The sequence below is a fragment of the Delphinus delphis genome, chromosome 1, assembly GCF_949987515.2.
Source record: "Delphinus delphis chromosome 1, mDelDel1.2, whole genome shotgun sequence".
NCBI lineage: Eukaryota > Metazoa > Chordata > Mammalia > Artiodactyla > Delphinidae > Delphinus > Delphinus delphis.
Window position 1 is genome coordinate 123,935,698 of NC_082683.1, and position 278,374 is coordinate 124,214,071.

General features: G+C 39.3%; 3 protein-coding genes, 1 non-coding gene and 1 pseudogene across 9 annotated transcripts; 2 read left to right on the plus strand and 3 right to left on the minus strand.

Moving 5' to 3' along the window:
- Positions 1-573: 573 nt before the first annotated feature.
- Positions 574-26,488, minus strand: MPC2 (mitochondrial pyruvate carrier 2). Of its 2 annotated transcripts, XM_060033587.1 has the most exons (6): positions 26,435-26,488; positions 25,624-25,792; positions 12,492-12,532; positions 3,613-3,697; positions 3,131-3,242; positions 574-1,367 (listed from the first exon to the last, which is right to left on the minus strand). In XM_060033587.1, exons 2-6 carry the CDS (start codon positions 25,730-25,732, stop codon positions 1,331-1,333), a joined length of 384 nt encoding a protein of 127 aa, XP_059889570.1. In that variant the 5' UTR covers positions 25,733-25,792; positions 26,435-26,488; the 3' UTR covers positions 574-1,330. The 2 variants fall into 2 exon arrangements, with proteins under 2 accessions (XP_059889570.1, XP_059889560.1); XM_060033577.1 differs by lacking the exon at positions 26,435-26,488 and having other exon boundaries at positions 25,624-25,939.
- On the plus strand, positions 11,013-12,329 carry LOC132439297 (ferritin heavy chain pseudogene; annotated as a pseudogene).
- On the minus strand, positions 22,468-22,574 carry LOC132415996 (U6 spliceosomal RNA). Its single transcript, XR_009517442.1, has one exon. It is a non-coding gene; the product is annotated as a U6 spliceosomal RNA (small nuclear RNA).
- Positions 26,489-26,572: 84 nt separating the features above from the next.
- Positions 26,573-199,303, plus strand: DCAF6 (DDB1 and CUL4 associated factor 6). Of its 5 annotated transcripts, XM_060033562.1 has the most exons (21): positions 26,573-26,917; positions 52,341-52,402; positions 72,554-72,646; positions 81,935-82,120; positions 103,692-103,805; positions 105,740-105,875; positions 108,218-108,432; positions 115,225-115,318; positions 116,879-116,998; positions 118,390-118,656; positions 127,926-128,096; positions 135,504-135,563; positions 149,620-149,737; positions 154,257-154,372; positions 155,554-155,640; positions 155,875-156,202; positions 187,018-187,156; positions 188,999-189,155; positions 189,788-189,876; positions 191,806-191,911; positions 198,660-199,303. In XM_060033562.1, exons 1-21 carry the CDS (start codon positions 26,821-26,823, stop codon positions 198,722-198,724), a joined length of 2,820 nt encoding a protein of 939 aa, XP_059889545.1. In that variant the 5' UTR covers positions 26,573-26,820; the 3' UTR covers positions 198,725-199,303. The 5 variants fall into 5 exon arrangements, with proteins under 5 accessions (XP_059889545.1, XP_059889521.1, XP_059889508.1 ...); XM_060033525.1 differs by lacking the exon at positions 127,926-128,096 and having other exon boundaries at positions 26,574-26,917; positions 198,660-199,302; XM_060033538.1 differs by lacking the exons at positions 127,926-128,096; positions 155,554-155,640 and having other exon boundaries at positions 198,660-199,302.
- A 6,361-nt stretch (positions 199,304-205,664) lies between these two features.
- GPR161 (G protein-coupled receptor 161) lies at positions 205,665-226,369 on the minus strand. Its single transcript, XM_060009249.1, has 5 exons — positions 225,957-226,369; positions 218,472-219,196; positions 212,640-212,744; positions 209,268-209,384; positions 205,665-207,188 (listed from the first exon to the last, which is right to left on the minus strand). Exons 1-5 carry the CDS (start codon positions 226,328-226,330, stop codon positions 206,923-206,925), a joined length of 1,587 nt encoding a protein of 528 aa, XP_059865232.1. The 5' UTR covers positions 226,331-226,369; the 3' UTR covers positions 205,665-206,922.
- Positions 226,370-278,374: the final 52,005 nt, after the last annotated feature.

Consider the following 278,374-nt stretch of genomic DNA (forward strand, 5'->3'; position numbering starts at 1 on the left):
GCAATATCCATGTGAGAGAGCTCGGAGACAGATCTCCCCAGAGGTGAGCCTGAGGTGACTGCAGCCTTGGCTGGCCACGTGACTGCATCCTGTGATACCCTGAGCCACAGGCACAAGCCAGAGGCATTCATATGAGCTGCTCCAGGATTCTTGACCCACAGAAACTATGAGATAATAAACATTTGTGGTTTTCAGTTAAAATCACTATAATTTTATTGGTTAAAAAAACAAACATGGACAATGCTGAAGGGTTAAAAGATAAAGTGCAAGGTTTTCAATTGCTAATTGCCAAATTTTGATTATAGTATATTATTACTCAAAAAGTTCTTTTTGTCACTTGCTTCTTCAAATTTAGAAATAACTGGCTTTGCTGATTTCTCTGACTACAGTTCTAACCAGGATTGGTTTTACTAGGATTTTCAGAAGAAAGGTCAGTACCCCAAATGGGAATTCAAATCAAATATGAATCCTCATAACGGGGACAAAGGTCACAAACATTTACAGAAAGCTGACTTATGTCCCAGGCACTCTGCTGGACACTTTCTTTCTTTCTTTTTTTTTCACACACACACACACACACACACACACACACACACACACACACACACACACACACACAGAGTGTATTTTATTGGACACTTTCTTAAATTGCCCAAAGTCAGAGATTATAAGTCACACAGCTGGGATTCAAATTCAGGTCTGACTCTAGAGCTTTTCTGCCACATCACATCACTTATTGAATATATTTCAAAAATTTACAAATCCTTCGTTACTCTGTAGCAGTAAAAGACTTTCATACAATATACCAAAAATAATATTCTTCCAAGATTCTTCAAGTTAAAATATTTTAAAACAGTTTGAGGTGTCATGTTGCTGGCCATTCCACAACCCATTTCTCGCTCTCTTTAGCTCTATTTCCTTTCACTTTTAGCTACTTCATCATCCTTCACTGTACACAGATTATTTAACTTTCCGACTATCTTTTGAGTCACTGGAATATGTGTGCTCTTAGATGTACACACTTTGGTTGACTAGAACAGAAGGAGGCCAGTGGTATGTACGAGCAGTATGATTTATTATGGACAAATAGTAAAAAAAATGTTACTAATATCCATAGATAAATTCCTTAAGTAATATGTAAAGAGACAATATTATTAAAAGTTTGCTTTATTTTTCTGTTGAATCAAGTACTATCTCCCAATTACAGTTAGAATTTATGCCTTACAAATGTTAGCACAGTTAGCATCACCTCATTGACAACTGAATAATAAATCAAACTACGTCCCAGAGGTTATGTCCACATCCAGGTTGTTAGGGTGATCAAGAACTCTTATTTGTTTGCTTTAGCTTTTAGTCCTTGGTTATATCTATAAAGAAAACAGAAAGAAAAAAATCATGAATCACAATAGATACATTTATAATAAGAAGGGAGTGGGAAGCATATTCCATCTCTTCTTTCTCTAGTCAAGAGGCTATACAGTTGTAAATACAATCTTCCCAGAGGCTTATAGAGAAACAGGCAGATGGGAGAGTAATCCAAGGACTTTTTTGAATCTGGTTTCCAACTGTCAAAACGTCTTAACTGACATACAGTTCCCTGTACAAAAATATTATTTTAATGTAAGAATATTTTCATTCTGGAACTGTACAAGAGTATGACAAACGTGAATATATGTATAAAGTTTACCAAAACATGGTCATCTAGAACTTTTAATTTTATACTCACAAAGCATCTTTCCTGAGAATAAAATCAATTGGGAATGGGCCTGTCTAATCACTAAAAATAAAATATAATTCTGTGATGCAGGCAGGCTACTGGGTTAGGAGGTTGTAACACTTAAAGTTTATTGAAACTAAGGACAATTTCTTCAATTATCATTAATTCAAAGAAGAATTAACCACAAAGCTACAGAGTCTTTCCCTTTTACATCACCCTGGGCTTCATTTACTGTTCTTCTCAGCTGAAAATAAAGTGGAAAACTGAATAAGCACAAGAGGGAACTTATTCCATGAAACCTACCATACCTCCTAGATTTCTCAAAAGGTCCTGATTTCAAACATTCAACAGTATTTTCCTAAGTCCTCCAGAGAGTCCAACATTTATATTTCTAACTAAATCTAATCTGCTATTGTAACCGAAAGGCCAAAAATCCTTTTGTCAAACTAAACCTGAATTTCTGATATTAGAAATAATATTTCTGAATGTGACACTTAGTGTTCTCATAGTTCTACTATCATGAGTTAATATAAGGTCAAAATGAGATGGTGCATGAGAAAAGTACTCTGTGAATAAAATCTCTGTACTAATTGAAGCTTATATTGATATAAGTAAGCCCTAAAAATGGTTGTCAGGCATTGTGTAGAATGAGTGAGTTTATTTATTCATCTATGCGTTATGTGCTAGAATATTATAAAAAGATTACAGAATTAAGCTACTAGTAAAGCTAGGGATGGTACAGATGAATGAAATTAAAATGTACTATACTCTGCAGAATAGAATGCCTTCTGAAAGTAAATTATATAGCTCAATGTTTTCTATTTCTTTACTGAAATCATTCAATTTTTTTAGTTAAAGAAAGTTGTTATTCATAACATTGTTTTGTAATTTAGGAAGGTTCTATGGTTCAAATCAAGCCAGAGCCTTCATCTAAGCTCACTGCAGAGTGTTAACCAGTCACTGACAAATAATATTAATCACTGAATTTTAAAAATTTCCAATGCTCACGGAATACATACTTTCCAATGAAACTAGCAGCCTCACTTTAAACTTCATTTCCAGTACTACATAACTATACATTTAAGTCTAACTTTATTATATTTGATTGAAAGTAAGTGATAAAAAGTTCATGCAGAAAATTACCTAATATATCCTAAATTATATATGTTATCTTATCTTAATAAAAGAGACTCTATCAAAGGGCTGTACATCTAGGTAACACACAGATTTAAAACCTAGGTAATATACTGCCTAACACTTTTAACTCAAACCCCTAGGCTTTCTAGAAATGTTTAATGTCTGCTTCAGGCACATCCTGTCTTAGCATTATATATGAATCTTAAAAAAAAAAAGTATTGCCAGCCGGATGGCTTCTGAGGCAGATTTTTTTTTTTACATCTGTGGTAAGCTTACCTCCAAATACGAAAGAGCTGAGAGGCTCCGGCTGTCCCGACAAAGAAATTAACAGCAAACAGACTCCAGTTTTTGGGAATAATTACAAGTGAGTATCTTGACCAAATAAACCCTGTTGAAATAAATTTTTTTTTAAAAAAAGCACAGGTACTGCTGCAATCTTATTTGAACATTTAATATTAGAGTAAAATAATTATAAATAAGACTATGACAACACAAAGTAGGACAAAGAAATGCTATAATTTGAGACTTTAATGAAGTTGCTATAATTCAGCATTTCACAAAACACTCAGTTCTTACATCAAAGGGAAATTTTTATAACCCTCCTCTGCCTTCTTTGGCTATAGTCTAATAACTTCCTAGAGATAACACTGCTAATTTCTTTCTGTGTGAGTGTGTGTTTCAAACATGAAACAGTTAAGTACATTGATATAAAACAAAATTATTGAATGCCCGGTATGGAAGATATTCATTTAATTTACCTGTAGCCATCAAAACAGCAGATTGGGCTGTGCTGAGTTTTTCTGCAGGTCTGGCCATGTCAGCCAATCCAGCACACACCAACCCCTGGAAATACACATTAACACATAAGAAAGAAAAAAAAGCATCATGAGTATGTAGTAATGGTTCTCAATTCTAACTAAAACACAAACTATTTCAGAGATTTTCAGACTGTAGCTATGATTTTAGTATCCATGCATTAAGAAAAAATGTATCATGACAAAAAGTTACAATGAATTCAGAAATGCTTTTTGAATTAAGTTGTATTTTGTTAATCACATTAAACAGCTTCATATATTTGAAAATCAGTAGTGTGTGTATATATTTTTTCTATAAGTATATTTGTATTTTTGTTCTATAAATGATACTTCTTTCACATAAGAATTTATATATTCTTTATGCATGTTGGGAACCACTGGTGTGGAAGATGCCTGACAGCTATTTGTATAAATTCCTCCTTTCATGTTTTTTGCAACGTTATTCTTTTTTAAAAGTGGAAGTATCAGAAAAACTCTGCTATAATTTTAGTTTGTTGGCTAGATAATTTTTCTTTAATGTCAAAGTATACCTGGTCATTTCTTCTCTGGTATGTTTTTAACACTGTTTTTTATAGAATCATACCCTACCATCAGCAACACTGAGAAAGTTTAGTAATGAATCGTCACTAGAATATTAGTTATGCTACTCTATTGCAGAGATTAGAATACATAACAGAATGATTTTTATTGATGAAAAATTCACACCTATGTAAAATAAGAGAGACTAGTACAAAGAACCCCTACATACCCATCACCCAGTCAACAATTATTGACATTCTGCCATATTTATATCACCTCTCCTCCTCCCTTTCTCCAATTTTAAAATCAAATCCTAAATATGTCATTAGAAAATATGGTTCTAAGAAATTCATTTTCAGGTTTTTTTGAGTTTCTAAAAGATGCTCTTACATGAAAAATATAAATCAGCACAGGGTTTTTTTCTCCTAAATAGAACATATGCATACTTGTGAATTTTTACAAATTTAAACCAAATCCAAATGGTTTTGATTTAATAAAGTCAGTAGATCAAGGAAGCAATGATTCTGGCTTAAAAAAGGGGCAAATAGTTAAATACTGAAGTATAAGTAGAGGTAAATCATGACCAATACTACTTTTCTTGTTAATTTTCACCCATAGTCCTGTGATTTTCTTCCCAAATGGTTCCTAATCATCACTCTTACATTCTTCTTCCAGGTCCCAATGTACATTTTCTCCGTTGCATATCTGTTCCACTTTGGCAGGGTGGAATACTGCCGTTGTAGAGGGGAAGAAAGGGACTGATTTCTAGCATTATTCTACTCAGTCCACGTATTACTACACTGTAACAGATCTATGATGACTATAGGCTATATTCTAGCATTGTCTTTTGGAGGAAGGTAGCAGCCATGATTTTGTTTATGCTCAGAGTATACATTTTATTTTTCTGGGACATGTTAGTAATTGTGCTCTCCCACAGAGGTCTTGAGGCCCCTCTCCCACGTTTCTTTCTCTCTCTATTTTTTTGAAATATTTGCTTTATTATCCTCTCTCTTTATATGTACATATATTTTTTTCTGACCCATTTACAAAGAAGTTGTAGACATCATGCCCTTTGACTCCCTAGTATTTTAGTGTACATTTGCTAAGAACAAGACTATCTTCCCATTCTCTTATATACCCACAATCTAATCACAAAATTTAACATGGATAAGACACTGTTGTCTAATACACAGTGCATAGTTAAATTTTGACAACTGCCCCCAGATGTCTTTTAAAACATTATTTTTCTTGTCCAGAGTAGTTAGGTCAGGATAATACACTGCATTTGGATGTTATGCCTCTTTAGTCTTCTTCTTTTTAAATTAAATTATAGTTGATTTATAATACTATATTAGTTTCCTTTCCCGCATTTCTAAAAAAAAAAAAAAAAAAAAAAATCCCTTTCTAGGGGATTTCCCTGGTGGTCCAGTGGTAAAGAATCCGCCTTCCAATGCAGGGGACCTGGCTTCGATCCCTGGTTGGAGAACTAAGATCCCACATGCCACAGGGCAACTAGGCCCGCGCACCATAACTACTGAGCCTGCGCACCTCTACTAGAGAGCCTGTGTGCCACAACTACTGAGCCCATGCACCCTGGAGCCTGCACACCACAACTAGAGAGAAGCCTGCGCACCGCGACGGCGCAATGAAGAGCCTGTGCCGCAATGAAAGATCCCGCATGCCTCAATGAAGATCCCGAGTGTCGCAACTAAGACCGATGCAGCCAAAACAAACAAACAAACAAACAAACAAAAAAAACGCTTTCTACTTCTATACCACTCTAACCTCATGTAAATTACCTTATAAAATCTTACTGTGAATCTAATCTCTGCCATTTACTAGCTGGGTGACTTTGGTCAAGTTACATAACACATTGTCTTAAATTCCTCATGTATAAAATGAGAATATGAATAGCTACCCTTGCAAAAGAGATATATGATTAAATGAGATAATATGCTTCAAAAATATTTACCATAGTGCCTGGAAAATATTATTATTATCAACAACAAATAGTAGCTTACGTCTTTAGAGAAGCAGAGATAAGGGAATATTAGTCTCTGTACCTTTTCCTGTACTTCTAGTCTCAGGGGCAGAAGGTCTGTGTTCCTATTCTTCTTTGTTATGAACTTTATTCAAATAATAGAACTGTAGAGTCAGAGAGTGTGTGGAGTATATCACAAGATTATGTAAAATACTCCCTAACATGGGGAGAAAGTACCAATTACAGAAAGAGCCACAGTGACTTTTAAAGGGGGTCCTGTAAGTGTTTAAGAGCCTAGGCTTTGAAGTCAAATTAGAACTGAGGGTTCAAATCTTGACTCTGTCACTTACAACAGTTCTAGTTCTTTGAACCTCAATACCTTTACACCTTTTCTCTGGTGAAGATTAAATATTAGATAATGTATTAAATAACCCAATACAGAGAGTTTGGCATCTAGTAGATTCAAGTTAGTTCTCTGTGTTTCCATCAATTAAAAACTAGTTTTCAAATGTGTGATTCTTTCTGGCACCTGGTTATCTCCACTGGGTGGAGTAAATACTCATCAGATAGTGTAAAACATTTTTTCCTTCCTTTCTTCCTCCCTTCCTTCCAATATTTTCTCCTTTAGTAAAAAAAAAGTCATATGACACTTCTAGAGGAGGACTAAAAATGAAATACCATAATAGAATATTCCAATTCCAAAATGCTTAGGGATAACAAAGTTCTCAAGATTTTAAACTGCAAATTAGTCTATATAAGTAGTTCCAGCTAGAAAAGCAAGTAGATAGACATTAAAAATCTGCAGAGGTAATCTTGAAATATAGTTTGACTTATTCCTAAGGAGAACAGAAAAGAGAAAAATTAGCCACACAAAATGGTATACTGTTCAAGAGTTAACTATAACCCAGTCGGGAATTCCCTGGTGGTCCAGTGGTTAGGACTCTGCACTTCCACTGGAGGGGGCCTGGGTTTGATCTCTGGTCGGGGAACTAAGATCCCACGTGCGGCACAGAGCAGCCAAAAAAAAAAAAAAAAAGAAAAAAAAAATATAAAACCCAGTCTGCACAAACAGACTATGAACAAAAAGAAAAAAGCTCCTTCAACTGACCTTCACATAATAGTTTCCCCAGATTAGCCAATGATATCCATTCCTTCTGTAAACAAGCTAACGATGCCCATGGCTGAATACTCATGGCTAGAGGCTATTTATTCTGTATTGCACTCATGCACTTTTGCTCTCACCAGTTGAGTTATATTTTTATCAAGTCACTGTGTTTGTCTTCAAACCTGTTTATACCAGTTTTACTTGCTACTGTAATTTACCTAATTTAATGAACTAGGTAAACAGGTGAAACACAGAAAGAGGGTTGTTATTTCTATGAAATCTAAAGTGACTGTTTTGGAAAGATTGAATAAAGGCAAGTTAAACTTGCTGTCAAATTTGGTGTGAACAAGACAGATATAAAAAGATGGGGGTGAGGGGCTTCCTTGGTGGTGCAGTGGTTAAGAATCTGCCTGCCAACGCAGAGGACATGGGTTCGAGCCCTGGTCCAGGAAGATCCCACATGCCACGGAGCAACTAAGCCCGTGAGCCACAACTACTGAGCCTGCGCATCTGGAGTCTGCGAGCCACAATTACTGAGCCCATGTGCCACAACTACTGAAGTCCATGCACCTAGAGCCTGTGCTCCACAACAAGAGAAGCCATTGCAATGAGAAGCCCGCGCAGGGTAAGGAAGAGCAGCCCTTGCTCGCGACAACTAGAGAAAGCCTTCGCGAAGCAACAAAGACCCAATGCAGCCAAAAATAAATAAAATAAAATAAAATTTAAAAGATGGTGGGGAGACATAAAAATCTAGCAGGTTTCTGTTATCATGAAAGTGTCTATGAACTTGCTCTGCTTTAAAGAAAACTAAACTGAAATCATGTAGGATGCACTACGGTATAATTCATCCAAGACAGATGATGTGGAACTCAAAACCAGTGGATCCATACACAAATCAAAGCTTTGGCCTTATAGTAAATGATTGATAAATGAATATATACTTATAATCTTTAAGTTAAAATATTTAAGGGTGTGTAGTATTGCTTTTTAGAATTATCCACTTTGACCTTTATAATTAATTATTTGGCTTCAACTGAAGTGGCTAAGAAGGATTCGACCACAGTTAAATCTCTAAAGAAGTATAGTCTAAAATTCTTAATGTACAACTTAGGTGGCTTGCAGCATCAACTGCTACGTGTCACATATAGTTTACTATAGATTAATTATTATCAAATGCTCTGGGAAAGGAAAGCATAAACTAAATATCAAAAAAAGTTTCCCCACCAGAGAACAAAACACAGAAATTTCCATTGCTATGCTGTCATCAGGAGACTATGTATGATGTCAACATGAACTTAAAATAGATATTTTTAAAGGAGACAGTCGAGAAAGCACTTATGAGTATATAATACTGTCAATGTTTCAAAACACTGATGGACCAGATCAAAGAAACATCAAAGCTATTGGCGGGCTTCCCTGGTGGCGCAGTGGTTGAGAGTCCGCCGATGCAGGGGACGTGGGTTCGTGACCCGGTCCGGGAAGATCCCACATGCCGCGGAGTGGCGGGGCCCGTGAGCCATGGCCGCTGAGCCTGCGCGTCCGGAGCCTGTGCTCCGCGGCGGGAGAGGCCACAGCAGTGGGAGGCCCGCGTACCGCAAAAAAAAAAAAAAAAAAAAAAAAAGCTATTGGTAAAAATCAATAAACTTCTAAACTGTGGTAAATTTGGGGTCGGGGTGCTCCCAATTTATTGGAAATACATTAAGTCATTCTTATTTTTTATCAATTTATTTTTTTTAATTAAGTTTTTTTTTTTTTCTGTACGCGGGCCTCTCACAGTTGTGGCCTCTCCCGTTGCGGAGCACAGGCTCCGGATGCACAGGCTCAGCAGCCATGGCTCACGGGCCCAGCTGCTCCGCGGCATGTGGGATCTTCCCGGACCGGGACACGAACCCGTGCCCCCTGCGTCGGCAGGCGGACTCTCAACCACTGCGCCACGAGGGAAGCCCTAAATTAACTTGTTTTGGACTATAGTTGAATTACAATGCTGTATTAGTTTCTGCTGTACAGCAAAGTTAATCAGTTATACATATACATATATCCACTCTTTTTAGATTCTTTTCCCATATAGGTCATTACAGGGTATTAAGTAGAGTTCCTTTTGCTATACAGTAGGTCCTTATGAGTTATTTATTTTATCGTTCTCACTTTTTAAATAATGGTGCTAGAAACAATATTTCAGCAATTAATTCCACTTTGCAGATATATAATTTTAAGCGTTGGTAGGGAGCAAAGAGAAAGGAAATAGTAATCTACATTTCTTAGTATTTTTTTTTAATATCACTTTTAAATGCTTAGAGTATGAGAAGAATCATTAAAGATGATATATTGAAGCTTCTTTTTTAAACTGATGGAAGCTTTTCTCAACTTATAAATCTAAAAAGAGAACTGCTCCCTAGTTCTCTGTAAAATATAGCTCCCAACCACTAATTTACTCTAATCTTGTTGCTTTATAGATGAGACAAAAGGGCGGAGACTGAACTTGCCTAAGGCCATAAAATTGAGGGACAGGTAATTCCAGTTCTAACATTCTCAACTACTTAGATTTACAGCTGAGTTTCGGAGTTGTTCTAACAAATTAAAACAGTACATTTAAGAGAATTAAAATAGCCTACAACCCAAACAAAAAACAACTTTATTAAAACTTGGGCAAAGGGTTTAAATAGATGCTTTTCCAGAGAAAATGTAGAAATGGTCAATAAGCACATGAAAAGATGCTCAGCATAACTAATCATATTAGGTAAATGTACATCAAAACCACAATGAGACACCACTTCACACCCATTAGAATGGCTATTATAAAACAACAACAACAAAAGTAACAAGTGTTGGCAGGGATATGGAGAAATTGATTGGAACCCCCGTGAATTGCTGGTGGAAATGTAAAATAGTGCACCTGCTGTGGAATATAGTACAGCAGTTCATCAAAAGATTAAATATACTGAATTACCATATGATTCAGCAATTCCACGTGTAGGTATATACCCAAAAGAACTGAAAGCAGGTCTGGAACAGATATTGTACACCATTGCTCATAGCGGCATTATTCACACTAGCCAAAAGGTGAAGCAACCCAAGTGTCCATTAACAGATGACTGAATAAACAAAATGTGATATACACATTCAATGAAATATTCAGACTTAAAAAGGAAGGAAATTTTGACACATACTATGACATAGATGAACCTTCAGGACATTATGCTAAGTGAAATATGCCAGGCACAAAAAGACAAATACTGTATGATTTCACTTATATAAGGTACCAAGAGTAGTCAAATTCACAGATAGAAAGTGGAATGGTGGTTTCCAGGGGCTGGGGAAGAGGGAAATGAGCTATTGTTTAATGGGTTCAGAGTTTTAGTTCTGCAAGATAAAAAGAGTCCTAGAGATTGGTTGCACACTGATGTGAATGTATTCAACACGAAAAAAATGGTTAAAATGATAATTTTATGTGTATATTTTTACAGTTAAAAAAAAAAGCCTGCAGACCAGTAGTTTTCAAACTTTAGAAGTCCTCAGAATCACCTGGAGGGCTTATTAAAACACAAATTACTGGGCTCCATCCCTATAGTTTCAGATTTAGTAAATCTGTGATGTGGCCTGAAAATCTGCATGTCTAACATATTCCTGGGTGATGCCAATGCTGCAGGTCCAGGGATGACGCTTCGAGAAGCACTGCATTAAGCCCAAACTGGCCCTTCCAACATAAAATCAATGATTTGTTATTAACAGCCATCGCAATTATTTCTTTTCAGCTAAATGAGAGCTTTAGGAATGGAAACTCTGGCATAGTGTAAAAGCATTGGTCTTGGAGTCAGAAGTCCCATATTCTATCATTTCCCAAATGTTAATATATATACCCTTGGATAAATTCTTCTACTTTTTGAGAATAACTTTCCTTGCCTCTATTTTAGTGTTAGTATCTGAAGTTCTCATACTAAATTAATAACAAAAGTTAATTTGGGGGTGTTCTAATTAATTTAAAGTTTTACATAGTCACAAAATTTTAGAATGAAGTTTCATGTTCCTAGGGCCCATAATTATAAGCTTTTTGATAACAATACGTTCCCCAAAGGGCTCTCACCTATCTAATGAGTTCAGAAAAACTAAAGTAGGTAGTAGGATTTATGCAGTAAAACTGATACATCTGGCCACAGTCCTCGCGGAGAGTCGCCGCGGTTTCTTGCTTCAACAGTGCTTGGACGGAACCCGGCGCTCGTCCCCCGCTCGGGCCGGCCGCTCAGAGCCAGCCCTCGCCACCACCTCACGGCGCCCTCCGACCGCCCCAAGGTCCCCGCCGCCGTTACAGCGCCGCGCAGCCACCGCCACTGTTTCACCTCAGCCGCCCGCCATGACGGCCGCGTCCCCTTCACAGGTGCGCCAGAACTACCACCGGGGCTCGGAGGCCGCCATCAACCGCCAGATCAACCTGGAGCTCTACGCCTCCTAAGTCTACCTGTCCATGTACTATTTTGACCGCGATGATGTGGCTTTGAAGAACTTTGCCAAATACTTTCTTCACCAATCTTGTGAGGAGAGGGAACATGTTGAGAAACTGATGAAGCTGCAGAACCAACGGGGTGGCCGAATCTTCCTTCAGGATATCAAGAAACCAGACCGTGATGACTGGGAGAATGGGCTGAATGCAATGGAATGTGCGCTACACTTGGAAAAAAGTGTGAATCAGTCACTACTGGAACTGCACCAACTGGCCGCGGAGAAAAATGACCCCCATTGGTGTGACTTCATTGAGACTCATTATCTGAATGAGCAGGTGAAATCCATTAAAGAATTGGGTGACCACGTAACCAACTTGCGCACGATGGGGGCCCCCGAATCTGGCATGGCTCAGTATCTTTTTGACAAGCACACTCTGGGATATAGTGATAATGAGAGCTAAGCCTTAGGCTGGCTTCCCATAGCCACAGGGGTGACTTCCCTGGTCACCAAGGCAGTGCATGCATGTTTGGGTTACCTTACCTTTTCTGTAAGTTGTATCAAAATATCTACAAGTCCTTTCCTTAGTACCATTCCTTCAAATAAAGTAATTTGGTAACCCCCCCCAAAAAACCCTGATACATCTGAGAGTATTTGTATAAAATTACTTCAAGACGTACCATGAACATTTAAAAGTACATCCTTCAGAAAAGTTACTTCAAATTAATAAGCTCCTTTAAAGAATATCTTTTTCAGTAGCTTCTGCAAAAATTCAAGACTTACCCATTTCATAATTGGAGCCCAGAAAAATATTGTTTTGGGACCTGAAAATAAAAAATGAAAAATTTAGCAATAAACCAACTATTTTCAATATGTCTTTTAATAGCCATCACCACATTTCAAAAACTCAAAGGTTTATCAATCCATTTCTAATAATTTTTACTATGCTTTCTGCATACTTTGTATTTAAGTTAAAATTTAGAGAGTCACCACACTATCAATCTTTCATACAAGTTGCTTTGATCTCCTTGTCAATTATTTGTATTTTTGTGAACTATTAAAATTAGCTAAAGTATAATGGAGATGGTTTCGGAAACCATTCCTAACGTTTTGCCTTGAACATGGAACTTAATGTTATTTCACTTTAGGATAATCTTCAAGTTGAGGAAATGACAAATTATGGAATTTTGGTGATACAAGCCACAGTAGATATTTTCTATTAGTTTCTGGCTGCAGTGGGTCTTCATTGCTGCGTGCAAGCTTTCTCTAGTTGCAGCGAGCTGGAGGGTTACTCTTCATCGTGGTGCGTGGGCTTCTCACTGCGGTGGCTAAGCACAGGCTCTAGGCGCGCGGGCTTTAGTAGTTGCAGCACGTGGGCTTGGTAGTTGTGGCACGTGGGCCCTAGAGCACGTGGGCTTCAGTAGTTGCGGCTGTGGGCTCAGTAGTTGAGGCGCGCCGGCTCTAGAGCACAGGCTCAGTAGTTGTGGTGCACGGGCTTAGTTGCTCTGCGGCATGTGGGAGCTTCCTTGACCAGGGATCGAACCCAGGTACCCTGCATGGCAGGCAGATTTTCAACCACTGCGCCACCAGGGAAGTCCCAGATATTTATATATTCACTAATTCTATTAATATTTATTATTATAAATGACATGTCACCACGTATTCTAGTAAAACTTCTTATAAAAATTCTATATATTCTAGTAAAAAATTAATGAACCTAACTTTAAAGGGCACATGAGAAAGTGGAAAGCCTAGATTTGTAAGCTCCTTAATAGCAGGGTCCTTGTTTTAGTTATCCTGGTACTCATCTGCCTCGTGCAAAATGTTCAATAAATGTTGACAGTATTGAAAACGACTATGGTTTCTTAGATAACCTAGAATTTGAGAAGCATGATGTTTCAGAGCTGGAAGGAAACCCAGAGATCATCTAATCTAAATCCTTCATTTTACCAATAAGGCTCAGAGAAGTTCCATAACCTACTCCAGTCATGCGGCTAGTAAGCCCAGAATTGTAACTAGAACCTAAGTCTTCTAACTCTTAAACTTGTGCTCTTTAACCACATAACATAACTGTGCCCACTTGTAACTCTTCCAAATTATATGTCTCTTTTAACCTTCCAGGGGATACAGTGACAGGAGAGAAACAGACTTTGTCCATGGTAATTTAAAAGCTAAATCCAATACAAATTAATATGGTATGTATGCTCTCAACACACTGGATCAACAAAAGACATTTATTTCTTAACACAAAAATTAATCAATTTCACATAAGACAACAGTGATTTTAAGCAAATTCGAAATTAAAAAATCTAATTATAATTTATATTCTAATTATATAATTATAAATCTAGTTGTATTATTTCTCCCTTAATATTCCACTTTACTTTTTAAGAATAAATAGTTTTTATGGATCACAAAAATCACATCTAAAATGGCATCATCACCCAAATATAACACATTTATTTCTCTTCATCTACTCCCAGTAATATTTCTCAAATAGCACCAGCAGGTAAAGATGGATTTATCCAATTTCCCCCCAGTGGGTGAGCATTCACTGTCATTAATAATCAAGGAATGTTTCTGTTCACATACACATAAATAACATTTAAAAGATAGAATTGACTCAAACCTATTATTTAGGAACAAAACAAAAGATAATGAAATTGAAAAAGCATGGAGCTAAAAAAAAAGTAAAAGCACATAGCTAAGTTAAGATCCAGTCATAGTTGTAGGTTTAATTTGCTGCAAAGAAGACCACTCATTCATTCACCCATAATAATTACTGCATGCTTTACAGTGTTGTAGGCACTGGGGATGCACTGGTAAATAAAACACAGTGCTGGCTTTAAAGGACCTAAGCACAAGCTACTAGTCCCCTTATTTGGCCTTACCTGGCCTTATCTGGCTAACTCCTAATATCCTTCAAAAACTCATTGAAGGTTTCATCTCCTCAAGGAAGCCTTCTTTAACATCTCCAGGTTAGATTAAATGCTCCTTCTCTGAACTCCCAAAGCAGCCTGTCTATTCCTCTAGTTTTCTGCACTTAACAATTAAACTGATCTATTTACGCATCTGTCACTTTAATCAGGCAAGGTCTAGAAGTCAAAGCCTGTTTCTTGACAAATAATATTTGTCAAATATTCTTGACAAATAATATTTTTGAACAGAATTGAATTGGATTAACCATATCCAGGAGAGATGCTAATCAACGCTACTCAAATTTTAGGTTTGACCCAGATTTGCCTTGACACCGCTTCATCCTCAAGGCTGGGATTTCAGGGACATCAGGTTCCCTTTACATCAGGGAACTGGTACTAGACTTTCACTCATTAGTTACTCTACTCTTAGACCATGATACTTCCCTTTTTGGCTCCTGAAAATTCTTCCCATGAGTCTGATGCCATAATGCACTAATCCTATAAGTCAATCTTTTCAAAGTCTGGTTATTTTAGTTTGAGTTTCTGAGATTCCTATCATCACACCTGGTTTATTTTTCTTTATCATATACAAAGCCGCAGGGTCATATGCAGTATCAATTACCAAGTTTATTTTTTATCCCTGCATGAAGCTTGGCTTCATCTCTCAAGGGTAAGCCAATACATTGTTTTCGTCTCCGGCTTTGGATTCCCCAACAGACTCCTCTCTTCATATTTCAAAACTCATGCTTCCTCTTCTGCCACCCCAAAAACTGTTTCCTGAGCAATGCCTCTAAGGTTCTGGTTTCTTTACGAGCTGAAATGGTTGACCCTTCAGGGTTAATGAACGTCAAGCTTTTCAGTAGGTTTGCCTGGTAACTAATTTACTCAACTGCTCTGAGCTAGGTGATAATATTAAAATAAAAACCGCCCTTCTCCCACACAACTGAACCAAACAAAAACTTCGAACATGAAATTATGTTTGCCAGAACATGGGCCAAAGAGAAGTTTAAATATTTTATTTAGTGCATAATTTTAAACTATAAAACAAAGCCTAAATTAGTTTAACAATTGGTAAGCACTGAATTTAAAAACATCAGTAGCAAATATATATTAATAAGACATTCTAAATTTCTAATTTTTTCTGAAATATCAGAGGATGCTGACACCTGACACAAATAATTAGGGTTGGAGATCTGTAAGTGCAAACAAGCAGTGTTTTCTTCATTGTTAAAAAAAGGAAAAAATAGGTAGTAATACCCATGATCATATAATAGGTTAACAACAAATTTTAAAGAAAACTTATTTTAGTTCACCCTTCCATTTTATCTTAGCTAATCATTTTCTACCTTAAAAGTAAAGAAGTCAAATAAATATAGATGTGTATGAATTCAGGAAGAGAGGCTATCTTCTTGAAAACAGCAATCAGTCAATAATGGAAATGGTAATGAGGAAACATCCCAACTGATTTTGACATTTAAAATGTAAAGTTTAAAAACATTTGTTTATTTAAGTATAGTTGATTTACAATGTGTTAGTTTCAGGTGTATAGAAAAGTGATTCAGTTATACATATATAACTATATTCTTTTTCAAACTCTTTTCCATTTTCAGGTTATTACAAGATATTGAACATAGTTCCCTGTGCTGTACAGTAGGTCCTTGTTATTTACCTAAAACAAAAAGTTTTGACAAAAACATATTTGAAAACAGGTATCACATAAACAGTGAGAATATAATGTCACATTGTCTTTCTAGACCTGGGAAAAATAGTTTATGTTCTACAATGACATAGCTATTCTCACTGGAGAGCATTAAAAAAATGAAGTCATTAAATAATCATGATACCTGAAGTGATTATAACACCTTAAAATCAAGATAAGCATAAGTATAAATAGAGTATCTAGTTAACATTCATTACGATGAATGAAAAAACTTGATTAGGCATAAATTTTAAATTACTGAAAATATATTGAATAAAAAGCAGCTCTTAAGAAATTTAATTTGAAGTCCAAGATGAGGGAAATGTGTCCCCATCAGATATAAATATACATTCCTTTAGACAAAGAATTAACTAACAATTAACACATTTTCATCTTGTTTCTTATAAGTCCACTCTTGGAGGTTGGAAAAGGCCTCAAATGCTGACTATTTAAAACTATGAATTATACAGCAAAACAAACATATGGCTACAAAAGGGGAGAGGAAGGCGGGGAGGGACAAATTAGGAGTATGGGATTAACAGATACAAACTACTATACATAAAATACATGAGCAACAAGGATTGACTGTAAAACTATGAACTATTTTCAAGCATAACAAAAAATACGAATAATAATATAATGGTCATTTTCTTTTGTGTTGTTATATGTTTTTCTGATTTTTAAAGTGAAACTGATGTTTTCTAAAGTTCAAACTTTCATGGAAGAATTTGAAAAATTCTGCAAGGGAATATCACAACCAAATATGTAAGAGACATAAGAGACCTACATTTTCAAACAAATTAACAAATCTAGTTGCCTTGTTGAACTTTGATGAACCTATTAATAAAACAATGACATAATTTTACTTCCTAATTTCCTTACCTGAGAGGAATGACTGCTAATGAAATACTTTATAAATTCTACCCAGAAAGTATGTCATTTATTGTACGTATGATTCTCTTCCTAGGGAAAGACTTCCTTCTTGGAACAGAATAAGTAACTTTTACACACATGCAAACGTACACATATACAAATATTGAATTGAGGTGCTCCCAATGTTAAGAATAAAGTTCTTACTGAATGTTGTCCACTACTCCACCGAATCCCTTTCATACCATTTCTCTTCGGTTTACTGCTTTCAACATCCCTCAACTTTCCTCTAACATTCCTGTATTAAGCAAGTCCATCTGTTTGCTATCATGTAGCCAGCTACTTACAAATTCACACAGATATTGACAAAGATTACTCATTTTTATTTGTGCTAAAGCTAGTTCTGATTTCATACCAAGAACATGACGGGGCTACCATTTTAGAGCCAAGCAGTCTTTATATCTCGTGGAAGGCCCTGGAAAGAGCTCACTCAAATAGCACCCAGAACGTCATAGGTGTATAATGATTTTTAAAATGTTGATTTTAAACAGGCTTTGGTGAAAATGCCAAAGAAAAATAACAGGTAAAGTGACTAGCTATGATAGCCAATATGCATTTTAGGGTTGATACATTTTAAATTTATACATTTCTTCAGTAACAAAGAATCAATGACTTCTAGATTTAGAAAGACTGTTGAAATCATCTAGTTCAGGCATTCATTTTATAAATCAGTTAATGAGGCTCAGAGAGGTAAAATTACTTACATAAAATACATAGCACAACAAGGATAAAAACTTAGATCCCTAAAACCTAATCTAACAATAATTATATAGTCTTCCCTGATGAAATCTGAGTTTCTTGAAGCCTCTGAAACTAAGAAAGGTCCTAGCAGAAATACCAAATTGTAGACTATTACAGCTAGAAAGAAACTTAAAGAAAATCCAAATTCTTCTACTTTTATATATGAAAAGAAAAGGCACTTAAAAGTTAAGTAATGTGTCTCATATTCAGATAGTTCCAGATACAGCAAGGACCAGAATACAGGCCTTTTTGATCCCAGTCCTCTTTCTGCTATGCCAGACCACACTTTAAATGTATTTCACACTCTCTCATAGACAAAATTAATATTATTACATGACTTGGAAATAAGAGATAATTTTTTTTAAACTGAAGTATAATTGATTTACAATCTTGTGTCAGTTTCAGGTGTACAGCAAAATGATTCAGTTTTATATATATAAAACTGAATATATATATATTCTTTTTCAGATTCTTTTTGCTTATAGATTATTACAAAATATTGAGTATAGTTCCCTGTGCTATACAGTAGGTCCTTGTTGGTTATCTATTTTATATATAGCAGAGTGTATATAACAAACGATTTATAGCTTCTCTTAGGGCTTGCTTCTCCTTTAGTACATCTAGTGAATCAAATTAGATGAGGCATGAACAGTCTTAACTTCTTAAAATTAGTTTAAGATCAGGTTAGTGGGCAAAAGTTATGTTAAGTGTCACACTAACAACTACAACAAGGATTGTATTACTTTTATGATCTCTTCTGAGAATACAAAATCTCTGTGGCTAGGGATTTTAATTTTATTCATTAAAATATCTCAAATGCTAAAACAGTATCTAATATACAGCAAGCCCTCAAAAAATATTAAATAATTCAACTTTCTTGGAGCTAACTAGTTTAAAGATCTTCTATTTTTCATCAATATCTTACAATTGTATTTGAAATCCCAACTTTCCATTTTGGTTCTCATTCCTTAATTTTAAGGTAACAGAGGTTATAACTGTAAAAAATAATATATGTATATTTACATATTTAGTGTATATATTTAAACATAATATACATTAACAATATGTCTAAGAATATATTTATATAGAGAAATGTATTATACATGGTATATAATACAGATATATTTAATATGATATAGATATCTAGATGTCTATCCTAGACTGGCATTAAAATTCTTCAGATAATCTCTGTAGGAAGAAAATGTTCTAACAGAGACGCTAAATAACCATGTTAATACATAACTGTGTGGGTTTCTACACTGGTTATTTATTTGATCCCCATTTGGCTTTATTTACATAAAATAAAACAAAATATTCTCTGAACTAAGTTGTATTAAACTATCTAGTAAAACATCAATTCCCTGAGCATTTAATTTTGAATTTTTTTGATAAAGATATTCCCTTATGAACACTGTTAATAATGGTTCATTTAGTATGTTTTTATTTTAAAAAATATTCTCTAGGTCTGTAAGATAAAAAGGAAAAACCAATTCTCTTACCTAGGAAAAATGAAAATATCCCTGTTATGAAGATCTTAAAGTAACTTTTCCCATAAGCCTTCCCAGAGAGAACGCCATGCAAAGTAGAGAATATTCTCAGCAACAACAAACTAAACACTGCAACATGTTTCATAGAAGTATTTTTTCAACAGTTCTTCCACTTAAGCCAAAATGTAATTCAATATAAGCAAAGCTATGGTAAGCAAAAATTATATGGCTCAGATAGCTGTTTTCTGGGCTGACTTAATTGAAGGATAGTTTTTATTTATTTATTTTTATTATTTATTTCTTATTTAATTCTGTTTTTTTCCCCAGTTCTATTGAGATATCTCACGCTTTTTTTTTTTTTTTTTTGCTACACCACGCGGCTTGTGGGACCTTAGTTCCCCAACCAGGGATTGAACCCGGGCCATGACAGTGAAAGCACCAAGTCCTAACTACTGGACCTCCAGGGAATTCCCGAGATATAACTCTTTAGAGACTCTCTGGACTCTTTAGGGCTGAGGTCTCCTAACTTCTTTTGAACACATTGCCCCATCAGTTAAAAAAAATTTTTTTTGAGCATACATCCCCTATATACAGTGCATATATATACATATATATAAATTAATACATATAGACTCCATAGAGTTTAGTTGTGTACAGATGTTCCTTGATTTATGATGGGGTTACATCCCAATAAATCCATTGAAGGTTGAAAATATCATAAATTGAAATTTTTTTGGGCCTCTCACTGTTGTGGCCTCTCCCGTTGCGGAGCACAGGCTCTGGATCCGCAGGCTCAGCGGCCACGGCTCACAGGCCCAGCCGCTCCGCGGCATGTGGGACCCTCCCGGACCGGGGCACGAACCCGTGTCCCCTACATCAGCAGGCGGACTCTCAACCACTGCGCCACCAGGGAAGCCCCATAAATTGAAAATTTATTGAATACACCTAACTTACTGAAGTATCATAGCTTAACCTAGCCTACCTTTAACATGCTCAGGACACTTATAGCTTACAGTTGGGCAAAATCATCTAACACAAAGCCTACTTTATAATAAATTGTTGGATATCCCATGTAATTTATTGAATACTGTACTGAAAAACAGAATGGCTATAGGGGAGCAGAATGGACGTACTGATTGTTTACCGCATGATTGACTGTGAGTTGTGCCTCGTTGCTGCCGCCCAGCAACATGAGAGCACTGTACCACATATCACTAGCCCAGGAAAAGATCAAAATTCAAAGTACAGTATCTGGGCTTCCCTGGTGGCGCAGTGGTTGCGAGTCTGCCTGCCAATGCAGGGGAAACGGGTTCGTGCCCCGTCCGGGAAGATCCCACGTGCCGCGGAGCGGCTGGGCCCGTGAGCCATGGCCGCTAAGCCTGTGCGTCCGGAGCCTGTGCTCCGCAACGGGAGAGGCCACAACAGTGAGAGGCCCGCGTACCGCAAAAAAAAAAAAAAAAAAAAAAAAAGTACAGTCTCTACTGAATTTGTATTGCTTTTGAACCATCTTGTAAGGTTGAAAAATCTTAAGTCTAACCATCGTAATAAAGGGACTATTTATACATACATATATATATGTGTACTAATTTATTTTTATATTGTAAACTTTAAAAAGATAAAGTAATAGTAAGTATTAATAGAAGTCCTCTTGTTTTCTTCCTACATTCCAATGTTTCATTTTGTGCACGCTTTGGGATGATTCACCCCATTTTGGAGCTCATACATACAAAGGAATGACATTCCACTAATAATTTTTTTCCCCAACTAAGCTTTTAAGTAAACACTGGGCAGCATGACTTCAAGGTTATTTCTTTGAACAAATATTTAGAGGGTAGTTATGCAGCTGGTTAGTGTCGAGTCAAATACTTTTATAGTCAGGAGATGGTGGGGCGAGTGACGTATCTTATGAGAACTGAACTTACTAGGACACACATTTGGTTAGAACTCTATTCTTTTTCTTTTTTTTTAAACATCTTTATTGGAGTATAATTGCTTTACAATGTTATGTTAGCTTCTGCTGTATAACAAAGTGAATCAGCTATACATATACATATATCCCCATATCCCCTCCCTCTCGCGTCTCCCTCCCACCCTCCCTATCCCACTCCTATAGGTGGTCACAAAGCACCGAGCTGATCTCGCTGTGCTACGCTGCTGCTTCCCACTAGCTATCTATTTTACATTTGGTAGTGTATATATGTCAATGTTACTCTCTCACTTCATCCCAGCTTACCCTTCCCCCTCCCCGTGTCCTCACATCTGCGTCTTTATTCCTGTCCTGCCCCTAGGTTCGTCAGGACCAATTTTTTTTTTTTTTTTTTTTTGCGGTAAGCGGGCCTCTCACTGCTATGACCTCTGCCGTTGCGGAGCACAGGCTCCGGATGCGCAGGCTCAGCGGCCATGGCTCACGGGCCTAGCCGCTCTGCGGCATGTGGGATCTTCCCGGACCGAGGCATGAACCCGTGTCCCCTGCATCGGCAGGTGGAATCTCAACCACTGCGCCACCAGGGAAGCCCTACTGTTTGTAGATTTTTTGATGATGGCCATTCTGACCGGTGTGAAGTGATATCTCATTGTAGTTTTGATTTGCATTCCTCTAATGATTAGTGATGTTGAGCGTCCTTTCATGTGTTTGTTGGCAATCTGTATATCTTCTTTGGAGAAATGTCTATTTAGGTCTTCTGCCCATTTTTTGATTGGGTTGTTTGTTTTTTTGATATTGAGCTGCATGAGCTGCTTGTATAGTTTAGAGATTAATCCTTGGTCAGTTGCTTCATTTGCAAATATTTTCTCCCATTCTGAGCCTGTCTTTTCGTTTTGTTTATGGCCTCCTTTGCCACGCAAAAGCTTTTAAGTTTCATTAGGTCCCATTTGTTTATTTTTGTTTTTATTTCCATTTCTCTAGGAGGTGGGTCATAAAGGATCGTGCTGTGATTTATTTATTATTATTTTTTAAAACATCTTTATTGGAGTATAATTTCTTTAAAAATATGGAACGCTTCACAAATTTGCATGTCATCCTTGCACAGGGGCCATGCTAATCTTCTCTGTATCATTCCAATATTAGTATATGTGCTGCCGAAGCAAGCTCTGATTTATGTCATAGAGTGTTCTGCCTATGTTTTCCTCTAAGAATTTTGTAGTGTCTGGCCTTACATTTAGGTCTTTAATCCATTTTGAGTTTATTTTTGTGCATGGCGTAAGGGAGTGTTCTAATTTCATTCTTTTACATGTAGCTACCCAGTTTTCCCAGCACCACTTATTGAAGAGGCTGTCTTTTCTCCATTTATACAATGGAGAATTTATACAATTCTTGCTTCCTTTATCAAAGATAAGGTGACCATATGTGCGTGGGTTTATCTCTGGGCTTTCTATCCTGTTCCATTGATCTATATTTCTGTTTTTGTGCCAGTACCATACTGTCTTGATTACTGTAGCTTTGTAGTACAGTCTGATGTCAGGGAGCTTGATTCCTCCAGCTCCGTTTTTCTTTCTCAAGATTGCTTTGGCTATTCAGGGTCTTTTGTGTTTCCATACAAACTGTGAAATTTTTTGTTCTAGTTCTGTGAAAAATGCCATTGGTAGTTTTATAAGGATTGCACTGAATCTGTAGACTGCTTTGGGTAGTAGAGTCATTTTCACAATGTTGATTCTTCCAATCCAAGAACATGGTATATCTCCATCAGTTTGTATCATACTTAATTTCTTTCATCAGTGTCTTACAGTTTTCTGCAAAAAGTCTTACAGGTCTTTTGTCTCCTTCCGTAGGTTTATACCTAGGAATTTTATTCTTTTTGTTGCAATGGTAAATGGGAGTGTTTCTTTAATTTCTCTTTCAGATTTTTCATCATTAGTGTACAGGAATGCAAGAGATTTCTGTGCATTCATTTTGTATCCTGTTACTTTACCGAATTCATTGATTAGCTCTAGTAGTTTTCTGGTAGCCTCTTTAGGATTCTCTATGTATACAGAACACTATTCTTACTCTACAGAAGTAGATCATTCTGTGCCAGAGACAATATGTAGATAAATGGATGATGAAGGCCACAGGTCTAACTCTATATATAATGCAATATTCTACTCTAATATATATTTATATAAAAACATATTCTTGTAACCTGTCTCAACGTACTTGTCAATGATACAATGAAATCTCAAAAATTTAGCCTTGCATATTACCGTAAAAACCTCCAGTATGTGAATCTACTCTAATGTTTAATATAATGATTCAATAACATACTATTATGCAAAATAGTACGCAAAATCCTTGAATATTCACTCTGATGACTCTTGGAACAATAATCAGTATTTCCTCAGATTTTATTGAATACTTATGAATCAATCAACAGTTATATTTTTCATGTTTCTTCATTTCTACAATTGGTGTGCCTACCCTACAACATTTTAATCACAAATCATTTTGCAGTGATAGGTATTCTTACTCTGCATATTGGTGAAAAGCTTAATAAGAGGATAGGTATTCTTACTCTGCATATTGGTGAAAAGCTTAATAAGAGGGAACTAACACCAACATTTGTTGAGAGTCTACGTGCAAACACTGCTACATGTTTTACAGACAATACATCACTTAACTTTCATAGCAATCCTTAAATGGTGATAATTATTATCCCCATTTCATAGATTAGAACTAAAGTTTGGGGTCAAGGTCACACAGCCAAGATTCAAATCCAGGTCAGTATGGCTTCAAAGCCTATGCTCCTTCCATTACTCTGAAAAAAAGGGTTACAATAACTGAACTAGTTCAAGAGTATCCAGATAAAATGCACAATCTACTAACAAATCTCAAATGAAAGATAATTCCTTTTCATTATAAAAGTCGAATAAAGTATTATAAATAATGATTATACGTGGTTAAAGCCAAGGTCTTGCAAAATATCACTATAAAACTACCCTCCAATTCTGTTTTAAAGTAGTTTAAAGTTGCTCCTCCTCTATCCTGTCTTTATCCTACAACCCAAACACAGAGCTTAAGAGGGTCAGGGTTGACTACACAGAATTCAGTTGAGTCTGAAGCCCAGATTATTACAGAAGCATTGCCCAATTCTCCCTCCTGAAAATCTCTGCCACAAAACACAGCACAATTCCAAAAATTGCGTGTTAAAAGAACCAAAAGGCAAATAAACTAAATAAGCCTCTTCATCAATAAAAACCTCTCTTTAAAGATCAATTTTATAAGGGGTAAACTACTGCAACAAGTAATATTATACTAAAGTATAATTCCAAGACACAGTTCACCCCATTATCAAACTGGAAATTAGATTTAGTAACCATCTCACACTCCCAAGAGCTTCTTCATAGTCAGATATGTGGGGAGACAGAGTTGGAAGAATTGGGATCTTCCAGTTTCTTAAAGAATTATTTTTTTCAACCACAAGAACATTGTTTTCCAATAGGTTAAAGAGAGAGCTAACATTTACTGAGCATTTATGAAGAATCAAACACATACGTTATCTTTAACTCTCACATCGATCACATTTTACAGAAACTAAGATCTAGGATTTCGCCCAAGGTCACATCGATAGTAAGCAGCAGAGCAGAATTTAAAACCAGGTCTGTCCACACAAAAAGGTCCAGGGAGAGCTTGTTCAGTAGTAATTTCATAAATAAGGATAGACTTAAACAAACTAGACCTATGGGGCAAGGAATGACACTGACTCAGAAACCGGTTAACACTTCTGCAGGCCTGTCAGCTGGAGCTGAAGGAAGTATGACCTTTACTCCAAACCCTCCAGGGCGGAAAGACAGCTCTTCTCCGCGTGGGTCAATATACCACTACTCATGGAGGGAAAGAGGAGAGAATGAGGTTTCCTGGTGGCCCAGACCCTTTCTTGGCCGCAGAAATGGAGAAGGATCAAACCCAGAGGCCCGGTCAGGGTCTGAGTTGTGCCTAAGGGAAGGGGTGCGACAAAGGTCGCAGACTTGAAAATAACGAGTTTATGAGAGATGCTGGAAAAGAAAACATGAAAAGCAGGGAGCATGGGAAAGTACACGGATTCACTTGAGGGAAGGGGGTTGGGGCTGTGGGTGATGCCTCCAGCAGCAGAGTTGTCAGTGGCCTCAAAACGGAGGGAAGGGACAGGGATGGAAGGTCTCGGTGGGAGCCACTCTGGGTTCATTACCTGCCGGGTGGTTGTACAATGGCCTCAGTTTCTCAGGCAGCAGAAGCTCCACTTTATCAAGGACCCGGTGGTAGGTGGCCAGCAGGCCCCGGGCGCCGGCGGCTGACATTTCTGCGGACGAGTGATCGTGGGCAGCCAGGTAAGGCAGCGGCCGTGTGCTCCTCCCTAGCTGGCAATGAAGGGCAGCTCGTCACTTTCCCCTGTCTCAACGCCTCTCAACGCCTCGCGCCCTCCTCTCCCCCAAGGCAGCTCAGCCTGCTCCCCTGTGAACCGCCCGGCGGCCCGCGCCTAGAGAAGATTGTGGGGGCGGAGACTCTGCGACGGCCCGCCCCCAGCCCGCCTCCTGGTCTCCGACTGCCTAGAGGGAGGAGGAGTCACGGAAACAGGTGGTAAACGGACAGCCTCACCGAGTCAACCCGGCGCCCTACCGGGAGCGCGCTTGCGCAAGCAGAGCGACCCGCGGTGACTGGCCCGCCCCGGGGCGTGGGCGGGGTCCAGACCAAACCTACAATTTCTTCTTCCTGGCCCGGAGGCCATGTTGGAGAAGGGAAAGTGAAGCTGCACCGGCGCTAATCCCCTTTCACTTTGGTTAAGGAGGCCCCTAGATAAAATGGGCTTTTCGGGCCTTCCATGACCCGACTAAAGATGACGCCGCACAACTCTGTTGCTTCCTTTGGAATGAGACTCGTGAGCGCGAGACTTCCGATTTCAGCTTCTTCCGTCTGTATTCCTCATTTATCCAGAGTATTAAGGATTTGACTAGAGTGGTCTGAACCCACTTTTCTAGGGTAAGGGCAGCCCTGGCACACACCTGCCTCAGTCTCCAGGGTGGTCGTTATCTCGCGAGAAAGTCTTGAAAGGGAGGGTGTCGAGAATGAGGAGAGGGAGGAGTCGAGGCCGCCTCCGCCTCCTCCACCTCCTCCCGTAGGAGGGGGTGCTGAGGGAGGGAACAGTTGCTGATCTCTGGATGTTCTGGGTAGTCTTGAGCAGGAGAGTATGAGGCGAGCTCAGGCCCGGGTGCGGCCGGGCTTCGGGGGCGAAGGCGCTGCCGCTGCCACCGCCATCTAACTCGCTGCTACCGCGAGGCCCGGCGCGCGGATGGTGCTGGTGCGGCTCGGGTGTTGATCCGCGTGTCCCCTCCCCCCTTTCCCCTCCCCCACGCGGTGGTCTCCTCTCCTCCCCCGGCCCGGCGGAGCCATGTCTCGAGGTGGCTGCTGCCCACACCTGTTGTGGGACGTGAGGAAAAGGTCCCTCGGGCTGGAGGACCCGTCCCGGCTGCGGAGCCGCTACCTGGGTGAGCGGGGGCCCTGGGGCGGAGGCGCTGAGGTCGCCGCCCAGAGGTGGGGGAGGGGGCCACGCCGCTGGGGCTATTGGAGGTGGGACAGCGCCTGGGCAGGGACGCCCCGGAGACGCCGAGGTGCTGGGTGGACCTTGGCGGACGGATCCCATGCCCGTGTCCTCCCATGGCTAAGTCCCCCTTTCATGCTGCCAGCCGCCGCCCTTACTGGGTTTTCCTTCGGGGGGCCGGACAGGGGGCAGACGGTACTGGCCGAGAAAGGTGTTGGGGTCGCTTCTGGAGTGGGACTCGGGAGAAGACTTGTCGAACCTCCCCGAGCTGCCGCGTTTAGAGCAAAAGTTGGCGCTTTTGCTCTTCTCCAGCGCTCTCCTCGCTCAGCCGAAGGACCTAAGTTTGTGTTGACCGCCCCTCCCCTAAAGTCTCGGGAGGGCTTAGGTGTCCGTGGCGACGCGCTGACCACCCTCGGGGACTCCACGCTCCAAACAGACTCGGTGTAAACTGTTGTGCGGCTCCGAGCCAAAACCTGAAAGTGATAGCTGAGCTCTCCCCACCCCCGCGCGCTTTCCCAGTTGGACTCTGCTGTTCGGTGGTTTCGACCGCTTTAAGGAGGTGTAGGGTTTCACGTTCCCATTCCCACCCCTGTGAAACACACTTGGCATTTACTGTTACTTAGTTAAGCTTTCTAAAAACAACCTTCGATACTTGGAGGAACGGTAGTCCAGTTCTTTTCGTTTTGCGTAAAGTGGATTTGTGAGGATTCTGGGTCACGCCTGAGCTAAAAGTGGACGGATATAGTAGGGGTCTTTTTTCTTCCTTCCTCTGCAATCTTTTCATTACTCTTTCTTCTTTTTCTTTTCTTTTTTTTTTACTTTGAAGATAAGACAACATAACTAAAATTTTTTTCTTTGCAATTTTGTTACTTTTTGCTAGGTATTTGTTGATGTCATTTGGTTTTGACTTAAAATCAATAAAAGAAAATGAAATTTCGCTATACCTAACAGTTCTGGTTTATGAGTTATTTGAGAGAAGTTAGCAGGCATTTTTTTCCCCTTGCTCCTGTTTTTTAGTGTCCCAAGTGACATGAATACATTGTCCTTGTAAAAACTTAATAAGAATGAAGCACAAATCCTTGTGATTTCTCCCATTCCAGTTTCACACACACACTCTTTGAGAGGTAACAGTGTTCTCTGTTTCCTGAGTATTCTTCCAGACCTTTTTCTTTGAATTCTTACAAGCACATGTGTACATATAGAAATGCTGTAGGAGTGTGTGTGTGACCTGAATATATGGTGTCATACTGTAAACAACTGTTTTGCAACTTGTTTTTTTTTTTTTACATAACATCTTGGAGATCTTTGCATGGCAGTAAAAATAGAGCTATACAGTCTTTTAAACTATTGCAGAGTATTTAACAGTATGAAGGTATCATCGTCGACTCAGCCTTTCTTCTTTTTTTGGACGTTTGCTGTTACTAACAGCACTACAGTGAACCTCCTTGCACATGCTTTTTGTGCATTTGTTCTAGGATAAGTACCTGGAGTGGTGATTAATCATTTTAAAATTTAATATCAATAGAGAGTGCTTTTTAAACCATTAACCTAAAAGATGTGCAATATTTCTTTTAATACTTGCTGAGAAAGAACTTAACTTTAGCTTAATAAAAAAAACTTGTGTTCTACACCAATGAATTTATATGTGGTCCTTTATCTCTATTAGTTGGAGCATTTAAATAAGTAGTACTTATATGTAGGTTTATGTATTAATGTTTTCTGCTGGTTCAGTTACTTCAGCTGTATCTATGATAGAGTCAATTAAAATATAAAACCATACATTTTCTTTTTCCCTTCCTCTTCTAGCTCCATAATGGGAGTGGAATTCGTGTGTTGGGTGGAGGAGAATTGAAGAGTAAGAGTCCACTGTCTTTAGTAGAAAGTCGAAATTATAGATTTTCAAATATATGTATATTCATGCAGGAAATTCCATATCTTACATAATATTTTAAATGTGGTAGTAATATATACTTTATAATTAGCACATCCTTTAAAAGTGTTTTTTTTAAAATATTCAAAAATAGCTTGAGTAATTTCTTAGCCTTAGGAGACTTTCTTTACACCTTTAGTTTATCCATCTCTTTCACACTCCAGTGCTAATCTTGGCTTAGCAGGAAACAGCAAAGTCCACATTGGTATTGCCTGAATTAATGAGATTTAAAAAAAATGATATTTTGAAGTACTCTTATAAAGTCTTCTTTTTAAGAAGTCCAAGTGTTTTAAAAGGTAAGTAGATTTTTTCGGGGGGGGGACTTCAATATTTAAACATTTTGATTGTTTATCTCTAGTACTGTAGGTTAAATATTTTTCTAATTTATCTCCATTATTTGTATTTCTAATAATGAATTACTTCTAAATAACAGTAAAATTGGGATAGAAGCAATTGACAGATTTTTCTTGTAACGTGCATTTCAAATTAACCATAGCATGTGCCTTTTCAATAGTAGTATTCATGTTTTACAGGTGATTTTATTTAAATTTGGTTAATTTTCTCTTTTCCTCCCATCAAAAAAAATTGAAGTTCACAAAACATCCTTTTATATTGTGAGAATAAAGATAATTTGTCATGTATTATTTAGAAGAAGATGTATGTGTTTACTTACAGCCCACAAATTCACAAGATTCACCTGAACCAATGAAGTGTTTTGTCTAGCATGAACTCAGAGGCTAGGCCAGGGATTGTAATCTTTATGAGCCCGATCTAAATTTCAATGGAGGATTTATTTTTTTAAAGAGCAGTTGTCAAAGTCCAGAGTCAGAGACACCTGTCTAAATGTTTCTTAAGATACCGTATACTAGTTATAGAGTAGTGCTTTTGGAACTCAGTGATTGTTATAATAATTTATTAGCCATACATATTTCATTATAGTTTTATAGAGATAAACATTACTTATAAAAGAAATTATCTGTACATTTCTTCTTTCTCTTCCTATTTCTCTCATTTTAGACAGGCTTGCGTACAATTTGAATTTACACTTTCTAACCCTTCTAAATTAAAGACAGTAATTGACTAACAAAAAGCAATTTAAGGGAAATTTTCAAGGGAGTTGTTTGCCCTAATGTATTATATGTTTAATACGAAGTGTTTAAGTTATGATTAGGCAGTGTTATGGTCAACTTGGGATGCTGTAACAAAATACCATAAACTGGGTGGCTTTTGAACAACATAAATTTATTTTTCAAAGTTTTGGAGGCTGGAAGCCTGAGATAAGGGTGCTCACATGGTCAGGTTCTGAGTCTGGTGAGGGCCTGCTTCCTGATTCATAGCCATCTTTTCACCATAACCTCACAAGGCAGAAGAAGTGAGCTAATTCCCTGGGATCTTTTTTATAAGGGCACTAATCCAAGCCTAATCACCTCCCGAAGATTCCCACCTCCTAATTAGGATTTCAGCAGAGGAATTGGTCCGGGTGGGGTGATGGGGGGACACGAACATTCAGACTATACCACTAAGCCAGTGACAGCCTTATAGTGGAGATTGAAATCTCTTTTTGTTCAGGCGATTAGGAAGTCTGTGTCCTTTGAATATCGTTAGGGTCAGTATGTACTGAAATGGATAATTTTGCATTTAGATTAGTCTTTAGCGTATCTTGAATACATCTGTATTCAGACTTACCAAGTTCTTCATAAAGTGTTGCCGGGTTAAAACATATTTTATGAGGGTCAGAAAATTCTGAGTTTTTCCTCCTTGTTAACTACTGGGGAAAAGTTAGTGAAGTATTTGTATTTTGTTTCTTTAGTCTTAAAATTTCAATGAAAGCTAAAAAAGGTCTGATTTTAATAGTTAATAATGACAGTTAAATATGACAAATATTTGTAATAGAATATGCTGTTAATTCCTGAAGATAAGGCCACCAAATGCCTGTTATCAATCATAACAACAGCAGACAATTGAATAGCTCTACTGTAGATTTCATTCCTACCTGGTATAGGATGAAAGTGCTTAAAAGGGATAGGAGCTTCTGGTAGCACAAAATTTATATTTCAGGTATGTTTTATGTCAGTGTTTTTCAAATGTTTTGACCCTGATCCACAGTAAATATACATTTACATGGCAACTTGTGATACACATAACTAAAATAAAAGATTCCCCAAATGACATTTACCCTTACTAGGTGTGGTGCATTCTTTTTTCTGTTCCATATCGTGTTGTTAAAAATGTTGGTGTTGACCCAGTAGAATATCCACTAATGAGTGTTGGCTTGAGGTTCACAAAGCTGTTCTAAGTGGTGTGTTTTTTTAATAATTATAATTGAATGTTACTGACTTCAAAGTTAGGGTGGGTGTGTTTCCCAAGTAGTTGTAGTAGACTAAAAAAAATGTTTTTTGAATAGCGCTGATGGCAAATAAAGAAGATATAAATAACAAAACTTTTAATTTATACTTTGGCAAAAATACAGTACAACACTTTTAGATCCTCACTTTTTTTTTTTGCCATGCCTCACGGCTTGCTGGTTCTTAGTTTCCCGACCAGGGATTGAACCCAGGCCCTCCTCGGTAGTGAAAGCCCGGATTCCTAACCACTGAACTGCGAGGGAATTCCCAAATCCTCATTTCTTGAGTAATACTTGCAATGGGATTGCCGAGTTGTATAATAAGTGTGTTTAACTTCATAAGAAACTTTTTCAAAACAGTTGTACCATACTGCATTCCCATCAGCAGTGTTTGAGAGTTCTAGTTGTTCCACGTTCTCATCCATACTTGGCATTATGAGTCTTCCTAATTTTAGCTTTTCTAGTTGATAATGTAGGTATAATATCACTATTGTTTTAATTTGCATTTGATTTAATCCTAATGATTAATGATTTTGAGTATATTTTCATGGTTTATTTGCCATTCTTATACTTTGGTTAAATATTCAGATTTACCTTCTTAATATTGTAAAAATTCTTTATATATTCTTGATACAAGTCCTTAATCAGATATATATTTTGCAGATATTTTCTCCCAGTTTGTGTAAGTCAATTTCTCTACCACATTCCATTGATCTAGGTGTCTGCCTTTATGCCATTACTTTCGGTCTTTATAGTGAGTGTTGAAATCAGCTAGTGTGATATTTTGTACTTGGTTCTTTTTTTCAAAATTACTTTGGCTATTCTGAGTCCTTTTCATTTTTTAAATTTCAGAATCAGCTTGTCAATTTCTATAAAAAGGACTGCTGGGGTTTTGATTGATACTGTGTTGAATCTGTACCTTATTTCAGGGAGAATTGTAGTCTTTACAGTATGGAATCTTCCAATTCATAATGGTGGCTTTTCTCTCCATTTATTTTGTTGTTCCTTCATTTCTTTCAGCAGTGTTATATATTTTTCAGTGTACAGATCCTATATATATATTTGCTCTATTTATTCCTATATATTTAATGTTTTTATACTATTTTAGATAGTATCATTTTATAAGTTTATAAGTAATATCAAATTATTCATTGTGCATATATAGAAATAAAATTTTTTAAAATTGGCTTTATATCGTGCAACTTTACTCAACCTACTCATTAGTTCTTTCTTAAAAAAATTAATTTCTGGCTGCGTTGGGTCTTCGTTGCTGCGTACAGGCTTTCCTCTAGTTGCGGCGAGCAGGGGCTACTCTTCGTTGTGGTGTGCAGGCTTCTCATTGTGGTGGCTTCTCTTGTTACAGAGCACGGTCTCTAGGTGCACGGGCTTCAGTAGTTGTGGCTTGTGGGCCCTAGAGTGCAGGCTCAGTAGTTGTGTCGCACGGGCTTTGTTGCTCCAGGGCATGTGGAATCTTCCCCGGACTAGGGCTTGAACCTGTGACCCCTGCACTGGCAGGTGGATTCTTAACCACTGTGCCACCAGGGAAGCCCTACTCATTAGTTCTTATAAAATTTTTTTTTTTGCAGGCTTTTTTGGATTTTATGTAGTTGATTATGTCACTGCATATTAAGATTCTTCCTGGGAATTCCCTGGTGGTACAGTGATTAGGACTTGGTGCTCTCACTGCCCAGAGGGACCAGGTTCAATCCCTGGTTGGGGTACTACGATCCCACAAGCAGCGTGGTGTGACCAAAAAAAGAAAAACCAAAATAACCAAAAAACAAGATTTCTTCCTTTTTTACCTATGTTGTTTTTTTCTTCCGTTTTCAATTTTCTTGCTTAATTGCATTGACCAGGACTCCAGTAGAATCTTGAAAGGAAGTAGTAAGAGTGGACATTGTTGCCTTATTCCTCATCCTGGAAAGCATTCAGTCTTTAACTATTAAATATGTTGTTGACTGTAGGTTTTTGTAGATACCCATTGAAGAAATCCCCTTCTACTCTTAAATTGCTGAGAGTGTTTATCATGACTAGCTGTTGAATTTTGTCAGGGTTTATTCTGCATCTGTTGAATTGATTATATGATTTCTGTTTCATAGATTATGTTAACATATTGATTGATTTTTGAATGTTGAACCAACATTCAATTCCTGGGCCAAATCCTACTTGGTTATGATAAATTGTCCTTTATATATTGCTGGCTTCACTTTTGGTAAGAATTTTGTGTTTTTGTTCTTTAAGGATATTAGCTCACAGTTGTTATATTTTTGCCTGTTTTTCGTATCAGGATTATGCTGGCCTCATAAATGTGTTGGAAGTGTTCTTCTCTTTTTCTGAAGTTTGTGTAGACTTGAAATTACCTTTTCCTTAAATGTTCGATAGATTTCATCATTGAAGCCATCTGAGCTTGGAGTTTTCTTTGTGGGAAGGTTTTGTTTTGTTTAGTACTTTAACTTTTAATTTAGAGATAAGTGTAGATGCATGTGCAGTTGTTAGAAATAATACAAAGAGATCTCATATACCCTCAATCAATTTCCCAATGGTAGTATCTTGTACAACTATATTAATATATCACAATTAGGAAACTGACATAGATAGATCTATGAATTTTACTCATATTTCCCCAGTTTTACATGCACTTTTGCATGTGTGTATTTAGTTCCATGCAATTTTAGCACTGATTTTAGTTTTTATTTTTTTTTAAAATTTTATTTTATTATTATTTTTTAATACATCTTTATTGGAGTATAATTGCTTCACAGTGCTGTGTTAATTTCTGTTGTACAACAGAGTGAATCAGCCATATGCATGCATATATCCCCATATTCCCTCCCTCTTGAGCCTCCCTCCCACCCTCTCTATCCCACCCCTCTAGGTCTTCGCAAGGCACGGAGCTGATCTCTCTGTGTTATGCTGCTGCTTCCCACTAGCTATCTGTTTTACATTTGGTAGTGTATATACGTCGATGCTACTCTCACTTCACCCCAGCTTCCCCCTCCCCCACCATGTCCTCACGTCCATTCTCTATGTCTATGTCTTTATTTCTGCCCTGCCACCAGGTTCATCAGTACCTTTTTTTTTTTAGATTCCATATATATGTGTCAGCATATGGTATTTGTTTTTCTCTTTCTGACTTTACTCTGTATGACAGACTCTAGGTCTATCCACCTCACTACAAATAACTCAATTTTGTTCCTTTTATGGCTGAGTAATATTCGATTGTAAATATGTGCCACATCTTCTTTATCCATTCATCTGTCAATGGACATTTAGGTTGCTTCCGTGTCCTGACTATTGTAAATAGTGCTGCAGTGAACATTGTGGTACGTGACTCTTTTTGAATTATGGTTTTCTCAGGGTATATGCCAAGTAGTGGGATTGCTTTCTATTTTTAGTGTTTTAAGGAACCTCCATACTGTTCTGCATAGTGGTGTATCAATTTACATTCCCACCAACAGTGGAGGAGGGTGCCCTTTTCACCACACCCTTTCCAGCATTTATTGTTTCTAGATTTTTTGATAATGGCCATTCTGACCGGTGTGAGGTGATACCTCATTGTAGTTTTGATTTGCATTTCTCTAATAATTTTAATAAATTAATGTTAATTAATGTTAATAGATTAAAGTGGTTACCACCTTATTTAAGGTACAGAACAGTTTCATCACAATAGTCCTTTGTGATCCCATTTTTGGCCACAGCTACCTCCTTCCCTCCCAACAGCTAACCCCTGGTAACTACTAATCTGTTCTCCCTTTCTATAATTTTGTCATTTCAAGAATGTTACATAAATAACATATATGTAATGTTCTAAATAACAGCATGTAAACTTTTGAGATTGGCTTTTTTCACTCTGCATAATTCCCTTAAGATTCATCCAGGTTGTGTGTACAATAGTTTATTTCTTTGTATTGTTGATTAGTATTTCATGATATCAATATATAACTATTCGTTCATTTGTTGAAGATATTTGTATTGTTTCCAGTTTTGACTATTAAATAGAGAGCTGTTATGAACATCCATATACAGGTTTTTGTATGAACATAAATTTTCATCTCTGGGATAAGTGTCCAAGAATTGTAGTTACTGCACTATATGATAAGCACATTGTTTACTTTTGTAAGAAACTGCCATACCTTTTTCCAGTATGGCAGAACCGTTTTATGTTCCCATCAGCCACGAATGAGTAATCCAGTTTCTCTGCATCATCAGCAGCATTTAGTGTTGCCACTGTTTTTTTTTTTTTTTTTTTGCGGTATGCGGGCCTCTCACTGCTGTGGCCTCTGCCGTTGCGGAGCACAGGCTCCGGATGCACAGGCCCAGCGGCCATGGCTCCCGGGCCCAGCCGCTCCGCGGCATGTGGGATCCTCCCGGACGGGGGCACGAACCCGCATCCCCTGCATCGGCAGGTGGACTCTCAACCACTGCGCCACCAGGGAAGCCCTGAAGTATCAATTTTTAATTGAAGTATTTAATTTAGTTCCAGGTGCTCAACATCGTGATTTGACATTTCTGTACACTACGAAATAATCACCATGATCAGTATAGTTACTGTCACCGTACAAAGTTATTACAATATTATTGAGTGTATTTCCTATGCTGTACATTTCATTGATGTGACTCATTTATTTTGTAATTGGAAGTTTGTATCTCTTAATCTCCTTCAACTATTCCCCCCAACCTCCTCCCTTTAGGCAACCGCCTGTTTGTATCTATGAGTCTGTTTCTGTTCTGTTACTTTTTTTTTTTTTTTTTTTTTTTTTGCGGTACGCGGGCCTCTCACTGTTGTGGCCTTTCCCGTTGCGGAGCACAGGCTCCCGACGCGCAGGCTCAGTGGCCATGGCTCCCGGGCCCAGCCGCTCCGCGGCATGTGGGATCTTCCCATACCGGGGCACGAACCCGTGTCCCCTGCTTCGGCAGGCAGACTCTCAACCACTGCGCCACCAGGGAAGCCCCTGTTCTGTTACTTTTGTTCATTTGTTTTGTTTGTTCTCTGTATCTATGAGTCTGTTTCTGTTCTGTTACGTTTGCTCATTTGTTTTGTTTTTAAGATTTCACATGTAAATGAAATCATATGATATTTGTGTTTCTGTCTCTGACTTACTTCACTTAACATAATATCCTCCGGGTCCATCCACGTTGTTGTAAATGGCAAGATTTCATCCTTTTCATGGCTGAGTAGTATTCCATTACATATATATGCACCACATCTTTTTTATCCATTCATCTTTTGATGGACAGTTAGGTTGCTTCTACATCTTGGCTACTGTAAATAATGCTACAATGAACATGGGGCGCATATATTGTTTCGAATTAATGCTTTTGTTTTCTTCTGGAAATTACCTAGAAGCGGAATCGCTGGATAGTACAGTAGTTGTCTTTTTAGTTTTTTGAGGAGCCTCCATACTGTTTTCCATAGTGACTGTACCAATTTGCATTCCCACCAGCAGTGCATGAGAGTTTCCTTTCCTTCACATCCTCTCCCACACTTGTTATTTGTTGTTTTTTTGATAATAGCCTTTCTGACAGGTGTGAGGTGATATCTCATTGTGGTTTTGATTTGCATTTCCGTGATATTTAGGGATGTTGAGCATTTTTTCATGTGCGCATTGGCCATCTGTATGTCTTCCTTGCAAAAATGTCTGTTCAGGTCTTCTGCCCATTTTATAATTGGGTTTTAAATTAATTCATTAATTAGTTAATTGACTGCATTGGGTCTTCGTTGCTCTGCGCGTGCTTTCTCTAGTTGCAGCGAGTGGGGGCTACTCTTCATTGCGGCGCATGGGCTTCTCATTGCAGTGGCTTCTCATTGCAGATCATGGGCTCCAGGTGCATGGGCTTCAGTAGTTGTGGCATGCAGGTTCAGTAGTTGTGGCTCGCGGACTCTAGAGCACAGGCTCAGTAGTTGTGGCGCATGGACCTAGCTGCTCAGCAGCATGTGGGATCTTCCCGGACCAGGGATCGAACCCATGTCCCCCGCACTGGCAGGTGGATTCTTAACCACTGCGCCACAGGGGAAGTCCCTCGGGTTTTGTTTTGATATTGCATCATATGAGTTCGTGGTGTATTTTGGATATTAATCCCTTATGAAATATAGTTCGCAAAAATCTGCTAACATTCAATTGGTGGTCTGTTAGTCTTGTAGGTAGTTTCCTTTACTGTGCAGAAAGCTTTTTAGTTTGATGTACTCCCATTTGTTTATTTTTGCTTTTGTTTCCCTTGCTGAGGAGACATATAAAAAAAATATTACTTAGACTGAGGTCAAAGAGCATACTGCCTATATTTTCTTCTAGAAGTTTTATGGTTTCAGGTCTCACATTTAAGTCTTTAATTCATTTTGAATTTTTGTATACGATGTGAGAAAGTTTGCTCAGTTTGATACTTTTGCATGTAGCTTTCCAGTTTTCCCAGCACCATTTATTGAAGTGGCTATCTTTCCCTTCATTCTGTATTCTTGCCTCCTTTGTCGTAGATTGATTGACGACGTACGTGTGGGTTCATTTCTATGTTTTCTATTTTGTTCCGCTGATCTGTGTGTCTGTTTTTGTGGCAGTACCATACTATTTATTTGCTTTAGCTTGTAGTATAGTTTGAAATCAAGGAGTGTGATACCTCCAGCTTTGTTCTTACTAAAGATTATTTTGGTTATTTGGGGTATTTTGTGTTTCCATAGAAATTGTAGAATGATCTATTCTAGTTCTATGAAAAATGCCATTGGTATTTTGATAGGAATTGCATTGAATCTATAGCTTGCCTTGGATAGTGTAAACATTTCAACAATATTAATTCTTCCAATCCACAAACTCAGTATATCTTTCCAATTTTGTCATCATCAATTTCTTTTATCAGTGTTTTATAGTTTTCTGAGTCTTTTACCTCCTTGGTTAGATTTATTCCTAAGTGTTTTATTCATTTTGGTGCAATTGTAAATGGGATTTTTTGCTTAATTTCTTCTTCTGGTGGTTTATTGTTACTGCATAGAAACAAGAGATTTCTATGTATTGATTTTGTATCTGTAACTATTGAATTCATTCATTCTAATAGTGTTTTGGTGTATCTTTAGGAATTTCCATATGTAGTATCAGGTTATCTGCAAACAGTGACAGTTTACTTCTTCCTTTCCAATTTGGATTCCTTTTATTTCTTTTTTTTGTCTGATTGCTGTGTCTGGGACGTCCAGTACTATGTTGAATAAAAGTACCAAGAGTGGGCATTCTTGTCTCATTCCTGATTTTAGGGAAAATGCTTTCAACTTTTCACTGTTGAGTGTGATGTTAGCTGTGGACTTGTCAGTAAAGTGGGCCTTTATTGTGTGGAGGTGTGTTCTCTTTATACCTACTTTGTTGAGGATTTTTATCATAAATGAATATTGAATTTTGTCAAAAGCTTTTTCTGCATCTATGGAGATGATCACATGATCATATGATTTTTATTCTTCAATTTATTAATATGGTGTATCACACTGATTGATTTGCAGATATTGAATCATCCTTGCATTCTTGGGATAAATCCCATTTGAATATGGTGTATGATCCATATAATGTATTGTTGAATTAATGATTTGCTAGTATTTTGTTGAGGATTTTTGCATGTGTGTTCATCAGTGATATTCACCTGTAATTTCCTTTTTTTGTGATCTTTTTTTAAATTTTTTTAATTTTTTTTGGTATCAGGGTGCTGCTGGCTTTATAGAATGGGTTCAGAAGTCCTTCCTCTTTAGTTTTTTTGAATAGTTTGAGGATAGGTATTAGCTGTTCTTTAAATGGTAGAATTTACCTGTGAGGCTGTCTGGTCCTGGACTTTTGCTTATTCTTAGTGTTTTGGTTATTGACTCAATTTCATTACTGGTAATTGGTCTGTTCAAGTTTTCTGTTTTTTCCTGATTCAGTCTTGGGAGATTGTACATTTCTAGGAGCTTGTCGGTTTCTTTTAGGTTGTCTGTTTTATTGGTGCATAGTTTTTCATAGTAATTTCTTATGATCCTTTGTATTTCTCCTTTTTCATTTCTGATTTTATTGATTTGTTGATTTGGGCCCTCTCTTTGTTTCTTGATGTGTGTAGCTAAAGGTTTATCAATTTGGTCTATCTTTTCAAAGAACCAGCTCTTAGTTTCATTGGTCTTTTCTATTGATCCTTTAGTTTTTATTTCACTTATTTTGCTGTTTATTTTTTCTTCCCTTCTGCTAACTGTGGGTTTTGTTTGTTATTTTTCTAGTAGCTTTAGGTGTAAAGTTAGGTTGTTTGAGATTTTTCTTGTTTCCTGAGCTAGGCTTGTATTGCTATAAACTTCTCTCTTAGAACTGCTTGTGCTAAGTCCCATAGATTTTGGATCAGTGTGTTTCCATTTTCATTTGTTTCCAGGTATTTTTGGATTTTCTCTTTTATTTCATCAGTGATCCATTGGTTGTTTAGTAGCATGTTGTTTAGCCTCCATGTGTTTTTTGTGTCTGCAGTTTCTCTTTATAGTTGATTTCTAGGCTCATAGTGTTATGGTCAGAAAAGATGTTTGGTATGATTTCAGTCTTAAGAAGATTTATTGAGACTTGCTTTGTGGCCCAGCTTGTGCTCTATCCTTGAGATGTTCCATGTGTACTTGAGAAGGATGTGTATTCTGTTGCTTTTTAATGGAACGTTCTTTCTGTATCTATTAAGTTCGTCTGATTTGATTTTTTTTTAATTAACTGAGGTAAGATACACAGAACATTTAACCATTTTGTAAAATGTTTATTTATTTATTTATTTATTTGGCTGCATCGGGTCTTAGTTGTGGAATGCGGGATCTTTTGTTGTGGCGTGTGGGCTTTAGAGCGTGTGAGCTCTAGAGTGCATGGGCTCAGTAGTTGTGGCACGTGGGGATCTCTAGTTGTGGCACGTGGGCCCCATAGCATGTGGGCTCAGTAGCTGTGGCATGTGAGCTCTCTAGTTGTGGTGTACGGGTCTAGAGAGTGCAGGCTTAGTTGCCTCTTGGCATGTGGGATATTAGTTCCCCAACCAGGGATTGAACCTGCATCCCCTATATTGGGAGGTGGATTCTTAACCACTGGACTACTAGGGAAGTCCCTGATATGTTGTTTAAAGTTAGTGTTTCCTTATTGATTTTCTGTCTGGATGATCTATCCATTGATGTAAGTGGAGTGTTAAAGTCCCCTAGTAGTATTATGTTACTGTCAATTTCTTTATGTTTGTTAATATTTGGTTTATGTATTTATGTGCTCCTATGTTAGGTGCAGATATATTTACAATTGTTATATCTTCTTTTTTTTTGGCCGTGCCATGCAGCTTGTGGGATAAGTACACTCCCCTCAGGTCACCGGAGTCGTATGACCTAGGGGTGCCCCCTGTGTGGGCTATGTGGGCCCTTTTGTTGTGGTGGGGCTGATTGCTGTGGCACTCTGGTATATGGGGCTGGCTCCCAGCCCACTTGGCTGTGGGGCCTTGCATAGTGCAGAGGCTTCCAGCTGCTTGTGGCTGGGGCCAGGTCCTGGTATGGCTGGCTGTGCAGTGCAGGAGTCCTGGGCTGATGCTGGCCAGCTGGCAGGTAAGGCCAGGTCCCAACGCAGCTGGTTGTTGGTGCTCGGAGGGGTCCTGCCATCTTTATATTTTCAGTGGGGTGTATTTTCATGTCTCTCACTGTTGTTTTTTCACTGTTGTTTTTTGAGACTTATTTATATAGTTTACGTATTAGTCATTCGTCAGATATGTAGTTTGCAAATACTTTCTCCCAGTGTGTAGTTTGTCTTTTTCTTCTTTTCATAGAGTCTTTTGCAGAGTAAAGGTTTTTAACTTTGGAGAGGTTCAGTTTATCAGTTTTTTTCTTTTATGGATTATGCTTTTGGTCTGATGTCTAAACACTCTTAACTTAACCCTAGGTCCTGGAGATTACCTCCTATGTTTTTTCCCTGAAGTTTTATAGTCTTATATTTTTACGTTTAAGTCCAGAGTCCATTTTGTGTTAATTTTTGTATGAGGTATGTGATTTACCATGAAGTTCATTTTTGTGCTTATGAATGTCCACTTGCCCTAGCACCATTTGTTTAAAAGTCAGTATTTTCTCCATGGAATTGCTTTTGCACCTTTATTAAAAATCAGTTGGGCACATTTATGTGTATCTAATCGGTGTTCTCTATTCTCTTGCATTGATCTGTGTATCTGTCCCTTTGTAAATACCATACTGTTTTGCTTACTGTAGCTATATAGTAAGTTTTTACATCAAGTTGAGTGACGTTTTCTCCCCTCAATAATTCTTTTTCAAAATTGTTTTAGCTCTTCTATGTCTTTTGCCTTTTTATATGAGTTTTAGAGTAAGGTTGTCCTTATCTCCAAAATACCTTGCTGGGATTTTGATAGGAATTGCATTGGACTCACATATCAGTTTGGGAAGGACTGACATCTTTACTATGTTGAGTCTTCTGATCCATAAACACAGTACATCACTCCAGTTATTTAGCTCTTTGGTTTCTTTCATCAGCATTTTATAATTATCAAGATACACATCTTCAGCATATTTTGTTATATTTATGTCCAAATGTTTAATTTTCTTCTGAGCAATTATTAATGTATTTTTTTAATAAATCTATTTATTTATTTATGGCTGAGTTGGGTCTTTGTTGCTGCGCTCGGGCTTTCTCCAGTTGCGGCGAGTGGGGGGTACTCTTCGTTGTGTGAGAAGCGCGGGCTTCTCATTGTGGTGGCTTCTCTTGTTGCAGAGCACGGTCTCTAGGCGTGTTGGCTTCAGTAATGTGGCTCGCAGGCTCTATAGCGCAGGCTGAGCAGTTGTGGCGCATGGGCTTAGTTGCTCCACGGCATATGGGATCTTCCCGGACCAGGGCTCAAACCCATGTCCCCTGTATTGGCAGGTGGATTCTTAACCACTGTGCCACCAGGGAAGCCCAAATGTATTGTGTTTAAGTTCAACTTCTACCCATTCATTGTTAGTATGTAACAGTGTGATTTTTTTTGTGTGTTGATCTCATATGCTGTGATCTTGCAAAACTTATTAATTCTCAGAGGTTTCTGGGTATATTACAGGAGATTTTCTATGTGGAAAATCATGTCATCTTTCAATAGGGACTGTTTTATTTCTTCCTTTCCAAGTTATGTGTCTTTTTTTTTTTCCTTAACATTATTCCAATGTCTAAAACTTCCAGGACTGTGTTTAATAATAGTGGTGAGAGTGGACTTCCTTGTATTGTCCTGATTTTAAGTGGGAAGCATTCAGTCTTTCACCATGAAATATGATATATTTTAGGTCTTTTATTGGTGCTTATTACCAGATTGAGGAAGTTTCCCTCTGTTGCTAGTTTGCTGAAAATGTTAATCATGAATGAGTTCAATCAAAGAAGCAGAATTGCTAGGAGATATACAAACATACACACAAAGATGTGTTACTGGCATTTGACTTCGTGTAGTTGTGGGAACTCATTAAACTGTCTCTGTAAAGTTGTTTTCTTCATGTCTTTTGCTGGGGCTTGACATCCTCAGGACAGACAGTTGGGAAAGGATGATGGTAAATTGGGGATAGGAAGGACAGGCCTGAACCCATGAAAACATAAGATCTATGCCAGTTCTCACTGTCTTCAGTCTTATAGATGTAGGTGTTTTTTTAGGAGAAACTGGTACCCTTTGTCATGGACCTAAACACAAATTGGCCTAGTATTCCAAGAACCTTAAAAGAACATCTATGGGTAGGCAGGACGGTTATAGGCCTAGTTGCTCCCCATTCTAATGAGGTGAGCCAGACAAGTAACAATGTATATAAACAATATAAGCATCAATAAAAATCAGTATTGCTGTTACTTTACTTCCACCCACCAATCTTGTGCAAATATGACTGGTAATTCAAGTAACATGAATCATACAGGGAAAAAATTCTGGGAAACATGGTTCGTTGTGAGTTGACACATTTCAAAGCCACCACACTTAAATGCTGCTTGTTGTTCATTGTAAGGCTCTTGGTAGGGATGGGAGGGGGATTCCTGTCCCTCCCTTAAGGATAGGCAGTTTATACTTCGTTCCTTTCCTGGAGGCAGTTGCCTTTGCCTGAAATGGACGTGAGGGTTTCCTGCCTCTCTTAAAGCTAGTGGACCTTTGCTGAGGCTCTTTTTAGCTAGGGCTTCCCCAGTGGCTTAAGACTTTTGCTTCCCATGAGAGAAGGGCCTGAAAAGTGACTGGAGTTTCCTTTTTAAGTCTTACCAGACAGGGACTGTCTCAGGCTTCCTGTTGTTTTCAGTGTTTCATATGAGTACTTGGGGGAGGCTCATGAAAAAGAGCTGGTGACTGAATGTAGATTCTCTCTGTGCCTAGGATCCTAGAGATTCTAAACTGTGTCTCTAGCCCACATTTGGCCTTTAAACATTCATTTGAGTTTTTACTATTTTCTTCTTACACGTTTTGATTGCAGTCATCTCTTTGTCCTGTTCATTGTCAAAGGTAAAACAGTTCTGTGTTCTTTCTCTCCTCAGAGTTTGTTACACTTTAATTATCAGTTCCCCTGGTTATCTGGCAAGATGTCTTGGAAGCCAAAGAAGATTATGTCAAGGAGACAGCATTTACCTATGACAGCTAATGATGCTATGAGGTTATGAAAAATGTGCCTTGAAAGAGACCATTGAATTTACTGATACCCTACGATTTCTGAGAACAAAACCAATGAATAGGAGGGGGCAAAACAGACAGTTCAGGAAAAGGAAGACCTGACAATGAGCTAGAGATGGCAGCGTTTGTAGTTGACTAGGAAGTTTGGCCTTAAAAAGAAGTTGCTCAAAGGGGCAATAGAGTCAAGTAAAGTGAAAAGTTTGAGGCCAACTGGCCCGAGGCAGGGGAACACAATCAGATTCACAGGTTGCATCAGACCGAAGCTCTCCGGACCACCCAGTTCCAGAAACTGACCTGGAGACTTTCCGGACCACCCAGTTCCAGGAACTGACCTGGGGACTTTGCACCCGGCCCAGCCTTCCCGCCTTTCGAGGCGCGGTACTAACGGTCCCCCAGGATACCTGAAAAGACCGCCAAATAAGGAATACCCTGCACCCTCCCAGATTCACCACACCCCTTTCCCTTCTTGCCCTATAAAATCTTGCCCAACCCTCGCCCGGGCGCGACTTCTCTGGCCCCTTTCTCTCGGACCAGTGAACCTCGCCCGGGAGCGCTCCCTAATAAAGCTCACTTGAAGCTTTCCTCTGTTTCGCGGTGCCGTTTGTTAAGATCCGACCTTACATTTGGTGCCGAAACCCGGGAGGGGTACCAAGCCCCGCGGGTTACCGCGCGGGACGCTCCTCCCCTCCCCCAGGAGACAACCAGGGAACCTCTACTCATCCACCTGATCTGGCAGAAAACGGGGTAAGTCCCCCTCCCTTGTTCCCTCCGACCCCCAGAGTCCCTACCCACCGGACTCCCTGTCCCCGCGGCGCGTCAGGGACTCCTCCGTCCTCTCTCCGGGCCTCGGGCAACTGTGGAGACGTCCCAATTGCCTGACCGCTCTCCGACCCGCCGGGCCTCGGGTGATTGTGGAGACGTCCCAATCGCCTGACCGCCCTCCGACCTGCCGTGAATTGGAGACGGAGACCAGGGACGCCTCTCTCCCTCTCCATTCACTCAGGGACAGACTGGGGGTCATGGGAACCTCACAATCGAAACCAGATTCTAAGACGCCCCTGGGGTGTCTCCTAGCCAATTTTACAGCTCTCGGTTTCTCCCAAGATCTCCGTTGCCGACGGCTTATTTTCTATTCCACTGTGGCCTGGCCACAATATCCTTTAGACAATCAATCCAAATGGCTTCCTGAAGGGACTTTCGATTTTAACATCCTCCGTGATCTAGAGAATTACTGCCGCAGGACGGGCAAATGGTCCGAGGTCCCCTATGTTCAGGCCTTCTGTTACTTACGCTCCCGCCCTTCCCTCTGCGTCGATTGTTCCACTTCCCAGATCCTTCTTGCCAAACAGACATCTCCTACATTCAAGCCCCTAATTTCCTTTGACGATAACCCCTCTCCACTAGCCGACCCACCCGAATCTCTCGCTCTTCCCCCTCCAGAGCTCCTCTCCAACCTCCACCCTACCCTGAAGCGGTCCCTCCTCTTCCCGAACCTGTTCCCCTCCAACCGTTCCTCCGAGGTTTCTCCTCCCACGCCCCTTGCTTCGCCAATTAGTGCACATACACGCTCTCACGACTCCCAAGATCCACATCTCCTCTGCCCTCTGAGGGAGGTAGCAGGAGCGGAAGGATTAGTTAGAGTTCACGTTACCTTTTCTCTCCAAGATCTCTCTCAAATAGAAAAGCGATTAGGCTCCTTTTCTGCCGACTCTTCCCGCTACATTAAAGAATTTCGCTCTCTCTCTCAAGCTTACGATCTAACCTGGCACGGTATCTTTGTGATCCTATCTTCTACTCTGACCCCTGACGAGAGGGAAAGAATTCAAACTGCTGCCCGAAACCATGCAGATCAGGTTCACCTTACTGACAACTCCATGCCTGTCGACAACTCCATGCCTGTCGGAGTGACTGCCGTACCTGGCACCGATCCAGGCTGGACTTATCAGGATGGCCAAGATGGCCGTCATAAACGCGACCTCATGATCCAATGCCTCCTGGCTGGCATGCAGGCTGCCGCTCATAAGGCAGTCAAATTTGAAAAACTAAAAGAGATAACCCAAGAACCTAACGAAAATCCAGCTATCTTTCTCAATCGCCTTACAGAGGCCTTAACTCTCTACACCCGGCTGGATCCCGACACCCCGGCAGGGGCAGCGGTCCTAGCCACCCATTTTATCACCCAATCAGCCCCGGACATCCGAAAGAAATTAAAACGGGCAGAAGACGGCCCTCAAACCCCTATTTGAGATCTGGTAAAGATGGCCTTTAGAGTCTATAATGGCCGTGAGGATTTGGCAGAATCCAGCCGACAGGCTCGAATGTACCAGAAGGTGGCCCTCCAAACCCAAGCTCTTGTAGCCGCCCTAAGGCCGGCCATCTCCCATGGATCACAGCATCCACGGGGTCTGCAAAAGGCAACCCCGCCGGGGGCCTGCTTCAAATGCAGAAAAGAAGGCCACTGGGCTCGCCAATGTCCCAATCCCCAACCTCCTTATAAGCCCTGTCGCAGCTGCGGGCTAACGGGCCACTGGAAGAGTGACTGCCCTACGACTGGCCCTCCCTCAGCGTCTCCACGCGGGGGGCAGGCCTACCCAATGGCATTACCACTTGAACTGCTGGGATTGGCTGACGACTGACGGCGCCTGGACTCGAAGACCCCCATCACCCTCGCCGAGCCCAGGGTAACGCTACAGGTAGCGGGTAAGTCCATCTCATTTCTGGTGGACACGGGGGCTATCTATTCGGTCCTGCCTACTTATTCCGGGCCAGTTTCTCCTTCCCAGATCTCGGTCATGGGTATTGATGGCAAACCATCCTTCCCACTCCAGACCGGTCCACTCGCATGCCATATCGAAGGACTCCCTTTTACTCATTCTTTCTTAGTCATACCATCCTGCCCAGTTCCCTTGCTAGGCCGAGATGTCCTTTTCCACTTAGGGGCCTCCCTCCAGCTGGTTAGACTTGACCCGAAGGTCCCCTCCTCCCAACTCCTGCTTCCTCTTCTCGGCCTGTCTCTAGAACCCTCCCCCTCCTATCCCCCTCTTCCAGTCACACCGAACCCAATCAATCCCCAAGTCTGGGATACTTCTAAGCCCATAATAGCAACACACCATCCCCCCGTCCTCATCCGCCTAAAGGACCCCTCCAAATTTCCATCAAGGCCCCAATTTCCCATCTCTGAGACTCACCTTAGGGGCCTACAACCTATTATCACCAGACTCCTAAACCAGGGACTCCTTATCCCCACTGACTCTCCCTGCAACACCCCCATCCTGCCTGTCCGCAAGACCTCTGGGGATTATCGCCTGGTCCAGGACCTCCGACTAATCAATGAGGCCATAATTCCTCTCCACCCAGTAGTCTGGATCCCTAACTTTACTCTCCTCGCTAAACCCTTATATCTAGCCGCGAAAGAAACCCCTCAAGGACCCCTCACCTCTCCTTCCACCGTTCGACAGGCCTTTCTCACTCTCCGTAACGCGCTGATATCTTCTCCCCTTTCTCTGCCCAACCCAAACCGACCTTTTCACCTTTTTGTGGATGAACGGGCCCGGAATAGCCACTGGACTCCTTGCCCAGCCTGTAGGGCCTTCCTACCGCCCCGTGGCTTACCTCTCCCAACAGCTAGACCCAACCATTCGGGGATGGCAACCATGCCTTCGGGCCCTAGCAGCGGCAGCCGAACTGACCAAACAAAAACTGACTCTGGCCCACCCACTAACCGTGTTTTCCTCCCACCGGATGGTCGACCTCCTAGGCCACAAGTCTCTCTCCCTCCTGGGCCCCTCCCGCATCCAGGAGTTCCACCTACTGTTCATTGAAAACGCTGCTATCTCCCTCGACCTCTTCCCCCTCCTAAACCCGGCCTCCCTCTTGCCTATCTCCGACACCGGGACCTCCCCTTCCCACTCCTGCCCCCAAGTCATAGAGGCCCTGAGCCCGCCGAGAGAGGGACTCTTTGACACCCCTCTTTCAAACCCGGACTGCACCCTCTTCGTAGCATGCTTGCTCCCTGTTTTCTTAGGTTACTTCGCAGGCGCATGGAGGAAGTCTCTCTGGTGGCCACAAACCAAATGCGCCTCGGTCCTTACACCTTGCTTCCTACAGAACCCCCCACTGGTCTCCCCTAAGCCTCGGACCTCTGGTCGCCCGACTCCCCTTTCGACACCCCCATTCAGCATGAAGTAGCCAGAGATCAGAACGCCGCCCCATTACACCAAAGATGTCGGGATGTAAGGCCAACTGGCCCGAGGCAGGGGAACACAATCAGATTCACAGGTTGCATCAGGCCGAAACTTTCCGGACCACCCAGTTCCAGAAACTGACTTGGAGACTTTCCGGACCACCCAGTTCCAGGAACTGACCTGCGGACTTTGCACCCAGCCCAGCCTTCCCGCCTTTCGAGGCGCAGAGGCGCGGGACTAACGGTCCCCCAGGATACCTGAAAAGACCACCAAATAAGGAATACCCTGCACCCTCCCAGATTCACCACACCCCTTTCCCTTCTTGCCCTATAAAATCTTGCCCAACCCTCGCCCGGGCGCGACTTCTCTGGCCCCTTTCTCTCGGACCAGTGAACCTCGCCCGGGAGCGCTCCCTAATAAAGCTCACTTGAAGCTTTCCTCTGTTTCGCGGTGCCCTTTGTTAAGATCCGACCTTACAAAAAGTTTTGTTAAAGTGCTGTTCTGTCTCTGCTTCTCAGTATCAGCAACCTTATTCTTTTCTCTTAACCAGTTGGAGTTACCCCAACTCCTTAATGAAGTCATTTTTTTTAAAGGAATTTTGACTTTTTTTAAAAAAATTTAATTTATTTATTTATGGCTGTGTTGGCTCTTCGTTTCTGTGCGAGGGCTTTCTCTAGTTGCGGCAAGTGGGGGCCACTCCTCATAGCGGTGCGCGGGCCTCTCACTATCGCGGCCTCTCTTGTTGCGGAGCACAGGCTCCAGATGCGCAGGCTCAATAATTATGGCTCACGGGGCTAGTTGCTCCGCGGTATGTGGGATCTTCCCAGACGAGGGCTCGAACCCGGGTCCCCTGCATTGGCAGGCAGATTCTCAACCACTGCGCCACCAGAGAAGCCCAATGAAGTCATTCTTTAAAAATCATTTTCTCTCGGGACTTCCCTGGTGGTCCAGTGGTTAGACTCCGCACTCCGGGTGCAGGGGGTACGGATTTGAGCCCTGGTTGGGGAACTAAGATCCCACATGCTACATGGTGTGGCCTAAAAACAAAAACAAACAAAAAAATCATTTTCTCTTTTCAGACAATATTAACTTAGAACAATCCCACGTGTACATAGGGAGAGAACGAATCTTAAGTGTCTATAGTAGATCAGTCACATCTATGAGTTTTGCATATGCTACTTAATTTATTCCGGACAATAAACCTGTAAAGTTGATGGTATTATTCCCATCAAATATAAAATTTTTACAAATGTAGAACTAAGGCCCTGAGATGTTAAGTTTTGCCCAGTGTATGTGTAGTATGTTCCAAGTTAGATTTAAGCCTAACATTTCTTGTCCCAAGCATCTCAGTCTAGTAACAGAGATAGGTACTTGAATAAATAAGTTATGAAGCTGTTTCATAAGTTACAGAGCCATTAAAAATGAGCAATATGTCTATATTTATTGCCAGTGAAAGATGTTCACCTTGTATTATTGAGTGAAAACACGTTGAAGAACAGAATCAGTATTATGAGCCTGTTCATTTATTCACTGATTCAGGAATGTATATTGAGTGCCTCCTTTGTCTTAGGCACTGTTCTAGGCACTTAGGATACCTGAGTGAACAAAAGAGTGTTTTTTTTTATGGAGCTTACAATCTATTAATATAGAATAGAATGTAAAAGAGACGGAATTACATGAGGCAGCTTGGGCTGCAAGAAAGACTTGGAGAGAAAGTCTCAGTGACAGGTAAATTCATCCATAACAAATGGGTAATTGTTGGGAGACAGTTCTCCATGTCTCTTTTGTATTTCTGCACATCTTGTGAGCAGAGGCACTGGCTGCTTTGTTCTGGACTCTCTTTTCAGAGAACAGACTTGGGAGATATAATATCTCCCTGTGGAGCAGAGGGCAGATTTATTTATTGTCCAGAATAATAAAGATAATGTTTTCCTTTGGGACAAAGGTTAGGCAGATTTGCTTGATATAAGATTTGCGTTCCTTCAGTTCAGGGTTCCCCAGCTGTGATTCAAACCCATTGCATGTGCAGTATCCCCCCAGACCCCTCCGCATTGCCCTGTGGGAATTGGGGGACAAGGGGAACTAATGTGAACCTGAAGCTCATTCTCCTTGAGGAGTAAAATCCTTTGCCTCTGACTCAGAAGTCCTGTGTCTTCTGCCAGCATCCATGAAATGGTGGCAGGTAGCTTGTTAGCTTACAAGTAGGCCAGACTCATCACAGTTCTTGATAATAGGCATGAGTTTATTTTTATTTTAATTTGAGAGGACTCAGTTTTTTTTTTTTTAAACTTATAGTTCTTATTTTTATCCTAGCTTTCAGCTCCTATTTCTTGGTGTAGTGCATTTAATTACCAAAAGGGTAGGGGAGGTTTATACTAGGTTGTTCTAGAAGCCCATTTTATGGAATGTGGGGCAATACAATTTTTTAAAAAATAAATAAATTTATTTATTTATTTTTGGCTGTGTTGGGTCTTCGTTGCTGCGTGCAGGCTTTTCTCTAGTTGTCGTGAGCGGGGGCCACTCTTCATTGTGGTGCGTGGGCTTCTCATTGTGGTGGCTTCTCGTTGCGGAGCATGGGCTCTAGGCACGCGGGTTTCAGCAGTTGTGGCACTCAGACTTCAGTAGTTGTGCCTCGCGGGCTCTAGAGCGCAGGCTCAGTAGTTGTGGCGCATGGGCATAGTTGCTCCGCGGCATGTAGGATCTTCCCGGACCGGGGCTCAAACCCGTGTCCCCTGCATTGGCAGGCGGATTCTTAACCACTGGGCCACCAGGGAAGCCCAATACAATCATTTTGATCTCCTAAGTCACATATAAAAATATCATTTAGGAGCTGTCTTGTCCCTATCGTGTCTCAGTGCATGTTTTTATGTACAAGGTCATATGGAAGAATTCTTGCTCAAATTACTCACTTTGTCTTCTATTCTCTCATGTTGCACTACCATTTTCTCTAGTTGGAAATGGCTGGAGCCATGTTTTCAAGCCCAGATTTTAAAAATTTGGAAGAAAATTTTTAATACTTTTTTCTTAGCATTTTAATGAATTTTAATTACTGTCGTGTTGTTAATTTGAATACTTCTTTCCTTAACTCTTAATTTATAACTCAGTAGGATTGCCAAAGGAATTGGCCAAAAGGAAAAGATTTAAAAAAATTTTTTCTGTTTACTAGTTAGCATCTTTTTAAAACTGAAAATCAGATTTGAAAAGTTAATTATATAAAGTATAACCTAATTCATGAAAATACTTTGCTGAATTTCTGCAGGTTGTTTTATTCCAATAAGTTTAGGAAGTATACCCCACCCGAACACACGCAAAATCTTTAACCCACGTGTTCATCCATTATCTAGCGATCTTACCAGTTACAGGCAAGGACAGAGAAAACAGTCTGGCTTCAAGAAGATCTTGCTCTTTACGTGGAATGCAAGAAAACATAATAGAGTCCCTTGTGACAGTATATAGAGAGCATAGTCAGATTTAATTTTGAAATCTCATCAGCCTGATTACTTAGCTAATTACTGTTCTTTGTCATATATATATTCGGCTTCCTTTCATTACAGCTTCTGAATAAGCATGAAGCTTTTTGGTCCATTTTTGGTAAAAATGGTTCATTTCTTAAACATAATTTCTCTTTTTCAAAGGAGGAATTTATTATATTTTTGAAGTATGATAACTTTTCTGCTATTGATGGATATTTAGGCTGATTTAATTTTTGTGCTCTCACATTTCATCACTGTGAAATGAACTTCTAAGTATTTTAGCATTTCTGAAAGTGAGATGTTTAAAAATAGGTGGCATATTCTAAAACAGTTTGCCATCCTTTTTAAAATTGAAAACCTATTCCCCACCTCCAGTCTTCTCTTATCCCCTTTCTCTGCTTTATTTTTCCATATAGAGTTTTTAGCAAGTCACATATTGTTTATTTTCTTTCATTAAGCTAACTAGAGTCAGGGATCTTTTTCTCTTTTATTTTACCATTGTATCTCTAGCTCCTAGAACACGACCTGGAATGGAGTAAGTACACAATATATTTGTTGAATGAATGGATGAATGAAGGGAACATTTAAGTGTTTATTGTGGTTCCAGATACTGTGCTAAGCCCTTTCTCTCCTTGAATCACTTAATAACCACATGAGGTAGGTAGGTACTCTAATGAGGAAACTAGGGCTGAGGAGGAGTTAATTTGCCCAGTGTCACTCAGCCCGTAAATGGAAGAATTAAAATTAGAGCTTGACTCTACCTCATGACAGTTCCTAGGCTCTTAACAGTGTTACACTTGTCTAAGCAATGAATTGTATGATTTATTTAGTTCTTTCTTTTTAAACAGGAAGAAGAGAATTTATCCAAAGATTAAAACTTGAAGCAACCCTGAATGTGCATGATGGCTGTGTAAGTAATAGTTAATTCTCAACTATGAAGGACTTTAATACTAAGTGTTCAGGTGTTTGAGGAACTGCCCCAGTCCTCCCAAAAGAGATTGGACTAAGTATAAGAAAATGGGAGAATTAAGTTTTACATTAAAACGTAAAAGTATACTTTGAATTTAGGAAAGCATATGGGAGATTTTTTAAAGAATGATGAGTTTTCTAACATTATCAAAAGGTTTTCATCTCTTTCACTCTATTGGTACTGATTTTGTGACAGTCACTAATGATCTTAATGTCTCCAAATCTAGTGGTCACTTCTCAGAAACTTTAGACATTTGTTGAATACATTTTCTTTTTTGAAATACTTATTCTCTTGGATTCTGCTAACACCACACTCTCTTGGTTTTCTTTCTATCTCATTGACTTGTTGCATCTTCTCTGTCTTCTTCCCTGACTCCTCCACCTCTTCACCTTCAAATGTTGGATGTACCAACATTCTATCTTGGTTCCTCCCACCCTGTTTTCTCTTCACTTTTCTAAGTGATTTTGTTTAGTCCCATGGCTGAAAAACATGACTTCCAACTTTCCACTTCTTCCCAGAACTCCAGATTTATGTAAATAACTCTCTAGTTAACATTTCCAGTTGCATGTCTAATAGCACCCCAAATTTAACAAGGTCAAAACAAAACTCTTGTAAGGTTTTGTTAGGAAAACTTCAGACACTGGACTTTCCTGGTGGCACAGTGATTAAGAATCTGCCTGCCAATGCAAGGGACATGGGTTCAAGCTGTGGTCTGGGAAGATCCCACATGCCGCGGAGCAACTAAGCCTGTGTGTAACAACTACTGAGCCTGTGCTCTAGACCCCGTGAGACACAACTGCTGAGCTCGTGTGCCACAACTACTGAAGCCCATGTGCCTAGAGCCCGTGCTCTGCAACAAGAGAAGCCACCACAATGAGAAGCCCACGTGCAGAAACGAAGACCAAACACAGCCAAAAATAAATGAGTGAATGAATAAATAAAAAAATCAATCAATTAATTAAAAAAAACCCTTTAATCATGCTTTTCATATACTCAGGACCTGGATTTAGCAGTTAATCAAGATTTTGGCACATTTTCTTTTACCACTTCATTTTTTTTCTCTTTGCCGAAGTATTTTAAAGCAAATCTCAGATGTGAAATCATTTCACCTCTGTATATAAGCTAAAAGTAATGGACATTTTTTTATGTAATCAAAATGGCATTATATAATTTAACAAGATAGTATATTTTTTGGTATCATCTAATACATAGTCCATAATCAAATTTCCCCCATTGTTTAAAAATCTCCTTTTTTTTTTAAACATTCTTATTGGAGTATAATTGTTTTACAATGTTGTGTTAGTTTCTGCTGTACAAAACAGTGAATCAGCTATATGTATACATATATCCCCATATCCCCTCCCTCTTGAGCCTCCCTCCCACCCTCCCTATTGCACCCCTCTAGGTCATCACAAAGCATCGAGCTGATTTCCCTGTGCTATGCAGCAGCTTCCCACTAGCCATCCATTTCACATTTGGTAGTGTATATATGTCAATGCTACTCTCTCACTTCGTACCAGCTTCCCCTTCCCACTCTGTGTCCTCAAGTCTGTTCTCTACGTTTGTGTCTTTATTCCTGTCCTCCCACTAGGTTTTAGATTGCTTATATGTGTGTTAGCATATGGTATTTGCTTTTCTCTTTCTGACTTACTTCACTCTGTATGACAGGCTCTAGGTCCGTCCACCTCATTACAAATGACTCAATTTTGTTCCTTTTTATGGCAGAGTAATATTCCATTGTATATAGGTACCACATCTTCTTTATCCATTCATCTGTCAATGGACATTTAGGTTGCTTCCATGTCTTGGCTATTGTAAATAGTGCTGCAGTGAACTTTGTGTTACATGACTCTTTTTGAATTATGGTTTTCTCAGGGTATATGCCCAGTAGTGGGATTGCTGGGTCATTAGGTAGTTCTATTTTCAGTGTTTTAAAGAACCTCCATACTGTTCTCCATAGTGGCTATATCAATTTACATTCCCACCAACAGTGCAGGAGCGTTCTCTTTTCTCCACACCCTCTCCAGCATTTATTGTTTCTAGATTTCTTGATGATGGCCATTCTGACCGGTGTGAGGTGATACCTCATTGTGGTTTTGATTTGCATTTCTCTAATGATTAGTGCTGTTGAACATCTTTTCATGTGTTTGTTGGCAATCTGCATGTCTACTTTGGAGAAATGTCTGTTTAGGTCTTCCGCCCATTCTTGGATCGGGTTGCTTGGTCTTTTGATACTGAGATGCATAAGCTGCTTGTATGTTTTGGAGATTAATCCTTTGTCCGTTGCTTCGTTTGCAAATATTTTCTCCCATTTGGAGGTTTGTCTTTTTCTCTTGTTTATGGTTTCCTTTGCTGTGCAAAAGCTTTTAAGGTTCATTAGGTCCCATTTGTTTATTTTTGATTTTATTTCCGTTAATCTAGGAGGTGGGTCAAAAAGGATCTTGCTGTGATTTATGTCATAGAGTGTTCTGCCTATGTTTTCCTCTAAGAGTTTGATAGTGTCTGGTCTTACATTTAGGTCTTTAATCCATTTTGAGTTTATTTTTGTGTATGGTGTTAGGAAGTGTTCTAATTTCATTCTTTTACCTGTAGCTGTCCGGTTTTCCCAGCACCACTTATTGAAGAAGCTGTCTTTTCTCCATTGTATATTCTTGCCTCCTTTCTCAAAGGTAAGGTGACCATATGTGTGTGGGTTTATCACTGGGCTTTCTATCCTATTCCATTGATTGATATACTGTTTTTGTGCCAGTACCATACTGTCTTGATTACTGTAGCTTTGTAGTATAGTCTGAAGTCAGGGAGCCTGATTCCTCCAGCTCTGTTTTCTTTCTCAAGATTGCTTTGGCTATTTGGGGTCTTTTGTGTTTCTGTGCAAATTGTAAAATTTTTTGTTCTAGTTCAGTGAAGAATGCCATTGGTAGTTTGATAGGGATTGCACTGAATCCGTAGATTGCTTTGAGTAATATAGTCATTTTCACAATATTGATTCTTCTAATCCAAGAACATGGTATATCTTTCCATCTGTTTGTATGGTCTTTAATGTGTTTCATCAGTGTCTTATAGATTTCAGCGTGCAGGTCTTTTGCCTCCTTAGGTAGATTATTCCTAGGTATTTTATTCTTTTTGTTGCAGTGGTAAATGGGATTGTTTCCATAATTTCTGTTTCTGATTTTTCATTTTTAGTGTGTAGGAATGCAACAGATTTCTGTGCATTAATTTTGTATCCTGCTACTTTACCAAATTCATTGATCAGCTCTAGCAGTTTTCTGGTGTCATCTTTAGGATTTTCTATGTATAGATCATGTCATCTGCAAACAGTGACACTTTTTCTTCTTTTCCAATTTAGATTCCTTTTATTTCTTTTTCCTCTCTGACTGCCATGGATAATACTTCCAAAACTATGTTGAATAATAGTGGTGAAAGTGGGCAACCTTGTCTTGTTCCTGATCTTAGGGGAAATGCTTTCAGTTTTTCACCATTGAGAATGATGTTGGCTGTGAATTTGTCATATATGGCTTTTATTATGTTGAGGTAGGTTCTCTCTATGCCCACTTTCTGGAGAGTTTTTATCATAACTGGGTGTTGAATTTTGTCAAAAGCTTTTTCTGCATCTATTGAGGTGATCACATGGTTTTTATCCTTCAGTTTGCTAATATGGTGCGCCACATTGATTGTTTTGCATATAGTGAAGAATCCTTGCATTCCTGGAATAAACCCCACTTGATCATGATGTATGATCCTTTTAATGTGCTGTTGGATTCTGTTTGCTAGTATTTTGTTGAGGATTTTTGCATCTATGTTCGCATCTATGGCCTGTAATTTTTTTTTTTTCTTTGATATATTTGTCTTGTTTGGTATCAGGGTGATGGTGGCCTCATAGAATGAGTTTGGGAGTATTCCTCACTCTGCTGTATTTTGGAAGAGTTTTAGAAAGGTAGTTGTTCACTCTTCTCTAAATCTTTGTTAGAATTTGCCTGTGAAGCCATGTGGCCCTGGGCTTTTTGTTTGTTGGAAGATTTTTAATCACAGTTTCAATTTCAGTGCTTGTGAATGGTCTGTTCATACTTTCTAGTCCTTCCTGGTTCAGTCTTGGAAGATTGTACTCTTCTAAGAATTTGTCCATTTCTTCCAGGTTTTCTATTTTATTGGCATATAGTTGCTTTTAGTAATCTCTCACGCTCCTTTGTATTTCTGCAGTCAGTTGTTACTTCTCCTTTTTCATTTCTAATTCTGTTGATTTGAGTCTTCTCCTTTTTTTCCTGATGAGCCTAATGGTTTATCAATTTTGTTTATCTTCTCAAAGAACCAGCTTTTAGTTTTATTGATCTTTGCTATTGTTTCCTTCATTTCTTTTTCATTTATTTCTGATCTGATCTTTATGATTTCTTTCCTTTTGCTAACTTCAGGTTTTTTTTTTGTTCTTTCTCTGATTGCTTTAGGTGTAAGGTTAGGTTGTTTATTTGAGATTTTTCTTGTTTTTTGAGGTAGGATTGTATTCCTATAAACTTCCCTCTTAGAACTGCTTTTGCTGCATTCCATAGGTTTTAGGTCATTGTGTTTTCGTTGTCATTTGTTTCTAGGTATTTATTTGATTTCTTCTTTGATTTCTTCTGTGATCTCTTAGTTGTTTAGAAGCATATTGTTTAGCCTCCATATGTTTTTATTTTTTTACCGTTTTCTTCCTGTAATTGATAGCTAGTCTCATAGTGTTGTGGTCCAAAAAGGTACTTGATTGGCAGGCAGATTCTTAAGTACTGCACCACCAGGGAAGTCCCCGGAATCTCTAGTCAACACTTTAGGTGATTTTAATCTAGGTGATCTGTGGATCATACTTTGGAAAACAGTGCTATAGCTACTAATTGAAAACATGAGACTAGAACGAGCACATGGAAAGAAATTGCAAACTGGAGGGTCTAGGCCTTAACTCTAAGGATTCAAACATTTAAAACTTAAGCAAAGAGGGGAAAAGTGTCTATAGTCCGATCCTCCAAATGTTATCTTTTTCCTGTTCACAGTTGTGGTATTATAATTATGCTGTAAATACACTTTTGATATCAATATATGTTATTTATTTTAAATCTTAGCACCACTCTTGAGGTTCTCCTGATGCTCATGGTTAAAAATGGATCATAACAAAAAGAAATGGACATGTACTGCACTACCTTATTCTGTTCTTATCCTCCTTAAGCAGCCTCTTTTAATCCGTGTTTTATTTCAGATCTTCCGGTAATTTCTTTCATTTCTGTGTGATAGTGTTATGTTGGTCTTTCTTGAAGTGTCAACTTTGGGTGTTGTCCATTGTTTTTCTGCTATGATAGAAGAGGAATTAACTAATTTATGCAATTGTCTAAGATGTAGGCTTCTCACAAATTTTGTTACTGTTCTCAGTCTCTCCAGCTGTCACTTTAATTTTAAACAACACACTTAAGCATCGTTTTGTTTTTCTGTCATTCATAGACAGTATTTCTTGAATCCCTATTCTGTAAAGTATATTTAAGGCTTTCACCCTTCTTCCACCTTCCTATCTCTATTTCACACCTTTTTCAGCTATATATGCTTTTGTATTGTCAGTGTTGATTTCATTTGCCTCCTATTCTGTAGCCATTGTTATTTTCTGAAATTTGTCAATGTATTTATTCTAAAAGTCAAAATTCAGTAAACAGTGTTAATGTCTTATACATATGTATATGTCATAGTTTTCATTAAGCTCTTCACAATAAGGAGAGAAGAGGAAGAAAATTATATAATATATCATCTATTTTATAGGTGAGCACACTCAGCTGCTCAAAACTCTCTAATGGGTTTCTGGCTTACGTATAGTAAATCCAAAGGCCTTATTGCTTCAGAGACCCTACATGATTTGGCACTTGCCTTCTTTTCCGTTTCATCCCTTACTGTATTCTCCATTATACATGTTTGTTTTAGTCATACTCATCTTTTTGCTGTTTCTTTAAATGCACCTAGTACACCTCTGTCGTACGTATTTTGTTTTTTGCCTAGAACTTTCTTCCTCACATATCTTTGAAGCTTACCTCGTCATTTCATTTAGCTTTAACTTAATCTGTCGGAGACGCTTTTCCTGACCACCCTAATAGCTCCCCACTCCTCATCAGTATCTTTCTCTTTCTTCTGTTTTTTTCACCATAATACTGACATTATAATTATGCATTTATTTATTTGTTCATAGTCTGCATACCTGCCTCCCTCTACTCTAGCACTCTGGACACCAAATATATCTTCATAAATTTATTTTCTTCGTCTAGTGTCGAGGGGAGTGCCTACCACATATTTGGCACTTATGAAGTGTTTATTGAAGAGACAAAAGCATGTGTTACATATTGGATTTTATGTGTTTCTTTAAGGAACTAAGGTCAAGTCTTTCTCCTTACTCAAAGGACAATTTTCTAGTGTTAATTTCAGATGGATTCTTGCATAATGTATAACTGCCTTTGTGGTATTCTGAAGTTTTTACAAGCTGTGGATTCTGTATCTTTCCAGTTTTGAATTTACTTTCAGGTTTTACTGAGTATTTTCTCAAATATTTTTCTAAGGATGAGTGGAACATAAACTTTTCTTGCTAGCTTAAAGATATCTTTTCTGCTTGCATACTAAAAAAATTTTTGTCCTTATTTTTATTTTGCATTTTTTTAAAACGAGTGATGCCTTCTCATTGTACAAAAATAAACTACATAAAAAAATACACATTGAGAGACTTCCCTGGTGGTCCAGTGGTTAAGAATCCACCTTCTGATGCATGGGATGCAGGTTCGATCCCTGGTCGGGATCCGACATGCCATGGGGCAACTAAGCCCACGTGCCACAACTACTGAGCCCACATGCTCTAGAGCCCGTGTGCTACCACTAGAGAGCCTGCGTGCTGCAACTACTGAGCCCACATGCCACAACTAGAGAGCCTGTGCACCACAACTACTGAGCCTGCGTGCTCTAGAGCCTGCACGCCACAACTAGAGAGAAGCCCATGCGCCACAATGAAAGATCCTGCATACTACAATGAAGATCTCGCATTCCACAACTAAGACCAAGCACAGCCAAAATAAATACACTAAATTAACAAAAAAAAAGTACACATTGAGAAGTGTGGCTCTCACTCCTGTTCCTGTCTTCCCCATTTTTTTCTGTTCCCTAAAACACATAACCACTTGTTTTAGTTTCATGGGTATCCTTCTACTCTATTTTTTCCCCATCTTTATTGAGATATAATTTACATATATAAATGTATAAGTTTAATGTGTAAAATGTAATGATTTGATACACATATATATTGCAAAATGATTACCACAATAAGCTTAGTTAACACATTATCACTTCACATAATTTCCATTTTGTTGTTGTGGTGGTGGTGAGAACATTTAATATTTACTTTCTTAGTATCTTTCAAGTATACAGCACAGTATTGCTACCTGTAAACACCATGCTGTACATTAGATCCCAGAACTTACTCACCTTATAACTGGTAGTTTATACTTTTTGAACATCTCATTTCCTCCACCTTCCAGCCTCTGGCAACCACCAGTCTACTCTCTGTTTCTATCAGTTGAGCGTGTTTAGATTCCACATATAAGTGATATCATACAGCATTTGTCATTCTTTATCTCACCCTCGGCATTCATCCACATTGTTGCAAACGTCAGGATTTCCTTCAGTTTTATGGCTGAAAAATATTCCATTGTGTGCATGGGTGTGTGTGTTTTTATCCATTCATCCATTGACAGACACCTAGGTTCTTTTCGTGTCTTGGGTATCGTAAATAAAGCCACAATGAATATGGGGTGCTGCAGATATCTCTTCAAGATAGTATTTTAATTTCCTTCAAATATATACCCAAAATTGGGATTGCTGGATTATATGGTAGTTCTAGTTTAAATTTTTTGAGGAACCTCCATAGTGTTTTCTATAGTTGCTGTATCAATTTCCCTTCCCACCAGTGGTGCACAAGGTTCCCTTTTCTCCACGTCCTTACCAGCACTTCTTTTATATTTTTGATAATAGCCATTCTAATAGGTCTGAGATGGTATCTCATTGTGTTTTTTTGTTGTTGTTGTTGTCCATGCTGTGCAGCTTGTGGGATTGAACCTGGGCCACAGCAGTGAAAGCACCGAGTCCTAACTACTGGACTTCCAGGGTCCTCCCTCATTTGTGGCTTTGATTTGCATTTTTCTGATGATTAGTGATGTTGAGCATTGTTTCATGTACTTTTTGGCCATTTGTATGTCTTCTTTGGAAAAAAGGTTTTTCAGGTCTTTGCCCATTTTTATGGTTACAAACATTTTTTTTTTTTTTTTTTGGCGGTACGCGGGCCTCTCACTGTTGTGGCCTCTCCCGTTGCGGAGCACGGCCTCTGGACGCGCAGGTTCAGAGGCCATGGCTCACGGGCCCAGCCGCTCCGCGACATGTGGGATCTTCCCGGACCGGGGCACGAACCCGTGTCCCCTGCATTGGCAGGCGGACTCTCAACCACTGCGCCACCAGGGAAGCCCCTTCTGCCCATTTTTTAATTGGGTTGTTTGTTTTTTTAATATTGAGCTGCATGAGCTTTTTATGTATTTTGGAGATTAATCCTTTGTTCGTTGATTTGTTTGCAAATATTTTCTCCCACATTGAGGGTTGTGTTTTCCTCTTGTTTACAGTTTTCCTTTGCTGTGCAAAAGCTTTTAAGTTTCATTAGGTCCCATTTATTTTTGTTTTTATTTCCATTACTCTAGGAGGTGGGTCAAAAAAGATCTTGCTGTGATTTATGTCAGAGTGTTCTTCCGATGTTTTCCTCTAAGAGTTTTATAGTGTCTGGTCTTACGTTTAGGTCTTTAATCCATTTTGAGTTTATTTTTGTGTATGGTGTTAGGAAGTGTTCTAATTTCATTCTTTTCCATATAGCTGTCCAGTTTTCCCAGCACCACTCATTGAAGAGACTGTCTTTTCTCCATTGTATATCCTTGCCTCCTTTGTCATAGATCAGTTGACCAGAGGTGTGTAGGTTTATGTCTGGGCTTTCTGTCCTGTTCCATTGATCTATATTTCTGTTTTTGTTCCAGTGCCCTATTGTCTTGATTACTGTAGCTTTGTAGTATAGTATGAGGTGAGGGAGTATGATTCCTACAGTTCTTTTTTCCTCAAGATTGCTTTGGCTATTCAGGGTCTTTTGTGTCTCCATACAACTTTTAAGATTTTTTTGTTCTAGTTTGTAAAAGTGCCATTGGTAATTTGATAGGGATTGCATTGAATCTGTAGATTGCTTTGAGTAATATAGTCATTTTCACAATATTGATTCTTCCAATCCAAGAACATGGTATATCTCTCCATCTGTTTGTGTCATCTCTGATTTCTTTCATCAGTATCTGATAGTTTTCTGAGTACAGGACTTTTACCTCCTTAGGTATGTTTATTCCTAGGTATTTTATTCTTTTTGTGGCAGTGGTGAATGGGAGTGTTTCCTTAATTTCTCTTTCATATTTTTCGTCACTAGTGTCTAGGAATGCAAGAGACTTCTGTGCATTAATTTTGTATCCTGAAACTTTACTAAATTCATTGATTAGCTCTAGTAGTTTTCTGGTGGCATATTTAGGATTATCTATATATAGTATCATCTCATCTGCAAACAGTGACAGTCTTACTACTTCTTTTACAATTTGCATTCCTTTTATTTCTTTTTCTTCTCTTACTGCCATGGCTAGGACTTTCAAAACTATGTTGAATAATACTGGCGAGAGTGAACATCCTTGTTTTCTTCCTGATCTTAGAGGAAATGCTTTCAATCTTTCACCATTGAGAATGATGTTGGCTGTGGGTTTGTCATATATGGCCTTTATTATGTTGAGGTAGGTTCCCTCTATGCCCACTTTATGGAGAGTTTTTATCATAAATGGGTGTTGAATTTTGTCAAAATCTTTTTCTGCATCTATTGAGATGATCATATGGTTTTTATTCTTCAGTTTGTTAATATGGTGTATCACATTGTTTGATTTGCATATATCAAAGAATCCTTGCATCCCTGGGATAAATTCCACTTGATCATGATGTATGATCCTTTCAGTGTGTTGTTTGATTCTGTTTCCTAGTATTTTGTTGAGCATTCTTGCATCTGTGTTCATCAGTGATATTAGTCTGTAATTTTTTTTGTAGTATCTTTGTCTTGTTTTGGTATCAGGGTGATGGTGGCCTCGTAGAATGAGTTTGGGAGTGTTCCTTCTTCTGCAGTTTTTTGGGAAGAGTTGAGAAGGATGAGTGTTAGCTCTTCTCTGAATGTTTGAGAGAATTCACCTGTGAAAGGGTCTGGTTCTGGACTTCTGCATGTTTGAAGATTTTTCATCACAGTTTCAGTTTCAGTGCTTGTGATTGATCAGGTCATACTTTCTATTTCTTCCTCGTTCAGTCTTGGAAGGTTATACCTTTCTAAGAATTCATCTGTTTCTTCCAGGTTGTCCATTTTATTGGCATAGATTGCTCATAGTAGTCTCTTATGATGCTTTGTATTTCTGTGGTGTCTGTTGTAACTTCTACTTTTTCATTTCTAATTTTATTGATTTGAGTCTGTCTAAAAGTTTATCAATTTTGTTTATCTACTCAAAGCACCAGGTTTTAGGTTTATTGATCCTTGCTATTGTTTACTTTGTTTCTATTTCATTTATTTCTGCTCCGATCTTTATGATTTCTTTCCTTCTACTAACTTTGGGTTTTCTTTATTCTTCTTTCTCTGGTTCTTTTAAGTGTAAGGTTAGATTGTTTCTTTGAGATTTTTCTTGTTTCTTGAGGTAGGCTTGTATTGTTATAAATTTCCCTCTTAGAACTGGGTTTGGTGCATCCCATAGGTTTTGGATCATTGTGTTTTTGTTGTCATTTGTCTCTAGGTATTTTTTATTTTCCTCTTGATTTCTTCAGTGATCTCTTGGTTATTTAGTAACATATTGTTTAGCCTCCATATGATTGTGTTTCTTACGTTATTTTCCCTGTAATTTATTTCTAATCTCATAGTGTTGTGGTTTGAAAAGATGATTTCAGTTTTCTTAAATTTACCGAGACTTGATTTGTAACCCAAGATGTGATCTATCCTGGAGAATGTTCCACGTGCACTTGCAAAGAAAGTGTAATCTGCTTTTTTTGGATGGAATGTCCTATAAATATCAATTAAGTCTCTCTGGTCTAATGTGTCATTTAAAGCTTGTGTTTCCTTATTTATTGTCATTTTGGATGACGTGTCCAATAGGAAAGTGGAGTGTTGAAGTCCCCTACTATTATTGTGTTACTGTCAATTTCCCCTTTTATAGCTGTTAGCATTTGACTTACATATTGAGGTGCTCCTATGTTGGGTACATAAATATTTACAATTGTTATATCTTCTTCTTGGATTGATCCCTTGATCATTCTGTAGTGTCCTTCCTTGTCTCTTTTAGTAGTCTTTATTTTAAAGTCTATTTTTTCTTTTATGAGTATTGCTACTCCAGCTTTCTTTTGATTTCCATTTGGATGGAATATCTTTTTCCATCCTCTTACTTTCAGTCTGTGTGTATCCCTAGGTATGAAGTGGGTCTCTTGTACACAGTATATATATGGGCCTTGTGTTTTTATCCATTCAGTGAGCCTGTCTTTTGGTTGGAGCATTTAATCCATTCACATTTAAGGTAATTATACATATGTATGTTCCTGTTACCATTTTCTTAATTGTTTTGGGTTTGTTTTTGTAGGTCCTTTTCTTCTCTTGTGTTTCCCACTTAGAGAATTTCTTTTAGCATTTGTTGTAGAGATGCTTTGGTGGTGCTGAATTCTTTGAGGTTTTGCTTGTTTGTAAAGCTTTTGATTTCTCTTTCGAATCTGAATGAGATCCTTGCTGGGTAGAGTAATCTTGGTTTTAGGTTCTTCCTTTTCATCACTTTAAATATATCTTGCCAGTCCCTTCTGGCTTGTGGTGTTTCTGCTGAGAAATCAGCTGTAAATCTTATGGGAGTTGTATGTTGTCATTTTTCCCTTGTTGCTTTTAATAATTTTTTTTCTTAAATTTTTGTCAGTTTGATTAGTGTGTGTCTTGACGTGTTTCTGCTTGGGTTTATCTTGCCTGGGACTCTGCACTTCCTGGACTTGGCTGGATATTTCCTTTCTAAAGTTAGGGAAGTTTTCGACTATAACCTCTTGAAATATTTTCTCGGGTTCTTTCTCTCTCTCTCTCTTCTCTTTCTGGGACCGCTATGTTGCGAATGTTGGTGTGTTTAATGTTGTCCCAGGGTCTCTTAGTCTGTCTTCATTTCTTTTTATTCTGTTTTCTTTATTCTCTTTTGTGGCAGTAAATTCTACCATTCTGTCTTCCAGGTCACTTATCCGTTCTTCTGCCTCAGTTATTCTACTATTGATTCCTTCTAGTACATTTTTCATTTCAGTTATTGTATTGTTCAGCTCTGTTTGTTTGTTCTTTAATTCTTCTAGGTGTTCTTCTTTAATTCTTCTAGGTCTTTGTTAAACATTTCTTGCATCTTCTCGATATTTGCCTCCATTATTTTTCTGAGGTCCTGGATCATTTTTACTATCATTATTCTGAATTCTTTTTCTGAAAGGTTGCCTATCTCTACTTCATTTAGTTGTTTTTCTGGGGTTTTATCCTGTTCCTTTATGTGGTACATAGTCCTGTCACTTTTCATTTTTTCTGTCTTACTGTGAATGTGGTTTTTATTCCACAGGCTGCAGAATTGTAGTTCTTCTTGCTCTTGCTCTCTGCCCTCTGGTGGATCAGGATATCGAAGAGGCTTGTGCAAGCTTCCTGCTGGGAGGGCCTTGTGGTTGGAAGAGCTTGGTGTAGCTCTGGTGGGCAAAGCTCAGTAAAACTTTAATCCACTTTTCTGCTGATAGGTGGGGCTCTGTTCCCTCCCTGTCGGTTGTTTGGCCTGAGGCGACCCAGCACTTGAGCCTACCCAGCTCTTTGGTGGGGCTAATTGTGGATTCCGGGAAGGCTCATGCCAGGGAGTACTTCCCAGAATTTCTGCTGCCAGTCTCCTTGTCCCTGTTGTAAGCCACAGCCACCCCCCTCCTATGCATAGGTCCTCCAACACTAGCAGGTAGGTCTGGTTCAGTCTCCTATGGGGTCACTTCTCCTTCCCCCGGGTACTGATGCGCACACTATTTTGTCTGTGCCCTCCAAGAGTGGAATCTCTGTTTTACCCAGTTCTGTCGAAGTCCTGCAATCAAATCCCGCTAGCTTTTAAAGTCTGATTCTCTGGGAATTCCTCCTCCCATTGCCAGACCCCCAATTTGGGAAGCCTGATGTGGGGCTCAGAACCTTCACTCCAGTGGGTGGACTTCTGAGGTATACTTGTTCTTTTGTTTGTGAATCACCCACCCAGCAATTATGGGATTTGACTTTATTGTGATTGCGCCCCTCCTACCATCTCATCGGGGGTTCTTCTTTTTCTTTGGGTGTTGGGTATCTTTTGATGATTTTCAGTGTCTTTCTGTCGATGACTGCCCAGCAGTCAGTTGTGATTACGGTACTCTCGCAAGAGGGAGTTGTTCCATACAAACTTCAGGACTTCTATTTCTGTGAAAAATGCTTTTGGAATTTTGATAGGGATTGCTGTAAATCTGTAGATGGCTTTTGAGTAGTATAGTATAATATTAACTTTTTTCATACATGAATGTGTCTTTCTGTTTGTTTTTTCAGTGTTTCTCATCTTTGTCATATAGATTTCAGTGTATAGATCTTTCACCTCCCTGGTTAACTTTATTCCTGAGTATTTTATTGTTTTTGATACTGTTGTAAATGGGCTTGTTTTCTTTATTTCATTTTCAGATAGTTCATTGTTAGTATACAGAAATGCAACTGATTTTTGTTTGTTGATGATATATCTTGAAACTACTGAAATCATTTGTTAGTGCTAATAAATTTTTGGTGAAGTCTTCAGGATTTTCTATCAATATATATACGATGAGGTCATCTGCAAATGAAGATAGTTTTATATCTTCATTTCCAATTTAGTTGCCTTTTATTTCTTTTTCCTGTCTAATTATTCTGGCTGGGACTTCCAGTAGTATGTTGAATACAAGTGATGAGAGTGGACATCCTTGTCTTGCTCCTGATCTTAGAGGAAAAGCTTTTTTCAACGTTTCACCCTTGAGTATGGTGTTAGCTGTGGACTTGTTATACATGGCCTTTTTTATGTTGAGGTGTAATCCTTCTATTCCTAGTTTGCTGAGAATTTTTATCACGAAAGATGTTGAATTTAGTTAAATGCTTTTTGTGCATCTATTGAGACAATCATGATTTTTATCTTTCCATTAATGAGGTGTATTAAAATTATTGATTTCTTTATATTGAACCATGCTTGCATTTCAGTGGTAAATCCCAGTTGATTATGGTGTATGGGTCAATGATAGTGTAAAAAAAATTTTTTTTTTTAATTTTTTGTCTGCGCTGCGTGGCATGTGGGATATTAGTTCCCTAACTAGGGATCGAAGCTGCACCTCCTGCATTGGAAGGGCAGAGTCTTAACCTCTAGACCGCCAGGGAAGTCCTGGTGTATGATACTTTTAATGTGATTTTGAATTTGATTTGCTAGTATTTTCTTGATAATTTGTGCCTCTATATTCATCAGAAATGTTGGCTTGTAGTTTTCTTTTCCTGTAGTATCCTTATCTGGCCTTGGTGTGAGGGTAATGCTTATCTCAGAAAATGAGTTTAATTCTTCTTGAAACATTTGGTAAACATTTAAAGCCTGAGAAGCTATCTGGTCCTAGGCTTTTTTGTTGTTGTTACTGTTGGGAGGTTTTTTATTTAATGTCTTTACTCATTATTGTTCTGTTCAGATTTTCTTTTTTCATGATTCAGTCTTAGTCAGTTATATGTTCCTAGGAATTTATTCCAGGTTGTCTAATTTATTGGTGTATAATTGTTCATAGTAGTCTTTTATGACTCTTTATGTTTCTGTGGTATCAGTTGTAATGTCTTTTATTTATAATTTTATAATCTTGTTAAGTCCTTCGAAATGTTTGTCAATTTTGTTAATCTTTTCAAAAAACCAGCTTTTAATTTTTTTTTTTATCTTTTCTGTTATTTTCCTGTTCTCTATTTTATTCATTTCTGCTCTGATCTTTATCATCTTCTTTCTGCCAACTTTGGGCTGTTTTTCTTTTCTAGTTCCTCAATGTGTAAATTTAGATGGTTTATTTGAGATCTTTCTTTTTTTCTTAATGTAGACATTGATTGCTATAAACTTCCCACTGAGAACTGCTTTTGCTGCATCCCATGTGTCTTGTTTCCATTTTCACTTGTCTGAAGATATTTTTTGATTTTTTTTCTTTGATGCTCTGGTTGTCCAGGAGTGTGTTATTTAATTTCCACATGTTTGTGAAATTTTCAGTTTTCCTCCTGTCAGTTTCTATTTTCATACCACTGTGGGCAGGAAAGATACTTGGTAGGATTTCATTCTTTTAATGTTTGCTAATACTTGTTTTGTGGTCTAACATGATTTATCCTGGAGAATGTTCTGTGTTCACTTGAGAAGAATGTTCTGTTGTTGGATGGAATGTTCTATATGTATCTGTTAGATTCATTTGATCTAAAGTTTAATACAAGTCTAATGTTTCCTTACTGATTTTCTGTCGGTATGATTTATCCATTGTTTAAAGTGGGGTGTTGAAGTTTGCTACTATTATACTGTTCTCTTTCTTCCTTCAGACCTGATACAGTCATTCTTTTTTTTTTTCAGTCATTCTTTTTAATTTCAGACATTCTAATAGATATTTAGCAATAGCAATATGTGGTTTTAATTCCTTGTGCTATCTATTTTTACATACAGTCATCCCTCCATATCCACAGGCTCTGCATCTGTGGATACCGAGGGTCGACTGTATTTCTCCATTTTATATAAGGTACTTGAGCATCTACAGACTTTGGCATTCGTCAGGGGGTCCTGGAACCCATCCTATTGGATACCAAGGGAATATGGTATTCATCTGTATCCCTCAAACTTCCTAAGCTTAATAGTTCCAGCCCCCTTTTTTTAAGATTCTGTAGGATATTCTATATAAACAATCATGGCATCTGAGAATAAAGATAGGTTTACTTCTTTTCCTGTCCGGTTTCCTTTTATTTCTTTTTCTTGTCTTACTGTGCTGTCTAGTACCCTAGACAGTGTTGAACAGAAGTGGTGAGAGCAGACATCTCTGTCTTGTTCTGATCTTAGAGGGAAAGCATCCAGTCTTTCATTATTAAGTATGATGGTTTTTTAACGGATGTGCATTGTCCGGTTGAAAAAGTTCCATTCTACTTTGCTGAGAGCTCTTTTTATGAATCATTGTTGGATTTTTTTCAAATGTCTGTTCTTTTTTCAGATGTCACTGCATTTATTGCAGTGACCATATGATTTTCTTTTTTAGTTTGTTAATATCATGGGTTACATTGATTAATATTTGAGTGTCAAACCATTCTTACATTTTCCTTGAGTCATGATGTATTATCTATTTTCATATATTGTTTTATTCAGTTTTCTAAAATTCTGTTTTAGAGTTTTTGTGTGTACATTAAGGATATTGGTCCATAGTTTTCTTGTATCAATGAGTTGGTAAGTATACTGTTCTTTTTAGTTTTCTAAAATACTTGGTACAGAATTTTCATCTTTTATGTTTTTAAAATACTTGGCAAAATTCACCAGCAAAGCAGTCTGGGCCTGGAGTTTTCTTTGTTGAAAATTCTAACTGCAGTTTGTTAATAAAAATGGACAATGTCTTGAGTAAATTTTGTTTAGTATGTGTGTTTCAGGGATTTTGTTAACTCCCCAAGTTGTTGAATTTTTTTGATAAAGTTGTCCACAGTGTTCTTTTATATGTTTAAATATTTGTAGAATGTGTAATGATGTCACTGCTCTCATTCCTGATACTGGTAATAAGTTCCCCCACCCCTTCTTTTTCTTGATTAGTCTGAGTAGAGGTTCATTAACTTTGTCTTTTCAATGCACCAGTTTCTGGTTTTATCAATTTTCTCTGTTTTCCTGTTTTCTTTTTCATTGATTTCTGCTCTTATATTCATTATTTCCAATCTTCTTTTGACTTTTGATTTCATTGGCCTTCTTGTTACACCTTTTTGAGTGGAAGTGGAAGTCATTGTTATGGGACCTTTATCCTTCTAATATAGGTGTTTTTGTGCTGTAAATTTCCTTCTAAGCACTATGTTCGCTACAACCCCAAAATTGAGATATGTTGTGCTTTTATTGTCATTCAGTTAAAAATACTTTGTAATTTATTTTGTGATTTCTTTCTTGACCATGTGCAATTTTACAGTTTTCAAATATTTTTTTGTGTTAATGATTTCTAATTTAATTCCATTTTGGACAGAAAACATTTTATGGGACTTGAAGTCTTTTAAATATATTGAGATTTGTTTTATGCCCCATAGTAAATATCTTCTATATTGGTAAATATTTCATGTGTACTTAAAAAGAATGTATATTCTGCTGTTTTTGGTTGTTTCAGATGTGATAGTAAATCTGGTCCTAGTTACTCCACCTGGATTGAAAGTGGAAGTCAGTAATTCCTTCTCTTTTTTTTAAATTTAGATATAGTCCACATTCCATAAAATTCATCTCTTTTAAGTGTTCAGTGCAGTGCCTTTTTACTATATTCATAAAGTTGTATAGCTGTCACTGCTATCTAATTCCAGTATATTTTCACCATCCAAAAGAAAAAGTCCATACCAATCATCAGTCACTTCCATTCCCCCTCCACCAAGCTCTTGGCAGTCGCTATAATCTGCTTTCTGTCTCTGTAGATAAGCTTATTCTGTACTTTTTATGTAAATGACCCATATAATATGTGGCCTTTCAGACTGGCTTTCACTTAGCATACTTTTTTAAGGTTCATCCATGTGGCAGCATGTATCATTATTTCTTTTTATGGCTGAATAATACTTCATTGTATGGATATTTTGTTATGAGCAAATGGGTTAGTCACATTTTGTTTATTCATTATTTGGTGAACATTTGAAATGCTTCCCTTTTTGTCTGTTATGAATAATGCAGCTATGAACTTGAGTGTAGAAGTTTTTCTGTGACATGTTTTCAGTTCTCTTGGGTATACATTTTGTTGTGGAATTGCTGGCTCTTAGCGTAACTCTGTTTCAGTTTTTGACCGTACTGCCAAACTGCTTTCCAAATAGCTGTACTATGTTGCATTCCTACCAGAAATGTATCAAGGTTCCAGTTTCTTGACATTCTAATTCTTCTTATATTTTGTGTTTTCTTTTTCTTAAATTATTATAGCCATCTTAATGATGTGAAGTGGTAATTCATTGTGGTTTTAGTTTTCATGAAGATTGAGACCTATGTTTCCTTCTAAGAGCTTTAAAGTTTTGGCTCTTACATTTATTTTTAATTTTTTTTACATCTTTATTGCAGTATAATTGCTTTACAATGGTGTGTTAGTTTCTGCTTTATAACAAAGTGAACCAGTTATACATATACATATGTTCCCATATCTCTTCCCTCTTGCGTCTCCCTCCCACCCTCCCTAGCCCACCCCTCTAGGTGGTCGCAAAGCACTGAGCTGATCTCCCTGTGCTATGCGGCTGCTTCCCACTAGCTATCTATTTTACATTTGGTAGTGTATATATGTCCATGCCACTCGCTCACTTTGTCACAGCTTACCCTTCCCCCTCCCCATATCCTCAAGTCCATTCTCTAGTAGGGCTGTGTCTTTATTCCTGTCTTACCCCTAGGTTCTTCATGACATTTTTTTCCCTTAAATTCCATATATATGTGTTAGCATATGGTATTTGTCTTTCTCTTTCTGACTTACTTCACTCTGTATGACAGACTCTAGGTCCATCCACCTCATTGCAAATAGCTCAATTTTGTTTCATTTAATGGCTGAGTAATATTCCATCTTATATATGTGCCACATCTTCTTTATCCATTCATCTGATGATGGGCACTTAGGTTGTTTCCATCTCCTGGCTATTGTAAATAGAGCTGCAGTGAACATTTTGGTACATGACTCTTTTTGAATTATGGTTTTCTCAAGGTATATGCCCAGTAGTGGGATTGCTGGGTCATATGGTAGTTCTATTTGTAGTTTTCTAAGGAACCTCCATACTATTCTCCATAGTGGCTGTACCAATTCACATTCCCACCAGCAGTGCAAGAGTGTTCCCTTTTCTCCATACCCTCTCCAGCATTTATTGTTTCTAGATTTTTTGATGATGGCCATTCTGACTGGTGTGAGGTGATATCTCATTGTAGTTTTGATTTACATTCCTCTAATGATTAATGATGTTGAGCGTCCTTTCATGTGTTTGTTGGCAGTCTGTATATCTTCTTTGGAGAAATGTCTATTTAGGTCTTCTGCCCATTTTTGGATTGGGTTGTTTGTTTTTTTGTTATTGAGCTGCATGAGCTGCTTGTAAATTCTGGAGATTAATCCTTTGTCAGTTGCTTCACTCGCAAATATTTTCTCCCATTCTGAGGGTTGTCTTTTGGTCTTGTTTATGGTTTCCTTTGCTGTGCAAAAGCTTTGAAGTTTCATTAGGTCCCATTTGGCTCTTACATTTAAATCTTTGATCATTTTCAGTTAATTTTTGTATGTGATGTGAAGTAGGGATCCAAATTCCTTTTGCTTGTGTATATCCAGGTGTCCTAGCATCAATTGTTGAAAAGATTATTGTTTCTCCATTGAATGGTCTTGGACCCCTTGTCAAGAATTACCTGACCATAAATGTATGGGTTATTTCTGGACTCAATTCCATTCCATTGATTGATATGTCTATGATCATGACAGTACCACACAGCCTTGGTTACTGTAGCTCTGTAGTAAGTTTTTCTAATTCCTTTTTAGGTGACTTGGTTTTATGTCTCTGGATATAAAATGGACTAATTAAAATAAATTTAAATAAAACTTAAGAAAGACTCATATTTCATTGTGAATTTATAGAACATTGTGCTTGCCAAATGGCAGTCAGTATGCATTTTCACTAAGTAAACTGGTAAATACTATTTACCATAGACATAACGTCATTAGAGATATAAATTTTAAACCATCAGCTAAGTGAAGATGGCATACTCATTTTACTTTCAGTCTGCTTAAATTTCTATTTTGCTTTCTTTTTAGGTTAATACGATCTGTTGGAATGAGACTGGAGAATATATTTTATCTGGCTCAGATGACACCAAGTTAGTAATTAGTAATCCTTACAGCAGAAAGGTAAAGTGGTTTTAAAAATCTACAACTTAATGAGAAAAACAAAAATCAAGAAGCTAGAAATCAAGAAATAGTGAATAATCATGGAGTGGGCATTTGTAAAGAATATCCCTATTTTTCTAAAGTTATATAATTTGGAAGTTATCACATGCAAGTTCCTTAGTTTCTTTAAGAAAACATTAGATTTCATTCAGCCTTTTGACTCTAGAAAATTTAAATATGCTTCATTTTATGCATGTGGATAAAATTGCCAAAAGTGACATTATCTCAATAAGCCATTCTTTTGGGGGAAAAATGTGATTTTTTTTCTTTTATGCTCACAGAATCTAATCTTCAGCCAAGCAGTTTAAGAAACTGAATTTTATCAGTTTACAAACAGTGGCTAGGTTCTAATGAAATGCTTCATAACATCCAATTCAGTAAACTGGGATATCATATTAAATTTTAATTTGCATTATGTTCTGATTTTTATTGGCCCTTCTTCTGACTTTATAAGAGTAAGTATACAAATACTTTTATATGAATGAGAATACTGTAGATTGGCAGACTGAAGTCATATTTAATATTAGCAATCTTACAGAATAAATTGTTCATGTGTTTTTTGTTTTTCTACATTTAAATAGTTAAGATATTTAAATAAATGTTTGTGGTTCTTCAACCTAATAAAAGGTTTGTATGGAGGCTATCCTTGATTAAAGGACAGGTCATAGTTTTATTTCAGAGATAGCTTTACTTAATTGTCCTGACTTAGCAGAGGTAAACTTGATGTTTCAGAATCCTGCTTGTCTTAGCTCTGCAATTACTCAGAGAACCTTCCTGGAATAATGTATATGTGGAATGCTTTTTGATCATCACTATCAGAATTTTAATGTTTACAGTATTTAAATCACTCATCTAGATACCAATGGAATAATTTTTTTGTTTTGAAAAGATACAGAGCTTTACTCTTTTTTAAAAAAAATATTTATTTATTTGGCTGCATCAGGTCTTAGTTGCGGCACACAGGATCTCTCGTTGTGGCGTGTGGGCTCTTCGTTGTGGTGCATGGGCTTCTCTAATTGCGGTGTGCAGGCTTCTCTCTAGTTGTGTACGGGCTCCAGAGCACGTGGGCTCAGTAGCTGTGGCGCACGGGCTCTCTAGTTGTGGCGCACAGGCTCTAGAGTGCATGGGCTCAGTAGTTGCGGCATGCAGGCTTAGTTGTCCTGCAGCATGTGGGATCTTAGTTCCCCAACCAGGGATCAAACCCATGTTCTCTGCAATGGAAGGTAGATTCTTAACCACTGGACCACCAGGGAAGTCCCAGAGCTTTACTGTTTCTTATAAAAATTGTTGTAAAATACACATTACATAAAATTAAGCATATTAACCATTTTTAAGAGTTCAGTTCACTGACATTAAGTACATTCATATTGTTGTGATACCATCACCATCATCCAGCTGCAAAACTCTTCTCATCTTGCAAAACTGAAACTCTATACCCATTAAGCAATAACCCTTCATTCTTCCCTCCCCCAGCCCCTGACAACCACTGTTCTACTTCCTGTCTCTATGAATTTGTCTACTCCAGGTACCTCATATAAGTGGTTTTATACAGTATTTGTCCTTTGTGACTGGCTTATTTTACTTAGAATAAGGTCCTTAAGGTTCATCCATGTGCAGCATGTGTCAGTATTTCCTTTCTTTTTAAGGTTGACAAATATTCCATTGTATGTATGTATCACGTTTTGTTCAGCCTTTCATCTGTCAGTGAACACTTGGGTCATTTCCACCTTTTGGCTATTGTGAATAATGCTGCTATAAGCAGAGCTGTACAAATATCTCTCCAAGTCCCTGCCTTCAGTTATTTTGTGAATATCCCCATTGGAATAATTTTTAAAAGATCTTATTTTTCCTTTATTTGCTTATTTTAAAAAAATGATAATCACTTTGATGTATGGTTCCCAGTAGAATATATATATTTGAAAAGTGATTACTCTTCTTTTTCAGTTTGAGAAATGATTAATCAGATAATACTTTAAAAGATTTTGAGTATAACAAGACTTTATAGTTTTCACATAGTGGTTTTAATAGATCCAAATTTGCTGTCATATAGGAATATTTTTTGTTTTTAAACACTGATGATTCACTACATAGGAAAATAAAGTTTTTTGATCTTGAGTCAGATATTATCTGTTCCTATAGTTTTACTCTCTTTTTAAATCCTGTGAGTTCATGGAAAGATTAATTTATTGCATATAAAAGTTTTGATACTTTTTAAAAATAGATTTAACTGTTCCTTATTAATGGCATCATGTCTTAGTTATATATATCATAGATCTCAAATACATAAAAAAGAGAAGCTTCTTTTTTCAAAAATTACAGGCTAGTTTATTTGGACCAATCCTCCCACTGAAATCAACTCAAAAATGCTTGATTAAAAACTTTAAAAATTATCCTAAAAGTAAATAACTGTCTTGATAGTAAGGAATTATCAGTCCAAAATGGAAGGGAAAAAGGGAATCCAGAGAAGTGAGCATGATAGCCACTTTTGCCCTGAAGATATTTGTCAGTCTTGGCATATCTAAACTTTAGTTTTGGTGGCCTTGAAGGTCAAGGTAAATAGAAACAAAGCTCAGGATCCTAATCAGGTATGGATTCCTATAAGAGACCTCGCACAATATTCTGGGACCCCCAAAGGGCCTCCTCCTCAAGGTATAGATGAAACAGAAGGAAGTTAGCCCTCAGGTAGCCTTGCAGCATCTTCTGTAAAAGAAATCCTGAGTATATGCAGAATTTTTCTTGATTTGGCTTCATTCAGCTACCTTTAGTTCTTAGAGCATAAAATGTTGTTTGTTTCTTCTATGCTTTGCTTCTGCTTTTCTCTCTTTGTGGGATGTTCTGCTGTCCCATGCACCTCCTACTTAGTTGGCAAGTTTAATTTCATCCTTCAAGCCTCAGCTCTTATCTGTGATATATCTCTAGTTTACCAAGGCAGATGCAGGCATTCCTTCCTCTGTGTTCTCGTATTTTATGGATAACTCAATTATTATGTTTGTTTGCATGTTGCTCACCATTAGACTATAACTTCTTTGGAACAATGACCATTTCTTTTTCCTTTTTGTTTCCTCAACACTTAGTAAATTTCCTGTCATGTAGTAGGTGCCCAATAAATATTAGTAAAAGAAAGGCAAGAAGTTTCTGTATTCAATGCCTTAGACAAGGGTAGGCATGGGTTGGAGGAGGGGTGATTTTTACTAAGAGATTGAAGAGCTAGCATCTTCTATCTAGATACTCCTGGACCAAGCATGAAGTTTTGAAAGTGTTGTATATAACGTGATGCAGGAGGGAAGAGATACCTGCTTGGCCAGCTAGATTAGTCAGAGTAACCTGATGATCAGCAAAGTGATAGACATTACAGCTAGTTCACTTTCATATTTATTACTAATTGTAGTTAACAATATGTTTTGTTCATTTTAGATTAAGTTACTCTGCCATCTTCCACCTCTGTAGGCCATTATTCTTAGATGTTTTCTGAAAAAGTATTATAACGCATTAATCCAAGGAAAGCACAAATAAGAAAATAAATCTAGCTTTCAAAAATTGTAACTGCAGCTGCACATCTATTTTTTTAAATCAACTTTACTGCTATTTATCTCCAGTAGCGTGCATATCTGTATTGGCTGTATTGATTCCATTTCAACAATTAAAAACAAATTCCGACCTTTGGTGAAATTACTAACTGTATATAGATGAGTACTATAGTTCTTCCAACAATTATCTATTAATAAATTAGGGAAAGAAGCAGTACAAAATGAAGTTAACATGATTATGCAGGGGTCAGGTAGTAGGTTTGTTAGGCTAGATTAAGGAGTTTACTTTTTAGTGTAATTGAAATAGCTGATCACTAGAGTATTTTAAACATGGAAATGATATGATTTGTCTTTTTAAAAGTTAGCTGTGGTTGCTTTTTGGAGAGTAGCGTTTGAGTAAGATCAGAAGCTAGGAGATAGGAGGCCATTGATGTAATCCAGAGACTGAGATGAAAATCTCTGAGATTGTAGTTGAGAACAGATGATGGTTGAGGCAGAGATAATGGCATTAAAGGTGGTGAGAAGTAATTTGAAATGTATCTTGGACATGGATTTGCTGATGGATTTTATATAGTGGATGAGGGAAAGAGAAATGAAGGATGCTTCCTTAGTTTTTGACTTGATCAACTGTGTGGGTGGATATTGATGTTATTAAGATGGGGAATACTAGAGAAAAAGGAGTAAGTTTGGAGAGGGACATCTGAAATCAAGAGATTTGTTCAGAGGGAAAAGACTTCAGTTTTTTACTAATTACTTTAATGGTTACTCTGATTACTTTAATAAAGAAATTTCTTTCAATTTTTGAGTGATATGTGATATGCCAGTACACATGTTAATGTATTGAATGAGGTTTCTCCTTTTGTTTCTGGAGCTATACATAAACCTGTTGAATGGAGATAAATCAAATTGTTAAGAATAATGTCTGCTGAATGTGACTAAAGCAAAGTCAAAGGCCTATGAGACTAAGAAACTACTTACATTGTATGTAGTGACATATATACTTAGATACTTGGTAAACCATGCTGAGATATTTGACAGCATTAAAGGCTATGATTCTATCTTGTTTAAAGGCTTTACATTAATTATTCTCTGTGTTATTTCTTGTACCTTAATTGACCAGGTCTCAGTGTCTTATACTTGGAGAGAGGAATGAAAATTTTTAAAACATTTAACAGTTTTTATTCTCCATTGGCTTTGGTTGATGTAGGTGCAAATTCTCTCCCCTTTTTTTTAATTTGACCTTAATTAAATGTGTATTAATAAGACTTACAGTACAGTACTGTATGGTACTCAGCAAATCCTTATTTTGTTCATGACCCTAGGTCTTAGATAAAATGAGGTGACTTAAATACTTAAGGCGGTCAAGGTAAGTAGCTGCTAATACTTATACCAGATCTGTGTTCTGATTTGGTGTCGTACTTCAGTTATGAATTTGTCAGTGTTATACAGTAAATACTCACTTAAAACCAAACCAAAAATAAAGTTGAAATATCTTTTCCTAAATTTATTTTAAGATTTTAAAACTGATGAAAAAGTTGAAAGAATAGTACAGTGAACATCCACAAATAGATTGTTTAAAAAAGTATTTTAGAGTAAGTTGGAAGCATTATGCACTTCATTCATGAATACTTTGACATCTGTCTACTAAGAACAATAACATTATCCTATATAGCTATAATGCAGTTACCATGGTCAAGATATGTAATATTGAATATAGAGTTGATCCTCATTACTTACAGATTCCATATTTGCAAATTCACCTACTCATTAAGTTTATTTTTAACCCCCAAATCAGTACTTCCAGTGTTTTCCTCGTCATTTATGGCCATATACATGTACAGAGTGGCAAAAAATTTGAGTTGCCCAGCACATACATCAACACTCACATTCCCAGGTGAGATCAAACAAAGTGACACTCAGACTTCTTGTTTCAAATCAAATACTGTAAGCATACTGTATTGTATCCTTTTTGTGATACATTTAGTGTCATAGGTTTTGTGTTTTTGTGCTTTTTGTTAGTGATTTCAATGTTGAAGTGGTCCTCAGGTATCGTGCTGAAGTACTATCTGGTATTCCTAAGTACAGGAAACCTGGGATGTGCTTTATGGAGAAAATATGTTAGACAAGCTTCATTTAGGCATGAGTTACAGTGCTGTTGGCCATAAGTTCAATGTTAATGAATCAACAATATATATCAAATAAAGTGTCTTTAAACAGAAACACATGAAACAAAGTTACTTATTGATTAGTTGATGAAAATATTGTGACCAGAGCCTCACAGGAACCTAACCCTGTATTTCCGTAGGAGCAGTGATTCAGCACTTGCTTTTTCAGTGTTTGTGGTGACTTTACAGAGCACAACTACCAGTAGTAATGAGAATTGACCATATGCTGTTATCATATTTGTATAATATATACAGTTTTGTACTGTCAACTGAAAAAAATGCACAACCTAAAAGTTGAGAAATATGTTTTATTTGGTGGATATACTGAGGACTTAAGCCAGGGAGACAGCCTCTCAGATAGCTCTGAGGGACTGTTCTGGAGAGGTAAAGGAGTAGCTAGGATATATGAGTTTTTGCAAAAAAACCCTGGGTAGTCAGAACATCAAAAGATTACTGCTAATTAAAAAACCCCAGACATCTCAAGTTCAAGAATTTAGCTCTTTGTTTGGGAAGATGCAAGAATCTGGGCTTATTGAAATTGTTCCTTTGCTATGTACCTTAACTATCTATGGTCTGTATCCTCTTTTTCTCTATCTTGAATCCCCTCAGGGTGCACCATTGGGGGTGGCTGCAGAGACTGATGGCTTGATGGCTGGCAGCCTGCTTATCGCTGTTCTGAGTTCCCCTCAGGGTGCACCATGGGGGGGGGGTGGGGCCTGCAGTGACGGTTGGATGCAACATCCTTTGTTTACTGATATGGCAGGTGACATTCTTCGTCCATGGTATATTACATATATACACACATAATACGTGCACATATATACATGTATAGTCCATGTTCAAATTTTCCCATTTCAGTAATTTTGTCACTGCCATGCCTCCTTCAATCCAACCCCCAATCCAGCACCACATATTTCATTTATTTGTCATATTTCCTTTGTCTCCTTTAGAACAGTTCATTCAACTTTTTGGTCTTTCATGACATTGATATGTTGTTTTATTGTTATATTGACATATCAGTCAAGTTATTTTATAGAATGTCCCTCCATTTGGATTTGTCTGATTGTTTCTTCATGAGTAGATTAACATTAAACATTTTTGCTAGGAATTCTCCATGGGTGATGTTGTAGTACCTGATATTAATTTGTCCCCTAATTGGTGATGTTAAGTTTGATCTTTCCATTGTGTAGGTACATTTACCCTTTGTGATTATAAGCTACGGGGGAGTAGTGTGTTGGGACTGTGTGAATATTCTCTTTCATAGCAATCTTTCACACAGTGGTTTCAGTATTCATTGATTCTTGCCTTAATCAGTTGTTATAATGTGGTTATAAATAGTGATTTTTAATTCTGTCATTCTACATTTATTAATTGACATTATTCTGTGAATAAGAGCATTTCCTTTGTCTTTGCCACCTTTGTGAAAAAATTACTGTGGGATTATAGATTTTTATTTTTATTCAATAAATTATAATCTATCACTGATATTTTTATTGATGCTTGAATTGCCCCAGTTTGTTCAGTAAGACATTTTTTGTTGTTCTTTTATTTATTTATTTAAAACATTTTATTGGAGTATAGTTGCTTTACAGTGTTGTGTTAGTTTTGTTCAGTAAGACATTTAAAGTGAACTAAAGCAACTTTGTGTCTGTGTTTTGACATATTCCCTTATTTTGAGCACATTTTTTTTTAAAAAAGCACACCAGATATTCCCATTGCATTAAATTCCCATTGTATATAATACATTGTGGGGATGTACCATAATTTATTCAGCCAGTCTCCTGTGTTTTGCTATTATAAATAACTCAGTAAGTAACTTGGTACTTTTTTTTTAGTATTATTGGAGGTGTATCTTCAGCATAAATTCTTAGAAATACACTTGTCTGATCAAAGGGTTAACGCATATATGGTTTTGTGAGGTGCTGCTAAATTCCTCCCCATTGGTCTTGTACCATTTAGCAGTCCCACCAGAATTGTTTAAAGAGCCTGGTGTTCCGCGCCGCCCCCCCCTCCGCCCCCACCGCCCCGCATACTCACTTATACAGTATGTTGTCAAGCTTTTGAATTTTTCCCAGTCTGAAAAGTGGGAATTAGTAATCTCAATGTAGTTTCAATTTACATTTCCTTTATGAATACACTTAGATGCTTTTTCACATTTTTAAGGGCCATTTGTATATCTTTGGACTATCTCTTCAGATCTTTTGCCCATTTTTAAAAAAATCAGGTTTTGTTGGGTTTTTTTCCCCCCCTCTCAATTTTTAAACACTGTTGGGGGATTTCGTCTTTTACCTGCAGTGTATGTTACAAATATTAAAATATTTATTTTAAACTGTATTTCTGTAACAGGAATTCTGGTCTTTTAAATTATTAAGGAGTTAGATGTAGGAAGTTCTGCTGTATCCTCATCTGTACAATTTCATTACTTTATGATTCATTTAAATTCAGTTTACTTTTATTTCTTCATCCTGAAAGGGAATAACTTAATAATCATCTAGTAAACAGTTTCAAAAGTCAATCAAGATAGTCTTTTTATATTTACTGAGGGTTTATGAATGAGTCAGATACACCAAGTAGGTGGAAATATGTATATTTAATTTTCAAGACACTGTTGTTGAAGCCAAGTTTGTGTGCCTGATGCACAATGAGGCCAAACAAACCTAAGTGTCAGAGTTTGGAGCAGAGAAAGGTTTATTGCAAGGGCCATGCAAGGAGAACAGGTGACTCCTGCTCAAAAGACCCAAACTCCCCATGGGTTTCAGGGAAGAAATTTTTATAGGCAGAAATCTGGGGGAGGGCTGCTGGGTGTGTAACCCTCCTCTGGTTGGCTGGTGGTGAGGTAACAGGGTGGTGTTCTAAGAATCTCCAGTCAGTCTGGGGTCCACATGCTTGTGCCCAGCCTGAAGTTACCATCCTCCACCTGGGTGGGAGGGGCTTAGTTCCTATAGAAGAACTCAAAGATATGTATCAAATTGTTATGCACAATCCCTTCTCCTTCCTGCAGAGAACCAGGACCGGTTCCCTTTGCAGTTTCTGCATTTTCTCAGTCCCCTAATTCGTAACTGTTTAATCTGCCCTTTGGAACTCAGGGAAGGCGTAGGAGGCTAAAAGCCTTCTTCCTACAAACAAGAAACAGGGGACATTGAAAGGCTTTTATGCCTGGGATGGCCCCACAGGGTCCTGCTTGGTTTCAGTCCCCCGTTTTCTTTGATTCTCCTCAGTCATGAGAGGAACAGATGTTGGACGAGACAGGGAATAAAATTTGGATAGACAGGTTAATCATAAACTCTGCAGAGGAACTCAGTTTTAGGGGGACTCAGTTTCAGCACTATTCCTGTTGATACTTAATCTTCTTCACATCTCAGAGAAAAATAAAGAAAATATGTGAGATTCTGATATCTTTTTTTTCTAATTACAATAGTTTGGAATCAAATGATATTTTTTCATTTGAGATGAGAATGTTAATGAGAATTTATTCCTGGCTGTGATTATATTGAATTTGAATGTTTCTTTTTAGGAACTAATAAATTACTAAGAACTACTTCCTCTCTGTGTTTTAGGTTTTGACAACAATTCGTTCAGGGCACCGAGCAAATATATTTAGTGCAAAGTTCTTACCATGCACAAATGATAAGCAGATTGTATCCTGCTCTGGAGATGGAGTAATATTTTATACCAATGTTGAGCAAGATGCAGAAACCAACAGACAATGCCAATTTACGTGCCATTATGGAACTACCTATGAGGTACAGTATTACTGTGATTTATCTATATGACATATTTGTGTTTGTTTTGTATAGGTGTGTATGTATGTGTAGATAGATATGTGTATGTACATATGTGAAGATTTGTGTGTATGTACACATTCATGCATAAATAGGTAAAGATATTATTGACAATATCTAGATTTCAGTATTTGAGAAAATGTATCTTGATAGGCTTGTGAATAAAGTTAAAGAATAAGATGTGAGTAATAGTAATGGGGTTTGTAATTCCTTGAGCAACTATACTCTAAGCAAACAGATATCAGCCTTTATAGATGCTTCTTTATTGTGCTATAGGGCTCTATACTAGGCTTTAACTTCGTAACCACTTTCTCACTGTTTTGCATAAAGTCACTACCGGCATGCTTATCAAACGTTCAGGTCAGAAGGGACGCTAGTACAGTAGACAAAAGAATCCGATTCCTAAAGGATATTAATAAACTGAAGCCCTAAACTGAATTAAATGAGGTGAAATGAATCTGAGACTCAATTATACTGCTTTGGTTCAGAAAAATTGCCTACTCTTCAGAATGCTCCTTTATAATTTTGTCATTTCATTTCTTTGTATCAGATGATTCATTGTTTTCCTATATTCTTTTAACCTGGTATATCTTTTTCCATTACTTGAATTTCAGTTCTTCTGTACCCTTATTTTATGATGTGTACTTATAAAAATAGTATTCTATAGCTGGATTTTTTTTTCTTATCCGTTTCTCACAAATTTGGCTTTTAACTGGAGATTTCAGTCAATTTATGTTTATTGTGAGTGCTGATATATTTGGATCTATTTTTATATCTTATTATAAGTTTTCTATTTGAAAAAATTTTCCCCTATTAATTTCCCCCTCCTCTTTTTGCCTTCATTTTGAATTGCTTGAAGGTTTTGCATTTGGCCCATTTTGTTTCCGCTATTTGCAAGGAAGATGGACATTCATGTTTTACAAGAGTAATTAACAAAGTATAAAGTCAATAAATAACTTTGCCCTTCTCCTGAATGTACACCTTAGCACATTATAATCTCTTCATCCGTTGTCTAATTTTATATAGATATAAGTTTTATGTTGTTCAGAATGTAGTTATATTCTGTTTTTCCTCTCATGAATTAAAATATTATCATTGTTTTATTAGTTAGTGTTTGTTTAGATTTACCGACATATTTACCAATACCTTTGGCTCTTCTGTTACGGATTTTCTATGTGGGGTCATTTTGTACCTGGTAAAGTACAGTCTTTACCAGTTCGTCTAGGTGAGAGTTTGTTGATCTAAAACAGTTTTAGTTTCCTATTTTCCTTTCCTTTCTTTCATTCACTTCTTCCCTTTTCATCCTTTTCCAGAAAATATCTTTTTCATGTCAGTTCTTCAAAGGTAGTTTTACTAGGTACACACTTATAGTTTGACAGTTATTTTGTTTCAGGTGATATTCCACTGTATTCTGCCCTTACTTTTAAAATTGAGAAGTCAGTCTAATTGTGGTTCCTTTGTAGTTAACTTATCTCTCTTCCTTGACTACAGGTAATTCTGTTTTTCTTCACTGTTTTTATTTCTTCTTAATTAATGTCACAACAGTGTATCAAGGTATGGATTTGCTTTTTATTTTTCATACTTGGAATTTATGTTCTTGATCTTAGAAACTGGAATCTTGAAAAATGAGGGAAATTTGTAGTTAGTAAGTCTTTGATTATTCTCTACCATTCTCTGTATTTTTTTTGTCCTTTACCTTTTATTTTTTTAATTAATTGATTAATTAATTGATTAATTAATTTTTTCACACACACACACACACTGTATTTTATTTTTACAAGAGATAAATAAACTGACACCAAGCATTGTAAATACATGACCACAACAAAAGCAACGATTGCAATTACCAAACACGAAACACACTCATACTATGTCGTAAGATTGACATTCAGTCCAGTAATCCTCCACTGTAACAGCTCCTTTACTTTGCAGTGAGAATTGATTTGTATATTTTTTACCTCTGAGTCCTTGTGGGATTTTTTTTTTTATTCAAACAGAAAGTCACAAAAATTATAATCATCCTCATCAGTTCACTCAGTCCCATGTAATTATTTTTTTTTATCTTGATGTTTTGTTAGCACTTGTATGAATTCATCAGTTTTCCATTAGAGTTCTGAAAATGCTTATTCATTCAGTTCAGCAGTATAGTCAGTTACCAGAAACCTGTACTTGTCAGAGTCTTTTCCATGAATTCCTTGAAGATGAAAGCCTTTTATAGGAACATTTTTGCAAAAGCATCAGAGTACACCCAGAACTGTCTGTAAATGACAAAAGACTAAAAAAATGACCATGGTTAAAGATTTGATGAAAGTTCATAATAATGCAATTGACAAGGAAATTTAGTTATTTCTGAGACATACATTTTAAAGTAATAACTAGAATTATGACTTATACAATTATACCAGAACATATAAGATTTTTAGAAATTTCTTGTAATGTCTGAAACATTTATATTAACATATTTCCATACAAATAACCCAAAGAAAGTTTAGTATTAGTTGTTTTTTGTTTGTTTGTTTGTTTTTTTATACTGCAGGTTCTTATTAGTCATCAGTTTTATACACATCACGGTATACATGTCAATCCCAATCGCCCAATTCAGCACACCACCATCCCCACCCCACAGCGGTTTTCCCCCCTTGGTGTCCATACATTTGTTCTCTACATCTGTGTCTCAACTTCTGCCCTGCAAACCGGGTCATCTGTACCATTTTTCTAGGTTCTGCATACATGCGTTAATAAACAATATTTGTTTTTCTCATTCTGACTTACTTCACTCTGTATGACAGTCTCTAGATCCATCCACGTCTCAACAAATGACTCAATTTCGTTCCATTTTATGGCTGAGTAATATTCCATTGTATATATGTACCACATCTTCTTTATCCGTTTGTCTGTTGATGGGCATTTAGGTTGCTTCCATTACCTGACTGTTGTAAATAGTGCTGCAGTGAACATTGGGGTGCATGTCTCTTTTTGAATTATGGTTTTCTCTGGGTATATGCCCAGTAGTGGGATTGCTGGGACATATGTATGGTAGTTCTATTTGTAGTTTTCTAAGGAACCTCCATACTGTTCTCCATAGTGGCTGTATCAATTTACATTCCCACCAGCAGTGCAAGAGGATTCCCTTTTCTCCACACCCTCTCCAGCATTAGTTGTTTGTAGATTTTCTGATGATGCCCATTCTAACTGGTGTGAGGTGATACCTCATTGTAGTTTTGATTTACATTTCTCAAATAATTAGTGATGTTGAGCAGCTGTCCATGTGCTTCTTGGCCATCTGTATGTCTTCTTTGAGAAATGTCTATTTAGGTCTTTTGTGCATTTTTGCATTGGGTTGTTTGTTTCTTTAATATTGAGCTGCATGAGCTATTTATATATTTTGGAGGTTAATCCTTTGTCTGCTGTTTCGTTTGCAAATATTTTCTCCCATTCTGAGGGTTGTCTTTTCGTCTTGTTTATGGTTTCCTTTGCTGTGCAAAAGCTTTGAAGTTTCATTAGGTCCCATTTGTTTATTTTTGTTTTTATTTCCATTAATCTAGGAGGTGGATCAAAAAATATCTTGCTGTGATTTATGACAAAGAGTGTTCTTCCTATGTTTTCCTCTAAGTTTTATAGTGTCCGGTCTTACATTTAGGTCTCAAATCCATTTTGAGTTTATTTTTGTGTATGGTGTTAGGGAGTGTTCTAATTTCATTCTTTTACATGTAGCTGTCCAGTTTTACCAGCACCACTTATTGAAGAGACTGTCTTTTCTCCATTATATATCCTTGCCTCCTTTGTCATAGATTAGTTGACCATACATGTGTGGGTTTATCTCTGGGCTTTCTATCTTGTTCCATTGATCTATGTTTCTGTTTTTTGTGCCAGTACCATATTGTGTTGATGACTGTAGCTTTGTAGTATAGTCTGAAGTCAGGGAGTCTGATTCCTCCAGCTCCATTTTTTCCCTCAAGACTGCTTTGGCTATTCAGGGTCTTTTGTGTCTCCATACAAATTTTAAGATGATTTGTTCTAGTTCTGTAAAAAAATGCCATTGGTAATTTGATAGGGATTGCATTCAATCTGTAGATTGCTTTGGGTAATATAGTCATTTTCACAATATTGATGCTTCCAATCTAAGAACATGGTATATCTCGCCATCTGTTGGTATCTTTGATTTCTTTCATCAGTGTCTTATAGTTTTCTGCATACAGGTCTTTTGTCTACCTAGGTAGGTTTATTCCTAGGTATTTTATTCTTTTTGTTGCAATGGTAAATGGGAGTGTTTCCATAATTTCTCTTTCAGATTTTTCATCATTAGTGTATAGGAATACAAGAGATTTCTGTGCATTAGTTTTGTATCCTGCAACTTTACCAAATTCATTGATTAGCTCTAGTAGTTTTCTGGTGGCATCTTTAGGATTCTTTATGTATAGTATCATGTCATCTGCAAACAGTGACAGTTTGACTTTTTCTTTTCCAATTTGTATTCCTTTTATTTCTTTTTCTTCTCTGATTGCCGTGACTAGGACTTCCAAAACTATGTTGAATAGTAGTGGTGAGAGTGGATATCCTTGTCTCATTCCTGATCTTAGAGGAAATGCTTTCAGTTTTTCACCATTGAGAATGATGTTTGCTGTGGATTTGTCGTATATGGCCTTTATTATGTTGAGGTAGGTTCCCTCTCTGCCCACTTTCTGGAGAGTTTTTATCATAAATGGATGTTGAATTTTGTCAAAAGCTTTTTCTACATCTATTGAGATGATCATATGGTTTTTATTCTTCAGTTTGTTAATATGGTGTATCACATTGATTGATTTGCATATATTGAAGAATCCTCGCATCCCTGGGATAAATCCCACTTGATCATAGTGTATGATCCTTTTATGTGTTGCTGGATTCTGTTTGCTAGTATTTTGTTGAGGATTTTTGCATCTCTCTTCATCAGTGATATTGGTCTGTAATTTTCTTTTTTTGTGGTATCTTTGTCTGGTTTTGGTATCAGGGTGATGGTGGCCTCATAGAATGAGTTTGGGAGTGTTCCTTCTTCTGCAATTTTTGGGAAGAGTTTGAGAAGGATGGGTGTTAGCTCTTCTCTAAATGTTTGATAGAATTCACCTGTGAAGCCATCTGGTCCTGGACTTTTGTTTGTTGGAAGATTTTTAATCACACTTTCAATTTCATTCCTTGTGGTTGTTCTGTTCATGTTTTCTGTTTTTTCCTGGTTCAGTCTTGGAAGGTTATACCTTTCTACGAATTTTTCTATTTCTTCCACATTGTCCATTTTATTGGCATAGAGTTGTTGTAGTAGTCTCTTAGGATGCTTTGTATTTCTTTGGTGTCTGTTGTAACTTCTTCTTTTTCATTTCTAATTTTATTGATTTGAGTTCTCTCCCTCTTTTTCTTGATGAGTTTGGCTAATGCTTTATCAATTTTGTTTATCTTCTTAAAGAACCAGCTTTTAGTTTTATTGATCTTTGCTATTGTTTTCTTTGTTTTTATTTCATTTATTTCTGCTCTGATCTTGATGATTTCTTTCCTTCTGCTAATTTTGGGTTTTGTTAGTTCTTCTTTCTCTTCTAGTTCCTTTAGGTATAAGGTTAGATTGTTTACTTGAGATTTTTCTTGTTTCTTGAGGTAGGCTTGTATAGCTATAAACTTCCCTCTTAGAACTGCTTTTGCTGCATCTCATAGGTTTTGGATCATTGTTTTCATTGTCATTTGTCTCTAGGTATTTTTTGATTTCCTCTTTGATTTCTTCAGTGATCTCTTGGTTTTTTAGTAGCCTATTGTTTAGCCTCCATGTGTTTGTGTTTTTTACATTTTTTCCCTGTATTTCATTTCTAATCTCATAGCGTTGTGGTCAGAAAAGATGCTTGATATGTTTTCAATTTCCTTAAATTTACTGCGGCTTGATTTGTGACCCAAGATGTGATCTATCCTGGAGAATGTTCTGTGCGTGCTGGAGAAGAAAGTGTAATCTGCTTTTTATGGACGGAATGTCCTATAAATATCAATTAAATGTATCTGGTCTATTGTGTCATTTAAAGCGTCTGTTTCATTATTTATGTTCATTTTGGATGATCTGTCCATTGGTGTGAGTGAGGTGTTAAAGTCCCCCAGTATTACTGTGTTACTGTCGATTTCCTCTTTTATGGCTGTTAGCAGTTGCCTTATGTATTGTGGTTCTCCTATGTTGGGTGCATATATATTTATAATTGTTATATCTTCTTCTTGGATTGATCCCTTGATCATTATGTAGTGTCCTTCCTTGTCTCTTGTAACATTCTTTATTTTAAAGTCTATTTTATCTGATATGAGTATAGCTACTCCAGCTTTCTTTTGATTTCATTTGGCATGGAATATCTTTTTCCATCCCCTCACTTTTAGTCTGTATGTGTCCCTAGGTCTGAAATGGGTCTCTTGTAGACAGCATATATATGGGTCTTGTTTTTGTATCCATTCAACAAGCATGTGTCTTTTGGTTGGAGCATTTAATCCATTCACATTTAAGGTAATTATTGATATGTATGTTCCTTTGTCCATTTTCTTAATTGTTTTGGGTTTGTTTTTGTAGGTCCTTTTCTTCTCTTGTGTTTCCCACTTAGAGAAGTTCCTTTAGCATTTTTTGTAGAGCTGGTTTGGTGGTGCTAAATTCTCTTAGCTTTTGCTTGTCTGTAAAGCTTTTGATTTCTCCATCGAATCTGAATGAGATCCTTGCTGGGTAGAGTAATCTTGGTTGTAGGTTTTTCCCTTTCATCACTTTAAGTATGTCATGCCACTCCCTTCTGTCTTGTGGCATTTCTACTGAGAAATCAGCTATTAACCTTACGGGAGTTCCCTTGTATATTATTTGTTGTTTTTCCCTTGCTGATTTCAGTAATTTATCTTTAATTTTTGCCAATTTTATTACTATGTGTCTCGATGTGTTCCTCCTTGGGTTTACTCTGTTTGGGACTTGCTGTGCTTCCTGGACTTAGGTGGCTATTTCCTTTCCCATGTTAGGGAAGTTTTCGACTATAATCTCTTCAAATATTTTCTCGGGTCCTTTCTTTGTCTCTTTTCCTTCTGGGACCCATATAATGCGAATGTTGTTGCATTTAATGTTGTCCCAGAGGTCTCTTAGGCTGCCTTCATTTCTTTTCATTCTTTTTTCTTTATTCTGTTCCACAGCAGTGTATTCCACCTTTCTGTCTTCCAGGTCACTCATCCATTCTTCTGCCTCAGTTATTCTGCTATTGATTCCTTCTAGTGTAGTTTTCATTTCAGTTATTGTAGTGTTTATCTGTTTGTTCTTTAATTCTTCTAGGTCTTTGTTAAACATTTCTTGCATATTCCAGATCTTTGCCTCCATTCTTTTTGCGAGGTCCTGGATCATCTTCACTGTCATTATTCTGAATCGTTTTTCTGGAAGGTTGCCTATCTCCACTTCATTTAGTTGTTTTTCTGGGATTTTATCTTGTTCTTTCATCTGGTACATAGCCCTCTGCCTTTTCATCTTGTCTATCTTTCTGTGAATGTGGTTTTTGTTCCACAGGCTGCAGTGTTGTAGTTCTTCTTGCTTCTGCTGTCTGCCCTCTGGTGGATGAGGCTATCTAAGAGCCTTGTGTAAGTTTCCTGATGGGAGGGACTGGTGGTGGGTAGAGCTGACTGTTGCTCTGGTGGGCAGAGCTCAGTAAATCTTTAATCCACTTGACTGCTGATGGGTGGGGCTGGGTTCCCTCCCTGTTGGTTGTTTGGCCTGAGGCAACCCAACACTGGAGCCTACCCTGGCTCCTTGGTGGGGCTAATGACAGACTCTGGGAAGGCTCACGCCAAGAAGTACTTCCCAGAACTCCTGCTGCTAGACAAGTGTCCTTGTCCCCATGGTAGCCACAGCCACCCGCTGCCTCTGCAGGAGACCCTCCAACACTAGCAGGTAGGTCTGGTTCAGTCTCCCCTGGGGTCACTGCTCCTTCCCCTGGGTCCCGATATGCACACTACTTTGTGTGTGCCCTCCAAGTTTGGGGTCTCTGTTTCCCCCAGTCCTGTTGAAGTCCTGCAGTCAATTCCCACTAGGCTTCAAAGGCTGATTCTCTAGGAATTCCTCCTCCCGTTGCCAGACCCCCAGGTTGGGAAGTCTGACGTGGGGCTCAGAACCTTCACTCCAGTGGGTGTACTTCTGTGGTATAAGTGTTCTCCAGTGTATGAATCACCCACCCACCAGTTATGGGATTTGATTTTACTCTGATTGCACCCCTCCTACTGTCTCATTGTGCCTTCTTTTTTGGTGTATTGGTGGGTATCTTCTTTGGTGTGTTCCAGTGTCTTCCTGTCGATGATTTGATTTTACTCTGATTGCACCCCTCCTACTGTCTCATTGTGCCTTCTTCTTCTTTGGTGTGTTGGTGGGTATCTTTTTTGGTGTGTTCCAGTGTCTTCCTGTTGATGATTGTCCAGCAGCTAGTTGTGATTCTGGTGTTCTTGCCAGAGGGAGTGAGAGCATGTCCTTCTACTCCACCATCTTGGTTCCTCCACCTGAAGTTGTATTTTCTTTACCTTTTAATTCAGCTAGATTGAGGTTCTTTCCCTTGCCTTAGTGTTGTCTGAGGAACTGTATCTGAAAGCCCGTTTCTTAGGAAGCAAATATTTTAATATTTGTTTTGTGTCAGGTATCTGAGGCAGATCTCCTAGCCTCCTCTCTGTATTCCTTTATTCTGGAATTCTGATGAGATACATGTTAAGACCTTCTTATTCTATCTACCATTAAAATTGTTTTTTTCCATTGATGTATAAAACATGTAGGTAAAGTACATAAACACTAAGCATATAGCTCAGTAAAATATCACAAAGTGAATCTGTACATGTAACAACCACAAAGATCAAGAAATATAAGGCATTGGGACTTCCCTGGTGGCGTAGTGGATAACTCCGTGCTCCCAATGCAGGGGGCCTGGGTTCAGTCCCTGGTCAGGGTACTAGATCTCACATGCATGCTGCAACTAAGCGTTCACATGCCACAACTAAGGAGCCCACATGCCACAACTAAAGAGGTTACCTGCTGCAACTAAGGAGCCCTGGAACCGCAACCAGGGAGCCTGCCTACTGCAACTAAGATCCTGTGCAACCAATAAATAAATAAATAAATATTTTAAAAAAGAAAAAGAAATATAAGGCATGAAGTTTCCCAGAAGCCCCTTTATCCTGACTTCCAACACCTCATTTTTCTAACCACCTTAGTTTTTCTGTTTTTGAACATTATATAAATGAAGTCATATTAAATGGTCTTCTGTTTCTTTTCGTTTTTGAATTTGATGTCTTTTGCTGAACAAAATCTTATCTTACATTTGTGAAATTCATCCATGTTGGGTACAAGTATAATATGTTCATTTTCATTGCTTTTTAGTATTCCATCGTGTGAATAAACCACAGCTGATTGATCTGTTCTGCTGTTGATGAAAATTTTAAATTTGATTTCCAGTTTGGAGAACATTCCTTTACATGACTTTCAGTATATTTATGTTTAGAGGTAAACTTGTTCGGTCACAGGGTACGTATTTGTTTATTTTAGAGATAATGCCAAATAGTTTTCCAAAGTGTAACAGCTTTCATTCCCACCAATGGCATATAAGAATTCCTATTGCTCCTCATCTTTACCAACAATTGGTATTGTTGATTTCTAATTTTGACAGGTTCTTGTGGTTTAAAATGCCTTTTTCTGTTGATACTTCTGAGGTTGAGCATCTCTTCATATGTTTATTGGTTATTTGGATGTACTGTCTTGTCAAGTGCCTATTCAGATTTCTTTCCTAATCTTTCTATTGGGTTGTCCATTTTATTTCATTATTATTGTTGATTTATAGAAATTTCTTATATCTTCTGCATATGAAGCTATCTCTTCCACTCTGTGGTTGTATTTTCACCCTCCTGATGGTGTCTTGTGATGAGTAGAAGTTCTCAGTGTTGTCTAATGCATTGGTCTTTTCCTTTATTGTTAGCGCTTTCTGCATCCTGCTGAAAAAAACTTTTCTTCAGCCGCATAGCACAGGGAGATCAGCTCGGTGCTTTGTGACCACCTAGAGGAGTGGGATAGGGAGGGTGGGAGGGAGGGAGATGCAAGAGGGAAGAGATATGGGGACATATGTATATGTATAACTGATTCACTTTGTTTTAAAGCAGAAACTAACACACCATTGTAAAGCAATTATACTCTATTAAATAAAGATGTCAAAAAAATCTTATATGAAGGTTATGGAGGCATTCTTCTGTTTTCTCTTTTAGAAAGTTTATTGTTTTGTCTTTTCCATTTAAATCTTTTTTTTTTTTTTTGCGGTACTTGGCCTCTCACTGCCGTGGCCTCTCCCGTTGCGGAGCACAGGCTCCGGACGCGCAGGCTCAGCGGCCATGGCTCACGGGCCCAGCCACTCCGCGGTATGTGGGACCTTCCCAGACCGGGGCACGAACCCGTGTCCCCTGCATCGGCAGGCGGACTCTCAACCACTGTGCCACCAGGGAAGCCCTCCATTTAAATCTTATAATTCACCTGGATTTGATTTTTCTGCTAATATGAAGTAGGAGTTTATTTTTTTCTCCCCTATGGATCTTTTTTGTATAAACATAATTTACTTCTTAGAAAATTAAATCAGAATTGCAAACAGCACATAAACAAAAGAGGCAGCCTATATAAGGACGTTTTAACAGTATATAACCTTTTGCCAAAGGTTTTTTTTTGCTGAATATCTATACACTGTGATTGGAATATAGTTTTTTGTTCAAAACTAAAACTTTGCGTCCATTGAACAGTTCTCCTCTTCCCCCTTATCCCAGCATCTGACAACTACCGTTCTACTTTCTGTTTCTAAGAGTTTGATAAGTTTAAATACCTCACAGAAGTAGAATCATGCAGAAATTGTCATTTTGTGACTGGCTTATTTTAGTTAGCACAGTGTCCTCAAGTTTCATCTGTATTGTAGCATATGACAGGATTTCCTTCTTTGTTAAGGCTTAATAGTATTCCATTGTATATATATACCATATTTTTTTTACCTGTTTACCCATCAATGATCATTTGGGATGCTTCCACCTCTTAGCTGTAATGTAATGTGAATAATGCTGTAATGAACACAGGAGTGTACAAATATCTCTTCAAGGTTCTGTTTTCAATTCTTTTAGATATATATACACAGAAGTGGGATTGCTGGATCATATGATTATTCTATTTTTAGTTTTCTGAGGAATTTCCATACTTTTCTCCATAGCAGCTGTACCATTTTCCATTCTCAATAAAAGTGCACAGAGGTTGCAATTTCTCCACATCCTTGTCAACACTTGTTATTTTCTTTTTTTTAAAAAATAGTGGCCATTCTAACGTGTGAGGAGATAGCTAAATGAGGTTTTTATTTGCTTCCTTAATTAGTGATGTTGAGTTAGCTCTTTTTGTGTATGTTGGTCATTTGTATATCTTTGGAAAAATGTCTATTCAAGTACTTTGCCCATTTTTTAATTGGATTGCTTTATTGTTGAATTGAAGAGGTTCTATATATATGTATATACACACACATATATATATACACACACATATATATACACACACATATATATATGTTATTTATGTACCTGCGTCTGGGTCTGATCTTAGTTGCAGCATGCGGGATCTTTTGTTGGGCATGAAGGTTCCTCATTGTGGTGCACGGGCTTTTCTCTGATTGTGGTGTGTGGGCTCCAGAGAGCACAGGTTCATTAGTTGCAGCACACGGGCTCTCTAGTTGTGGCGTGCGGGCTCCAGAGTGCATGGGGTCTGTAGTTGTGGCATGTGGGCTGTGTAGTTGCAGTGCGTGGGCTCTTTAGCTGTGGCACGCGGGCTCCAGAGTGTGTGGGCTTAGTAGTTTCGATGTGTGGGCTTTGTTGCCCCATGGCAGGTGGGACCTTAGTTCCCTGACCAGAGATTGAACCTGCGTCCCCTGCATTGCAAGACAGATTCTTAACCACTGGACCACCAGGGAAGTCCCTCTTTATATATTTTGGCTATTAATCCCTTATAAGATGCAGTGTGCACTTTCTCCCATTCTGTTGATTCTCTTTTCACTCTGATGATTGTTTCCTTTGCTGTGTAGAAGTTTTTAAGTTTGATATTGTCTATTTTCACTTTTGTTGCCTGAGCTTTTGGTGTCATATCCAAGAAATCATTGCCAAATCTAAAGTCATGAAGTGTTTCCCCAGGGTTTTTTTCTAGGAGTTTTATAGTTTTAAGTATTACATTAAAATGTCTTTAATACATGTAAATTTTTGTATGTGGTGTAAATAAGGGTCCAACTTCCTTCTTCCTTCCTTACTTCCTTCAAAACTGGACATGTGAATATCCAGTTTTCTCAATACCATTTGTTGAAGGGACTATTCTTTCCCTATTGTGTAGCCTTGGCACCTTTCTCAAAGATCATGTGACCACATATGTGAGGGTTTATTTATTCCTGGGTTCTCTACTCTGTTCCATTGGTCTGTAGGTCTGTCATAATGTTTTAAATGTAGTAACTTTGTAATACGCTTTGAAATCAGCAAGTGTGAGGCCTCCAGCTTTGTTTTGCTTTCTGAAGATTGTTGTGGCTGTTTTGTGTCCTTTGAGATTCCATATGAATTTTAGGGTTTTTTTTTTTTGATTCTGTAAAAATGTCCTTGGAATTTTGATAGAAATTGCATTAAATATAGGTCACATTGTGTAATATGGACATTTTAACAATATTTAGTCTTCCAGTCCATGAACACAGAACATCTTTCCATTTATTTGTGTCTTCTATAATTTCTTTCAGCATTGTTTTGTAGTTTTCAGTGTACAGATCTTTCACCTCCTTGAATAAGTTTATTCCCAAGTATTTTATTTTTTTGATACTGTTGTAAATGGGTTGTTTTCTTAATTTCATTTTCAGGTTGTTCATTGTTACTGTATGTAAATACAGCTGATTTTTAAGTGTTGATTTTATAACTGCAACTTTGCTGTATTCATTTATTCTAATAGTTTTGTTGCAGAAACTTTAGAGTTTTCTATGTATAAGATCAGGTTATCTGCAAATAGAGATAATTTTACTTCTTCCTTTCCAATTTTGATGTCTTTTATTTCTTTTTACTTGCCTTAATGCTGTAGCTTGAACTTCTAATACTATATTGAATAGAAGTGACGAGAGTGGGTATCTTTGCCTTGTTCTTGATCTTAGAGGGAAAGCTTTTGGTTTTTCACCATTGAATATATTAGCTATGAGGTTCTCATATATGGTCTTTATTATGTTGAGGTAATTTCCTTCCATTCCTAGTTTGTTGAGTGTTTTTTATCATGAAAGTGTGTTGTATTTTGTCAAATGCTTTCTCTATATTAGTTGAGATGATCATATGGTTTTTGTCCTTCATTTTGATAATGAGATGAATTACTTTGATTGATTTGTGTATGTTGAACCATCCTTGCATTTCAGAAGTAAATCTGACTTAGACTATTAGTGTGTTATTGTTTTGGGTTTTTTTTTCTTTTTAGCATTTTGCTGAGGATTTTTATATCAGTATTCATCAGGAATACAGGTTTGTAGTCTTACTTTCTTTTGTTTATTTATTTTTTTATTATTTTTTTGCGGTATGCGGGCCTCTCACTGCCGGCCTCTTCCGTTGCGGAGCACAGGCTCCGGACGCGCAGGCTCAGCGGCCATGGCTCACGGGCCCAGCCGCTCCGCGGCATGTGGGATCTTCCCGGACTGGGGCACGAACCCGTGTCCCCTGCATCAGCAGGCGGACTCTTAACCACTGCGCCACCAGGGAAGCCCTTGATGTAAATTTTTTAATGTAAGTGGTGTTGTCAAGCCATCTGGTTCTGGGCTTTCCTTTCTTTGGATGTTTTTGGTTACTGATTCAGTCTCCTTACTGTAGTGTAGCTTTGTTCAGTTTATCTGTATCTATCTATCTGTCTAATCTATTATTTAGTCTTGGTAAGTTGTATATTTCTAAAAATTTATTCATTTCTTCTAGGTCATTCCATTTGTTGTTGTATTCATAGTAGTCTCTTAGAATCCTTTTTATTTCTGTGGTATAAGTTGTAATGTCTCCTCTTTCATTTCTGATTTTTGCTGAGTCATTTTGTTTTTTTTTCTTGTTAGTCTAGGTGAGGATTTGTTGATTTTGATACTCTTTTGAGAAGAACTTAATTTCATTTATACTTTTTTCTATTCTTCATATCCTTTATATCTGCTTAATCTTTATTATTTCCTTCATCTATTAACTTTAGCTTTAGTTTGTTGTTCTTTTTTTAGTTCTTTGAGGTGTAAAGTTAGGTTGTTGATTTGAGATCTTTCTTCTTTTTTAATGTAGATATTTATTACTATAAACTTCCCACTTAGTACTGTACCATTTACATTTAAAGTAGTTACTTATAGGGAACTACTGACTATTGCCATTAAAAATTTTTTTCTGTGTGTCCTGCAAATATTTGGTCACTCTTTTCCTCTCTTTCTGCTTTCCACTGTGTTTTATTGATTTTCTTTTTTCTTTAGTAATGACATGCTTTAATTCCTTTCTTGTTTTCTTTTGGCATCTTTTATAGGTTTTTTTCATTGTGTTTACCATGAGGATTACATAAAACATAGTTATAACAATCTATCTTGAACTGATAACAACTTAAATTACATACAAAAATACTATTCCTTTACATCCTTGCCCCACTTTGTTCAGTGTCATAAACTATGTCTTTTTATATTTTATATTCACTAACATAGTGTTATAATAATTTTTAATGCTTTTATTTCTTAAATTCTGTACTCAAAAGTGATTTATGTACCACCATTACAGTATTACAGATTTCTGTATTTGTATATTTACCTTTACCACAAAATCTTTATATTTTTATATGCTGTGTGTTGCTGTCTAGCTTCTTTGATTTCAACTTGAAGGACTTCCTTTAGCAGTTCTTGTAATGCAGGTCTTTGTGGTGATAACCTTTCTTAGTTTTTCTTTATCTGGGAACGTCTTTATTTCTCCTTCAGTTTTAAAGGACAGTTCTGGTGGATATATAGTATTCTTGGTTTGCAGGTTTTTTCTTTCAGTACTTTGAATGTATTATCCCACTTCCCTCTGGCTGGTAATGTTTCTGCTGAGAAATCCACTGATCTAATGGGAGCTTCTTTGTATGTAATGATTCACATTTCTCTTGCTGCTTTCAAGATTAAGTCACTTTTGACTAGCTGTTTATAGTATGTCTTGATTTGAGCCTCTTTGGGCCCATCCTAGTTGGAGTCCTCTGAGTCTCTTGAATCTGGATGTTCATTTTCTTTCTCAGATTTGGGAAGTTTTCGGCCATTATTTTTTTCAGATAAGCTCTCTATCCACTCCCCTTTCTCCATCTGGAACTCCTATAACGGGAATATTGGTCATCTTGGTGATATCCTATAAGTCCCTTAGGCTTTTTCACTTCATTCCTTTTCTTTGTTCCTCTGACTAGATAATTTCAAATGGCTTATCTTTGACTTTGCTGATTCTTTTTTCTGCTTGATTCAGCCTGCTGTTGATCGTCCTCTAGTGAATTTTTAAATTTAGTTACTATATTTTTCAGCTCGATAATTTTTGTTTTGCTATTTTTCTGGTTTCTTTCTCATTGGTAATATTCTCGTTTTGTTTATGCATTGTTTTCCTGATTTTGTTTAGCTGTCTATTTGTATTCTCTTGTAGCGCACTGAATTTCTTTATGACCATTACTTTCAATTCTTTTTTAGGTAATTCATATGTCTCCCTTTTATTAGGGTCAGTTTCTGGAGATTTACTTTGTTCGTTTGTTTGAGCCATGTTTTCCTGTTTCTTCATGTGCCTTCTTCGGTGAATTGTCTGTTTAATCTTTTGCCCATTGTTTCATTTTTTATTGTTGAGTTTTGAGGGTTTTTAAAAGTATGTTCTGTGTATTTTTCAGGTATGTGACTCAATTTTTTTCTCTGAGTTGATGGCTAGTCTTTTCATTTTCCTTACAGTATCTTTCAAAAAGAAGTTCTTTAATTTTAAAGAAACCCATTTTATCAAATTTATTATTTTGGGAGGGGAACCAATGTTGTGTCTAAAAATCTTTGTTTAACCAAATGTCACAACGATTTTCTCCTAAAAGTTTTATTTTATTTATTTATTTTTTTTGTGGTACGCAGGCTTTGCACTATTGTGGCCTCTCCTGTTGCGGAGCACAGGCTCCGGACACGCAGGCCCAGTGGCCATGGCTCACGGGCCCAGCCGCTCTGCGGCATGTGGGATCCTCCCGGACCGGGGCACGAACCTGTGTCCCCTGCATCGGCAGGTGGACTCTCAACCACTGCGCCACCAGGGAAGCCCACTCCTAAAAGTTTTATACTTTTATGTTTTGCATTTGGATCGATGATCCATTTTGTGTTAATTTTTTCATAAAGTATGAGATACTGCTTTAAGTTCATTATTTTACATATGGATATCTGGTTTTCCAACATTGTTTTTCTCCACTGAACTTTTTTTGCATCATGATCATAAGTCATTTGACCACATCTATTTTCACCTATTTCTGGTCAGTACCTTTTCTCTTCCAGTGATTTATGATTATGCTTGTACCACACTGTCTTTATTACTATAGCTTAATATTAACTCTTAAAACCGGGTAGTATAAGTCCTTTCTTCTTCTTTTTCAAAATTGTTTAAGGTATTTTAGGTCTTTTGTATTTCCACATGGATTTGATAATTAAATTGTCAGTTTTTACCAAAATTTCTCCTGGGATTTATTTGAATCTATATATCAATTTAGGGAGAATTGACAACAATTATTAAATCTTCCAATCCATGATGGCAGTATATCTCCCTTATCTAGGACTTTAATTTTACTTGGCAATGTTTTATAATTTTCAGTTTGTGTGTCTTAAGACTTACCCTTAAATATTTCATATTTTTTAATATTATTGTAAATGGTATTATCTTTAAAATTTCAATTTCTGATGGTTTTGTTGCTAGTATTTTCACATGCAGTTCATTTTTATATATTGATCTTGTATTCTGCAGTTTTGCTACACTCACTTATTAGCTCTAGTAACTTTTTACAAAAAGATTACATAGAATTTTCTCCTTAGATGATTATGTCATCTGTGAATATAGAGACAATTTTTCTTCTTTTCCCATCTGGACTCCTTTTATTTCTTTTTCTTATCTTATCACACTTACTAGAACTTTCAGTCCAATACTGAATAAAAGTGGTAAGACTAAACATCCTTCCCTTGTTTTGATCTTTGATCTTTCACTATTAACTATGGCAGAAGGTATATTTCAATAATGCTTTTTAGCAGGTTCAGTTAATTCTGTTCATATTCTTACACTTATCAGGAATGGATATTGGATTTTGTCACGTGTTTTCTCTGTATTTTTTCATTTTTTGAAAGGATTGTATTGCTTTTCTTTTAGTTTCTTTTTTTATAGTAGAAAAGATATTTTTACGATTTTAAACATTTAATATTTATTGAGAGTTGTTTTGCTCTGTGTAGCTACAGTCCATCTTGAAAAACATTTCACATGGACTTGAGATCAATGTGCATTCCATTCTTTTTTTTTCTTAAACATCTTTAATTGGATCTTTTAGTTTCTTAACAGGGTGAATTACATTTATTTTTCAAACATTAAGACCAACTTAACATTCCAGAGATAAACCTCACCTGGTCATATATTGATATATTATCCTCTTTCTGTGTTGTTGTATTCATTTTGTTAAGGACTTTTTTTTTTGCAGACGTGTTCATGAGAGATGATCTTTAGCTTTGTTTTCTTGCACTGTCTTTGGGTTTGTTGTTAGCATAATGCTGCCTTATTGCAATAACTTGGAAAGTTTGTCCTCTTCAATTTTCTGAAAGAGTTTGTGTAGAAATGGTAATATTTGTTTCTTATATGTTTGGGAGCATTCACCAATAAAGCCATCTGGTCCTAGAGTTTTCTTTGTAGGATGTTTATAACTGCATATTTATTTCTTAAAATGAATATTTGGTGATTCAGGTTATATCTTTCTGCTTTAATGAGCTTTGGTATTTTATCCTTTTCAAGGAACCTGTTTCATGTATATTGCTGAATTTGTTGGTGTAAGTTGTTCACAGTACTTCCTTACTATCCTTTTAATATCTGTAGAATCTATAGTGATGTCACTTCTGTCACTCTTGATATTGGTCGTTTGTATTCTCTCTCTTTCTCTCTCTATTATTCTTAGCAGTCTGAGTAGAGATTTCATCAATTTTAATGATCATCTCTAAGAACAAACTTTGGTTTCCATGGTTTTCTCTATTTTCTTGTTTTCTTTTTCTATTTTTGATCTCCATTTTTTCCTTTCTTCTGTTTACTATGGTGAGTTTCATTGTTCTCTTTCTTCTAGTTTCTTAAAGTAGAGGCTGAAGTTACTGATTTGAGACCTTTATCCTTTCTAATACAGGCAGTTAGTAAAATAAAATTTCCACTGAGTATTCCTTTAGGTAAATTTCACTAATTTTGATATGCTGAACTTCCATTTCTCTTCTATTAGTAAATTAGTAAATATATTTTCTAGTTTCCATTGTGATTTCTTCTTTGATTCATCATTTATTGAGAAACATGTCATTTAGTTTCCAAATATTTGGAAATATTAGAATATTTGAGTTGTTTTCCAGCTTGGGCTTAATTGCAATTGAAGCTATTTTAATCACTTGTGTAACTGTCTTTGTATGGATTGATTTACAATGATTATTTTCTAGTTAAATCCATCTCAGTCAGAATATGTACTTTGTATGACTTAAATCCTTTTAATTTTAATGAGACTGGTTTTGTGTTCCAGAATATAGTCTATTGGTAAATTTATCTTATGCACTTTAAAAACTGCTTATTCTTTTGTTTGTGGAGTGTTCCATAAATATCAGTTATGTCAAGATGGCTGATAACCATGTTCAATTCTTCTATATTCTTACTGATTTTCTGATTGTTCTATCAATTATTGAAACAGGTGTGTTGAAATCTAATATTTTTGGACTGTCTGTTTCTCCACTCAGTTCTGTCAATTACTGCTTCATATATTTCAAAAATCTGTTTTTAGCTACATAAACATTCAGGATTTTGATGTTTCTGTTCTTGGATTGACCCATTTATCATTGTAAAATGACTCTCTTTATCCCCATTAATACTCTTTGCTTTGAAATTTGCTATTTATATAGCAAATCTAGCTTTCTCATTATTAGAGTTATTGTGGTATCTCTTTCTTCTGTCCTTTTATTTTTAGTCTAGGTATCTGTGTCTTTATATTTAAAGTTAGATTCTTACAGGCAATTTATAGTTGGGTTTTGCTTTTTTATCCAATCTAGCAACATCTGCCTTTTATTTAATTGGGTTGTTTATATCATTTACAAGTAATGTGATTATTGATATGTAGGTATCTGAATTTAAATTTTGTGTCTTGCTCTTTGTTTTCCCTCTGTTCCATTAATTTTTTCCCCTTCTGTTTTTTGGAAGAACTGAGTATTTTTGTGATTCCACTTTACCTCCTTTGTTGATTTATTAACTATAACTTTTTTTTGTTGATGTTTTAGTGTATGCTTTAGGGTTTATAGTATACATCATGAACTTTATCACAGTGTACCATCAAGTAATATGGTACCACTTCAAATATAGTATAAGAATCTTATAATATTGTGCTTTCAGTTTTCTTCTCCTGGAATTTTGGGTATTTTTTTCTTACATTTTATTCTTATATGTTTCATAATTTCCTTAATACATTGTTAATATTCTTCCTTTAATAGTCAATTATCTTTAAAAAGATTTTAAAACAAAGTAAAAATTATATGATGTTTACTTACATATTTATTATTTCTAATCTTAAATTCCTTTGCATAGATCCAGATTATGACAGGTATTATTTTCCTTTTACAAGAAGGATTTTAGAAGATGTATTTATATTGTGCTTGTCTGTTATTGTAGAGGTTTGGAAAATTATCCTGTAAAATACCAAATAGTAAATATTTTAGGCTTTGTGTGCCATATAATCTTTGTCACAACTACTCAAATATGCCATTGTGTCAGGAAAGCAGACTTGGATAATATGTAAATGATTGGATGTGGTGAGTTTCATTCAAACTCTTATTTACAAAAATAATGGGTCATAGTTAGGTAAGAGGCATCCTTTGCTGACTTCTATGCTACTGAATAATCTTTCAGCTTTCTTATTTCTGAAAAAGTCTAGTTTATTTTTGTTTTAGAAAGATATTTCTGCAGGTATAGAATTCTAGTTTGCCAGGTTTTTTTTTTTTCTTTTACTACTTTAAAGATGTTACTCCACTGATTTCTGGCAAGAAATCTTATTTTTAATCACTGGTTTTACATAATTTGAGAGCAATGTATTTCTTTATTTTTATTGCTTTAGTATTTTAAGAGTAAATCACAATTTATGTTCTTATTCTCTTACTGGCCATTTGGGTTGTTTCAAGTATTTAGCTAATATGAATCATGCTGCTATGAACTTTCTGGTACACACCTTTAGGTGCCTTTATGCATACATTTATTTGTAGTGGAATTGCTGGGTCATGCAAGAGGCATATGACCAGCTTTAGTAGATACTGACACATGGTTTTTCAAAGTGATGGTACTGTTTTACAGCCCCATCAATGACGTGTGAAAGCCCTAGTTGCTCCATGTCCTCATTGACATTTGATATTAATCTAGTCCCTTTCATTTTGGTCATTCTGGTGATGTGTAGTGATATTTACTTAGGATTATAATTTGTGTTTAGTTGATCACTAATGAATCTGAGCACCTTTTCATGTATACATAGGAATATACCTTCCATTGTTTATGGGTACATAAAAACCTTTGTGAGAATGCTAAATACCCAATTTTGGCAGTTTCTACTTCTAAGGACAGAGAAGGGGAGGAATTTGTTGGACAGGAGGGTTCACAGAGGGCCTCAACTTACAGTATTATTGCTAAACCAGAAGTGGATACAGGAATATCTAAAATGTTTCATTTCTTTACAAAATTTAATTTTTGTAAAATATGCATAATATAACATTTGCCATTCAAACCATTTTTAACTGTACTGTTCGTGACATTTAGTACTTTCACATTGTTATAGAACCATTACCATCACTCAAAAAATTTTTGAGAGGTCAGTTTAAATGCTTAATTCAGCATCACATAGTTTTTATAAACATTATCAGAGAGTAAAATTTTACAGTGTATTTCTAATACAAGTGTAAATTCACATCCAGAAAACAAAAATTTGGCTATTCGAAGTTTGAACAAGCTTCCAAGGGTAGGATTTTTCTTGTCAAGTTGTTAGGAGTTTATAATGTAAAGAGCTTTCTGTCTGAAGGTACATTAATGTCAAACTTCAAAGTAATGAGTCACATTAATTCAACAGTTACCTCTTGCATATTTCTATATGTATAGCACTATTTTGCATTATGATACGGGTACGTCATAAATAATTAAAATAAATGGTTCTTAGTTGCTTTTGCCATAATCATTTTATGATATAGCAATAATGTTTTTCAAAGTCATCTGTTTAAATGTTCACAAACATTACCTGTACTTTTGTTTTCATCTTCAGATTATGACTGTACCTAATGACCCGTATACTTTTCTCTCTTGTGGTGAAGATGGAACTGTTAGGTGGTTTGATACACGCATCAAAACTAGCTGCACAAAAGAAGATTGCAAAGATGTAAGAATCAAGTTTTTGTACAAATGATGAAAAAAATTAAGATTATCCTTAAAATTGGGTAGTAAGTTAACTCTGTTATGAGCTTATGGATAAATTAAGAATTTTTTATTTTATAAAATTTTCAATAAGTATATTTTTATAATCAAAAAAAATCTTAATTAAAATGTTAATAGTAAAGTTAAGGAACTTATACTTAAATTGTACAGTTCAAATATATTTATAAAAATTTATATAATTTTTCAGTATATACCATAGCATTATAAAAACTTGAAGTATTTATCAGTATATTCCATTTATTTATGGAGGCAATTTTGGCTTACCAATAGCAGTGATAAAAGCATGTAGAAGTTTAGTGTCTCTTTTTATTTTTACCCTGTCCTTTAAACCAAGATTTATTTATATGCTATCTTTTGTTTTAGACAGTTAGATACCATTTTATCAACATGTTCATTCAGATTTAGCTCACTTCTCTAAAGACAGAGCTTCACTATCAATTTTGTATTTTTTAAAATAGTATTTTAAACTTGAAAAAGACCTGAGAAATCAGTCAGTGTAAGGCCCCAGACAACTAACCCTAAATGTTATTTAGAGACAGTAGCTTTTGTCTCAGATCATTTTAGAGTAGTAAATGAAGTAAGCAAGTATTGCTAAATACATTTTTACTGATAGTTACAAAAAAAAAAGTTACTAGTAATCAGGTTGAGTGTTTGCTAATTAAACCAGTTACTATTGTTAACATACTTTAGGTGGAGAAAAGATTATTTTATACATTGAAACAGAGAAGAAAAAAAATAGAAATAAAAAAACTTTGTCAGTTTTTATATTGTATACATGTATACACATACACAATTAGGAACGTTGAACTGAAGGCAGAAATAAGTTTAAAATAGCAGGTTGTTTATTAGGGGCATTTGGTTTACCTGTTTCTTAGTAAATAATAGGTCCTAAAATTTGTTATGTCAAAATCTTTTAAGCAGTAGTTTCATATACAATGTAGTTGGATTTAATTTTGTTTTTATAATCAAAAACTCTGTAAAACCAAAGAATAAAGCAAAGCTAATAAGTGAAATATTGTTAAATTTTTTCTCAATAAAACTTTTGATTTCTTTATATGTAAAAAGGAATAGAGAGAGTATAAAGAAAATTGGTAACTAGGGTAATTCTTAAATCCTAAAAATTTAGAATTATGAGCAGTATTTGGTGAATAAATTCTATGTAATAGGAATAATGTTCTGAGGCCCATAATTAAATACATAAAACTTAGCATAAATGTAACTTACAAACTCAGCTATTCTGAGAAGAGTGAGGAGTTAGAGTTGTAGACAAAATAGTATAGAATTAACAGTACCTTAAAGCTATATCTTTGGGGTGATAACTCTTATATTTTCTAATGCTTGTATAGAGATAAGTAGTGACATTATAGTGAAGCCTGTCTTTGACATGGCTTCAATTTTATATGTATGTATGTACTTTGTTTTTGAACGGGTAAGGAGGCAGATTTTATAAGTTAAAAATACAAAATTTTAATATCAGGTTATGATATTTTTGTTATATTTTAATAGCAATAATTAAAATTAAAATATCATGAGTACCGTATAAAATGATTATACTTATGATAGACAAAGGTTGATTATACCTCCATGTTTACTGTCCAGTGGACCAATGATCGCAGGCATTTCTAATGACATTAATGACTTAATGACATATTACATAGGTAATGTATGAGTTTTTGAATATTTCTAAAGATGATCATTTTATTCCTGAGTATGAGAATATTTAGGAGGCATGTTGGTTTTTTTCCTCCCTCATTGTCATACTGACTGAATTAGGATTTCTGAAAAAGATTTTCTTGTTCTAATTGAAGGGAAAATGTTTTAAATAGACTATTATCTGTTGTAAAGCTTATGTAACTGGTATTTTTTAATCTTTTGTAGGATATTTTAATTAACTGCCGACGTGCTGCCACATCTGTAGCTATTTGTCCACCAATACCATATTATCTTGCTGTTGGTTGTTCTGATAGCTCAGTACGAATATATGATCGGCGAATGCTGGGTACAAGAGCTACAGGTAAAAAGACATATATTGGAGAAAATATGAGATCCTATCAGTTCAAAGGATAAATCTTTTTTTTTATATAAATTTGTTTAGTTTTGGCTGCATTGGGTCTTCATTGCTACATGCAGGCTTTCTCTAGTTGCGGTGAGCGGGGTCTACTCTTCATTGTGGTGCGTGGGCTTCTCATTGCGGTGGCTCCTCTTGTTGCAGAGCACAGGCTCTAGGTGTGCGGGCTTCCGTAGTTGTGGCTTTCGGGCTCTAGAGCGCAGGCTCAGTAGTTGTGGCACATGGGCTTAGTTACTCCGCGGCACGTGGGATCTTCCCAGACCAGGGCTCGAACCCATGTCCCCTGCATTGGCAGGCGGATTCTTAACCACTGCACTACCAGGGAAGTCCCCAAAGGATAAATCTTTATGATGTATTGCAATTTAAAAATTTCATTAGTTTCACGTAAAATTTAGTAAATAGAATGTATTTAAATACTATGGATTATTATAAAAAATAGCATATCACCAAGTTTTTATGACCCATCAGTGTGATACTTTTGCAGTTTATCACTTTAAAAAGTTGTAACACTTGATATATTAATTTCCTGGGTCTATCATAACAAATTACTCTAAACCGGGTGGCTTAAAATAACAGAAATGTATTCTCTCACATTTCTGGAGGCTAAATGTCTAAAATCAAGATGTTGCAGGGTGGTGTTCTGCTGGAGGCTCTCATGGAGAATCTATTGCCTGCTTCTCTCCTAGATTCTGGAGGTTGCTGACAATCCTTAGCATCCCTTGGCTTTTAAATGTATCAGTCCAGTCCCTGCTTCCATATTTACATGCTATTCTCTCCTGTGTATCTGTGCCTGCATTTCCCTCTTCTTATAAGAAAACTAGTTACATTGTATTTAAGGGTCACCATAATCCAGTATGACCTCATCTTGATAATTACATCTACAAAGACCCTATTTCTAAATGAGGTCACGTTCTGTTTCTTGGTGGACATGAATTTTCAGGGGACACTCTTCAGCTCACAACACTTGGCTTTCCTAATTTCTCTTTGCCATCTTTTCAATCAAGGGGATAATAGTAAGCGTGGTGGAGAGAAAAGTTAGGAAAGAACAGTGACTTGAGTGTGTATTAATATATAACATATTTATGCCTACTTGGTAGCCTAGCTAAAGTACTGTAAATGATGCTGCAGTACTGAATTTGAATTTGCCTTAAACTCCTATTTGTTCCTCATCTGCTTTGGGATCAAACCACTTCTGAAATATTCACCTCAAAGCTAACTTCCATTAGCATTTTCTGTCAAGGAAGGTCAAGATTGCACATTCTTTCTCTCTCTCTCTCTCTGTCTCTCTCTCTGTCTCTCTGTCACACACACACACACACACACACACACACACACACACACCCCCCAAATATACATACATATGTACACATTTATATATATATTCACATATTTTATGGCATCAAAAATAAAAGTTGACTTGGGCCAGAAATTAACAATGTTGATCTCAATGTCAGTTTATGTCCAGTGCAAATGGACCTAGATTACTGAAATGGGAAAACCAGATGGGATCTTTTTTCTTTTCTTGAACTGTGATTGAGGAGTCTTGTCTATTTGGACATGCATGTTTAGGGGGAACAGTAATAATATATGGAACTGTAGGCTCAGTTATCATTTCTCAACAGATGGGACATGATTGAAATTTTGGGCAGGACAGGATAATACAGCTTTGCGGGATTCTTAGAATTTAGCATTCCTGGGTCTGCAGAGCACAAAGTGCCAGTCGTACCTCTCCCTATCATATTGCATTATGTTGACGACCACCAAAATTAATTAAAATTAGAGTGGTATTCCCACTCTGTTATCTTATAAGAGGAGAATTTCATGGCAATCAAAAACCTTTTAATGACATAAAGTAAAAGGTAAATCATATTAAAAAGATACTGTACTGTTTTATCTAGTATGCTAGTAAATATCAGCTTTCCGATTTATATTATAAAATTATATTATCTTAATGTGGGGAATTTTTAAGAGATGATTTAGTGTGACTGTAATCACAATATAAAATTGATTAAATAACTCATATTTCCAATAAAACATTGATGTAATCTGGAATTCTAGAAAATCATGAATTCTTTTTGGAAGATATGTAACCTTTATATTATATTCATTTTTATTTTGTTACAAAAGTTGACTGATGATTAAAGAGTCTTTTCCAGAAATAGAATATGATCGCTTGGATTTATATCGCTACGTTAAATCACATATCTCATAATTCAGATTAAGAGTTTTTCAAGTGTTTTTCTTGAAAAATATTCTGAATTTTAAACAATTCCTTTTTTCTTATTTAGGGAATTATGCAGGTCGAGGAACTACTGGAATGGTTGCCCGTTTTATCCCTTCCCATCTTAATAACAAGTCCTGCAGGGTGACATCTCTGTGTTACAGTGAAGATGGTCAAGAGATTCTTGTTAGTTACTCTTCAGATTACATATATCTTTTTGACCCAAAAGATGATACAGCACGAGAACTTAAAACTCCTTCTGCAGAAGAGAGAAGAGAAGAGGTAAGTGTACTCAAAACCATGCTCTTTATTGAATTCAGAAAACATTAACTCACTAACTCCTGGAGCATTAATTCAGTAACTCCTAGGGCCTGAAGGGCTTCAAAAAATAGAGTTAATTTTCATGGCATTTACAGTCTAAGGAGCAAAGACATGAAAATACGCATGAAAGAATGGGAGTGATAAATAAGGATAAGGTGCTAGGCGAAAGTATTTTTAAAGAGAAAATATTTAATAGCAAAATGTTTTTCCAAGTTTATGGATGCACAGCAGCAGGCAAGAAAGATGAACAGTTCTGACAGTTGCAGAAGAGGCAATTAAAATAATAAATAAATGTGATGTATAAACTTCCAAGAGACTAAATGTTTATATTCATGCAACAATGTTTACTATTCATATGTTGATAGCAGTCCTTCCTGTCTTCTCCTGATTCTGCCTCTTTCACAGTTATGAATTAGTGACATGTAATATTATCTCTAGGTACATTTTGTAAAACAATGACCCGTATGAGTGAGTGAGAAAAAGGTAAGTTAAAGTGTCTGAACATACACACACAACACAACACATACACAGAATTGGGAGAGGAGGGGATTGCTGTCCTCATATAAATAGTGAATGGTAATAGGTAAAACTCCTATTGGTGCATGAATATAAACATTTAGTCTTTTAGAAGTTTATACATTACATTATATCTATATATTTATATCTGTAGATACCCTCTTTATCAATTTCTAGATATAAATATAGATATATATTATGTATTGGAACCTAGGTGAAAGAACTACTTTTCCTAAAATGACTCTAAAATACTAAATCATTTTTCTTACTTATGAAAAGCAATAACCAGAAATAGTATATCCTTGACAGTACACAGCAGTAGAAAAATGTTTGCTTTAACCTTGTTGAGGTTCTTTCCCCACGTTTTTCACTTTGGCTTTTTTATTTTACAATGTCTTATGGTTGTTTTTGTTTTTTTTAATTTGGTTGCACCGGCTCTTAGTTGCACCTCCAGGTCTCCTTAATTGCGGCACGTGGGCTCCTTAGTTGCGGCTTGCGGGCTCCTTAGTTGAGGCACACAGGCTCCTTAGTTGTGGCATGCGAACTCTTAGTTGCAGCATGCAAGTAAGATCTAGTTGACCAGGGATCAAACCCGGGCCCCCTGCATTGGGAGTGCAGAGTCTTATCCACTGCGCCACCAGGGAGGTCCCTATAGTGTCCTGTGTTTAATCACTCTATTCTTTGGATTATAAATGTCTTTTGAAATTAACCATTGCTTTTTATTAATTATCAGTGACTTTTAGGTATTGGTCCAACTCTTCTTAATGAATACATTTTAAAGGTACTAAAGAACAATAACAATTTTGTAATTCCTATGAGATGCAAAACCAAATCCAGTTCTTATAGTTGCAGGTTGAGAGGGCTATAAGATTAGAAAAAAATCAAGATTACTTTATAAATGTGTTTTTGGGATTTTAAATTTGGCACTGTGTTTAAGTGAATTAGGAAATTGGTGAAGAAGAGGGTATGATGGCTAATGAAACAATTTTTGAGTTTATTGGTCTGATTGAAAATGTGAAATCTGCTCTGTCATTTTGTTGTTGCTATGTAATTTCCTCTTGAGATAATGCGCTTCAGTAAAGTTACAGTCATACTTTGTGACTGTTACAGAATGAAAGGGTTGGAAATACAGAAACATTTTAAGTGAGCCAACTAGCTTTTTTATCCCATAGAATACTTAGCCTAAAGATGTTTATATAATGAGTGAAAGAGGCTTAATTATGAACAGTTGGTTTTTTTGAACATGTTTTTCTCAGTATTCTTTGTTGAATTAACTAAATTAAGAAAAATAATTCTGAAAATGAATTAAAATTAAAAAAATAAATTATGCTTATTGTAATAAATGAAATAATTCACAGGTCTATATAGAAAAAGAAATTAATAACCTGTCCTCCTCTTAATCTAGCCATCTTTTCTTTCAGTGTTTTATGCTAAATCCTTGACAGTAATGTTCAGACAAACTCATCTCAGCTCACCAAATATTTACTGGGTGGCTACTATACTACATACTATACTAAACTTTAGAAAATCAAGGATGACTGTAACAAAGACATGATCTCTCATTCAGGAGTTTACAAATAAATAAATTTATAAAGGAATAAAGTTTATAAATAAATGTGTGAAACTTAAAATAATAGAATTGTATGTAAGAATTATGTTCTATATAAGTAGACCAAAAGAAGGAATAATTGTTTTTGATTGGGAATGTAAGAAACACTTGAGCAGGGTTTTAAAGTATGAATAAAAGTTTAATATATGATTTTTTTCTTATGTTTTCATATTTTTATATTTTCTTAACTTGTAGGGGTCTCTTTTTATTTCCTATATTATTTCCTTTGTCCTCTAATAATTTGTCTTTCACCCCCTGCCCCTTTTTGTTTTGGCCACGCCTCTTGGCTTGCTGGCTCTTAGTTCCGCAACCAGGGACTGAACCCAGGCCCCTGGCAGTGAAAGCTCAGAGTCCTAACCACTGGACTGCCAGGGAATTTCTGTTCCCCTTCTTTATTTAGCATATTCTTTTGTCTTATTCAAATTTTTTCCACTTCTCATTTTCCTTTATTTTGGTATTCCTTTTTCCTTTTTATTGTCTTTTCTTTCTTTTCGTTTTTCTCTCATATCTTTTTGACATTTCCCCCACCTACCTAGCACATTATTGGACTGCTTTGTTGAAGCCAATCTCTCATTTTCTCCTGGTCCCCATAACTTATCCCTAAAAGTATTGCATGTATCTCCTGCTTTTTGAATGTTTGCTTCTATATCACTTTGCTTTTACTAAAGACCTGCTTAGTACCTGCTTTCACTAACTAAAAAATCCAAAGAGGATTTTTGCTTTTACAGAAAAAAGGTGAAAAGCGAAAATGGCATTTGGCGTTTGTTTGCAGTGTGCACCCTGAGCAGCAAGTGGCATCACCAAGCTCCTTCCCAGTGAAATATACTCGGCATCTCAGCATCAACCTGCCATAGCATTGAATTGTGTCTTATCTCAGCGTCAAGCTGCCGTAGCTTTGAATTGTGTCTCTGTCTCAGCCTCAAGCTGTCGTAGCATTGAATTGTGTCTGTGAGCATCTGTGCTTTATCTCAATTTATTCTGTGCATCCATTAGCAAGATGTGTCCTAAGGTAATTGCTTCTTCATTTTACTCCATTTCGACGTATGAAAGTTTTCATAGGAACATTCTGCTTTCAGATAGTAGGGGAAACCTGTATCCAAAGTCTGTAGTACTGCTTCCCACTCTACTATTAATACTCTAATCCGAGTCATCAGCATCTCTCCTCCTAGATTATTATGGTAGCTTTCTTACCAGGTCCCTGCTTTCATACCCACCCCCTCCAGTCCTTTAGTTAGCTACACGGTAGTCAAAGTAATCCTTTAAAACATAAGTCAAATCACGCCACTGTTCTGATCCACACTCCAAATGGCTCCCCACCTCACTCAGAACAAAACTGAGGTCCTTACAGTGGCTTCAAGATCTTAGATCATCTGGTTCTTGTTACTTCTACTGCTCTCTCCTTTGTTTACTCTGCTCTACCTACATCTACTTACTTGTTTACTCAGACAGGCTAAGCTACCTTATGGCTTTTGCATTTATTTTGCCTGAAATGATCTCCTCTAGATATCTGGATTTCTTCCTCCTTTACTTCTTATAGGGCTTTTCCTATGTTCCCTTCTCTGTTAGATCCTACCTTACCACATTATTTAAAATTGTAACCCTTAATTATCTGGTACTACCTATCACCCTTTTCTATTGATACTTTATTTTTTTCTGTAACACTTACCACTTTCTCTGTATATTTTATTTTTTAATTTCATGTATTCTATAAACTCTGTGACATTGGGAATTTTTGTATGTTTTATACATTGATCTTTCCCCAATACCTAGAGTAGTACCTGACACATGAAAGGTGCTAAAAAATTTTTTATTGAATGACTGATTGAATGAATGCTGTATGATTTTCAGGATTCTTGAGTCGGTTATTTCGCATATATCAAAAAATCAAACTTAGGACTGTTTTTAACTTGAAGATCTTGTTCCATAAATAGTTGCTGATTATAGATCATAATAGATATATTATAATAGATTATAACATCAGTTCATTGCCTGTATAATATAAAAATTTCTCTCTTCTAACCATGGAACAGAGCTCTTAATTCTAAGTACAATTTATATACAGGGTGAGGCTCTCTCTTTCTGGAAATGATTATTTGTCTGAGATTTTAGATATCTGCCACACTAGGCATCCTCTAATCTAATGATTATTCTTTGTCACACTTGTGACTTCCTCTGCAGATTTTGTTATTCTCAGTTGCTTTTAACCATACTTACACATAACATGGAACTTGTGGGTTCTTTTTTTTTTTCTTCTGTTTCCTTTGCTGAGGATGGAGACTTTTTTTTCCCATTCTCCTTGTTGCTTGGTATGGTTTCCAGGAGAAAATAGAAAATTTACAGCTAAGCTGTCACCAGATTTCTATTAAAACCTGCTTAATTGTGAAAGAAAAAAAAAATCAATGAATGTTATGTTAGAAAAAAATAAAAGGGAGTGACCCACAGGGTGGGAGAAAATGTTTGCAAATCATATATCTGGTTTATGATTTAGAATCCAGTATCCAGAATATGTTATATAAAGAACACTTACTACTCAACAATGAAAAGACAAGTATCCTAATTAAAAAATTGATAAAGGATTTGAATAGACATTTCTCCAAAGAAGGTATACAAATGACCATTAAGCACATAAAGAGATGTTCAACATCACTGATCAAAACCACAGTGAGGCACCACTTCACACTTACTAGGTTGGTTAAAATAAAAAAGTCAGTGACAATTGTTGATGAAAATGTGGAGAAATTGGAGCCCTCACACATTGCTGGTAGGAGTATAAAATGGTGCAGGTGCATTGTAAAACAGTTTGTCAGTTCCTCAAAAGTTAAATATAGAAGTTATCATATGATTTGGCAATTCCACTCTTAGATATATACCCAAGAAAATTGAAAACATGTCCCCGTAAAAACTTGCCCATATGTTCATAGCAGCATTAGTCACAGTAGCCAAAAAGTGGAAAGAACTCAATGTTCATCAGCTGGTGAATGAATATACAAAATGTGGTGTAGTCAAAAAGTGGAATATTATTGAGCCATAAAAAGCAATGAAATACTGATATATGCTGCAACGTGGATGAACCTTGAAAAATATTAAGCTAAGTGAAAGAAGTCATACACAAAAGGCCACATATTATGTTATTACATTTATATGAAGTGTCCAGAATAAGCATATCCATAGAGACAGAAAGTAGATTCGTAGTTGCCAGGAGCTGAGTAGAGGGAGAAGTGGGGAATGATTGCTGACAGCTGTAGGGTTTCTCTTTAAGGTGATGAAAATGTTCTGGATTAGTGTGATACAAGTAGTTGCATAGCTTTGTGAATATACACCACTGATTTGTCTACTTTAAAAGGGTAAATATTATGGTATGTGAATTATATCTCAATAAAAAGATGTTAAAATGTAACGGTTAAAGGGAGTGATTAAGAGTTTCAGATGCCATAGACACCAAATAAAATAATCTCTGAAAGGTGCCATTTGAATTGGAAATTGAGTTTTAATCATTTTATCATTGATCAGTGAACTTAGTCGTTGATCATTCACTGGTGATATTGGTGAGAATGAATTCAGTGGAAAAATGGGAACATAAGATTGACTTCAATGAATTGAGAGAGGAGTGGTAGATAAAAATAGAACGAATATAGACTTACTTTTAAAAATTGGGGTATAGTTGTTTTACAATGTTGTGTTAGTTTCTACTGTACAGTGAAGTAGAGTTCTGTGTGCTATAGAGCAGGTTCTCATTAGTTATCTACTTTATACATATTAGTGTATATATGTGAATCCCAGTCTCCCAGTTGATCCCCCCCACCCTGAATATAGACTTTTTAAAAGAGGCTTGACAGTAAAGCTTCAGAAAGCATGAGAAAAGAGTGTAGCTGGATAGAAATTTGAAATTGAGGTGTTCTGTTTATTAAAAATGATAAGAACCTCTAGCATATTGTGAGGAAGAACCAAGAGAGAAGAGATGAATGTAGATATAGAGAGAATAATTGTTCAAGGAATGAAATAAAAAGCACAGGTAGAGATTAAGCTTAAACAAAACAAGTGATCCATGTCCTGAGAACGATTGCAAGGAATTAAGAAGTAGATACAGGTAAGTTGTAGAATGCAGCTGAGGAAATTTATGTCATTTCTATAGAACTGACCTTATTTTCTCTGAAGTAGGAGGAAAAGTTAATAGTTGAGAATGAGAGCAACAAGGTAGAGTAGAGACACCGAGGTGAGTAATGCAGGGTTGGAATAGGTACTGGGGGAGAACCAGAGAGCAAATTGTCAATAATAATAATAAAATAATGATTACTTCTATTGCCAGTTCGGTATTTAGGTACTTTACCTAGACTGTATTTATCATAATAATAGAAAACTTAGGCTCAATGTAGTTAGATAACTTTCCTCTTGTCAGTTGGAAAGTGATACAGGTAGGATTCGATATCACATTTACATGATTTTAAAGTTGCATTCAAACTTTAGGCTAAAGATAATAAGTACAGGCTGTCAACATCAGTGGATATTTATGGCTATCTTTCATAGTTTGATTAGCATCTCAATAAAGGAAGTAAGAAGATGGAAAGAATCTATTAGACTTACAGTGTGCTTTAAGAATTGAGCAAGAGAGTTCTCTCCTCATCTTTTAGTTACGACAGCCTCCAGTTAAGCGTTTGAGACTTCGTGGTGATTGGTCAGATACTGGACCCCGAGCAAGGCCTGAAAGTGAACGAGAAAGAGATGGTAACTATACTTTGGTCAGCTTTTAAAAAATATGGTATTTAAAAATTAACATTTTAACTTGTTTCCATTTTTTTCACTATTATAAGTGATGCTGTAACAAACATCTTCATACATATCTTACCATACTTGTGCAAGTGTATCTTAGGATAAATTCTTAAAAGTAGAATGTGTGGGTCACTGGATAATTACATTTTAATTTTGATAGTTATCAAATTACCCTCTGAAAAGTATGCACTCTTTTGTATTCCTACTGAAAGTGTAAGAATGTCTTTTGCCACAAAAACATTGGGTATTATCAAACATAGTAATTTTTGCCTTTGTATTTGATATAAAGAGCAATGAAAACTCCCAGTTTCCAATCTGAGAGTTTTATAAGAGCACATTAAAAAATTGTTTTTTCCTCCTATCAGATGCCTTTGATAAGCATAAGAAACTACTATTTTGGGAGTGTTAAGATGGCACACTTTTTTTTTTACAGAATTAAAAAAAATATATATATATAATTTATTTATTTGGTTGCACTGGGTCTTAGTTGCAGCAGGCAGGCTCCTTAGTTGTGGCATGCTAACTCTTAATTGTGGCATGTAAACTCTTAATTGTGGCATGCGTGTGGGATCTAGTTCCCTGACCAGGGATTGAACCCGGGCCCCCTACATTGGGAGTGCAGAGTCTTACCAATGTGCTACCAGGGAAGTCTCTTAAGACGGCACATTTAAAATAGAAGTAATATGTGTGATTTTAATAAATGGATCTATAGCAAAAATCTTATTCTAATGATTTCTGAAATCTTTTAAGATCAAAAGCATATTTCCCAATATATTATTGTTGGTATTATTTAATATATTTTAAAATATAAAGCTACATTATATAAAGGTAATAAAGCATAAAATAAATTCTGCTTTCACAGAAAATTCAAAAACAAATGATTTCCATTTTAAATTATATGATTGTAAAATAGAATTGTCACAGTTTCAATTTGATGTGATACTTAATTTGAAAATGTCCTTAAGAAAATACTCATATATTTGAGGGGAGACAAGGCGGGAGGAAAGAGATAAATAAAAAATTTTCTGGTTTCTGTTAATTTCAGTTATGTGGAATTTGCAGTAAATGATGATAAAAATAAATTCAGTTTAGGGAAATTTAAGTGAGAGAGCAAACCTTCAGTTTAAGGAAATTTAAGTGAGAGGTCAAACTTGTCTTTCAATCTGTTCAACTTAGAATTCATGAGCCCTTCCTAGCTGTCTGCTCTTAGAACTAAAGATGTGGGTTGGGGTAGGGGTGGTAGTGTGGAAGTACCTAAGAATTGGCAAACATGTAGGAGATGTAAGTCCTGTTCTTGAGGAACTCAAAATAGAGATGGAGAGTCATTCATATAAACATTTACTATAAAATGTGATGATAGCCCTAATAGGTTTATATATACAGTCATATAATTTATTTAGGCAATTTGAGTTTTTAAAATTGCTTTCACTTTAAAGCCTTCAAATCAAGGTTTTTGCATTAATGAAAGATCCTGACCTATTCCTAAATTCACTGATAAGACCTGTGTTGTCATAGGAGAGCAAAGTCCCAACGTGTCATTGATGCAGAGAATGTCTGACATGTTATCAAGGTGGTTTGAAGAAGCAAGCGAAGTCGCACAAAGCAATAGAGGACGAGGAAGATCTCGACCCAGAGGTAATTTTTGTTATTAATTAAAGTTACCAGAAAACCTGCAAAAACTATTTATTGAAGTCAGTTTTATTTATATCATCCAATGTATACCATATTTTATATCTTTAGTAATCATAAGGTTCTTATTGTATTGTGTGGAGCAGTAGAGAACAAAGGGTATTTGGTATAATTTGCTCCTCTAGACCTAGCCTTCATTTTTTGCTTTTCTCATAAAAAGTAAGAGAGTCTGATATCCCATACTGTAAATACTTTTGTATGTGCTCTGAGAACGGATACAGATAAAACTCTTTAGATAAGTTTTATATAATTAAGTAGTTTCTTCTTTTGGTTACTTATATACAATGGCTGTCAATTGCTGTGTCTGGTGTTAGCTGACCTGTTTTCATATTTTGGTTCACTACTTTCCAGCTTTGTGGTCTTTGTCAAGTTACTTATCTCTGTCCAAAATCAGGAGTGTGAAAGTTAACTCCTAAATGTTTTAAGTCCCAAAATGAAAAATTCTATTGAATTTCATCCATAAATGGTTCTTGTTAAATTCTGCATACAAACTTAAAAAAATTTCTTAGACTATGGATTTGCTTAAGAGTTATTACATTTGTGCTTAAATTTAAGAAATATTTAAATAAAGATGATTAAAAGAAAAATTTTTATATTCTGTAGTAGTTGGATCTTGCAAGACATGAACTTGATTAGTTCATTCTATCTTTCTTTTAATAATATAGATTTGAAGCAAAATCAAGGAAATTTTTAATGTTTATTGAGTATTCTTAATTATTCCTTTGCAGATAGCACAAGGCCTAGCACAACACATAGTAGACATTCAAGCCTTTTAAAATCATGACTGCATCATGTTATTTTAGTGGTTAAAACGTTACTGCTAATGAAATGGGAATCAGGAACTTAATCTTGTTATGACCTATTTGTAGCTTTACTCTTGTTAATAAAATTTTTTTATTAAATATTTTACCAAGGACATTATGTTATAGAGTAGAAATATATTAATATAAGTCCATTATCCTATTATCCAGCTATTAAATCAGAATCATCATCTTCAAACTTAAGGAACTAGACATTATTAATAGGAATCTTTCAAGCTGTTATTTAGCTTTGTGTAAGTCAAGCTACCATACTGAGCATTTTGCTTGAAAGGTTGATTATTACAACAAGAATGTGCCATAGGTAGATTTTTTACCCCTGTTAATTAGCCTGGTGGGTGTTTTTGATATCCTGAAATTATCTGTTTCTCTGTGTGTGTGTGTGTGTGTGTATGTGTGTGTGTGTGCGTGCGTGTGCGCGTGTGCGCGCGCACACGTATTTCTTGAACATATCTCTAGAGTAGTTAGTTTTGGAAAGCATTTAGTATTTGAATTTGTATTATGATGTGTTTTTTGAAGGTGGAACTAGTCAGTCAGATGTTTCAACTCTTCCTACGGTCCCATCAAGTACTGATTTGGAAGTGGGGGAAAATGAAACTGCTATGGAAGTAGACACTCCAGCTGAACAGTTTCTTCAACCTTCTACATCCTCTACGATGTCAGCTCAGGCTCATTCAGCATCATCTTCTACAGAAAGCCCTCATTCTACTTCTTTGCTGTCTTCTCCAGTCAGTGAACAAAGGCAGTCTGTTGAGGCATCTGGACACCATACACATCATCAGTCTGGTGAGGATGTTACTCTTTAAATAGGCTGTGGTTCATCTGATGATTTCTGATAATGAAAACTTCTTTTGGGGCTATCTTGAAAGATACTAAATCACATCAACTTATTCTTGCTGGAATAAATGATCAAAGTGACATGTAATATGTGAATGTGTAACTTAAAAACAAAATTCAAGTATGCCTCACTTGCATGAATTTTAACTGATAGCAGGAATCTTCAGTTTACACAAGACAGTTCTTTAAAAAATGTAAGTACCCGCAGATAGTACTTTGACATAGTTTAATGCACTTGACTTAACAATTATTTTTATAGACCAAAATATCTTTCTTAAGCTTTTTTGGTTGTCTGTGTTAAAGTGATAGTGAAAATATAGCCCTGATTATTATTAGATCCATTGTATTTATGTTCTTTTTTATTATTTTTCCTCAAATCATGACATACTTTTAATATATTCCTTATGATGAATTTTACATGGTCTCTTGTCAACAATGTATACAATTTACCAAAAGAATTACTTCTCCTGTATTTACGTGAAAAAATTATTTTAACAAATCCTTGTCTTCTTGGTATTTGATGTTAGTGAAAAAAATCAACTTCTAAATTCTGTTAAAATTGTGTTTTCCTCTCAATGTTACAACTCCTCATGTTCAAACACCCCACCCCACCCCCAGCTATGGAATGTGCTAGCGTTTACATAGTAATCTTTAGCAGATATGTCTGTAGTTTACTTGACATTTTAAATATATACATGTAATTATAATAACCAACAAGATGTTCATTCATATTTTTCTTTGAGTTTTTCTAAGGAAGTATATTCCTCGATATATAATCAAAAATATTAGCAACTAAAGATACATCTGGCAGGCCTCAGCTAAAGCCTATAAAAAAAATTCCTAACAGCTTAACTGCCAAACTGTCACTTTATTCTTGCTTCTCTGAAATCTGATGCCAGATCACCAAATATGGGGTGTTTTAAATTAAGCACTCTTCTATCAGTATATCCCATTTTTGGTAATTCATTTTCAGTTTCTAGGGGAATAGAAGCCAGACTCAATTATGTGGCTGTTAAATAACACTTGTGTACAATTTACCTATAATAATAACCTAAAGATGAGCTATGAAATTAGATTTTCCACATTCTAATTGATACAGCATTTCAAGTTATGGGAAAATAAAATATTTTGGAGGGTTAAGGAAGTCTGGACAGAATTCTTTAAAAGTTTGCTTTTCAAAACAGGTAAAATTGGTAAAAACAAGACTTTTTAAAGTGATAGCATTCTTGGGAATAGTCTTAAAGATTCTGATCAATTATAAGTTTGGCCAAAACTTAGCAAGAAGAATTCCCTAGCTCATGTTCACGTTCCACTGAATCTTAACTGATTCCAATTGTTTCTTAAACACATTTCTGAGTAAACTACTTAGTATGGAATTTCATTTTTCCTTTTTGTCCTAGATACTTAACACATTCTAATACTACATTTGAAATTACTAAATCCTTTTTAATATTTGATGTAAGTATTAAATACTTGAATACTATTTATTTCATTGAATCATTGAAATAGAAAACAACATTTTTGTGATGATCAAGCAACATTGAACATGACTTGGCACTTTTGTCTATACATTTTTCAAAGAAACATAGGAGATACTTTTAACTGGTAGGTTATGGAAAGAATTTTGGCTGACTAAACTATGGAAAATTGGAATATTTCCATGTTACCAAGACAGTATTGCTGTTGAGGAAGATGATTTGATATTAGATGTAACATCTAAAGATTATGTCTGTGATTGTTTTGACAATAGGCCTTTCATAATCCCAGAGTTTAGCATTTTAACAATAAGGACTTAATGCTCTTTATGTTTTGTGTTTTTTTTTTCTCAATCTTTTATTCGCTTCTAAGTCCAGATGGGTTTGTGGATGGTAGGAATTGTCCATGTAGGTGGGAGTATCACCCTAGAACCATGATTTCTATTATTGCCTTGCATAGAGATGGAGAAAACAAACTTCTTGCCTTGCTGTGTATACCTCTTTATGTAAATGTTTGTATCTTTCATTCAGGTCCTTTGCATTTCCTCTGTCACTTTTACCGGATTGAGGGAGAGGGACAGTGGGAATGTGAAGACTTGCCTGGCAAAACTCCATTTCTGACTGAACCTAATTATTTGCCTTCTCTTAGTCTGCAGCTGAGTCACTGATAGTGAAGAAATTCACGACCACAGATTTCACTGGTGCTCCGCGTTAAAGCAGTCTTCCAACACTGTTGCTCAGCACCTAGACAGGATGTCTGTTTCACACCTTCAAGTTTCTCAAACTTTTAGCACCGCCCTTTACCCTCATCCCACCCCCTAGCTGATAACCTTCTTTCATTCACAGTGGGGGGAAAAAAGCGTTCACTTTCCTTCTTTTGAATCTCCCAACTTTCCAGCATCTAGACTCACATTGTCTGTGACAGAAGCAGTCCCATTTTGGGAAGAAGTGTATCTGCTCCTAACACAAGCTGGCCAGTGCACCTCTTTCCAGCTTCTCAAGGACTTTGCTCCTTCTCCTGCGTCTTTATTATTACCTTTTCTACTGAATTTTTCCTTTCCACCTCAAACATGCTCTATAATTATCTTCTGTCTTAAAACTATCTCTTAACTGTCCCATATTCCCCTCCAGACTCATGTCTTTGCTCCTTTTATAATCAGAGTCTTCAAAAGAATAGCTTACATATACTGTCTCCATTTTCTTACCATCTTCCACTTATTTATCAACCAACTCCACTCTGCCTTTTAACCTCCTTTTCCACTGAACCTTTTTGTCAAAGTCACCAGTGACTTCCATTTTGCCTGTTTTAAAGTATACTTCTTTGTTCGTACTTAGTAGATTTTTTAACCCAGTTGCTTTTAACATAGCCTGTCACTTCTTTTTTGAAACGCTTTCCTTTTTTGGCATCTATGACACCACTTTTGCCTACTTACTCTTATTAGCAACTCTGGCTGGTATTCAGCAACCATTTTTGATATTTCTTATTCTATAATTCTCAGTATTTTAGTAAAACCCCTAGTCTGTGCTCTCTTCTCTACATGCACTCTATCCCTGGTTAATTGCATCAATTCCCGTAGCATTTAATATCTCCTCTAAGTTGATGATTCCCAAATGTATATTGACAATCTGATTTTCTACCCTGAGTTATAGATTCCTGTGTCCAACTGCTTATTTGACTTCTTTTTGGTTATCTTTGGACATCTTAGGTTTAACATGTCCAAACTGAAATTTAATTTATCCTCCTATCCTTCCAGTCTCACTAATCTCTTTCATCTTGGTCATTTCATATCTTAGTAAATTGTAACTACTGCTCATGTGCTTATTTTAATAGGCTGTGAGTTACTGATTCCTTGCTTTCCTTCATGTCCCACACCCAATCCATCAGCAAGTTCTGTTCTGTGTCTAAAATATGTTCTACATCTTTCCATCTGACATCATTTGTTGTCCACTAATTGATCTCTCTTCATTTACTCTTGTTCCCTTATAATTTATTCTCCATGCAGCAACCAGTATGAGTATCTTAAAATGTAAAATCAGATTATATAGTTTTGTTGTCTAAAACCCTTCAAAGACTTCTAATTGCGTTTATAAATATAAATACAAGAGAAAAAACTCAAAGTCCTTACTGTGGACCTAAAAGAACCTATATGGCTGGGCCCTTGCCTATCTCTAGCCTCATTTCATACCACATTCTCACTTCCTAACGATCATTACGCTCCAGCTGTACTGGTTTTCTTTCAGTTCCTGGAATGTGCCAAGTTTTCTTCTGCCTCTTTCTTTTGGATTCTGAGTCTTTGTACTTACTGATCTCTGTACCTGAGAAGCTCTTCCTTTTTTTTTTTGGTTCTCAGCTCAAATGTCACCCAAGGGAGGTCTTTGATAACTACCCTAGCTAGATTCATCTTCCTTTCCTATCCTCCCTAAAATTTTCTTTTCTTTTATATAGCCCTATTTATTTCCTGAAAAGTACTTACTAAAATTTGTAATTATTTTATTTTTTATTCATTTATTTATGACTTATTCTCTCTTATTAGAAAATGCTCTCATAAAGACAGAGATTTTATTTATCTTGTTCTACCTAAGCCTCTTTTTCTTCCCAACAATAGTCACTCTTTAGTGATACTGTTAAGACTGTTATCTTTAAGCTAGTATAACCTATATAGAATATTTAGCTATATTATAGTCTTTATAGTTTCAGTCCCGTTTCATTCATTCTGGATGTTTCCAGTAGGCTCTGCAAATTTTATGATACCTAGGGAAGATGCTGTGAATGGATATCCAGTCATTTATTGCTTTTGGATCCATTATTTGCCCTTGGCTGTCCAGACCACATAAGACTGAATAACTTAGTTCCAGAAATATTTTATGATAACTTATGGAAATACATTTTTTTTTTTTTTTTTTTTTTTTTTTTTTTTTGCGGTACGCGGGCCTCTCACTGTTGTGGCCTCTCCCGTTGCGGAGCACAGGCTCTGGACGCGCAGGCTCAGCGGCCATGACTCACGGGCCCAGCCGCTCCGCGGCATGTGGGATCCTCCCGGACCGGGGCACGAACCCGTGTTCCCTGCATCGGCAGGCAGACTCTCAACCACTGCGCCACCAGGGAAGCCCCTGGAAATACTTTTAAAAAATCATTTTGATAAATGATAAAATCAAGACAGAAATATGGGTAGGAAGAAGAAATGGAGCCACAGTGAGGTTAATATATAAAATGCATACCTGAAGAATAGTGTATCTAGAGGGGGCCACAGAGTTGGCTTTGGGTATAGTAGCTGAATTAGGAAGATAAAATATACTGAAGTGGAATTTGAAGTCAGTTGGTAGATCTTTTTTTTACAATTTGGACATCTTCATCCTTCATATTCTTGAATTTTATTTTCATTCACGCAGACCATTTGAAACTACATTCTATATATATATAACCCAGAATCTAACATTTTGATTCTTATGTCATACATGTTCTTTTTTTGAATATTTAACAAAAGACTGTACCTTTGAAAATATGTTTATAAGATTATCTATTTAAAAACCAGATAGGTATGACTGTGAGCTGAAACTATATAGGTTAAAATGAAATCTTCATAGTTTTATTTATAAAAAATATTTCAAAGTAACTATAAAATATTTTTTTCTTTCTTGGTAATGCCTATCAGACATCACTTTTAGTTGTTTCTTAAACTAAGTCTAGAAATGTCTTCATTTTGTGTGTTATCTGTAATTTTTTTCCATGGTAAGGAGCTTCTTATAATGAGAGAGTGTTAAATGAGGCATTCATTCCAGTGTGTTATAGTTTAATTGCCTCCTTTGGTCTTACTTTAATCTAAGAAAGAGAAGGTGGTTTCTTTGGATTGGGTGGGGATATCAGTACATACAAAACTCAGTTTTGGGGGCTCACCTTGAGAAGTGAGTCACCTAAAGGATCCATGTGTTTCTAATTAATGGACCACTCAGACCATGAGAATTGAATTTTTTAAAGATAGTGTTTCATGGCTTATGTGTGGATTCCTGCTTATTTACAAATTACTGTGTCTGCTCAGGTTTATACATTTATTTAGGTCCTTTCGTAATTGTTATAGCTGAATTGAGCTCTGTAGAAAAATTCCTGGGGAAGTAAGAACTTTGTTGTATGGCACAGCAAAACAAACCTTTCAAAGCCCAGATATTCAGTTTATAATTTCCTTAAAGGGGATCAGCATCTAGTCAGATGAGATATAGGCAATTTAGAGATTAGAAACAAGTGGAAATATTAGGTTAGTGACTTCCACTTTGGGGAAACTAAAGAAGAGATCAGAGGAACTTGGAAGTCAGTAAAGGAGTGACCAGTTCTAGGAGAAAAAAAACACAAGGATCACCTGGACAGAGGAGCAAGTTGGGAGTGGGGGACAGTTGATAGCAAGCAGATAAAGTACCACCAAATTAGATATAAAAATAATCCAGTGTCCAGGACAAAAGACCCTATGTATTGGAAGAGAGGCAGGATTTGAGGTTAGAACCAAATGGACCTTTGTTGGCTCAACTATTGTTTATTGTTCTTTTCCATCAGTGGGAATTGTCATTAGGGAGACTAGCCTAGAGTCTTTCAGAAAAAAACAAGAAGAGCAAGGTTAGTAGTTTCAGGAGATGAAAGTACAAATTTCCCATTAGCAGTTCCTGACTCATTATTGAGGATTGTTTTGTTATTGTTTTTAAAATTCAACCCAAAGGTATTCAGTGTATTCACTTTCGATTTTGGCTAATGTTAACAAAAATTAGTTCTCCAAGCATTTATTCATATTACAAATTATATATGTTAGTTTATACATTTTTAAAAAGATGTAATGTGTATGTGTCTTATGTGCCTTTAATACTTCAAACTGCTAGCAGAACTATTTGTTTAGACGGGTATTTCTGCTTGGAATTTTTAATTCAATATTTGCCTTTCCTAGTTAGCTGTGTGATGACTTCTTTCCCTAGCCTCAATTTTTTTTTTTTTTTTTTAACTTGGCTGGGGAGACATACAACCAGCCTTCAAATAAGCAAACAAATTCTTCTTTGAAAAGCACTGGGAGCATTGAATTAATGGTTCATGACATTATCATAACTAAATCTTTTTTTTTTTGGTAACTAAATCTTAATTTTCCAAGTTACAGAGCACCACTGCTTATATTTAGAGCCTGCTGTTGATTTGCTACATCACCTAGTGGGTCTAGGATGGAGACATAAAACATTTGGCAGTGCAAGAGAGAGGGTTTGAAACAACCATGAAGTTGGGTGAATTTTTTGTGAGTTTTTTTTTCCAGTTTTCTTAGCAAAACTTGACATATCTGTAATCTCTCTCTTTATGGTAATTTCTTTTGAAGTATAAAATGACAAACTTTATGGCTGCATAATAATGCTTTATTTTATGTTGCTAAAAGTGTTACTACTATGCTGACAGTAACTATGGTATATGTATATACCTAAAAAGAAGGCATTACACTATTGAGTGTCACAATTTATTTGTTAATGAATACTATCCTACTTGGTCCTGGAGAATTTTCTAGGAGGAGCTAGCAATGAGAGACTATGATGACACTTGAATTGTTAAACCTTAACTGCCAATTGAATAAAATTCTTTATAAATAGGGGACATGGTAACAAGAGGTTAGTGTCTCTGGCATGATTGATTCTGAAACAACAAACCAAATTTTACACTCTTATAATCTATATACAAGAGGCTGAAAGTTATTTGGTAGTTTGTATAATTTGCTGTCAGTGTCAGTGAGAGAAATTCCATGTGCTCCCTCCATCAAATCTACAACTAATCTCTACTCATATACTCTGCCTCCTCTTTGGTTAGAGTGGATGACATTTTTCTGCACCTATCTAAAGCCAATTCCTCCTCTTATCCACTGTAATTCACCTCCTTTGGTCTACTCAAGGACATCATTCCCACATTTGCCCACTTCTCATTCATTATCTTTCTTCCTCCTCCCAATTAAACATTGTCCATCAGCATACAAACGTATGAATTATCTCCCAAACTAAGACAAACAAACCTCCCTTGATTCTGTTCTCCCACCAACAATCAGCCGATTTCTCTGTTCCTCACTGGCAGCAAAACTTCTAGAAAAAGTATATATGCTTTGTCCCTCTACTTCTTTACTTTCCCTTTCTCTTGAACCTGTTTCAGCCAGGTTTTGGCCCCTGTGACTTCACTGAAATGGCTCTTGTCAAAGTCTTCATTGTGGTTAGTTCTTGGTCAGTATCTTTTTCATTGTATCAGCAGGCACAGCTGCTTACTTTATCCTTCTTGACACACTTTCATCACTGAGCTCACAAAACTTGGCTCACTCAGTTCTCCAGCCTCCTCACTGGATTCTCCTTACTCTTCCTGTTCTTCCTTCTCTTAAACACTGAAGTGTCCCAGAATTTAGTTCTTAGACTTCTTTATTATCACTTACTCTCTTAATGTGGCTTAAAGTAACATCATCAGTGACATCCACATTTACTGGTGAATTCTAGACTATTACAGTGAGTCCCTACTCAGTTTCTCCACTCGGATATCTGTTAGTTTTTTTCTTCCCTCCAATACTACTTGCTCCTTCTCTATTCTTCCCGTCACAATAAATGGCAACTCCATTTTTCCTGTTATCTACACCAAAAACTTTGGGATCACTCTGCATCTAAACTATCAGCAAATTTTTCTGCCGTTACCTGTAGTATATATCCCACATCCAGATATACTTCCCCCTCTGAACATTAGTGTTTGCTCTTTCCTTTGCCTGGAACACTCTTCCTCCAGATATCCATGTGGTTTACTCCCTCACATCCTTGAGGTCTTTGTTCAAAAATCATCTTAGGAGGAGAAGCCTTCCCTTATGACCATACATAAAACAACAACCACTCTCCCACAATCTTCATCACCCTGATCTTACCCTGCCCAATTTACTTCATAGCAATTATCCCTACTTGACACAGATAAATGCATACATGTATATTATATATGTGTGTGTATGTGTGCAGTGATGTCTGTTTTCCTCTCAGAACAAATGAGTAGGGACTATTTTTTTGTTCAATGTTTTATTTATCCCCAGAGCCTAAAACAGTGCCTCATACCTAGTAGGTACTCAGTATTCTCTGCAGAATTTCATGTTATATATACTATTTTTATTTTTTATCTGTGACCACTGCCTCAGATAAAGTTTAAGAAAATGTTAAAGATTATGTAAATATTTTTCAGCTCAAAAGAAAAAGTAAATGATAATTCCAACATAAAAAGAAACATTTTAGCTGAAAAATATAAAACTTTTACTTTTTAAAGGGCTCTCTACTAATAAATTTCAAGAGTTATTTCCAAATGCATAACTTTTTCATAATCTTAATTATTATTTGATTGAAATTAGTAGTTTTTGTATATAGAGTAAATGAGGTAACTGATAGTTTTCAATTTTTCTTAGTATTGTAAAAAGAGATGCAATTAGGAAAGCAGTGTTCACTTTTGCTTATGGAAGACTTTACTTTCATTCCGTTTAATTACTTAAATACTCTTAGAGAACTCTATGTGTCTAATTCATCATAGTTAAATAGAAGCATTTGGGTGTGTAAGTATGTATAGTTTTTCGTAATTTAATGATCAGTAATTTTTTTGAGTAATTTGTTTTTAGTATTCCTCTATGAGACATGTGTTTTATTTATACCCTTCTGTCTTTAATGTATAATCAGATTCTTACTATGTTCTGTTTTATTATTATCTTTTCACCTTTCTTTTCCTATCTGTGTCAGAATTTCTAAGGGGGCCTGAGATAGCTTTGCTCCGTAAGCGCCTGCAACAACTGAGGCTTAAGAAGGCTGAGCAGCAGAGGCAGCAGGAGCTAGCTGTGCGTACCCAGCAACAGCCTTCCACTTCTGATCAGTCTTCTCGTGAGGGCTCTTCACAGGACCCTCAGGCTTCAGGTTATTAATGTCCAGTGTCCTTAAGCAGCTCGTAGAGTTGGTTTTTTAACACTGCTGCTGTGTAATAAGATGCTTCCCTTTTCCCCTTCCAAAGAAAGCTGATGCGCTTGCAGCTTCTCCCTCCGTTTCTTGCATATGGTGAAATTTACCATCACATGCTAGAGGGACAGATTGGCAGCAGCACTTGCTAGAGAGACAAATATAAAATAGTCCATTATTTTATTTGTAGTTTTAGAGAAGGGCAAATATTTATTACTTTTATGGCTAATGAGATACTATGTGATAATCTAGTGAACTTAGAGCCTGCATTGATAGTTCTGTTGAAATTTCCTATATGCTGAGATGATAACTGTACTTACGGCTCCTAGCTCCTCTTCTTTTTTTTTTTGCTTTGAAAGTTAACCAGTATTTCTATTCCCATATAAACCTAGTACTGATAGATTTTAGAATTATAATGTTGTTTGGCTGTTCTAGCATGCTGACTCAATCATCCCCTTCTGGAATTATTTGAAATTTTTCAATATTTGCTTACTTATTCCTCCTACACATAATCAACTTTCTGGTATACAGGGCAACAAAAATATTCCAGTTTTATGTTCCTGTTTTTATGTGATAAAACTCTGATAAGACAGTAATAATCTGTGTCACTCTCTTTTTCGTTGAGTATTTTAGTGGCTCAAGTTTTTTTTTATGGCCAAAAAGCTCATGATGCTCAATAAACATTTGTTGAAAGAATTAGTGAAAGACATCACATAAAAGAATCTGTCAACTTAATTCTTTCAAGATGGATAGTAGATACTATGTATCCTGTACTATAGGTACTATAGTAGGTGCTATCATACTAACGAGATTATACTACTTCGATACACTTTGTTTTGGCACCCTAAGGAGTGATGAGTTGGGAATTAGTCACTTTGAGAACTCTGATTAAATTACTTGGAATTAATCTGTTTATTGGTAGAACTGGACAACCTCCAGTTTATAAATATCTGTTCCGCTAAGTGCTGTGGTAATAAAAGCATATTATATAATACCATGGTGAAAAAAAATAGATTTGAATAACTGCAATATAGGTGTGATGTTTGGAACAAATTATGGACCTGATTTTTAACTTAGTGTTATATTAATAGAGAGAATATCAGTCAAGCAAAGAAGATGTCTCTCTCTCTCTGTCGGTTTTTTTTTTTTTTTCTCTTACTATAGGGAAATCTTTTCCTATACTTAAAACTCACAAGAAAGTTTGATTAGATTACAGTTGTGACATTTAATGATAAAAATTTTGCTATGATTTTGTGCTGTGTATAAAACTCTAGCTCAGGGGTTTTAAAAGTAAAAATATACAACATATAAAACAATAAGAAGGAAGATAAAGCATCCCTACATGTATAAATATTTTTTAAATACTGAAATTTAGCAGATAACAAACCAAGTATTAAAGTGAATTTGAGTATAAAGCAAGACTGTCTACATTATCAGTAGAGAAATGTACATTGTGGACATTAGGAAAATATTGACACTCAGTCTTTATATCTAGTTTATCAATTTGAATCAAAGCAAGTTCTTTATAGAATCAGAAAGGTTTAGTGTGATTATATGATCTTTGTAAAATAAGATGCTCTTTTCCCAACTCTAAGCATCATTCTTATTAAATAGTGCCTAGTTTGATAACCAGTATATTTTAAAAAGCCAAAGTTGAGTTAGATGCCTTGCCAGTTTTGAAGTTGAGAAACATGTTATCTTAATTTTGTTATTAAACAACTTACTTGGGCTGCTGAGGCTGCCCACGTGGACCAATATTAGAGGCCCTTAGTGCTGTCACTCAGTGTATGTTGCTCCCTTCACCTACAAGGTGAAATACGTCATCTATGTCATACGCTTTTAACATAGCATTCATATGAGACCCCTAGTAAGTCTAACCTGTAACATGGCCTGGGTTCATTTGTTAGTGTTACTTTTATCTTATTCTATCCTCATATGTTAGGAACACTATTTGGTAATTAAAAACTTTAAGAACAGTTAAATAATGTATTGTTAGTTTGTTACAAAGGGCAACTAATAAAGTATATATATTTTGTCCATTTAGTAAATTTTGGGTGCGAGGAAAGATGAGTTGACTTAATGCAAAATTCTTCATTTCAAAACATTCAAATTATAAAAATACAGAATAGGAATTAAATTTATGAAATTCAACAGGGAGATAGGTTTTATTTGAATAACAATTAGCAAAACATTTTCTTATACTTCATGATGTATGAATACAATTTTGTGTATGTATATTATGGACATTAATTGATCCATTCACTCATGCTAGATGTTACTACTAAAATCATCAATATAGAATAGCACAGAATTAACATTCTAGATTTTAACTTTTTAACACTAGAAGACTGCAATTCTCATAAAACATTTTCCCATTATATGTTGTTGTCTTCACAGTGTCAGCAAGTGATGATACTGTCAATAAATGATACTTCTGTCATTTTCTCACCTATTGAAGCCTTTTAGGTATAAGATATTCAAAGGAGCCATTAATGTGATTTGGAAACCAAGAAATTTTAACAAGTGTAGAATTTCTGAATGATTACATTGTCTGATAAATACTTCATTCTCTTTTCAAAATATAGGACTCATGAGAATATTTTGTGAAAGGCTAAGTGTAAGATGAATCTGCCTAATACCTAATTTCTGTAGGAAAATGGGATCAAGCCATCAAGCCATTTTATAGAAATAATCTACATTTTAATGAGATCAAATGGGAAGGCGCGTGATGGCAATATTTCTTGGCAGTTGGAAACTAAAACATCATTCCAAGGCGCCAAGTGCTATTTAAAATGAGCTAAATAAGATAGATGTTAAGGTATGTTTAAACAATGGTTTCCCCCCCTTCTTTTCAGCTGTGAAATCAGAATTTCATGGAGAAGTTCTAATATAAAATACATAAAAGTGACACTGTTGTGATTGAACATAAAGAGAGTTAAGAAATGACAACCCAACTCCTTGTCCTTCTTGCCACCCCCAAGCCACCTCTGCTCTCTGAAGCACACTTTGAAAACCACTCCTCTAAAAGAATTTTTGACACCTGTAAATGATAATTATTCATAGCTAATTTCCAAATTTTTATTTTTCAAAGTCAGTGTATATATGTTTTAAAAATATTTTCAGTTTAGTTTTTTTTAAAAAGTGCACTTTTTTCTAGGCTTTTAGGAAATACATCACAACTCATTTCTAGTCTTCCATTTTTTTTTTTTTTTTAATCATAAAGAGATGAATTTGCCTTCATCAGATCACTGCCTGGGTGTTAGACTGACTGAGTTCTTGTCCCTGGCCCTATGACAAATGACCTTGGGCAGGTCGTTTGGCTGCTTTATGCCTCAGTTTCCCAATTATTGATTTATTTAAGTAGCGTGGCCTGCCATAATTTATAGAGATGGCATAAGAATGGGATAGAGAATACTGTATAAAGTTTTTATACTCCTAAGTAGAACAGTACACATAGTAATGGACTATCTTAATTATAGTGACTTTAACTTACTACCTCAAGATGTCCTCATTTTATGGCCATGTAAGGTTGATAGCATTCAGGGTATTTTTTTTTTTTTTATTTCCGGTACGTGCGGGCCTCTCACTGTTGTGGTCTCTCCGTTGCGGAGCACAGGCTCCGGACGCGCAGGCTCAGCGGCCATGGCTCACGGGCCCAGCCGCTCCACGGCATGTGGAATCTTCCCAGACCGGGGCACGAACCCACGTCCCTTGCATCGGCAGGCGGACTCCCAACTACTGCGCCACCAGGGAAGCCCGCGTTCAGGGTTTTGAATGAGCTGTATGTATGTTTATCAGATGAATGCCGTAAACAGCTATGGCAGAGGCATTCAGCATATGGCTGATTTTAAACCCAACTCTTTTTTTCCATTTCAGGTCCCCTGAAGTCATGGGTTGCTGGCTCCTGCTCAGAGTGACAACACCCTGTGGAGTCTGCTGGTACTGGCCCAACCACCACAGAGCCCCACTGGAGCATGGAGCCAGCCTAGAGAGGGTGTCAGGTAGGAACTGTTTTTTCACTTTATGGCACGGTTTTGCCGATTGGAAAAGAAAAAAGTAAATTTTATACCCCTTAAAGGGTATAAAACATTGGTGAATATTTTAAAGGGCTTTTCAAAACTGAGCCATATTGGAAAAAATCAGCACTTACCCTGTCCTGTGCAAGCAGGTTCTATACAACATCCAGTTCCCCACAGTGCCCGTGATGTCAGTTACACGTAGCTCTTCTCAAACGGATGCGTTTGACCCAGGTTTTTAGTGATTATAATAACATACGCAGTTAGTAAATCAGATGTAATGTTGACATAGTTCTGCAAGTACTTCTTAACTACTTTGAATGATAGGGTTCTGAGCAAAACAGTGATGGGTCTCTTGGCACTTTAAATGCGGGACCATGCTCCATGTTTTTCAGAACAGCCTCCTATCATCATTTTTCATTCAACACCATGTTTCTGAAAAACAAGCAAGTAATAACATATATGCTGTCTAAGTAGTTTACATGGATTATCTCATTAAATCTTCGCAAGAACAGTATGTGGTAGATATTGTAATTATCCCCATTCTACAGATGGAGAAACTGAGACTTAGAGACGTTAAATAACTTGCCCACGGTTACAGTATTACTGAGTAGGAAAGCCAGATTTGAACCCAGGGAGTCTGACTAAAGAGTTCTTGTTACTTAGATTATAATTACTTATTTTTTTCTACAGTTGAAAAAGTTCAGATGTCAAGGAGCTAAAGAATTTTCTCAAAACTAAAACACAAAATTTTTGGAGATACACAGTAATTAACCATGAGACACCTTGAGCTTAGACTGAAGGAGCTTTTGCTTAAAGTTTATCTCTACTTTAAAAATAATAATAATCTAAGATATTTCCAATAGGCTGACCAACTCTATTGCATTTTGTAATAAATTATCATTGGACCATATGGTCAGATTTTTATTTTGTGATAGTGCTTTCTAGAAGACATTTCACAGAAAGATGGAATAGAGTATGCAAACACTGAAACAATCAGCATTGAACTAATACTTGTTTGTCTTTTTAATATTAGATATTCTGATGATTATTGTGTTAACATTTGGAAATATTTCTGTAAGTTGGAAGATATGGGTATTGTATTTCTGAATATCTAGTGATATAGAAACATTTTACTTCAAATGTTTTATGTGACAGGAAAAGTAATCCTTCCAAAAACAGTTGCATGTTACTCAAAATTAAAAATAGAATGGAAGCAATGATCAAGAAAGATTTCTTCTTAAAGATTGGTCTTCAACATGGAAAGAACGACAACTCCCCAGATATACACGATATCTGTGACAGACTATAAAACCAAAACGGAAGCCCTTTTAGCTTAATATCTTTCTGTCTTAACCTAAACTTTGTTAATATCTTAAATACTTCAAGAGTTTGAAAACACACAATTTTGTGGAGATGATAGCATTCTAGATCCTTTCTCAATGTGTTTTATTTAAAAGCTTACATAACATGCACTTTAATAAGATTTGTACGTTCCATAATATTCATGAAAATATTAAATATTTGAAAAAACATTGCTTGGAGAGTTGTTACTTTTCTGAGGGTTCTTAATGAGAGTATAATGAAATGTATAACAAATCCAAAGGGATAAAAAATATTTCATGAGAGGCTTTCTAGGAAGATTTTCCAATATTTATTTCACTGTGAGTCACATTTTTATTGTTTTTCTTAAAGAATATAATTTTGTTTGTCTCTAAAGACTGACTCATCTGCTCTTCAAAAAGAACATAGATAGGAATGTTGTATCTAACTCTGAGATGGATATTTGAGAAGTCTTAGAAAAGCAAAGCAAAGCATGGCTAGATTAGGGAACCGATTAAAATACTATCATTCCTGCTTTCTTTTTTGTGTAATACAGATTTTTGAGCTGAATATTCTGATGAAGAGGTGATAAGTAAGGATACTTTAAGTAAAAGCTATTATTTAAATAATGATCATGCTTTGTCAAAATCTAGTAATACAAAAATCTATGAGCACACTGGTTATCTCAGAAGGTAGACAATTTAAGATTGATACCAGTAGTCCCAGTAGCAGGATTCAGACTTTTTAAAGTGTACAGACTGAAGCAGTCAAGTGGTATGAAATTGCTGAGAATCAAGGATATTTAAGAAACTCTTAGCTATTGAGTTAAGGACACTCTTAAATCAAAATATTTACATTTGGGGGAATAATATGCCACTATGAATAGAAACCGATCAGTCAAAAGTGCAGAGTTTTTGTTTTATTAACAGCATTTGCTACGAACAGAGCATAGGCTGTTAGAAACTAGGAATTATTCTTACAGTTAGTAGAGAGCTATGCTTGCTATCCACATTTTCCCTCTTCCTGTAGCTTCACTAGCACACTAGAACCCAAGCCAGGAATAGTAGCCACCTCCTTCTGTTCCCCAGTGCCTTTCTTAGTTACCAGGTCCCTAGGATGACCAGGAAGGAAGGAGAGTGTTGGATCTAAAAATGGGACTTGTCTTCTGTCACATAGCTAATTATTGTCAAACCAGGGTTGGAATCAACACTGAATAACTCTAGACCGGTGCTTTTCCATTTTATCATGCTGCCTTTCGTTATACCAGTGTTTTCCAAGCAATAGAACCCATTTATTTATAAAACAAATTATTGTACATAGAAATCCAAAGGATAAAAATAAAATGTTCTGTTTGAAGCCAAGGTGGAAAGCATGAAGCCCAGACCATAAGCCTTCTCATTGCCTCTCTTTTCCTTTTCTCACCGGGCACCTAAAGAAACCTAAGCCTTCACAGTACAGTTTTAACATGCACAACATACCACAGAGTTTTAAAAGTCATCTATGTTTCTGTAATGGTAATTACTTCATTGAATATTTCTCTTATAAACTATTTTCTTTGTCATAAATCTTCACTGGAGCTCTTTTTTCAGCTCAAGATAACATCTAGCTAAGTGTAGTGAACATCTTATTTCAGGCTCTGAATCCTCCAATCCAAAATGAAAGCCATCTTGAGGAGCTGGAGAGAGGGTTTGAGAAGATCAAGGAGTCTTCCCTTTAGCGAGGGAGATACACTGTTTCTATTTTATCTACCTTGCACCTTGTGCCTGTGCTAAATGAATTTGATAAAAGGTATATGCATGGAAGTAGAAGAATATTTTCTCAACTCATTCTCAAAGTTGCTAAACGCTTGCCTGGAATAACATATCTTAAGCACATGGCCCTGCTTACTCACTGCTTGGGAAACACACCACAGTACTTACTTCTATTCCCCAACCTTATACATTTGTTTCTTAAGCTTAGAGATGATCATAACATTGCTGTGCAGTTTTCTGCTGCTTACTTTTAAGTTGAAATCTCATTTTTGTTTCAGATTCTCCTTCTTCTGTGGTTAACAAACAGCTCGGATCCATGTCACTTGACGAGCAACAGGGTGCGTGCAACAGGAGATGCGCTATGCCCATCCATCCATAGTTTTATGGCAATGCATAAACCAAGCTCTCTCTCACTTTTTCAAAGCATTTCATTTTGATTATGGTCTGATAGTCCGTATTTTGTGGGCTGAATTACCTTAGGTGGTATTATGCACAAAGGGCCTCCTTGGCCTATACAAATTATTTTCTGTATAAGCTAATTTCTACCTTTGGCCCTTTATGCCAACTTTGGAATCCCTTCCTATAATGGTATTATAATGGATATAATATCGATCCTTTTTTTAATTCTAGCTATCATAAAATTGTGTAGAACTGTGGATGTGAAGTTAGCATATTACCTAGTGGCTAATTTAGAAAAAGTTATTTGAACATAGTAGTGTTCTGTATTACTGCATTGCTATAATAATGATACTTGATTTTGTGTCTCACTTATCTGGTAGTTAAACTCCTGATAGCTTTAACTTTAAGGAATACAATTATGAATGCAGAGATAAGCTCCAAAGCCACCAATCAGAAGGGAAAGTAGCTTCCACTTCCACTTGCACTTTTGAAGTAGGAGAGGTATAGAATCCACCTTGAAGCCTTGAGCGGAGGCTGATGAAGTAGATTTTACAAATATTTTTAAAAAATTAAAAAAGAATAACTTAGCGCTATAGCCGTAAGCTTTAGTTGGCTAAAAGTTTACATATGTAGGATGACTCATAGGTCAACAGTATCGGGGAAATGAAATATTGAGGAAGTACCTATTGAGTGTGAAATAGATCTAATTTTAACTGTCTTCTTAGAGAATTATTCAGAAACTAATTTCGAAACAAATTAGAAAACTTCTGTACATCTGATCTTACTATTCTTTATAGACCTGAGTTGACAGATATTTGCTATAGATTTTTCTGTTCTTGAGAATGAATGAATGAATTTGAGAACTAAGAAATTATGCGTGCTTTATCTTTATACATTTATTGTAGAGGTATTATCAGTAAAGAAGAATTAAGGTATAAAACAATTATAGCACTATATTATAATATATTTTACTACTGTTTAAAACTGCCCTCTAATGAAATAATCTGTTTTTGGTAAGGCTATATGAATGTAAATACTACCAGAGAGTTTGTAGCCAAATTCATATTTTATTTAATCTTACAGAATAATTTCCATAGAATTACATTGAATATTATATTTAAGTTGGTAATTAATGTACATATGTTACGGCATATGACAGAAAGAGATGAGAATATAGGATAACTCCCATATTTTTGCCATCAATGCCTGGGTAAATGATGGTGCCATTTACTAGGGTAAACTAGTTCGGAGGCAGAAATCAAAAGGTTCTTTATTTTTTTGGCCATGTAAAGTGTGATATGCCTTTTAGTCATATGAGTAGAGATGTTAGATAAAAGGTCAGATATTGCATAGGTTTGGCAGAAGCTGCATGATGATAGACCGTCATCAATGTAGCTTTGCAATAAGTTCTCTGAGCAGAAATGTTCTAATGACAGTATATCCAAATGAATTGAATCCTGAGCTTTTACATGCCTTTTTGTTCAGCAGGATGACATCTTTTAAAGTACTGGGGACTTCTACATTATAGGCTTATATTACCTAAAGATAACCTCTACTATACAAGTTAACAGAAACTTCCCACAACTGTCTTTCTCACCTGGACTAATGCAGTAACCGCTTAACTGGTTTCCTCACATCCACTCAGGCTGTATCTCTTCTCTACCAACAGCCAGAGTGAACTTTTAAAAATGTACATCTAATCATGTCTTTCATCTGCCTAAAACTTTTAAACTGTGTGCATTTGCCCTTAGGCAATCTAAATCCATACCACTTGGCTTGCAGAGCTGTACATGACCTGGCCCCTTCCCTCACTCACTAAGCTCTTGCCAATTAAGTCTTCTTTCAATTTTTCTAACACTCTAAGCTCGTTTCCCTCTCAAATCTCTTGTATATGGTATTCCCTCTACCAAAAATGCTTTTCCCTTTAGCAACTTGTACTCATCAAAACTCACTTAGATATTACTTTCCCAAAAGTAATATGACATTCTAATCTGAAATAGTTCTCCCCTCTTTTTCTCTTTGTGACCTGCTATATTCCTTCGTTGCATTTGTCAAAATTTGTAATCATACGTTTATTTAAGGGATTGTTTGTTTAACTGCCTATCTTTCTCCGTGTTCTCTAAATGTTTTCATTCACTATAATATATTCAGTGCCTAACATCATATCTGTTTTCATTAAACAGTAAATATTTGTTGAATGAATGAGTAAATCAATTCTTTAAGCAGTGGGATGCTATAGAAATTATTCCAGCTTGGGAGAAACATGACCAGATTTATGTCTTAGATCATTTTGGCAGCTTTATAGATGCCTGATTGGAAGGGAATAAAATTGAAAACAGCAAGACTACGTAAGAGGCTATTGCAGTAGGCCAGGTGAGAGATGATGAGGGGTCCAATCTAAGGTGATAGCAGTGGGAAATGAGAAGAATAGACAGATTTTAAAAAATATTTAAGAGCTAGAATTGATGGGACTTTGAGACTGATTAGTTTTTAAAAATGAGAGAATGATATCCAGGTGTCTTGATAGGGTGATAGATAGTAATACTGAACCAAGATAGGGATTTCAGGAGAAACAGCCAGTTATAGGGGGGAAAAGGTACATGCGATTTTCTTGATATGTTGAGTTTGAAGTACCTTTGGACATCCAAATGGAGAAATATCATAGACAGTTGGATGGAGATATGATATGTTTCTGGAAGTCAACAGAGAAGCCTGAGATGGAGATAAAAATTAGGAATCATCAATTTACAGATGACAGTTGAAACCACGAGAGTAGATAAAATTGTCTAGGAAAAGAGGAAAGTCTATGCTACAAGGAGGAAGCAGCGAAAAGTATCTGGCTAAGGAGACAGAAAAGGAATGATCAGAGAAATAGGGCAGAAAGAATGCCATAACCAACGTCAGGAGAAAAGAAAAGTTCAAGGAGGAACTGGTCAGTAGTGCATTGTGAAGCAGTGAAAGGACAGAGAAATGTTTTTGAATTTGGCACTATGTGGGTTACTGACTGCTTCGGCACTGCAGTTATATGTGGAGGCAAAAGCCAGATAGCAGTGGTTTGAGGAGAAAGATTTCTTTAAAAAAGTGGACACATTGGTATGTAGATGACTTTCAATAAGCTCAATTAAGAATGAAAAGATAGAGAAAAGGTAATGTCTGGGAGGGAGTTACAATTTCAAAATGGAGCATGTTTATAAAATAAGAAAGAATCTTTGTAGAAGAGGTTAAAGGTATAGTGAATAGTTGACGTCCCCAGATAGGGTATTACTTCAAGTTTTAATCTTTGTCAAGACCCTTGTTCTCTATTTTACCCTGTAGAATGGAAAAAGTAGTACATTTAATAAGTTTTTTCCTGAGTATATCTCTAATGATTATTTTAAGCATATTTTAAATGTCTTTCCTACTTTTAAAAGACACTAATATATTTTTTAATTGATAATTCAGTTTTATATTTACCTGACAGTATTCATCTTCCAGCTGTCCAGGTGCTTTTACATGTTGCTTAATTTGATTTCCCATTAGTAGTTCATAGATTTTCTTCCTTTTTTTTTTTTTTGATTTATTTTTTGGCTGTGTTGGGTCTTCGTTGCTGCGTGCGGGGTTTTCTGTAGTTGCGGCGAGCGGGATCTGCTTTTCGTTGCAGTGCGATGTCTTCTCATTGCGGTGGCTTCTCTATTGCGGTGGCTTCTCTTTTGTGGAGCACGGGCTCTAGGCGAGCGGGCTTCAGTAGTTGTGGCTCGCAGGCTCAGTAGTTGTGGCTCGTGGGCTCTAGAGCACAGGCTCAGTAGTTGTGGCGCACAGGCTTAGTTGCTCCGTGGCATGTGGGATCTTCCTGGACCAGGGATAGAACCTGTCCCCTGCATTGGCAGGCAGATTCTTAACCACTGTGCCACCAGGGAAGTCCTAGATTTTCTTTATTTTGAGGGATTACTAGGCTAAAAATGTTACTAATAAAATTTTTAAAATTGTAATTGACTTATTTCATTGAAAAGATTTCTTTCAACAATTATATACACATTATTGAACTGGTTGATTGCAAACAGTGTTTTTGCTTATTTATCTTGAATTTTTTTAAAAAGCACCACACTTGGTCTAATATATTTAATGTAAACCTTAAGGCCATAAATGCAGCTGCCTGGTTGCCTCAATATTTTTTATTTTCTTTTATCAAAATAGTTTTTAAAGAAATAAATGATAGGGAAATAAGTGTACAGCATGCACATTGTTTTTATCCTGTGATAAAATACTTTGAGCTACTCTCCAAATTTAGGGCTGTGGGTACACACATTGACAGCCCTTCTGTGTTAATTAGAAAGTATTTGAATAAGCACAGTTATATCTGTCATGCATTTTGTTTAGTTTGAACAATATATTTTAATGAGTAGTTTTGATTTTCCTTTTATTTATATCTCTGTTATAACTACTATATTTTAAGGGGGAAAATCCTCTTTGGACATATTTCTCTTGCCTCTTACTAAAACTAACAAATTTTTCCTGTTAAAAATATTTAGGCCAGAAATTCCCCCTTCTTTTATTAACAATAACAACAATAACAAAAGAAACCCATAATCTTAACATTTAATTTTTGAGAGGATATGAGGAATTAATTTTGCCTGAGTTTTAAATTTTGGCCATGACTATAGCAAGTTACTTTATATTCATTTTACAGTGATGATCATTAAGTGGAAGTTGATAATGCCATTAAATTTGAAACTTACACCTATAGGCAATTGTGCATCTGTCAGACACTCATTTTCTACTCTAGATTTAAAGAAATAAAAATGCTAATTTGTAGGCATTAGAAACATAAATGCTAATTATCCATTATTTTATATAAACAGACTTCTTTTGACATTAATAAAATGTTTACTCACAGAAAGAGACTTGTGGATGATCAGAAAGCAGTGAAACAGATTTTACTAAATCTACTAGGGTAGATTGGGAATGGAAAAACTGGACCTGTCTTGCATTAAGTATTATTCCCTTAAGATTATATACTGGGCTTCCCTGGTGGCGCAGAGGTTGAGAGTCTGCCTGCCGATGCAGGAGCCACGGGTTTGTGCCCTGGTCCGGGAAGATCCCACATGCCGTGGAGCGGCTGGGCCCGTGAGCCATGGCCGCTGAGCCTGCGCGTCCGGAGCCCCTGCTCCGCAACGGGAGAGGCCACAACAGTGAGAGGCCTGCATACCGCAAAAAAAAAAAAAAAAAAAAAAAAGATTATATACTGTCACCAAGTTGAAATTTTATTTTAATAATATCATCTTGATGATAGTACATCAAGCAATATTTTAAATTGCCATTAAATGTACTTTGACAACTCTAATTTTTATTAAATAAATATCAGATGATTGAAGACTGCTGTATTAGTGGGACAGATAAGTTCAGTATTCATTACACTGGACTACCTCTGTATATGTCGTATTTTAAATTCTAGAAAATAAAGTTAGTGAAATCAGACTTCATTTAGATTTTTTTATATTCCTTAGAACTAGTTATCACTCAGTTGCTTAGAATGAAGTAGCTAATCCCCTTTTCCCCAACTACTAGTCTAGGTTCTTAAAATTAGTGATGTATTTCATCTTTTGGAAGGTAAACACTATTTAATTTTTATTGCATATGCTTACTTGTTCCACTCTCCTGCTAACCAAATCAATATCTATATTTCTAGTTAAATTGTTTTCTAACTCAGAATTGTCTGTGATAAAAATAACTGACATTTATTGAGTTTTTAATATGTAACTGGCACTGTGTTAAGAATTTTGTATGTATTATCTCATTTGTTGTAATTTAATGAGGTGAATACTAATGTAATCCTCATTTTACTGGTGAAGAAACTAAGACTCCAAGAAATATGTAAAGACCAGTGAAATAAGTGGTAGAGCCATATTTGTATATCTGTTTCATTAATTCAACTCATTAAATGCCTGTTACCTTGTGGCAAATACTGGGCTTGGCACCAGTTTGCATGAATGAATAAAGATAATGCTCCCTGTGCTTGGAACAGAGTTGATTAATAATAATAATAATGATAATAATAATAGAGTTGATTAACCATAATAATAACAACATAGACACTTACATTACATTTTCTTTGTGCCAAACATTACTTTGAGCAATTTTTATATGTTTATTTACTTAATCCTCACCAAAGCCGTTTACAAGCCGTACCATTATTATCCCCATTTTCAGATGAGGAAACTGAGGTAAAGAGAGGTTAAGAAACTTGTCCAAGGTCACACACTGTGTGTCTGTGTTAGAGATGTGATTCAAATCCAAGCAGCCTGGTTCCAGTGTCTGTGATCATAACCACTGTCCTTTGCTTCATCTAACAGTAAAGACAGGTGATGAGAAAAATAAATACAAGTGTCCTAAGTGTTATAAAAGAGGAAGTAAGGTTCAGTGGGGAGCATATGAATGAGTCTGTCTCTTCTGGTAGGGGGCCAAATAAGGCATTCCTGAGGATGAGACATTTTAGCTGCAATCTGAAAGATGAGTATGAGTAAGTTAGGTCAAGGAGAGGGAGGAAAGGGGATCATGAATAGCGTGTGCAGAGGCTCTGAGATAATCACATTAGAATGACTAGAGGAGGCCCAGTATGGCTGGCGTTTGCTCTGGCTTCAAGAGATAGGTAGAGTCCAGATTGAGAAGGACCTTTTAGACTTTTATAATGTTTTAGATTTTAATTTAGGAACAGTAGGAAACCAAGGAAGGATTTAAAATAGGGAACATGGCCTGATCTGGTTTGTTCTGAATAGAGTATGAAAAATTGATTAGAGACTAATAAATCACTTAGGTGGTTCTTCTGGTAATAAGGATTTTGACCTGATGATAGAAGTAAGGTAGAGATGTAAAGAGATTCATGACATATTTCAAATGTAGAGTACATGGGATTTGATGAACGAGGCAAAGGATTGAGGAGGAGTGCAGAGTATAAATTGCAGTAACAACTCTGGAATTTCTATGTGGGGGGGTGGTTTAGCAATGGCAATCTGCTTGGAGAGAGCAGGGTCAGGGTGTGTCTTAAATCTGTTTTTGTTTTTTGTTTTTGTTTTGTTTTGTTTTTTTGCGGTACGCGGCCCTCTCACAGTTGTGGTCTCTCCCGCTGCGGAGCACAGGCTCCGGACGCGCAGGCTCAGCGGCCATGGCTCACGGGCCCAGCCACTCCGCGGCATGCGGGATTCCCCCGGACCGGGGCACGAACCCGCGTCCCCTGCATCGGCAGGCGGACTCTTAACCACTGCGCCACCAGGGAAGCGCTTAAATCTGTTTTTATACAGTAAATGCAGCGTTTTGACTTAGATTATACATTTATTTGTGGTGGTTTGGGAAAGGTAATAATAGAGACTAGCAGGTGCCATTTCTAGGGCTGCAAGGGTAACTCCCAAGTTTTGACTGAGTACAATTGATTGGCTACTTCCTGAAACAGGTGACCCTGGAAAAGGAAGAATATATGGGAGAGGATATGTAGAAGGAGGTGGAGATCACAAGCTTAGTTTGAATATGTTGATTTGAGTTATCTGTGTAAGGCATCCAAGTAGGAAAGTCTGTTGGGCAGTTGATTGTATCGTTGTGGCATTTAGCAAAGATGGCAGAGCTAGAGAAGTAAATTGGAGAATTTTCTGCATGTAGATGATAATTGAAGGTATGAAAGTAGATGAAATCATCTAGGATGAAAGTAAAAAGTGAGACATCTAAAACATCTAAAAAAAAATCAGAAAAGATTCCAGAATTAAATATTTTGCTAGAGGAGAGCTGATAAAGGAGATGGAGAAGTAGCAACCACATTGAGAGGTAATAGGTAAAGTAGAACAGTGTGATGTCATGAGATCAAAAGAAGAGAAATTTTCAAATACAAGAGAGTTGTCTATTTGCTGCTGAGAGGCCAAATATAAATGAGTTCTAAAAATTCTCCACTAGATTAATCAACACGGAGGTGATCAATCTCATTAGTGAGGGCAGTTTCACCTGGCTGATAGAGGCCAGAGTAGAGTAGGAGAAGATGAAAAGTACTTCTCAATGGAGATGAGAATTAAGAAAAGTACTTCAAAACGATAAGCAAGGAGGACAGTAGCTGGAGGGGAAAGTGGTTAAAGACAGTGTTCTCCTAAGCTGTCTACCTCATTCGTTCATTTTCATCTGGAAGTCACATTTTGTCACATTTTTTCATCTGGAAGTCACATTTATTCAATCAGAGTATGACAGACAGGTTTGATTTTTTAATAGAGAATATAGGTGAGGAAACAGTCATAAAAAGAAAAATCTTGGATGAGAATTTTGGCAGGGTTTATGTGCCACATGGGGTACACATTTTTACTTATTTTCTATGTGTTCTCCCTCCAAACTGAAAGTGAACTAGGAATAGAAGACTTTTATGAACAGAGGGGTATAAGACTAGCAGTTCTGAAGTACAGGGAAAGAAAGCCTAGGTAGCATAGGTAAAATGACTACTACATTTCAATCCATACATTTTAAATATTAGAGAGAAAATGGAACCAGGCACAGTCTGAGTCTGTATGTATCCCAACCCCACGTTTAAGTTCAATTCACATTTCTGTGTTATGTCATGAAAAAAGGTATTGGATTAAAATTATTGTCATTGATACACAGGTTGAGTTTTGATTGTCAGGAAGAAAATTTGACTAGGGTATTATTTCCAAAAGATTACATAGGAGAGATTTCCTAGTAAATATCAGTATTAAAGTTGCACTTTGTTTTTGGCTTTCATAATTAACTATTGTTAATTTCTGGGTAAAGTCAGATTGCACTAGTGAGAACACTCAATTTTAGAATAAAAGCCTTGCCTCACAGTCACCTATGTGGTGGATAGGAGTTCTCTGTTTAGAATCTACTCCTAGAAACAGTTTCTGCACTTTGAATCAGAATATGCTTCCTTATACAAATGATTGGAAGACCTGGATATCCAGTAGTCTGAGGTATGCAGAAAAGTTACAGGTTCCTGACCTATAAAATTGGAAAGTTTGCATTGGCCTAGAAATTATACTTGAGAAATTTGCCTTTTCTTCTATGTATGCCAAGCAAGTTGGGGTGCAAAATTTGCGGAGATAGTTGAGCTTTATCATTGCTATGTCAGTGCTTTTTCAGAGGATTTCATCATATATTTTGTTTCCTTTTAGATTGATTTTTATTTTAAACATTTGGCAAAATCGAAGGAAAAATATTGACAAGTTCCTTGTGCAATAGAAAATCCCTGAGGCAAAGAATATATTATTTCTATATGATCCACAGGATATCTAAGCTACTGTAGGTGATTAATGGATGATTGTACAGTTAGAATGGTGACCCAGCAGCAGAGAAAATGTTGGGCATAGTGGTTCTAAACAAATTATTGTGGCCATATGCTACTTAATTATCATCATTTTGATAACTTTGTTTAAATTTACACATAGGATGGGCCTCCAGGGATATCCTAGCTAAAACACCAAACATCCATATCAATATTTAGATGATATACAAACCTAGTTACCAAGATAGTATATTTTATTACTACTTTCAGCATGTTTTTTTAGAACCACAAATGATTAATTTCATAGTTGAAATGCACAGATTGAATGGTTTGAAAATATGTGTATTAACCAAAAAAAAGTTTATTTGTGGTTCTTACTGTGAATCAAAGCTTGAAAGATACCTAATTAAAGTTCAAAGAAGTTGCTTTCAAATTGTATTCCAGCCCATTCTGAGATTTTTTTCTGAGCCAATGCATTAATCTGAAAGGGCTCTTTTGGGAAAGGAGCTCTTAAATTTGCTTCCCAGAATCTTATGTTACTGACTATTCACTTCTAACTCCAAAAACTCTTTTACAGGATATTGTCTTGATTTTTACGTGGTTATGACTGTGCTTGCTAAAGCATGTTTTTTTTTGTTTTTGTGTTTGTTTTTTGCGGTACGCGGGCCTCTCACTGTTCTGGCCTCTCCCATTGCGGAGCACAGGCTCCGTATGCGCAGGCTCAGCGGCCATGGCTCACGGACCCAGCCACTCCACAGCATGTGGGATCTTCCTGGACCGGGGCACAAACCCGTGTCCCCTGCATCGGCAGGCGGACTCTCAACCACTGCACCACCAGGGAAGCCCTAAAGCATGTATTTTAATGGCTGGTCATTTGCCTGGATAGAGACTGCTCTAAGCTACTAACATCATCAGTTGTTTTTAATAATTAAACTACAAAGCAATATATATGGCCATCTTAGCAGTGTTGAACAAGTTAAAACTGATTTTTCCCCCCCACTACACTGTCCTTGTGCTGAGTGCACCACAATTAATTTTATTCTCCTATAATGTTTTTAGAGTGAGAAGAAATAGTTCAGTCTTTCAGTGCCCTGGAAAAGATACAGTGTAGTTTTCCAATACTCTGATACCAAAGTGACAGTTTGGACTACCAGAACTTTTATCAGTTAAAGTTGCTGTTATGAATTATACATCATTTCTGAGAGATAACAATACCAGCAGTTGATATTTCTTAATTAAAATATTTATTTAAGGAATCTTATTTTCTACTGAGTATTCAAATTATTTCCAAGATAGTATAGTAAGTAGCAACTTCATATAGAAAGAAACTTAGGTTACTAGAGAAAAAGAATCTAGCTCATTATCATCATTTCATCATCTATAAAATGGAGATTAAAATATGTGCTACAGAGATTTAACAAAGGATACATATATATCCTGGGACATAGTAATGTTCAAGAAATTTTGGTTATTGTTATGATTGTGCGTTCTACATAAAGTCATTGGGTTTGGTGAAGTTCTAAACCCTAAGGCTGTTAAATTAAAATCTCTGCTTGTTAAGCAAAATATTTCAGTAATATTAATATATTTCTGTGCATTATATAAGTAAGGCTTTGAATAATACAGTTTTTAGAATGTGTTTGCTAATCCAACTTTTAACACACAGAGCAAGTTATGGAAAATTAAAATGGTTACAAATATTTCTTCAAATAAAGTAATAATAAAATTTATTTTTTAGTTCTTTAACGTAGATTTTTTATAGACCTTTTTAACTTAAAATATGCACTTTATCAGAAACAATTTGTTAATTAATTTACTAGTAAACCAGTGATCTACATTTCCAAGAAAATTCAATTTGATAGGTTGTATATGGTCAAGAAGAGGAGTATTAAACTAGGAAGAGTAGAATGGAACAAGGCTAGGAAATGGATTTTTAAACCTCGGTTATACACTTCCATTAATGCCTCAGTTGAAGAAACCCTGTTCTACACTGCATAGTGTTTCTGCCAGAGACATTATTTATATGCAGTCTACAAGGAGATAACTAGACTAGGGGTCTGAAGTATTTGTTGCTAACAGAAATAATGTGATGGGCCAGTTTTACTCCAGGCTGATGACTTCATTGACAACTTAAATGAACAAATTCTGTCAACTATAGTCACTTTATAAATTAAATGAGTACTATTACTGTGTTTTACATGATTTTTACTATATTCCAGAGAGATTAAATAATAACTTGGTAGTAGATAACCTAAGAAGGTTTGAATTAACATTGATCATCTCAGGAAGCTTCTTGCTTTTGGAGGTTGGGGGTGCTCTTGGAGGTTGGTAGATATTTTCTACACCATTTTGACCTCTTAACAGCTAGCTATTTGTCTACTATATTCCTTTAGTCATAGCATGCAAATATCTATAGCTGCCTCTAATTTTACTCAAAAAGGAAGTTCTGATACAGCATTTAAATGGCTTCTTTTTTTAAATTTTTGTTGGAGTATAGTTGATTTACAGTGTTGTGTTTGTTAGTTTCAGGTGTTAAATGGCTTCTTAAAACTTATGCTCCCATAATCAAGGTAGATCTATGAAATTTAATCCTACAATTCTCTCACACCTGCTTTTTTCCCCCCCTATTTCTTCTCTACTTTAAAAGAAAAATAATAGCAAAGCACTTTACAAAATGTTGTGAGAGATAATGAAAGAAGTAGCCCCAGCTCTACCTCTTAGTTTCCTTGATCATTCATTCAGTCTTTCAGCTATCTTCACCAATTCCAGATCCCTAAGGATGACTGTGGTTTGGGCAGCAGTGGGACAGAAATTTTAGCAACATAACTAAAGAATAAGGGAAAACTGTATGTGGACAAATGACTAACAGCACATTTTTCAAAGATTGTCAAGGATAGGACAGATATTTTAAAAATCCCGTTCAGGAATTCCCTGGTGGTCCAGTGGTTAGGACTCTGGCATTCACTGCCGAGGGATCAGCTTCAGTCCCCAGTTGGGGAACTAAGATCCCACAAATCATGCGGCGTGGCCAAAAAAAAAAAAAAAAAAAAAGTCGTGTTCTTGATAATTTTATGTAAGTTAAAATATGTTAGTTTGGTTATTTTATCAGAATGCCATTTGGTAAAATACGTCCTCTAAAACATTGAATGTAATATTGAATCTTCGAAAGTCATAATGGATTGTTAATTCTTTTTCCAGCAGCTGTTTATATCAAGGACATAATCATAACAAAAGTAGTACAGAAACAAAGTGAATTTGTCAGTTGGTAGGCCAGCTTTATAATTGATTCATACTATTATTTTCAAATAGTAATTAATGTTATAGGAGAGGATTTCTCAGGAGTTAGAAGTGAAGACGTAAGAATTGATAATCCTGAGTTTTATCAGCTTGGCTTCTCATCTCTTGGGGAGAATCCTTTTTCCTTTCTGCTACAGTTCTGTATTTTTAAGTCTTGTTAATTGTCCTCTCACAGGATAAAAGCTAGAGCAGAGTTTCTATGAGAATCTCTTTTAGTAAGTGCTCCACCGTCTTCAAGAGGAATGCAAAAAGATATGTCCTTCATTGCAATATAAAGTGGACCTAATAACCAAAAATCCTAAGTAATTTTGATTTCATTAAGTTGTTAATGCTTTTGTTGATACCGTTTTCAAGACAGAAAGCTTATTTTTAGTACTATTACATCAAGTCCTTGAACTTGTATCGAGAAAACAATTAGGACACAGAAGAGTTTCTTGTATCGAGAAAACAATTATGACACAGAAGAGTTTCCTTTCTGCAAGCGACTGGCAGAAATGTTACATGTTTGATTATGTAGCAGTTTTTATTCCCTATATATTTTAATGATCCCCCAAGCTGTTATTCATCATAAAAAGAAAAAAAATTTAAAGCCTTATTCAAATTTGTCTTTGAATATCCATGTACTCCTTTTGGGGGGGGAGGGGAGAAGTGACTTCAAAGTGGTTTGTATCCATTTCTGTAGAGTTTCTTGATTTTTATTTACCATTTTACAAAGATTTTATATGTTGAGATGGATGTATATTATGATTATCACCTGTAGACTCTTAAGGTGGAGTTGCCTTTCCATAATTTAGAAAACAAAGTTCTTGCAAGATTAGTCAGGAGAAGAGGATGGAATTATACCAAAACGTACGATCTTATAACATAGAGTTTTAGAAAATAACAGAGCACAATAAATTTTCTTCTCCCGCCTCCTTCCCAATAGTGTACAGGCTGTAATCCCTCCCTAGATTATAAGTCTATGAATTTGAAAGAACAGAAAGAATTTGATAGCATTTAATTGCAGCAAAGTTTTTACTAAACAACTTCTTTTGGAGCCCTTGCATCTTACTTCTCAGTGTTTCTGAAGGAGCCAATGATAGTTATTCTTGATGCTGTAGCAACTGAAGAAAAAGATCCTGAGCGTTCCATTAAATAAAAGTACCAAGTTTATAAAGTATGTCATTGCATGTTAATATTCTTTGATTCCCTAAAAACTAAATATGGTTCTCAAATGTGTGTGATTTTCATCTGAATCAAAGGGAGTCATGTACACAAAGCTAGAAAATGATGCAATGCCACTTTTGAAATATAGAGTGTTTCTATAACACTTGCTTTGAACTTTAAGTGAGAACCATGCAGATGTGAGAAAGAGTTATGACAAGGACAACCTAATTTAAGTTTTATAAATTTTAGGAAATGTCATCTTTTTATTGGTTTCAGAGACTTTTTTCAAATGTTTTAAACACAATTTTCAGATAACAATAATGAAAAGCTGAGCCCCAAACCAGGGACAGGTGAACCAGTTTTAAGTTTGCACTACAGCACAGAAGGAACAACTACAAGCACAATAAAACTGAACTTTACAGATGAATGGTAAGTTAATATTTTTGTGAAGATGTTCTTAGCCATTTTGTAGGATTGTATTAGATATTATTTTTAGCACTTCATCATCTTTGTTTTGCAATAATACATTGGTTCTCAAACTTTAGTGTGCTTCAGGATCACTTGGAGAGCTTGTTAAAACACAGATTACTAGACCCCACTCTCAGAATTTGAGATGGAGTCAGAGAATTTGCATTTCTAAAAACTTCCCAGGTGATACTAATATTGCTGGTCCTGGGATATTTCTTCTGATAGAAAATGCAAAAGATAAAAATAATCAATCACCAATAGACCACCAGTGCAAAAATTAATAAACCTAACATTTTGGAGCTTTTTGCAGTCTTGGTCCTATGTAAAAGGTATGTGTATGTGTATATATACGTATATATTTTTGGTTTGAGTTTTAAAACATGATTTTAATCATACCTAATATATTCAGTTCTCCCCTGCATTTATTTGAGTTAACTTTATAGTAAATATTCCCACAATACTACTTAGTTTTCATAAGTATTATTTTCTGTATAACAGATTCCATCAAGTGGATGTGCCATAGTTTTACTTAACCATTTCCCTTTAATTAGGCAGTGAATTTATTTGTTTATTTTTACCAAATAAAACTATAATGAATATCTTTGTTTACAAGCTTTTTCCTACCTTTAAGGTTATGGATTTGGGATATTTTTCTAGAAATAAACTATATCTAGATTGAAAGATATTACAAAATTATTTTCAAAAGGATAATCTGTTATTACATTTCTCCCAGCAGCATATGAAAGTACATGTTTTGCTGTCTCCAGACCAATGTTCAATATATTCATTTATTTGTAACATATATTTGATTTTTAAATTATTTTTATTTAATTTATTACTGGTGAGTTTGAACTTATTTAATAGTTGTATAGATTCTTTTTAATGACATTTCTGATTATATTTATTGTTCATTTAATCTAGTTAAATCTTACATTAAAAAAAAAATCTAGTTATGTGAACTTCTTAAATTCTTTGCCACTGTCTCATTGCCTTGTGTGTGAGAGAGACAGCACCCAAAATTTTGTATTTGAATTTATTACTATTATTATATAAATTAATATATAGATAATCAATCTTTATTAATATATAATTAATTATATATTAGTATAATTATATGTGATTAATACAGGGTGATTATATTAATCATTTAATAACCAATATATTAATTATCCTATATGATTAATATATTATTATATTAACATATTTAATTGTATATTATTATATATTATGTTAGTATAATATATAATATTGCATATAAATAATATATAATATAGTTATATATTGTTTATTAATATATAATTAATTATATGTTGATATATGATAATATTTATTTATTCCAATTCACTGGTTTCCATTTGTGTTTCTGTGTGTTTTTAAATATTAAACGCTTCAATTAAATAGGATTTTCACATCTTATTGAATACCTTTCTACATTCCAAAGACTGTTCTAGACACTGGGAATGCATCAATGAAAAAAATAGACAAAAATATCTCTGCCCTATTGGAGCTTACATTCTAGGTATGGGAGGCAGACAATAAACATAATAAGTGAATTGTGTAGTATGTTTGATGGTATTAAGTGCTATGAAAGAAAATAAGACAGGTAAAGATGTTTGGGAGATCTAGGGAAAGGGTAGGCATCATTGAGAAGATGACATTTGGACAATTTGAAGGGTAAGAAGGAGTGAGCCATGCATATATCTGGGGGAAGAGCATTCTAGGCAGAGAGAAAGCCAGTACAATGGCTCTGAAGCAGAAGCAGTCTTAGTATGTTCAAGGATCTTTAAAAAAAAAAACAATGTAGCTGGAGTAGAGTGACCAAAGGAGAGAGTAGTAGCAGATGAGGTCAGCCAGGTAAGTGAGAAGGGTCTTTAAAAGGTTAAAGGATATCTCTGGTTGCTGTGTAGAGAATAGGCCTTAGGTAGAAGCTGGGAGACGAGATAAAAGGCTTTGGCAGTAAGCAAGGTGAGAGGTAGTGGTGTCTTGGACCAGGATAGGAGCAATGGAGGTAGTCAGAAGAGATTGGATTCTAGATATATATTTGAAGGTACCGTTAATAGAATTTCCTTAGGAACTCTAGTGTTTGACCTCAACTTTTAAAAATAATGATATCTATGGCCCTTTTTCTTAGTACATGATTTAAGATCACAGAAGATTGTCATAGTTATTCTTAAGTCTTTTCTATTCTCATGTTTCTGTACAGAAGGGACTGATATCTTACAAACAATCTCATCTGAACATTTTTTAACCAAACATCTTTAGTCCCACTCTTCTTTTGAATGCTACTTTTCCTTCTTTAAAAACTGACCATGAATTATATTCTCTTATTTCTTTATCAAAAAAGTAATTAACTTTTTTCTGATTATGAAAGTATTCTGTATTCATTGTAAAAAAAAAAAAAATTCAAAAGAGTATGCAGTCTTTTTCATCTATGCCAGCATGGTGTCTTGCTTTTATTTTAGTTTCTTTGATCCAGATAAGGCAATTGAGCACACTGACCAAGAGTTTGGGCTCTGAACCTGACTAGCTGTTGAACCTCTCTAAGTATCAGTTTTCTCATCTGAAAAAGGGCATATTTAATAGAACCTACCTCAGACTTTGTTGGGAAGATTTAATGAGAACATGCAGAAAAAGTACATAGCACTTAGCACGTGATAGGCTTTAAATAATTGTTAGCTACAATAGTCATCTTTTATAAATTGCCTTTCAAGTCCTTTGCCCAGTTTTTTACTGTGGTGTTTATCTTTTTCTTATTGATTTATAAGAGCTATATATTATAGAATTAAGTGAGGGTAATATCATTTGTCTTTCATTCGTTGCAGATATTTTTCCCAGTTTGTTGTTTGTCTTTCAGTTTACTTATGGTAGTTTCGCTTTATGGTTTCAGCCTGTGAGCTGATACTCCTTGTCCTTCCCAGGATTAGGGGGAAAGTTTCTTCTTGTTTTCCTCTTATAGTTCTGTGATTTTATATCAAAAATATATGTTTAATCCTTTTACAATTTATTTTACCATAAAGTATGATGTAGAGCTTATAGCTCAATTTTTCTACATGGCTTTTCCCTTGTCCCAGTACCATTTATTGAGCAATCTAGTCGTTTATCTGTGATTTAAAATGCCATATTAACACACGCTAAATGTATTTACTTGATTACTTTGTCTTTTCCACTAATGGCTCTGTATTCCTACATCAATGCCATAATGTTTTAATTATCATAACTATTCTACATTGAGCATTTTATTTAAGCCTGTATCATAGCTTTCTCAATGGGAAAAAAAAAAGATTTATGTATCACATTGGCTTCTCTTTACCAAAATTGCTATGCATTTCTTTCTGGCTAAAAAGAAATATGTGTTCATTGCAAAAAAAATCAGAATCTAGAGAGAAATTGAAAAAAATCACTTACAGTAATCCTACTGAGATGACATTTAACATTGGTGAATATCCTTTCTGACATTTTTCTCTGCTCATATACCCATGTAGATATACGTTTTTCTTAAAACTATATTATATATGGATGCCCTTTTAAAAAAATCAAATTGACTTCTGCAATTAACCTAAAAAGATTTTTATAAAATTTTGACAAAAGTTCCATGATAATTTGCATTGTTTATTGAGTCACTGCTGTTTGTCTATAATTAACGTTTTTTAAGTTACTGTAGCTGTTCAATTTCTTTTTCTTGTTCACATCTATACTATATTTAAGAAATTGTTGCATTTCTGTGAATTTAATTTTAATCTTAGTCAGATTGTTATACATTTTCCTCTATTTTCCTTCCCACTCAGTCCCCTTCTTACACATATGTCATGATTTGTCACAGAATGTTCATTGAAAATTATTTATTTAAATTGGTCTGGTATTCTGCTCTAGCTAAAAATTTTAACAGAATTAGGATCATCATCAGGTAGGTATTAAAACTAAAACAGAAAACATTATCCTTCTACAAAACCATGGTGCTCAATCACTTGCCGTATTTGAACAATAATCTATAACTGGCAGTGGTCCACAGAGGGCAGTTCAAAGACCAAAGAAATTTCCAGGCCTCTTTTCAAGTATTAATTTAAAAGTAGCCTAGAACAACAAAGTCTAAAAGGACCTATGATCAGAGTCTATAAAATCATTAAGAATTTGAATGTGGTGAACCATCTGTAGTGAGAACAAGAAGAGAGATTATATAATTAAGTTAAAATTCAATAGAGAGACTTGTAAAAATATATACCAGATCGTAGAAGCATCAAAATAGTGAAGAAGTGGTCCTTTCATATTTTTAAATCTCTTTTTAAATATTAAAGTGGATTAGAATAACCACCTAGACTTTCTAAAGTGATGTTTTTCAAGTACTATTAAAATAATAAATCCTGTATTTTATTTGTAGTCAAGTTTTTTGATCAACTTCTCTAGTTGTAAAATATAAAAATTATCCTAAAAGTTCATGTTTATTAACTTCTTGGTGGGATCACTTATCTTGTCTTGATGGTAGGAGCAGTACTGCCTCAAGTTCTAGAGGAAATGGGAGCCACTGCAAATCTGAGGGTCAGGAGGAATCCTTGGTCCCACAGAGCTCCATGCAACCATTAGGAGGAGAGAATGAAGCAAGTAAGATGTTAATTTTGTTTTTGTCATGACAAAACCCAGTGTTGGATGTTTGCCTATTTTTCGGATACCTCAGTGCTACAGTTTTGTTTCTTGTTTTTAATCAATTACTTTTGCCGCAATAGTCCAGTTACTGCTGTTGATAAACAGATAACAAACGCAAAAGATAAGGACCTTAAGCATTTAAGATGGGGCGTCACAGTAAAGCACAGTTCCCCTCTGCGGACACAGTGGCCAGGATAGATGGTTATCGTACTGACAGTACGTTAGATAGAAATGTTGGTTTGAATTATCTTTACCATTTTTATACCTAGCAGTGAAATACAGAGTACCTATCTGGATTTTTTCAAAGAATATAGGTGGTTTATGGAGGGAAAAAAGGGATAAACTTTAAACAGGTTATGAGTAAATCCTGTTTCATACAAGAAGTGCCATTTAGAGTATGTTTTTAGAACCCTTTCCTAGATAGTTTTATGTGATCATCAAATGAAATTTAGGGGTTAGTATAGCCTAGAACAGAGTAGATTTTCAGTACATACTTGATAAATGAAGGAATAAATGAATTGTTTTTCATTAAATGAATACATACCTCAGTATAACGGAGCTAACAAGAATAAAGTACGTATAAGATGACTGTCTGGTAAGCAAATGTCCAATTAGGAACAAAAAAGACTGATCCTTCATGGGTCTTGGAATGAAATCCAGAAATAAGTATTTTCAATGGCCAAACAGAATTTATGGTGGGGCTAACTTTACTATTTGTTCTTGATAGTTCAAATTAGACCAAATGCATGACAAAAGGGCAGAAAAATACTCAGTTTTAAGTTTAGATTCTCTGAAGTTTAGAGGAAAAAAAAGCAAGATTGAGAAATGTCAGTTGTGAGGGCTAATCTAAAGCAGAGATTCTTCACATGGAGTTCATGAAGGTCCACACATAGGCTTTAGGAAGAGGCAGTGGGCACAATTGCACATTTCTTCCTAATAGCGTTTTACAGTTTTGTGGGTACATACATAGTATTTGCATTACACTGGCAGGGCGAGGTTTTTATCTGAGTGTCAAAAGTTTCTACGACCCCAAAAGGGTTAAGAACTGCTTATATATAGGAAAGCTGGAGTATTCAATTGGTGTTTATTTTTCTAAAAAACAAAATTAGGATTTAATGATAATTTGGTTGAATTCCCAGAAGCTCCTGAAGAATCATCAGAGGATGTGACAACACTTCAGGGAGGTACGTCTGCAGAAAGCACAGTTCAGAACAGTATAGATATAGGTGAGTTGTCATGTTCTTTTTAGATAATTCCTTCATATAGGAAAAAGAAGCCTTAATCTGTATTAGTCTCTCCAGAGTTAGAGACCATTTCCAAATAGATGTGTTGTGGAATTTTGTTCTTCATATAGGGGGATTAGACTTTATATTAGAAATTGTCTAAGTGTCAGCTCTGAAGTTAGATTAAATAATTAGTGTTGCCAACATGACCAATTGTTACTACTTATTTTCTGACAGCACAATCAGATAAGTTTACTTTTGAGCCATTGGATCCCGGTTCAGGAGAAAGGAATGACTTCAATCTTGATAGCCCTGGTGGGGTCCCCGAAGAATCCACTTTGTCTGAAAAAGGCAAGGAACCAGGAACTTCAGATCAAACTAGCACTGAAAGTGCTACCAGTCAGAGTACCAGCAATCCCGAACCTCAATCACAAACAGAAGCCATTGGGCCTTTGGCTCATGAGGAAACATTGGCCAGGGACTCTGCTCTCCAGGACACAGATGACAGTGATGATGACCCAGTGCTGATCCCAGGTGCAAGGTATCGAGCAGGACCTGGCGATAGGTTGGTAAATTTTTAATTAACATGAACTATAAAGAGTATAATTCACAAGCCTTTGTTTGAAGTCACATAAAGGAGTTTCTCCATTTTTGACAGCTTTTTCCTCTAAGAGTGTCTCAGTCATATAAACTCATAGAATTTTCTAAATTATAAATAATTTCATGTATTACATTCTTTGAGCAAACTGTGGAGAATAGAATGTCTCATTGCTCTGTATCTTCAGCACTAAGGCTTGGTCCTCAATTTACAGATCAAGAGAAAGGAATGTTGAGAATGACCAACAGGTTATTTATGAAGTTAGTTATATTTAGTTGTCAGATTGCCCTGTAGACATCCTGGCCTTTATCAGTTTTGGGTTTTTTTAACGTTCAGTTTTTCTGCTTCTCTCTTGACCCTGGATTAAGGTAGCGTGATAAAGTTCTCTTTTTGAGAACAGTATGTTTTTCTCTGACTTCTACTAAACTTAGTAACTCAATTTCAAAAATGAAAAATCACACCAAGTAACAAATATTATAACTACAGTAAAGAATTAAATTGCTAATACGTTCATATACTTTTTCCATTTTTCATATTATGTGTTCATAAGGATATATTTTATTTTTTAGTAGATAAAGTAAATCTTTTAAACTATATTGCATTCCGTACATTTCTAAAGCTATTTCCATAATCAGTGCCATCATATCTCATTGTAAGTTCTGTCTTCTTCCAGAGAATGAAATTTTATCTTTAAAATCCTAGCTTACACAAGCATGAAGAACCCACATCACATATTTTTATGCTCAATGTTCTGCTATTTATAAAATATGCTGACATTTCTGTCAAGTGAAAAGATTAATTTCCCATTAAAGAATGGCAATGTTATATAATGATTAAGAGCATAATGAATTATATTCTGTTTTTACCATTTACTAGCTGCTTCATCATTCAAATTACTTAATGTCTCTTTAAGGTTCAGTTTCCTTATCTATAAAATGGGGTTATGATTGTCTAGAATTGTTGTCAGAATTTAGAAAAAAATCAATCAGTGCAAGGACTTGTCTCAAATTGAAAGCACTGAATAAATGACAGGTGTATTAAACAACCAAGATATTCTGTGTAGCTACTTAGACTTTAAAAAGCAATTACAGTAAGAATGGCTACAGGGGTAAAGACTAACAGAGGACAAGCAAAATTCCTGAACGTTGTAGCTTGCAGTTCAGTGAAACTGCCTTTTCTTAACTATGAAGATAGATATGTATCTTCCTTTGGTCATATTTGGTCAACGTGTTTACTTTGCAATGACCCTGTTTTTAAATGTAGAGGGAGTAATCTTTGCTTATATTTGTATTTAGAGACTAATCAAACATCTTCTCATTACCTGCCACACATTAGTCTTCAAATTCTTAGTATATATTTTAGACAAGTAAAACTTAGTTTCATTTCTTTCCATACCCAGAGGGAGTCCCTTACGATATTATTACTGCTTGATGTATGCAGAGAAGGTGGGCAAGCATAGCACAATTTGAAAATCAAGTTGATGGTTTCTAAAACCCTGGGTGGAGAGCTAGAGTCTATAATTATTTTAAGTTCGTAAATTTATGGCTTTCTAATGATGTAAGCAAACATATGTCCTTGGTTTTTTTCTGTACTTACATAGCTTAAAATGATACTAAGGTCATAATGGAAAATAAAATTTAAGTATCAACTTCTAGTAAAATGCACCATGTCACTTACCAGGTCTGTTTGTTTAAATAAGAAATCATATATTTTTGGTAAATATTAGACACTTGCAAAAAATCATAATTATTTAGCATCTTCTATTTAGGTTAATTATTTAACACTTTTACCTAGCCTGCTTTATAGCTGAGGAAACTGAGGTGCTAAGCAGGGGTTTTGTATATTCTAGACCTAAGGAGATTTTTTTTTTTACACAGTAGTATAACATGAATGAGAAAGGAGGATTTGTGGGGAGAGTGGGTCCTAGAGAATGCAAAATGTCTTGCAGCATATTGTCCTTATTTTGGATATCTGACTAGAAATGATAGTGTATTTCTATAGAGTGTTATCACTTACTTATCATTTTCATAATACTTAGATGATTTATATGTTTTAGGGATTCTCCTGAGATTTGGATCTGCCACAAAATTGGCACCTGATAGCTTCCTTGACCCAAGAAACCCAGGTGCTGAACTAGACTAGCAGACTCTTTTAGAGGAGAGATGATCAGGGACAACAACCTGGAAGTGACCCCACTTCACGCACGTACTCTTGAATTCATGCTCTCATGGTTAGGTCCAGATTTGAAACCACCTCTGGGTCTACATTTGCTTCCCTGCTTTTTTTGTTTTTTAAACTAAATATTATTAATATTCTGTACACTCAGTTTAGGTATTTAACCTTAGTTTGTCCTATATATTATTTTGTTTTATTCTATAGGACATAGTAGTAGTAACAGAAGAATAATAAAATTCTTCCCATTGAGAAAGTTAACTTACTGAAAAGAGAAGACAGATACACAAGCCATTTATAAGAACATGGAAAACAGTTTTCATAAATATATGAAATAAATTCAATATTATATATGTATATATGTGTATATATACACACACACACACAAAGTTGTGCATACTGAGGTAATGCTAAAGTGATTATAGTGACTGTTTCACAGTTACATCAGTTTTCCTTTGCATTATTCTTTCCTAGCTATTTACCAAAAATTTGTAAATGGTGGAAAATCTTCCTTCTGACTTTTCTCTAAGTAATTTTGATAGTTCCTAACTTCCTGAGCACCATCTTGATTAAATCTTGAACTACCTATATAAAATGTACTTTTCATTTCTGTACCTTTCTAAGGGCTGTTCATCCTTCAGAAAACTGCCCATTTATCTTACTTCTAAATTTGGAGGAATGGGTATGTTGACTTTTATTCTAAAGAGAGAAAGTTTAAGAAAATTTTGCTTCTTCAGAACATGAAAAGAATAATTTACCAGCTTATAAATAGGCATATGAATTTTGAGAATTTCTATTTCCAAAGGGACAAAGAATTTCAAAGCTCTACTGTAAAAATACCATTTGGTTCTTAGAATCTAAGGAAACATTTCACACTTGGATGAAATGCCCAACTAAAAGGATGCATGTCTTAAAGGTCATTAAGAAACCCAGTCAAGATTAGTTTGGTTAGGCTAGAGATGGTCCCAAAATTGAAAATGGTAAAAGAGTATATACTTAGATCTGTACTTTAATTTGTATGAAGAATTACATAGTGGATCTCATAATTTTTTTGCCACACATTTAATTTTTTAAATGAAACCTAAAAAGTTTATAGCTAAGCCATTTTCAACGCATTTAACAAAAATATCAAAACAGTTCTTTGCAACACAAAGTTATGATTTTTTAATAAAGATTTGCATTCTTATAATTTGGTTAAATAAATATGACCCAGGTTTTCATTTCTGAGCTGAGAACAAGCATGAGAAGGAAATGTCTTAGAAAATAAAGGCCTTAACAACTAACATAGGTACTTTAAAATGGAATGCTCTGCTCATTAACTATAGCTAGTCTCGGTATAAATATAACTGGGACTCTCTATAGCAGAGGTCAACAGACTTTTTCCTAAAAAGCCAGATAGTAAATATTTTAGGCTTTGTTGGCCAAGAGGCAAAATGGAGGCAGTTATGTAGGCACGTCTATAATCATTTAAAAAATGTAACCATTTACAAATGTAAAAACTGTTATTCTTCTATGGGCCATTAGAATAACAGGCAGCTGGCCAGATTTGCCCCAAGAGCCATAGTTCGCTGATCCCTGCTTTATAGCAAATAGGTCTTATAGAGAGAAACCAAGCTATAGTGTATGGTAAAATGCCTCTATTGACAGATAACCAAAGTTTAAAACAGTGAAATCTATGACTCACCACGTTCAGTCCCCTTTAACTTTGTCTACAGCAGGAACACAGAACGTTAGATGGAAACTAAATTGAAGAAAGAAACAATTAATCAAACATATACTTTCTAATATGGTATAAAAAAAGCAGTAAATGAAAGGAGTATGTGTTTCTCTTAGTGATTTTATATATTGGATTTAGAAACGTAAACAGGTGCCCTTGGAATGAAAGGAAAGTGGTCAGGTATATTATTTAGATGGTCTTCATGTAAACTGTTTTCACAGCGCCAAATCCACCTTCTAGTAAACAGAATGATGGCCTGGCTGATAGCTCTTCCTCTTGCCAAACCCGAGAGGTTTTTTGCTCTCTAAAAAAAAGACGAGTATCTAAGTAAGCTTCCTGAAGAAGTTCTCACATAGTCTTGAATAGTTTTTAGTTAATAGACTCAATTAAGATACTGTAAAGATTTTTTATGTAAAGATTAAAGATATTAACTGTATATTGCCTGTTAGTTACTTTTTTAAAAAATATTTATTTGCATAGAAATTTGGTTCCATTTACCTACTCTGGACTCTGTGGAACATGGCCTTCATTTTTAAAGCCAAAATCCTTTGCATACTGTAAATTTGCTGTCATCTATTTAGTCATCATTATAATCACTTTCTCAGTATTTCTAGTGATTCAAGTTTATTCTTTATTAAAATTGCAGAGGAAAAGTAATCATAGAGAAAGAACTGAACTCCTAGGGAGTTAAAAGCTCTATTATTCTTTGCTTGCTGGTTATACAGTCTTATGGTTAGGACAAATGAGCCAGCTCAGGACTTAATTATTTAGTTCCCAAAGAGCAACTCAGCCCTGGGGAGCTAGTGTGTTCCAGTTGAGGGTATTGATAATATGAATCTGAACCTAACAGGGTTAGGTTCTAATTTTTTTTAAAGATAAAAGGGATTAAGTGCAATGTCTTCCTTCTAATCTATCTTCAGTGAGTGTTTCTGTTTCCTTAATTTGCTCATACACATTTAGTTGAATGACATATTCTCACATAATACCCTAAGTCACAAAGGGAAACAAAAGTATTTTAGATTTAGATGATTAACGATAAAAGTGGTGGCCTTAATGCTTTAAATATTTGGTTCTTTGAAGTCTTTGTGAGTGACTTTAGTTATTGTGTTCCCTTCACTAGATTTAATATCAGAGGAACAACAATAGGTGATAGAATAATGAGGTAATTCAGTATGTTCCTTCATTATTTTACTTTTTCTTTATGATGAATTTGCAGGTCCTCTTTTTCCACAGCTAACCACCTTTCCTATTAACAGTTAATACTTCTTTGAACTTAACTGAACTCTAAGTGCTAAGTATTATAAAGCGGGTTGCTTTTCACAAACTATATTTAGCTGCATGCACTGCATGGGAATAGAATGAAAAGAAATTTCCTGTGTGCAGATATAATTGATGTTCACTTCAAGTGTGTCATATGATAAAGTAACTATAATGTGAAATGATGTATTTTAAATATTAGTTACTTGCTTTGACTATTTTGTTGAAGAATGCAACTTATGTTTTTCTAAAACTTGATTGGAGGTAACAATTAGCAACTTTCTGGTATTATTCAAAAATGCTCCTTTTCCTTGAGATCAGTAACAAAAAATGGACTTGAGTCTAATTCTGTGCATAGTTTTAAGATTCTGATTTTTTTAAAGAAAGCAGTTTTCTCATAAATCGGTTAGTAACTTAGTATCACATGTCAAGTGATACATAACTCTCAAACACTTCTGTAATTTGAAGACTAGCAAGGGGGTACATTTTTAAATGTTACTTTAAAGTGAACCTCAGTTCCATTATTCATTTACCCAAAACCTGGGTTACTGACAAAATCGACCTTGTACCTAATTCTAGTGGCACGTGTCTGTTACTTATCATATGTTTCTAAAACAAAGGGGAATATAAAACATAATATATAGCAACAATCAGAAATGTAAAATTCGTAGAGTTCCTCATGGGGAATACAGAAATGATGAAATAAGCTAGAAATATTGTAGCTACATAGAAAGCCCTGGTTACCTCCCATTCTCACAAGGATTCTCATATAAACATCTCAAAATTGTTTTTGCTTTTGTGCTGGTGTTTATAGACTTTTTTAACATTAAGGTATATTTGGAGTAACTTTTTGCAAACTGGTCTGTTGGTAATTAGTACTTTCTAATTAAATTATAGTAGAATGGAATTTGTTTCAGGGCTTTTTGATTTTCTGACTTATACCCTGCATCCTAAGCACACAAAGCCAATTTCTACTTTTACAGTGAAGATTGCAACCTAAAAGTACCATGTCGCTCTAAGTGAGTTATAGAAAAGCTAAAACATTGAAGTAGAAGGCATTCTGTGTTATGGCTGTTGCCAAGAATTGCTCATACTCTACATATTTGGAGTGTCTCTGAATACACCTTATGCCTCCATATCTTACTCTGTGCCCTCTAACTGAAATGACCTCCTATTACCGTCACCATCATCATCATTTTGGCCACCTCAACTTTCAACATGAATCTTTTTTTTTTTTTAATATTTATTGATTGATTGATTTTTGGCTGTGTCGGGTCTTAGTTGCAGCACATGGACTTCTCTCTAGTTGTGGTGCGTGGGCTCCAGAGCACGCGGGCTCAGTAGTTGTGGCGTGCAGGCTCTCTAGTTGCGGCATGCAGGTTTAGTTGCCCCGTGGCATGTGGGATCTTGGTTCCCCGACCAGGGATCCGGCCCGTGTCCCCAGCATTGGAAGGCGGATTCTTAACTACTGGCCCACCAGGGAGGTCCCCTCAACATGCATCTTAAGCTGCTCTTTTTTGAAATTTTTCCTGGCTATACATTGCATAATCCCAAGTAGGATTGAACATGTCTTCTGTGTGCATTTATATGTATCTGTTATGCTACCTGTAACACTTTATTGTGTATATGTGTGTACATGTTTCCCTATGTAAGATGTAAGCACCTTTAAGGCCAGCATACATACATGAATACATAAATAAAAGTTGACAAAGAAGACACCTTTTTATCTAAAACTATAGCTAACTAAATTTTTATTCATATTTCCTTAGATAATCCAGCTTACTGTCTTCTTCCTCTGCTTCCTAAAAGTTGAAATAAATGAAAAGCTATGAATTACTTTTTTAGGAGTCTGACAACATTTCCACACATTTGATGACTTGCTAGAAAGGCTCACAGAACTAAGAGTCACTTGTAATCATGGCTATAGTTTATTATGACAAGGGAAAAACACATCAGATGGACTCTGGAAGAATCCAAGCATAAGCTTCCAACATTCTCCCACCCAGTGTGGTCCATACAATGTGCTCATTCTTCCAGCGATAAAAAGCAGTTAACACTTGTTAACTTGCTTCTCTGCCCAGAGAAGCCTGCTTAATGAAGACTCGAAATCCAGCAGTTTTATTGGGGCTGATCATATAGGCACCCTCTGCACCCAGCCACAACCCCCTAAATTCCAGACCCTGAAGGAAAGTAGGTGTTCACCATGAATCACATTATTTGTACAGACCGTCTAGGCAAGCAGGTACATCAGGGTTCAGTGTCTCAGACAGGCAGAACAATGGAGGAAACATTACATAAAGGTCAAGTTCTCTTTAGAGGTAGAAGCATCAGGCCTGCCATCCTTTATTTTTATTTACTAACACATTTTGAGGCAAAGAATACAATCTGCCTGCCTCCACCACCACCCAGACACAAAAGGACTAGAAACAGCAAGATTCTCTAGCAACTCATCCACCTCTCTTATTTCGGATACTTGTAAAAGGTATGTGTTGAAATGACTGAAATTCCAATCCAGAGACCTTGTTGGTGACAGTAGATGACTTAGTAACACTAACATGGCTTTTACTATAAACAAGTGCTTTAAAGAACTTAAAAGTATTATTTTTATTTACTTATTTATTTATTTTTCGGTACGCGGGCCTCTCACTGTTGTGGCCTCTCCCATTGCAGAGCAACAGGCTCCGGACGCGCAGGCTCAGTGGCCATGGCTCACGGGCCCAGCCGCTCCGCGGCATGTGGGAACTTCCCGGACCGGGGCACGAACCCGTGTCCCCTGCATCGGCAGGTGGACTCTCAACCGCTGCGCCACCAGGGAAGCCCAAAAGTATTATTTTTAGAAACACAAGTAACATATCTTTTCTAAATTTCTATTCATAGATTCATTTGGCCAACAAACTTTTTTTTAATTGATAATTTAAAGGTAAATTTGAGCTTAACTCAGAATAATCACAAACTCTAAATTTGGAGGCTCAAGTCAATGAGGTTTTCTTTCTAAAAACCACTAAGTTAATATGAGAAAAATATATATATAGTATAAATTAAGAGAATTGAACTTCGTATACTGGTATCTAGAGTTAAAATGAGCATATTCAGTGAGGCATAAGTAAGTAGAATTTAACTTATTCTTTTGTTTTAATATCTTTTGCCTAGGGAATGTTTCTTTGACATATACCATAGCAACTTGGTTCTCGTCCCAAAGTCTTATAGCTGTTCTGAAAATAGAGAAAATATTTATTACAGAAACTCTCCTGTTGCAGGGAGCAGGGGAAGAGGTAGGGATTGAGAATAGCATCCGTATGCTTATAAAAACCTAATATTTTGATCTTTGAATGGAAAAAGTCAATCTCAAGTTTTATAAATAAATGCAAACTCAACTTATTTTTATTTATTTATGTATTGGCTGCATTGCGTCTTCGTTGCTGCGCGTGGGCTTTTCTCTAGTTGCGGCGAGCAGGGGCCGCTCTTCTTTGCGGTGTGCGAGCTTCTCACTGCAGTGGCTTCTCTTTGTTGCGGAGCACGGACTCTAGGCACGTGGGCTTCAGTAGCTGTGGCTCGCAGGCTCAGTAGTTGTGGCTTGTGGGCTCTAGAGCACAGGCTCAGCCAGTAGCTGTGGCACATGAGATTTGTTGTTCCCGGACCAGGGCTTGAACCCGTGTCCCTTGTGTTGGCAGGCAGATTCTTAACCACTGTGCCACCAGGGAAGTCTGCAAACTCAACTTATTTTAAGATGGAAAGATTTAATTTTTGATTAAGCCATCTTTTTCTACCCTAATATTTTGTTCTTTTACAAGCTATTTTAATAATATCAATAGTATTGATTAATTTTACCACTCTAGCTATATGTTTTGTTGTTGTTGGTTTTTGGCCACACCACCTGGCATGGGGGATCTTAGTTCCTTGACCAGGGATGGAACACATGCCCCCTGCACTGGAGGCACAGAGTCCTAAGCACTGGACCGCCAGGGAATTTCCAACTCTAGCTATATGTAAATATGTTTTATAAAAGGATTTTTTTACCATGTTGAAAACAATGGGCAAAGTAATTCACTTTATATTTTTAGTGCTATTTAAGAATGTCTTTTTGTAGTTCGGCCTAGTTGTCTTTTTAACTACTAAATGTGCCAGTTTAATATCTTTTTTAAAAAATAAGGCTTATAGACTCTTTCTGATTGATGTAACTTTCTAATTTGAGCTTGGAGACATCTTAAGAAATTTTGCTGACCATTTTATAAACAGAATTTTCTAGAATATGAAGTATTAAAATATAAAGACTCAGGGAAGAGAAAAGGATCAAAATGTAAAGTCAGGAATCTAGGTTTTATTTTCTTAGGTCAAATGTACTTCCTTCAGATTCACTGTCTTTTTTTCCCATCTATTAAATGCTATTTTCAAAATAAAATAATAGCTAATACTTTGAGATGTTTTTACTTTGAAATTCCCGGATAATCAGTTTTGTATTGATTAGTTAATTCAATAAACTGTATGAACCAGACACTGTCGTGGATGCTGGTGATATAAGGATAATGAAGACACATTCTCTCTGAGCTGTTGGTTCAGTGAGATACACAGACACGCATAAATAATTACAACACAGTAATTGCAGTGATAGAGCCTTGCATAGGCAATGGGATTATTAAGGGCCTAATCTGAGGAAAGGGAGAATTGTATTTTTATAATTCTTGGTTTGTGACACACTATCATTGTTGATTCATGGTTGGCTCATTTTCTTTATTATTTATTAATGTAATAAATACCCATGAACCCACCACCCAACCCAAGAACTAGAAAACTGCTAGTACCTTAGATCTACCTATACTCCTCCTCATTCTGTCCCCCTGCCCACTGTACCAGTGGTAATCATTCATCTGAATGTTATGTGTATCGTGCCTTGCTTTAAAAAACAAAGAATTACCAGATAATTACCAGATGTAAATGCAAAAACAATGTATTATTTAATTTATCTTACCCACTTTTGAACTTTATAAAAAAGGATATCTCACTATAAATGGGACTTGCTGTCTTTTTTTCCAGTCAACGATATGTTACTAAGATTGATCCATGCTGTTATGTATAGCTGTTGCTCAATCAGCTTTACTGCTGTATTATAAGTTATTGTACGACTCTACCATAATTTATCCTTTTTCCTGTTAATAGGCATTTAGGTTGTTTCCAGTGTTGACCTGAAACAAATAGACTGCTAGATATTTCTCTAGCAAAGATGCGTTTATTTGGGATCAGTCAGAGAATTGCAGTTTGGAGTCTGCAACCATGATGAGCTACACTCAGGTGTCTCCCCCTCCCCCACCCCACCCCCACAAGGGAAGGATAATGCTTTCATAGAGAGGAAAAGGAAGGTGAGAGGGCTATGGTAAATAAAGAGTATGGGTTTTCATTGGCTGAGTCTTTTTCAGGAAAGAAGAGATGTCTTCCTTCTTTCTATTGGGCTCTGCTGTAGTCGCAGGACATGAGATCTCCCCCTTCCAAACTCCCAACTGTATTTAATTCAAATTTCTGTGTTTTAATTTTTAACATTTCCCCCTTTTGATCAAGACCTTTCTCTGAAAGCATTGCTGATCAAGAGTCACGTTTTCTAGTTTTAGCTTTTTGTCCTTCAGTATCATGAAGGACTTTTGCTGGGTGTAGCATCTCACGTTGGAGGGAAAGTGCACAGGTTAGAAGCCTGTTAAGGTCACATTTGAGTAACAAGGAAGGAGGGGTAGGAGGGAAAACTCTAAGGTACTTTATGTCTAAAGGCCATATGTTATCAAGATCATAGACATTGGAGATCACCTGAAGCATTATGTCATCATCAAAGGTTTAGCAACAAATTTCCAACAAGCATTTTCTGGATATCTGGGGAAAACTGTTTCATCAGATGTCATCTGCGTCAATTCCAGGAAATCTTTTCTTTCAGGTCACCAGATTATGTGCAGGTCCAGTCAGGGTTTGGTGCTTTCTTTAGGTGTCTCATGTGACTCTAAGAGTCTATTCCTTGGGAGTTTGGCAGCACAAGGGTTGGTTAGCAGTACTCGATAGGGGCCTTTCCAGCAAGGTTGAAGAGAGTTCATCTGGAAGTGTCTTTTTTAAAAGACAAAATTTGCAGATTGCAAGATGTGATGTTTCAAGTTTTTGTCTCCCAAGGGCACACTGTGAAAAGATTGATCTGTCAAAACTTTTTTTTTTTTTTGGCCGCACCACACGGCTTGCAGGATCTTAGTTCCCTGACCAGGGATCAAACCTGATCCCCCTCCAGTGGAAGCATGGAGTCCTAACCACTGGACCACCAGGGAATTCCCAAAACATTATTTTTAATAGAAGCAATTAGGCTTTTGCAATATTAGAGTATCTCTCCTTTTATCAGTTTTAGGTCAAAAGAAGCAGAAGCCAAGTGCATTGGGCATCTCGTGACTATCTCAAAGGCTAAGGGTTTATGAGTTCCAAAAGGGGCGGACCTGTAATTTAGAAGGACCAGCCGCAATGCTTTTGGCCAAGGTATTTGGAGGGCCTTTACAAATTTTGACAGTTGAATCTTAATACCAGTAGTGTGTTCGACTAAACCAGAGGATTGGGGGTGGTAAGAACAGTAATAGTGTTGTAAAACTAGCCAAACAGCATAGACATTTTGAAGCACCTGGGCAATCACTGTGAAGTTAAGGAAGATTTCCCCAGGTAGGGATAATCTTTTCCAAAAGAAATTTATCCTCAGAAGAGGCAGTAGCCTGTCTGCAAGGGAAGGCTTTGGTCCAGTGTGAAAACATACAGACCATAACTAAAACATATTTGTATCCATTAGATGGAGTAAATTGTGTGAAATCCATTTGCTGGATCCCTAATGGTCCATTAAGCAGTTTAAAATGTCTGGGAACAGTATGAACAGGCTTCCCTGGGTTGTACTTTGGAAAAGTGGGACAAGTGAGATACTTTTGCAACCTTATTAATGTTTCCCCATCAATACTGATTCATGAAGACTAACATTTTTTTAGTAGATTAATGGTTTAATGCATGTACAGTGGTGAGAAGTGGGAATTTTAGACTCCAGGGTAAAACTGGGTTCTTACTTGGTCCAAACCAGAGCTTTCTCTTTTTTATCACACCAACAGTTGTTGAATTTCCAATCTTGTTTTCCGTTTTCTGAGGCTAATTGTTGGGATTCTCTAGCCAGTTTTTCTAAATTATCATTTGGAGAAATATCCCTTTGGACCATGACAGTGGTTTGGCTATTGTTGGTTCCTTTAAGGGCAGCCTTCCTTTCAGAAATATCGGCAAGGTGATTTCCCTTAGCTTCCAGAGAGTCAAGTTTAGAATGCCTCAGAATCTTAATAATAGCTGACAGTGGGAGGTAAGAGTATTGCGTTCATAATTTCTGAACATAGGGCCCATTTTAAAATTTTATGTCCACCGGAAGTAAGGAAGCCACATTGCTTCCATAACATTCCAAAATCATGAGCTACTCCAAAAGCATATCTACTATTAGTATTGAGTTGGCTAAAAAGTTTCTTTCTGTTTTAAGTAAAAATAAAAGACATTTTTCATTTTCATCAAGAATTTTATTGAACAACGTATTCACTAACTGAATGAACTTTTTTGGCCAACTCAAATATAATATTGGCAGTTTTATCCTTGGCTAAAGTACAAGCCTGTGTAAGGGTGTATAATTCAGCCTGTTGGGTCAAAGTAGCCATAGAAAAAGATGCTGCCTCAACAACACTAAAAGGAATTGGAATAACATACCCAGCACAGTATTCGCCATTGTCACCTTTTAAAGAACCCTCAGTGAGCCATGAGAAGTCGACATTATTACCTGATGGAATTTCCTGTAGATCATCACCAGGAGTCAGGAGTTAGTTCATCAGCATTAAGCAGTCATGAGGGACTTTGAAAATGATGGAGGGGAGAAGAGTAGCCAGGATAAGGTATTACAACGTAGAAGAATGATGTGAGGGGCAGCTGACAAAAGGATTTAACAGGAGGTGAGGTAGCTGGCAGAGAAATGTTGAGTGTGATGAGAATTCAGGAGAGCTTCTACTGCATGAGGTACAAAAATGGTTAAAGCGGATCCCATAATGATTTTCTCAGTGGCCTTAACCAAAAGGGCAGTGGCCTTAATAGCTCTAAGGCAAGGGGGGTATCCCTGTGCCACAGGGTCCAGTTGCTGGCTGTAATACCCTATGGGACAATGTTTTTGGGTCAGCACCCCAAGGGCATTCCCTTTCTTTTCATATACAAAAAGAAAAGGGGGGATGTGGTAATTGGGATGCCCAAAGACGGGTGGGTTCATCAAATTCTCCTTTAAGGCCTTTAAAGTCTATGTTGTCTCCTTCTTTGCATAAAATTGGGCCAGGGTTGTTATTGTTAAGGAAAACATAGAAATTTGGCCATAAGAGAGAAATTTGGAATCCAGTTTCGTCAATAACCAACCAAACCAAGAAAACCTCACAGTTGGCACTAGGTTTTGAGTTTTGGGAAACTTAGGACATCATGAAGTCTGTCCAGGTCTAGGTTTAGCCCTCGTTCTGATATCAGATGCCCTAAATATTGAATCTGGGTTTGGGCAAACTGCAGTTTTTCTTTGGCAACTTTAAGCCTTTAAGGCTAAAAGCTTTAGCAAGTGAATACTGTCTTCCTTTGAGGAGGTTTGAGAAGGAGAGCAAAGAAGCAAATCACCCACATACTGCAAAGTAGAACCTCTAGGGAACTTTTCTGTTTCGTTTTGTTTTTTATATTTTTATTGGAGTATAGTTGATTTACAATGTTGTGTTAGTTTCAGGTGTACAGTAGAGTGAATCAGTTATATCTACTCTTTTTTTTTTTTAGATTCTTTTCCCAGATAGGCCATTCAGAGTATTGAGTAGAGTTCCCTGTACTATACAGCAGGCTCTTCTTAGTTATCTATTTTATATACAGTCGTGTGTGTATGTCAGTCGCAGTCTCCCAGTTTATCCCTCCCCATCCTTGTCCTTTGGTAACCGTAAGTTTGTTTTCTACATCCGTGACTCTACTTCTGTTTGTAAATAAGTTTCTAGGGAACTTTATATCAGCCTTCAGAATTTGTGATAAATAAGAACTCTTAGTAAAACGCTGAGGCATTACTGTCCAGGTGAAAATTTTTTGTTCCTAAGTGAAGGCAAAAAGGTATTAGCTAGCTTCATCACCTGGAATACTAAAGAATGCACTGCATAAATCAATTACAGTAAAAAAAAAAAAAATTTCTTCCGGCAGGAATGGCTGTTAGTAACGTATGAGTGTTAGGAACAACAGTGTCAAGGGATGACAGTGTTATTTACTGCTCAGAGGTTCTGGACAAACCTTCACCCTCGGCCCTTACGTTTTCTCACCAGAAGAATGGGAGAGTAATAGGGGCTAGTATAAAGGGTAATGAGACCTTGAGCCTTGTAATCTTCTATTATGGGTTTCATGCCTTGAAGGGCTTCTATACTTAAAGGATATTAATTAATTCTGGGAAGAGTTTTGAGGGACTTATTTGAATTTTGATGGGAGGTGCACTGTGAATTTTGCCAACATCAGTTTGCCCATAAGGAAGGTGGTAGTTGATTCAATAGGGACAAATGGTCAGTGTTTCCAAGACTCTGCTCTGCTTCTATTAGAAACTAAACAAATAAAAGATGTCGAAGGAGCATTTAATTCACCTGGTGGGTTACTTTGATGACTACTATCAATTTCTAGAATTATTTCTCCCTTTTGGGAGAAATAAATTCCAGCATGATACTTCTCTAAGAAGTCTTAGTTTAATAAATGGGTAGGGGTAGAGGGATGGAGGAACTAAGGAGAATAGGGCATGTATCTCTCAAACACCTAAACAAGAAGGAATAGATTCAGAGGCAGGAACCCCCTTGAGGTTCATTAGAGATCCCCACTATTTGAATTGTTTATTACTCCGAGGCAGAGGCCGTTTTATAGTAGTGGGCTGAGCACTGAGTGTGGCTTTGGTGTCAGGCCTGGAAGAGATTCCCCAATCTGGAGAAATGTTTCTCCAAGACAATTAAGAGGGAGGATCGGGAAAAGCCAATATTCCTCTGAGCTCCCATCTTTGAGAATTGGGAGGACATTGAAAAGACTGATTAGAGGGCTGAAGGTGCTTAAAGCACTTAGTTTGTAACAGTCTCTTTTCCAGTGTCAGGATGCAACATTAGAAACAGAAGGTAGAATGGTAGTTGCCAGAGGTTGGGATAAGGGAGAATAGGAGAATTGTTCAATGGACACAGAGATTCAGTTCTGAACAAAAAATTACATTCCAATCACAGTGTATACATATTCAGCAAAAAAACATCTTTGGCAAAAGGTTATACACTGTTAAAATGTCCTTATATACGCTGCCTCTTTTGTTTGTACGCTGTTTGGGATTCTGATTTAATTTTCTAAGACGTAACAGCACATCTGTTTTCATTAAACAGTAAATATTTGTTGCATGAGTGAGTAAATCAATTTTTTAAGCAGTGGGATGCTATAGAAATTATTCCAACTTGGGAGAAACATGACTAGATTTATGTCTTAGATCATTTTGGCAGCTTCATAGATGGCTGATTGGAAGGGAGTAAAATTGAAAACAGCAAGACTACATAAGAGGCTATTGCAGTAGGCCAGGTGAGAGATGATGAGGGGTCCAATCTAAGGTGATAGCAGTGGGAAATGAGAAGAGTGGACAGATGTATGTATGTATGTAATCATACATTTATTTCAGGGATGGTTTGTTTAATGCCCGTCTTTCTCCGTATTCTCTAAATGTTTTCGTTCAGTATAATATATTCAGTCCCTAATTGTCTCCAATTATAATAGTGGATTCACCTATTTCTCCTTGCAGTTCTATCAGTTTTTGTCTCACGTATTTTGACCCTCTGTAGTTAGACATGCACATTAAGGATTGTTATGTCTTCATGAAGAGTTGATTCCTTTATCATTATGTAATGCTCTTTTTTACCCCTGATAATTTTGCCTACTTTGAAGTCTACTCCCTCTGAAAAAATTATAGTTAACCCCTGCTTTGTTTTGACTAGTATTAGAATGGTATATATATTTTTTCATTCATTTACTTTTACTCTATGGGAGTCTGTATTTAAAGGGAGTTTTTTTGTAGACAACAGATAGTTGGGTCATATTGTTTGATCCACTCTGACAAGCTCTGTCTTTTGATTAGTATATTTAGAACATTGACATTCAAAGTGATTATTGATATAGTTGGATTAATGTCTACCGTATTCATTGGTGTTTTCTATTTCTTGCCCTTGTTGTTTGTTCCTATTTTGGTCTTCCACTCTTTTTTTGCCTTTTGTGTTTTTTTTTTCTTTTTAAATATCTTTATTGGAGTATAACTGCTTTACAGTGGTGTGTTAGTTTCTGCTTTATAACAAAGTGAATCAGCTATACATGTACATATATCCCCATATCTCCTCCCTCTTACGTCTCCCTCCCAAGTCCCTATCCCAGCCCTCTAGGTGGTCACAAAGCACTGAGCTGATCTCCCTGTGCTATGCGGCTGCTTCCCACTAGCTATCTGTTTTACATTTGGTAGTATATATATGTCAATGCCTCTCTCTCACTTCTTCTCAGCTTACCCTTCCCCCCCACCCCGTGTCCTCAAGTCCATTCTCTACGTCTGCGTCTTTATTCCTGTCCTGTGCCTACGTTCTTCATAACGATTTTTTTTCTTTTTAGCTTTCATATATATGTGTTAGCATACGGTATTTGTTTTTCTCTTTCTGATTTACTTCACTCTGTGTGACAGACTCTAGGTCCATCCACCACACTACAAATAACTCAATTTCATTTCTTTTTATGGCTGAATAATATTCCATTGTATATATGTGCCACATCTTCTTTATCCATTCATCTGTTGATGGACACTTAGGTTGCTTCCATGTCCTGGCTATTGTAAATAGAGCTGCAATGAACACTGTGGTACATGACTCTTTCTCAATTATGGTTTTCTCATGGTATATGCCCAGTAGTGGGATTCCTGGGTCATATGGTAGTTCTATTTTTAGTTATTTAAGGAACCTCCATACTGTTCTCCATAGTGGCTGTATCAGTGTACATTCCCACCAGCAGTGCAAGAAGGTTCCTTTTCTCCACACCCTCTCCAGCATTTATTGTTTGTAGAATTTTTGATGATGGCCATTCTGACTGGTGTGAGGTAATATCTCAATGTAGTTTTGATTTGCATTTCTCTAATGAGTAGTGACATTGAGCATTCTTTCCTGTGTTTGTTGACGATCTGTATATCTTCTTTGGAGAAATGTCTATTTAGGTCTTCAGCCCATTTTTGGATTGGGTTGTTTGTTTTTTTGATATTGAGCTGCATGAGCTGCTTGTAAATTTTGGAGATTAATCCTTTGTCTGTTTCTTCCTTTGCAAATATTTTCTCCCGTTCTGAGGGTTGTCTTTTCATCTTGTTTATGGTTTCCTTTGCTGTGCAAAAGCTTTTAAGTTTCATTAGGTCCCATTTGTTTATTTTTGTTTTTATTTCCATTTCTCTAGGAGGTGGGTCAAAAAGGATCTTGCTGTGATGTATGTCATAGAGTGTTCTGGCTATGTTTTCCTCTAAGACTTTTATAGTTTCTGGCCTTACATTTAGGTCTTTAATCCATATTGAGTTTATTTTTGTGTACGGTGTTAGGGAGTGTTCTAATTTCATTCTTTTACATGTAGCTGTCCAGTTTTCCCAGCACCACTTATTGAAGAGGCTGTCTTTTGTCCATTGTGTATTCTTGCCTCCTTTATCAAACATAAGGTGACCATATGTGAGTGGGTTTATCTCTGGGCTTTCTATCCTGCTCCATTGAGCTATATTTCTGTTTTTGTGCCAGTACCATACTGTCTTGATTACTGTAACTTTGTAGTACAGTCTGAGGTCAGGGAGCCTGATTCCTCCAGCTGTATTTTTCTTTCTCAAGATTGCTTTGGCTATTCAGGGTCTTTTGTGTTTCCATACAAATTGTGAAATTTTTTGTTATTGTTCTGTGGAAAATGCCACTGAATTTGATAGGGATTGCATTGAATCTGTACGCTGCTTTGGGTAGTATAGTCATTTTCACAATGTTGATTCTTCCAATCCAAAAACATGGTATATCTCTCCATCTGTTTGTATCATCTTTAATTTCTTTCATCAGTGTCTTATAGTTTTCTGCATACAGGTCTTTTGTCTCTTTAGATAGGTTTACTCCTAGGTATTTTATTCTTTATGTTTCAGTGGTAAATGGGAATGTTTCCTTAATTTCTCTTTCAGATTTTTCATCATTAGTGTCTAGGAATGCAAGAGATTTCTGTGCATTAATTTTGTATCCTGCTACTTTACCAAATTCATTGATTAGCTCTAGTAGTTTTCTGGTAGCATCTTTAGGATTCTGTATGTATAGTATCATGTCATCTGCAAACAGTGACAGCTTTACTTCTTTTCTGATTTGGATTCCTTTTATTTCTTTTTCTTCTCTGATTGCTGTGGGAAAACTTCCAAAACTATCTTGAGTAATAGTGGTGAGAGTGTGCAACCTTGTCTTGTTCCTGATCTTAGTGGAAATGTTTTCAGTTTTTCACCATTGAGAACAGTGTTCGCTGTGGGTTTGTCATATATGGCCTTCATTATGTTGAGATAAGTTCCCTCTGTGTCTACTTTCGAAAGGTTTTTATCATAAATGGGTGTTGAATTTTGTTGAAAGCTTTTTCTGCATCTATCGAGATGATCATATGGATTTTATTCTTCAATTTGTTAATATGGTGTATCACATTGATTGATTTGTATATATTGAAGAATCCTTGCATTCCTGGGATAAACCCCACTTGATCATGGTGTATGATCCTTTTAATGTGCTGTTGGATTCTGTTTGCTAGTATTTTGTTGAGGATTTTTGCATCTATGTTCATCAGTGATATTGGCTTGTAGTTTTCTTTCTTTGTGACATCTTTGTCTGGTTTTGGTATCAGGGTGATGGTGGTCTTGTAGAATGAGTATGGGAGTGTTCCTCCCTCTGCTATATTTTGGAAGAGTTTGAGAAGGATAGGTGTTAGCTCTTCTCTAAATGTTTGATACAATTCACCTGTGAAGCCATCTGGTCCTGGACTTTTGTTTGTTGGAAGATTTTTAATCACAGTCTCAATTTCAGTGCTTGTGATTGGTCTGTTTATATTTTCTATTTCTTCCTGGGTCAGTCTCAGTAGGTTGTGCTTTTCTAAGAATTCGACCATTTCTTCCAGGTTGTCCGTTTATTGACATAGAGTTGCTTGTAGTAATCTCTCATGCTCCTTTGTATTTCTGCAGTGTTAGTTGTTACTTCTCCTTTTTCATTTCTAATTCTATTGATTTGAGTCTTCTCTCTTTTTTTCTTGATGAGTCTGGCTGATGGTTTATCATTTTCGCTTATCTTCTAAAAGAACCAGCTTTTAGTTTTATTGATCTTTGCTATTGTTTCCTTCATTTCTTTTTCATTTATTTCTGATCCGATCTTTATGATTTCTTTCCTTTATGATTTCTTTCCTTCTGCTAACTTTGGGGATTTTTTGTTCTCTCTCTGATTGCTTTAGGTGTAAGGCAATCTTTATGATTTCTTTCCTTCTGCTAACTTTGGGGGTTTTTTGTTCTCTCTCTGATTGCTTTAGGTGTAAGGTTAGGTTGTTTATTTGAGATGTTTCTTGTTTCTTAAAGTAAGATTATATTGCTATAAACTTCCCTCTTAGAACTGCTTTTGCTGCATCCCATAGGTTTGGGGTCGTCGTGTTTTCATTGTCATTTGTTTCTAGGTATTTTTTGGTTTCCTCTTTGATTTCTTTACTGATCTCTTGGTTATTAAGTAGCGTATTGTTTAGCCTCCATCTGTTTGCATGTTTTACAGATTTTTTCCTGTAATTGATACCTAGTCTCATAGCGTTGTGGTCGGAAAAGATACTTCGTACGATTTCAGTTTTCTTAAATTTACCAAGGCTTGATTTGTGACCCAAGATATGATCTATCCTGGAGAATGTTCCATGGCTACTTGAGAAGAAAGTGTGTTCTGTTATTTTTCAATGGAATGTCCTATAAATATCAATTAAGTTTATCTTGTTTAATATATCAGTTAAAGCTTGTGTTTCCTTGTTTATTTTCGTTTTGGATGATCTGTCCTTTGGTGAAAGTGGGGTGCTAAAGTCCCCTACTATGATTTTGTTACTGTTGATTTCCCCTTTTATGGCTGTTAGCATTTGCCTTATGTACTGAGGTGCTCCTATGTTGGGTGCATAAATATTTACAATTGTTGTATCTTCTTCTTGGATCGATCCCTTAATCATTATGTAGTGTCCTTCTTTGTCTCTTCTAATAGTCTTTATTTTAAAGTCTATTTTGTCTGACATGAGAATTGCGACTTCAGCTTTCTTTTGATTTCCGTTTGTGTTGAATATCTTTTTCCATCCCCTCACTTTCAGTCTGTATGTGCCCCTAGGTCTGAAGTGGGTCTCTTGTAGACAGTATATATATGGGTCTTGATTTTGTATTCATTCAGCCAGTCTGTGTCTTTTGGTTGGAGCATTTAATCCATTTACATTTAAGGTAATTATCGATATGTATGTTCCTATTACCATTTTCTTAATTGTTTTGGCTTTGTTATTGTAGGTCTTTTCCTTCTCTTATGTTTCCTGCCTAGAGAATTTCCTTTAGCATTTGTTGTAAAGCTGGTTTGGTGGTGCTGAATTCTCTTAGCTTTTGCTTGTCTGTAAAGGTTTTAATTCCTCTTTCGAATCTGAATGAGATCCTTGCCAGGTAGAGTAATCTTGGTTGTAGGTTTTTCCCTTTCTTCACTTTACATATGTCCTGCCACTCCCTTCTGGCTTGCAGAGTTTCTGCTGAAAGATCAGCTGTTAACCTTATGGGGATTCCCTTATATGTTATTTTTCCCTTGCTGCTTTTTATATTTTTTCTTTGTATTTAATTTTTGATAGTTTGATTAATATGTGTCTTGTCATGTTTCTCCTTGGATTTATCCTGTATGGGACTCTCTGTGCTTCCTGGACTTGATTAACTGTTTCCTTTCCCATATTAGGGAAGTTTTCAACTATAATCTCTTCAAGTATTTTTTCAGCCCCTTTCTTCTTCTCTTCTTCTTCTGGGACCCCTGTAATTCGAATATTGGTGCGTTTAATGTTGGCCCATAGGTCTCTGAGACTGTCCTCAATTCTTTGCATTCTTTTTTCTTTATTCTGCTCTGCAGTAGTTATTTCCAGTGTCTTATCTTCCAGGTCCCTTATCCATTCTTCTGCCTCAGTTATTCTGCTATTGATTCCTTCTAGAGAATTTTTAATTTCATTTATTGTATTTTTCATCATTGTTTGTTTGCCCTTTAGTTCGTCTAGGTCCTTGTTAAACATTTCTTATATTTTCTCCATTCTGTTTCCAAGATTTTGGCTCATCTTTACTATCATTACTCTGAATTCTTTTTTATGTAGACTGCCTATTTCCTTTTCATTTGTTAGGTCTGGTGGGTTTTTACCTTGCTCCTTCATCTGCTGTTTGTTTCTCTGTCTTCTCATTTTGCTTAACTTACTGTGTTTGGTGTCTCCTTTTCGCAGGCTATAGTTTCGTAGTTCCTGTTGTTTTTGGTGTCTGCCCCCAGTGGCTAAGGTTGGTTCAGTGGGTTGTGTAGGCTTCCTGGTGGAGGGTACTAGTGCCTGTGTTCTGGTGGATGAGGCTGGATCTTGTCTTTCTGGTGGGCAGGTCTGTGTCCAGTCGTGTGTTTTGTGGTGTCTGTGACCTTATTATGATTTTAGGCATTCTCTCTGCTAATGTGTGGAGTTGTGTTCCTGTCTTGCTAGTTGTTTGGCATAGGGTGTCCAGCACTGTAGCTCGCTGGTCATTGAGTGGAGCTGGGTCTTAGCATTGAGATGGGGATCACTTGGAAAGCTTTCGCCATTTGATATTACATGGAGCTCGGAGGCCTCAGGTGGACCAATGTCCTGAACTCAGTTCTCCCACCTCAGAGGCACAGGCCTGACACCCGGCCGGAGCACCAAGACCGTGTCAGCCACATGGCTCAGAAGAAAAGGGAGAAAGAAAGAGAGAGAGAGAGAGAGAGAGAAAGAAAGAAAAAGAATAAAATAAAGTTATTAAAATAAAATATAATTATTGAAAATAAACACATATTAAAAAGTAAGAAAAAAAAGAAAGAAAGAAGAGAACAACCAAGCCAAAAAACAAATCCACCACTGATAACAAGCTCTAAAAACTATGCTAAAAAAAAAAAAACGGACAGACCCCAGGACAAATGGTAAAAGCAAAGCTACGCAGACAAAATCACACACAGAAGCATACACAAACACACTCACGAAAAGAGAAAAAGCAAAAAAATATATTTATCATTGCTCCCAAAGTCCACCACCTCAATTTTGGGATGATTCTTTGCCTATTCAGCTATTCCAGAGATGCAGGGTACATCAAGTTGATTGTGGAGATTTAATCCGCTGCTCCTGAGGCTGCTGGGAGAGGTTTCCCTTTCTCTTATTTGTTCACATAGCTCCTGGAGTTCAGCTTTGGATTGGCCCCGCCTCTGTTTATAGGTTGCCTGAGCGTGTCTTTTATTCGCTCAGATAGGACAGGGTTAAAGTAGCAGCTGATTAGGGAGCTCAGGCTCACCTCAGGCAGGGAAGGGAGGGGCGAGCCTGGGGCAGCAGAGGCTGGTGTGACGTTGCAACAGCCTGAGGTGCGCTGTGTGTTTTCCTGGGGAAGTTGGCCCTGGATCATGGGACCCTGGCAGTGGGGGGCTGCACAGGCTCCCGGGAGTGGAGGTGTGGATAGTGACCTGTGCTTGCACACAGGGATCTTAGCGTCTCATGCCCGTCCCTGTGTCCACGCTGATAGCTGCGGCTCGCGCCCGTCTGTGGAGCTCGTTTAGGCAGTGCTCTGAATGCCCTCTCCTCACAGACCCCGAAACAATGGTCTCTTGCATCTTAGGCAGTTCCAGTCTTTTTCCTGGACTTCCTCCCGGCTAGCCGTGGCGCCCTAGCCCCCTTCAGGCTGTGTTCACGCCGCCAACCCCAGTCCTCTCCCGGCGCTCCAACCGAAGCCGGAGCCTCAGCTCCCAGCCCCCACCCGCCCCAGCGCAGGGAGCAGACAACTTCTCGGGCCGGTGAGTGCCGGTCAGCACCAGTCCTCTGTGCGGGGATCTCTCCGCTTTGCCCTCCGCACCCCGGTGGCTGCGCTCTCCTCCGCGGCTTCGAAGCTTCCCCCCTCTGCCACCTGCAGTTTCCGCCCGCGAAGGGGCTTCCTCTTGTGTGGAAACCTTTCCTCCTTCATGGCTCCCTGCCACTGGTGCAGGTCCCGTCCCTATTCTTTTGTGTCTGTTTATTCTTTTTTCTTTTGCCCTACCAAGGTACGTGGGGACTTTCTTGCCTTTTGGGAGGTCTGAGGTCTTCTACCAGCGTTCAGTAGGTGTTCTGTAGGAGTTGTTCCACATGTAGATGTATTTCTGATGTATTTGTGGGGAGGAAGGTGATCTCCATGTCGTAATCTTCTGCCATCTCGAAGGTCACCTTTTGTGGTTTTAATTCAGCATTTTATATGATTCCATTTTCTCTCCTTTCTTAGCATAGCATTTGTACTTCTTTTTTTACCTCTGTTAGTGGTTACCCTAGAGTTTGCAATATAAATTTACAGCTAATTCAAATAACACTATACCGCTTCATAGGTAGAGTACCTTATAATAACAAAATCCTAGTTCCTTCTTTCTGTGCCTTGTGTCATTGCTGTAATTCATTTCACTTTAATGTAAGCATACATAAGCATATATATATATATGTACATAGATAATGGAATGCTTGTTGCTATTATTATTTTGAACAGTGTTATTTGTTAGAATAAGAAAAGTAAAAGTTTTTATTTTACCTTCACTCATTCCTTCTTTGATGCCCTTCTGTTGTTTATGTCAGTTCATGTTTCTGACCTTTATTATTTTCCTTCTCTGTAAAGAACTTCTCTTGCAAGGCAAGTCTACTGGCAACAAATTTCTTCAGTTTTTGTTTGAGAAAGACTTTATTCTCATTCACTTTAGAAGGATAATTTTCCACTGTACAGAATTCTAGGTTGGTGGTTTTGTTTTGGTTTTTTCTCTCAACACTTTAATTAATTCACTCTGTTCTCTTTTTGTTTCATGGTTTCTGAGGAGAAGTAGGATGTGATTCTTATCTTTATTCCTTTATAGGTATGATTTTTTTTTCCTCAGACTTCTTTCAGGATTTTTTTCTTTATCTTTGATTTTCATATTTTGAAAGTGATATGCCAAAGTATAGTTCTTTTTTGGCATTTATCCTGCAAGGTGTTCTCTGAGCTTCCTGGATCTGTGGTTCAGTGTCTCACATTAATTTGGGGAAATTCTCAGTCATTATTGTTTCAAATATTTCTTCTGTTCCTTTCTTCTCACTGTGATATTCCCATTATGCCTATGTTACACTTATTGTATTGATAGTTATCCCACAGTCCTTGGATATTCTGTTTGTTTTTTTCAATCTTTGCTCTCTTTGCTTTTTGGTTTTAAAGGATTCTGTTGATATAGCCTTTAGCTCAAAGATTCTTTTCTCAGCCATGTCCAGTCTACTAATAAGCCCATCAAAGGTAGTCTTTGTTTCTGTTCCAGTGTTTTTGATCTCTTGCATTTCTTTTTGTTTCTTTCTTAGGATTTTCATCTCTCTGCTTACATTGCCCATCTATTCTTGCATGCTGTCTACTTTATCAGTTAGAGAGCCCTTGGCATATTAATCATAGTTGTTTTATATATTTTTTTATTCTTTTAAAGGAGAATGAGAGCCCTGAAGACAAATTCCCCAGTTGCTGGGGGAGGAGGCTTTATAAGCTGGCTGGCGTTGGGAGAGGTCAGGAAGCTTTCAGAGCTGTTGCAGTAGTCTGGAGGACAGGGGAGGTCTGAGGATGCTGATGGCAGGAAGGATCTTTTTTTTTTTTTTTTTTGGCCACGTGGTGCAGCATGTGGGATCCCAGTTCCCCGACCAGGGATCAAACCCACGCCCCCTGCATGGGAAGTGCAGAGTCTTAACCACTGGACCGCCAGGGAAGTCCTGAATCATAGTTGTTTTAAATTCCTGGTCTGTCGCAAGAGGGAGGAGATGTGAGGATATATGTATATGTATAGCTGATTAACTTTGTTATAAAGCAAAAACCAACACACCATTGCAAAGCAATTATAGTCCAATAAAGATGTTAAAATAAATAAATAAATAAATAAATAAATTCCTGGTCTGAGAGTTCCAACATCCCTGCCATATCTGGTTCTGATGCTGTCTCTTCAGATTGTTTTTTGCCTTTTGTTATGCCTTGTAATTTTTTTCCATAGCTGTATATGTTGTACTAGGTAATAGGAACTGTGGTACGTAGGCCTTTAGTAATGTGGTGATGTGGGGGGGAGGGGACGCATTCTGGAGTTCTGTGATGCCTGGTGTCCTCCCCTCTCTTAGGGATCCAAGAAGAGTTGTTGATTTTTCAGTCCATTCAGCTTTTACTTATTAGCTTTGAAGTGGGAACCTTCAAGCTCCTTGCATGTGGAAGCAGATTTAACAGTCTTTATACTCCTGAGATAAATCTAACTTGGTCATGATAGATTATCTTTTGGACATGTTGTTGGATTTAGTTTGCTAATATTTTGTGAGGACTTCTGCATCTATATTCTGACTGAATTTCCTTTCTTATAGTCTCATGACCCTTTTTTTGGTAAAAAGTTACAGTAGCCTCAGAGAATGAGTAGAAGAATATTTCCTCTTTTTCTTTTCTCTGGCAGAGTTTGTATAAGATCGGAATGATCTTTTCTTTGAAAATTTACTAGACCCTACTTATAAAATTATCTGGAACTGGTATTTTCTTTGGGGTATGTTTTTTAAGTATTATTTTGATTCTTTAATAATTACAGGACTATTTCAACTCTCTCTTCTTTAGTCAGTTTTAGGTGATATTTTTCAATTTGTCGATTCATCTAACTTTTCAAATTTTATTATAGTATTTTTATTGTCTTCTTAATTCCTGCTGTGTCTTTAGTTATAGCCACCTTTTTATTCATAACATTATTTCTTTGAACCCCCTTAATTTTTTCTCCGTTATCCTGGTCAGGGAACTAAGATCTGGCAAGCCATGTGGCACAGCCAAAAAAAGAAAAAAAAAAGAAAAAGAAACAACTTTTGGCTTTGTTGATTTCTTTCATATTTGTTAACCCCTTTGTTTTATACTTCTAGTTTTCTTCTCTCTTTATTATTTCCTTCCTTGTATATTATTTGAGATGCCTTTGTGGTTCTTTTTCTAACTTCTTTAGTTGTATACATTCAGCTTTTTTTCATTAACATCTAATTTGTGGTCAGAGAACATGGTTGGTTTAGACGCATACTTTGAAGTTTGTAGAAAGTGGCTTTGTGGCCTTGTACATGATAAATTTGTAAATGTGCCTTGTGTGCTTGAAAAGCATATGACTTTAATTTTTAATGTAGAATTTTATATGTGACCATTCGATTAAGACTAATTGTGCTGTTCATATTATCCCTATTTTTTGCTAGCTTGACGTATAAAATAGTGAGAGAGAGGTATTGAAATCATTAAAATGGTGTATGTATCTAATTCTCCTTGTAGTTCTGTCATTTTCTTTTTTAATGCAGTTTGAGGCTTTTTATTGTATGCATATATGTTAAATTGTTATATCTTCCTGGTAAACTGAACTTATTATATATGTAGTAATCCTCTCTACCTTTAATGCTACTTTTTATCTTAGTCTGTTTTGTTTGATATTACTGTAGCTATGCCACCTTTCATTTGATTAGTATTTGCACAATATCCTTTTTCCCTGAAATCTTTCCTTGTCATAATACTTTAGGTATGCCTGAGACAATCTCATTTTTCTCCATTGGTGAATTTAGTCTCTTTATTATTATCATGGCTACTTTTGGACTTGTTTCCAACTTTTTACTTCTGATTATCCTGTTTTACCTAATTTTTTTTAACTTTCCTGTCTTTTTTAGGATTAAGATTTTTATCTTTTTGCTGATGTTATTTTGCTTTTTTCATTTTCTTTCCTCCATTGGGTTGGAATGTATACTCTTTATTTATTGTTTACTTCTGAAATTTTCCATGCTTACTGAACTTTGTATTATCTTTTATGAATTTTAAATTGCATGCCAAGTTAACATAAGCTATCATATATATATAAAAGAACTCATAACTAATAATCTCAAAAACAACTTTGCAAATAGTAGGCTTTTAATAAATAGTTATTTGCTGATTGGTGTTCTTCATATGTATGTATCATTTTAATTTTATTAAATTTGCAAAGTAATAAATTACAAATTTATTATTTTCAACATCTTATATTCTTTTGATGTTTCTTATGAAATATCCTCTAGGAAAGTGGTATCAGTGTGTTAATTTTTTTTTTTTTGGCCACACAGCCAGAGGGATATTAGTTCCCTGACCAGGGATTGAACCCAGGCCCTTGGCAGTGAAAGTGCTGAGTCCTAACCAGTGGACTGCCAGGGAATTCCCCTCAATGTATTTATTCTAAGTTTATTCATCTCTTTTAGAACTGTTTGCTGTGTTGGACATTACCTGACATTTACTGTCACTTTTTATCGTCTAATTTGAAATGTGTGTACTTGAAGCTTTTTTTTCTGTTTTAGATCACTTTCCTATAGCGAGATAGTGGTAGGTGCCCTAATCTTTTATCTAAACTGTACAATACAGACTACATAACTTGAGATCTATTTTTCAAAATTATTCTTTATCAGGATTAAGCCAAACAAACATTAAGCAATAAATTAGACCATATTCTACAGCAAACTTTTAAGTGAAATGAACACTTATGATTTGGTACCATCAATTCTTAATTACTATCATCTCATTACTCATTCAACTTTAATTTTGCCCACATACCTTGTTTTAAGTGATTTGAGCTTTTGTCTAATTCTTAATTTGTCATATAGTTTCTTTTTCCATTTATAGCTCCCAAGGCCTTCAGTTTATCAGCAGGATTATTTCTATTTCCTCTACTACCTGATAGTCTTTTTTTTTTTAATTTATTTTATAGAAGTATAGTTGATTTACAATGTTGTGTTAGTTTCTAGATACTCTTTCTTAGCAAGGGTTTTTTTCTTTATTGGTTTCTTGTTAATCACATACTTTTAACTGATTGAGTGTCCTTGTCTCTTCCACTTTAGAAAAAAGAGAGTTTCAATCATATTAATTATGTTTCTTTTGAGAACATTTGAGCTCTCAGCCCTTCCCATTTATCACTTCCCAATCAGAAAGAGATAATCAGAGTAACCTAAACATGTCAGCTTTCTGTGTGGTAGTTTCTAACGATATCTAACTTAAAATTTCAGACCCTGTTTTTTTTAACATATATATAGCATAGGATAAAGTTTTTTAAACACTTTTTAAATAAGCCTATAGAATTTATGATACCATTTTATGAAAAAGAAAATACCTTTTTATTATAAGACTACATAATGGTTATGTAATTGTTTTAGAAAGTGTTATTAACAATTTAGTGTCTGGTTTTCTAGACTCTTTCTATGTATATATATAAATTTTTCCCCTATGAATTATTTTTTAACCTATGTTGTAGATTCAGTAGGATAATGCTGACATTTTTCATGTTCTTGCTTATAGATCTTTCTTATTGTTTTTAATGGTGGCATAAGTATTCCAGTATATGGATGTACCATAATTTATTTAACCTATCCTTTCTGTGTATAAGACATTTAGATTATTTCCAGTGTTTCTCAAAGTACTGCAGTGAATATATGTGTGTGTGTGTGTGTGTGTGTGTGTGTGTGTGTGTCTGTATATATTGTGTGTATATATATATATATATATTTGCATATTTTTCTACAGCATATATGTTTAAAAGATGAAATTGCTACATCAAAGCAAATATATGTTTTAAATTTTAATGGATATTATTTAATTTCTCCTCAAAAATATATTGTACTGGAACACTAATATATTGCCAGTGGAATTATAAATTGCTGTAACCACTTTGGAAAATCGTTTGGGAGTATCTGTTAAAGCTGACCATATGCACATACTGTGGTCCAGCAATTCCACTCCTGGATATATACTCAACAGAAATATGTACATGTGTTCGCCAAAGCACTATTTCAGTAATCAAAACCTGTAAACAACCCAATGTTCACCAACAGTTGAATGGAAAAAGTAAATTATAATGTATTTATACAGAGTAGTACTCTACAGCAAAGAAGATGAATGAACTATAGCGAAATTCAACAACATGGATGACTCTTACAAATGTAATAATGAGATAAAGAAGCTAGACACAAAATATATTTTGTATGATTCCATTTAGTTAATGTTCACAAACAGGCAAAATTAATCCATCATGTTAGGAGTCAGAATAGTGGTTTCCTATAAGGGGAACGTAATAATGGGAATGGAGCATAGAGAGACTCCTGGAATTCTATTTATCCTCTCTCTCTCATACTGGTACTGGTTACATGGGGCTATTTTGCAAAAATGCACTGAGCTACACATTTATGATTTTATACCTTCCTGAATATGTGTTCTACTTCAGTCAAAAGTTTACAACAGAAGAGTGCACTTTTTTATATATAAAACTTTCAAACTCCTACCAGTAGTGCCTATTTTCCTGTATTCTTGCCACTCTGATAGATGTAAAAAAATTTTTAATCTGATAGACATACAAAAAGATCAATTTCTTTTTATTTTTATCTTAATATTAGTGAGGCTGGGCATCCTTTTGTATATTTATTAAGTCTCTTTTTTCTATAATTTCCCTATTCATGTTCTTTACTCTTTTTCTATTATAGTGTTCATTTTTCATACTGATTTGTAGACACTTTATATATTTTGGATTTTTGGTCTATTATATGGCAAAATATAATGTTTTAAATAAGTTCAAACTAACAAAGTTATTCAGTAAACATGTGTTAGGAAAAGTTCCTTCTAATAATTAAATCAGTCTTAAAGAGTCCATTGTTCTTTATTCTCTAGTTTTGTGGCCAACTCAGTTCTTAGGAGGGTAAAATCAGCCTCATTAGCTCCAAATCTGTACTCTAATATGGAGTTCATATAGAATAGATTCTATTTGAAGGTCCTTGTTTTATTCATGTATATTAATATTGTTTTTCTTGACTAGTCTGTTCTTTGCTGAGAACAAATATCTTTAAACAAAATCTCAAAACATAAGTTTATCTACTGAAATTATATGTTAACCTTAGTTTCTTCTTCTGGTTTCTCTTTATGCCTTTACATTTCCTAACATGGAGAGGACAAATAATATGGAATAGGTTTTGTTTTATTTGTAGTAAATTGCAATTAATTTTGTCTGTATTATGTTTTTATAAAACAGCCATTTAAAAAGTGTGCCGCATGCTACTTCCTTTACTCTCTCAACCAGTACCAAATTTCTAAGTGATCTCTTAACTAAAACATTTTGTTTTAGTAACTCAACTAGTCTGGTGTAGTCTCACTGTTGTGTCTGCCTCTTTATGCTTTTGGTTGGGGATGCCTTATTGACATAATGTTTAGTTTAAATGTTTTCTAGACTTTACTGTATTTTAATGTTGCTCATTTTCATTCTGTAGTGGCCTGTGAATGTTTTTTTACTTATTTCTGTTTTTTCTTCTAATATGTAATTTATAGACGCTCTGCTGTTGCCCGAATTCAGGAGTTCTTCAGGCGGAGAAAAGAAAGAAAAGAAATGGAGGAATTGGATACCTTGAACATTCGAAGGCCACTAGTAAAGATGGTTTATAAGGGCCATCGCAACTCCAGGACAATGGTACCATATACTCATGACGTTCTTTGGAAGAACTGCAATTTTGTAATATGAATTTTTTTCCATAATGATTATTTTCATATATGCTAGTGTGATTCCAATATATTATTGCACCTTCACAGTTATCTCTTTACCCAAACATAGTTCTTTTCGTCCTATAATATATTGTGAAAGACCATCATTTTTTATAAGAAAACTCTACCCTACTGAGGAACTATTGTAGAATTTTAAAAATTTTAGCTTGTACAAGTAACCATTGCTTCTTTTTTTTTTGCGGTTTGCGGGCCTCTCACTGTTGTGGCCTCTCCCGTTGTGGAGCACAGGCTCCGGATACGCAGGCTCAGCGGCCATGGCTCACGGGCCCAGCCGCTCCACGGCATGTGGGATCTTCCCGGACCAGGGCACGAACCCGTGTCCCCTGCATCGGCAGGCAGACTCTCAACCACTGCGCCACCAGGGAAGTCCCCACTGCTTCTTTTTTGCTCTCTCACACTTGTTGTCTACTTTCCTAGTAGATTTTTTTAGTTCATATTAGTGCCCTTTGTTGGTTTTGGAGAGAAAGATTTGGATACATGAAATCCAGGTTCCTTGCAAAATATAGTCATATTAATGATAACTCTTTTAAAGATTGACAAGTAAAGATTTGTTTTAGTCACCTTGTCTTTCTAGACTTTAATTTCCTCATCTATGAAATAAGAATAGACCAGATGATCTCTAAGATCTTTTCAAGTTTTTATAACCCAGAAGTCTATATACCCAATGCAATATTAACTGTTTACTAAGAGAATCTTGTGAGATGATTAACATAACTGTTACTCCGAACCATTTATATCTAGAAAGTGTTCTCATATATTCATTGAGTTATCAAAAAGTATCTACAGAATCCGTTTTAATCTGCTTTCTTTAGAGTCAAGGCAAAAAGTAACTTTGGGATGGGGAAACAATTAGCTGTCTCTATAGATATCATTGGTAGTAATAATTTAATCATTCTGGAAAGCATACTCATTATTGATAGAGGTAACCAATTTATATTTCTTGCATTTTGCTGGTTAAAATTTTGAATGAAAATAATTAGGGACAGGAATGGAAAAAAAAAAGAAGACAAGTAAATATAAAAGTATTCCAAGTAACAAAAAAACTCCTCCCCTCCTTTGCTTTGCCAAAAATAGCAAAGTAGCAGCTGCACTTAAAATGATTTCAAAAATTCTGATATGAAGTACAAAGAAAGATTTTTGATGGTTCATTCATGTGCATCTGCTGAAAAATTCCATCATAACCATTCTAGCATATCCTTTGTCTCATTGCTTCATAAAAGTAAATATGTATTTATATCTTTCCTTCTTGATTGTGAGAGCTTCTAATAGCTAATAAAAAGATTGGTACTTTTTGTTCTTTTGGCATAAAGCAAGATACAGGAGGGAACAATTCATTTTTTTCTATGAATTGTTTTTATTATCTTGTAAAATCGAAAATGGAACCGTTTTTGGAAAGTTCAATAACATATATATATGTTTCCATTATACTGTTCAAAACGCAGAAATCCCATTCATTCATTTAGCAGTTATTAACTCAGCACCTACTGTGTGCCAAGTACTGTTTCAGGCACTATAAATATAGCATTGAACAAAGCAAATCCCTATCTTCATGGGGGACTTTTCATTACTTACTGCCACTTTATCCCTGCTGATAAATCTCTATCATGATTTCAATATACTAGAAGACAAAGGCTCTCTTCAATTTTTTATTTTCTGAGCCAATTAACTGTTTTAACTTGAGAATAGACTAAATCTTTTTTAATAACTTTGATTTGAATTCTCTTATCATTTCCTTTTTTTTAACCCTTAGATAAAAGAAGCCAATTTCTGGGGTGCTAACTTTGTAATGAGTGGTTCTGACTGTGGCCATATCTTCATCTGGGATCGTCACACTGCTGAGCATTTAATGCTTCTGGAAGCTGATAATCACGTGGTAAACTGCCTGCAGCCACACCCGTTTGACCCAAGTAAGATGACCTTTTATAAGGCAAGGGCTAGAAATCATTAGTATAATTAATCAGCTTCAACTTTTTCCTAGTTGTTAATATAAAAATAATCCAAATTATCCTAGTAGGCAGCCACTAGGGTCAAGTATTACTATTTGGGGTTTAAAACAAAAAACACTTATAACCTGCTTTGGGCAGAAAATATGGGGAAATAGGTTAACGAGTTTATACTCTTAAGAGTGCTTCTAAGTTTTTTCAGCTGTAAGACGTTTGGCTGATTGAACTTTTCACTACTTAACCAAATTGAACCTCCAAGCCTTTTAGTCTTCACATGTCTGAATTAATTTACCAGAACAAAGGAGCATTGGCTTGTTCTTGCCTTCCATTTGAAATTGCCCATGTTTCTCATAAAAGAGCAGTAAGTAAGAAAAAAATTCGAGTGATTTCAAGATGGTCTTAAAATTGTGTTCTAGAGTAACTTTTAGGAAATCTTCAAAATAATATTCTCAGTTAACAACTAAATGTATCAGTACAATTTCCATTCTAACTCAATTTTGCTGAACATATACATACAAGCATATATACATTATAAATGTACATGAATTAATGGCATATTTCTAAGCTTTATATTAATGTGAGCATTTTATTTCTAGTTCTAGCCTCGTCTGGCATAGATTATGACATAAAGATCTGGTCACCCCTAGAAGAGTCAAGGATTTTTAACCGAAAACTCGCCGATGAAGTAAGATTTTTATTATACTTATTATAGAACATATGTCACTTTGTTCCCGAACTGCTGTTTGAAGAAGAATCAAAGCAGCTCATTTTGTTATTAGCTGGTAACATAAAACAAGTTAATTCATTTAATGAGGTCAAATTTTAAGAAAAAGAAAAGTCAAGAATAAAACATGCCCACAATACTAGAGAGGTAAAAATTGGAATATTATTTGGATAAGTAGAATATTGATTATTGGTAGTAACAGATATAGTATATTGTAGTTGAAGAAACATAGGGTGACTATTTGTGCTTATTGCAATGAAGAATCATTAAAAAAAAACCACGATGTCCTTTTAAGAAAATAGTTTTGCTATAGCTGTTCTCCATAATCATAGCCAAATAGGTAGCAGAACAAACGATTGGAGACTCTTTTCCTTTATGATTATATTTTAAGATTTCCTCAGCTTCTGAAGCTACTGTGACATCACTAGTTTTCAAACTGAGTTCTCTGAAGCTCTAGGTTTTTTACAGAATTGGAAGCAGGAAGATGGATGATATGAAAGCTAAACTCTGGGCATTTCCTTCCCAACTGCAACGAGGGTTTTCATTTTTGGGTTTCCGTATAAGATTTCTTATGAAAATAAGGATCCATTGCATTAATCAGCTACTAACTAATTGTTGAACTTCTGTGAGGAGGGGATTGCAACTAAGGTTGATACCACCCCCTCTTAATAAAATAAGAGTTCATTGCTAAAAATATTAATGACTTGGAAAACTAGTTCTCTAGACCAAGGTTGACAGTTCACAGTGAAATTCCCACGTATACTTTTACTCATTTAATAGACATATATAAAACACTTGGTGTATGTCAGGCACAGTGCTGAATTGAAAAAGATAACCCCCTCCTTCAGAACTGAAAGACTCGTGGAAAAAACAGACATATAAACAGCTAGACTATAGTGTGCTCAGTGTCAGAGATGTACCCATAGTGTTTTGGAAGCCCGTAGAAAGGAACAGCCATGCTTGCAAATGGAATAGATGGGATGGGACGGTCTTCACAGAGGAAATAAGAATTGGACTGAGTTTCCTAGGCATACAAGGATCAAAGGAACATTTGAGACAGAAGCATCAGTGTGCTTCAAGTTACTGTAAGGTAAGTGAACCACCAGTGTGCTGAAACCTAGAGGACACATATGAAAGCAGCTCAGTTGGACTAAAAAGCTAGGTTGGGGCATGGTTGTAAAGGGCCCTGTCGGGCACCCCGATGAGTTGAAAAAGTATTGTAATATCATTGGGGGACTGCTGATCAGGTTAGCATCTTTTTCTTCCTCTCATGCTTTCCTTTCTTTCTTCCTGTTTTTCCTTTGCCATGACCTTTGCTTTTCCTCTTTCTTTTTTCCTTTGCCTGTGATTATCCATTAGCTCCCTAGGTGTTCATGGATGTTCATTTAGTCCAATGCTTGGTACTTAAGACAAAATTCATTGGTAACTCTTATCCAAAGGTTTATTTTTCAAGATTACTTTGCTTCAGTCAAGGTAACATTTTTCTTGAGGGACCCAAGTGACCCAGGGATAATAATTTAACACTGCTCTGTCACTAGAAGTATCAGTTCTACTAGATGGGAAAATAATAAACAGACACAAAGTAGACTGCTCTGGAAAACAAATTATAAGTAAAAATAAATTGAATTCTTGAATGTTTTAAGTAGCCTCAAGGTTTGACCTTTGTCTTTCTGCCAGTTGAAAGAGTAGTGTTCTCTGATCTTACTCTGTCGAATGCAAGTTAAAGTAATTATTTGGTACTGAGTAGCCTTAAGGTGGAAATATAGACATATATAGATACATATGAAGAATGAAATAATTCCTGCTAATTTTTTACTGTTCTCCTAATCTCTAAGGAAAAGGTACAGTTACCCTGTGATCTTTGACATGGTTATTTAACTTGCCTCATAGGTTATAACTCGAAATGAACTCATGCTGGAAGAGACTAGAAATACCATTACAGTTCCAGCCTCTTTCATGTTGAGGATGTTGGCTTCACTGAATCATATTCGAGCTGGTAAGAACTGTCAGTGTACTATTAAAATCATTATTATATTTGAAAAACATTATTATTTAAGATCTACTTTAAAGGGATTTATTTTTTAAAAAAAGGGGGACTTCCCTGGTGGTCCGTTGGTTAGGACTCCGAGCTTCCACTGCAGGGGGCATGGGTTCGATTGGTTGGGGAACTAAGATCCCGTGTGCCATGCGGCACAGCCAATAAAGTGAAGTGAAGTGAAGTAAAAAGTAAAGTAAAAGTAAAAAGTAAAGTAAAAATTTCCTTAAATTACAAAGTCAAGGCAGCTTAACTTTTTTTTTTTTTAACACAAGAGAAGTTTATTTCTTGCTGACATTAAGTCCTCTCAGAGGGAACAGGTGCATGGAAGGCAGCTTAACTTTTGAATGAGTTCTATGAATTCTTGATCTTAGTACAGTAATTTATATCCCCATGAGCCAACTTTATTGAAAAGTGTCAAAGTGAAAAGATGAAGTCATTTGAAAATTTTATCAGCTGTGCTTTTCTTCTCAGAGTGGAAGATCATACCATAAACCTTAAGATACGTTATAGTAAGTACCCTTTAATGGTAGGTTTGGTCAAAATCAGTCACAGCCGAGACAAAAATAAATGTAACGTGTTACTACAGAGGTTGAAACAGATAGCTCAGTATGTTTTTTTCAGTATTTTTCTGTTTTAGATGATAAACTGTGAGGTTCAGTGCCACAGATACAAAATTGCATATATTATAACTAATATTCAAGAAGGAATGGAATAACCTGTGTTCATAACAGTAGAAAATATCCAGTATCCATTATAAACAAAGTGTTTATCACTCTTCACTGATATCACAAATTTCTTCATATGTTGGGTATTATTTAATAAAAACAACCACCACCATTTATGGAATACCTGTAATGTATCAGGCAATATACCAGTCATTTCACAAATTTATCCTCAGTTAGCTCCAACCCTTTACAAAGTAGATTATTTGTAATAACTCACCCCAGGTCACATAACTGATAAATGGTAAAGCCTGAATTTGAAACTAGCTTCCAAGCACTTACTCCCCTTTTACCTACAAATTTCACTTTCAGGAACACGTTCAAGTCATGAATAAGACACACAGTCCTCTGGAGGACCTGACCTCAAACTGCTTTTCTAGTGCATTCTTTCCTTCTCTATCCACTCCATCCACTCTGGCCCTCTCTGAATTTTGGGGTACATCAAACTCTTTCCCACTTCAGAGATCTTTCTAATCATGATGTCCCCTCCCATCCTCACTCTTTATTAGGATAACTTCCATTTCAGACCTTCAGGTCTATATAAGCAGTAGATTATATATCACTTTCTCAGAGGGTGGGGAAGGGAGAGCTAAGTATTCCAGGCAAAATAAAGAGTATGTAGCATTTGTCTAAGTCCTGGAGGAGAGAGACTGTAGTACCTCTGAAGCATTGAAAGAAGCCCCTTATGTCTGTAATTAAAAGAGCTGGAGAGAAAATAACCCTCAAATTGTAAATATTAACTATTACCAGGAAAGAGTGAAAATTTCAAATAGTCAAAACAAAAAATAAACCTAAAATGTAAACAGAAAATGTTTGTAGTCCAACAAAATATTATTGTAGTACTTCTAACCACTGTAACATCTTTTGATCTGTTTTCTTCAGTAACAATCAGTAACCTTAAAAATTCACTTGGATATCAGATTTGAGGAGGCAGCATTTTATAGAACAAGAAAAACATTTGCTGATTATGACAACTAAAATTTGCTTGTTCTTATGAAGAGTTCATCTGGTGAATGGTTCTTCCTGAGTTTTCCTATAGGAAACTAATTCTCCTTTCATTTGTGCAAGAATCTATTTTATTTTTTCTAATAAATTTATTTTTGGCTGCATTGGGTCTTCATCGCAGTGTGCGGGCTTCTCATTGCCGTGGCTTCTCTTTGTTGCAGAGCACAAGCTCTAGGCGTGTGGGCTTCAGTAGTTGCAGCATGCAGGCTCAGTAGTTGTGGCTTGTAGACTTTATAGAGTGCAGGCTCAGTAGTTGCGGCGCACGGGCTTAGTTGCTCCTCGGCATGTGGGATCTTCCCGGACCAGGGCTCAAAGCCGTGTCCCCTGCATTGGCAGGTGGATTCACTGCGCCACCAGGGAAGTCCAAGAATCTATTTTAAATAGGTGCTAATGTGTCAATGGTTTGTTAACTAATAGTTATTACCATCCTTCTTTGATTTTAGAATTAGATGTTTTATAATATAAAGGTTCCCTTTCTTCTATTTCTTTTTGTCAGCAGTCAAGGTTTAGTCAACTTAACTCACCCTCTTGTTTCTCTTAGGTAAAAGACTAGATAGAAAAAGGTACCCAAGAGTTTGTATTTCTGCTGCTTTTATCCTTAAGATGTCTAGTTATTTGATGAGTCAACTACTCCTTTCCTCTCCTTCCCTTCATTGTCCTGTATTCCAAGTACAATAATGTCTGCGTATTCAAGGAGAGTTAGTAATAGACTTTGATCATGGAAGCACAATCTAGCCACAGAATACTTCAGCCTTTCCATTACTCCACAAGGCTTCCTGGGAAATCAGCTCCTTCCTGCTTAAGCTGTGATTTTTAATGAAGAGTGCACTTTAAATCCCCCTTTTAAAACTACAAATACCTGGTTCCTATCCATGAAAGATTCTGATTCATTTCATCTGAATAGCGTTTGAGCTCCTGCATTTTAAAAAAGCAACCAAAATTATTCTCATGAATGCTGTACTAAAGACTTTTAGTCTAGGCAACTTCTTGAGAGAGAAAGGCAGTTCTGAGATTCCTAGAAGTTTTGACAGGCTTTGGAGAGATGGTGTGTGAACCATTCTAATCTTTTCTAAAATATGTTAGAATCTGATCAATTTACTCCCCTCCTTAAAATTCTCCTGGGCCTCCTCATGCTCTTAGGATAGAGTCCAAATATGTTAATATGGTTTATAAAACCCTGAAGCATCCCTTCATACCTCTGGACCTTGGCACACGTACATCTAGATCGCCACAGTGTTCTCCACGATGGATCTATAGAGCGTAACATCATATTGACTCACAGGCACTTACCCAGTCATACACAGATTCACTCCATCAATTATGGTAGCTTTACTCCAGAATATAACACATATTCATCTACCTTGGTCTCCCTGCTTCTGCTCTCGCCTTCATACAATCTGATTTCCACAGCACAGAGGGAGCTTTTTAAAACATGGGTCAGGGACTTCCCTGGTGGCGCAGTGGTTAAGAATCTGCCTGCCAGTGCAGGGGACACGGGTTCGGTCCCTGGTCCAGGAAGATCCCACGTGCCGCGGAGCAACTAAGTCTGTGCGCCACAACTACTAAGCCTGCGCTCTAGAGCCCGCAAGCCACAACTACTGAAGCCCACACGCCCTAGAGCCCAGGGGCTGCAACTGCTGAGCCCACATGCTGCAGCTACCGAAGCCCGCAATCCTAGAGCCCGTGCTCCGCAACAAGAAGCAGCCACCGCAATGAGAAACCCACTCACCGCAACTAGAGAAAGCCCGCACACAGCAACGAAGACCCAACACAGCCAAAAATAAAACTAAAACGTGGGTCAGTAAACTTGTTCTTTAAACGGCCAGACAGTAAATAGGCTTTGTGGGCCATGTGGTTTCTGTTGCAGCTACTCATTTCTGACATTGTGGTGCAGAAGCAGCCACAGATAATATGTAGATCAAGGGCATGGCTCTGCTTTAATGAAACTTTATTTACAGAAATAGGCTGTGGGAGGATTTGCACAGGGGCCATAGTTTGCTGACCCATTTTTTAAAAATATACATTAGGTTATGTCACCCTTGCTTAAAATTCTCAGGGACTCCCCAGCTGCTCTTAAAACCCAGACTTCATACGCTGATCTACGTGACCTAGACCTGCCAGCCACTGAGTCGACACATTCCAGTTTTCTCCTCGCCCACTACATTTCAGCCATAAATGGCTACTTTCCTCCTCAGATTCGTCAAGCTTGTTAGCATATTTAGGACCTTTTCACTGGCTGTTCCCTCTGCCTTTTAGGCAACTTCGTCCAACTTCACTAATAATTGAACGTACAATTGAGGTCTCAGCTCCAGTGTTACCTCCTTAGAAAAGCCTTCCCTAGTCGCCCAGTGTGAAGTTGTTTCATGTGCCTTCTCACACCCTCCTTCTCATTCAGTCACTCTCTGGTCATTGCCTATTTCATCAAGTACTTATTCTAACTTCATTTCTTTATTTTTGTCTTGCTACACAGATTAAAGGAGAAAAATACCTTTCTTATTTTCTGTTTTTCTCCTCTAGAAAGTGAGCTCATTAAGACCAGAGACCTAGTTTGTCTTATTCAGAGCTGGACAGCTAGCTTCTAGAACAGTGCCTAGCATATAATAGTGTTTCGTGAATGAACGGGTGAACAAATGAATGAACTTCTAGTATCAAATCTTTAGCTAACGATGAGTCTTGTATTGACTCTGTTTTGTTGGAACACAGGTTTCCTTGGGGTATTTTTTTCATATCTCCCTTGTCCCCTCCCCACACCCCCAGCAAACTTAATCTCTCTTCATGATCTTATCTTTTCCGATCAAAAATAATTTCTTGAAGAAATATTTCTAACAGAGAATTACAGGAACCGTTCCACAAATGTAAACCTTACTTACAGGAGCAGTTTGGTGTTGTCAACTTTCGAAAACAGTGGATACAGAAGTGATTATTTCTAGTTTTCATTTAAAAGAACGCAGTGTTCTCAGATCTCTGTGGTCTGTAATTACCAGCCAGAGATTTGTGAAAGTGTGGAACTGCTTATCAGTTTTCCTACCTCAGTAGCACCTTGTGGACAAAAAGATTTCATTTAATTTATTCTTAGAAGTTGGGTTTCTATTCTGAGACATGACTCGGCAGCAGTTACGTGAGAAGGATTTGAGAAACGGACAGCTGTTCTGCCCTCTTCCTCCTTCCACAAGCCACTGTCAGTTACCGTGTGACCCGTATGAGACTCCAGGGGCCCTCCCTTGCCTTCTTGTCACTTGCTTTGGACTCTGCAGAATTCTAATGTCTGCTGTAAACTGCTTGATTTGAAGGCTGTGACATTTCCTCCTTCCCCTCCATGTCCCCATCTTCATTCGTAAGTGTGACAACCAGAGAGAATTTGGGCCACCCTACACATTCTGAAATAGGCTGATAGTGCTTCCTCAGGCTCCAGTAATATGACAGAATAGGTTTGTTGAATATACTCAGTTGTTGTATCCTATTCACGATACTCTGGTTAAGCAGAATAGCAACTTCATGTTTTTTCCTCTCATGAAAGTATATCATCCAATAAAGAGTGTAATCTCTTTTATACTAACATCCCTTAGGTAGCCTTTTATTGATCAGAAAGTCTTCCACTGTGTTTAGATTCCTTAGTGACCTGTGAAGGTCTGTCATCATCTTATTTTGTTCATTTATTTTACAAATGTGTATTGAACACTTATTATATAATAACAACTAAAATTTGTATAATTCAGGTTACAAATCATACACACATACATTATCTCATTAGTTTGACATTGAAATGGCGTTGGCGTAGAGGGGATTTAATCTAATTCACTTGGACAATTAAACATACAATCCCTTCTGTATACTGGTGTTGTTGACTTAGAATCCAATGGGAGTGTTTAAGCCTCTGTAGATAATAAAATCTCAGGATTCTGTTTTCTCTTGGTGTTGACAGTGGGACGGAACTGTTTCCCCCGTGTCTAAGCCTTTTTTCCCGCAGCTTACCCTGGAGAAATCTTTCTGTGATAGAAAGGGTTCCACGCTAGTGGTGGTAGTGATTCGGTACTGTTGCCTTCTTTACATACCCTAACGTAATATATCTTATCTTAGTAAAACTGACGTTCATTTATTTGATAAACCTTCATTCAACCTCTCATACTAGACCCTTAGGACATAAAAGAAATAACTACCATCTTCCCAGGAGCTCACAGTCTAGTCTGTAAGAAGACAGGCAAACAAGCTATTACTGTAATTATTACACGATACACACAGAATATTCTGGAGTGTGAAGGAAGGAGTTCATAATTCTGCAGGTTGGGTATTTGAAAAAGTCTGGGGGAAGTTTCACACAGGGAATAATAGTCGTATCGAGATGAGTAAGCAGAACCATTACAGCTGAAGAACTGGGTGAAGGTGTCCCAAGCAGAGGAACAGCAAGTGTAAATCATGGAACTTGAGAGGACGTGCCGTGCTCACTCGCCGGGCTGTAATTGTACACTCCCTTGAGTGTTCAGTCTAGATAAGCTCCTTGATGACAGAGACTGTGACTGTTTTGGTCACCATTGTATCCTGGAACATAGCAGATATTTAAGAAATGTTTTTATAAACAAATACACAGATCCTCAAGAACGACCACCAAATTCTCCCGCACAGCTTGCCTCTCACTCCCCTTGGTGACACCTGATACACCTCCTAGGGCTCCCAGGCTCCCAGGAACACGGTTTGAAATCATTGCAGTAGGCCACAGTAGATCAAGATCTTTAGGGTTTTTTCTTTGTACTTTTTATATCTTTGGAATTACATGACTATTCAAAGTTGAGAGTGCTGTGTTTCCTTTACTCTTTGTCTCCAGAGGCAAAAATAACTTTTCTACACACAGCTGTGAACTGATTTTTACATGATGATGTGCTGAATTATATACATTTTAATCAGTTTTGAATAAAAGGCATTGAAACTTATTTTAATTGTAATAATAAAGGTATTTCGTTTTGTCTCATATCTGTGTCTTCCAGACCGGTTGGAGAGTGACAGATCAGAAGGCTCCGGTCAGGAGAATGAAAATGAGGACGAGGAATAATCAGCTCTTATCGGCAAGCACTTAGATGTTCGGAAATTTGTATAAGACATTTATATTTTTTTCTTTACAGAGCTTCAGTGCAATTTTAAGGTTGTGGTTTTTTGGAGTTTTTCCCTTTTGGGGGGATGACCTAACATTGGTTTGGAATGACTGTGTGCATGAATTTGGGAGTGTGTGTAAAACAAAACTAGCGAAATGTTTTAAAAACTTTTTGCCATGTATGAGGAGTGCTAGAAAATGCAAAGTGCAATATTTTCCCTAACCTTCAAATGTGGGAGCTTGGATCACTGTTGAAGAGTAATTTCCATTATAGTGAAAATGTTGGTTCAAATAAATTTCTACACTTGCCATTTGCATGTTTGTTGCTTTCTAATTAAAGAAGTTGGTTGTTTTAAGATATCCTGACTTGATTATTTAATGCCTTGATACCTTGACCCACGTTTTCCAAATCTTTTCTTGTAACCTAAGATTGTCTTTCTCTGTTCTTTTCTAGATTAAATAACCTTTTCAGTTTTGACTTCTGTGTGACAGAATCACACAGAAGAGCTTTTTTTCATTTCTCCTTTCAAAGTACTTTATCTCCACCCCCAATCATCATCTCTCACGATCAGTGGTCCCTCATTACCTGAGTTCACGGGTCAGGCTATGAGCAATCCCAGAGCATCATGGATACTCACACACCATATTAGCACAAGCCAGTTCTGAGAGCTCTGGCTTCTAGCCTTCCTTTCTCCAACTTCTAGGTTTCAACTGAAAGTGTTGACCATCCAGTCTTCTAATTCCTGGTCTTCCTCCTCTCTGGGGTCCACCTTCACTCGACACAGACACACCCAGGTCTGTGTCTTGCAGGTTACGACTTGAAGCTGCACCTGCAGACTTAACCCTTCAGCCATCCTCTCTCCTGTCTCCTAAACTGTCATGCCCACTCTCATTGGGCCATGAACAGACTCACAGGTGTGGCCAGGCAAAGCATCCTTCTCCCGTGTGGAGACCAGGGATGGCGCCTCCCCGGAACATGGCTGCAAGCCCAAGGACACCTGATGCTGAGAGAAGACAGACTGGCTTTCTGGAGAGAGGAAAAATAACTCTAGTTGGCTCGGTAACTTCAGTTGGACTTCAACATCTAGCTCTTAGCCTGGGCAGGACGCATATGTCTCCATATTAGGAATACGCTGAATGGTCAAAGGGAAAGAAAGGAGTGAGTTAGAAGTTTAGCCAAACAGGGCAAAGGCATGATTTCCAAAAAGTGCCAGGTCTCAGTTTCTGGTACCCAAATAGTTATGTGATCTGCTCAAGCCATGTGACTTCTTTGGGCTTCTGTTTCCTCCTCCCTCAGATAGAGGTAGTCATATTTGCACCACCCATGTCCCAGGGGCTGTGTTAGGACCCCACGAGAGGTTGAAGGGTTTACAGAATAACTGAAAGGACAACTGCGGCGCACAATATGACACTACAGAGGGATTATGCCATAGAGAAGTGCTGGAAAACCGACAGCCCAGACTGGAGTACTCAGTGGGGTCAAGGGTGACTCTGGCAGGAAGAACAAGAGGAGAAAATCAATGGCGTTTGTTCACTCTGGCGCAGGATGTCGATAGTGGAGGAGGCTGAGCAGGTGGGAGTGGGGGGATTCTGAACTTTTTGCTCAGTTTTGCTGGGAACCTAAAACTGCTCTAAAACTGTTCTTTTTTTTTTAAAACCCAAACATTACAAAGTGGTATTTGTCCAAGGAATCAGGCCCCCTGCCTTTAGCGATTTTGTAGTTTGGGTGTTATATGTTATAAAGGAGCAGGGCAGGCCAGACAAGCAGTCAAGGAGGCAGCTAGGAGAGAAGACATTCTACAGAGGCAGAGTTCACGAGTCTTGGCCGCTTCCATGGTCCAGTGTTTGTTGCAGGGGAGACAGTGGACCCCAGGGCTCACTTACCCACTTAGACAAGGAATGCGGCTTTAGTGGTGGCAGGTGTTGGGTCAGACAGAGGTGGTGGGCTCTGTGCCTTGAGGCTGTTCCAAGTCTCTGATAATCTACCACCCGCCCTTTGACTTCGGTTATGGGATGGACATATCGAGAGACAGCACTGCTATTCATTAAACCTCCTTTAGAACTCTGGGTTAACAGTGTTTGTTTGTTGTCTCTTTCTTGGTCACTTCCACGCCACTTAACGATATTCCATGAAGCTAATTTTCTTGCGGGAATTCATGAAAAACACATGGATGGATGGACCCAGGCGACTGTGGTATGGACTGTGCAACGGTTGGCCCCTTCCTGCTCAGTCTCCTTCCTCTCTTTAGCCCATGGGAAGGGAGGCTGGAGACAGAGACAAGTCTGTGGAAAACAGGGGTGGGGGTAGAGGGGGAGACACCCGAAAATGTCCACAAGCTCAAGCACAAGTTCACAATTTGCACAGCCCTACACAGACCAAAACCCAGATACTTAATCAGGTAAACAAAACTATTCTAAGTACACTCTTACTTTTTGATAAATATTGGTTTATAATAATCCTAAGCATTTTTTAATCTTAAAAATAAGCGTCCAAAAACTTCAAGTGAACTATATTTTAGGATCAGCTGGTCTTTATCTTGAAGGTTGGTTTTGAACCACCTTTGCATCCAGGGGTCCCTTATCAGAACACAGCATAGGGCTCTGTCCCTTAAGCATGTCCACGTCACTGACAGACCTATTTCCAGCCAGACAGGCTCTTTCCCCTGGCCGCCTGCCCGGGCCTGTGATCCTCCCTAGGACTGTCTTTTCCTTTGGGAGGGTCAGACTCACCAATGATTAGTGATACTTCAAGATGGTGGTGTCAAAAGGAAAAACAGGGCTTTCCTGGTGGCGCAGTGGGTGAGAGTCCGCCTGCCGATGCAGGGGACATGGGTTCGTGCCCGTCCGGGAAGATCCCACGTGCCGCAGAGCGGCTAGGCCCGTGAGCCATGGCCGCTGAGCCTGCGCGTCCGGAGCCTGTGCTCCGCAGCGGGAGAGGCCACAACGGTGAGAGGCCCGCAAACCGCAAAAAAAAAAAAAAAAAAAAGGAAAAACAGAAGTGGCTTTTAATTCTTAAGCTGTTAATACTGCTCAGGAAAATGCTTTCTGAGGGAAATGAACACAGCTTTGCGTACTTTGTTCTCCTAAAAATAACAGTGAGCAGAACTGTGCTCTTGGTAATCTTATGCAGATTTGAGTTTGTGCTTTGAATTCTTTCCAGTGAATCCAGCCACCTTAGGCCTGCAGTTTTTTATAGGTCTGGCAAGCAGATATTCCAGTCTCCCAAACTCCTTGCTTTACAATAGTCCTACCTACCCAGTAAAGCCCTACTGGCCTTCTAATAATGATGACTGTTAACTATCCCTCATCCTCCTCGAGCTGCAAAGCTGGCTCTTTCCCTCTCTCAGTCACATGGCCAAGACCTGGCGTTTCAGCCCCCACCCTGGCTTAATCTCCTTTGAGACCTTGGACAATTCCCTTCACCTCCCTAGGCCTCCTTGGATTCTGTGTGTGCCCCTTCCCAACCCAGAAGGACGGTCCGGCTCTGCCCCCTCTTGTAGTCACATACGACTGTGCTCACAGCCGTTTTCCTTTGCTTCAGGGTGAAAAATGTGATTTCCCTTCACTCTCCCATGGAATTCACCTGGGGTTCTGTGTACACTGTGGGTGGCAGCATGGACTCCTGCCCCTGCGCTGCCCCTTCCCTCAGGGGCTCGGAGACTCACAGAATCTGAACCCCAAAGCCAAGGCCAAGCAGTCACTGTCACTGCAGGATGGGGCTGCCCTGAGACTCCAGGTCACATCTCAGGGAGAGCATCCCTTCTGGGCTGTAAGGGAGCTCAAAGCTGAGCTTGTGCTTTGATTCCAGATGCCACAGCAGCCTGGGGCTCTACCATCTTCGATAGCCAGTAACAGAAAAGCTCAGTTTCGCCCCTTCAGATCTCCTGAATCCCAAGTGCCACTTAGCCTTTACCCCCTCCTCTCTATCGTCTTCTCCTTTCTCACCACATCCCTTCATGCTGTACGGCAGACGTGACGACGTGACGATTCCTACGGCAACAACCTTCAACACCTCTTATCTAGGATAACGGTTATCTTTTTAAGATTCTCACTTCTTATCACCAGAGCCCTGTAAAACAAGAATAATACACCCACCTGCAGAGTGGAGAAGAAACAGCAGGGGTTCAGCATCCGCTATGCCCCAGGCACTGTGCTGGATGCCCTAATCCACATAATCAGAGGGCCCCCTGGAGTCTGTGTCCCCACATAGAAACAGAATACAAAGTTCATTTTATAGATGAGGAAACTGCAATACAGAAAGATCGAGTAATTAGCCCAAGGACACCTTACTCAGAAGCAGCAGCGTGGAATCCGAACCCAGAACGTCCCATACCAAAGCCTGCACTATCCCCACTGTATCATTTGCAGTGAGATAAAGCATTTGGAAGTGCCCAACTAATGCCTAGCACATGACGGGCACTCAGATGTCTTAACAGGTCAGGCACACAGTAGGCACTATGTGCTAGTTCCCTGTCTCATCCTTTGGTAGCCACATCACCTTCACAGTTCCTTCCAGACGGGAGACGGCTGGGGCTCAAGGCTGAACCCTTGTCGTGAGTATATCCCGTGGTCCATCCGCAGACCTGTCTCTAATCTGCGAGTATTTCAGGGACCCACTATCAGGATAGACAAAATACTCATCTAGTTAAATCTGAACAGGCCAGTAAAGTCTCTCACTGTATCAAAGCGCTTTTCCTCCCTCTCCTGTCCACTCCAAACTACCTTGGCCTATTGCAAACACTTGAATTAGTCCCGCCGTTCACTCAGAGACTACCCAGCAGCTCCTTAAATGAAAATCAAAGAACATTAGCACCAGATGGCCCTTGTCTTAACATTCCTCAACCCCGTTTCTACAGCAGTGATTTGCTTAAGCTCACACAGCTGAGCACTGGCAGTACCTGCAACCCCGAATGGGGTCACACTTGTAAGCAAGCTAGCTGGGTGGTCCTTTAAAGGCCGAGGACTGCAGTGGAGACCAGGAGCTCAGAGTAGGTGCTCGAAGCCAGAAGCAAACGAGCCTTCAGCTTTACCCTTAGCTCTTCCCGGTGGGGAACTGCCAGCGGCATCGCAGCCACACTGCTGCCACCTAGTGTCGAAGGCCCTGAACTCCAGTCTTGGTGCGTCTGGCCTGGGAAAAGGCTAGGGATTGAGCTGTGTGCTCAGTGGCGTGGCACTCCAGTGCCTTCTGGGTCACACTAGCCCCCAAACCTGGTATCTGGGGTATAGCACTGGGGGGGACCCGGTCAAGTGGCAATCTCTATGAAAGAAGCAGAGATGGGCAACAGTCCTAAACGTGGTCCTGTCAAAACCAGAAGATGCAGGACTGAGGTTTTGACGTGAACAAGTGGCCAAGTGTCCCACCTGCCACTGTCCACGTGGCCCCCTCAGGAAGTCCTCAGGCTGCCACTGCACAGCAGAATAAAGCATTATAATGGGCCTGGGTTCAGCGGGGGCAGTTGGGGTTCTGCACTAAGGACAGGGGTCCTCAAAAATCCTCTCAGAAACGTCAGAGCATGTGGGGATTATGTCCTCGCCCTCTCCCCCATCCACCTCCTTTTGCTCTCCTTTCTCTCGCTTAGGCTGAATCAAGGAAAATCTGAATTCATGAATATGGAAAATATGGTTCCAGCTGCCAGACATCCTCCAAGGCTTGGCTCAAACAGTCACCTCCTACATGGTGCTACCCCTAACTCCTTCTAATCGGAAATATTCACCTCCCTCTGGAGCCCACAGTTCTTTCTATAATCATTCATGGACTTTGCAATTTATTAGCCTCAGTCTCTCCCAGGTCTCTCCCTATATTAGAGTGAACACACTTTAGTGTTAGTACTCACAGAGCCTAGCTTGGTGCCTTGCACACACTGGAGGTGCAGTGTCTGGTAGATGAATAAATAAACGGACCTCGGTAGAAAAGAGGAAACGCACAGAATGCTTTCAGGAAGTGCAGTACTGCTAGACTGGCTTAGATTAAATCCTCGTGTATCTAAGCTAGTTTGGGATCAGCCAGTGAGGACTTGGAGGCCGGGAGATGTCTCAGGACTCTCTCCCTAGAGCCCAGCTAAGTACAGTCCGGGGGAAGCACTCTCCAGCCCCTGGGTTGCAAGTCACTTTGCGGCACTCAAAATGCCCTAAGGGGTGGGGGAGGGGTGGCATCGTGGGCTATTCCAACCTAGAGGTAAAGGTCCCTGCCCTGTTCCACCTTGGTGCGAACTAGAAGCTCAGGCGTATGGTCCCTTTAGAAACTAGACAAGGACCAGTGCTAGGAAAAAATACATGCAGAAAACATAAAATGCCCTCAGGTTTCGGAATGCCACCCAGTAGTGACAGCAGAGTCTGACTGATCTGCACATCTCATCGGCAGAACCCAAGGGTGAAACCACCTTCTGATCCTTCCCACTCCCATCCAGAATGCAGACCCGTGGCTGGCACCCGGCTGACCCACAGGAGTTGCTGATGAGTTTGATCACCGTGAAGGTAGCAGCCCCCAGGTCTCAGGAAGTCTTCTGTAAATTGCAGACCAGGGGACCAGCCAACCACTGGGTCTCTACCACACAGCAAAGAGACACTGCCTCACTGAGAGCTAGCTAGACCCCAATGGAACGCCACAAAAGTGATTCCCTTTCTGGGATGGCTGCCTCATAGCAGACGCAGGTAGATCTCCTCAGGATGTACCCTCTGCTGACCCCCCGGAATTCTGAAGGCGGGGAAAGGCCTGCACTTGGCTGGCCTAATCACCCAAGCTGAAGGGCAGGCACAGGTGGTTCACGTCACCACAGCCACCGCTCCAAGCCCACACATGTAACGGCCATCCCAACTCCAAGGGAGAGAGATCTAACATACAAGCCACAATGCGTGGCCCACTTCCGCCTCTGCCCCCATTGAAGTGTCTTGCCGGCTGGCATCCTGTCAGAACTGTGCTCCAGACACATCGGATCAGCCCACGTACCCGGGCTTGCAGCAGTGCTTCACATGCCCACTAGAAACCACACTCAAAAGCTGTGCAAATGTTGGTCCATGGGTCACTTTTTTTTTTTTCTAACTTACAAATTCAGAGAACATCAAAGATCAGAGTTAGAAATGATCCCGGCCACCATTCAATCCAACTCCTCACTCCCTTATCTTATTTTCCAGATGGCCTAGAGGTGACAGGGAGTCCCAATGACATGAGGAAGGTACGGCGGAGCCGGGCCTGCGCGCAGGTTGCTGATGCCAGGTCCAGCATTTCTTCAAGTCTGTCTCCTCTTACACTGCTCAGGGCGGGGAAACAGTAGCTGCTGCCTACGGGAGTATTCCCTGGAGGCCAGCTAATGAAACAGTCCATCAAACATCACAAGCCGAGTCTATTCCATGAGGTCTTCCTATGTGAAGGGGATTCCCTCCAACGATAACAGTATCTCTAGTTCCCAGCAGCGCTTGGCCCCATGGCCCTTTCAGGCTCAGTTAAGATCGTGGTTTCATCCTAACCAAATGGATTTTTTTGTTTTTTTTAATTCTAGAAATGAAACATCTGGTATCTGCTCCTTCCTCCTGTCTTTTACAGTGGTTTCTCCCTTCTTATGAAATAGCGAAGACTCAGTCACTAGGGAGGCGGCCCCGTCCTCAGCCACAGCAGCCCCAGGCCTGTTGCGTCCGCCCAGCGGCCCGTGAGCTGTCCCTACTAGCACCAGCAGGTGGCGCCACCAGAGGCGAGGTCATAACCAGGACCCCAGGGCGCAGCACCTGGATCTGGGGAGCTCGGCTCCTGGGCTCTCCTCTGGGGACCATTTAGTGTAAAACTGACGGCCCGGCAGGGTCCACATCAACCACCCAGAAGCAGCGTCATCCTCCGAAGGGCCCTGGGAAGGGCTCGCCTCCTGAGGCCTCCGGGACAGTGCGTGGCTGGACCCCCAGGGCACAGGATGTGCAGAGGAGGAAGTGACCCACGCGGCGGTCTCCGTCTAAGCCGTGGTCTCTAGTTCCCCTCTACGGCCCACCTCCCACAAAGTCTCAGCCACACCTCCGTTGGCTCTGCTTTGTACTCTAGATGCCTCTGGTCCCATCGCTGAGACCTCAAGGAAGCCCACGTGTGGTCTCACAGAGACACGGAAGTCACTTACAGACATTGTGTTCAGCGTTTTTTCTGATGGCTGCACACCAGGGTATGTTGAGGGCATCCACCCTCACGTCTGCTCCGCGGCTAAAACGTTCCCCTCTTCGATGCTCTGCAGCTGCAGCCTCTGACTCGCGAGAGTTCTGCTGCCTCGGCGGCTCCCAAAGCCAACCCCGGGGACGGTCCGTGCGGCAAGCAAGACCCCAGGCAGCGCCTCCTCCCCAAATAAGTTGACTTTGGCTTCAGCCTCTATGGCTTTGGCCAAGCTGGCTGCGTAACTGTCCAAGGACTTGTGCACTTCGGCTCTCACGTGAAGAACAGGGTTCTTGGCGGCTTCTGAGAGAGAAGGCAGAGCAAAGGTTAGCGAGGGACCAGGACCGTGGCTGTCCCGGGAGAGGCCTGCCCTTGCTTTACTGCCCCTGGGAGCGGAAGCAAACTGAGGTTAAGGGTGTGGGTTCTGGAGTCACAGTCCGTAAGGTGACGATCCTTGACTCCCCTACTTACTATCTGGGAAATCTTAGAAGTGTTTAATCTCACGTCGGTTACCTCATCTGTAAAGAGAAGATCCTGGCACACTCCTTACGTCATGGGGTTCCCGTGCCCGTGATAATTAGACAGCTCTTCCTAAGGTGCTTTAGCCTAGGTCTGGCTCATAGAAAAAGGCTTGATAAATACTTTCTATTAATGACATTCAAATTTTTACATCTTTGAAAGAGTTCTCTGGTCTTTCAGCTCCCTGGAGTGTGTAATAGCTTTGGCTCTAAACTTCCACAAACCTGAATGTGGTCTCTGTCCTCTCCACCCTCGCTCAGAGATTCCCCAAAGCCATGGAGAACCTCAGGACTGGAAGGACATTAAAGCTTCAGGTGCCCCTTCCCCCAGGATTAGGACTCCTGACACCTAAAGTGCACAGGAGGGAGGGAGGGAAGGAGGGAAGGAGGGAGGGAGGGAGGAAGAGAGAGAGGGAGGGAGGGAGGGAGGGAGGGGGCCCTTCAATTTCACATCCATGGCCTTATGACTATTAATCTCACTGCCTGTTTCTCTCCTGACATTTTGGGAGGAACGGCGTATCCCCTACACCTCACGTTGTCTAGAGTAGGCAACTTCCACCCCATTCTCCAGGAGGGAAAGAGGGGAGGACCTCTGCCCTGCCACTCACTCCCGGGAGGACTGACAAGGTCTTACACACGTGCCTGCTCCCTGCCCTGCGTGCAGAGAAGGCGCCTTTGGAACTGCCGTCCCCCAACACGTAGACTGGATGGGGCAGGCTTGGCCCTATGCGGGCTGGGTGGATTGCGGAGGGCTTCAATCCATTTTTTTTAACACGGGAGTAACATATTATAGAGCCCATGAAGCTGCTAATCCAAGCTCTGTTCTTGCATCCACTCTGCCCGTAAAGCAGACGAGTTGATATCTGCCTCCTTGACGCCCATGACCACCCCTCCATTCATCTGGAATCGGGGAGGGGGTGGTAGAAGAGATGGGACAAATTATGAACCTCAAACTCTGCCCCGGCCCATATTTATTTTGGTACTCAGCATTTCTGAAGAATTTATATCTTAAAGTCCCTGGACTCTTCCACCACATCCACATCCGGCCATGTCGGTGGCTGTCCTCACCACCGGGTGGGATTCAGAAAAAAAGAGATTCTTCCATCTGTGGGCAGCCTGGATGGCTCCTTTGTCGCTCTTCTAATCAGCATATCTGGATGGGAAACTAGACCCCAAGTTCCAGAGGCACCGAGAGCGCTGAGGGCTGAATTCAGAGCAACTGGAGCAGAAAAACGTAGGGACTGGATGACAGCAGAACTCATTCCTCTCACAGGATCCCAGCGCCCCCATCAGCTTCAGAGGCAACAGGCCAATCGAGACGGCGGCCTTTGCCTCCGGGGAAGTCGGCGCACTCACTGGGCAACGACTTCCATTTTCCACGGGAGGAAGCCAGGCTCAAAGAGGGCAGGTTCAGACTCGTAACCACACATCATCCATGAAGGAAAGAAACCGCGGAGGGCTCAGAAACTGTTGTATCCAGTCGGGCAACTTCCTGAGGGAGGAGATGGGAAGTGTGTGTGTGTGTGTGTGTGTGTGTGTGTGTGTGTGTGTGTGTGTGTGTGTGTCTGTGTGTGTGTGTGTGTGTGTGTGTCTGTGTGTGTGTGTGTGTGTGTCTGTGTGTGTGTGTGTGTGTGTGTGTGTCTGTGTACGTAGGCCACTGCTTGCCCAGCCTTAGATGCTGCTTGCTCCGAGAGTTGGAAGCCTAAGGACTCAAGTGAGACTGGCAGGCCGGGAGGGACATGGGGCTGGGCAAAGGCGGGGGAGCCCTGGTGTGCTGGGGATGGGAGCAGGCTGGGCCAAGGAGCTTTCCTAAGATCCTTTCCCTTCCCCCGTTACCCTGAAGCCGTCAGTCACAGAAACCCACCTTTGATTTGTTCCACTTCATCTTCGAACGTCACTGAGCTCCTCCTCTTGGGTGGGCAAGTGTGGGAGGGAGGGTTGTCATCAGACGTGAAGTCTTCGAGCAGCATGACATCCGTTCCTAAAACCAAGGGCCGATTGTGCGCCTACAACAGGCAACACCAAGTCCTTCTCGCCACCTTTCTCGCCCTCGCTCACACCCCTTACGTCCCTCTCTCCCCTTTCATGTATTCAAACCCACAATCAGGTGCAACCAAGTGCCCTGCAGCATTTGCCCAGGACACACACTGTCTCTCGTCCCATTTCAGGGAGTTTGCAGCCAGCCACTGGGGCTGCTTCAGACACACCAAAAATACAGCAGCATTATCCAGGCGGACGGGTTACCCGCCACAGCGAGCAGACTCACAAGACCTGGAATGGGGAAGGGCAGTCGGGCTGAGCGGAGGAGGGGGCTCTATTAAAGGGGCTTTGTGTTCACAGTGATCCTTCTTACAGTGTGAATTTCTATCATTCTAGTTAAAGTATGCCGTGCTAAATAAACATTTCAAACCTGAACATGTAAAGTTCTTTGGGGGCCAAAAAGGGATTGAGAAATATGCCCCCCAAAAAGTGGGGAAAAGGCAGAAAGGAAGGAAGTCCTATGAGAGAGAGCTGGGCAGGTGGGCAGGCAGGGGCGGGGCGGGGGGACCAGTCTTGTTCTGTCTTAGTCTCCAGCTATCAGTCCTTCAAGGCCTTGGTGCTCAGGAAATTAGGAAGAAAGGGGAGCTGGGAGCTCCTCATATGGTTTTTTTTTTTTTTTTCCGCGGTACACGGGCCTCTCACTGCTGTGGCCTCTCCCGTTGCGGAGCACAGGCTCGGGACGCGCGGGCTCAGCGGCCATGGCTCACGGGTCCAACCGCTCCACGGCATGTGGGATCTTCCTGGACCGGGGCACGAACCCGTGTCCCCTGCATCGGCAGGCAGACTCTCAGCCACTGCGCCACCAGGGAAGCCCCCCTCATGTGTTTTTGCAGAGCAACCTGAAAAGGCGTGTTCCTCTAGCGGACTTCACAACATGGTGGTTAAGCACACAGCTTCCCAAATCGGACAGATCTACGATCACAGGCAGGATATTTAGTCCCTCAGCATCCTTCCATGCCTACAAAATGGGGATGGTAATTCTCTCTACCTCATAGAGTTGTTGGGAGGATTTTGAGTTGAGACGTGTGAAGATGTGACACATTGCCTGGCGCACAACAGGTGCCTCATCAATGAAAGTCATCACGCGTGAGGACACGGCTAATAAACAGCGGGGCTGAAGCTCACACTCCGGTCTGTGTGACCCCCAAAGCCCATGCTCTTTCTTCTGCCTACAACAGGGGTCCCCAAGCCCCGGGCCGCGGATCGGTACCGGCTGCGGCCTGTTATGAACCGGGCCGCACAGCAGGAGGTGAATGGTGGGCACGTGAGCGAAACTTCACCTGCGGCTCCCCCATCGCTGGCATCACTGCCTGAACCACGCCCTCCCTGGTCCCTGGAAAAATTGTCTTGCACGAAACCGGTCCCTGGTGCCCAAAAGGTTGGGGACCGCTGGCTTACGACACTGTCCCCTTACTCCTTTTTGCCTGGTCACCTCCTATTCACTCTTCAGGTTTTCACATCACTTCCTCAGAGAAGCTTTTCTAACACTGCCCTCCCCGCCGACAAGTTCTCCCCAACAGGGGGCACATACGACCCCGTTACGTGTCCTCACAGCACTCGGCTTCCCCTTCCATAGCTCTCATCACCCTTATAACCCTTACTAAAAGCAGAATTATTGAGGTATAATTCGCATCCCACACAATTCACCCCATTTAAAGCGCATGGGATGGCCGTCTTTCCCACTAGACGGAAAGCCCCATGAGGGCAGTTTACCACTACATCTCCGGAACCTAGCGCAGTGTCTGCTCAAAGCAAGGGCCTGGCAAGTAAATATCTGTTAAATGAATGAATGTCACTCTGCCTCTGGATTCCTGCTGGTTGTCTGAGAAGAGGGAGAGAGCCCGAGGAGAGACAGAGACCCTCCCGTCCTTCAAGTCACAGCAGGGACTCGGGCCTACAAGGGCGGGTGCTACCAGTGGTTCAAGCCTCCGGGCTGCCAGTGGGAGAACATCCTCAGGGAACGTTCTGCCTGCGGGGAAATGCTCCACGACAGGAGGCCTGGGCTGGGTCCCTGCCCACGGCCGGTCCCCCCGGAATTCCGGGACACAGGCTCAGGCCAAGAAACACAGGTCAAGGCAGAGAGGAGTTTTCCAAAGGTCCCGGCAGGAGAGATGCAAAAGCAGGGAGGGAAATGCCCACAGACAGCCTGCTGTCAAGGGCCAGGATTTGGCACCCTCCCTTCACGCCCAGAACACGGACAGACAGCAGCCCCGGGATGGGGTGCTTCGTCAGCTCCATGAATGACTGACGTAGGGACACCGACAGCCTCTGCCCACGAGCCTCTCATCCAGTCATGAACTGGCAAGCACTGGGTGTGGCACTTGGGTCCCCAGAGCACCGGCAGCAGACTGTGACATCACAGAGCCTGCCGCTGCGGGGAGGAGTCCTGGGCCGGCACCATCCCCTGGGCCGCAGCTACAGGGAGGGTCTGGAGAATGCTGCTGGAGATGTGTTTCTTTGGGGAGACCGAGTTCCTCATAGGCATGTCGCAGGGCATCTAATGATGGTGACAAGGTATCCGACCTGGTTGGAGCTGCCCTTGATAGAGGGACGGCTGCCCCAGCTCACAAATGGAGAAACGCGAAGGTTTAGAAACAGACTGAGCAGCTTGTCTGAGATAACACAGCTCTTAAAAGTCAATTCGAGGGCTTCCCTGGTGGCGCAGTGGTTGAGAGTCCACCTGCCGATGCAGGGGACATGGGTTCGTGCCCCGGTCCGGGAAGATCCCACATGCCGCGGAGCGGCGGGGCCCGTGAGCCATGGCTGCTGAGCCTGCGCGTCTGGAGCCTGTGCTCAGCAATGGGAGAGGCCGCAACAGTGAGAGGCCCGCGTACCGCAAAAAAAAAAAAAAAAAAAAAAAAGTCAATTCGAGACTGAAAACCAAGCAGGTTGACTCCAGAGCCTGCACTGGACGATGGTTATTATAATTCGAGTAACAACTGACAATCATTTAGCATTTTAACTTTTCAAAGGCTTTCACTTAATTTGAATCTCACAACAACCCTGCATGGCAGAGAGAACAGGAGCTGAGATCCCCACTGTAGAGAGGAGGAAACTGGGGCACAGAGATGCTGAAGAGCCGTGACTGGACACCCAGACCCTTGCCTCTCGCCCCTCCACACCCTGGGAGACATCCCTCTCCCCACCAGCTCCCACCCGGCAGGCACTGGGGAAGCGTGACAGGTGAGGGGCTTACCTGAGTCCTGAGAGCAGCTGAAGCCGGTGTCCCCCGTGCTGCTGCTGTTACCCAGGGGCTGCCCGCCTGCCATGAGTGCCGTGAGGTGTGGGGACAGGCCCAGGTCTGCAAGGCAAGGTCAGCACTGACTGTACAATCCACGGCCCACCCAGTCCCCAGGGGCTTCGCCTCCGCTCCCCTGTCCGCTCTGTCCTCCTCGCAAAGCGTGCTCTCCACGCGCTGAGGACACGAAGCTCTTAGCTGCCCTTCCTTCACTTCGCCGCTTGTTCCTATCCCGGGGAGTCTGTGACAGGATTCACTGGGTCCCCCCAGAGGGGGAGCGCTCGTGACAAACATCAAACACCAACAAGGCAGGTGGGAGAGAAAACGAGGTGAACAGTCCTGGGAGAAGATCTTCCAGTTAAACACGGGTGCGTGTTTAACTCCCGAGATCCTACCTGAATACCAAAAGGGATGTTTTTTGAAGAGGCCGAAACCCCCAAATGAAGAGGATGTTTGTAAGTTGGAAGGTGGGAAGTGGGCAGTGAGACTAGCCCAGGAAAGAGCTGAGGCTGGCAGAGGGGGAGGCCTGGAAGGAGGCCCCCAGAAGCTCAGGAACTGGAGGCCCGGAGTCTCTGCAGGCAGGTGGGGCTTGATGGAAAGTCTCTACAGGAAGCAGTGGGTCCCCTCCACTGCTGTTCCCAGTTCGGGGTCCAGGCTCCCGTTCCCCATGTTGGCAGGAGAGTGGACAGAGTGAACTGGGGGACTCTGGCCTTAGCGACACCAGGCACATGGCAACGTGGCAAAAACCCCGAGGGAACGAGAGGCTACATAGTTACCAGTGGGGGCCCCGCCCCACTGCCTCACCTAACCTGGGCAGGAGACCAGAGACCCCGTCCCCAGGGAAATCCAGCCAGCCAGAGAGAAAAGCCCCACAGACCCCAAGATCTGGGTGCCCCGTGAGACGGCCCAGTCCCACCACCGCCCAGGGCTTCCCGCTGGCTTTCCTGGGCCGACTTACTAACCGTGAGGGACGGCGGAGATCACCAGATACTTAAGGAAAGGCACTAGCAGAGATGGGGGAATAAAAAAGTAAGGGAGGAAGGAGAGAAGGGAGAAAAAAGGATGTCTCGGGAGATGATGCAGGGAGCTTCAGAAAACAAACAGAATTCTAATTGGGTGTCCTTAGAAAATTGAGAAAATAATGACTCCATGAACAAAAGAGCTGGAGGCCATAAAGACCATGGAGTTAACAAAAAAGGCACTCTTAGCAATTAAAAAAAAGCACAGAAAAGTCAAACTCCTCCGATCTCACGAGGAAGACCTACCTACCTGCCACGAAGGACCACCAGCGTTCCCCCCCCAGCAAACCTACAGAGAGGAGACACCTCCACCCTGTACCTTCATCCTAATTCTTCTGAGGGGACAAAGCGACATGACACACATGCCCTCCTTTCTCCTTCAGAGCCACGGAGGAAATGATGGGGGCTGAACCCATGCAGTCAGAGCACGCTGCTCTCATGACCTGTGGGGAAAGCACTTTTGCAAGGAGCCTTCCCCTCTCCTGGGGGTCGGTGTGGAGGTCTGGGGCCAGAGAAGAGCCCAAACATGATCAGCCATCTCCAGGGTCTTGGCCTCAGAATATGACTATGTCTCAGCTGGAAGCCCGGCTTGCGGAGGGGTGGGTCGCCGGGGGAACATCCACTGCCACCCGGGACGGCTGAGGCCACAGTGGGTTCTGGATGCCATCTCTGAGGCTGCAGTGAAAGCCAGGCACAAGTCCTGGTCTCTACCAGTGGGAGAAATCACTGGAGCCAGACCAATGCGGCTCGGCTAAGAGACGTGGAAACAGGGCAGCCGGGCGGCAACTCTCTATTCTGTTTATCCAGCATTTTACCACTGGAGAGCAGACTCAGTTACCCTGAGTTTTTTCACATGAAACAACAACACATCTACTGGGCTGGGCCCAATCCACCCCCTTTCACAAAATTTTTTTTAAAAAGAAAGAAAAAAAAAGGCACAAAACGACAGGCACAGGGATCAGATCAGAAGCCTGGAGTGGCCAGAAGAGTCATGAGTGCCTTTGAGCGGCTAAAAGAACAGAGTGCAATTCTGGGGTGACATTGGCACTTTGAAGTAACCAGAAGACCTCTAGGTGGCGCCAGGAAGGGAACTTGGCAAAACAAGGCAGGAAAATTCAAAGGCCCCAGGGTCTCCTTCCTTCCCTCCAGCCCAGACCTCACAAGGGCCCTGAGGTGAGGCATTTCCTCTGAGCAAATGGGAGTCAGCGTCCTTCCCTGCAGAAGACAGCTGGGAAGGCTCCATTCCCGGTTCCAGGAGCTTCGAGCATCACACGAGGGCAGCATTTGGAGAGGCTGGCCTCCCACCATGCCCAGGCCTCCCTCGAAGCCTGGGTTGGGCTGATGTCTGGGCTGTCCACCCCAACTGGGTTGGCGAGTGGCAGAGCTGTTGGAGAAGCCCGTGGCCCTTTCTCCTGAAGGCCCCTTCTTTGCTCCGATCACCCGTAGCCGCCTGTCAGCTTTGGAGGTGTAGTCTGGCCTCCCAAGACCAAACGTAAGCATCTAGCTCACGTTTCAGCACTGGAATCAAGGTCCACTCCAGGGCTGACCTACCCACCATGCAGTGGCCCTGCCCGGCAAAGCCCAGGGAGGCCAGAGATCTCAATTCCTAGGGGAGCCCCATGGGAACCTGCTAATGAGACTCACAAGCAGAACGTATTGTGGTGGCCTGGTGACAGCTGGCACCCAGGGAAAACGTAAGCTGCTGCACTTCTTCAGTTTGGGGCTAATAGAACGAGAAGACCAAAATCCACGGATTATGGCTGAAATCTATGTATGAAATAAACATGACTGCATGTGTAAAACTCCTGGCCTCCCGGAGTCAGCAGGAAAGCGCCAGGTGTCTGTGGAATGCCACTTCACTGCACCTGTGCTCACAAGCACGGTTAGGAAAGTTTATAATTCCATGTACTGAATCCTCTGGAGAAAATTTTGCAGATGCCTATGCAAACGGAGAGGAACAAAACCGAGACAGGGCCTCCGAGCCTTTTCTTGCTGGCTTTGGAACAAATCTTAACATCCTTCTTACCGGGGATGCCAGGTGGAAGGCAGAGCTCTCCCTCCTGACCAGAAAGGCTGTGGGCATTCCTGGCGTGGCTGGAGCAGAGTGCGGAGCTGGGGTGGGCACTGCATTCTGCTCTTTTTCCAAGACTCCTGCTGACGCTGTTGCCCACCTCCTGATGTCAGGACGTCCCGGGAAGAGACAGCAGGGATGCCCCCAGCTCCCATTCAAGGGGAAGGCCAGCAACTCAGAACCCATCATCCCACATGCTCTTCAGCCCAAACACATCCCACAAGACTGCTTTTCCCTCAGTGAGGAGACTGCTCACCGCCTTGGACTTGCCAACCCAACCACAGCGGGTGTTTTCCGCCTGTTCTCACGGCCTCACACACTCTTCCAGGATAATCTCAAGTGGCTTGCATGGAAAATCTTGGCCCCCAAAGCAGATGTTTCTTTCTGTTCTATCTACCCTCTCCTCCTCCATTCTCCTTCCTCATTTTTTTCCCTTCCTCATTCCTAACTTCATTGGAATCGAAAACATTTAATGTTTTATTTATTTTTTTTTGCCTAGAAGGTAAGAGATTTTACAAAATCTGAACAAATAAGTTCATCAGTGAAATGAAACCAAACCCTGAATGTACTCCTCCTGGCTCACAGGTCACACTTGGAATCATGGTCTTGCCAGTGGCAGGGGGTGGGCATTTCAGGAATTAAAATACTGGGGTCCTGAGAGATTTTTTTCTCCTATAGTCAAAATTAAAAGTCCCAGAATTCCTTCCTTTCTCAAGAAGGAACACTCCATCAGTCCCTGAGATAAATCAGTGACATTGGTTTGTTTAATTGCCACATGGAAAAGACTCCTATCATCACTACCACTGAATATTCATGATAATTAAGAGTTGTTATTTCTTTCCACTCTCTTGAGAGGGTAGGTGGAAGACCTATTTCCTGAGGAGGAAAAATTATCTCGAGCAGCATGAGTTGCCCAAAGTCATCTGGCAAGAGACCAGAACTGCAGTCTGAACTGGAGCTTTCCTTGAATATGGTCTGATAAGTGCCCTCAGAGTCTGTCTTCCAACAGCCTGTCCAGATGACAGTCTCCCTCAAACAACACAGTCATAACTGCAGGGGCAAGATCCACGAGTGCATGCTACAAACAGTGGGAGCCTCAAAATATCTGCTATGTTGTACTTATTAATGACGATGGAAAAAACAGTGAATTTACAGTGGGGCAACTTGGCAGACGCCATCTTAACTGTAGGGACCGAAAGTACTTGCCACCAAATTCATACACTGAAGCCCTAACCCCCAATGTGATGGGTCCTTGGGAAGGTACTGAGGTTTAGAAGAGGTCATGAGGGTGGGGTGCTTATAAGAAGAGACCGGAGAGCTTGCTCCCTCCTGTCCCTCTCCCTAACCCTCCGCCATGGGAGGACACAGCAAAAGGACAGCCTGCAAGAGGGTCCTCACCAGAACCCAACCATGTTGCCACCCTGACCTCAGACTTCCAGCCTCCTGAACTGTGAAAAAATGAATGTCTGTGGTTTAAGCCATGCAGTCTACGGTAGTTTGTTGTAGCAGCCCAAGCTAAGACATCAACCGAGAGATCAGGGTAAGAACTAGCTAGTGAGAAGACCTACTGACATATGTACCCCTGGCACGCTCATTAGGAAGAGCACATCACCCGCCCAGCCTTGCCTGCCAAAAAGGTATTACCTCATTGTGACCCTGAGAACACATGAGCTACATGCAAATTGAGGGGCCTTCTACAAATTCCCCGATCAGGACTCTACAAAAAGTGTCAAGTCATGGAAGACAAGGGGAAAAAAAAAAAAAAAAGACTTTGTCAAAGACTGAAGAAGACAAAGGAGATGTGACAACTGAATACAACGTGGGATCCCGGACTGGATCCTGGAACAGAAAAAGGACATCATGGGAAAATGGGTGAAATCCGAGTCAAGTCTGTAGTTGTTAATAGCGCTGCACCCCTGGCGATGTCTTAGGTTTGGTAGCTGTGCTACGGTTAGGCAAGATGTCAGCACTAGGACAAGTTGGGTGGATGGGTATTCTCTGTACTGTTTTCCCAACGCTTCACTGAGTCTAAAATTATCTCAAAAGAAAAAGGTTTTTTTTAAAAAAAATCTATCCCCCACTAGAGTAATTCCTCTGGGTCTCATCAAAGGGGATGGGATCATGTCCAGAAACTGTGAGCTCCGAAATCAATTACCAAATGGAGGAGCAGCTGTCCACACACCAGATAGTGACATTTCAATGAGAGAGTGGAGGTCCGCCATCGACACGTCCTGAATTATTAGCGACAATACGAGGAAACCACCGACCCGTGAGGAAAGGCCCAAGACGGAGTATGTCCAGGAGGAGTAGCTGAGGAGGGCAGGAAGTGCTTTAAAGAGGACCCTGCCTTCAAGGAACACTGAAAGGTGAAGGCAGCCTGGTCCAATGCTTGGGTTCTTTTTTCTCTAGATAGATCTATCTAGATCTACTCTCCAGGCCAGCGGGCCATGGCTGGGGTCACAGAACACGGATTTCTGAACTCTGGTGTACCCTGTCTTGAACTGCTAAGCTCAGGAAATCTGCTTGGGAATCACAGTGGACACTCTGCGATGTTCCTTCCCCAGAGGAAACCTGTGTTTTAAGCCCTGAAGCAGCAGTCAGTCTGAGACCTCGCCCATCAACCTGCCCGAGCGCCTGCAGGACCACAGGCTACACCCACCTGAGGGTGGGCATCCCTTCCCTGACAAGTTCCCAAGTTACCTGTGATCCTGTTGGAAATGCTGAAGAGCCTGGAAGTCCTCTGCCGCTGCACAAACGGTTCCCGGTAATACCGATCCCCAAAGCACATGCCCAGTAGTTCCTTGCGAACCGTCTTGTTCCAGAGTCCATAGATCAGCGGGTGGCAGACGGCACTGGTAAAGGACAGCCAAGTGGCCCAGGTCTCCAGGGTTGGGGAGACATAGTTCTTCCCCCAGAGGGCCTCAGAGGTGATGACGACCATGTAGGGGCCCCAAGTGACCATGAAGGCCCCAATGACCACCAGGATGGTGATGAGCGCTTTGCACTGGTTGGCCGAATAGACCACGCCCTGAAAGGCGTTCTTCCTACTGCCCGAGGAAGAGGTGGAGGTGCTGGAGTTCTTCCTCCCGTTCCCGTGCGCGTCCTCCTCCACAAGGACCACGGTGCCACAGTGCACCTTGCGTGCCTTGACCCTGGCCACGCGGAAGATGAAGCCATAGCACACCAGCATGACCAGGAAGGGGAACAGGGCACACCAGATCTGCCAGAAGGCGGTGTAGCCAGGTTCCCGGTGCCACGCGGCCACACACATCCACTTGAACTCGTCAAACTCCACCGATGACCAACCAAACAGAGGTGGCAGGCAGCCGATGAGGGAGTGAAGCCAGATGTAGGCGAGCGCCACCACGGCTCGATTACCTGTGATCTTCATGGGGTACACCATGGGGTACAGGACCGCATAGTAGCTGGAAAAAGAACGGAGGCAGGTGAGGGAGAGGACTAAAAATAGAGAAGACACACCAGGAGGGGCACCCACTGCTCTCCTAGGTGGCGAGCTCTGTTGGATTTCTCTCACTCAACACGGCCATGGGGTGAATGCTTCTAAAAGGAGCACCTCCTCTCTACCCTCCCCGGACAAGTCACAGCCTGGCCACGTGACCCAGCCCCGTGCAACTCTTCATCGGAGAACGGCTGGACACCAGGAAGAACACAGAGCTCAGGCGGCCCTGTTTCCAGAGCCCACTCACATTTGGGGGTGTGGCTAGTCTTCAGGCATCTCCAGGAGTTCTAAGGGACCGTGCATCGAGCCAGATCCCTTCTGTGTTTCTGACAGTAATCCTTTTAGAGCTGTTTTCAGAGGGTCCTCAGAAACCAGAAGAACATCTAAGGATTATGGGGTACATTCATTCAGTGAATGTTTACTGAAGGCTTGCCACATGCCAAGCACCGTGCTATGCACCGGGAATACAGGTAAGAAGGTGCGGGGGGAGACAGACACATGAGCAGGGTACAAGGCTCTGGAGCAGAAAGGGGATATTTAATCCTCACAAGAAGTCTTTCGAGTGACTGGCATTATCATTATCCTCATCTTAACAGCAGAGAAAGGATAAATAATCTGCTCTAGATAAGGAAGGGGAAGAAACAAGATAAAACCCCGGGCAACCTAACTCTACAGTCCCCAGCGCACAGGCCAGCAATTCCCTGCACACCGTCTTGTTCCGGAGTCCACAGACCAGGGGTGGTTCCTAACCCCTCAGCTCTGTGAAGAAGGAGAGAGGCCTGGAGAGCGACTGATTCATATTGACGGGGCCTTGGATCCAGACTGCTGGGTCAGGGCGGACTTCCTGGACCAGATGGCACACAAACTCAGGTCTTGAACGAACAGAGGCACTGGCCCAGGAGCAGCTGAGGCAGAACGCCAGCCTTGGCGAGACGCGGAGATGTACCTGAGCACCGGCTCAATGAGGAAGCTGCCTGTAGCTCAAAAAGGCCGGCGCGGGGTGATGGTGCGCGGGGAGAAAAGGAGCCAGGGGGCCGGGACGGGCAGAGCCTTGCCAGCCAGCTGAGCTCTGACCCTTTAACTGGAGTGAGTGGGAGGATTTAGACCATGGGGTTGAAAGTAAACCACCAGCCTCCCCACCCGGACGTTTTATCCAAAGGAAATGTTCTGTAATGATGGAGCTTCTGCAGGAGGGCAACGTGTGGCGGGACAGGGGTGACCACACTGAGGCTGCCTGCTACAGGCGGAACCTTAGGAGATGACTGTGGCTATGAGCCTCACACACCACCTGTGAACCACCTGCTCCACCAGGACCTTCCTGAGTCACCCCTGGGCACTAGAGCTCAGGGACAGGGGCCATGGCCTGAATTACCACCGGCTGCCTGGGGCAGGCTCTCATGGAGGGGTCCCTGTATGAAAGGCCTTCCAAATCAGAGGCAAGACGGGGACTGCTGGTCTCAAGCCTCGAGGCCCCACCAAGGTCTAGGCTGGAAGGAGTGTTTCTGAGCGTGGAGCCTGATGAGAGGAAACCACCGCGATTATGGTATGGATAACAGAACCCCTGCACAGAGCCTGGGGTAAAGCAATTCCTGTCTTCTGCTGACATCTGGGTTCGCATCTTGCAAAGGCCGTGCAGCCCCGTGAAAGAAGCATGCCTTTGGAGTTGGCGATCCCTGGGTTCAGATGGCGACTCTGCTGTCCACTAGTTGTGTGACCTTGGGTAGCTGAGCTAAGCTCTCAGAGCTTCAGTTCCTTCACCAGGAAGATGGGAATCACAGAACGTCTGGCATGGATCTGCTCCAAGGACAGAATGGGCTCGAATGGGGGGAAAAGGGCTGGATGGGACCTCCCTTTAGATGGCAGCGGGGACAGAGCTGGGACACTGTGCACTGATGTTTCCCCCTTCCTTCCTGAAGACAGAATCCCTATCTTGTTCCTGCAAAACTGCTGTGACCACAGGGGACGCTGGGCCCTTCTAAGCACCAGGGGATGAATCAGGCCATGCTGGTGGTATCCCCTCCCTTGCCAGGTGACCAGCTGAGGCACTGACCTGTGTGACATCATCTGGCAAGTGAAATGTGAGGGGAGTTTGCTGGGGTGGGACTGGGGGCACTTCCAGGAAGGTTTTCTCCACTTTTAAAAAGAAACAAGGCGGATATTTCTCCTTTCCTCTGCCCATTTAAAATGTGTGCAGGCCCTCTGACCTCAGGCAACACTTCAGGGGTGAGTGTACAGGTAGGTGTGGGAGGCCAGGCCTGGGGAACATGAGCTGTCCCCGTCTCCTCTGACCAGCCACGTTCAACCATTACGATGGGGCTTCCCTGGTGGCGCAGTGGTTGAGAGCCCGCCTGCCGATGCAGGGGACACGGGTTCGTGCCCCGGTCTGGGAAGATCCCACATGCCGCGGAGCGGCTGGGCCCGTGAGCCATGGCCGCTGAGCCTGCGCATCCGGAGCCTGTGCTCCGCAACGGGAGAGGCCACAACGGTGAGAGGCCCGCGTACCGCAAAAAAAAAAAAAGTAAAAACAGGGGTCGTTATCTAAGTGGGTGATCTCGTGGCAGGAGAGCTAAGCATTGGAGCCCCTACGGGCATTATCACTTTGAAGTTACACGTGACATCACAAAAGGCTCTTTGGGGACCAAGGGTGGTGCTTGGGCTCGTGTCTAAAAATGAGTTGTTGGAGAAAAGATGGAGAGCTTCAGAAGACAGCTAAGAGTACGGAAAACAAAGGAAAACACCTCCGTTCTGGCCTGTATTAACCTGCAGGGAATAGGGAGTTGCTTTTGTTCTATATTTTCCTTTGAACCTGCAACTAGGCCTAAATGAGGCTTAAGTTTAAAAAATGAAGTTTCAAATCTATGAAACCCATTAAAGAAATTCTTTTTGTGGACAGATGTTGGCATGTTTATATCTTGATAAAGGTGTAGATGTGAGCATTGCAATGTATGTACATTTAGCCAAAAGAAGCCTAAAACCAAAGCCTTTAGCATCTCAGAAACTGGGCGAGTTACTTACCAGCCACGTGGACTTGGGCGAGTTTGCAAAACCTCGCTAGGCTCTTCTGCAAAATGAGGACTGATAGGGTGATTGTGAGGATTAGCTGGGATAAACATTTGTTAACGGCATAGTGCAGTGCCCGGCAGGTGTCTAGCCCCCCGCCCTTGTTTTCTTCCACTTTCTTACCGATGTTCCCATCTCTTTCTTCCACCCCCATTCTCTTATTCTTCTCTCCTCTCTCCTCACTTATCTTTTACTACTGCCTCCTCTCGCCTGTTTCCCTCCCTCTCACTCTCCCTTCCTTCCTACCCATCCCCTCCACCTCTCTCTGTCTCTGCTTCTCCCTCTCTTTCTCATTCTCTCTCTCTCTCTCACACACACACACACACACACACACACACAGACACACACACACAGCTGCATCTTTAGGTTTCCCACATAGAAGGCAAATATGTAACCTTCAAAATCACTAATATCAAGTAAATTTAATTCCCTAAAATTCATGGGGACAGGGGAAGGGGTATTTGAAATCCTGGTCAGACGGTGATCATTTATATGAACATGATCGATTCGCTGGTCCAGTCAATTTGTATTTTTGGCCACACGAATGACCAATAATAAAAAAAATTAATCGCACCTGCCATGAAAATATTTGAAGACACCAAATTTGACCGCAGTCTATATCTTATAGTCAAAGATCTGGGCAAAGCACTGTGATGGCCAAATCCATCTTGCTACACTCGCAGGAGGAAATGGTCTATTTTCCAGAGACAACCAGGCCTTGGTGACTTGTCATCGCTGGGAGAGGCAGAAGCCCTTTCTCGACTCACGGCTCTGTCACTGGGTGACCCTGGCACAGGCTGTGGGGTCTGGGGTGCCTGGATTAAATCTCTAGTGAGATGACCAGTGACGCCAATTTGTTCACGTGCGTCACCTCTTCCGTGACCAGCTGTTTTCCCTGGTCTCCAGCTGTGTCCCACGCGCCATGCTTTTTCACCACTTCCGGCCTTGCTCCCTCCTCTGCGTTCTCACAGCACCTCGAACACACTGGCTCTGCGTACACACCACGTGGTCCTAAAATTACCTGGCCACATGTCTATCCCCCCAACACTGCGAATTCCTCAGCGTGTCCGTTCATCTCCTTCAGCTGCGCGTTCCCAGCACCAATCACCTGGCCAGGCATATGTTAGGTGCTCCATAACTGTTTATCAAATGAATAAGTGGAGGCGGCTTGTGCATTCGGAAGGGCCCCTGCAATCCTATTCACTGCTAGGACTTAACTCAAATGCCACCTTTTCCCCGGAGCGTTGCAGGCCCTGCCCTCAGAAGCAGCCACGGGAGCTGTCATAGCGCTTAATTCTGCTTTGTGTTCACACCAGCTCCCACGGGTCAGCCTCTGCCATGAAGCTGTGAACTCCTGGTGGGCAAGGGCTGCGTCCTGCTCATGCTGTATCCTACCATCCGAGGATGTAGCACAGGGCCTTTCACAGAGTAGACACCCAGCAAATATTCCCAGCGTGAAAGAGCAAGGCGTCGAAAGAGGCAAATGCTCTCTCATTTGATGCATTCTGATGGCGTGATTTGAGAATCGGTCATGCTTGCTGGTGGAAATCGCACTCGCGCTTACCTAGACCTCAGATCCAAGTAAGCAGTATACGGCCTCCGAGAGCTGCCTCCACTTACTGAGAATCCACGTATACACAGTTCTGCGAGAGGCATCTAAAAACCCACTTCTCCGCTCTGCTCCTGAGCTGTTGGCCCCCACTCCACCTTCCACAGGACCCAGGACGGGATATCCCAAAAGTAATGATTCCCCATCCCATCCTACTGCCAACAGACTTCCAGTTATGTCTGCAGTGCTTATTATCAGTCTTGCTAGGACGCCGATGAACGGCTGCTGAAGTAACAACCTGTACAAGCTTCTGAAGGGGAGCCTGCCTTTTACACATCAAGAATCTTCAAAGCGTGTTTCCTGTGACTGAAAACACAATTCCACAAACATACATCTTCATCAAAGTGCTATATAAAACAGTAAGCTAACAGGGGACTGTAAAAATAAACTGCAGTCCATCCAGAGGACGGAATACCATGTAACCATTCAAAATCATGTTCTCCAGGGATATCTGCAGGTGGGAAAAATGCTCACAATCACTTGTTAAGTGAAAAAGCAGGTCACAAAACCACATGTGCCTTGAGTCTATTTTCTAAATTTACTGCATGCGGCCAAAAATCCCTGGAGGCAAGTATACTAAAAAAATGGAGGACTTCCCTGGTGGCGCAGTGGTTGAGAGTCCGCCTGCCGATGCAGGGGACACGGGTTCGTGCCCCGGTCCAGGAGGATCCCGCATGCCGCGGAGCGGCTGGGCCCGTGGGCCATGGCCGCTGAGCCTGCGCGTCCGGAGCCTGTGCTCCGCAACGGGAGAGGCCACAGCAGTGAGAGGCCCGCGTACCGCAAACAAACAAACAAAAGTAAACAGTGATTGCTTCTGATTGGTGGGATTATGGATATTTCTGATTGTACTCTTTCTACTTTTGGTATTATTTTCTTCTGTTGGGGGGAAAGGAGATATTTGGAGAAGCCACCTGATTAGTTCTGACCAATGGCTTCCTTCACTCTAACCCCCCTCAGGTGCAGAGGGCTGAAAGGATTCCGGCCTCGGCCCTAGTGGAGGCCTGCACCTTGGGTAGACCATCCAGCCACCACTCATCGGCTCAAAAATGGACGATCCCAAGGGAGCCAGGGGACTCGTGTCACCCAGTGACGACAGTCCTGGGGAACCCCTCTGTGTTTTCCCTGACTCCCTCCCCAATTCTATAAATCACAGAGACTCTGAATCTCCCCCCTCTGCCCTTGTACAGTTGAACCCTTGCCTGGGATGAATGAAGTGACCATTGGCAAAATCCTAATAAAGAAGACTCCAGGGGTCGGAAACTCTCTGTCAAAGCCTGCAGGACTTTCACAACTAAATCTGACAGCCTAACGCAGGAATCTGGAAGAACCTTCTAGATAGAGCTGAGGGGCGTCAGCAGTGCTATTCCTTGCTGGAGCCAGCTATGCCACAAGAAGGGAGAGCCCAGATGTTTTAAAGCACACACTGTCTCTCCCAGGCGCCATCTTACTCCCTGTGTTGTCTTCCCTTCCCCTGCTCTCCTTCCATCCAGCACTGAGCTGATGTTCAGGCCCTTGCACTGTGGACGATAGAGAGTATTTCCTCTTTGGGCTGCCCTGGTGCAGCTCTGGCCCAACCCAAAGCAACAGAGAGCAGGCAGCACTTTGGGGAAGACCTGGATCTGATACCTCCTCTGCCACGTCACCTTCCTCAGCTTCTGTTTCTCAACTATCAACTGAGAAGCAGAAGTTAATAGAACTTTTCTTTCTAAGTTGTTTTTCTCATTTTTTGGCCACGCTGCACAGAATGTGGCATCTTAGTTCCCTGACCAGGGATCGAACCCACGTCCCCTGCAGCTGGAAGCGTAGAGTCCTAACCACTGGACCACCAGGGAAGTCCCCAACTACATGCAAGCTAGACCAGATAAAATCAGAGATGCTCTGGTTGAGGGGATAGAAGAAGAGGCAGAACTCTGCTTTCTCACCCTCCCCAGCACAGACGTGACACCCTCCCGAGGAACTGAGGCAGCCTGGAGGGCACAGCCCACATGATCTCTCAGGTTCCCCCTCCACCCACACTCCTAAACCCTTCGATTCTCTGAGTGTGATGCAAGCTTACCGGTCGACGGCGATGACCCCGAGGGTGAGCATGCTGGCCGAGCTGATAAGCAGGTAGAGGAGGGCCGAGAAGTTGCACCAGACCACGCCGAAGATCCATTCCCTCCGAACGGAGCTGGTCGCCACGAAAGGCAGCACCAACACGGACAGCAGGAAGTTGGACAGCGTCAGGCTGAAGACGAACTTGTTGCTGAGGGTGAGGAGGTAGGACTTCCTGTACAAGGTGACCACGATGACCAGGTTGCCCAGGCAGACGAAAATGGTGATGACGACAATGGCGATGAACTCGGTGACGACGACGCCCCCTTGGCCACCGTCCTCCTCGGTGAGGTTACTCAGCTCCTTCCTGTGGCTGAGGGAGGAGTTGAAGCTCATGGTCAGTGCGCCTCGGCGGGGGGTGGGCAGAGCATGCTGGACGACTGGAAAGACAAGACCCAGAGACAGGAGAGCAGTCATCAATCCATAGCATGGCACTTTACAGAAGAGCTGCAGAGGCCCCGGGTCACCCAGCCAGTCGTCTCCACGCAAGCTCTACAGAAGTGGCCAGCTTTCCACAACCGACTTTCTACGCGACTCACCGTGTCCCTGTGAACGATGTGTTCCCCCAATCTATCTATTTATTTATTTATTTAACTTTTGGCTGCGTTGGGTCTTCGTTGCTGCATGCGGGCTTTCTCTAGTTGCAGTGAGCGGGGGCCTCTCTTGTTGCGGAGCACAGGCTCTAGGCGCACGGGCTTCAGCAGTTGTGGCTCGCAGGCTCCAGAGCGCAGGTTCAGTAGTTGTGGCGCACGGGCTTAGTTGCTCCGTGGCATGTGGGATCTTCCCAGACCAGGGCTCGAACCCGTGTCCCCTGCATTGGCAGGTGAGCTCTCAACCACTGAGCTACCAGGGAAGTCCACTCCCGCTCCTTGAGTCTAAACCACCCTATCCATTCTCCCCAGGACCAGTGGTTCAAAACCTTTAATGTACCTAAGAATCACCTGCAGTACCAGCTCAAAGAGCTGATTCTTGGGCTCCATCCCTAGAGATGTCTGGTCCCAGAGAACAGAAGTACAGCCTAGGAGTCTGCATTTTAGACAACCACAGGGCAGGTGATTCTGATTCGGTCCACCTGGGCTAGGCGGACTGCTGCTTTTGACTCCTGCAATGCAGGGTGGATCCTGAACCGGCAGCATCAGTATCACCCGGCGCTTACTAGAGATGCAGAATCTCACGCCCACCTCTGAACTGCTGAATCAGAACCTGCACGTTAATGCCGTCCCCCGTTGATTCATGTGCCCATTCAAGTTGGACAATAAGACTAGCATAGGAGTCATTCTGAGATCCCTAAGCAGGGTTTAAACAAGTACAGTTCGTACTGAGGCATCACTACTGCTCTCATCAGCCACGGTGAGGGAGGGCAAGGAGCTGACGCTAATGATAAATGGTAAGAGGCGGCACAGTTTGAGGTCTTTGCCCACAAACACCGTTCTCAACAAGGGGCAGTCCCTGCTCTTGGGACGCTGGCTCCGGATCTTGCTGAAAACTCAAGGTTGACACATTTTAACGTTCAATCCTACAGACGAATGTTTCTCCAAAAGTTTCATCTACGTGAATCAGCCAAAAAAATCCCACAGATCACTTTCCCCACCTGCTCTTGTTCCCAGCAAAGAGAATACACTGGAAAGGAAGGAAAGATTGCTTTCCCCGAGCCAGAAAGCAAGAACCCTGGTGCCTAGACTGCCTACACACAGCAGCAGAGCCTTCCCGACAGCGCCCGCCCGACCTGGCACCTCTGTCCAGACACCTTTGGCCATAGGGAGCTGGTAGGTGAGGAAGGCGGCTCTTCCTCTTCCCAGCAGCCCTAAAGGCCAGTTAGAAAGTCTCCCTTTACCAACAGGCGCACTCGTAGGTCACAACCACAGATGCTGCGAGCTTGAGCAACGTCAAATAATTCTAATCCCTCCTCCCCTTGACAGCCTTCAAATACTTCACAGATTACTTGCTTTCTTTTCTCCAGATTAAAACTCCCAGGTTCCTGATGTGACTTCTAGACTCTTTACTAACTCAGACTCCCTGCTTTGGACTTGCCCATGGATGTCAACGACCCTCTTGATTTGTGGACCCCAAGACTGAACGTACCGTTCTGGACATGGTCTAGTAAGTACATAAAGGGGCAATTTTCTCCATGATCAGGATAATCTTCTGATACTATTCACTCTAGGAGTGCATTTTCTTTTGGCAACCATATTACCCTGCTCGACTTACATAAATGTGTGGTCAATTAAAACCCAAAGTTTACACACATTTGAGTTTCTGTGAAGGCAGGTTTCCCCAGGCTTAAATGTATGGCATTAGTGGTTTTAAGCCTAAATACAAAACGTTATGTCTACTAAATTTTACTTTGTGCCTTTTGGCCCGTATTTCCAGGCTGCTAAAATATTCTGAATTTTGATTCAGTTATGCAATACGTTAGGTACTCTAGCTTTGTGCAGTAAATATACTTTAGAATTATGCCTTCTATGTCTGTGTCTTTGTAAGCTTATTTCTGGGTTTTGCTTTTATTTTTTGAGTTCTGAATTTTGTTCACTCTTATAAGTAAATTATTAACTGGTATCTCAAAATAAAGTCCTACATAAGCATGTTATACTTAACTGCCTAAGTGATAACAGTGTGGTAAAGAAAACAAATTCTGAATCGTTAGACAAATGACAAAATGGGAGAAACTATTTAAAACATCTCACAGGACTAATCATTCTAACTTAAAAATAAAGAGAGAGAAAAAGATAGAAAAGTGAGTAAAAGACATTTTAAAAAAGTGTAACGATATGAGGTGACGGATGTTAACTAAATTTATAGTGGTAATCTTTTTGCAATATACACGTACATCAAATCATCATGTTGTACCTCTGAAATTATACAATGTTATGTGTCAATTATATCTCAATAAAACTAGAAAAAAAAGACAGAGTTCACAGAAAAAGATATACCATTTGTACTTAAACACATGAAAAGATGCCCCATTGCTTCAACATAAGAGGAATGCACTTTAAAACTACACTGAGGTACCATTTCTTTCCTTTCATGCCACTAAAGATTCAAAAGCTTGGCAACAGTCCCTGCCGGTGCGGCTGGGAGGAAGCAGGCATTCTCCAACGCTCCACATGGGAACGCAAAATGTAACAGCCCTAGGGAGGGGGATTTGGCAATACCTAACCAAGCTACACAGGCACAGAGCCTTTGATCCAGCAATTCCATTTCTAGATATTTATCCTGAAGACATAAGTTCGTAATATTAAGTAACAGATGCCCACGGTTATTTTATTCATTGAGGCAGTAGTTGTTATAAAAAGAAAATATGTGAGAAAAAGGGGGAAATAAAAATACATTTGCCCATAAAATATACATAAATATATGCTTACTTATACAAAAAGAAAAATAGGAAAGATAACCAGAAGCAAAGATACAGATGTAAGTGGACTTCTCTCAGTTTGTTTTTACAGTTTTGCCTTTTGAACCAAGTAAATATTTTACATACTAAAAAAGTTAAGTAAAAATGGATGCAAAAAGTAGATATAAAATTGACTGCAAACTGAAAAAAAATAAGGCTAAGTATATATTAGATTGATAACATAATCATACAGAGAAAAGAATTAAGTCAAGTAGCTCTTAAATATGATATTTTGACTGTAAACTCTTAATGGCATATATTGTAAAGACAAGAGAACTAAGTTGACTTAGTAGGTTAGATGTTGTTAATGGTGTTTTAAGTTTACAATTCTTTTGAGTGTACAGCAACTGAGTACACATGCTTATGTTGGGAAACACATTTCTAATCATGGGAGAAAGGAGATATGAATTACAGAATAGAGAAAGGTGAAGAAGAACGCTGTGGTGTTAGCTTGGTTATTGCAGGCATCAGTATGAAATCACTCTTCAAATATAAATATAAAAACAGGTTCGGGGCTTCCCTGGTGGCGCACTGGTTGAGAGTCCACCTGCCGATGCAGGGGACACGGGTTCATGCCCCTGTCTGGGAAGATCCCACATGCCGCAGAGCGGCTGGGCCCGTGAGCCATGGCCGCGGAGCCTGCGCGTCCGGAGCCTGTGCTCCGCAACGGGAGAGGCCACAACAGTGAGAGGCCCGCATATCGCCAAAAAAAAAAAAAAAACACAGGTTCAAGGAAATTTCCCAGAATGCAGTCAGAAAAATTAAGAAATTAAAAATGTAATATAGAAGGCAAATGAGAGAATGAACAGAAAGTACTTTATAAGGTATAATTACTTTTCCCAAGCAAAGCATAGTGTTGCCCTAATATGTCTTGTAATCACCAGCATGCTCCTCTTTATCCCCAATGGACTGTTTGCTCCCTGGGAGTGAGGACGAACCATGCCTTTCATAAAAACAGAGTACAGTTAAATATGGTTAAAACAGTATGTTTTATATTATGTGACTTTTACCACAATAAAAAAAAGAATGTAAAAAAAACCCTACTTTTTGCCATGTGCAACAACATAGATGGACTTGGAGTCTATTACACTAAGTGAAATAAGTCAGAGAAAGACAGATACTATATGTTATCACTTATATGTGGAATCTAAAAATTAAAACAAATTAATGAATATAATGAAAAAGAAGCCAACTCAGATATAGAGAACTAGTGGTTACCACGGGGATAGCAGAGGAACAGGGCAATATAGGGCTAAGGAATTAAGAGGTACAAACTATTAGGTATAAAATTAGCTACAAGGATATATTGTACAACACGGGGAATATAGCCAATATTTTATAATAACTATAAATGGAGTACAACCTTTAAAACCATGAATCACTATTTTGTACACCCGTAACATATATAATATTGTACAGCAATTATACATCAATAAAATAAACACAAATAAAAGAAAAAAAATTTTTAATAAAGAAAAAAGGCAAATGAGACAGTGAACAGGAAGTACTTTATAAGGTATAATTACTTTACCCAAGCAAAGCAGTGTTTCTCACTTATTATGGGAATCATTTCTGGGAACGTGGTGAACTCAGCTGATGGGAACACCTTTCCTACTCCAAATTCATAGAAAGGCTGGGTTAGATATGACCCAAAATTTAAAAAAAAAAAAAAAAAAAAGCCAACCTTGGAAAAAGAAAGGGAAATCCATAGGTAACAGAAACGGAGAGAAAACTCAAAGCCAGAGTTGTAATCTCACAACTGTGGCCAAAAGGGTGTTAGACCTAGTTCAAGACCCCTAGGGCTGAGGGTTTTTTTTGCAGTACACGGGCCCCTCACTGTTGTGGCCTCTCCCGCTGCGGAGCACAGGCTCCAGACGCGCAGGCTCAGTGGCCATGGCTCACGGGCCCAGCCGCTCCGCGGCACGTGGGATCTTCCCGGACCGGGGCGCGAACCCGTGTCCCCTGCATCGGCAGGCGGACTCTCAGCCACTGCGCCACCAGGGAAGCCCTGGGCTGAGGTTTTTTATGTGGGAGGATGACTTTGGGTTCCACAAGGCAGAGAACTGGAACCAATATCCTGCCTAAAGAGTGCGTTCTAGAAGGGCTGCCTCCTCCATGAAAAAGAATCAGAAAAACTCCTCTTACTGGCAAAGGGAAGTGGCAAAAACAGTCATTTACCTGAAGCTCTGGGTGGAGCACTAAAGTTTTTTTTCCATGAGAAATCAAACACTGAGACACGTGCCATGCTGATGAGGGTACCAAGTTTATAAGTTCTGCGTGGTGCAGAAATCCAAGCTAATAAATTCATGCAAAAATTAATGCTGGCCAAAGTAAACACAAAATGGCTCTGTAGTGAATTTCCACACTCACAAAACAAACATTTAATGAAAGTGAGTGCACAGCATTTGCCATGAGGGAGAATCCACAAAACAAAAACCAGGAGAACTGACATTCCCAGAACCTGAATTAATAGAAAAATATAAAAGAGACCATAATATAAATACAATTAAAAGCTTTAAAAGGAAAAGAGGTAGAAACCATAATGAAAGAATAAGACATCATGAAAAAAATAATAAGCAATTGTGAAAAAGAACCAAATAGAAATTCTAGAAATTAAAATTTTAGCTAACAAAATGTAAAACTCAATGGGTATGCAGAGCAGCAGATTCAGCTAAAGATAAAGATGGTGAACTGGAAAACAGCTCTGAGGAAGTTACCCAGAATGCAACAAAAAAAGAAAATGAAAATATGAAATAAAAGGCAAGATACATGAAGAGCAGGTTAAGAAGATTCAACGTATGTTTGAAAGAAGTGGCATCAGGAGAGATTAGAGAGAAAGGGTAGCAGATACTGTTGGGTGCCTATCCAGTAACCAGTGTCAGGTTTTTTTCCCTTACTGGCAGACCTCTGACTTTGTTTTGGTGTCCAATCCTCCTCCAGTAACTCAGAGAAGGCTGATCGGATCCCTGGTTTTCAGAGTCCTGAGTGGGCTAAACAAATCATTGTGTTGCCTTTCTCCTTGCAATTCTGGCATATTAGTCAGGAGCAGAAGTCAGTGGATTTCTGGGAAAAGCTGCTTTGATGATCTCACAAAGGCACTAGAGAGCACAGAGCTGTGGCAGCCACCTTGGGATCATTAGAGGTGTGAGGCCAACATACTGAGAATGGCAAAGAGGAAAGCCTGGATCCCTGAGCTGCTGAATCAACAAATCCGGAAGTCACCTTCATCCTGGCTTCTGGTTATGCGAAGTAATACATTTGTAAAAATTATTTTTAAAGCTATTTCCAGTTAGGTGTCTGTTACTTGAGTCAAAAGCATCCAACTTATGTTAGGGTGGACCTACACTGCCTACATTAAGGTTGATGCATTATTTAGAGGTATAATTGAACATTTTCTAGAATTAAAGAAACACATGAGTCCTTAGAACAAAAGAGCATATCAAGTTCTAAGGATAAGTCAGAAAAAGTCTATACCAAGGTGCAACACAACGAAAAATGACAAACACTAAGATAAAGAGAAAATGGTAAAAACAAATTTTCTGGGCTTCCCTGGTGGCGCAGTGGTTGGGAGTCCGCCTGCCGATGCTGGGGACACGGGTTCGTGCCCCGGTCCGGGAAGATCCCACATGCCGCGGAGCGGCTGGGCCCGTGAGCCATGGCCGCTGAGCCTGCGCGTCCGGAGCCTCTGCTCCGCAACGGGAGAGGCCACAGCAGTGAGAGGCCCGCGTACCGCAAAAAAAAAAAAAAAATTCCTATACAGAAGTAACAATTAGATAAACAGCAGACTCTTCTTTTGAAGAAAGCAGTGGAATAATCTCTTGGAAGTGCTAAGGAAAAGAACTCTTGCCTTAAATTTCTATAATACCATTCAAGAGAGGGCACAATATACTTTTGAGGCAAGCAGAGACTGAATGTTTACTAATCACTCCTTATTGAATGATCCCCTTAAAGATACAATTCATGAAGGAAACTGAATCCAGAAATAAGGAAAAGAAAATGGTAACTATATGGACGAATCTAAAATCAGAACTGCAAACAATTAAATTTTAAAAGTTAAACAGCGACAACAAATTTTATAAAAATAGCTAACTTGGGAGCTTTGAAAACAAGAGGAAATTAAATCACTAGGCAAAATGGGAGCTCTTAGAGGTATGACTGGAGGAAAAATATTCCAAGTTACTTTGTACTCAGGGCAGACCTGGTTATGGCTGTTTTCCCAGCACCCGGACAAGTGCCTAGCACATAGTAGGTAACTCAATAATGATTTGTTGATGAATGACTAGCCTTCAAAACTTGGTCATTGTTAAGTTGAATATGAGTGTTAACATTACAAAGGTAGCCACTAAAAGAATAAAAATAGGATGCAAAACTTTCAATCCAAAAGGGGGGGGAGGAATAAAGTATTACTTGACCTGGTGGCTCTCTAGTGGCCCCATTAGCAGGGACACCAGTGAACGCCAGAATCAGAGAGCCCAGGGCTGAGTGCTATCCTTGAGGTCCTCAGCTACAGCCCTCTCCGGGAGGCGCGGGGGGACGTGGTCAAAGAGCTGACCACCCAGGGAAATCCAAAGCCCCAGCCTCTGCCAGGAGGCCTGGAGAGGGAAAGGCACAAGCCCCAGCAGATTCCCCAGGGGTGTACTTTAACAAGAGATAGGATGTGGAATGTCCCAGCCAGGGAAGGCTTCCTGGCAGGCAGCCAGCTTCCCCAGGGCCCATTTGAATGGAAGCAAATTCAAGTGTGACTCACATTACCACTCTCCTGGCCAGTGCTGGTGCCAGACACGAAGGTGTTTCAGACTCCCACACTCTCCACGTCCTGCCATGACCAAATAAATCACTTTACACCACTGGAACATGACTGAGGTCTGAATAAATGTATCGGAAATCATTCCTGGGAAAGAGAGCCAGCCCTCTCAGTCAGGTCACCAGGGAAGCCTGGGCGTGCGGGTCCTTGTCTTTACTGTCATGGCTCCAAGTATCAGTCAGTCCTCTTTGGGAACTGCCTTCAGTTCTCTTGAATATTCCCACAGACGGTGACACGTCTGCTGGATTAGACTGGCAACAGCTTCAAGTCATTCAAAGCCAAATCTTGTCACTCGAGGGAGTGATCAATATCATTTTGGGTTAACAAACAAGGCAACACTATAGAATATTGAGACAGGTATCTATTGTGTTTTATAAACTGGCCTGCATGCTAATTCCCAAGAAATAATTCTAGAAATGCCTTGCTTTGCAAAAACAGAATTACTACAATATAAAGGTGGATGCCCTCGCTTTCCCTTATTTAATTGTATAAATTTGGATATGTTCTAGTCCCACCTCATATTTTTACCTAGAACTCTGATTTTCATTGACTTATAGCCGACTTTTTTCCTGCTCATATGGCTGTTACCCTATACTTGTCAGAGGTTGTGTGGCATGGTGGTTAAGAGTATAGACTCTGAAGTCTGCCTGGGTTTGAAGCCCAGCTCCTGTAAAAAAGAACAGTGTGTTTATTTGTATCAAGTGCCTAGAACAGCGTCTGGCACACAGTGAGCCTTCACTTCATACTATGGCTTCTATCTGAAGCGTTCACCCTGATTTTACTTTGCGAGAGGACCCTTCCCGTATTCTTAGGCCACGGTCACATGACCCAGGACTTTGGCTGGAACAGCCGGAGGACAGACTAGCCTACCATGGGGTTGGTAGGCTGATACCATGAGCCTGGGGCTGCAGCAGCTGGCCATCTTGGACACTACATGGAAAGTGCTTACAGGCAAATAAAAGTGAGAGAAGGAGAGAGAGAGGGAGAAAGGGGGAAAGAGAGAAAGAGAGCAAGAGAGAAAAAGAAGGGGGCAGGGAGAACATGCAACGAATCCATTCACAAATGCTGATGAAGTAATGTGTGATTCTGAATTTTCTTGTTCTCCTCAGTTATACGAGCTGGTGAATTTTCTCCTTCACTTATGCTAATTTGGCAGGGTTTCTGGCACTTGCAACTTAAAGAATCCTGACTGATACTCTGATACACCATGATCTGCATATAACACGTCAAGACCCCACCTCTTTGGACACTGGTACCAGGAACCTTCCCTTTCTCAGGATTAGGCCGACTCCTCAGGCACAGCTCTGCCTTCCTCAGCCTCCTGCTGGAGACCTTATCCTTTTCTTCTCGCCACGGACCATGCCATGGAACCATGGACCCTAGTACGGTGGAGTTTCTTCATATGGAAGCAGAGAGAAGCTTTTCACCCCCCAGAGTATATGCAGTCTCTTGGGGATCAGGTGGTCCGTGACCCAGTCAATAAGCCACTGCAAGGAAAAGGAGGCCTCACTCACCTGCACAATGCCCATTACAAATGCCCATCGAAGGGGCGGCCTGAGAGTCCACAGACAGCAGGCCCAGGCTTGGGTTTGTGTTGGGAGACCATGCTGGTCAGAGGATGCAGGACTCTTGGCACCTAACAAGGGCGCTGGACACGACAAGACACACCTGACCTCTTCAAAAGTCTTCTCCAGAGCAAATCATTTCTTTTAGTGTAAGGTTCTCTTCTGATATCCTTAAATATACCCAATCAGGGTAGCAGCTCACTTCCTCCTCTGTGGTCTCCCATTTTTATGAAGAGCTGAGCACCCTAAAAGCCGGGACCACCAGATGCCCTCTTCTAAAGAAATCACATGCCAACAGGTAGGCACGTAAGATGCTCGAATAAACAACTCTCCAGGTGAGGAAATGTTCCTAAGACACCACTTCAAATAAGTTCACGTGAGGTCACTGTGATGCTATGTTGGCCATATTCTCAGGGGCTCTTCATCTCAGCACCTCAAAGCATTTTATACACATCAATCACCAGCTGGAGCAGTTGAGGGCGTGGAGTTTGGGAGGAAGGTTCAAATAACCATTTGATTTGCACTAAGGTAACTGAGAGAGACAGTGAATCCCCCATCCCGCCCACAAACCAGACCACACAACTCGTTGAGAGCCGGAAAGAGATCACAGAATCCCCGGTCTCCTTCCCTGCATTCCCTCCGTCTTTCTGCGGCACACACATGAAAGTTGTTCCAAAGATGGTGGGTGCAGCGACTCAGCCCCTGCAACCCCAGAGGGATGTCCCCACCCAGCCAGTCCAGGGTCTGTTACAATGTACAGTGCTTTGCTCTTGTCCCCACAAGGGCACCATAAACCTAGTAACTTCCTGGTTTGAAACCTTTCACTTCACCTGTAAAGCTGGTCCAAGCCCTGGTCTGTTTGGGAACATGCACCAGAAGGTGGGAGAGAAGCTAGAATCAGAACCCTAGTGGCCTTATGGTCCTTGTCCGAATTCTTGGTTTGTCAGTGGGAGAGACCTGGCTTTGGTCCCCTCTGTATGTACGTTATCAACATTACCAACCTCCAAAACTTCCTTCAGCAGGGACTGAAAGTCTGGAGGCTGGGGCTCTTCACTGACCATGACCCTGTCCACAAGGGCGTCAGCCATGACTCTGTCAAATGTCTTTCCAAAACCAAGCTCTTGCTACTCAGCAAAAACATTTCCCAAGGCTCAGTCCTTGATCCATTCCCTTCTCCCTATGTCCTTGAGAATCTTACCCATTTCCAAAGTGTTGTTAAATTATTATTAACTAATGATAATCAGTATTGGCAAAACAAACAGTGTGCAACATACAATGTAACTTTACATACATTGTTTCACTTCACCTTCTGAATAACTTTTAGAGGAAGGAATTACCCTTCTCCCTGTTTCAGAGAAGCAATACAACATGTGGTTAAGAGCATGAACTCTGGAACTAGAGAGCCTGGGTTCAAATCCCAGCTCCAATACTTACTGGCCTCTGTGACCTTGACATGTTACCTAACCTCTCTGGGCATAGCTCCCCACTCTGTCAAATGGAGATAATACTCCTTGCTCAGGAGTAAGTACCTCATAGGGTTGGTGGACAAAATCAATGAGTTAATATTTATACAGTGCTTAGAATAGAGTTTGGTACCACGTGTTTGTTAAATGAATAAAATGGGAACACTGAGGCTCAGAAAGGTTAAGTGCCCAGTTCAACAGAGCATTAGGTAGTAGCTCTCCAACTTGCTTCTATGACTGTGAGACTACCTTCAATCCATCTACTCACCACAGCAGATAAGATTTGACATGGTGTGGCCTCATCTGAATTCCAGACTTCTCACCCACCAACCCCTTCATGTACGTTCCGCTCCAGCCAGCTGTGCTTACGTGCTTCCATTTCCAATTTGCTCTGGCTTCTGCCTATTCTCTAGTCGGAACACTCTCCCTGTTTGTGGAATGAGTGAATAAAGATTTATGAAGTCTAAAATGTGTTATTGATCTATTGGTCTAATAACTTGATTGAAGAGAGAAAGAAAGAAAGAAGTGTGTACAGGCGATGAGGCTTTAAAGCAATACAAAAAATATAACAAGTCAGAACATTGGATTTGGCAATGATTTCTTGGATATGACACCAAAGGCACAGGCACAAAAGAAAAAACTGACAAACTGGACTTCATGAAAACTTTTTAAATTTGTGCATCAAAAGATACCACGAACAGAGCAGAAAAGCAACCCACAGATTGAGAGGAAATATTTGCAAATCATATATATGACTAGAAATTAGTGTTCAGAATATATTGAGAACTCCTAAAATTCAACAATAACAACAACAAAAAAGAACAACTCACATCCAAAAAAGATATACAACTGTCCAATAAGCACATGAAAAGATGCCCAACATCAATGATGATTAGGAAAAGTAAGTCAAAACTACAATGAGATACCACCTCACACTCATTAGGATGGCTACTGTCCAAAACAAAAACCAAAACCCAGAAAATAATAAGTGTTGGTGAAGATGACAGTACAACCATTGTGGAAACCAGTACAGCAGTTTCTCAAAAAATTAAACATAGAACTATCATATGATCCAGCAATTCCGCTTCTGGTTATATGCCCAAAATAACTGACAGCAAGATCTCAAAGAGCTGTTTGTACACCATGTTCATAGTGGCATTATTCACAGTAGCTAAAACATGAAAGCCACCCAAGGGTGCATTGACTGATGAACCGATAAGCAAAATATGGTATATCCACATAAAAGAATATTATTCAGCCTTAAAAAGGAAGGAAATTCTGACATATGCTACAACATGGATGAACTCTGAGGACATTATGTGATACAAAAAGACAAATATTGTAGGATTCTACTTATATGAGGTACTTACAAGTAGTCAAAATCATAGAGATGGAAAGTTGATTGACAGGGCCTGGTGGGAGGTGGACAGGGCCTGGTGGGAGGTGGACAGGGGGAGCTGTTTAATGGGTTTAGTTTCACAAGGTGAAAAGAATTCTGGAGATGCACGGTAGTAATGATTGCACCATATAAGTGTGTTAATACCACTGAACTGTGTGCTTAAAAATGGCTCAGGTGGTAAATTTTATGTTAGGCATATTTTACAGCAACAAAAAAAAGTTGGAAAAATATACCAGGGTACCTTCTCTTTAACTTCTCTCCCCACGGGGTTTGGAGAGTCATGAAATGAAGGAAGTCAGCTGACTTCACGGCATCTCACCCGCTGATGAAGAAGAGAAGAACCTCAGACGGCACGTAGAGTAACCTTTTCCTGCATCGGACGAGGAAACACAGGCTACGTCTGCCCTGGATTATTCCTCACTAGGGACTAGTCCGGCAGTGACTTCCAAGGTAAACCCACTGAGTAAAATGATTCATCGTGCTGCACTGTCCCCAGATGACATGGTAAACCAAAACTCAACTTTTTGTTCATCAAACTTCTCTGGTGCAGTTTTTGTCGTAGAATGTGAGGAACACTCAGTACTAAGCCAAGCTGGACTCTGAGCCATGGACTGTCTGTTGACTTTTTTTCAAAGGGCCACTGGCCTCTCTCCCAGGCCTCCCCCAGCAACACTGAAAGCGGCCATCATTGCCCTTGTGTTTCTCGGTGAACACGGATGGGGAGGGTCCACTTCGGCCTCCCAAAAAATCCACAAAATACCGGCTGAAGTCATGATGAAGACAACTCACTCGGGAGAGTCTTAAGCCCCAGCAGAAAAGCTCTTTAGGGAAAGGGAGGGAAAGCAGTGGCGGGCTGACCACAGCTCTCTGGGGAGGGCCTTAGCAGCCTGAAGGTCGGGCCGGATCTCACTACAGAAATAGCTTTCCCAGCTGCACGCGAGGCAGCCATCTTTCCTTTGCCAGCCACTGGACACCAGCCTGGACCACGCTACTCCCCTGGGCGGGAGAAGAGCAGAAACGCCAGCTTTCCCAGGGCAGGCTCAGAAAAGCCTCCACCTCCACAGACACTGGCCCATGGCCAGCCTGCCTGGAACTGGGATCCCAGCAAATCCCAAAGGCAAAGCTGGGTTGGACCCGGTCAGACCTGCCCTAGGCTGTTCTAAGTCTACCTGGCGCTGATGCCAGAACTGGCTATGGTGATTCACGGGGCAACTGGACCAAGGGTCTGGTTAGGAGGCCGTGCTCAGGCAGAGAAGCCAATGCCATTCCCTGGAGCTCCCAACTGGCTACTCAACATCTCCACTTGGATGGCATGGGCACCACAAGCCTAACATGTCCAAAACCAGACTTCAAGTCCTTTGCCTCTCAAACCTGCTCTTCCCATATCTCTTCATCTCATGTTACGGTACCCCCATCCTTCCAGTTGCTCAGACCCTAACTTTGGAGTCACTCCTGACTCCTCACTTTCTCTCACAACTCCTATCTGGTCCATTAGCAAATCTACTGGCTCTGCTTTTGAAATGTGTCTAGAATCCAACTATGTCTTACTATCTCCGCTACCATCACTGTGGTCCAGGCTACATTATGTCTTCTCTGGGTTATTAGAATAGCTTTCTCACTAGTCTACCTGCATCTGCCATTGCCCCCCTCCTCAACGCATCAACCAGAGTGAGCTGGTTAAAACAGAGGTCAAAAACATGAACAAGTCATTGCTTCACTCAAAACCCCAAAAGGATTCTCATGTCACTCAGAATAAGCCCTGCAGCTTCCTACATGATCTGGCTCTCCATTACTGGTCCAACTTATAATCAAAATTACCTTTTTACTGCCATTCCGATGACACTGGCCTCCTCACCATTTCTCAGACACATCAAGCATGTGTCTACCTCAGGGCCTTTGCACTTGCTGTTTCCTATGCCTAGAATGGCTTCACCTCACATATCTTTGTAGGTTGCTCTCTCATTTCCTTTAGGCCTTAATTTATATCACCTTTGCAGCAAAGCCTTCCCAGTTCACACTACCTAACATTTCATACCCCATACTTCATGGCCCCATTCCCTTTTTTACTTTTTCTCTTTAGTGCATATGTCTGTACTTATTTATCTTGTTAATGTCTTTCCCTTTCACTGGACTGTAGGCTCCCTGAAATTGAGAAATTTCTGGCCTATAAATTTTGGGGTCAGCATTTAGAACAGTGCCTGGCAAACAGTAGGTGCCCAATATTTGTGATAAATAAGTGAAGATATGTATAAAAAATGGGACACTGAACATCTTGGCACACTAGGCATTTCTTGCCTTCAGAGAATTATTTTTGCAGATGTAGCAAATATTAAACTAATAAACTACTAAACTATTCATTATCCAGTCAATATCCATTCTCCCCTTTCCCCTATCAACAGAACCCTCACTTGATGTGGGACATCAAATGCACCTACAAAAATAAACTCACTTGCACAGAGCTTCGGTGGCCATTAGATCCAGTTCCAGTCAACAGAAGTCTACAAGGTGACGGAAATCTATCCATTTCCTGACAAAAAGACACAGACTCAAGCTGTGGCTTCTGCCCTTTTCCCTCTCCCTTTCTCCTGACTAGAACTCAAACCCAGTGCTTGAAGGTGAAGCAGCCATCTTTTGACCATGTGGCTGGATGTCCCATGCAATGCAGAGCAGAAAGACTACAGTAGCCCAAATCAGCTACTGAGTTGTAAAGCCACTGTGTCCAGCCACGGCTACTGACTAAGTCCTTGGAGTAGGGTTTCCTTTACATGCTGTGAAAGCTATCCTAACTTGACACTTAGGTCAAAGGTGAGAAGAGATGCTGAGGAAGGCAAACCGTGCTGTGCATAAATATTATGGTGCAAAATAAAAAATTGCTGGTACGGATTGGTGCTATAGGGTCTCCATTTATCCACCCATCCCCTTCTCCCATCTACCCCTGTTGCATTCCCCTTGACCCTAAGGTGCAAACAACCCTATAACCCTAACTTGTTCACCCTTTTCCATGATAACTCTATATACAATCAAAGATTCTAATCATTAGAAAGAGAGGGTCTCCACAAAAAAAGAACGAAACATTGCCATTTGCAGCAACATGGATGGACCTAGAGATGATCATACTGAGCGAAGTAAGCCAGACAGAAAAAGACAACTATTGTATGATATTACTTACATGTGGAATCTAAAAAAAATAATACAAATGAACTTATTTATAAACCAGACTCACAGATATAGAAAACAAACTTATGGTTACCAAAGGGGAAAGAGGAGGGGAGAGATAAATTAGGAGTATGGGATTAACAAATACACGTCACTATATATAAAATAAACAGCAAAGATTTACTGTATAGCATAGGGAACTATATTCAATATCTTGTAATAACCTATAATGGAAAAGAATATACATATATTGATATATGTACAACTGAATCACTTTGCTGTACATCTGAAACTAACACAATATTGTAAATCAACTACACTTCAATTAAAAAAAAAAAAGAAAAAGAGAGGGCCTCCAGTAACAACTTCCCCTCCAAAACTGCACTAAAACCCAAGCTAATCCTTCGAAATGCCTCATTCTGGATAGGCCAGTTTTATGAATTGGCGGGCCTTTATCACCTTAAGTCATCAAAACTTTTTGTTTCAAGCCTTTAGGCAAAATTCATGAAAATTCATCATACATTTCCCTATATTTTAAAACAAAGGATACAAAACATAACGATTTTCATGATGACTCAAGGTCATTAAATGCCAAGATAAATGAAATTTTGACCTTACAGATCAGTGCTAATATAATTGCTCTCATTTAAAATCTTAGAGAAGACTGTTCAGCTTCCCACTCAGCTGGGGGGTTATCACTGTGAGATGTTCATGATTTGAAACACAGTGATTCCCTCAAGTTGGATAAGGGTAATGTTATTTCCTGTTGTACCAAGTGTGCCTTGCACATTGTTTCTTTTTGAAACTTTCTCTGCAACTTGTTTCAACCTTTGGTGGCCCTTTTCCCTATACAGAGTATAATTACCTGTAGTTTTCCTTGCCAAGCTAAGGAAAGGTTTATGTAAAGTAGGGGCTGATATCCTGAGGGGGGGCTTCAGTGCAAAGTGCTCCAGGTATGGCTTCTGTCATACAGATGTCATCTCCTCCTGCACCTTTGGGGAGGGTTGATTTTCTACTTCTCAGCACTCTGCCAGATAAGTGACATGCTAACTGTATCTATATGGCTCAAGTGAGTAACTGTGGCATTTTCCAGAAAAACAACGACCCTTGAAACAGCTCAGAGCTCTCCATTTAACTTTAATATTTTTTTAAGTGGTAAGAGGAAAACTGCGAATTTAAAAGCGAGATTGTCGAGTCCTATTGGATTCTATACCACCAGAAAGACAGATATGTAAGTGCAGACAAATCTGTTATATAGTGAAGGACTGACATTAGAATCTTCCAAAAGGCTAAGTCTAAAAAATATGAATTTTGAAGAGACTATAGCTATATTTGCAGAAGATATTTGCACAGGCTTGCATAACAAGGTAGAGTATTACTATTTCTCAGCTACCTTGCTTCCCTCTTATTTTTATTTCCTCTATAAACTATCCTATCACACGTCCTCTAAGTCAGGCATTCCCAAACTCCAGTTAGCAGTTACTGTTTGTAGACCAAATAAATGATGTCTCACACATATGCCAACTATTGTTCTTCAAATGTCTATATATGCTGTTGTGGTCAATAAAATTTGAATTCATTTTTTACATTGTTATTGATTCACAGCAGCTTTCTGTAATTAAGCATTTTCTTTTCTCCAACTGAAGTGATACTGAAAGGGCAGGTGGACCCACATAGCCTGACAGAGCTTGGAGACCACTATCATAAGCCCAGGCCACCTACCCCCTTATTGACACTTATATGAATAACATCTGGCTGCAGGTCCTTACATCTACCATAAGAGCAAAAGTCTCAAGAAGTCTTTCTGGAACATTCCATCCCCACAATGACCCTGACCACACCTTATATCTAGTTCTTCTTTTATATTATCTTTTCAGACACGCATGTCTTAGCACAAGTTTTTATTTTAGGTGAGGATGCTTTCCCCTGCAGATGGATTATAAATTCTTCCTCGGTTTCCCCTTTGAATTCCCAAAAGCACTTTGCATGTGGGAGAAAATAAATATTTTATATTCCCCCTACTCATTAACATCTACTTTGATCTGATAGTCAATAGAAAGAACATGTTTTTTGGAATCTGGACTGAACCTAGGTTTGAATTTCATGTGCCTGTGTATGTCCTAACCTCTCTGAGCCTCAATTTCTCCGAGAGGAACAAGAGAGTGGAATGAACCTACTTCATATAATTATCAAGGGGACTACATGAAGTAACACATGTGAAAGCAGCTAGTGGAGTGGCTGTTGGGAGATAAACTCAAAAACTGTTTAAGAAAGTTATTTAAGACATGGAAAGAAAACTCAATTCTCTTTTCCCCTTCAAATTTTAATTAAATCAAAGAGGTTTCATTTGACCACTTAAGTGGATAAAAAGAGGAGAGAAAAGCTGCATTGCAAGAGACTGCAAAATGGAAGCATCTCTGACTCCACTCGGGGGCTCAGGGCCTGAGAGCTCCGTCAACGCAGAAAAGCGCTCAGCTCAGAACTGTGCTGCTCGGTAACCAGTAAGGCAGGTGCTCGCTGACTGAGAAACGTGCAATTTTAATTTACCTCCGTCTGCGATGAGGGGAACTGACCTTTCATGCCCACAACCCCTACCCTGAAGGAGCAAATCACTTTTTTTAAAGCTAAAGAGGGAATCAGGATGGCTGGGAGGGTCTGAAAATGTCCAATCAGAAGATTCTAGATAACAATCAGACTCAGTCACTCCCCCACATCAGTGGTTCTCAAGGAGGGGCGGTTTTGTCCCCATTCCCACCTCAAGGGACATCTGGCAATTTCTGGAGACATCTTTGGTTGTCACATCTCAGGGAATGCTACTGGCATCTAAGTCCAAGGATGCTGCTAAACGTCCCATAATGCACAGGGCAGCCTCCCGCTCACCCCCAGCAAAGAATTACGCAGCCCAATATGTCAGTGGTGCTGAGGTTGAGAAATCCTGTTCTATAGGAGTAACTGAGTTCATTCTATATTTTACTATTTATCCTTAATAAACAGATGAAGAAAAATTAAACAACTCCCTCCATAAACAAATTCACATAGATGCTCCACGGAGACAAGAAGAGACAGAAGCTATGCTGAGACTTAAGACTGAGATGATTACTTCTATCACAAGATAAACAATGATTACTATGCTAACTGGTTTTACCCTGAATTATTTGTTTTGCTCATTATCCTCATAGAGCCCAGCAAACTAATTAAGCTCATATTGCTAAAACTGAGAATAATATTTTTAAATGGCTTAAAGTGGTATTCCTTCTGAATACATTTTTTTCTGATGACCATGTCTGAGACAGATGCCATCATATACAGCCCTGAAGAACAGGGGATGTCCCCTCCCTCCCTTACCACATTGCCACTCGTTCCTGGACACTCTTAACTTCCCCCTTCTCATTCCTCATTCAGCTACCCCCAAAAATGTTTAATGAATACCTATTTGGTCCCAGGCTCCACTTTGCAGCTGAGACACAGCACTGAACAAGACGCCAAGATCTCTCCTCTCCTGGAGCTTCCGTTCAGGGTGCAGGGGACACAGACAGCAAACAAATAAATAATAAACAGTAGCAACTTTTGGTTATAAGATTAATACTAGGGATGTAATGTCCAACATAATAAATATAATTAACACAGCCATATGAAAATTGTCGAGAGTAAATCCTAAGAGTTCTCATCGCAAAGAAAAACATTTTTCCCTATTTCTTTATTTTGAATCATATGAGATGATGCATGTTCACTAAACTTATTGTGATAACTATTTCATGAGGCATGTAAGTCAAATCATTATGCTGTACACCTTAAACTTATACAGTGCTGTATGTCAACTGTATCTCAATCAATCTGGAAAAAAAATGAAAAGAAAGAAATGATCTGATAAAATTAAAATCTAAAAAAGTAGACAATAAATAGGTAAACTAATTCCAGAGAATGGTGGGTGCTATGAAGATAAGTAAAACAGGGTAAAGAGATGGGGTGAATGGGTGGGTGGGCTGGGAGTGAGGAGTCAGCAGTCTCTCCAAGGAGCTGACATTTGAGACCAAAAATGATGCAAGGGAATTTCAGGCCAGGGGAAGAGCCCTCGCAAAAGCCCTGAGCCAGAATGAGTTTGGCATGTCCGAGGAATAGCAATGAAGCTGGAGCGGAGTGAGGGAAGAGGAGAATGGCAGACATGGAGACGGTCAGGGGCTGGATTCTGCAGGGTGCTGTGGGCCGTGGTGAGGAGGGTGGATTAGATTCCAGATGGGATCGGAGGCCCCCGGAGTGATGCATCTGACTCATGTTTTAGAAGGGTTACTCTACTCCTGGGTGAAGAAGGAACTGCAGGGATCAAGCATGGAGACGGAGACAGAGACACCAATCAGGAAGCTGCTGCTACAGCCCAGGTGAGAGATGAAGGCTTGGACCAGGGCTGTGGTAATAGAGATGGTGAGAAGGGATCAAGTTCATTAATCCCCAATATTTGAGAGCTAAACGAGGCCTTAGAAGTAACTCATTCTAACTGTGTTATTTTACAGATGATGAAACTTGAAAGTCCAAAGAGGTGAAGTGAGTTACACAGAGTCATATACCTAATTACTGACAAACCCCAGTTTCCTGACTGCCATCACGACACCTCTGCCCTTACCTGGCCATCCCCAGGCCTGGGTGGGGAATGCAGAATACATGTAGGAATATGAACCCTCTAGAAAGTAGTCCCAGTCAAGTCTAAAATAAATGACTACCTTTGCTGAGGGCAAGGTCACCAATGATCTCCTAGCCGAATCCAGTGGGTCCTTCCTTGGGGTCTCTCCAGCATCTGACACCTTTGACAACTTTCATTTTTTCCTGAGACTCCCTCTTCCCTTGACTCCCCTGACCCAGCTCTCTCCTGCCTCTCCCCACTTTGTTCCCTACCAGCCTTATACCTACCTGGAATCATCCTGTCCTCTAAGTGTTACTATTTCCCAAGATGCCATCTGGGGCACTACTTCTTCCTCTCATCTGCAGAGGAAATTAACTGTTTACTTCCCTTCCTTCTCTTCCCCTTGCTCTGTAGTTGCCCGAGTTTCCTCTGAAGACTCATCCTTTTCCTCCTCTGAGCTCATGTGCCTTCATGGATGTGACACACCATCGACACCTGGTCAAGAGCACATTCCAAGTCCCTCTGAGCAAATCAGTTTATGAGACGTAACAGGACTGTTGCTGGGATAATTGGGAGAAAGACAGCTTCCCCCGTCCATTGGATCTGAACCTGCAGCTTCACCTAGCCATCACGAGAGGACAGCATGAGACAAGGGGAGGTAAGAAAACAAGTCCTGATCAATCATTTGAATCCTGAACCCATGCCTGAAGCCAAATACAACTCTTGAGCTTTTTAGTGATAAGAGTCAATAAGTTCCTTCTTGCTTACGCCAATTTGAACTGGATTTTCTACGACTTGCAGGAGAAGAGTCCTATTTGATACCTCATCTCTCTGTGTGCTCCGTCTCCGTACTCACCGAAACAATGATGACTCCAAAATCTCCATCTATAGCCTAGACAACTCTTGGGGGCTCCAGGTTCATATCCACCCACCTAGTAGATGTTTTCCCCCATATGTCACACCCAGACACCTCAGATATAACGTGCAAAATGGAATTCATCATCTCTGCTTCTATCATCTCAATATGCTATTCTTCATGTTTTTCTCTACCCTAGAAAAAAAATCACCACCCATCCAAATCACTCAAGACAGAACCTGGGACATCCTAGACCACTCTTGTCAGATAATCCTGATGGGGCTAAGGCCATGAATGACACTTTCTGTGTGACCTTGGGTAGAGTAATGGACATACCTGAGCTTTGGATTTTCATACAGAATTGCTAGGATTCAATGAGGTAATGTATGTAGAGCAATAAATGTTGGTTGGTTCCATTCCCCATCACAGACATCTAGGGCACCACTAAATCCTAACTCAAAACTTCGTCCTTGGGCTTCCCTGGTGGCGCAGTGGTTGAGAGTCCGCCTGCTGATGCAGGGGACACGGGTTCGTGCCCCAGTCCGGGAAGATCCCACATGCCACGGAGCGGCTGGACCCGTGAGCCATGGCCGCTGAGCCTGCGGGTCCGGAGCCTGTGCTCCGCAACGGGAGAGGACACAACAGTGAGAGGCCTACGTACCGCAAAAAAAAAAAACAAAAAACTTTGTCCTCACTGCCATTACCCCAGCTCAGAGCCTCACCATCTTTCCCCTGAATGACAATCAGATGTGTCTATCTCATCTTCTTGTCTTTGATCTCACCCTCACTCCAATTTGTCCTCCCCCCTGCTACAAGACTGATCATCCCCTACACAAACCTGGTCATGCCATATCATTCTTTGGCATCTGCAGAATCTATTCATTTACAGGACTCTCCACTTCAGCTATACTGAATAAATCACATTTCTCCAAGTAAGCACTGCTGTTCCCCATGACTTTGTACCTGACAATGTACTTGACAATGGTTCCATTGTCCAGAATGCCCTTTCTCTCTCTATTCTCCCACCTGGAGAAGAGCTCATCCTTAAGACTTGGTGAAAAAAGTCACTGTAAAAATAGAAGGAAATAAACATGCTACACTGGCTAAAGAGGCTCACCAGCAAATTCAAACCTTGACCTCCCCAGTGTCAGAAAGGAGGGAAACTGAAGAAAAGTAAAAGATATAATTTTAAGTATTTTTAGATGAAAAATGCAAAGTAGGAATGGAGAGGAAAGAGAAAATTTAGGAAAATTTAATTTTGAGATAGGAGAGGACTTCCTAAATAAAACAGAAAACTTGAAGCCATAGAGAAAAGTCTTATAGATTTAACCACATAAAAATTAAACACTTCTGCACAATCAAAGGTACAGTAAGCTGGGAAGACAAAAAAGGCAAGATATTTGATTTATTAACAAGAAAAGGATTAAAATCCAAAATTTAGAAAAAGCCTCAAAAATTGATGAAATCACCAACAATTCAATGGAAAAATTGTTAAAGGATCTGTTGGGCAATTTGAGGGAGTGTAAATTCATTAAGTTTTTTGTTGTTGTTGTTGTTTTAAGGGTAGACATGGAAGAATCTATCAGCACTTAAAGTGCACATAACTTTGATATTGAATGGTCTCCAAGATACAGGTTAAATTTTTTTAATTCCATAAGCAGAATGAGGGTATTTAGCATACTACCATATTTATTTTTTTAGAGGAAGAAAACAGAAGATACATTTAATTGGCCTATAGACTCATGGACTGTCTCTAGAAGAATACACAAAAACTGGCAAAATTAGTTGTACCCAAAAAGGGAAATAGAGGGCTAGGGTAGGAGGGAGGTGTTACCTTTTATAGCCTTTGAATGTCATTCTTTATGCATACTACCTATCTCCAAAAAGTAAACCTAAGTAATTAAACAAATTCAATCTCTTTTTCTGCACAGTCTCCAGATCCCAATACACACAGGGAATTCTGCTTAAATAAATGTTTAAAATACACATTCCCTTTGACCCACTAACTCCACTTCTAAGAGTAACTTTTATCCAGAAATACTCTACAAGTACACAGAGACTTACATACAAGGATGTTCACTATAGAATTGTTTATAATAGATGAAGTTGGAAACAATCTAAAAGTCCCTCAGTAGGAGAATGTTTAAATGAGTTACAGCGCATCTGTACTATGAAATACTATGTAGCCATTAAAAAGAATGACGTGTATCTATGATATTGATATTGGAAGACATCCAAGTCTTACTGTTAAATCAAAAAAGTAAGTCACAGAGCATATAATTATATATGATCCCCGCTTATGTATTTTTAAAGGTATATCCAATATACTAAGGTTGGTCCTAAAGTTGGAAATGCAAATAATATTTTTATCATGTTTTACAATATAACATCAATAAACTATATATTATGTATTCATATTCACCTGTATTTCCAGACTGGGTGAGCATTTATTTCTGCATTGAAAAAGACCTAGAAAATAATACAGGTACAGAGGTTACCTTTCAGATGGAGAGAGGGAGTTGAGGTGAGGTAGAGGGAACTTTATTTTCCTATATATTTTTATATTTTTAAAATCTTTTATAATAACTATACTTTTGAAAAGTTACTACATTCCTGGCATGCTTTCCATTATTTATCCAAGGTCACAGGTTTGTAAGTGGCAGGGCTGGGTGCAGGCTAGCTGACGTCAGACTGTGCTCTTAATACGGTGTGGTCTTACCTGTTACTTGAGTAAAAATCAAACACAAACCCAAAGCAAATGCACCTCCAGGTTTTACCTCTGGCCACACTGAAAACTCCTTCCTTTATGCTCCCATCGTTCCCTGAACATATCTGCCATGAATGCCATCCTCTGCCCTGCTATGCACATAAACTGGCCAGCGAAACAGATAGCAACTAGTGTGAGTACTCTCTTGGTGTAGGACTAGAATCACAGATGAGATTAGTACTGGCTGAATGAATGAAGTACTGAGTCACCAGGTCAATGCTTCTTCCAAACTCCAGGTAGCACAGAGCGCTATCTCCAACTTGGTTGATGTTTTCTGCTCTCCAAGCAAAACAGCAAGAAGACACCACTTCTCCCCTGCAGTCATGCTTTACTGCATCTCAGAAGGACAGCAAGTACTTCCTAAGGTTGCAGGCTCGCAGTCTGCAGGTCACAACCAGCCCGAACACATAATTTGGTTGCCTGGCACATTTCGAAAAATGTTTTGAATTAGTTGCCAACTTTACAAACATGAAGCTTTCTTCCATGAAAGTTTGCAGCTTCCCCCCAAATCCAGATCAGGCAGTGTGCTGGAACCTTGTCCCACCTGCTCCTGTCTCTTTATGGGAAGGCGTGCTCTACACACAGCCCCCCGCCCCCCCCACCGCACAGCCCTCCTCCTGCACGCAGCCTTCCTGACGGGCCCCAGCAGCAGAGTTTACATCACAGAACTGTACCTCCTTTGCCTGACATTTAGATCAGTTCCAGCTCAGCCCATTCGGTCCTCCACAGAACCCAAACAAGGAACGCGGCCCCTCTGATCACGAGGCCAGGCCTCGTTCCTGACCCCCGCGGCACAGGGCTACAACACAAGAGTATGATTTGACTACCTGAGGCTTGGACTTAGTTTCTAAATGCCAAGCAGGCCTCCTTGGGAAAAGTTCCTATTCTTCCTGTCACGGCGCTGGAGCAGTAGGGCAAAAGAACATCCTGAGCTCCAGGAGCCACCTGTGTGATGGAGCCCACGTGAAAAGCACTGCCAAGTCAAAAGACCCGAGTTCAGTCTGGGCTCCTTCCTTGCTGAGCAGAGCACTTCTCTCTTGAGTCTCAGTTTCCTCGCCTGTAAAACGAGCTCACACCATCTCACAGGGCTGTTACGTGAATGAGATTTTAAAGTGTATATAAAAGTGCTTGGAAGCATCTTAGAAGTATAAAATGAGTGTAGACTAAGACAGCAAAAGAGGGGCACGGTGGAGGAAGTGACTGAAATGGGTGGTTGGATCCCAGTTAAAGAGAGCTGGATGAAGAACCCCTGTCTGTACGATCTGAGGTACCTCCCACCTCCTCTCTCTGCTTTGGGGACCTGGGAAAGGCATTTCCTAACCTGTCTCGGCAGCACAGCAAGAGGGATAATGAGGGAAAGCCACCTAGTATTTCCCGACGCAGTAGCTCTCGGAAGCTCATTTCCAGGTCCAGGTCACTGGGGAAGAAGAGGCTAGGCGGAATCTGCGCTGGCTGGATGGGGAGGGTGCACGGTGATGCCCATTCCATCGCCACCCCCCAGCCCCCCTCCCTCGCCTGGTGTTATCATTATCCCAATTGGACACATCAAGGAGCTGAAGTCCTTTCCCTCCAAAACCACACCACCTTCACAGGCAGTAGGATCAAATGACCTGCTCTTGAAAGCACTTTGCAAAACAGATGAAAGGTACAATAAAAAACAAAAATAGTCTCAAAGATGTGAGATAAAGTGATGCCAACACACCAGTGTGTGGTTACTGGAGACCAGACCCTTCTGAAGCGCCCCAGAGCATCCCAGTTAACCAACAGACAATTCTCATCCCACATGCCTTTGTCAAAAGGTTGCACAGGAGTTAAGCTCTGGCCCAGAAGGTGGGCCAAGTGCCCCCAAAGCTAACCGAATCTCCCTCTCGAAGACCTGAGGAACAGAGACGCCTACCCGGCGGCGCTAAGGTGGGCCGAGCGACTTCTGGGCGCATCTTCCGCCCTGCTCGAGAGACAGCGCCCTGAGCCCCGACAGAAAAGATGTAGCTCACCTGGTCCTCACGGATTTCAGCTGAGGGTCGAGGCCGCTTTGCCCCACACACCTGTCCCGGAGCGGGGCGTAAAGCCCCTCGGCCCGATCCCTATCAGCCGGGTCGCGGGCCCGAACGAAGGTCTTCCCTTTCCGGGGGTCTCAGAATGGGGCTACGGGCGGCGCCGGAAAAGCGGGGCGGGCTAGTGGGAAGGGCCTCTCAGAGGCCCCTGGCCCCAGGGGAGGGGCGCGCCCCCAAGATCTTCCCACAAAGAGCCCCGGCTCCCCGAAGCAAGGCGGAGTGCGCCCAGGAGGACAGTCCCCTACCTCCAAGGGGGCGCGTAGAGAAGCTATGCGCCGTGGGGGCGGGGAGGCGTGGGGGAAGGGGGCGCAGAGACCCCGCCTGGCCTGTGCCCTCGCGCCCTCCCGCCCCGCACAATGAACTCGGCCACGCTCCAACCCTGCCAGCGCCCCCCTCCCCGCCCGTGCCCGCGCCCCCGCCCCCGCCGGCGCTCACCCGGGAGCCGACGCCGCGGCAGCTCAGGGCCCCGCCTGGCCGCCTCCCCGCCTCGGCCGCTGCCGCCGCTTCCTTCCTCCCGGCCGCGCTCGGGGACCGGAGGTTTCGGGTTTCACCCCGCCGAGCCCCGCTTCGCTCCTCCCGCCGCCCCGCCACCAGCACGCGGACCCTGCCCGGGCGCAGGCCAAGTAACTTTGCGGCGCTCGCGCCCCTCCTCCGCCTGCGCCGCCCGCCCCTCCTCCGCCGTCCCGGCCCCTCCGCCCGCCGGCCACCCCAGTCCCCCCGCGCCCCGCACCGCCCCACCCGAGCCCCGCGCGCCGCCTCTCCTCCCCGCCCGGGCGCCGCCGCTTCCCATCCCTCATGCCCCTTCCTTCGCGTCTGCCCTCCCTCCCGGCCACTGTTCCATTTCTTCCCACGATCGGCCTCAGCTGCTGCTCTTTGTCTCGCCCCTACCCTCTCGGCTCGCACCACTGCTCTCCCGTAAACCTTTGTGGTCCCTCCTCGGGCCTTCCCCGATCCCGTTCCTCCGTCCCAGTTCCAGCCGTTGGGACGTCCCCTTTTCCATTTGTCTTTCCATCACGCTTATACTTTCGGATTCTTCCCGTAGGCTCCGCACAGTCCCGTTCTCCTCCTCCAGTCTCGCCGTGGACTCCTGGCATTGCCTTTCCTGCTCACCTTTCATTCACGTAGCCAACGTGCCTGAGCGTCTGCCTGGTGCCAGGCAGTGTCCTGCGCCCTGGGAATATCACAGTGAATCAACCCGCGAAGCCAGCCTTTGAGGAGCCCACAGCTCCTGGGAGTGGGAGGGTGGATGTAAACAGATGTTTATAGTGCTACTCTACTCTCCCTCTGAGCCAAAAGGCTGGGGAGCAGTAATTACAGTACACAAACCAGGGTGCTGCCAGTTCAGAGGACAGAACACTTCCTTCCCATATTGGGTTTTTTTTCCCCCTTCCTCACTACCCACGTTCTATACCATCCCTAGCCTTCTGCGTTTCCTGTGGAGCAGCCTCAATAAGGGGACAAAAAGTTGAAGCAAACAATAGAATTGCTTTAAAAACGAAGGGAGAGAAATGGGGCAGCAAAAGAATCGGGTAAGAAGTTATAAAGCCCATTTCACCGAACTCCAGCAAAAACTGATGCTACGCCCAGAGCAGGATTCAAATTCCTCTGAAATCCATCTGCTTTGATAAATGCATTAGTTATTCCCTTGTCTACAGATGGGCACTGTGGGAGCTGCTTCCTTACTATCACTAGGACCCTGAGGTACCCTTTAGAATGATAATTTACTATCTAGCACCTGCCAAACACCCAGCTTGTCTTCAGGGACAAATGGGATAATGGGGACACAAAAAGTAAATGGATGCCTTAGTATTCCTATGGGACAGATGCTCTATTTGGTCAAAAACTAAAAACTGAAACTCCTCTCAGAGTCTAGGTCACCAGTAAGCCAGATGTTTGAAGGAGCTTGAAGCAGGCTGTTCTAGAGCATATTTTAGACTTTTATTCTGAAACCCCTGTTTATTTTTTTTCACTTGCATTGACTCAGACACTGGATAAGCTTTGTGACCCTGGGGGAGTTATTTAACCTTTCTGAATCTCAGCTTATTCATATATAAAATAGGCATACTCACACCTGCCTATACTGTAGAGTTAAAAAGATGAAATGAGAGAATGTAAGTTAAGTCACCCAATGCCATAGAGAACTAAACCCTTTTGAAAGCTGGTATTCAAGAAAGGTCTGGTAATATATGCCATAGACTGGCATGAGAGAATGAGAATCAAAAACAATTATGGCTCTTTCAGCTCCATATCCACCCATGATGCAAGAGAGGTCCTTCCCAGACTTATTCTATTTCATTTTGAACTCTTCAATTGAAAACTTTTTTTTTCTCCTGCTGTGCATTATCAAATATATTATTTATCACAAAGGCTTTTCTTCCCATAGCTCATAAGCTCAGAACTTACTGTGCATTCAAGGATAGAAATTGTTGCCAACAAATGCATTTTTTCAATTGCTCTCTTAAATTTTTTTTCTTCTAAAGCTAGTCTTGAGCTGGGAGGAGTATTCAGTCAGACACAGAGAAAAAAACAAAAAATATTAATTATTTTACTATATATCACTGTATAGATGATACTGTATAGATGTCATCTATACAACTATACTGCAGATGACAGTCGTGTGAAAACATGACATTGCTTTTGTGCAAGGATTATTTTTTTTAAACAAAAGATATATAATAATTTTCTTCTCCCAAATCAGTTTCATAAGCCATTTCCTTTGGGGTTCCCCCCAAAGACTTCTGAACTAAAAAGATGCGAGGCCTCATCCAAATGAATCCTAAATGCTGCTTGAAGAATCTACACATGATGAGACATTGGGGATATAAAATATCTTTTCAATATAGCAGTTCACATAAAACTAGTCAAAGCAAAACTGGGAAGTATATTGCATGTTCCACATAGAATATTATTCCCTCACTCTTCACACACTGAATCCTTTTTACCCTTGACAACTCAGCTTAAATGTCCTCCCTGACCAATCTAAATGACATTTTCTAACCCCTGTTCTCTCAGATCCCCAATATAAAATATATCCCAATTTATTATATATATATATCTTTTTTCTATGTATTTGTTTATAGTATACCTCCACTTGTAGACATAAATTCCATGATAATAGGAACTCTATCTGTTTTATTTACCATTATAGGACCAGGGCCTAACCCAATAAAATATTTAAAATATATTAATGAAAAAATAAAAATAAAGTATGTCTTCAGAGGCCTCTGGTTCCCAAACTTTGGGATATATAAGCAGCCCTTGGAGATTTCTTAGCTACAACACCAAAAGCACAAGTGATTAAAGAGAAATTTGATATGTTGGATTTCATAAAAATCTAAAACTTTAGTGCTTCCTAGAACACCATCAAGAAAATGAAAAGACAACCCATAGAATGGGATAAATTATTTGCAAATCATATATCTGATAAAGGACATGTATCCAGAATATATAAAGAACTTCTACAACTCAATAATAAAAAGGTAAACAACTCATTTTTTAAATGGGTGAAGGATCTGAACATACATTTCTCTGAAGAAGATGTATAAATGGTCAATAAGCACATGAAAAGCTACTGGACATCATTAGTCATTAGGAAAATGCATATCAAAACAATAAGCTTCCACCTTCCACCCATCAGGATGGCTATAATGTAAAATACAATAACAAGTATTGTGGAAGATGTGGAGAAATTAGAATACTTGTACATTGCTGGTGGGAATGTCAAATGATGCAACCACTTTAGAAAACAGTTTGGCTGTTCCTCAAAATGTTAAAGTTACCTTATGACCCAGTAATTTCACTTCTAGATATCTAACCAAGAGAACTAAAAACATACGCCCACACAAAAATCTGTTTATGAATGTTCATAGCAGCATTATTCGTAATAGCCAAAAGGTAGAAACAACCCAAATGTCTGTCAGTGGATGAATGGATGGACAAAATGTGGCCTATTCAATGGAATATTATTCAGCCATAACAAGGAACGAAGTGCTGACACATGCTACAACATGAATGAACCTTGGAAACACTATTTATGCTAAATAAGAGAAGCTAGACACAAAAGGCCACATACTGTATGATTCCATTTATATGAAATATCTTGAATAGGTAAATCTAAAGAGAGAAAGAAAATTAGTGATTGCCCAGGGCTGGAGGTGGAGTGGTCTGTGAGTGATTGATAATAGGGTACAAGGTCTCTTTTAGAGATGATGAAAATGTTCTAAAATTTGATCATGTGATAGTTACACAACTGTGAATATATTAAAAAACAGTGAATTCTACATTTTAAATGGATGAACTTTATGGTATGTAAATTATGTCTCAATAAAGCTCTTTTAAAAAATCAAAAGAATCCCTTGGGAAATTTGTTAAGCTGCTGAGTTTCAGGCTGCATTCCCAGAGAGAATGACTCTTCAGGAGTGTGGGTAGCTGCTGTTTGCTGTTCAGCATCCATTTCCTTTCCTGCAGGCAGTATACCCTTAAATTTCCTTCGGGAAACCATTGCTTCCCCCTAGGGGTCAGCCATGGGGTTTACATAGAGTTGACCTCTCCTCCTTCTCCAGGGTTGGACTCTGATTGTCAGCATCTCCCATCCTTCTCAACCACATAATTGGTTCAGGGATGGAGACCAGTCAGATTGAAGCCTCAAGGACATTTTGCTGACAATGCTGGGTGGGACCAAAGCTTAGGAAGTACAGAAAGGTATGTGTTGGGGGTGAGAAATAGGAGAATTTAGGCCCTGGCTGAAGTATTTGATCCTGAATGAAGCCTTCCCTGAAGTTGATGTACCCCTGGACCCATCAGTTACAGGACCCAACAAATATTTTTTTAAGCTTATATGGGTTTATTTCTCTGTTACTTGGAACACAAAGCATCGAACTGAGTAGTTCTCAATATGACATTTTGGAAATCTGTGGGAGCATTTGGGGGTTGTCACGATAATTAGAGGGCACTCCTGGCATTTAGTGGGGGGGGGGGGACCAAGGATACCAGACGTCTTGAAGTATGTGGGACTGTCCTAGGCAAAAAGAACGCTGTGACTTTTGAAGGACCCACAAAAAAAACTGTTTACCATTTTCTGAGTCTAGAATCAAACTATCTTAATCTGATCACAAAGGTGTTGTTTGCTTTGTCTTGCATGGTTCTGTTATACACCAGTGTGTTCAGGAATGCCATTACTGTGTAAACTGAGGAAAGAGTGTACTTTGATTTGTTCAGACTTCACCAAGATTTGTTCATCAGTTTGGAAAATCACTGTCACTTAAGGTATCAGTTTTACCAATACAAGTTAGGTGACTAGGTCTACATTTTTATATGTCATGTTCACAGTGACCCTATCTATGACTGCGAGTGTCTGACCACTTTATAGTGTCATCTAGTAGGGTTAACATATTGAAATGAGTATAATTTTGTTGTTTATTCATTCATTAATTCAACAACTGTTTTCTGAGTACCCACAATATGCCAGGAAACAAGAAAGAAATCCCTGCTTTCGTGGAGCTGATATTTGGGTGAAGACACAATAAAAAAGCAAAATATATTCTATTTTAGGTAGTGATAAGTACTAAGAAAAATAATGAAGCTGAGAAAGGAAGATGAAGTCTCAGAAGTAGGGATGGGGCTTGAATAGGGTAGTCACGGAGAACTTCCCTGAGAAGGTATCTTTCGAGAAAAGACTTGAAGGAAGTGAGGGAGTCAGCCAAGTAGACATCTGGGGAAGAGTGTTTCGGGCATGGAGAAGAGCCAGTGCAGAGACCCAGAGGAGGCAACATCCTTAGGTTGTTAAAGGGACAGTCAGACAAGTGTGGCGTGAGAAGCATGAGTAAGAGGTAGAGAAATAGAATCTGAGTTCAGAGAGGAAACAGGAGGCCAGATGTCTTACAGATCCTTTGGCTTTTCTCTGGGTGAGAAAAGTTATGGATAGAAATGTGAATTAAGCACTCATTATGATTATTAACATTAAGAATATCATTTTGAAGTTTCGAAATTCCATATGTAAGTAGATTATGTTATTATAAATTTCATTTCAGGATACTAAAAGGTTGTTATCAAATATTTGTTCTTTGTTTAAAAGGGTATGTTAGACTTGAGAATTGTTCCACTAACGAATATGGCAGGTCTGGGATGGCACTCTAGGATTCTGCATCTTGTCACATACCCCCAGGTGATCGTGATGCACATGGCCGGGACCCATGAGTTGGAGAACAAGCCTTCAAACCTCCAGCTCAGTTCTTTCTTCTTTTGTGATATCTCGTACGTAAGCAGTTTTCTCTTCTGCCTTTGCATTGTGCATGCTTCCAGAACATGTTGGAGGAGTCTTACAAAAGAAGACATGGACACAATATGACTGATAAAATAGCTCTAGAAAACTGAAAACCAGGAAAGGAAGAGGGAGCAAGTGTTCCCACAAGCTGGTTTCTTGGGGATGGGTTTTACTCTGGGTTGTGTCTACCTGTGAGTGGAGCCATCCATGATTCTATGGGCTGCAGACCTCACCTGCAACAGTCTCACCTTGCAACATCTGCTCTGTGTTTGTGTGTGTGTATAGGATGGAAAAAGAGAAGGGAGAAGAATCTGTCCAAAATTACAGGAGATACGGGCATTTGAAAATTTCTATAGAAACATTTTGCTTTTAGGATGGTGGGTTATGTGTGTAAAATTGTTGGTTAAACCCAGGCAACTTTTTCTAAAGATGGTCTGTACAGAGTACACAGATATTCAGATCTGACAAATATATATTGGGCTCCTACTATGTTCTGATGTCCCTACTGGGCATTTTATTTGTATTATTTCATAGTCCCATTAATGACTTTTGAGCTGCTAGTTGACAGAGACCTCTGTTCGTCAAATTCAAAGGTGAGAACTTCAATTCTGTAATCAGTCCTTTCTCCCACCCCCACCAGAACATTTTATGTAACTTTTCTCTGCCTCAGTATCCACGTCTGTAAACTGGGGACCATGCTTGTACTTAACTCACTAGATCCTTGTGAAGATTAAATGAAGTAACAAATGAAAATACCACACATAGTAGGTGTTCAATAAATGCAGGTGTGTGGGTACACTTATGTGTACCCACACATACACTTACACACACTGCAGTGGACTGAATGTTTGTGTTCCCCAAAATTCACATGTTGGAGCCTAATCCCCAATATGATGGCATTTGGACGTGGGGCCTTTGCGAGGTGATTAGGTCATGGGGACAAAGCCCTCATAAGTGAGATGAGTACCTGTATAAGAAGAGATGCAAGAGATTTTGCTTCTCTCTCTCTGCCTTCCATCTTGTGAAGATACAAAAAGATAGCCATATGTACACCAGAAAGCAGGTCGTCACCAGACCCAAGATCTTCTGGCACCTCGGTCTTGGACTTCTCAGCCACTGGATAAGTACTATATGAACTGTGTTCCACCCTGCTGCCTCTGCAGCCTTGCCATGCTTCAGTCAGACCTGTATCTGCAGTGTCTATCTCTGGGTACAGTAGGACAGGGAAGCACAAATGGGTCATCCAAAGAGCTCTGACCTTACAGTCCCAAACTAGTTTAGTAAATGGTAAAGAGTGGCCTCTGGTTAATATATATAATATATATAGTTTCAAAATAAATGGGCCTTCTCTAGTATGACCTTTATTAGATGGTAATATAAAAGTACTTATTTTCTTATATTATCTGTTCATGAGTAATACTATTTACAAATGACTTTTCTTCTTATAATTTATTTATAGGTAAAGGTAAACTGGAACAATCTCTTTGCCAAATATCTCAGTTCTCAAGTTAAAATTGATGACATTTTGCTAGAATTAAACTTTAGGTAATAAATCATCTCCACAGACGAGTGACTTCATCATTAAAAAATATCTTAGCTATCCATGCAGTAGAACACACGAGACAAAAATAATGAAATAGATCTATCTGTGCTGAAATGGGAAGCTGCCCATGATATAGGAAATTTAAAAGTTCCAGGAAATATATAACTAGTAAGATCTCATTTTTGTAAACATATATGTGTCTGTGTGCATGTTTGCATGTGCACTAAAAAATGTCTGGAAGAGTATATACCTGTTGACCTTAAAAATGAAACAGTGGGTCATTTTACCAGCAAAAATGGGCTTATTCAGGAATAGCAGAGAATTGCAATTCAGGACAAGCAAGCCACAGTAAAAACCACAGGGAAGTCCAACAGACAAAGGAGAGGAACGTTATTTTATAGAAAAAAAAAAAGGGGGACTTCCCTGGTGGTCCAGTGGTAAAGAATCCGCCTTACAGTTCAGGGGACGCAGGTTTGATCCCCGGTCAGGGAACCCCACATGCCGCGGCAAATAAGGCCGCGTGCCTCAACCTAGAGAAGAGAAAACCCACACGCCACAAGCTCGTGCACCACAGCGAAGAGCCCGCGCGCCGCAACGAAAGATCCCGCATGCCTCAGTGAAGATCCCGCATGCCACAATTAAGACACAAGGCAGCCAAAAATAAATAAATAAATCTTTTTTTTTTTTTTTAAAAAAAAGGAAGTTGGGAGGGGTTGTTTTGAATGACAGTCCATTGGAGAAAAGTGAGAATTCAGAGTGATGACCGGTTTCTCATTGGCTGAATTGCTGGGGTAGATTTCTTAGGAGATACAATGTTCATCTTTCCCTGTTGGGACCTGTAGGTGATGATGATTTCCTGTTGATGATTCCTCTGTCTGTAATTGACAATTCTTCCTGTGATTGAGGTGCAGTGATTCTGCCTGAGGGCTCCTCCTCTGGCCTCCGGAATTTATTTCAGTGAGGTTTCCCTTTATCAATTTTCACACACCAAACCAGAAACAGTGATTACATTTGAATGTGGATTAGTGGAAACAGGCACTTTTACTTTATACACTTTCTGTATTGAATTCTTTATAGAAAGGATGTATTAGTTCATGATTTTCAAGATATAATTTTAAAGCAAAAATGCAGTTAAACATTTGATAAATATATCCAAATATACATATTAATACGTGTTTTTATCTACAGCAAGTATGTGTTGAGCACATATCAAGTACTCTTGAGATACATCAGTGAGCAAAAGAGACAAAGATTCCTGCCCTCAGGGGACTTACATTCTAACCAAAATTAGAGCAGGAAAAGGAGGATCTGCATGCAGAGGACATTAAATAGGGTGATGAGGATAGGGTTTATTGAGAATTTGATACCTGAGCAAAGACCTGAAGAAGGTGAGGGAGAGAATCATTAAGATGTCTGAGAAAGGGCATTCTAGACAGATGGATCAGCTAGGGCAAAGAATCTAAAGCAAGAGTGTTCCTTGCATCTTTAAGGAACAGCGAGTAACCTGGGGAGGCTGGAGCAGAGCGAGCAAGCCAGGGGAGCAGTCTGAGACAGGGTCAGACAGGTAAGAGATAAGAGAGAAGAGGGGATTCATCTAGGGCCTCACAGCTCATGGCAAGGACTTTGAATTTTACTAGGAGTGGAATTGGAAGAAATTTGAACAGAGGATGATGGTGTCTTGGACCAGGATGCAATCAGTGAAGGAGGTGAGAGAGAATTGGATTCTGGCTATATTTCATAAGTAATATGAGTTGGATGTGGAGTATAAGAAAAAAAGTGTCAGGGTTGACTCCAGGGCTACTGTCCTGAGCAGGGGGAAGGATGGAGTTGCCGTCAACAGAGATGGAGCAGCCTGGAGGTGGAGGTAAGTGATGGAGGTCAGAAATTCATTCTGGACACATTGAGATTGAGATGTCTGTTGGTTTTCCAAGTGGGGATGGGAAGTAAACAGTTGAAAAGTAGTGTGAGCCACAGACATAAATTTGGGAATCTTCAGCATATAAATGGTTTTTAGAGCTACAAGATTGGGTGTGTTAGTTCCCTAGGGCTGCTGTAATAAAGTGCCACTAACTGGGTGACTTAAAACCAAAAATAGTTGTTGACTTACAGTTTTAGCAGTTAGGCATCCCCGAACAAAATGTCAGTAGGGCCATGCTCTCTCTGATACCTGTAGAGGATAATCCTTCCTTGCCTCTTCCTAGCTTCTGGGGGTTTGCTGGCTCTCCTTGGCATTCCTTGGCTTTCAGCTGCAGCACTTCAGTCTCTACTTCTGTCATCACATGTTGCTCTCCCCCATGTATCTCTATTTCTATGTCTCTTCTTCAAAGGACGACGGTCATATTGAATTAAGGACCCACCCTATTCCAGTAGGATCTTGTCTTCATCTTAACTGGTTACATCTTCAATAACCCTATTTCTAAATTACAAGGTCACATTCTGAGGTACTGGACTTCAACATACCTTTTGGGGGACACAATTCAACCCATAACACTGAGGATAGTATCACTAAGGGAGTGAGTGATGGTAGAGAAGAGAAAAGGACCCAGGACTGAACCCTGGAGCACTGCAACACTGAGGGGTTGAGAAAAGGAGAACTTGTTCAGGGAGGCTGAGACGGGAGGTGTCCTGGAAGCTAAGTGCAGGAAGCATGTCTGGGAGAAGGGAGTGATCAGCTGCACACAGGTCAAGGACGAGAAGGCTTGAGAATTCATCTCTGCATTTCATAAAGGTTCCACTTGACTTTGACAAGAGCATTTTGGAGGAGTGTGTGGGCCAGAGCCTGACTGGAGTGAGTTCAAGAGTGACAGGGAGGAGAGAAATCAGATGAGTATAGAAATTCATTTGAGGAGTTTTGAAGCAAAGACATCAAGTGTTGCCTGGCATGGGAAATGGTGTCCAGAGAAGATTTTTTTCCTCTTTCTTTCTTAAATAGGAGCAGAAAGAGCATACTTTTATTTTGATAGGAATAATCAGGTAGAATGAAAAAAATTATGTAGGAGAGAGAGGGGAGAATTGCTGGAGAAATGCCCTTGAGTGGCAGGAGGAATGGGATCCAGTGCGTAGATGGAGGGGTTGGCTTAGGCAGCGGCAGGGGTGGGTCATCTGTGGAAGTGGTGGGAAGTCCCCAGACCTGGCTGTAGTGCATGTGGTGGTGAGAGTCCGTGGACGTTTTCTTCTGAATGATTCAATTTTCTTAATGAGGAAGGAAGCAAGGTAAAAAGCCAAGATTGAGAATGAGAGTTGGGGCGGGCTAAGAAGAGAAGTTGTGAAAATATCATCCAGGAGAGTATGTGAACAAATGGTCTGGTGTATGATTGTGGGTCAGCCTCAAGGGCTCATTAGTTTCATGATATGAATTTAAAGTGGAACCTATCAGGGTAGCTATTTTTATTCAAGTGTGAATATAAAGTATTTCATCGAATCCAAGATACCACTGATGGTAAGATAGGTTATGATTTCAGAGATGTTAAAAGGTGGAAAATATTTAAAAAATGATGAAATATATCCATATATCCTAATATATGTGGATACATTTGTACGTCTATATGTATATACATATGCCAATATACATATACATAGATACATAACAATACACACACACACAATTTACATATACATACACATACACCCGATATCCATATATCCCGGCTCTATTCCAAGCCAGTCTTCTGGACCCTTTTACTAAGGATACCCTGTGTCCCCCTTGAATGCCTTGATTTAAGGCTTACGGAGGTCTCTCAGTTCATTCAAACGAATTTTCTCCATGTTGCTAAGTGAAAGTGTTTTTTGGGGTTTTTTTTTTTTTGCCACACAGTTTATTAGCTTTCCCAAGGAACTTCATATTACAATGTTATCGGTCATCACTCTGGTTACAAGTAGAGTGGAAACCTGGGTTCCCAGGGCAGTGAGGGGCCTTCAGGTTCCGGCCAGGGAGACTTTGGCAACTGCTCAAGACAGCCAGGATTAACTGCTTCCACCCTCTTCAGCTTGCCCCCCCTTAAATCTGCAGGGTTCTGCTGGACCTGACTCTGATGGTCTACTCAGGTATGGGAGGCAGAGGTGGGAGTCAAAAACCCAGGTCTCCCAGTCCCCAGATCTGGGTTCCAGCCAGACCCAGATCTCCCATTTACAAAATGCAAACTTTGGCTAATTCAGGTAATGCTTCTTCACTTCAGTTTCTCGAATACACTATGGGGATAGTAATAAAGTACCTCACGGATTCTTTCTGAGAGTTAAACGTGGTCATACACACAGTGGTTTAAAACCTGAAAACTCTGGAGTTAGACTGCCTAGCTTGAAACCCCATCACCAGCACTTGGTGATGGAGTATCTTTGGGCAATTACTCCCTTTTACTCTCCCTCAGCTTTATTCTCCTCCCTTGAAAAATGGGTATGATAATATCAATGGGACCTATTTCATAGAGCTGTGATGAGGATTAAATGCTATAGTGCTTGTAAAATGCCTGGAACTCAGCAAAGTCTAGTTATTTAAAGCTCTAGTTAAGTTTAGCTATTGTCATCTATTTTATTATCAAGATTATTACTATATTAGAATCTGTCTTAAACTGTAATGTACTGAAGAGGAATGTAAAATAGTATAATAATTTTCACCGTTATTACGACTCTCCCCAGAAAGTAGCATATACCAAACCAATAAAGTTTTTGCACAGGTGGTGGCTCAAGAGTTTGTGTAAAGTGTAAACCCCAAAGGGATCAGAGATCCAAATGTCAAAAATGAGACCCAAATAAATTCTGGAAGGAAATAACGATGAATTCCTTTATAAGTGGGAAAAACTTTCCTATGACATCATATCCAGAAGTAATAATAATAAAAAAGATAAATTTGACCACACAGTTGAAAAAACTTTTTTTTTGGGTGAAAAATCACCATAGCAAAGTCAAAGAGAAAAATGATAAAAGGGGGGAAAAATATTTGCAACTTGTGTCACAAACAAAGCAATAGGTAACAATTAGGGTCCTGGCAGGAATGAGAATTCACTCCCAAATGGCTCAAATAAAGATATTTTAATGAAGGGATTACAGGCAGAGCTATAAGCAGGGAGTAAACCAGGGGTGTGACCTTCGCAGAGACAAGTAGCATCAGGATGTCCTCAGCTCCCCTAGGGCTGAAGAGACGAGGAGGAAATACTGTTATCAGAGTCTGCTGGGAGCTGCACTGTTGAGAAGGAAGTGCTAATGAGAACTTTATCAAGGGGCATGCAGTCATTGCTGAACCAGGAAGACGAAGGGGAAAATAACTCAGCCTCTCTCTCATCCTACCCTCCCTTCTTCTGCCAGTGTCCCCCACTGCCTACACCCAACCAGAAGCCAACTATCAGGGGAGTCAGGGTGATGGAATATGTCAGGGTCAGCCTCCCAGGCATACATCCAGACGGTTGGGAGGTGGCAAACAGATAATAACCAGCACAGGCTAGTATCTCTAATATGTGAAGAGCTGTTAAAAATTCAGAAGCAAAATGTCAAACAATTAAAAATGGGCAAATGATGAAGACAGAAAAAGAAACGTGAAATGCCCCATAAGCACAGGGAAAGATGCTCAGTTTCACTCCTAATAACTGAAAAGCAAATTAAAACTGCTCTAGGACCAAGTGTTGACCAGGAAGTGGAGCAACCAGTACTCAAACACACTGCCGTTGGGAGTGTAAACTGGTACAGCCACGTTGCAAAAATGTGAACCATTGTCTACTAAACCTAAACTTACATACCTTATGCCTTGGCAATTCCACTTCTAGCAGAAATGTGTACATATGTTCACAAAAGACATGTATCAGAATGTTCATAACGGCACCGTTTATAATAGCCCCAAAGTAGAAACTACCTAGAGGCCCATCAATAACAGAATGTATAACTAAATCATAAAATATTTCCACAATGGAATACTATGCAGTGATGAGAATGAATGACTTACAACCTCATACAACTGTTGGCTAAAATAAAAGATGCACAACATGAGAGCTGTGAGTTTCAGTTGTATTTGGAAACCTTACTGAGGACTAGAGCCCAGAAAAGAGCCTCTCAGAGAGCTCTGAGGAACTGGGAAGGAACCAGGATTTATGAATTTTTTGGCTGGGAAATACATGTAGTCAAGCATACATCTTGGTAAAAGATGACTGCTCATCACAAGGAACAGACATCTCAAGTTAATGATTTTAGTGCTTATCTATGTATGGGAAGACGCAAGAACCTGGGGTCATTGAAATTCTTCCTTAGATATGCATGTTAACTATCTAGGGACCCACATATCTACAACACAGAATGCTTCATCCTGTTTTTCATCCTGAACTCCTTTCAGGGTGGATAGCAGGTCAGTGACTGACTGCAGTGGTTAATGACCTGAACCTTGCGGGCAATATTCTTTGTTTTACACAACTATATGGGTGAATCTCACAAGCAGAATGATACGTTTTTTAAAGAAGACCCTAAGGAGCTATATTATACGATTCCGTCTATAAAAAGTACAAAAAGAGGTAAAACTAATCTCTGCGTTTAGAGTTTGGGTTCATGGGTGCAGTGAGCGGGCAGTGACTGGAAGGGAATGTGTGCGTAGCAGTGGTGGTTAGTGCGGGTCACTTGCTGTTTTGTGGGCTGGGTGTTGGTTGTACAATGGTGTTCACCGTGAAAATTTAGTGAGCTGTATACTTCTGGTATGTGCACTTTTTATATGTGTATTACACTTCAGTAGATAGTTTTTTAAAACGACACTAACGTTCTGTATTGCTCCTATCAGATTGACAAGAATTCAAAAGTTTGACACCATATTTCATGAGAAGGCTCTAGGGAGCCAGGCACTCTCACACACTCACACATAGCTGGAGGGGACACAGAAGCTCTGCGCCGCCCACCTCCATATTTTGCCCTATCCATCTCTTCCATCTGGCTGTTCCTGAGTGTATCCTTTGTAATAATAAGAAAGCAGTATCCAATGATAGTAAGAAAGTACTTTCCTGAGCTCTGTGAGTCATTATAACAAATTATTGAACCTGTCGGGGAGCCATGGGAACCCCTGAATTTGTAGTCCCTGGAAAGAACTGTGAGTAGCCTGGGCACCTCATTTATGGCTGGCATCTGAAGTGGAGGGAGTCTTGTGGGACTGAGCCCTTGACTGCCGGGACCTGAGCTGACTCCAGGAGCCTGTGTCAGCCTTGAATTGAATTGTTAGACAACCAGATTGGAGTCAGAGATTCAGAGAATTGTTGGTGTTGGAAAAGACACCATGCATTTGGAATTGGGGAGGGGGAGACCCTCAGTTACATACACGTTTACCCTTTGATCTATAACAGTAACACTACAAGGAATCTATCTAAAATATAAAATGTTGCCTTTAAAAGGCAGAATTATTTGTCATTAAAGAAGACTGAAAACATCAAAATGTTCCAGATGTCTGTCCATAGGGGATTGATTGAATAATTTGTGATTCAGTAGTACAAAAGAATGAATAAAATCTCTGTAAACCATTATGGAGTGGCCACCAAGATATATTGTTAAATGAAACGTGTAGGAGTATTTATTATATGTTATCTTTAGTGTGAGAAAGGGAAAGAATATGAATATATGGGTATTTGCTCATAGTTTTTAAATTATTAAAAAATGGAAGAACAAACCAAAAGCTAATAAAAGGGTGGTTTCCAATAAAGAAAAGGGAGAAATAGGTAAAGGCAACAGAAAAGAAAGCAAGATTTCTGGAAATATTATGGTTGTGCAATTTTGACTTAGAAACTAACTATATCTTTATTGAAAGATATAGTTTTTTCAACAAAATTGAAAAAAGTTAACTCAAAAAGAAATTAACCCATAAAATCTGAAGAAAAACTAAAAAAACTTCAAGTTGGTGGTAGAAGACCTTTATTAGGTTTCTAGCACTGCATAACAGGTTACCACACATTTAGCAACTTAAAACAACTATTTATTATCTCACAGTTTAGGGAGACGTCCAGGTGGGCTCAGCTGGGTTCTCTGCTCATAGGGGCTCACAATGACAAAGTCAAGGTGTTGGTTAGGGGACTTCTCCGGTGGTCCAGTGGCAAAGAATCTGCCTTCCAATGCAGGGGCCGGGGGTTCAATCCCTGGTCGGGGAACTAAGATAAGCCCATGTGCCACAACCACTGAGCTCGCGTGCCTCAACGAGAGAGCCCGAGTGCCGCAAATTACAGAGTCCACGCACCCTGGAGCCTGCGCGCCGCAACTAGAGAGAAGCCCCTGCGCTGCAACAAAAGAATCTACACGCCTCAAAGAAGACCCCACGTGCTGCAACTAAGACCTGACGCAGCCAAAAAATAGTAAAAGAAAATAAGTAAATAAAATATTTAAAAAAAATGTGTTGGCTATGTTGGTCTCTTATTAGAGGCTCTAGGAGAGAATCTGCTTCCAAGCTCATTCAAGTTGTTAGCAGAATTCAGTTCCTTATGGTTTGGGTATTGGGGTCCCCACTTCCTTGCCAGCTGTCAACCAAGGGCCACTCTCTGTTCCTAGAGGCTGCCTGCATCCTTGTCATAAGGTTTCCCCCATCTTCAAAGTCAACCAAGGAGTGTCAAGTCCTCCTCACACTCTGAATCTCTCTGGCTTCCCCTAAGTCCCCAATCAGCTACACAGACCTCATTGCTTTTCAGGGCACATGTGATTAGGTCAGACTACCTGGATAATATCCCTATTTTGAAGTCAATTGTGCCATATAACATAATCACAGGCGTGATATCATATTCACAGGTTCAGGGATTATGGTGGGACGCCTTTGTGAAACCATCTTCCTTCAAATTCTGCCACAACAAAGTAGAGAAAGAATTTAAAATGAGTTTAGAATATAGTATTTTGACTGTACTTCCCTAATGGGATATGTTCTAAGGATACAAAGAACCTTATAAAAATTTTAATCTAATTTAGTCATTTTATGTCAGTGGTAATTTGGTATTGTTTGAAATAATTGTACCTGTAATGTAGGAAAAAGCAAATAAGTAATTATGTTTATGCTGTGGGACCTGAGATTTTTAGTGATGAAAAAAAAAGATCAAGTAAAAAATTGAGAAGGTTAAGCAAAAGCCTTAAAAGAGTAAGTTGAATTGGAAATGTTAGCATGAATTCATGATTTTTTCCTCTTAAAAAGTCTATTTTCTAACTCTATCCACTCAAAAGGCAAAAAAGAAAAAACAACCCGGAAGTAATGAGCACTTTTGCAGCAACGAATACCCGTAGCAACCAGATGTGGTCTCAAAATACCATTTCTCATTAAGAAATACTAAGGCTCTTTGCAGAAATGGCATATTACTGTTCTGGACTAGAAAATGTATAAAATGGGTCCGGAACATCTTCTTGAACAGAAAAAGAAAAGAGATTTCGAAGATTGATAAAGTAGTTTCACAAAGATACAAAAGTCGATCTAAAGGGACAATTTGAGCATCAGAAAGAATAATAATTGCAACGGAGTGGAACATATCCAATATATAACAGTCTTTGTGTTTGTAGTTTTTTTTTTAATCTGTTGGTCACCATTGATGATTGCTAGGTAACCAACTCATTCCTCTGAAAAATTAATAAAAGGAATAAATCAAACATTCATTCCACCTTTCCTGTAAGAATTGCATTTCAATGTAACCTAAGGGTAGGTGAGGGAAAGTTCTTGATAGTAAAATTCCAGCACATAAATGCACAAGAAAGAATAGAATTTTATTTTATTTTATTTTATTTATTTTTTGCGGTACGCGGGCCTCTCAGTGTTGTGGCCTCTCCCGTTGCGGAGCACAGGCTCCGGACGCGCAGGCTCAGCGGTCACGGCTCACGGGCCCAGCCGCTCCGCGGCATGTGGGAACTTCCCGGACCGGGGCACGAACCCGCGTCCCCTGCATCGGCAGGCACAGTCTCAACCACTGCGCCACCAGGGAAGCCCAGAATTTTATTTTTAATTTATATTTATTTATATGTTTTGCATAGTCTGCATGTTTAATCACTTTAAAACCTCTAACATTATCTCGTGTCCATCGAATAAAACCAACAATGCTGAGCCTGTTTAAATTACAAGAAGCAAAAATGACTGTATACCAACCCAGTATGTTACAAAACCAGCTGGGCTGGCCACAAGGGTGGGGAGGATGGGAGAGGAGGGGCACCCCTGGGCAAGTGGCTGGGTGCCAGGAGGGGCTAGGAGACAGAAAGAAAAGGGGGCTCCCAAATGGGAGGGGACTGATTATCCTAATGGGAGGGGTGCAAAAGGCATGTCAGAAGAGGGGGACTGGGGGGCAGGACAGGTCAGTGCTTTCTCCACCAGGGCACAGTGTTGGAGGGGGTTCGGTGCCACCACCTGCCCATCCCTGGCACTTGGAGAACCAGTGACCCCTGAGCCCTTGGCATGACGAGCCCCATCTGAAATGGACGACAGCTTGCCTCTTCCACTGTAATCCTCCAGAAAGAATAGAATTTTAAAATCACCATTTTTCATCCTTTCATGAAATAATAGCTGTAGGCGACAATCATCAATGGATACTAAAATCATTAGGGGAATGGTTGATGGACAACTGATTAATCTTCGTATCACGTAAAAAAAATGGGATGCAATATACAATAAAAAGTGCAGAGCACCATCTAGAAAGTATTCTTGCATAAATGTTACAATGGGGGATGGATGCTGAGCAAGGGGAAAAGAAAAGACAAAAAATTGGCTATGCTAAACTTGAAGCAATAATTACTGATTTAACTGACTCAGTTGAGAAAAAAGGCCCAGTGGAATAGGAGGCAAAGTCAGGAACATTACCAACACTTTTCCACCTGCCTTATGATTTTTACCCTGAGTAGGTTTTCTCTCCACTGTTTATTGTCAGTTTGCTGCAGTGCTAATTTCGAGTTGCCTCTTAGCAATTGGCTTTGGCCAGCAATGGAATGCAAATCCAGAGTACCTTGAAAGTATCCTGTCAGATTAAAACGTGAGTCTTTGAAGACCAGTACACTGCAGGGTGGAGAAAATCATCTTTTTTTTCCAATGAAAATCTGAACCAGCTGAAAAGGCATAGATGTATTTTATTTTGCACACTTAATTTGTCCAGTTTTAGAGCTCAAGATCCATTAGTGTTGCTAGTTATGTTAAATGCATACCTTTCTGTTCTTATTGACACTGTCATATATATATGTGTATTTATATCTATTTATATATATCACCTCTACATATGGCCCTTTGAAGGAGAGATTATAGTGTACATGGCAGTCCACAGTTTGGGAGTCAAAAGACCTGAATTCTGCTCCTGACTCTGCCCCCAGCTTGCTGATAGTGGTGACTCCACAGTGAGATGGGGATTAAAAGGGTCAAGTCAGAAACTAGCAAGGGAAGAATTTGAAGGGACCACGACTGCCAATGCTAACAGTTATAAAGACCTCTAAGAGGGCTAAAGAAACACCTGTGAGGCTGGTGCTGGAGGACCAGAGATCTTCCCTCTGGGCCAGTGGAGGGATAGTCAGAGACCAGGATGGCTCCAGAGGAAAATCTCCCCCAAGAGGAGAGGCAGGAGCTGGGAGAATCCTCCCAAGGTCATACCAAGAGAGATGACTAAGAGCGAAGAGTTGGGAGGCAGTAAGTTTCCTGCTAACCTTCATATCATGGCCAATTTAACTATCTTTGGTCTGTTTCCGCAGATAAGGTACGAGAGGAACAAAGGCTGTGCCCAGTCAGCTGTCTCAATCAAGACAGCTAAAAGTAGGTTTTAGTCAGCTTAAACGCGGAAACCACATTTGCTGTTTGGAGCATCTTTTCTTTATTTCTTTTTATTTTCCCTTGGTTTGTTTGGGGATAGTTTTTTGAAAATACCCATGAGACTATTTTTATTAAGAAAGTTGGAAAAGAGAAAAGGCATGTTTCTCTTCCTTCAGGCCAGGAGAACAGAGGACCCCTAGTGGCCAATGTTGGAGCTGCAGTAACCCCAGCCTAAGACCTGGTGGGCCTGGGAGGTGGATCTGGTGCTAGTAAATGAGAGAGGGGCGTTGGGAAAGGCATGGGGAGAGGGAAGGGACAGAAAGGGAGAGGGAAAGAGGGAAGGAGGAAAGCAGGGAGAGAGGAAAAAGCTGCGAGGGAAAGATTGGGAGGGAGGGAGGGAGAGTGTAAAGAATAGAAAAAGAGAAGAAAAAAGAATGAGGAAATGCCTGTACAGGCTTATAAAACATATGGTATATTCAGTAGTTATTTTTAGTAAATAAATAGTTTTAATAGTCTTCTCCAAAATGATGCAATAATTTGTTTCTCTACCCAGAAAAATTAGAACATTGAAATATTTTTGATTGACATAAAGAAAAATAATACAGAAAAGTAATATTGCAGAAGAATTGTTCTAATTACTGTTTGAATGATGGCCATATGTCATACATAAGCTATAGATTTAACTGAATTTAAAATATTCCATCACAAGTGGCAGTGTTCTACCATATAATTGTGCTGATGACAAAAATTTATTAAAAGATAAATATTGGGCTTCACTGGTGGCACAGTGGTTAAGAATCCGCCTGACGATACAGGGGACACGGGTTCGTGCCCCGGTCCGGGAAGATCCCACATGCCGCGGAGCAGCTGGGCCCGTGAGCCACGGCAGCTGAGCCTGCGCGTCTGGAGCCTGTGCTCTGCAACGGGAGAGGCCACAACAGTGAGAAGCCCGCGTACAGCAAAAAAAAAAATAAAAATAAAAGATAAATATTACCAGTGAGGATGATCGATAATGAGATATAAATGTAAGGTTGAATTATTAATACTTTCTTCTTTTTAGTCCTGTCAGGGTACCTTTGTTACTTATGACTTATTTGGTGATAACATGTAAAGTCTAAATTTGAAGCCCTTTGTAAAAGGGAGTCCCTGTCGAATGACTTTCCTAATCCCTGCCCCTTATTCCTCCCTTGTGGCGGATCCTGCACTGAGGCGAACCTATTAATGAACCTATTAATGTACAAGGAGACACTACTAAACGAACGTTTCTGGAGGTGTGATTGTCCTCAGGCTAGCATTGAAACCGGGGCCCTGCTGGTAAAAGCGTACATCTGTGTAACAATTTGAAAAGCAATCTGGCAATATCTATTAAATTAAAATAACTATATGCCCTTTGACCCAGAAATCCAGGAATCTATCCCATAGTAATAAAAGCACCAGTACAGGAGACTATACATATGCAAGAAAGTTTATTACACCATTGACCATTGTGGTAAAAAGGGTAATGCCCATCCAATAGAGGAAAGGCTGAATGAACTGTAGGGTAGCCCCTCCTATGGATTATATCATTCAACAAGAAAGCATTAAAGTGACATCAGCTGATCTGGAAGGACTTTCACAATGCATACTGTTAAAAAAAATAAAGCAATAAGTGAAAATAGATATTTCATAAGAGTATATAAGTGTATAAAACTATGTATTGTAGGAAGTGTCTAAAATAATCAGTGGCCAATCCCCCAATGCTTGTATTATTAGGTGATTGTATGACTATGGAGAAGTGTATGGGAAATACACACCAGGCTGCAATTGTTTTTGTTTGTGGACAGGGGTGGGCATAGGAAGAGGGCAAGGGTATTTAAAGAGAAACAATAGCAAAATTATAGAAATATATTTATGTTTGCATATATGAAAGAATAAAATATATAAAGTTGATATATGTACATATAACCTATAAAGTAGATAGAATATATTAAAACAGTGAGGCTGTAGCAGTATAAAGGCAATTGAAAAGGTAGGCTATAAAATTCTATTTATGATATTATGGTAAATATGTAAAAATTATGTATGTAAATGCAAAGTTCTAGAAGGTGACGAAGATGAAATTTGATTTGATTTTTTATGAGACTGAGTAAGTTTCTTCTTGGATTTGTTATTGAATGCAGTATCTGTAATTAGGTAGCTTTTCTTTTTTTTAAAGAGAAAGGAAAAACAAAAAACAAAAAAACCTCTGTTCTGGATTCTAGAGGGGAAGGATTGCTTCCCTTATATGGTGCAGGGAAGAGAACCTGGGCTTTCCAGCCAGACATTCTTGAACTTGCGTTTTGATTCTATCACTTAGGAGCCCTGTGATCTTAAGATATTTGACTTCTCTAAGCTCTGGTTTCTTCAGCTATGAAATGGGGATAATAATTATATCTATCTCCTTTGTAAAGGGCTTGGTATAGTCCCTGCCATGCAGCAAACTTTTAAAACAATGTTAGCTATTTGTGGTAGAGTAATTTATTGAGATACTAATTTGCATTTTCTTTTTACTACTGTGGAATTGTCCAAAAGAAAAAGCTATCTGTGCTGTGCTCTCAGTATTTTCCTTCCACTCTTCTAAAAGGCAGCCAAGGTTTTGTGCTCCTACTTTCAAGGGAGATTTGCAGTGTTTGGCGGGAGACGGAGAGGGGAGGGGAGGTGAGAGATAGGCATAAAGAGAGACAGTAACAGTTCTCCAAACTGAGAAGGATATGGAAAGTTGGGGGAACCTTGAGGGGGAGAGACCTCCTTCTCTGCTTCCATTCCCCACCCCCCTTCATCCCCACCCCTCCTGAAGCCTGGGGAGAGAGCCGAGTCTTAGAGGGATGGAAACACCCAGGAGGCTGAGCACAGGCAGCAGAGCTTCTGGAAGCCTGCAGGCTGGGGCTGTGGGCATCTCAGGGTGAGCATGTGGGCCAAAACCAGAGAAGTTGCCTCAAGCATTTTCCCCTGCCTAAGGTCTAGATCCTTAGACCTTTGTATTATCCTAAGGATAGTGGTGAATGGTATTGGGGTGAGGAGTCCCTATTCTATTTGGCAAGGGTCTGAGCTGGATTTAATATGATTTAAAGAAAATACATTGGCTATATCAAATACCTATCATATTTTTATTCTTTTTCTTATTGGTTGTGTTACTGTATGATACTGGGCAAGTAGGTTATTTAACTCTTATTCTCAGCTTCCTCATCTGTACAACGGGCAATAATAATACATAACTCACAGAGTTGTTGCATGTGAAGATTGGATGGGAGTGTGTCTCTTGACAGTGTCCAGAACAGCCCATCACTGGCCATTTTTATTGCCCCTTTTCTCATTCTTTTGAGCATTCCTAGCTCTTGGCCTCTGGACATGATGCTTCAGCGTTTGGAGTAATTTTTCCTTCCTCTGCTGTTTGAATCGTACTTTGTCCTTCAAGTCCTAATGTAAGCATTTTTGTCTTCCCTGACCACCGGGCAGCCTTCTTTTCTCTGAACTCCCGAGGCATTTATCTTGCTCAGCCCTTCTTTCACACATCTGATATCTCCTAAGCACCCTCGGGGTGGCTGGTTTACTAAGGGGAAGTAGACAAAGTCTGCCTTCACGGAGCTCACATAAGAAGATTATCTCCATGTCTTTTTTTTATTATTATTCTCCAGAGTTTTCGAGGTTCTATTTACCACGAATAAAGAGTGCACATGGGGCTTCCCTGGTGGCGCAGAGGTTGAGAGTCCACCTGCCGACGCAGGGGACACGGGTTCGTGCCCCGGTCCGGGAAGATCCCACATGCCGCGGAGCGGCCGGGCCCGTGAGCCATGGCCGCTGAGCCTGTGCGTCCGGAGCCTGTGCTCCGCAACGGGAGAGGCCACAACAGCGAGAGGCTCGCGTACCGAAAGAAAAAAAAATTAGCTTCAGTGACGGTCCTGCAGGTGGTAGCTGACTATAAACACAGATTCAATTTGCCCGTGTGCAGGTTGTCTATGTGACTTTAGGACATTTATTAAACCAGAAGTGGGAAATTTAGAGTTGGACTATTCATATTATGGAAAACTTCAAGTACTCTGATCCTGCAATCCCCAGCCCCTCTTCCTCTCTCAGATGAGATAGTCCTGCCTTGCTTGAAAACTCTAGGATGACCTCATCTGAGGCAAGTAATTTGCAAAAGGGTTCCAGTTCTCTCTGTGCCCCACACCTAGCACTTCTCATTCCCTCTAGATCCTTACCTATACTCATTCTCAGCCTATCCAGAGAACAAGTTGCAAAGTCAAATCCAGAATTCATAAACAGCAAGAAAATTGCAATATTTTGCTAATTTATATTGGCAAAGTCCCAGGAAACAAGTGTAGGAATAAAATCCGAGGATGCTGATCCAGCGCGGGAGGAATGTAATTTTAGAGTGAGCTGAATGCGTTGATATGTCCATTCAGGGCTGGTGTGAACAGCTGGGACTCGTTTGCTCAGTAGGCTGACTGAAACCTGAATGCAGCCATGACCGACGATGACAGAACTAGAGATACAGATTCTCCTTGGCTTAATGTAGAAGTAAAGCCAAAACATAGGGTGATAAGAATGTGGGGGTGAATTTCTCACATGTTACCTGCTCATCCACCTCCTAATTATGTTCCCTGCGAGGATTAGAGGACACGTTCTTCACCAAGAAATGCAATGGTGAAAGGGGGACCACTGTCCTTGGAAAGTGCTTCGATGGCTTACTTCTGTAGTGAAGGGATAGAGGTGGGAGATGTTCCACTGGAATAGGCTCCTTGATTTCCATAGAGATGTTGGAATGTCCAAGATGGCAAAAGCCTAAGAGGAGCATTTAATTGACCAGAGGCAATGTGAATACGGTAAGTACAATAGGCAGCAAGGACAAAGTGATCATCAGAATGAATTGACCCACAGAGAGCTTGGGCAGGGGCAACTGTTGATGGGTCCCTGGGTCAGAAATAGATGGGCAGATCATTAAGGTTCTACTTGATCGATATTACAAACACAACCGTGAGTATAGTTAAAAAACAAAACGAAAAAGAACCCCAACTTGGATGGTGTCACCATGGGAGCCAGAGCCCTCCCCTAACTCTCAGATCTGAGTCAGTTCACAGATCCTGAACTCCTTGAAGGAAGGAGAAGCTGGGTAGCCTTGAGGATGGGCAATTTGGCCAAATTATTAGCAATTTCAAGATCAGTCTTTCTGCATGCCATTCTATAGTGCAGAAAGAAATCATTCTGAGATAGAAGAGACAGTTAAATCAATTTATAACTGATGCAGTATACAAATTTGAACAATACGGATTCTCTTTAATAATCACGATCATTCATTCAGAAGTGACCCCACATGCAGGTATTAGCATTCACTGCCAATGTGCACCATATGAACTGTCACATGAGGGGGAACAAAGGAAGTTCAGACAGATCTGAAACTTCCTTTGCACTGGCTCTTCTTCAGAGAATCCTGTTTTCTTCTCTCTTTTCATATGGCCATGTATTTTCTCTTGGTGGTCCCTGTTCCTCCTCGTCATTACAGAATACAGAGACCAGTTGAACAATACCCTGGTTATGGCTTTGTGATCTCCAGACCACAGACTGGATATTTCTCCCCTTACATTCAGTCAGTCCCCTACTCCTCTCCCATATATGTCCTCTCTAACCCCTCTACTACGCCCTTCAATTAGACCAATGGTCCACAAAGTCTTTTTTTTTTTTTTTTTGCAGTACACGGGCCTCTCACTGTTGTGGCCTCTCCCATTGCGGAGCACAGGCTCCGGACGCCCAGGCTCAGCGGCCATGGCCCACGGGCCCAGCCGCTCCGCCGCATGTGGGATCCTCCCGGACCGGGTCACGAACCCGTGTCCCCTGCATCGGCAGGCGGAGTCTCAACCACTGCGCCACCAGGGAAGCCCCACAAAGTCTTTTGATCACTTGCCATCAATATCTGTAAAAAACCGAGCATGTATCCCAATATTTGTTTATAAATAAAAGCCATGTGAATATATGATTTATTATGTACATTATGAAACATACACAGAAATAGAATTCAAAAAAGATGAGATAAATATAAATATTTTCTTCCTCCATTCCAGTGCATTTGGTACATACCCTGGTGTATGTGTGTGTATCTGGCTTTGAAGACACAGTTTAGGCCATCAAGGTTGCTCATCTAGGCAATGACCCCTAATCATCCATTGGAAGAAATCCCAAGTTCTTTAGCACAGCATTAAGTTCCCTCCTGATTTGGCCCACACCTACCTCATCCCCTACATCCTCCTACATACATAAAAGTTTAGGTTCCAGTTGTTCTCAACGACTTCTTACTCCTTACTTATTCTGTGCTGCTCTATGCTTCCATGCCTATGCACCTGCTGTTTCTTGTCCATGAAGTGGACTGTCTCCTCCTGGTGAAACCGTTTATCTTCTCTTTAAAATCTTGCTCTGGCATCATCTTCTTTGTGAATCATTCCTAACCTATACAGAGAGAGTTAATTACTCTTGCCTCCTGTACCATGTCCATGTACACATACCATTTTATTGCCCAGATGTCACATGGTATTGTTTGTATTACTTTGTTACTTATACTTGAGTGCAATTGATCTCATACTTGAAATTATAGACAATGTCTTATGTATCTAATATGCTTAGCATGTGGCACAGATGAACAAAGTTGCTTGAGGCTGGGGAATGTCATAGCATATTCATATTTTTCATTTTAATGCTTTTCTCCAAGTACTGTGCTTCAGACCTTAGAAATGTAAATATTCATTGACTAAATAAGCAGACAGGTGAATGGATGTATAGGTAGATATATAAGTAAATGGATGAATTAAA

Bases quoted from the DNA above. Each gene is read 5' to 3' on its own strand.
- MPC2 (XM_060033587.1), bottom strand. From the start codon at position 25,732: ATGTCAGCCGCCGGCGCCCGGGGCCTGCTGGCCACCTACCACCGGGTC. The intron at 3,698-12,491 runs GTAAGTCTTGAA...GTGTATTTCCAG, and splicing joins GGGCTCCAATTATGAAATGG to GGGTTGGTGTGTGCTGGATT. The intron at 3,243-3,612 runs GTAAATTAAATG...TTATTTCAACAG, and splicing joins TGCTGTTTTGATGGCTACAG to GGTTTATTTGGTCAAGATAC.
- DCAF6 (XM_060033562.1), top strand. From the start codon at position 26,821: ATGTCTCGAGGTGGCTGCTGCCCACACCTGTTGTGGGACGTGAGGAAA. The intron at 135,564-149,619 runs GTGCGTGCAACA...CACAATTTTCAG, and splicing joins GTCACTTGACGAGCAACAGG to ATAACAATAATGAAAAGCTG. The intron at 154,373-155,553 runs GTAAGATGTTAA...TTGAATTCCCAG, and splicing joins AGGAGGAGAGAATGAAGCAA to AAGCTCCTGAAGAATCATCA.
- GPR161 (XM_060009249.1), bottom strand. From the start codon at position 226,330: ATGAGCTTCAACTCCTCCCTCAGCCACAGGAAGGAGCTGAGTAACCTC. The intron at 209,385-212,639 runs GTAAGCCCCTCA...CCTTGGTTTTAG, and splicing joins CAGCTGCTCTCAGGACTCAG to GAACGGATGTCATGCTGCTC. The intron at 207,189-209,267 runs GTGGGTTTCTGT...CTTCTCTCTCAG, and splicing joins TGAAGTGGAACAAATCAAAG to AAGCCGCCAAGAACCCTGTT.